Raw genomic sequence first — 288,358 nt, 5'->3', positions numbered from 1 at the left:
ACAAATGATTACAATTTCATGAAACATAGCATGATTTATTCAAGAGAAGAGGCTTCACACACCGAGCAGGCCAGTAACGCCTTAGTCCACCTCTGGCACTTATGCAAGTAGTTATTCCGTTTGGTATTGACTGTCAGAGTTGGTGGATGTCCTCCTTAGGGATATCGTGCCAAATTATGTTCAGCTGGTGGGTTAGATCGTATGATTGGAGGGCTGTGGCAATAATGCTCCGAGCCTTCTCAGTTGGGAGAGACCCGGCGACCTTGCTGGCCAAAGTATTGGTTTGGCAAGCATAAAGACAAGCAGTACTCTCACCATGTGTGGGCAGATTATTTTGCTGAAATGTAAGCCAAGGATGGCTTGTCATGAAGGGCAACAGAACGGAGCGTAGAATATCCGCAATGTACCGCTGAGCTCTAAGCGTGCTGCTGATGACAATCATAGGGGTCTTTCTATGAAAAGAAATGACACTCCAGACCATCACTTCTGGCTGTCAGGCCGTATGGCGGGCGCAAGTCAGGCTGGTATCCCACTGCTGTCCGAGGCGTCTCCAGACACGTCTTGGGCCTGTAATCTCATTGACTGGGGGATAATTTGGATTTTGACCATACAACGTGTCAATTGGACAGAATTTGGCACGATATGCCTCAGGACATCTAACTTCTCTGTCATTCAGTGCCAAGCCAAATAACTGCTTGACTGCGTGCGTGGAGACCACAGGTGGGTCAACGCCTTAGTAACCTGCTCAATTTGTGAAGCTATTTCTCTCGAATAAATCATTCATTTTTTCTAAAATTGTAATCAATTGTTTACCTGTACACGTACATCACATCTATCGATTTCCGTATCATTTGGATATTTCTTTGTGGTGTGGTGTGTTTTTTTTAGTGTATTTTGCTGCATGTAAAAACTTTCACTTTTTATAAATCCTCCACTAGTTTTAAAATTGCGGGGAGTAATATCCATTAGTAGTCTCAATCACTCAGGATTTAGCGAATTAGTTTTCTACCCGTGTATCGTCTTTCTTTATATCACTAGTTGATTTAAACTGTAATTTACTTATTTTTATGTACAGCACTTCGTCCTCTTTAACGTGTTAATAGTTGATGCTCTAGCCTCACTTTCTCTACAGCCATTTCACTGGGTTTTTGGATACCATGGCCAATGCAGTTTTCCTCATGGCTGCTTGCGCAGGGCTCTGGCTACTCCAGTGTTCCTTTTGGCTGTGCCCACATCGCCTCCAGCAGGTAATACAATGTGTTTTTATTAGTGCTCATGTATATTTTCGTATAGTTTGCAGATCTTATTTTATTCTCTCTGCAACAAACACTTTTGTTATTTTGTTTAAGGGACACCCCCTTTTACCAATTTGACAAATGCTTCTAATTGGTTTTAATTGATCAATGACGTGTAGCATGGGAAAAGCTTCAAGACTGTAAAATGATGTTGTAGACACAACTTACGTAAGTACCTAATATACAGGACTATTCTACTCTGGCCGGCCGGAGTGGCCGAGCGTTTCTAGGCGCTTCAGTCTGGAACCACGCGACTGCTACGTTCGCAGGTTCGAATCCTGCCTCGGGCATGGATGTGTGTGGTGTCCTTAGGTTAGTTAGGTTTATGTAGTTCTAAGTTCTAGTGGACTGATGACCTCAGATGTTAAGTCCCATAGTGCTCAGAGCCATTTGAACCATTTTATTCTACTCTGAATAACAATATTTAAGAAGACTGTGTAAGAAGAAAAAATTGTAAAACACTTCCTTTCTAATTCCTGTTTTGTTCACCTGAGGACGCTCCTAAATTGGCAACATGTCTTGGTTTTAATAAAACACTTTCTACAGCCAGAGTGGCGTTTTTTGCCTTTTTATAAGACTGTGGACATTTGGCTGAAGTTGCCCACAATTCAAAATAGTATGTCTTCAGTACTGATAGAAACCAAGGTTCTTTAATCTCAACATAGTATGTCTTCAGTACTGATAGAAACCAAGGTTCTTTAATCTTTCATCTTCTTCTCCATGCTACTTCCTGCTTCAGAACACTTTTATTTGCTGATAATGATGACTGGACGCATTTTTTTAAACATCCTGAGTTTTCTGCTGCTTCTTAAGTCGGCTACAGGAGGCGTTCATACCTTGTTGGAAATCTATCCGTGCACCCAGTTTAAGTTTGGAGCGCATTGCTGTATCAACCGCAACTTCTGCAATACCTTGTTCCATTCCAGTATCCCTTCTTCCATGTTTTTCCTTGGCTTTATCAGCTAAAATTCAATCTGCAACTTGGAGCTCTGCCAAATCTTTACTTGCAGCAAATGCGATACCACATTCTTTGCAAATCTCGCCCCACAAATTAATTATCTTATAACCACAATTGGCTTCTCCAGCTTTGTTCTTGTTGAGATTACCACCATTCCGACGTAGAATGCCCATCCTCCAAGACAAGCTATACTACTGCACGACTGAAGGTTTGCACACCTCATTATATACCACATCATTAGTGTCCACCTAGCTGTTGCGCAAAGAGGAGAAGCCAAGCCATTTAACCAAGACCTTATCGCTCCCAACATCTTACAATGCACTCAGTGAGAAACACGTCTGGTCCGTTGCTACTCTGTAATTTTACTGTGTAAAAACTACCTGCTATTTCACTACCACAGCCATCCTTTAAGACGTGAGTTCTAGGGTTTAATAGTTCGGCTTTGGAAACAGTAAGTTCTAGTTACTAGTTTGGTAGGTACGATTTCTTAAATGCAGTCTTCTGTTTTGAAACAAATACTAAATCACTCATAATAAATTTCTGCCTGCTTGGATCCATCATTTTAATATGATTGTATAGCTTATTTAGAATCTCATAAACATCGATTGGCGTCATGTTTGATGTTGCATATAAGCTCCAGTTGTACTATATTTGTGAAAGAATACCCTTCGACTTGTATGATCCACAACGAGTAAAATCCTTCCACGTGTAGATTTTTATTTTTTGTTCAAGCGTTCAACGATACTTGCTTTCTACTGGGAGATTGCTAAGTAGTAGTGCATTGCATACCCCTCCATTGTTGAAATATCTATTGTGGAACTCGCCACCATGAATGGCGTGAATGGTTTGATGGTTTACAGTATACTGATTCATCCCTGTCTGCAACAGTTGTTCAAACACCCATCAACATCCTTCACAGTCTCTGTTTTTGCAGATAACGCCCAGAAAATTTAGAGTGCAAATCAATGACCATTAAAATACATTTGAAAACTTTATTTGCTCATGAATATTGTCTCATGTCGACAAGATCTGCCTACCATAAATCATCCAAACCTTGAATTATAATGTATCTGCACAAGAATGTTTTGTGCGCTGGTTTGTGGAGTTCTCAAACTGGTATCTCCATAATTGTTCAATGATGCCTTTTTATTGAAGCTCTGAAATGATTTGTTCATGTAAGCCACATTCCCAGTGATGACTGTGCCATGAGCAGTGGTAATCGTTCCATTATTTCATTGCACTCAGCACTCTGTCTTCAGGCCACAAGTGGCAAATCGGGACCATCCGACCACCGTGTCACCCTCAGGTGAGGAAGAGGATAAGAGGAGTGTGTGGTCACCACACCGCACTCCCGGTCGTTATGATGGTTTTCTTTGACCGGAGCCGCTACTATTCGGTCGAGTAGCTCCTCTGTTGGCATCACGAGGCTTGAGTGCACCCCGAAAAATGGCAACAGCGCATGGCCGCCCGGACGGTCACCCATCCAAGTGTCGGCCACGCCCAACAGCGCTTAATTTCGGTGATCTGACGGGAACCGGTGTATCCACTGCGGCAAGACCGTTGACTATTATTTCATTGGTATAATCATAATTCATATACACCGATGGAAAAAAAATCATCACCGAGAAGGAGTTGTGCGAGTTGTTAGGTGTGTTTCCACATCTGAACTGTGAGATCTATTCAAATTTCGCATTATTTACGTAAGAGTGTTGCTAGTAGTGCCACCAAGAGGACGCAGATCAGGTTTGTTTTAGATACATGCTGTAACGGTCATGAGCTTTAGTTAGTGCAGTGAGTTGATGTTAGTCAAAAATGACTTTAAGACGATTAATATACGATAATCAACAGCTCAGTGCTTTTCACCTACGTAATAAGGAAGCAAGGAGGAAACTCAATACAAGCTGGAAGGGACAACATCTATCTCACTGCGACACACCAAAATATCTTGGGATTAAACTTGACCGTGCTCTCACCTACAAGGAACACTGTTTGGCCACAAAGATGAAAGTGAGTGCCAGGAACAACATCATCCGCAAGCTAACAAATAGCAGATGGGGAGCGCAACCTACAGTTCTCCGCACGTCAGCTTTAGCTTTATGTTTCTCCACTGCGGAGTACTCGGCACCCGTTTGGCAAAATTCCACCCACGCTGAACAAGTAAATATAGCATTGAATGAGACTGGACGCATCGTGACAGGATGCCTCCGACCAACTCCCACAAAGCAGCTGTACCACCACACGGGCATAGCCCCGCCAGACATCAGAAGAAGGACTGCCGCGGAAATCGAGAAACATAAACAGGAGACAGATCCCAGGCATCCAATGTTCGGTTACAATCTTCATCCTCGCCGACTTAAATCAAGGAAGAGTTTCCTACGAACAACTGAAGCAACTCTTTTATCACCTAGAGCACGACGAGAAGAGCTGTGGTACAATGTGGACCCAGGAAGACCAGGGAATAGCCCCAGGGAAGAACCCACAGCTGGCTCTGAACTCCCATATACGACCTGGAAAGCCCTGAATAGACTACGAACAGGCGTATCAAGATGCAGAGCAAACTTGGAAAAATGGGGCTACATTAATGCAGACGAGCCCTGCGAGTGTGGAGAACAGCAAGACCCACAACACCTACTGGTCTGCAGGAAACTAAACAACCCGTGTTCGACTCAAGACCTATTTGAAGCAAATGACAAGGCTATTCAAGCTGCAGTGTATTGGGCTTCACGTGGGATATGAAAATCGCTCTGTTTCGCATCCTTAGCGCTTATCATTATATGTTACATACTTTTCTATATTATTGTAGTTAATTTACCTTATAACCATGTATTATTGTATTATAACTGCTTCTCTTGCATTGTAATATAATTTTTTTGTAAAATGGTGATGTCTTGGATACGATAAATAAATAAATAAACAGCTCAGTGAGTGTGAAAAATCGCGTGTTATATGACTACAAGGAGCTGGATGTCCCTTCCGCAATATTGCAAAAAGACTTGGCAGAAATGTAACAATTGTACATGACTGCTGGCAATGGTGGTCACAGAAAGGCACAGTCTCAAGAAGACTGAGCTCTGGATGGCCGCATGATACCTCCGAGAGGGAAGACAATTGTGTTTGATATATGTCTGTGGCACATCGTACTGTGTCTGCAGCAGCAATTCGAGCAGCAGTTGGCATCATAGTGACACAAAGAACTGTTACAAATCAGTTACTTCTTCGAGATCACCGAGCCAGATGACCCATAGCGTGCGTTCCACTGACCCAAACCACCACCATTTGCGACTTTATGGGTGTCAAGTGAGAGCTCATTGAACGGTGGAGAGGTGTCTGTTGTGTTTTTTGGTGAAAGTCGGTTTTGTCTCAGCGCTAGTGACGGTCATTTATTGGTTAGGAGGAAGGCAGGTAAGTGCCTGCGACCAACCTGTCCACTGCCTAGACACGCAGGACCTACACCTGGGGTTATGGTCTGGTATTCGATTTCGTATGGCAGCAGGAGAAGTCTCGTTAGTATCCCATGCACCCTGAATGCAAGTCTGTACGCCAGTCTGATGACTCAACCTGTTGCGCTGCCGTTCATGAACAGCAGTGTAGGAGGTTATTTCCAGAAGGATGACGCTCGCCCACATGCCGTTGTTGTAACCGAACATGCTCTACAGAGGGTCGACATGTTGCCTTAGCCTGCTCAATCTCCAGATGTGTCTCCAATCAAGCACATCTGGGGCATAAATGGATAACAGCTCTGTCATCCACAACCAGCATTATCTGTCCCTGTACTGAGTGACCAAGTGCAAGTGGCATGGAACTCCGTCCCACATACTCATATCTGACACACTGCAAGCACATCTGCAAGCTTGCATTCAACATTTTGGTGGTTACACCGGGTATTAACGTACTATCATTTCGCAACTGCAATGGTTTTTCCCACACTTAACTTTAACCTATGATCTTGCAACATTGATCACTTATATACACTACTGGCCATTAAAATTGCTAAACCAAGAAGAAATGCAGATGATAAACAGGTATTTATTGGACAAATATATTATACTAGAACTGACATGTGATTACATTTTCACGCAACTTGGGCGCATAGATCCTGAGAAATCAGTATCCAGAACAACCACCTCTGGCCGTAATAACGGCCTTGATACGCCTGGGCATTGAGTCACACAGAGCTTGGATGGCTTTACGGGTACAGTTGCCCATACAGCCTCAACACGATACCACAGTTCATCAAGAGTAGTGACTGGCGTATTGTGACGAGCCAGTTGCTAGGCCACCATTGACCAGACGTTCTGAATTGGTGAGAAATCTGGAGAATGTGCTGGCCAGGACAGCAGTCGAACATTTTCTGTATCCAGAAAGGCCCGTACAGGACCTGCAACATGCGGTCGTGCATTATCCTGCTGAAATGTAGGGTTTCGTGGGATCGAATGAAGGGTAGCGCCACGGGTGGTAGCACATCTGAAATGTAACGTCCACTGTTCAAAGTGCCGTCAATGCGAACAAGAGATAACCGAGACGTGTAACCAATGGCACCCCACACCATCACGCCGGGTGATACGCCAGTATGGCGATGACGATACACGTTTCCAATGTGCGTTCACCGCGATGTCACCAAACACGGATGCGACCATCATGATACTGTAAACAGAACCTGGATTCATCGGAAAAAATGACGTTTTACCATTCGTGCATCCAGGTTCGTCGTTGAGTACACCATCGCAGGCGCTCCTGTCTGTGATGCAGCGTCAAGGGTAACCGCAGCCATGGTCTCCGAGCTGATTGTCCACGCTGCTGCAAACGTCGTCGAACTATTCGTGCAGATGGTTGTTGTCTTGCAAACGTCCCCATCTATTGACTCAGGGATCGAGACGTGGCTGCACGATCCGTTACAGCCATGCGGATAAGATGCCTGTCATCTCGACTGCTAGTGATACGTTGCCGTTCGGATCCAGCACGGCGTTCCGTATTACCCTCCTGAACCCACCGATTCCATATTCTGCTAACAGTCATTGGATCTCGACCAACGCGAGCAGCAATGTTGCGATACGATAAACCGCAATCGCGATAGGTTACAATCCGACCTTTATCAAAGTCGGAAACATGATGGTACGCATTTATCCTCCTTACACGAGGCATCATAACAACTTTTCACCAGGCAACGCCGTTCAACTGCTGTTTGTGTATGGGAAATCGGTTGAAAACTTTCCTCATGTCAGCACGTTGTAGGTGCCGCCACCGGCGCCAACCTTGTGTGAATGCTCTGAAAAGCTACTCATTTGCATATCACAGCATCTTCTTCCTGTCGGTTACATTTCGCTTCTCTAGCATGTCATCTTCGTGGTGTAGCAATTTTAATGGCCAGTAGTGTATGTAACCTAGACAAAGGTATTCCCGAAATATCATTACACCACATTAATTATTTCTTGATGTTGGTATTTTTCCCGTCAGTATACATACCAGCTGACAAACCTGGCATTTCCCGGATGTTCATTTTGCCAGTTTTTTGTGGAAACGAAAACAAAAAATGAACGATGTTTGTTGTGTAATACCGAAAAAATGTAATTTTTATGTGTTCGGGATACGCCTTTGAAATTATGCAGTAGACTTGGCGTCAGATGATACCAGACAGTTCCTGATGCTGGGCAATGCTGCTTTGCGTGTGTGAAAAGTGACTTTGTAAACATCTCTATGGCAATGCCTCTTCGTAGCTCTATAGATGGCCACTGTTTTCGCCTACAGCCGTTTGCGCTTCACAGTTGAAAGCTGTCAAAAGTTCTGACAGGCATCGTATCTCCTGATCTATGTGTCACACAATGATATAATTTTGTAGGTCCATTCAGCGTATGAGTGGATTCTATCTGAAAAATGTGTTGCGATTAGAGACTGTGGCAAAGAAGTAATAAAATTTATATGTCATGCATAATGCAGCAGTTCTTCACGCATCTCAAAGTTTATGACGTCATATATGCTGGATCATGTATGGTACCATGATATAATTTTCTACGTGCATTTAGCGAAATACGTGGATACTGTCTGAGAAAGTTACTGCGAGTTACTAGCACAGGAGTAATAAATTTTTACGTCATGCATGATGCAGCTGTTTCCCATACATCGCATTGTTTATGATGTCATATATCCTGAACTATGAAAGATAGGTGGGTCTTACCCCCACAGCAATTGTTGCCTGACACTAAGGGATATTATACCAAATTTTGTTGAAATCGGTCCAGTGGTGTAGGAAGATACGTGGAACACAGACACATACATACACTCATTTTTACATTATGGATATTACAGAGATAGAATGTACATTTTGTTGTGCTGTATGTCGATACCTTTTCCAGCATTATGTGTACAAGGTAATGCAGGTTGAATAATATTTTGAAATTACCAACTGTTTTGGCTTTTCATTTCTGCGTCTGGGATGTTGTCTTTCCTATGTGCATTAGTTTACATAATATTTCAACACACATTTCTATCTCCTTTGGAGTGTTGAAGTTTTTAAGAATGTTAGATCTACTAACCCAGGTTTCTTTCAAATTCTTTATTCCAGCATGTTTCGCAGTCTTGATTAAACTTATAGGCTGCTTATCAGCATATACAGTAAGTTGATTCCTGCTGATCCCCTATTTATTCCATCTATCTCACTGTTCATTGTGATGATTAATGTAAGTGGTAATAGTATATCTTTCTTCCCCTTCTCCTCCTCTACCTCCATCTGTGTTACTAGCTGTGTGCAGCAGTTGTTGAAGACTTTCAACAATTGGCTTAAATGTTTCTGATAGAGAAAGATCTCATTCCAGTTGTTATAATTTTTGCAGTCCTAATTTCCTCTGAATAGCTTTCTGAGCCTCAATAATTCTGCGTTTTGTTGATATGCTGTTGCATACTAAACAGGCTTTGAAATAATACACAATTTATATACTCTTTAACTAGGGTTGAGTTGTTCCTTATTTCTATTTCAGCTCTATGTCGATGGATTCATTCATTCATATCCTTCATCAGCAATTCATACAACTCAACTTGCATAGCTATTCCCTTGACAAACCTGTCCGATTCCATTAACTTGCACTGAGATATCCGTTGACTGCTTCAATTGTTTCTTTGGCTTCTGATTCAGCTGCTTCACCCTAGATTGAAACATCTAACCCTTTATAGCTGCTGACAAAGTAAGACTATCCAATTCCATCAACTTTGTGTTGAGACTTTCATCGATTGCCTCAATTTTCGTATCAACGTATTAACAGATGTTTTGTCTGTGAATTATCCTCTTGCGATGAATGCATGACATGCGCGCAAATTTGTCTATGGGTCGCAGTATGCTGAGAAAGTTACGTATTGGTACACTAGTTTTAAAAAAAACTCCTGGAAGTTTGATCTGTATTACTCATAATTCAACTTCTTCTTTTATCGATAGCGAGAAAGCCATACTGTTTGCAATTCCAGCTATCGCTGCATATGATCATAAATCCATTGAATGTCATGTCAGTACCCGTATGTGTTTGATAAATACACATATCAAAAAAAAGTTTTGCATCACCCCAGTTCCCAGAACTCCTGAAGATAGACGTTGACTGTGGATATTGTATCAGAGACACAGTCCCTTTGACTGTTCAGAGACGTCACTAAACCCACCCAAAGATGTAAACAACCATGCATGAGCAGCGCCTATTAGACGGAGGGGGTCCGACAGCCGATAGTTCCAGTCATTCCACCAGGAAGGAGGTACACGGCTCGTATTGTCTGTAGTTCAACCATTCCTAGACGGTCAATACCGCGGTTCCATCACGTCCGCATTGCTACTCAGAGCCAGGAAGGGCTCTCAACAAGGGAAGAGTTGAGGCGTCTCGGAGTGAACCAGAGCGATGTTGTTCAGACATGGAGCAGATACAGATAGACAGAAACTGACGATGACATGCCTCGCTCAGGCCACCCAAGGACTACTACTGCAGTGGATGACCGCTACCTACAGATTATGACTCGGAGGAACCCTGACAGCAACGCTACCATGTTGAATAATGCTTTTCGTGCAGCCACAGAACGCCATGTTACGACTCAAACTGTGCGCAATAGGCTGCGTGATGCGCAACTTCACTCCCAACGTCCATGGCGATGTCCATCTTTGCAACCACGACACCATGCAGCGCGGTACAGATGGACCCAACAACATGCCGAATGGACCGCTCAGGATTGGCATCACTTGCTCTTCAACGATGAGTGTCGCATATGCCTTCAATCAAACAATCGTCGGAGACGTGTTTGGAGGCAACCTGGTCAGGCTGAACGCCTTAGACACACGGTCCAGCGAGTGCACCAAGGTGGAGGTTCCCTGCTGTTTTGGGGTGGCATTACGTGGGTCGACGTACGCCGCTGTACGATACGTGAATGCCATAGTGCAACCATATCGGCAGCACATTCGCGAGGCATTCGTCTTCATAGACGACAATTCGCGCTCCCATCGTGCACATCTTGTAAATGTCTTCCTTCAGGATAACGACATCTCTCGACTAGAAGTGACCAGCACGTTCTCCAGACACGAACCCTATCAAACATGCCTGGGATAGATTGAAAACGGCTGTTTATGGACGACGTGACCCACTAGCCACTCTGAGGGATCCACGCCGAATCGCCGTTGAGGAGTGGGACTATCTGCGTTAATGAACTTGTGGATAGTATGCCACGACTAATACAGGCATGCATCAATGCAAGAGGACGTGCTACTGGGTATCAGAGGTACCGGTGTGTACAACAGTCTGGACCACCACCTCTGAAGGTCTCGCTGTATGGTGGTACAACATGCAATGTGTGGTTTTCGTGAGCAATAAAAAGGGCGTAAATGTTGTTAATCTTGATCTCTATTCCGATTTTCTGGACAGGTTCCGGAACTCTCGGAATCGAGGTGATGCAAAACTTTTTTATGTATGTATGTTTATATTTATACTATCTTATTGGAAATCTGTAATATAAAGTTTGCATTATCTCTTACTAACTACGTTGATATTCTTTAGTATACTTGACTCAATCCCCATATGATGACAAAAATAGAAATATTTGCTTGTTTGATCCTTACTTTCCACAGCAACGTCATCAAACATAAAAGTGTGTTTCGTTTTACACTTTCTGGTTGTGGAATATCATCGCTTCTCTGAATGCCACATGTATGTTACATCATTCATTCTGCACAGGGTCTCCTGTAACAACTAATATCTACATCTACAAGATTACTCTGCAATTCACAATGAAGTGCCTGCCAGGGGGTTCATCGTCCGCCCCCGGTAGTTGAGTGGTCAGCGCGACAGAATGTCAATCCTAAGGGCCATGGTTCGATTCCCGGCTAGATCGGAGATTTTCTCCGCTCAGGGACTGGGTATTGTGTTGTCTTAATTATCATCACTTCATCCCCGCGGACGCACAAGTTGCCGAAGTGGCGTCAAATCGAAAGAATTGCACCCGGCGAACGGTCTATCCGACAGGAGGCCCCAGTCACAAGACATTTAGGGGGTTCATCGAAATACTTTCAAGCTATTTTTCTACTACTCCACTCCCAAAAAGCGCACCAGTAAAACAAAAACTTAAATCTTTCCCTGAGAGCTCTGATTACTCTTGTTTTATTGTAATTTAATGCAGATGGTTGCCGCCCGGAGGAAAAAGATGGCGTTTGAAACTTTGTCAAAACACCTCACTACAACGAAAAACGCCTATATTTTAATGATTGTCACCCCAGCTCGCTTATCATATCCGTGGCACTCTCTGCCGTCTTCAGCAATAATAAAAATAAACTGACCTTCTCTGGACTTTTTCGATGTCCTATGTCAATCCTATCTGATGCAAATCTCACATTGCACAGCAGTACTCCAGAAGAGGATGAACAAGCGTAGTGCACGCAGTCTCCTTAGTAGATCGGTTGCATTTTCTCAGTGTTCTGCCAATAAATCATAGTTTTGTTTCGCTTTCCCTACAACATTACTTATGTGATGATTTCAACTTCTGTTATTTAAGATTGATACCTAAGTACTTAGTTGAGTTCACAGCCTTTAGATTTGTGAGATTTCTTGTGTAACGGAATTTTAGAGGATTCCTGTAAGTAGTCGTGTGCATGACTTCGCTCTTTTCACAATTTAGAGTCAATTCCACTTTTTGCACCATACAGACATCTTGTCTAAATCGTTTTACAATTTGTTTTGATCATCTGATTACTTTGTTGTTGTTGTGGTCTTCACTCCAAAGACTGGTCTGATACAGCTCTCTACGCTACTCTATCCTGTGCAAGCCCCTTCATCTCTGAGTAACTACTGCAACCTACATACCTCTGAATCTGCTTAGTGTATTCATCTCTTAGTCTCCCTCCACAATTTTCCCCTCATGGTTCCCTCCAGTACTAAACTGCTGATCCCTTGATGCTTCAGAATGTGTCCTACCAACCGATCCCTTCTTTTAGTCAGGTTGTACCACCAACTTCTCTTCTCCTCAATTCGCTTCGGTACCTGCTGATTAGTTACGTGATCCGCCAGTCTAATGTTCAGCATTCTTCTGTAGCACCACATTTGAAAAGAAATTAGAATTATATATTAGTACTTTCAACTGCTGACGGGTGTTGATATATATCAACGGGGACAGGTGAAAATGTGTGCCTTGACCGGGGCTCGAAGCCGGGATCTTCTGCTTACATAGCAGACGATCTATCCATCTGAGCCACCGAGAGCACAGAGGATAGTGCGACTGCAGAGACTATCTCTCGCACGCCTCCCGCGAGACCCACATTCTCACCTTATAATTCCACACACTACATTCGTAGTGTACCTACCCAACACACCCATTGCTCGTGGAATACATTCTTACCAAGTCCCGTAAGAGTTCGGGTAATATGTGTGCATCCGCACAAAAGAGGAAGGTCATGGCCGGTATTGCCGGTATGGCCGGTGTCTGTTCTTTCGGACATGTCAGAAAGAACAGACACCATTGATGACTTGCAGCCGTCTAGAACGAAATTAGAATTATATATTAATACCTTCAGCTACCGACGGTCGTTGACATACATTCTCATCTTGTATGTCCACACACTACAGACACCATATCCGTATAAGTATGCATTTGAAAAGCTTCAATTCTCTTCTTGTCTAAACTATTTATCGTCCATGTTTCACCTCCATGCATAGCTACACTCCATACAAATGCTTCAGGAAAGAACTTTCTGACACTTAAATCTATATTCGAAGTTAACAAATTTCTCTTCTTCAGAAACGCTTTTCTTGCCATTACCAGTCTACATTCTATATCCTCCCTACTTCGACTTTCATCAGAAATAGCAAAACATTTACTTCTTAATGTGTCTCTTTTCCTAATCTAAATCCCTCAGCATCGCATGATTTAATTTAACAACATTCCATTATCCTCCTTTTGCTTTTGTTGGTGTTCATCTTATATCCTCCTTCCAAGATACTATCCATTTCATTCAACTGCTCTTTCAAGTCCTTTGCCGCCTCTGCCTGAATTACAATGTCATCGACAATCCTCGAAGTTTTTACTTCTTCTCCCTGGACTTTAATTCCTGTTCCAAATTTTTCTTTTGCTTCCTTTACTGCTGGCTCAGTATACAGATTGAATAACATCGGGATGGGCTCACTCCCTTCTCAACCACTGCTTTCGCGCCCCTCGACTGTTGTAGCTGCCATCCGGTTTCCACACAAATTGAAAATAGCTTTTCGCTCCCTGTATTTTACCCCTGCAACCTTTAGAATTTGAAAGAGAGGGTTCCAGTCAACATTGTCAAAAGCTTTCTCTAAGTCTACAACTGCTATAAACGTAGCTTTGTCTTTCCTTAACCCATCCTCTATGACAAGTCGTACGTTCAGTATTGCCTCGCATTCCTATATTTCTCCGGAATCCAAACCGATCTCTCCCGAGGTCAGCTTCTACAAGTTTTTCCATTCTTCTGTGAAGCATTCATGTTGGTATTTCACAGCCGTGACTTATAAACTGATAGTTCGGTAATTTTCACACCTGTCACCACCTGCTTTCTTCAAAATTGGAATTATTATATTCTTCTTGAAGTTTGAGGCTATTTCGCCTGTCTCACAAAATCTTGCTCTCCATATGGAAGAGATTGGTCATGGCTGGTTTTCCCAAGGCTATCAGTACCTCTAACGGAATGTCATCTACTCCCAGGGACTTGTTTCGAGTTAAGTCTTTCAGTGTTTTGGCAAATTCTTCACGCAGCATCATTTTTCCCTTCTCATCTTTCTCCATGACCTCTTCCATTTCCATATTATTGCCCTCAATTACATCTCCCACGTATAGTCCCTCTACATACTTTCTGCTTTCCCTTCTTTGCTTGGGATTGGTTTTCCATCAGAGCTCTTGATATTCATACAGGTGGTCCTCTTTTCTCCAAAGGTCTCCTTAAATTTTCTTGTAGACAGTATCTCTCTTATCTCCATGTGATATATGCTTCTACATCATTACATTTGTCCTCTAGCCATTCCTACTTAGCCATTTTGCACTTCCTGTCGATCTCATTTTTTAGACATTTCTATTCCCTTTCGCCTGCTTCATTTACTGCATTTTTATATTTTCTCCTTCCATCGATTAAATTCAGTATGTCTTCTGTTACCCAAGGATTTCTACTAACCCTCATCTTTTTACCTACTTGATCCTCTGCTGCCTTCACTATTTCATCTCTCAAAGTTAGGCATTCTTCTTCTACTGTGTTCCTTTCCCCTGTTCCTGTCAATCGTTCCCTAATGCTCCCTCTGAAACCCTCTACAACCTCTGGTTCTTTCAGTTTACTCAGGTCCCATCTCCTTAAATTCCTGCCTTTTTGTAGTTTCTTCAGTTTTCATCTGCACTTCTTAACCAATAAATTTTTGTCAGAGTCCTTATCTGCCCCTGGACATGTCACACAATTTAAAATTTGGTTCCTAAATTTATGTCTGACCATTATATTATCAATCTGAAACCTTGTGGTGTCTCCAGGTCTCTTCCACGTATACAACCTCCTCTCATGATTCTTAAACCATGTGCTACCTATGATTAAATTATGCTCTGCGCAAATTGCTACCAGGTGGCTTCCTCTTTCATTTCTTTCCCCCAATCCATAATTCACCTGTTACTTATCTTCCTTTTCCTGCTATCGAATTCCAGTTCCCCATGACTATTAAATTTTCGTCTCCCTATACTATCTGAATAATTTCTTTTATCTCATCATACATTTACTCAGTCTCCTTACCTGCGGAGCTAGTTGGCATATAAACTTGTTATACTGTGGTGGGTGTGGGCTTTGTGTCTGTCTTGGCTGCAAGAATGCGTTCACTGTGCTGTTCACAGTAGCCTATCTGTGTTCCTATTTTTTTACTCGTTATTAAACCTTCTCCTACATTACTCCTATTTGATTTTGTATTTATAGTCCTGTATTCACCTGACCAGAAGCCGTGTTCCTCCTGCCACTGAACTTCACTGATTCTCACTGTATCTAACTTTGGCCTATACATTTCCCTTTTTAAATTTTCTAACCTTCCTGCCCGATTAAGGGATCCCGGAGATCTGAATGGAGGACTGTTTCACCTACAGAATATTTTACCCAAGAGGACGCCATCATCATTTAACCATGCAGCAGAGGTGTATGCTCTCGGGAAAAATTACGCCTGTAGTTTCCCCTCGCTATCAGCCGTTCACAGTACCAGCACAGCAAAGCCATTGTAGTTGATGTTACAAGGCCAGATCAGTCAATAATCCAGGCTGTTACCGCTGCAAGTACTGAAAGGCTGCTGTCCCTCTTCAGGAACCACACGTTTGTCTGGCCTCTCAACAGATACTCCTCCACTGTGGTTGCACCTACGGTACGGCCATCTGTATCGATGAGGCACCCAAGCCTCCCCACCGACGCCAGGGTCCATGATACATGGGTGGAGGGGGGGGGGGGGGGGGGGGCAAGGGCTGATTACTTAACAAGACAGTAAATGACAGCATCATCTGCAGACAATCTAATAGGGTTGCTCAGATTGCTCCTAAATCCTTTATGTAGTTCACAAAGTGCAGGGGGCTTGTAACACCCCCTTAGACACGTCAGGTATTACATCTGTTTTCCTCCATAACCTACCTTTGTAAATATCGCAATAAAATTGTGACATTTCTATTCGAATGCGAGCCTGAAATCGCACTAAAATTACACCATTTCTATTCGAATGCATGTTCGTACGCAAATAAAATGGACGAAAACATATTTTTAGCGTTCTCTCTGCGCTAACTAGAAACCAGAGTCAAATGCTGAAATTATGGTCCCCCTACACTACAATCAATTCAGAGAAAGAACGCAGGTGTCTGGTTTCGTCTGCACATGCTCCGATTTGATGTTATCCCATCTGGCATTGCAAGTGTCATGTAGCTCACAGTACCAGCTCATTGTTTGCTCTGAAATTGTAACGTTTTGTGCAAGCATAGAATATGAACGGTTTTTGCGGAATGGTTCCAGTGACAGCTCCGTTGGTGAGTGCTTAACTGCGCTGACTTGGAATTCGTTGCTCTGGCTTTGAACCCCTCTCTGCCACCAAAATTTTTCTTTCCTTTTTTCATTTTATTTTATACTCGTAACACTAAAGAACTCATCATAAAATTGAAATATATTTCAACAGTTCCATTTGTGTATATAAAATTAATATATTCGTTTAGTTCTGATTTATAACCTTGTAAGTCAAAAGGCTACAGGCCAACACACTGTAGCACACTGATAAAATTTTGCACGAGCCGCCACTGCTGTTATGCAGTCTGAATTGGAGGCCTCGCTATTATTAAGAGATTTAAGTTGCTTTGCAGCACTGACGATATTGACGAGTAACGTACTTACGTTGGCATTTATTCTTAATCCGGTTTCTGAAATAGTTAATGACTCTGTGCTTGTGCCACTGACATCAGTAACATTACTATTGTTATGGTACAGTGAAGGTATCGATTGCTTCTTGCCACTGGTGTACTTAAATTGCAACCAGTGTCTCTTTGGGTTTTCTGTCAGATTTCGAGACAGAGTTTCACTGTGGAAACTATTAAAATTATCTCGCATTCAAGATCATGCTGAATATCGAGCTTCTGTAAAACTTCGCAAATGTGGGGATTTTGTGTTCTTTTATATTTGGCATGTTTTTTTCCTTTGCTTCTGCAACTCTGTTCTGACAAGTTTTATGTACCTTGTGGCACCTTTACCATCTCGTATTATTATTTTATTTATTCGCTTCGCCCTCTAAGGAGCACGTGCAACCATTAACTAGCAAGGTCGTCTTAGCTTTTTTGTTGTTCTTTTCTTCCCAAAACTTCCTCATCCTTTCACTATGGACATGTCTTCCTTCTTGCGTCCACGCCTTTTTCAGTTTCATATCCTTTCTCGTCGGGTTTTTTGTTGTGAGCTTAGGAGAGTTGATTTTCTATCTGTACGCAGTATGTGTGGCTTCTAGTGGATTAGATTAGATTAGATTTACTTTCATTCCAATTGATCCGTAGTGAGGAGGTCCTCCAGGATGTGGAACATCTCAGAAAAACAACAATACACGACAAATATGTACAACTAAAACAAGTAAGCTAATGTACCATTCCACAGGTCCCCAAGTGGAATGATCGTCATTTTTTAATGAACACTAAGAGTCATTTTACAAATACTAATGCACTGAATTTAAAATAAAAAAGTTTTTTATTTATTTATAAGGTAATAAATATGTAATACAACTACTGTAATACTTATTTACAATGAACACATTACTGCACTGAAATGGTGCAGAAGTTAGATTATACTTACACACACACACACACACACACACACACACACACACAAATTTTCAATGAACACATTCCTGCACTGAAATTGTGCAGAAGTTATGTTGTACTTATATACAAATCAGTTGGTTTTACTAAGAAATTCATCAGTGTAGTAGAAGGAGTTGGCCATCAATAAATCCTTTAGGCTTCTCTTAAACTGAATTTCATTGGTTGATAAGCTTTTTGTGGCTGCTGGCAAGTTATTGAACATTTGTGTTCCTGAATAATGCACACCTTTTTGTACAAGACTAAGTAACTTTAAATCCTTGTGAAGATTATTCTTATTTCTAGTATTGATTCCATGAATTGAGCTGTTGGTTTGAAAAAGTGATATATTTTTAATGACAAATTTCATTAAGGAATAAATATATTGGGAAGCAGTAGTTAGTATCCCTAGTTCCCTAAACAGGCTTCTGCAGGATGTTCTTGAGTTCACACCACATATAACTCTTACTGCACGTTTTTGTGCCCAGAAAACTTTAGCTTGACTTGATGAATTACCCCAAAAATTAATCCCATATGACATTATGGAATGAAAGTAAGCATAGTATTCCAGCTTTTTCATTTTTATATCCCCTATATCTGACAAAATTTGCATTGCAAACAGAGATTTGTTAAGACGCTTCAGCAGTTCTGTGGTGTGCTCCTCCCAGTTGAATTTATTATCAAGCTGTAATCCCAAGAATTTAACACTGTCCACTTCTTCTATCTTCTTGTCATCATATGTTAGACACATACTCTTGGGACACCCCTTACAAGTTATGAACTGCATGTAGTGTGTTTTTTCAAAGTTTAGTGACAAAGAATTGGCTAGGAACCAGTGATTAATGTCCACAAATATTTTATTGGCTGATCTTTCTAAGACTACACTTGATTTGCTATTTATTGCAATGTTTGTATCATCGGCAAACAAAACAAACTTGGCATCTGGTAATGTTACTGATGAAAGGTCATTGATATACACAAGAAAAAGTAAGGGCCCCAAAATGGAACCTTGTGGGACCCCACATGTAATTAGTTCCCAGTTGGATGATGCCTGATAGCTTGATACATGTCTCTTTCCTAATAACACCCTTTGTTTCCTGCCAGAGATATAAGATTTGAACCATTTTGCAGCATTTCCCATTACACTATAATATTCTAGTTTACTTAAAAGGATATCATGATTTACACAGTCAAATGCCTTTGACAGATCACAAAATATACCAGTTGCCTGCAATTTTTTGTCTAATGAATTAAGCACATTTTCACTGTAAGTGTAGATAGCCTTCTCAATATCAGAACCTTTTAGAAATCCAAACTGTGACTTTGACAGTATGTTATTTGAGATAAGACGCTTGTAAAGACGACTATACATTACTTTTTCGAAAATTTTTGAGAATGCTGGCAACAGTGAAATTGGACGGAAATTTGATGCTATTTCTTTATCTCCCTTCTTAAACAGTGGCTTAACTTCAGCATATTTGAGCCACTCAGGAAATATTCCACTGATAAACGACTGGTTACACAGCTTAATATGCTACTTAGCTCAGAATCACATTCTTTAATTAACTTTGTTGATATTTCATCATACCCACTAGATGTTTTTGATTTTAAAGATTTTATGATGGACATTATTTCAGTTGGGGTAGTGAGGGTCAAATTCATATTATGGAAGTTACTTGAAATGTCTGGTCTAAGGTAATCCATAGCAGCATCTACCGAACCTGACAACCCCATCTTTTCAGTAACAGTTATAAAATGTTTGTTAAAAAGTTCTACAACACTATACACATCTGTCACCAATGTATCATTTACTCTTAATGCTATTTGTTCCTTTTCATGTCTGGTTCTACCGGTCTCCTCCTTCACTGTATCCCATATTGTCTTTATTTTGTTATCTGATATGACTATCTTTTCCTTGTAATATATTTGCTTTGACATCCGTATTACAGTACTTAATACACTCCTGGAAATTGAAATAAGAACACCGTGAATTCATTGTCCCAGGAAGGGGAAACTTTATTGACACATTCCTGGGGTCAGATACATCACATGATCACACTGACAGAACCACAGGCACATAGACACAGGCAACAGAGCATGCACAATGTCGGCACTAGTACAGTGTATATCCACCTTTCGCAGCAAGCAGGCTGCTATTCTCCCATGGAGACGATCGTAGAGATGCTGGATGTAGTCCTGTGGAACGGCTTGCCATGCCATTTCCACCTGGCGCCTCAGTTGGACCAGCGTTCGTGCTGGACGTGCAGACCGCGTGAGACGACGCTTCATCCAGTCCCAAACATGCTCAATGGGGAACAGATCCGGAGATCTTGCTGGCCAGGGTAGTTGACTTAAACCTTCTAGAGCACGTTGGGTGGCACGGGATACATGCGGACGTGCATTGTCCTGTTGGAACAGCAAGTTCCCTTGCCGGTCTAGGAATGGTAGAACGATGGGTTCGATGACGGTTTGGATGTACCGTGCACTATTCAGTGTCCCCTCGACGATCACCAGTGGTGTACGGCCGGTGTAGGAGATCGCTCCCCACACCATGATGCCGGGTGTTGGCCCTGTGTGCCTCGGTCGTATGCAGTCCTGATTGTGGCGCTCACCTGCACGGCGCCAAACACGCATACGACCATCATTGGCACCAAGGCAGAAGCGACTCTCATCGCTGAAGACGACACGTCTCCATTCGTCCCTCCATTCACGCCTGTCGCGACACCACTGGAGGCGGGCTGCACGATGTTGGGGCGTGAGCGGAAGACGGCCTAACGGTGTGCGGGACCGTAGCCCAGCTTCATGGAGACGGTTGCGAATGGTCCTCGCCGATACCCCAGGAGCAACAGTGTCCCTAATTTGCTGGGAAGTGGCGGTGCGGTCCCCTACGGCACTGCGTAGGATCCTACGGTCTTGGCGTGCATCCGTGCGTCGCTGCGGTCCGGTCCCAGGTCGACGGGCACGTGCACCTTCCGCCGACCACTGGCGACAACATCGATGTACTGTGGAGACCTCACACCCCACGTGTTGAGCAATTCGGCGGTACGTCCACCCGGCCTCCCGCATGCCCACTATACGCCCTCGCTCAAAGTCCGTCAACTGCACATACGGTTCACGTCCACGCTGTCGCGGCATGCTACCAGTGTTAAAGACTGCGATGGAGCTCCGTATGCCACGGCAAACTGGCTGACACTGACGGCGGCGGTGCACAAATGCTGCGCAGCTAGCGCCATTCGACGGCCAACACCGCGGTTCCTGGTGTGTCCGCTGTGCCGTGCGTGTGATCATTGCTTGTACAGCCCTCTCGCAGTGTCCGGAGCAAGTATGGTGGGTCTGACACACCGGTGTCAATGTGTTCTTTTTTCCATTTCCAGGAGTGTATTTTGCAGTATTTCTTATAATGTGCCATAGCATCAAAATTGGAAATGTTTCGGATTGACAGATACAGTTTTCTTTCTGTTTTACAAGATACCCCTATTTCTCGAGTAATCCACGGCTTCTTTGTAGACTTTGCTCTAACATTGGTAAGTTTTGGGGGAAAGCTGTGTCCGAATAAGGTAAGCACTTTATTAGCAAAAATTTTATATTTCTCATTCATGCCATGAGCACTGTAAACATCAGTCCAGTGAATGTCTCTGAGGAGTGTCCTAAAACAATCAATTTTTGGCTTACTGATTACCCTCTTGAGCTCAGATTTAACAGATTTTATATCCTGTTCAGTATTAACATTTGACAGAAGGAACTGCATGTCATGGTCTGAGAGGCCATTGACTATTGGTTTTGTAATATAATTTTGTTCATTGGACTTTTCTATAAAGATATTATCAATGGCTGTTTGTGAGCAAGTGGCTATCCTAGTGGGGAACTTTACAATGGGAATTAAGTTGAATGATAGTGTTACTAACTCAAATAAGTTCTTATTGGGAGAGTCTTTAAGGAAATCTACATTGAAATCACCAGCAACTACTATTTCTTTGTTTTTGGTTGTTAAATGGGCCAGTACAGCTTCAAGGTGGTTTACAAACAGATTAAAGTTACCTGCAGGTGCTCGATATACACTTAATATTATGAAGGATTTTTTGTGAAATTCTAATTCTGTTGCACATGCTTCCATAAGATGTTCTAGGCAAAATTTATTATTGTCTATGTTCTTAAATTTATGATAGGTCCTGATGAATGTGGCAACTCCTCCTTTCTCCATTTCTGATCCACAAAAGTGAGATGCTAACCTAAACCCTGTAACACTTAAAAGTTCTATACCAGTGGTCACATGATGTTCAGAGAGGCAGATTATGTCAGCTGGGTTTGAAGACTCTAATTCATCTATGCAGATAGTTAATTCATTAATTTTATTTCTCAGTCCTCGAATATTTTGATGCAATAAAGATAGCTGACATTTCACATTGACTGAGTTAAAATTGGGTGGAGTTAAAATATCTGCTGACAGTTGAAAACTCTTAACCAATGGCTGTTTATGCTGATGTAATAAGCTGGAATTATGTTTTTTGGTTTCTTTCTCAAACTGAAGGTTTGTCTCAGTTCTAACCTCTCTTAAAATTTGCTTTCTTTCTGTCCTCCCTACCCTAAAAAAGGGTCTTTTCTGAATCCTATAACCACTGGTATTTTACCACTCATGACAGTGCCTCCCCCCTTTAACTTTCCTGCTATTTCCCCAGCCAATTTACCCTTCCCCTTCCTGTTGAGGTGAAGGCCATGCCTAGTATAATCCCGCCTACTGAGAGAATCAACATGAACCACACCAATGTGTGACCCCGCACCCGACATGAGCAGCCGCTCCAGCTCCAAATTAACTCTCTTGACAGAAGACTTCAAATGAGGTCGGTCATGGCGCCCAAGAACAGATACAAACTCAACACTAGTATGCTTCGATGCTGATGCAATCTTCGCCAGGTCACACTCTATACTGTACCCAGGATCTCTGGCTCTTTTTTGTTCTTCTTTTCTTCCCAAAACTTCCTCACCCTTTCACTATGGACCTGTCTTCTTTCTTGCGTCCATCTGTACGCAGTATGTGTGGCTTCTAGTGGGTCAATACCGAGTTCCGTGAGGGCATTTTGGGTTTCTGTTAGCCAGTGTGCCTTGTTTTGGCGAGTTCTTTTGATGATAAGGAAGATTTTTTTGGTCATCCTACAGGCCTCCATTCTTGCTAAATGTCCATATAATTTCAATCATCTTTTCCGTGCAAATTACATTAGAGATGTTCTGTCCTTGAGTGCAAATCTTCAGAGCTTTTGCGCCTCCAGACACCATCTTGAATCTTGGGTCCAAAAATTTTCCTCAGTATATGACTTTCCATTTTCTCAACGTCCTTGATGTTGATGGTTAATGATGTTTCAGTTGCGTAGAGCGCTTCTGGAAGAGTAACTGTATGATAGTGGTGAAGTTTGGCTTGGGTGGATAGCGATTTCTTATTGTATATGTTCCAGGTCATTGTATAAGCTTTATGTAATTTTTCTGCTCCTGTTTTGTGAGCTACTTTTTCGTTACCAGTGTTGCTGATCATTTCACCCAAGTACTTTAAGTACTTGCTGTATCTGCACCAAAGTACCATTATCCAAGATGGCGGCGGTGAAGTCATCCAAGATGGCGGATTTTGGAGGGAAGTTTGAATTTTGGTGGGCAGATAGGTCAATTGGGCTACCTCCACTAAACTAACCTCACCTCCCCACTCCTCCCCTAGAAAATGGTGGGAAGTTCAAATTCCATCAGGATAATGCATCACACCATGGTTACCTCTACTAACCTAAGGAAATGGATGGAAGATAAGTCACTTGGAATACCTCCACTAACCGCCACCTCCTCCTAGGAACTGGTGCCAAGTTTGAATTTTGGCAATAAAGAAAGGTACTTGGGCTATCTCTACTAACCTAAGAAAATTGCAGGAAAGAAAGAGCAGTTGGGCTACCAACCTAGGTCACCCGATCACCACCTCTTCCTAGGGATTGGTCGGGAGAGGATATACCTGTGCTTGACGTAAGTCTTTATTATTTTGCAAGCACTATTTTATTTAAACAATCAGAGGCACTAACCACCATCCATGGGTCTGGACTTCAACTGACCTAGTACACAGTATCACCACAAGAGGGTGCTGTCATTCCTCCTCTGACATAATCCAAGATGGTGGGGGGAAATGGTGGGAAACAGTGTGGTAGCCATAGGGTCCAGACTCCAACTGACATGGTAGACAGTACCACCACCAGAGGGCGGTCTCATTCATGATGTAATCCAAGGTGGCCTCTATGATGTCAGCTGATGACACAAGTACCGTTATCCAAGATAGCAGGGAACTGTGTGTTCACCATGAGGTCTGGGTCTAGTAAACAGTACCACCACCAGAGAGAGCTGTCGTCTGTTCCCTGACATAATCCAAGATAATGGTCTGTGGTGGGGGAAATGGTGGGAAAAGGACTCTGCCTGTGCTGGACATAAGTCTTTATTTTGCAGGCAGTGTCTCCACCATGAGATCTAGAGTCCAACTGGCACAGAACACAGTACTGCCACCAGAGGGTGTTGTCATCTCTCCTGTGATGTAATCCCAGATGGTGGTCTGGAGGAGGAAAATGGCACGAAAATGACTCAGCCTCCACTGGGTTGCTTGAGGGAGTAGAGAAGGGGCGTACATTATTTATTTTGGAACAATTTATTTAGGGATGGATTTTGAAATATAATATACAAACCATCACAAGTGCATCTAACTGGGTTCTCAATCTTATACTGATGTCACATGGCTATGCAATATAAGAGCCAAGTTGACCTGTTGGAAATTGTACAGAGTCCTAGAAATTGTTAACGCTCATGTTCTTGATGTCTCAGCTTGTATGCACAGAAATTCTTGCCCTAAAAGAATCTGTAGCTACGCACGTGCAATTCGCGGCATTGCATCAGTCATGCTGGGTGGTTAAGCACTGTTAGACGTGTCTCACATGTTGTGTTAGGAACAATGCACCCTGTGCTATTCGATGACGTCAGTATTCCCAGGTATCGCATCAGCAATGGTAAAACACATGTGAGGCCCAGAGGTGTTTCACATATGGGACCGGCGTGAGTGCACGTTGGAGTTCTGTGATGTCAGTATAACAGTTGAAGAACTCTAACTGTACACTCGAAAATAGAATCAACTTCCACCCAGTCGCTGTAGGCAACAGCAGTGTGAGAGCAATAGCGGTGGCTAGCTGCAGCATCGGCGCGCTCTGCAAATAGGTCTTCATTCCTGTCTGGTGAGCAGCAGTGCCTAGGTGAACATGTATTTCGAGAGGAATTTATCAGGTACCAAGTATGAAAGGCATGTCGCCGCCTCATGCTTGCAGGACCTGAATGGGCACCTGTGTGTCACTTCGTGGGGGCTGTCAGTAGCCTCCTGTGTGGTCTAGTGAGAGGGGGTGGCGAAGGGTGCTTGTGCATGTTGATTGCTTGTCTGTTGCTTTATTTTGCAAGCAGGTCAGTAGGCTGTGCTATGCGCTATTTGGACAGTTTACGAGTACTGAGCATGTCTACTCATCAGTGTACTGCATTATATAGGAGGAGTTTGCATGTCTGTACTGAAATTATTTTGGTAATTCAGGAGTTGATTGCGTGTCTGCAGAACGTTATGTAGGAGTAGTTTACAGGTCTGTGGGCTGTGTGGCATGACCCCAAACATGTCATAACATGTGTTTTGTATCAGTGTGATAAATATACTATCTTTCAAAAACCATCCCTAAATAAATATTCCAAAATAAATAAAGTACGCTTCTTCCCTACTCTCTCAAGCAAGCCAGCGCAGATTGAGTCATTTTTCGTGCCATTTTCCCCCTACAGATCACCATCTTGGATTACATCACAGGAGGGATGACAGCACCCTCTGGTGGCAGTACTGTGTACTAGGTCAGTTGGACTCAAGATTTCGTGGTAGAGACACTGCATGGAAAATAAAGACTTACATCTAGCACAGGCAGAGTCCTTCTCCCCTACTCTGGACCATCATCTTGGATTATGTCAGGGAATGGATGACAGCTCACTCTGGTCGTGGTACTGTGTACTAGACCCAGACCTCCTGGTGAACACACTGTTTCCTGCCATCTTGGATAATGGTACTTGTGTCATCAGACGATGTCACGGTTGCCATCTTGGATTACATCATGGATGAGAGCGCCCTCTGGCGGTGGTACTGTGTACTATGTCAGTTGGAGTCTGGAACCCATGGCGACCACACTGTTTTCCGTCGTTTCCCCCACCATCTTGGATTATGTCATAGGAGGGATGACAGCACCTTCTTGTGGTGGTCCTGTTTACTAGGTCAGTTGGAGTCCGGACCCCTTGGCGACCACACAGGATGGTGGTAGTGCCTCTAATTGTTTAAATAAAATAGTGCACGCAAAATAATAAAGACTTATGTCAAGCACAGGTCTATTCCTCTCCCGGCCAATCCCTAGGAAGAGGTGGTGGTCGGGTGACAGGTTACTGGAGGTAGCCCAACTGCCCTTTCCTTCCTGCCATTTTCTTAGGTTAGTAGAGATAGCCCAAGTGACCTTTCTTTATTGCCAAAATTCAAACTTGGCACCAGTTCCTAGAAGGAGGTGGCGGTTGGGTGACTTAGGTTAGTGGAGGTATTCCAAGTAACCTATCTTCCATCCATTTCCTTAGGTTAGTAGAGGTAACCATGGTGTAATGCATTATCCTGATGGAATTTGAACTTCCCACCATTTTCTAGGAGAGGAGTGGGGAGGTGGTGTTAGTTTAATGGAGGTAGCCCAATTGACCTATCTGCCCGCCAAAATTCAAACTTCCCGCCAAAATCCGCCATCTTGGATATCATCAGATGATGTCATGACCATCATCTTGGATGACGTCATCTCCGCCATCTTCGATAACGGTACTTTTGTGTAGAAACAGCTTTGTCCCAAAACTCTTAACTTGTTTGATGTCACCATACTTTGTATCTAGTGGTTTCTGATTTGGGCTTTTGGAGACCATGAATTGTGTTTTCTCATAAGTGATTTGGAGTCCGGTATTGATGGAAACCTCATGAGCTTTCTCGATGGCGTGTTTGGCTTCCTCGAGAGACCACATAATTATTGCTTGGTCATCAGCAAAAGCAAGGCTTTTTTTGTTGATTCGTTTGTCCTTGTTCCCATATTTATTCCCAGTATTTCTTTCTCCCACCTCTTTATAATCTCGTCCAATACAAGGCTAAAGAGGAGTGAGGACAACCCATCACCCTGTCTCACTCCTGTCCTAATTTGAAATGGTCCAGAAACTTCTTCTATTAATTTTACTTTTGAGGTTGTGTCTGTTAAAGTCTGCTCAATTAATGAAGTAGTTTTGTTATCTACACCACATTCATGAAGTGTATTGAATAGACCGATCCAGTGATGTAAGTCTTATGCTTTCTTGAAATCTACAAAGCTGACTACTGTGCAGTTTGACTGATGGTGTTGCAGTAACATCTTCAGTTTCCAGATTTGTTCTGGGCAGGATCGATGTAGGCACAAGCCTGCCTGATATTCACCGGTCATACATTCTATCTCTTGTTCTAATCTGGTGAGAAGAGCACGTGAGAGCACTTTGTAAGAGACTGACGAGAGTAAGAGAGTGAAATGCCTCGATAGTTGTTGGGTCGGACTTGTCGCCCTTTTTATGTAGACGGTGAGTCAACCCAGTTTTCCAGTCTGCTGGTATGGCTCCACTTTACCATATGATAGTTTTTAGTCTGTCAATCAAGAGCTCACCTCCAATCTCGAGCATTGCCACCTGGTGCTTTTTTGTTTTGCAGATGTTATACAATGTTTCATATCTCCTCTTGCGTAGGTGGAGTTGAATCCTGGTTCATTAAGTCAAGTTTGTCTGCTGGTGATTCACAGTTGTGTAACTTCTCGAAATGCTGTTTCAGGATTTTACATTTGGCATTTGTGTTCATCTCAAGTGTTCGAGCAGGGCGCTGAAAACAAAGATTGGGTGGCTTTAAGGTTGCTAGTTCTTCCCTAAAAGTCCTATAGTTTCTCATATTCTTTCTTTTAAAGTCATTATCAATTTCCTCCAATGGTTTGTGATGATACGTCCGTTTATTTTGTCTGATGATTTTGGATATTTTCTTCTGTATTTCCAAAAAGTTCTGCCAATTAATTAATTTGGTATGTACAATCTCTCTAGCTGCTGTTGATACTATTTCTTTGAATTTAAATCACATCTCGACTATGCTTACAAAGTCAGACTGGAAGGAATGGATATTGTCTCTCTGGACGGCGTCAAGCGAATTTTTATCTGCTTTTTACACAGGTATTTTATTTTTGGTGGATTTGGATGGTGTTGTATTCAGTTTTCCTACAACGACCTTGTGGTCACTAATACCTGTATCCATCATGGTACTCCTTATTTGCTCATAATTATTTGAAGCTATGAGGTCACGTATGTTTTAACGACCATTAACACTTCGAGTAGGCTCCTGAACTGAGAAAAACAATGTTTTTCAAAATACATACACATGCTCAAAGTGGATCCCATCAGGACTAGTTAGGAATTACAAAATAACATCTGTATTGCTGCAATCCAATAGACGGACGATTATCACTCATATATTATCAGGAAGTGACAAGGGTGTTTCGCCCATTCAGCCATGGTGATGACTTATGTTTACATTAGCATTTAGGAGCAAGTAACCCATGATATAGGTCTTACAGTTTCATTTTATTTATAAAGTCTCACATATAGTTGGATATATGTACACACTTAAATAAGAATGTAGTTCTACACCTATATGGTTGATTAACACATATTTCTACATATGGAAGCACAGCATCATCATATAATTGAGCAATAGTGTCTCCCAACAGATGAAAAGTTTGGCACACTAATTCCATCACATACTTAATCGAATCTGTATGTATTCAGCTACCAGCTTAGCCAGTTTTCTGAACCATTCTGGACTGTGTAACTGGAATACATTAAGTTTTTCCTGCAGATTAGTAGTGAACCCTTCTGTGGAATAAGGCAACAAATAATATTGAAGCATTATATAGGTGAATCCACACATACACAGATAATATGACTTTTGTATCATTATATCAATGATTTTTGAAATCCCTCACTGAGTAGAATTCATGTTCTGTCATCATTCCAAGACAGACTCGTTTACTGTCACTGTTTTTTAAACTGGAAGTTGAATTAAACAGCCTTAATTTCATGTCAGATGACTGTGATGGCTTTGCTTCACTTGTGCAAAAGAAAAAGGAAATGAGTTACACATAAGTGTTTCATCACATTCTGCTACTACCATCGTCAACAAATTGTTTTCTCAGCCAATTTTAATATATATATAGAATACACAGCAGTGTGTTGACTCTAAAACATGAAAAAAATTATATATATATCATCTTTCCTTTTAGGTATAAAAGAAACACACACTGAGCTCCAGCCAGTTCGTCATTGTAAGGTTATGATAATCGATGTTAAATGTGATACATACAGACCAATAGAATTTCTCATTAATTTAAGTGGTGGTAACGACTGCATACTACAAGTTCTAAGGATTAAGGCATCTTTCAATACTTTGGAGCCTTCCATTAACTCACTGCTAAAGTAAAATGATGACTAGGATGCTGCTGTTTTCAAGAAATCTACTAAACCCAGACCATGCACTGTGTGATGTCATGACCATGTGTCGCCACATTGGAGGTGTATAGTCGTAATCTAACCAGAACAAAACGAACCCACATTAATCTACATGCAATTAATTCTCCTTCTGTTATGTCCAGTTCTTCAATAGCAGACCCTTTTCGCTTACAAGAAGTAGAACCAAGAATATCTTAGACACAGAATACTGAATTCCATTCATGGATAAAAAGTTTGGAGCTCTGCGAAACAAAAGAAGCCTCATTAAATCTATGTTCAAACAATTCATTAATCATTGGTTGCAGTTTCTTCTTTCATGCATTTTTGTAGTAATAATTTCTTCCGATAAGTCTTTTAGAGCACATGAGCATTTAAATAACTGTCTCCATTAACTTTCACACTAGAAACCCCGTTAATAAGGTTAATAAACAATGTTCAACAAAGTACAAAAAACAGCCAGAGACAACACCAAAAATTGTAAGTGTGTGTACATAAATTTCATTTCAGTACTTCTTGCTGAGGGATTAGACTGGTCGCAGTAAATGTTTCTATAAAACCTTATCCAAGTGAAATGTCGTTAACAGCTCAAATCTAGATCGATGGGCCCGAAATTCATGGAAACAGAAGCCGACATTTTTGTGCCAATTCTCGTTGTTGCCACTGAAATACCAGATGACTATTAATTGAGTTTGACAGTTCCTAATACTTCACTAAAAGTCCAATAAGCAATTTAACGCTGGTTGTTAATAGTAGACATTTACAATTGTTTTTCTTCCCGTGACATTCACATCTACTACGAGCACGGTATTGACTTCTTCTTCTATTTTTTGTCTTGATGGCCTTCCAGAGGTCATGGTCTCAGCCGATTTCCAGCAGTTTTGTGCCACCAATGGCAAACACCATATGAACTTTTCATCCTCAGTCCAATGGTGAAGCTGAACGGTTCGTTTTAATGTTCAGATGTCATATGGAAAAACTCCATTCCTCCCACACACAGGACCATGCTTTAAAGATTTTTCTTACTCTTATCGTTCCTTTCCAGATGAGGGAAAGCAGCTGGCAGAATTGTTACACAGTTGTAGACTACATACCATGTCGCATCTTCTGCAGCTGCCATGGAAACAATTCATTCCGACAGACCAGGCAAAATTTCAGTCGCAAGATGAAGACTTCTACAAAGTTTTTGGGAAGAAACAGCGGTGAGAGCACAGAATCATTACCAAAGCCATCAGACATTCTCCTTATGTGAGCCAAGTTTCTGCAGGGCTGAAACATCTCACCAAAACCAGCACTGAGTGTGTCAGTGATTCTGCCACAGAATGTTTCCAGCATGTCGAGAGGGCCCACACCAGATGCTATTTCCGTATCTCCACCATTCACAGCTTGAACCATTCACTGTGTTACCCATAGAGGTTGACGCCCTGCTATCCCTTTGCTGTTCATCTGACCACAGCGTCTGTGTCTCTGGATGTAGGCATGCACCCTGTGACTGGTCTTTCAGCTGTTGTTCCTCATCACTCGCAAGGTGGATTCCAGGGAGCGGCGAGTGGGCAGGGAGCTGCTGCCATTGGCTTCAGTTACACTCCCTGTCTCGTCATTGCATCCACATTCAATCCTCCCCCACCATTGTCATGTGCATCTGTTCCACATGGCGACACTGCAGAGGTTGGAAGAGGTGGAGGGGGGTAATGTGGTGTCATCCAAAGAATGGGGTGAAATTAAGGTTGGCATCTTGCAACGAAACCATGGAAGAGTATAGTCGCTGCATATCACACCTATGATTGATCAACATCGGCATAGCAATGTCTGCTGGAGGTTCTCTGTATCACCACAATGGCTCATTACTTATGGCTGAGCAGAGGAGTGCTCTCCCCAATTCACAGTCAACGATCAAGATGAGAGGATTGTCTTAGATAGGTCACCAATCAACTAAACGTCTTGGGCAGAACATTATGCCAGTTATTCTTCAATTAAGGAGCCTTGTAAATGTGTCAGTATCAAATGATACTTTAATATTCAGAGACAGTTGTAAATACTCAGATCATTCCTGTAGAAATGGATTGTATGAACTAAATCTTCATATCTATATTGTTATAAAGTGAACTCATACTTTAAGTATAATGAGATAATAAGCAACGAATTGCATAAAAGAAATTAAATTACTTTACCAGTTTCAGAAGGCTCTACAGGAAAGTTCACTACAAATAAGTATAAGTCAGATATGAATGTTAAAATCTGGGACGAAAAGTTTAAAAATTTTAAAAATTCAAACGTAAAAATCGTATATACTTGTTCCTGTCAACAATAAAGTGCATACAGCAAAGTGCCATAGTCCTAAAAAATATACAGGAGCAACACATAATACAATACTGAACCCATTAATGCAATAAGAGTTCTCAGATGCCTACATGTAGTTCACAGTGTCTGTACAAAACTAGTACAAAGAAGCAGAACACAACTATAAACATCATGCCAGAACAGGAGCCAATCAGCCTATGAAATGCATATCTTGAAGTTGGTCTCAGAGTAGGGTTATAAGTACAATAAAATGATAAAACAAAGTAACTATAGTATTAGTCCAATTATTGGTCTGTTACGACTGCAGTGCTGAACAATCAGAATCTGGTATATGACTGGACTCCCTAAATGGAGATAGTTAATTATATGAGCCTATTAATTTTTATAGATAGAATTTTATCATTAGATAAGTTACAGACACTACTACAGATATTTTTTGTAGTTATATTCAGTAAGTTTCAGTCAGTAGGATGCAGTCAGTATGCTAGTTTGCTAACTCTTACAAGGAAACCTCCCCATCGCAACCCCCTCAGGTTTAGTTATAAGCTGGTACAGTGGATAGGCCTGGAAAAACTGAACACAGATCAATTGAGAAAACAGGAAGAAGTTGTGTGGAACTATGAAAAAATAAGTAAAATATACAAACTGCGTAGTCCATGCCAACATAGGCAACATCAAGGACAGTGGTAGTTAAGGAGCGCCGTGGTCCTGTGGTTAGCGAGAGGAGCTACGGAACGATAGGTCCTAGGATCAAGTCTTCCCTCGAGTGAAAAGTTTAATTCTTTATTTTCAGTTTATGTGACAAACTCTTATGTTTTCATCACTTTTTTGGGAGTGATTATCACATCCACAATGTGGCGAAATAAATAAAAAACATTTTATATTTTAAATTCCACGTCATTGTTGATTTAATCAGAGTTCTCACCTTAGACGTAGAATTAGTCCTTCTGCCACAATATTAATTCATTAGTCGCCATCGATGTTCTTCTCTTTGTTGACCGTGTGTACCATCATGAGTCGGCATCGGTTCACTTCACGAAGATGGTGGAAACCAAGGAATACTATGCTACGCCGCTATAAATAATTTTCGTAATACTTCGATACTTTTCACTATTTTTTATTCACAACACAATAAGACTTGCTGTGCTCATCGCACAAACCATAATTACCAACCATATGCCTGCCTTTCCGCACAGTCCAAAAATCACATCCATCCTCCACAAGTCAACAATCGAAAGTGTCCCTTAGCTCCTTGGAGTATCAAACAAAAGAGAATCCAATGTGAACTTTACAAAGATTATAATATACATGCCTCTCAATTTATCTTTGGCGCAGCTTTTAAGATATTGTATGTCTCTGCATAGGAATGTGTCATTACAACCGCCCCCTACTGTATACTGTCACTAGAAAATTTTATTTGATTGACAGGATACAGTAGTCGACCTTGCAATTGATAGGTTTGGGGGTCTTCTATTTACAAACTTCATTTTTATTGTCTTATTTTCATGGTACTCTGAATTCTTTGGTATTTCTGAGTGTGTGTCAGTTTTTTGGTATACTTATGCTAATATTTACAAACCTTAATCCTAATATACAAAGTTCTGGTTAATACTGAGAAAATGACATCATGTAGTAAAGTTTGAACAATAAAATATACAATGAATACAACGTTACATACAAACGTTTCCTTCCTCATCAGAGGTGAAAATTAAGTCCTTGTATTGCTTTCTGTATTTATTCTGGGGCGACGAGCTTTGTTCGCTAGCCCGTGTTGAATATGGGCGGGTGATACGCGCGCCTGATTGTTTGGTTGTCCGTTAGCGGGCGACGTTGGTTGAATGCGCGCGCCAGTGCACTGAATATATACCGACGTGCGGGTACCGTCGAGACTTCCGAACCTCAGTATGCGTGTGCTTTTTGTAGTTCCTTCCAGTACTTAGACTGGATACGACGAGGTACATTGGAATATGTGCCCCAAAGAACACACCACACTATGTGCGAGGCGGAGGACGATCCCGTCGATGCAGCTCCTGGTAAGAAGCGTACCATGTCAAACTTGTTTGGCATTGTCCTTTCCTACTGTGACGCCATGGGTCGTTTGACGATACAAGCTTCAATTTTCGATGTCACTTGTTTAGGCTCGCTGACACTTGCAACGTAGCACTACTTTGCACAATTTTAATTTCTACACACACCACTTTAACCGCGAGTATTGCGATCGAAACTTCCTTTTCACTACACTTTTTTTTTTCTTCGCATTAACCCCTTTTACCTATTGCACTGAGATTCATTCCCCTAAATACTTCTGGTCAATGCACATAATTTGTAAGTCACGGGACTTGGCATGAAATACAAAATACATCACATACAATGGAATAACATATAATACATACAATACATTGTTTACATTAACTACAGGAAAAAACTACCGACTAAAATTGAAAAAATTTTTGACATCTCATAGTGGCTTCTTCGTCTTGGATTTTACTGACACACACACTCGCCTTTTTCCATTAATCTGTTAGAAGGAACAAGTCCTTTGTTTTCCTTCTTGAACTCGAGTATAAGTTAAGGTTTACCTCCGTTACGTATTCTTCATACGCAACGACATGCATCAGCATGCAGAGAATACACCTGTAGCCGCTCCACTGAAGCTTGGGAAGGGAGTTTTCTACCTTCTACTTAGGGTAGTGGCAACGACTACGTGTATGCTACGGTTTTTTGCGTATAAAATCTGAAAATGCACGAAATAATCATTTATATGCAGCATAACCCTATTATGTACAGTGTTTTGGGCGTAAGCACATTCTGGTTGTGCTTGTAAATCATTACCTCTAATAAAACTTCCTACCTTAACATGGACATATAAACATAAAATTTTGAAGTACAGGGTGTAGCTACTATTAATACGTACAGTGTTTCATAATAGCAGCACGCCCTTGTGTGCGTGTATCATTTTCAATTAAAGTGCGCTTATAGGCGTCTTGTGTTATCATGGGAGAAAAAATAGACATTTTAATGCATCGGTTGTCATGAAAATCTATGTACACGAACAATCAGACCTTCATAGCTTCAGTGCAGCATGAAATTCTTTATGACGTTTTTGTTCATAATTCATTTTATAGACGATTCCTTTGCTTACAGGTCGTCGATCACACTACTTACCTGTTTCTCGTATAGCGGCGACATCATTTTCATTCTTTGTGACTGTAAATTGTTATATGTGTGAAAGATATAATTTTGACATGATTTTTCCTTTCATGTTTCAAGTGGGTAAAGTAATTCATACCTTCCTTTTGCATACTTGAGTGAAGCATCGCTAATGTTGCACTTTGTATCAGGTTTTTCGCATTTTCTCGTAAACTCGTAGAGTCTTACGGTTTTAATTAAGTTGTTTCTTGACGTTAGGTATACCTGTTTATACGAGGTTGTCTTACAGTTTAATTTTCCTTATACACTTCTACGTTGTTTAAGTTCCGTACATGTACAGGGCTTCTTTCGCCTTTCACACATTCATACATACGTTTATACACAAAAAAAATATCTACCACTACAATATACACTTTGCTGGTGGGGCCCTTTTTCGGTACCCTGCACCATTCCTTCAATATTCCAAAATAATTCAGGGTGTGCTGAGCATCGTCCCTTATACTAATAATACTTACAACTAAATATTTCTTCTTACATACATAACTGCCTTACAGTCCATTAATGCGCAACATTCCCTATTTTCCTGCTTTGCACTTTAGCTTTCGTACATGTACCCTCGTGTATAGCTTATATATTCTACAAAGTTGTTTGCTGAGTGCTTCAGGTATTTCCTAACGTTAATGTGTGTCTCTCTCTCTATAAACCCTAGGTATTTGTTTTGAGAGCGATTCAGTTCATTACTCACGCTGCGTAGATCTGTTTATTATTATCCTATTTTAAAGCTTGTGTCACTCTTTTCCTTAGTCACAAAAATTCCCGCGTTTACCTTGTTGTTCATTCTGAAAATCGCTAGCTACTGTGTAATGTAAATGCATGCGTTACCTCTTTTCTTTCCTCTTTGCTGCTTTTTCCCTATATGTAATTGTGTGTTGTTCTCGTGTACATAGCCTTTCTTCCGGTTATATATCTGCATTATTTATTTATTTATTTATTTTTTCTTTTTCTCCTTCCGTACAAGCTAAGATTTTTACTCAGTATAATATAATATTACAATACCGTCGATGACCAGTATGTACTTGCATGTTCACTTTTATTACGTAGTACCAGCTTATAATTAAATTTTCTAAACTACTATTTACAAGACTTGTGTACCATTTTCTTTCTTGTTTTTGAATGGCTTTCATCACTGTGTCTCATAGTAAGCATGGTCTCAAAACTTTTAAACGTTCCACGCAAGCGCGCTTATGTACCACGACTGGACTGTAGGTGCGGGGAAAACTCTGCATTGTTGGTGAACATTATTCCTGATAGCCACCATCGTGTAATAGAGTCACGTGACGCCTGGACTCGACCGCGCATGCGCCTTCTTGCTTTGTATACACTCAGCTGATCGGACAGGGAAGGTGGAAGATTTCTCCCCGGCTCGCTGCCTACAGCGCGGCCAATGACCTCGTCTTGACATGCAGCTATCGCGTGCTCATGAGCCGAGCGTTGGATTGCAACTTCGACGCGTGGTTTGTGGCTCGTCTCAAGCGAACAAACTCTGACCTTCGCGCTAATTTGTCTTCGTTCCTCTCTCTTAAATAACTGAGTTAGACTACAAAGTACCGTATGGTTTATTTTATAGTGTTAAAGACTCACAGTAACACATGTTTCATTAGGTGTGGTTAACTATGCGTTGTTCAGCTGGCATATTCCCCCAGTTGATTACTAGTTTCGATGTTTAACTGAAATTTCAGTTATGTTTTCTAGTTTAATGCATGTTTTTCACTAACTGACTGTCTTTTTCAATGTACTTCTTACACTACGAACACCGGACTTAAAGTTTTTTTTTTTTTTTCGCAAGTTTCTTAGGTTAATGACAGCAATTTTACTATGTGATCCAAGGTTGTATAATTTCAATTTTGCTAAAATAATATATAACCTTTAATGAAAAAATTCCTTGATGTCCTTGTGGGGTTATAACCCTTTCACCTTGCCCGTTCGTGTGTTACCTAACAGATAGCATCCTGGGTGAGGTTTGTCTATTATAATGAAAGGGCCATCATACAACAACTGCCACTTTTTGTTTAATGCCTTAATTTTAGAGGATTTTGGGTGGGTACGTAATAGTACTTCCTGTCCAAAGTTAAATTCTGTAACCTTTCTTATCTTTTTGTTCTTATTACAGCCTGCACGAGGTCACTTACCTTGTCCGGTGCTTTCATCTCTTCTTCACATAGATCATCTTCTACGGTCGCATCCTGATCATATCTTAAAAATAATTGTCTAAGATGTAATGTGTGCTTGTTTGTGCCCCCTGTTGTCAAATCGGTCGGCCGGTGGGGGCTCATTACGACCGATTGTTGTTTACCGGGGGAGACAAAGGCGTTGCTTCAGTACTGTCCGTTACCTCTACAAAGTGTACTGAGTGGTTATTCTGTCGCCAATTAGTTTCCGGACCGCTGCGTGCAACATTTTCTTGCGACCGGCCGTCGCTATTCCTCCTTGGTCTATCATTCCTATTACTGTAACTATTGTAATTTTCATTTGTGTGCCGCCTTTCATCACGCGGGCCTGACCAATCATTCACGTGATTTCTATCATTTCCATACCGGCGTGGACCGTAATCTGTACTATACCTTCGGTCTTCACGTCTCTGTGGCGCCGAATTCCTCCGATTTCCGTAATTCCAGGTTCCATTATTTGGCCTTGTCGCATACGGATGCCAACTGTGTGGGTTTTGTCCACTGCCATTAAAATGATATCCGTTACCGTTGTTTTGATTGTTTCCGGAATATTCATTCCGATTACTTGTGCTCGGCTCTTCTTCGTATATTAGATCAATTGAGTTAAGCACGGAAAGAAAGTATTCAAGGTCGTTCTCCGGTATGGTTACCAATTTTTCGCGTAAGTTCGCGGGTAGTCTGTTTTCAGAATTTTGAGAACATCTACGTGCGGTATTGGATTGTTCCAATAGCGCGTCTTATTCAAGTACTTTTCGAAATACTTTCACAACCCGCCGTTTTTTAGGTTGAACGGTTGTGGGTTGAATACCTCACGTCGCAGTCTTTCTTGGACCCCAGGAGACCAATATTTCTCCAAGAAAGCTCGTTCAAATTGTTCGTAGGTGACGCACTGTTCAGCCATGTCTGTGGCCCACAAAAGTGCGTCGCCTTGTGTGAAACCTACTACGTATCTAATCTTCTGTGCCTCAGTCCAGTTTCTTGGTAAGACATTTTTAAATGCTCTTACAAATACGACTGGATGAGTTTTTCTGGATTCTGTGGAGAAAACTGGAAACTGTCTATGTTTCAACAGGCTCTCATCGACTAGAATCGTCGAGATGCAAGGCGACACGCCTACTGCCTGTTGCAGCACCGCGTTTGGCGAATAGCCATTGTTTGCCTGTGCCGGTGCGTGCACATACGCCGGACTGGGCGCGTGATGTTCTGCGTTATTGACATCGTAATCTGGCACGGGCGAATAAGTGTCGCGCTGCCTGTTGCTTAACGTAGGCAAGTCATTTGAAACATTCAGTCTGCCAGCAATTTCCTTGCGTATTCTGTCCTCGGCTACTTTGATTTCATTACCTAATTTTTCAAAAAGTTTTGTTTCCCGGTCAGTTATTGATTCATTTGCATTACCGTTTTCTAAAGTTTCATTTATTTTGATAATGTCCGCGTTGATACGTCGAGTCTCCTGTTTCAGAAAACCGACTTCTTCGTTAACTTTATTAACTTGGTCAGGTATTTCTTCACATGCGGACTGTACTCTTGTTAAATTTAATTGAATAGCCTGTACGTTTTCATGTATTTCTTTTTGTACGGTTTGTGTTTGATTGTGTGTTTCTGCTATTTCTGACAGTTCCTGTTCCTGTTTGTTTGTAAGATCTGACAATTTCTTTTCTAAGTCATTTGCCAATACATTGTATACACTATTGACGGTTTTGATGACTTTGTTTTCGATCTTTTGATCGATTTCATTGGTGAGTTTATTTAAGCGTTGATCGAAATGTCTGTGTATGTTTTCAAATTGCGTGTTTACACTTGAAAACTGCTGTTGGAACCCAATTTCCATGTTTGACAATTTTGTGTTTGTCATGTTGTGGCTGATTTCTAGATTCGCCAGTTTCTCGCTCACGTTTGACATCAGACTATATAATGCCTCAAGCGTAACTGACGAAGCTTGTGTGTTTGTATTTATGCCATTATTTGTTGCCATTGTTTCTCTGCCACGGTCTGATTGAATCGAAACCGGGCTAGGTTCACTGATTTCACACGAAATATTTTCATCTGATCTGGTAATCGATGCTTCATCGACTGTGCACAAGGTTTCATTTGCAAGTGGTTCGTTATTGTTAATCCCTGTGGAGTGCAATTGAATTGTATTTACTTCTACATTATGTTGTGCTGAAAAACTAATTGCGTCATCATTTACGTCACTATTGTCAGAATCGGTGACGTGTCCATGAACGTTTCTCAAATTAAAGTTCTTCGATTCCATTGTGAAGATATTATTTTTATCTGTACTTTACTGTTAATCTAAATCTTTAAATTCTCTCGCAGTTGAATTAATAAAAATATCTCGCGATTGTTATTTGTTGCGCGTCGGAAATTTACAAGATGGCGCACTACGTCTTCTAATTCTGCGATTGTTGAACATAAAAAAGTAATTATCAAAGTGTAATTGTGTGTTGCCACAAACACTACAAGGATTTTAATATGGACAGGAAAAGGTTCTGCTTTAAGTGGAGCTAAGCCAAGGTGCAGCCACTGCATGCGTTTGCGCTTTCCTACCTTAATTCCGACTGAGCTGCGTCACTCACGATTACGTTAGTTTTGTAAATCCTTGTCCTTGTTCCTTCTGGATATTGTGCCATCCGTTTATACAGTTAATATTGTTTCACTTTATTCGTCATTTTCGATGTGCGTCATGTAACAGAGAAACAGTAATTAGTACAAGTACATTTGTAGCACAACAATGAAGTACTTACTCTTTGTTCCACCAGCACTCTCCTGTCACGGTCGCCAGTGTGGCGAAATAAATAAAAAACATTTTATATTTTAAATTCCACGTCATTGTTGATTTAATCAGAGTTCTCACCTTAGACGTAGAATTAGTCCTTCTGCCACAATATTAATTCATTAGTCGCCATCGATGTTCTTCTCTTTGTTGACAGTGTGTACCATCATGAGTCGGCATCGGTTCACTTCACGAAGATGGTGGAAACCAAGGAATACTATGCTACGTCGCTATAAATAATTTTCGTAACACTTCGATACTTTTCACTATTTTTTATTCAGAACACAATAAGACTTGCTGTGCTCGTCGCACAAACCATAATTACCAACCATATGCCTGCCTTTCCGCACAGTCCAAAAATCACGTCCATCCTCCACAAGGCAACAATCGAAAGTGTCCCTTAGCTCCTTGGAGTATCAAACAAAAGAGAATCCAATGTGAACTTTACAAAGATTATAATATACATGCCTCTCAATTTATCTTTGGCGCAACTTTTAAGATATTGTATGTCTCTGCATAGGAATGTGTCATTACAACAAGAAAACGTAAATCGGGCAAGGTAGAAGAATCTTTTTACCCATTCGCTAAGTATAAGTTAGGTGGGTCGACAACATATTCCTGGCATGTGACACACATTCCGTGACCAGTGTCGTATAGAATATATCAGAGGCGTTTTCCTGTGGAGGAATCGGTTGACCTATGACCTTGCGATCAAATGTTTTCGGTTGCGATTGGAGAGGCACGTCCTTTCGTCTACTAATCGCACAGTTTTGCGGTGCGGTCGCAAAACAGAGACACTAAACTTATTACAGTGAACACAGACGTCAATGAACGAACGGACAGATCATAACTTTGCGAAAATAAAGAAAGTAAAATTATCAGTCGAGGGAAGACTTGAACCAAAGACCTCTCGTTCCGCAGCTGCTCACGCTAACCACAGGACCACGGCGCTCCTGAACTCACCTCCTCCTTGATGTTGCCCATCATGGGCATGGACTACTCAGTTTGTATATTTTGCTTATTTTTTTCATAGTTACACACAACTTCTTCCTGTTTTCTCGATCGATCTGTGTCCAGTTTTTCAAGGCCTATCCACTGTGCCAACTTATAACTAAATCTGAGGGGGGTGCGATGGGGAGGTTCACTTGTTAGTAGAGGCTATATGCACATAGTCACAATTTCCTAATTTATTACTAGTAAATTTTTAAATAGTATTTTATACATTACAGTTTGGCCAGACATTGCTGCATTTGCCAGCTGTTAATCAACTAGATACAGTTACATTTAAACAGCTGCTCCCAGCTACAATTAGTCTACCTTTTATTATTAGTGCATTTGTTACAGGTAATTAGGTTTCAACTTTTTTACATATTTTTTTGTGCAACAATCATCTATAGCTACAGGTTATGAGGCACCTACAATTCTAAGTAGGAAAGCATTTCCAGTTCTAAGTGGTTAGCCACTTATATTGCCAGGTAGTTAACCATCTATTATTGCAGGTGTTAAACCATCTACAACATATAGGTGGTGATTTATTTTGCCACATATGGTTAGCTTTATGTAAACAATGACCTGTAGACAATCCATTCTTAAAGTTACAGATGTTTTACTCTATAGTTACAAGTAATTGTTACAGATAATAAGCACTTTTATTCACTCACAGTCAGATAGTCAAACCTATTGTGCTTATACCACACATCTTATGTGAATGGTGCTAGTTATATTAACTTCAAGAAGTGTAATTAGGACTTTGTATATATTTCTAGACTAATTATTCACTGCATTTAAAGTTTACAACGATGCCTACGTTTCCTTCCTCCTACAGTTAATTTTGATTGTTCATCTTAGCCACTGACTAGGAATTGTTTCTCCATGTACTCCAGCTATTGCTTCCCGCCCCTTGATGCATCTTGCACGTTGTTTGCAAGGGGTTTATTTGCTGCTCCCACGCCACTAACATCCCTACACCAATTCACTGATGTTTCTAAAATTTACAGTAGCATACAACTGGTATAGATACAGTTCTTTCACGAAACGTACTTGCGACCAGCATACACGCCAGTGTTAGTTGTTTAGTTATTGTATGATATTGCTCACGTTTGTTTTCCTCCACAGCCACTTTCTGATACTTAATATTAGCTAATGATTGAGAATAGTCTCTGCCATTTATTCCAGACACAAGTTCCTGCCCCATGATGCGCTTCACACTTTGTTTTTGTTGACAGTTTCCCTCAAGCCTGCTGCTGACCTCGCTACAGATTAGTTTCCAAATTGCCTATCCATAGCGCCACTCGTCATCGATATTTAATTATTTGATTTATCATCAGGGTTTTATATTATTTACTACACTGCTTATATCCACTTACAGTTTTGTTTAAGCGTTATGACAACTACAGATAATTTGTTTCATTACTTTATCGTATTTTCACCCACAGTCTGAGACCAACATCAAGATATGCATGTAATTGGCCGATTGGGACCTGTTCTGGCATGATGTTTGCAGTTGTTGTTTTGCTTCTTTGTGCTAGTTTTGTACAGACAATGTGAACTACAGCTCTTATTGTATTAATGGGTTTAGTGCTGTATTACTTATTACTCCTGTATATTTTTCGGGACATGACATTTTGCTGTATGCACTTTATTGTTGACACTCGCAAATAATGCGGTTTGTATAACTACGTACCATTTTTCATCTTTAAATTTTTAAAATTTCTAGACTTTGCGTCCCTAATTTTAATATTCTTATCTGACATACTTATTTGTGGTGTATTTTCCTGTACAGCTTTCTGAAGAAGGCCACTAAGTGCCTGAAACTGGTAATGAAATTAAATTTCTTTTACGCAACTGGTTGCTTATTATTTCATTATATATGACTACAGTTGCTGATGATGGCTAAAATACTAAATATTTTAGGTGTTACAGTTCCACTCAGTCTGCTCCCAGAGCAAACCAGAGAATCCACTGTTGGGTTGGCGAGTGTATTTTCATATGACACGACAAGTGGGTCAACTTTGTTTCATAAAAGGCTCTCTGTATGAATCAACTACCTTAGTCTGCTTTGTATAAGGCGCTCTTTATGAATCAACTACTTTACTGGCCTCGGTATAGTGATTACACAACTTCATCTTCTTTGGATGATCTGTATAAAAGTATAATTTTAGTTAAATTGAAACACATTTTAGAGAAATAATCATTCAATTATAGTCTTCCTTTTATTTTAGCTACCATTGTGAGCTACACAAATAAGTGCAGATGTATACATATTTCTTTAGCAACATGAGGCAGTGATGATGATGATGCAGCATTCATACTGTGTACAGAAGCACAAAAGACAACGAAATTAGTAGCAAAATGTTATCTGAAGTGTTTCAGTAGGTGAGTTTTGTAAGTTTGTACCACACATTTCGAAAAAATCCATACACATTTTCACACCACTCAACATGCTCATTCACAGCACATTTGTTGGCCAACCTAGCACATTTCAAGTTCGTGAACGTTGATTCCTAAAAGTGAGTGTACTGTCTAGAAGTCTCATTATTGTAGATTTCATGTTAGGTGGCCTCGAATGCATATTGTACGACAGCCCAGTAACACCATAGTCATTTGACAGTCACCTTACAAAATTCTGAAATAATTCATATCATTCACAGTATGAAACCACTACTTTCATGCTACTAAACTGAGGGTTTTAAACATTGCCACTACAAGGAACTCATCATTAGAGGGCATGCCCACAACAATTTGATTACCCCAACTCACATTTAGATTGCACATTACAGAGAATAACATCACTTTCATGGGAGAAGTATGATACAGTAACCACCTGATGAGTGGTGCTGATAATGGTGATAGCAGGAACTCAACGTCCTGGAAACTTAGTCACAGGAAGGCTGATCTGATATAAGCCATCATCAGTGGAAACTAGGGTCCAGAAAAAGTTGTGTGTCCTGATCCCATAAATAACGTAAGCTGTCTGTGCTCTGTTGCTTTGGTGGTGTAGATAGTTGCTGCTCCACTGAACCATCAAGGGTCTATTGCACTGTGGGAGAAATAAAAATGAAAAACACAAAACGAATAATAATGAGCAATGATAGAGCTGGAAGTATTAATAATACCTTCATTCAAATGTAACAATCTCCCTCTTTTTATTCTGTATGGGTGATCTCTGCTTCTGACACTTTGTGGTGACTGACAAACATACAGAGCCATAATTTGGACTAGTAATGGGGGAAAAATTTTAGTCACTCAGCCCATTGACCTGGACTAGAGAAGAGGGGGAGGAGATGTAGTCATTATCAGACACACATTACAGCCATTAAGATTGGACTAAAAGCACATGGTCATAAATAGACTTACACAAATATAATAGAAGAGCACAAGTGAATGGACTGTTTACATTAGGATAAGAGCACAAGTGGACTCCTCGGAGCGGAGGAGGGTATAGGAGAAGACAGCCATTTTGGGCCATAAATTATGGTAATCAAGATTAGGCTACAAGTATCTGGTCATAATTTGGACTTATGTAAATGTAACATAACAGCACAAGTGAGCAGTTTGTTTGCATTAAATAAACAATTGAGTGGTTCACTGGCGTGCTGTTTGTTTATATAAGAAGGCTAGGCCAAGTGGCCAGTTTCTCTATCTAAGGACAACAATGGGTTCTTTGCTCCAGAACCCTCATTGCTCCCGCTACCTATGCATAACGATACTGAGAGAGATAATGATGCTCCAATGCTAGACATCCATGCCTGCATCTCCTTACCACCAAGCTGGAGTAACCATAACATGGGAGACTTCCAGCTGTCGCCATCATCCGTGACAGTACCAGCTGTCGTCCTGTGTGCCTTACGTGATGGAAGGGATTTGGTGTCCATCAGTACTATTGATAACCATGCTTAATCAGAAATGCTGTTAAAGTTTGTGACTGTGATGCCTTTGCCAGTCCCGTAACCAGCTGTTCATGCACCACGTCATGCCCTTTTGCTAACACCAACTGCTACTTTGTTGTCTTCGCAGATGCTAAGTGCTCATGATACTCACCAACCTGCTCCCGTTGCTGTCAGCCAACCCGCATCACGAAATTTGTCTGCATTCTTCTTTTTCTAGGAGTTATCAGACTTTTACTGGTTTGATGAAGACCACCACAAGTCTCTATCCTGTAAATTCTTCTGCAGACTGGTATTGTGTTCACTGGTTTCAGACTTTGGCTTTCTCATTGGACTATTTTCGGTACCTATTTGGTCATTATACAAGCTGCTGATGGTATCAAGACTGGGACTTATAAATGCATTCGTGCTGTGAATTTTACCAATGCTTGTGAATTAATAATCATCAATATACCTCTGATAAAGTAATTATACGAAATAAATCTATAAATATGAAGCTGTTTCAATATTTGTGCATACTAATCCTTTCGCACTTCGTGTTTTGTGTGTTTTTCTATTCATTATTACTCACAGATGACTGATATAAGTCAATCGCAATTGATGAAACTAATGTGAACACTACTCAAATCTCTCTTCATCACTTAATACCAATTAAGAAGTGTGGTTCATTGACACAGTACTCATAATTGCATCCGTTTTTCTTTAGCAGATGTTAGTTTTCTATTCTACTGCTTAATTACAAAATTTGAAATAACAATAACTCCTAAATTTTTCTTTGGGTCGATTACCTCCTGAAACATGAAATTTCTTTCTGAAATTAACTTTCCAATGATGTACTTTTATTATAGCTCAATGGATACTAATAGTAATTAATCATATAAATATTCGATATTGAAGGTTTTTTCTCTATTTTCAGTATTTAACATGAGACATTATTACTTTCATTTCGCCTAGCACTGTGCCCAATAAACAACATAGTAACTCAAACACCACCACTTTGCCTGTTTGAGTCAACAGATTTCCTTGTCCTTCTCTAGCTTCTTCCATCTCTATTGCAATACCAGTGAAAACACACAAAATATTTATTGTCAGCTCACTGCTGACTACATCTTTTCTGCTGTGCTAGACACAGCACATCACATCACAGTAGTTGTTTGCAATGAACATTGTCATAAAAGCTCATTTATTGGCTCTATGACTTAAATGTTATTTAGTAATTTTTTCCTTTATGACACATTAATTACATATTGTCTGAGGTACTCTAATTGACTTTCATTTTATCTTCAGAACTGCTATATTAAATCATTCTATGTATTCTCGAAGTTTCTTTGAACTAGAAAAGAACAGTACTATATAGTAGCTGTAAAACGAAGATGGTTCATGTTTGTTCTGTTAAGATATATTCTCTTTGCTTTTATACAGCTCGTAGTTTTGGGAACTTCATTTAAGTCCATTGAAATATGAAGTGGACTCTCATTACCTGACTTCTTTTTTTATGTTGAGTTTCCTACAATCCTGATGAAGTGTGATAGACACTGTAATGTTAATGTATACATGGTGTATCCATGATAATGACAATAACTTTCGAGGCAATGGAGAAGAGCTAATGTATCAAACTGAGATAGCGAATCCTGATTTACAAATGACCGAGTCGAAAGTTATAAGCAAAAATGAGAAGATTTCAAGCTTGATGATAAAAATTCAGGTAGACACATTTTATTTATGATTTTGTTTATCTTCGCAATTTGCACCAAATGCTTCATTCTCAACAGCTGCACAAACTACCATCCACCAGCTTCTATACAGGCAGGATATCACTCCACAAGCCTGTGTTATACTCTTCTGTTGCTCAAACAATATCACAGACAGTGAGAATTCTTTCCAGGAGCTTCTGCTCATTGTAAACTGGTGCCTCGAGTACAAGATTCCACCACAGGAAATGATGTGGGGTTTAATTAAATGAGTAAGCTGGTCTCCTCCTCTTATACACTTTACAGAAACAGCTGATACATGTTTTCACAAGTAAGTGGCGGTTCACAGTGGCACATTTGGATATGTAACTTCCGATTTAGTTGTTTCCACAAAACTTTTTTTTGTCTTAAACTGTAAGATTTCGCCTTATGCCTCACTCATATATTCCCATATCACAGTCATGACAACGCCATACATAATATGTCTTCATTAAACTTGTCTTTGTTGAACTTGACAAATTTGACTAGTTTTGGACAAAATTAAATAACTGTTACTAAAAATGAAATTCAAATTTCAGAGATATGAAACATAGTCACCCATCTGGCAGTCTTATAACAATGTTATGTGTCAGAGAAATGGTGTGCACATCTTCCCATTCCTATAAATATGGCACAGACTCAGGAATGGAAGTTCATATTAACTGCCTGAGATGAACATACCATGACTGTGACACATTACCTTGTAAAAGCAAGGAGTATGCATTATTTTTTATACTTATGCACTTTTCAGTTTTATATTTGAAAATAAGTGTAGGTTTTACACGTTTTTAAGAACTTTGACAATGCCTGCTTAGTTGTCAAAACCAGTCAACTTCGTCATTATATTTAGTGTGATCATGGCAATTTTAATAGAAATGTGTTTGAATAAATTAGAATCTATGCTTCAACTGAGAGTATCAAATTTTATGAAATATGTTGTGTATTCTTCAGTAGACTAACATTAGTTGCATCAATGCCTTTTCCTCAATGGCTGTATGCATAGATTATTTCCTTAAATAAAGTCAAAAGTGTTCTCAAAATCTAGTAATCCAACTCTAAGACGTTACATATACTTATTGCTCTGTTCTGCAGGTTCATTTACATCATGTAAATGGCCAATTATACAGTATCCACTTCTAACATTCGTCTGACTGCAACAGATAGTTTGTGTCTGAACACTTCCTTAAAGTGTAATTATGAAATCAGTAGTACAATAATGAAATGTCATTCAGCTGAAATCTGCAATATACTAAGTTACTTATGTAGTAATTTTTTTGATATTAGGGTTTTTCGAGACAAATATAAACATGCTGTTGTCAAGGCACATCACAAGAAAGGAGACAAACTACTAGTTAATAATTACTACATATGGTTCAAGGCAAACTGATCATCATTGGATTGATAGCTAACATACTGGAACCTAAAAAGCTGAAATTATTGGCATTGGGAATATTTTGTGACTGTCTATTGTTTTTGTTCACATGAACCACTAAATCGTATGATGAAATAGTAGACACAGTGGGTTCATACTTTTTTTCTTATTTACAGGACAAAAACAGATCTATAAGTTCCAGATTGATCACATATCAATATACAATCAAAATTAGAAACAGACGTTGTGTACAACAGTATTCTTTTTGAGTCCTCTGTTGTTTGTTATGTACATTGTCAGAAGACACAAACATTGTCCCTTATTCAGTTGATGTACATATAGGAATGAAAAGTAATACCTGTCACATTGCTTAAAAGGTAGTCCTCAAAGTAGCTAGCAATGGATTTCCAGATAAAGTAATTAAACACAGCAAATATATTGCTTCACTGATTATAGATAGAATTAATGGTTCTTTCAGTACCATTAAGTCCCTAGAGAACTTAAACTATCAATTATAAAACCATTACACAAAAATTGAATCCTTATGGTGTAAAAACTACAGACCTTTACCAGTGTTACCCTGTTTCTCAAAAATACAGAAAAAGTAATATACAAAAGACCCTCTGCTTTCCTGAGCAAAAGCGGAATATTTCTCAATGACGAAAATGGCCTTAGATATAATAGATCAACTGAAACAGCTATTTATAGTTTTCTAATTCCTGTTCTATTTTCTATAGATAGTAATGAAGTAACCTGTAGGGTGTTTTCACATTTATCCTGGGCATTTGATGTTATTGGTCATAAACTATTGCTCAAAAAACTATAATGTTATGGAATCTATAGTATTGCTCACATATCATTTAGATAATACTTGTCTGACAGACACAAGAAAACAGAAATAGTTAATGAAAGAAACTCACACTTTTCTGCATATAAGAAAGTTAGTTATGGTGTACACTGAGGTTCAGTGTTGGTACTCCTGTCGTTTTTGGTGTTCATAAATGACTTGCCTTGCTGTTTAACAGAAGCTGATGCTGTACTTGTTGATGACACAAGTCTCTTTCTTGAAGCTCAGAATGAGACCAACTTGCCCAAAAAACAGAAATAACAACAGAAGAAGCAGCTAAATGATTCAATGCCAACTGTTTTATTTATAAATAAGAAAAAAAACATTATAGATAAATTTCAGGTGTATCTCAAATAATGTAAAGCCTAATATAATTGAGAAGTTAAGCAAACTCCAAATATGAAATTTTTAGGAATTTGGTTAGATGAGTACCTGAGGTGGGACAAGCACATAGAAGTGCTCAATAAAAAGTTAAGTAAATGCTATTATGCATCAAGAATGCTAAAAAACTGTTGCAGTGACCAAACAAAGATGTGTACCCACACTGCAATATGGTGTCTTATTTTAGGACACTTCAAGCCTGGCGAAACATGCATTTATTATTAATAAACGAGCAATAGGAAAAGTGAAAGGAGCTGTACATAAGGAGACCTACAGCGATATTTTCAAGGAATTTAAAATTAAGACTCTCCCATATCTCTGTGTCTATCAAGGTATGCATCTTTTTAAATCTCATCCCCCTGTTTCCTTCATCAAATAGTTAGTTCTATGGCTATCCAACAACACACAGCAATGACTTTTATAGAGAAGTATATAAGAAAGCCCAGTTTCACAAGAGTGCAACATATCATCCAAAAATTCTTTATAAACCTCTTTCCTTAAGAACAGTTTCCTCTTGAATACAAGAGGATAGTCAGTGTCCTCCTTTATATTCTGTGAAAGTTTGTTGTAAATCCTTATTCCAGCTTGGATAAATCAAGTTTGAAATCAAATCAAAGGGTATTCCCACAGAAACCCCTAAAAGGAATACTTTGTTTCCTACACCATGCATTAGCACTTTAATAGATAATTTTTCGTAACATGTAGTTGTCTAATTGTATCTCTCTTAACTAAAACATAGATCTTCGACATGTACTGCACCCATATTCCTCTCACCATACGATCAATAGAATCCAACTAATAATACATAGCACAATCTATAGCCAGTTTGCTCCTTTGCTCAATTAAAATTCGATGTTTTTTCCTTGTGATAACTCCAACGTCAATCTTGTACGTTAAGAAGATGACCTTTTTTGTCTGCTTGTCTTTTCTTTTGAAGTAGAACAGTTGTGGCCTCATTCCATTCTTGATAATGTATTAGTCTCCAAAGATATTTTGCAAATAATTATGCAAGCTCATTCTGCATTAATTTTACTACAGGCTTCAATCTTTACTAATTAAACTTATCCATTTCTCAAAAAAAGGTTCAAATGGTTCTGAGCACTACGCAACTTAACTTCTGAGGTCATCAGTCGCCTAGAACTTAGAACTAATTAAACCTAACTAGCCTAAGGACATCACACACATTTATACCCGAGGCAGGATTCGAACCTGTGACCATAGCAGACGCTCGGCTCCAGACTGTAGCGCCTAGAACCGCAGAGCCTCTCCAGCCGGCTCCATTTCTCACTCATCAAACTCTGTCACAGGCCTTAGCCGTTATTACTTTTGAAATGGCTTTCTTATTAGTAAATGTCACTGGCATGCATTCATCTCTTGATCAACACAAACCTTTTTTTTTTAAATTTAGGTTTCTTCAGCACTTTCTCTCTGTTTCTCATAGCAAAGTTTCGTTCTATATTCTTGATCAATTGAAAAGATATATCTCAAAAATGTTGTTTAATTCATCTCTCTTTTCATTTCCCAGTTGCCTTATTCCATTGGAGATACTTGTTGCTTTTGTCTATTTCACACACGCAACAATCTTTGCTGTTCGCCTAAATATCATTGTTCAATAGTCATCCTTTTGTCTATATCTTTGTCATCTTAGTTTTCTAAGATGTTGAACTTGTTGCTTAATTTAAGGTGGTACACCTCCCTCACCTTAAATAAAATCTCATAATATGTACTGGTATTGATGATTTATTGTCAAATGAGTTTGGTTCTTCCTAGCATTGGTATACATTTTTGTAATGTGTGCCACTAACCTATGATCACTTGGTATTCTTTAAAAAAAAGTCGCCTCCTGTTCAGTTTCTTTATTGTTTGACAAAGTACAGTCTGTTTTATTTTTTTATTCAATTTTTCTCTTGCGAAGTGTAACGTTCCCTGGCAACACTTAAACTATTAATAAACTAAAATTTGATTGCACTATATACGCCACTATGAAGCAATTTGCATATACTGTAATTATTTAACAAAAAATATTATTTAATTTTGTGTAAAGGACATTCGTTATTATTGTAATATTTTCTGTAGTAATATTCTCGATGTATTTATGATTGTAATATTTCTATACTCATAATGTAATTGCGAAATGTGTCAATATCTGCGATAACAAAAATGTAAAATTCAGCCACAGAGGAAAATAATGTTGTAAGATTACAAAGAGATGTTAATGGTCAGCAGTAGTATAAAAAGCACCACATAGTGTGTATTCTTTGTCGTCTTCCTCGAGAGCTGAGAGAGAGAGGAACCTGTGATGTAGCATTTTATGAATGGGTAGACTTCATTTGTCTGTATCTAGAGTTAGCCGCCATTAGAGGAGAAATTACAAACTAATGTAAGTTGAATTATTGTTGTGGTCTAAATACATTATAATTTAGCAAAAGTGTGTATTACTAATGTAAATTAGCTTGCCCATGTCATCCATAATATTTCTTTAAAGAATTTTCAGCATTTTTAGCGGTGTTGCTGGGCTGTGCCGCGACCGAACGATTTGCAGCGGCGGCACATTTAAAAAATTGTTCCGCTAAGAAAAATTAACCATACCCGTAAATCGGGAGCAGATAAAAATTAGCAGTGAATTAAGAAAACGTTTTCTTTTACAGCGATCCAGAGACTGATGGAATTTATTACTAGTTTCACATTTGTGCATTCATAGGCGGATAGTTAACGTCGAAATTTAACAATTTGTTGGTTCTTTCAAATAACTTAAATGTATAGTGAAGTGTGTTTTATCAATGATAATTCAACGTTGGCTTGGCAATATTTAACCATTTTCTGCTAATAGAGACAGTCTTGTGTTCCATAGCTAATGCTGGGAAAGAATTCAGTAAATATTTAAAAAAAACCCACTGCATTTAGAAAATGTGTGCCAAGGCCGAATTATGTAAAGGATTTAATTCTCAACTAAATATTCTTAATCAGTTAATATGAATTCACGTAATTTTAAATGTACTTAATTCTGTCTAGATGAATTTTTATTACCACATGTAAATATGAGGTGCTACAACAAAGTTTGCACTGACTGAAAGAAAGAAGGAAAAAATTAAAAAAAAAACATACTAAAACAAGATAAAAGATAAAATAACAAAAAACATTATAAAAAAGTAACTATTTTTTTAAAAATTTAATTTCATTAAATTGGCGCCCAACGTGGGGCACGAATATGCAGTGGCCACAAAATACCCATGAGATAACTAGGGAATTATTGTAGTCGAACTTTGTTGGAGAACAATTAATAATTTTTTCATGTATTGTGTGTATTGTCTAACCAATATTGTGTGGTAATACCTGTATATGATTTTTTTGCATGAGAACACTATATACCCAGAGGCAAGCTGAAGAAGAGAGCTTATAATATCGAAAAATTAATTACCTACCACAATACCAGGGGGCAGCTGCACCCAAGATAGATCACCAAAAGGTAAAGCTACAGTGTAGTTGTCCTGTGGGTAGTAAAGTAGCCTCAGTGCAGTGTTCTCGGATCATTAGTGGTGTGCTTGTTGTTAGTGTTCTTTTTTTAAAAAATAACAGGACATTTGAGTAGTTAGTCATTGTAGTATATAATAGGTGTGTTTCAACAAATGACCATTTCTTGTGTGATTATGTCAGTGAGACCTGAGTGTTACGATATTTAGTTCAGATTTTGTTTCTTTTGTTGACTATTGTTAGATTGCGTAGTCAGAAAGATATAAACATGGATAATGAACAACAGTTAGCAAGCAGTGATACCGAGTTAGAAAGTGGGAACAAAGTAATGTTAGTGGCGTAGTTCAGGAAGTACAATGTCAGAATCTGGGGGCAGAAGGGCAAGAAATGTTGCCACTGCCAGCCAGTGATTCAGTTGATAGTAGAAATACTGTGCCACCCACAAGCACTAGACACGGACCAGAGAGTGGTGAGGTGTCAGAAGTGCAATCATTAAGAGCTATGTTCGACCGCATGCTCAATTTCCAAGCTGAATTTGCACGTATGCAAGCAGAACCGATAGAGAACGTGATGCTAAACAAGCAGAGCGTGATCGACGCCTGCATGAGAGAGACTTGCAGTTAATGCAATCTTTGGAAGCTATGCAAAGTGAAATTGTTAGTTTGAGACAAAACTATGAAACCATACCTAAAGCGGTGCAGGAACTGAGCGAAAGAGTAGATAGTATCCAAGTGGCTAACGCCAGTATCGTAGATGAAATTAGTGTACTGGCTAACAGGATGGAGCAATTAGAAATCGACACAAGTCAAGTAATTGATCAGAAAATGTCCGAACAAGTGCACAAAATTGAAAACGAATTTATAAAAAAAAATAGACGAGAAGGTGCACGCCGCGATTGAGGCCAAAAACGTGGGCTCCTATGCGGAAGTGCAGGGCCTAAAAGGGGCGGTGCACACTGACATTCCGCTGTGGCAGCGGAATGTCAACCGTCGTCTTGTGGAGCTGGAAAACAGCTTGCTGCACGGCGACGCACAGGCGTGTGTCACGCCAGCCAGGTCCTTTTTTTTTTTTTTTTTTTATTTTGTGATATGTTACAATACAGCATCACCGGTCTATTGCGGTCTAACTGTGTTGGTGAGGCAGTAAATTTCCACAGGGCAGTGACTGCGTCACTGCAATTCACTTTGGAGGTGAGGTCCAACATTGAAAGGCATATAAGTACAGCAGTGAAAAATTGCGGCTGCGAGACAGAACAGGCAACCAATGTTAGCGAAACAAACAAATGTCACTTCAAAATAGTGATTGAAGAAAGCCTGATTAAAAACCGACAGTTTCAGATCTTTTCAACGGAGAAGAAATCTGTTCACCCTGAAGTGTTTATCAAGGGATTTAGAAACATTTTGCCTAGCGTTTGGAGTCATACACAGAAAATACAGTTCGTTGTGTCTTACATTCAAGGAGATGATGCATTATGGGCAACCGAAGCAGCTGACAGTTGCGACACATATGAGCAATTTGAAAAGGCATTCTTGGCCAAATATTGGTCAACACGTATTCAGGAGAGATTACAGAAAGAGGTATATAATCCAGAGCCGTATTCTCCACGATTAGGCAATTTGCGAAAGTATTTTGAGAAATACATTAATAAGACCCGTTACTGGGACGAGCAGATTTCATCCCGGGATTTGATCAGACTTTTGAAATCACACTTGCCAATACACGTAAAGGACAAACTTATACACGTACCGGAGAACGACATGGAACATTTCTTGTCTGTTCTGGACTCAATTGACCTTATTCAGGAGGATGTTAAGGCAGCCTCTGAACAGGCTAGAAGTAACGGAAACGGTTACAGAAACTGTCGAAATAACATGCCTCCACCAAATAATGGAAACGGCGGAGGTAACAATAGGAGACAAGATTATGTACAAAACGGGAATAGAGGTAGAGACCGGAACGGCAATAGTCCGCTGGTGAATAAATGACAGGAAAAGAAGGTCAGAGGACCAATATGAAACAGGCCCACCAAACAATAGTAGATGGAAAAATGCCAGGGGGCCGTGGAACGCTAATACCTATAACGATGCAAACCGAACTTGGCCACAGAACCAGAGGCCCAGTCCGGACCAGCAAAACAGTGAAAGATATGACAATAACCGACCGCCACCACAAAATGCGCCAATTGCGCAACCGTGGCGGCCGACGCAACCCAACTTACACATAGTGGAGGTCAGCGACACAGAGCAGCCACACCCTACCACCTGTAATAATTCAACAAACTAGATTCAGCCGAGATACGCTCTCCATCGTCGACTGAGGTTTGGAGTGAGAGCAGCCCAACACAGAACAAAACATCGGGAATCTGTATCCTCAGGTATAATGACGGGGTACAGATGGGACATGAATTAATAACTGAACCACCTACGTGCATAAAGGAGCACAAAGACAAAGTACAAGCGATAATAGAGATCAAAATTAACAATATTCATGTGCAAGCAATCGTAGATACAGGTGCTACTGTCAGTGTCATGAGTATGGACTTATTCAGAGTACTGAGGAAAGAAAAGCGTATGCTGACTTTTCCTGTGAACAATTGCAAAGTCACTGGAGCCATCAGTGCACAGCGACAAATAATTAAACTCCAAGTGCGGGTAGAGATGTATATAGGGGGAGAAGCCATAGCGTGCTCATTCCTGGTAGTAAAGGGTTTAAAGGTGGCCTGCATTTTGGGGGTAGATTTTTTGAGAGAAAGGGACATAGTAATCGACCTTTCCCGGGGAAAATTAAGTTTGATGAACGCGGGTAGGAGGATAGAATTGTCCATTCTCAGATCTGAAGAGGTACCTGTGCCTAATTGTAATGCTATTAACATAAAATGTAGGAATCAGTGGATACTACATTTAGACAATCATTCTCTAGGACAAAACCTCTATTATCCAGATGTACAAAGTGATCAATTAAAAGCAAATGTGGACGCACTTGTGAACAAAGTATCACAGTCCGAAAATCTGAACTCAATGCAACAGCAGGATTTGGTACAGTTATTATTTAACTATGCAGATGTATTTTCAGAACGACGAGGAATTGTTAAGGGATATCAATACAATATCGAGGTGAAGCCTCACAAAACCTACTGTCGAGCCTCATACTCCATTCCTTAGTCCAAGAAGGAAATAGTAGCTATCTCTTAGCAGATCCCCAATCAGGGAGAGTACGGGGACTGTATCCGTGTAAGGATGTGAAAATATTCTTACAGTAAATGACTAATAGTCCTATGTGTTATGTGTAAAAAAAGGGACACCATTCTTTTGAAAATGAATGAACATTAATGATGTGTGATCTGTAGAGATAATGTACTACTGTAGAAGTATTTAGTTATAAGAATATGATTGACTTTCTCTTTTGTTTATGAATATTTGTGTTATGTCTTTTTTTAACTAGTGTTAGCTTAAACATGCTCTAAATGTCTGGACAGAAAACCTGATTAGTGCAATTATTTATAGTGTTAAATTGTGACAGAGATCAGTCAGGAGGAACATTTTAGTAGTGATTAGTTTGTGTACTGCATAATATTCTATATGTGTGTCACACTTGAAATATTTCTTGGTACAATCTTTTCTATTATATGTATATATGTGTAGCTGTCAGATTGACAGATTCGAACCCAGAATAATATCAATAATATGAGACCCTGAGAACTTTATTTTCAAACCAGTGTTATCAAAGAGAATAATGCACCCAGTAGTGACCCGAGGGCACCATGGGAGGCAAACTTATTGCAAATTTAAGTAGCGCAAGGTTACGCACAAAGAAGCTTCAATTGAAGCATGTGCAGATCCAATCAGTAAAAAGGAGCTAGCCTGATACAGTCCAAGTCAATTTTAGCCTACAGAGACTACACTGTAGATACGTAGGACCTTGCAAGTAAAGTGAGACATAATTTCAAAGGAGTTATTGAACAATATGCCTGAATCCGGCTGGAATGCACAAATAAAATCTACTCGAACATAAATATAGATGATTTTTGGGCAAACTAATACGAAATTTTAATATTTGTTACCATGTACGCAAATATCACACACCTTGATAAAGAGCGAACAAAGAAGTTACGAATGTGCTGTTACAAAAATTGCACAACGATCATTGTAAATGAAAAAACTTAAACAAAAGTGCAGTATTGTGTGGCAGAGACAGACAGTGACTGTTAAACCTGCAGCAATACGTCACGAGGTTGTTTTGAACAAGCAATAAGAAACTGTATCATCGCCGTGTGTGCAAGTGGACAAGGAACTAGCACGACATGAACAGTGAGCCGATAACGGACGGTGGACCAAGTTAGTGTCAAACTATAACTCTTTGTGTGTCAAGGGACGCCAGAAAAGCGCATTGACTACAGAGATACATTTTGTCCTAAGGTGAAAACTTGCGTGTGACTAATGACAAGTCATGACATGGTGAAAAACTATTGTGTGCCCATAAAACGTGTTACTGTGACAACGAAACATTGTGCAAACCAGACTAGTGAAGGCCTACTGAATAATAACTGCCAATAACTGTGTGCATTCTTTCCCACAGCAGGAAAAATGCCCATAAGGATAGTACACTGTTTGTGAACGTGTTGCATGTTTGCTGGAGCACGGCAAGAACATGTCTCAGGGGCGAGCTGATATACAACGCGCATCCGGCTGCTTCAGCCATGCAGCGGCCGCAGCAGCCCGTAGCAGACCAGACAGCCACACGCCTCTCCGCGCTGTAGCTGTCAACACCGGGGGCGATGACCTACACGGAGCCGACGTGCCACGCCAAGCGCCGCTCAACAATCACTCCGCACCACTCACCAACTACAGCATTATTGACATATTCCAAAATATTTACACAAACTCATAACATGGCAATGAGCTCGATTTTTGATAAACAGTGAACATTTATTATGTATACCTGTAAATTGACAAGAGAAAATGAACACTAACATGATTTGTATCACGTAGGTAGTGGGAACATTATGAAAAGTGACATTGTGCTAAATGATTTCAAAAAACTAATTGATATATCCTAGGACAAGTGACCTTGCAGTACATCGCAAAAATAATAATAACGAGTTGTTAATCACACACAACAAACTTTCGTTGAACTGTATGTGACTGTGATATTATGTAACCGTTCATGACAAACTGCTAAATCAATTCAAAAGAATGACTGTTAAAGAGACAAGATTAATCACGAACCAACTGGGATGGCTGGGCTCCGGCACAGTTTTGCCCAGGTTTCCTGTCTGCCTACACCCAAATATGGGAGCCATGAACATATATAACCCTGGGACTAATTAAAAGAGCCATTCCATAAAAAAATACAGAATTGTAAAGAACATTACTGGCACCATTGTGTCAAAATATAGAAACTCTTTGCCAAATGCTGCCAGGGGGCAATATAACGTTCCCTGGCAACACTCACACTATTAATAAACTAAAATATGATTGCACTATATACGCCGCTATGAAGCAATTTGTATATACTGTAATTATTTAACAAAAAATATTATTTAACTTTGTGTAAAGGATATTCGTTATTATTGTAATATTTTCTGTAGTAATATTTTCGATGTATTTATGATTGTAATATTTCTATACTCATAATGTAATTGCGAAATGTGTCAATATCTGCGATAACAAAAATGTAAAATTCAGCCACAGAGGAAAATAATGTTGTAAGATTACAAAGAGATGTTAATGGTCAGCAGTAGTATAAAAAGCACCACATAGTGTGTATTCTTTGTCGTCTTCCTCGAGAGCTGAGAGAGAGAGGAACCTGTGATGTAGCATTTTATGAATGGGTAGACTTCATTTGTCTGTATCTAGAGTTAGCCGCCATTAGAGGAGAAATTACAAACTAATGTAAGTTGAATTATTGTTGTGGTCTAAATACATTATAATTTAGCAAAAGTGTGTATTACTAATGTAAATTAGCTTGCCCATGTCATCCATAATATTTCTTTAAAGAATTTTCAGCATTTTTAGCGGTGTTGCTGGGCTGTGCCGCGACCGAACGATTTGCAGCGGCGGCACATTTAAAAAATTGTTCCGCTAAGAAAAATTAACCATACCCGTAAATTGGGAGCAGATAAAAATTAGCAGTGAATTAAGAAAACGTTTTTCTTTTACAGCGATCCAGAGACTGACGGAATTTATTACTAGTTTCACATTTGCGCATTCATAGGCAGATAGTTAACGTTGAAATTTAACAATTTGTTGGTTCTTTCAAATAACTTAAATGTATAGTGAAGTGTGTTTTATCAATGATAATTAAACGTCGGCTTGGCAATATTTAACCATTTTCTGCTAATAGAGACAGTCTTGTGTTCCATAGCTAATGCTGGGAAAGAATTCAGTAAATATTTTAAAAAAACCCACTGCATTTAGAAAATGTGTGCCAAGGCCGAATTATGTAAAGGATTTAATTCTCAACTAAATATTCTTAATCAGTTAATATGAATTCACGTAATTTTAAATGTACTTAATTCTGTCTAGATGAATTTTTATTACCACACGTAAATAAGAGGTGCTACAACAAAGTTCGTACTGACTGAAAGAAAACAAAAGAGCAAATAACAAAAAACAAATTTAAAAAAGGTAACTATTTAATTTTTTTATTTTTTTTATTTCATTAAAGAAGTTCACCCACTATTTGTTTTCTTTTTACTGGAAGAAAGTGTTTAATGTAAATACATTGTTCTTTCCAGCGTATTCTTTTAATATTTGGCCTATGTTATTTCTGCAGTAATATCCACATTTTTCACATATAACAATTTTTAGTTTTTGAACTAATTTAGGATAGAAACATTTCATTATCATGTTGAAGCCCCGTTAGCTGACATTTATCTTCCACTATTTGTAGACCTTCCATCTGTCATCAGAATATGAGGTTTTAATCATTTATACAAATATTTTTGTTTACTTTTAAAAGAAGTGTTGACAGTATGTTTTCAGTTTCTTAAATATTACATATATGATTTTATTTTTCTTGTTGAGATTGAAGCTTATACCTGTATAATTCCTTATCTATTCTTCTGCAACAAAACAAATTTCGTTTTTTAAATTTTATTTCGCTTTCATTTCTTCGCCAGAATTCTGATAGCCCTTTTCATCCAATCTGATGGCATATGTTTTCTCTTTAAACGCCATGACTGTATATTGAGATCCTACAATTATGAAATTTCTAGTCGCTAATAGGAAGTAATACAGGCATTAGGATCTACAAGAGCCATCTTATTGTCCATTAAGTCAAGTTTTGAATAGTAAGCTATAGGTAAACATCATTTACGATGGCCTGAAGAGCTTAGACAAACAGTGTTAAATCTTGACACGAATATCGTCGCAGCAATCTGAGTCAACCCTAAGTGCTCCTAAATTTCAAAGCCTGAGACCAACATGTCCATTTGGATGCTGATCACACGCCAGCAAAGCCCTTGAGTCGATATTATAATTTGGCAGTTAGTCAATTGTTGGAGATTTGAAATCGTTCAAAGCTTCGAATTTGCTAACATTGATGCACCACACTGTCTACAGGGTGGACTGATAAGCAACACATACATATTTTATATCCACAGTCTTCCCAGGATGGATACGGTATGTTATCGTTTCTAACACCTGCTTGAATGCCTAGATTCGACACTGAGATCTAATGCAATTGATCCTAATAATTAACATTAAGCTGTAATTAATAGCTCATCCTTGTAGAGTTACCCTTTGCAGCATTTTCGTAAATGCTATTTAATCTTAATTATGTGTACAAAATTGCTACACTGGGACTGGACTCAACAACAGAAAACCAAAAGTGTCTCTGTGCTCAGCAAATGCCAGCAAATATGACTTGTCATGCAGTAGCAAGTCAACAAGAAGAAACAGAATTAGTGTCGCTTCTTTATTATTATCTTAGTGGAAATAGGGTTTGTTTGGAAAGGCGGTTTAGTTCTTACAAGCTAAGTAAATCAAGAGCGCTTTCTCAAATCGACTCCTAAATTTTACCCTGCATTGTTTTCTCTAGAGCAGAAATATAAATACTTCTCCTAGATGCAGTGTAAATTTTTCATCGTGATTTCGCATCAAGGTTTATTATGGGTGAAAGGAACAACAAGTTTGAGACTTGATGCTGTATTTGGGGCCGTTTTACTACAGACTATTCACGTTCGCACCCAGCAGGCGACCATGGACTATACAGTTCACAGCAACATCTGTGGAATGTGAAGGCAAAGAGTAACTAAATACTAGCTTCCAACGAATAACTTTGTAATATTTTGGTTGTGAGTGCGTACACATGCGGTGAGTGTTGTGACGTTCAGATATTTAAAGAATTGTGTGTAGTTTTAAATTGTCAATCGATATTTCGTGGTATTGAATTGTTAGAAACACTTTTGTAATATTTGACCGTTGTCGTCTGTAAATACAGTTTCTGAGTGCCCTGTTGTCCGTAACGCAAATGTTTGGTGTTAAATCGCCCCGAAATATTAAGCAAGAATCACTAGATTTCTTCAGCGTGTCATTTCTTGTTTTACTCCCGACGAACAAACACACAATGAAATGATGCTCCGCTTCTGCATCAGGATGCTATACATATTCTTTTGATGCTGTTTTTATTGCTTGCTCAAATAACGCCCCAGCTTCAAAAGTTTGACAGAGAATTTATGGTTTACAGTACTCCGTGTTACGGATTTTCAGTGTGGTTACTCTCGATATAAAGATGCGAGTTATACCTTCCGTACTGACATTGAATGAAAGGTTTTTCGTTGAGGCATTTACTGTTTGTGCGCATACGCAGATATTTATTTAAATTATAAAGCGAAGTTTCTCACCGAAATTCCACACAAAGTAAGACTGAGAAAATTATGTAGAGATATTGTAATGAAATGGATATTGCAATGTTGACTGGAATATTCTCGTTCAAATTCTGAAGGTGGCAGGGGTAAAATACAGGGAGCGAAAGGCTATTTACAATTTGTACAGAAACCAGATGGCAGTTATAAGAGTCGAGGGACATGAAAGAGAAGCAGTGGTTGGGAAGGGACTGAGACAGGGTTGTTTGACTGATGACCTCAGAAGTTAAGTCCCTAAGTGCTCAGACACATTTGAACCAGGCCGACTTATCAGTAAAGCCATAAATTTGAAAAAAAAAGAAAAATCAAATTCTTCCTTTGTGACTATATTATAAATAAATACCGATTATAAGTCACTAAAAGCTGAATATCCATGTGTCAACATTAAAATATAAAAGAACGACCTCCTACGTGCTGTAGCATTAGAGGCCTGTTTATAATAGGAATTGCTACTGCCAGTGCAGTAAATAGGAATGTTCACTTATTGAATATCCAGTTAATCAGGTAATTGAATAACTATTCAGTGAATATTTGCTTAAGAAATACTCAGCTTGAGTAGGTAATGAGGTGAGAAATAGGTAGTGCCATATTACACATTCAGAGTAAAGTCTGGGTGTTGGTTTAGAGAAAAAATTGTTTACCTAGTAAGATCATAAGCGTAAAGTTTCATGTGAGGCAAGGAAAGACAAACTGTAAATAGTAGTTTTGTGAAAATTGGTTATTTGGAAGAGAAATGGGGTGGTCGAGGAAGTGATAGCAAATAAGTATTTTCATTGAAATCTTAATTTTAGAAATGTTAAAGAAATATTTGTCAAGTACTTAAATTTATTTCTTGTTTTTCCTTTTTTCATTGTTTAAATATTTGTGTTTTGAAAATTACTTACAAAGTTTTAAATAATATAGAAATTAAATTGTTTGACATGAGATTGTCTAATTTACTTTCCATTTCATATGAAGGAAAACTCTTACTCTTTGACAAGCTTGAGTTGTCTTTCAACTTCCTTGATGTAAACTTCAGGTAGCTTATCCTTCCTGAAATATATTACTAGGATGAGTACCTTATTTAGATATAGTTTTGTTAAGGAATCAAAATTTGGATTGCCGTACCTTAATTCCCTCACTTTCCGCATCATGGTTTCTTTTATATGACGTTCACAGCGCTTTTCTTCTTCCTTCAGAATTTCTATTTCCTTGAAAAGCTCTTGTCTCTGTCTGATGCGTTCCTGTTCCTTTTCTTGTATTTGTTTAATGACTGCTTGTCTGTGTTTGATTGCCTCCTGCAAGTATTATGTATCTGTAGGCCCAGTTACTCTTCTAACAGCAGTAAACACAAGATTGATTTATTTGTTAGCAGTCGCATCTCTAAGAGACATTTCAAACATTTTTCCTCTACATGTGATCAGTGTTGTCGAATGATAAGTCACTGCTGAGAAACAGAATGTCACTTGTGGTAAGCCCAAGTACTTAATGTTTTCTGTTTTGGTTGTGATGCATCAACTTAAACTTTAGCATAATACCACAGACAGTGTAATAAAATCTTTTCGGTAATATATGCTTTTACAGTACATAGTTTCCACCCATTATGCACAGCTAAAGCTGCCCAAAATCTTGATTTGATGACAGACTGATCTGTAGTGCAGCCCAAGATCTAGCTTTGAGTTGGAAGGTGACAGTTTGGTTACAAAGTGGTGAAGCCAATGAATATGAAAGCAGAAAACCTGATTGTGGTAACAAACTGAACTGTAGTGAAGTCTAATGTTTAGGTCTGACATATTGGTAAATACAAGGGGGGTTCATTACGTAACTTTTACCCCAAACACTATTTTTTCATATAGACCGAAATATGATTCAGGACCTTTATGCCATCTTCAGTGGATTTTATTGATGCAGATCTAAATTGTGGACATGTTTTCAGCGGAAATTAATCTATGCAAATTTGGCTTAAAACTGTTATTGTTTGGTGTCATTACCTTAGTTTATATTATTGGGTTATGGAGGATCCTCAGTACAGAGCTGGGTACTGGCAGCTTGTCATCTATGACTAAATGACGTTAAATTTAATTTGATTTGTGAGTTAACAAGTCTCTTTACCCCTGAATGTCATTCTGTTGTGTGAAGACATTTTTTGGCTGAATTTGTGATTACCTACATTTAGCTTTTACAAATCATCTTTCATCTGCATATTCTCATGGGCTGTTGAGAAGCACACACAAACACTACACATGTAATGCAAAAGTTTGTTTGTTAATAGCACTTTTCAGATCTGCCAGAAGTGTGTGTGGGGGGGTGGGGGGGGGGGGGGGTGCAGGAGACTGTGACTTGAAGGTCAATAGGACTGTTCAATACAAATGGTCAGCTTATGTTTATGGCTGCTGTCAGTGTACCATTTGGTGCATATATTCATAATTTTGGTGTTAGTTGGCAAAGCCAATGAATTTGAAACCAAGAAAAATAAAACTTGTGACACATTGATCTATAGTTTAGCCCAAGGTGTAGGTTAGGTTTGAAGGCAATAGTTTGATGTGAGTTGGTGAAGCCTGTAAATGGGATAACAAAAAACACCTATGGTACTGAGTCACATGCTTTTTGGAAGTCAAGACCTACTGCATGTATGAGACTGCTTTGGTCAATGGCTTTCAGAATGTGACGTGAGAAAAGAGCGGGTTGGGTTCAGCATGAACTATGCTGTGTAGGCGGTGATAATTGTAATTCTAAAAAGGGTAGGTGCTTAGAACTGTGAATGTTACCAAACTGTTAATTTAATAAGTCGTGGTTGCAACATACAGACAGTAATTATTTATTAAACAATGGGAAAGGTGGTAGAGGGTATCTCAGGGAAGATCAGTTGACATTCTGAAAAATGGTGCAAATGCACAAGGCAGTACTGAGTGCATGGCTCACATTAGAAAATAGATTTTTAAGAAAGGCAAATGTATTTTTGTATCATTATTTTGTAGTGTTAGAGAAAGCTTTTGGCAATGTTGGCTGGACTGTACACTTCAGAACTCTGAAGGTAGCAGGGATGAAACAAGAAGTGAAAGGTTATCTACAATTTGTACAGAAACTGGACCACAGGTATAATAGTTGAAGATGTGAAAGGGAAGCAATAGTTGAGAAGGAAGTGAAACAGATTTTTTGTTTGCCAGTTACCAATGTTATTCAGTCTTTCCATTGACCAAGCTTTGAAAAAAACCAAAGAAAAATTTAGAAAGGTAATTTAAGTTCAGAGAGAGCAAATAAAAACTTTGAGGTTTGCTTATGACATTGTAATTCTGTCCGAGAAAGCAAAGGACTTGGATGAGCAGTTGAATGGAATGGGCACCCTCTTGAAATGAGGCTATAATATGGACCTCGCAAATAACCAAATGTAGTTGAATTATGTGGTGCTGAGTGAAGTAGATTAGGAAATGAGACACTAAAAGTAGTAGAACAGGTTTGCTATTTGGGCAGAAAAGTAACTGATGAACACCAAAGTAGAGCGCAAGTGAAGAGGAAGAAAAGCATTTACAAAAACGAGATTTGATAACACTGAACATAAATTTAAATATAAGGGAGTCTTTTTTGAAGGAAGTATTTGGAATGTATCTTGAATGGAAGTGAAATGTGATCAGTAAGTGGTTTGTTGAAGAAAAAACTAGAAGATTTTGATATGTAGCTCTACAGAAAAATGCTGAAAATTAGATGGATGGACACAATAACTAATGACACACTAAACCAAATTGGAAAAAAAGAAACTTATGGCAAAACCTAACCAAATAAAAGGATTGGTTGATAGGACGTACCTGAGGCACTAAGGAACAGTTGATTTGGTAATCAGCTGCAGTAGAGGAAGAGACTAGTGCAGGGTGGACCATCTTGGAAAGCTGCATCAAACCAGTCTTCAGACCACAACTGCAGCAACCCAAGATTACTCCACTGCCAGAAGAAAAATGCAACACCCTCAAGGACAACGACAATGACAAGAGAGGTGACAGGTAGTTCATCATTGTAGGAGTATATGATAATATATTCTGACCAAATGACACACGACTTCCACGGTAAAGAGTGTCCAAATACTTACTTTACTTTACTTTTCCGTGTCCAGATCAAATTTTATTTTTCCAATAGTTAGCCACCGCTATGGCTTTGTCGTTGGCTTGTAGCAGGTCACTAAAACTGCAGGGCTCCGGCAGTAGTCGGCACATGAGCAGATGTGCCTCGTCTTGTACCTCTCCGCATCCGCAAAGAACGCTGTCATCGTTAGTCAGCAGTCCCCACTTGCACAGATTAGTTTTGCATCTGGGTACACCAGCCCTCAGCCTATTTAGTGTTCTCCACACTGTATAAGAAAGTTTGTTTCCAGGTGCCATTTGCTCTTTTGGTATTATCTGCAGTGCGGTTTGTTCATTCTCCCATTTACGGACTCTTATCTTCCTGTGAACCATCAAGGATCTTGGTTCTTGCAGTAAAGCTATTTCTAGACTTAAGCCTCTGAGCCTGAGTGGCGTGCCCATTCAGTGGGTGTCGAGAATCTGTTTCTTTCTTTGTTCTCTCAGTGTCTGCTGCCACCTGCCTTCTGATCTTGGATGGAGCAATTCCAGCAAGTAGGTACAAATTACCCGTTGGTGTGGGTCTGAGACAGCCTGTAACAATTCGCATTGTCTCATTTACACTTACATCAACCTGTTTCGCATGTGCAGATGCTTCCCATACTGACCAAATACTTGCATCAATACAAAGCATATCCACCTCTGGTGGCAACAAAGACATGTATTTTTGCTTGCAAATGTTCATAAAGGCACCAAATGGCATCCTGTGGTAGATTATCCCAAGGATCTTGCACCTTTTGTTGGAATTTGGCAATGCTTCTTGCAGGCTCTGAAGAATGAGTTCAATTGGTGAGATTTAAGGTGATCTTGGTGGCCAGAACAGTTGTTGTGCACCAAGAAGAGCACATTGTACCACAACAGCCATATGTGGGTGTGCATTGTCCTGCTGAAAAAGCAGATCATCTTCTCTTTGAAGAAATGACTGTAGCATGGGAATAGGATCCTGTACAGTGTACCAGACACTGGTTACTTTACTCTGCAGAAACACCAAATGTGACCATGAGTTGTATCTGATGGTGTACCGCATCATGAGCCCTGGAATGGGGGCCTTTATATTATGGTGAATGCTCACTGGAACAAGCAGCCACCAGATCTATGTCATACACATGTACATCCATCACTCACATACAGATGGAACATACTCTACACTAAAGACAACAGAGTGCTATTCCACTGTCCAGTCAGCTGCTTCACAACACCAGAGTAGCCATGCTAGACAGTGTCATGGTGTCAGTGGTAACCTGGCCAGAAGCATACGCCATCTTAATCCTGCTGAAGCTGATAGTTCCCAGTGGTCCCTGATGACAGCAGGTGCAACATTGGCTTGAATTTTATTCCTTTATTATATTCGTTCAGCCACCACTGCTCACATAATGCATCCATGTTGAGTGATTCTGTTCTATGCAGACATTCAGAACCTTGTCTATAGGTACGGAAGTGTTCCACAGACTGCTGCTGAAAACAGCAACACTCCACTGGTACACTGCGCCCAACGTTCCACTGATACACTGCGCCCTACATGTGCAGCAAACTGTGATGCATCCATCCAGCTTCCCACAGTGCCACATTGTGACACCATTCAAATGGCCGAAGCTGTTCAGTGTGAAGTAACCCTCCTCCTCAGGGCAGTTTTACAGTTTATGATGTTACCTCTTCTGCTGGCACAGAATGAGCATTACTGCGCTAATGGTCTTTGCAGATTGTTGCACATAGGGAGGGGTCAGATACATTTCCAGTATGCTTATCCTTATCAGTGCAGTTATAACTGTGAAGCTGTAAACGATTCCATTTTTGAAACCACATGAAGGAAATGTCGTGACCATAAACTAGTAAGTTTCCCCTGACCTTTCACAGCTAGGGTGACAAGCAGGATCACTTCAACAATCATCATTATGACTTGCTAATGGCAAGAGAGAATGGCACTCATTTCATTTCTCACCATTTGTCATACTAGTGTGAGTTGATTAATTTTGGTTGGAACACCACAGTAAGAAATTCTGTAAAAAGACATCTTATGCTGTCTATTACCAGCTGTATTGGTTAATAACGTGTGACTGAAACATTTGCCAACTAATCATTGTAGTTCTTGATCACCCCAAAGAGTTTGTCTGATCATGATGGTAACATCCTGCATAACAAAAATTAAATTTATTTTACATAACAGGATAAAAGCACAAAATTCACTATGGTAATTTGAGTAAGTGCAGCCAGAGTTGACTATAACATCTGAGCATAGCAGACAATGCCATTCTCACACGATTCTGATCATGTGCTCCATTCAGCACACTCAGGATTTTAGACCTCTATACCTGGCATAACCCATTGTTCATTAATGTCAACAATCCATTCCCAACATTGTTGGTGGGTGATTTAAACAGGGAGATGTGACATACTCCCACCAATGATGTAGAGCAGGAAATTACTCTTGTGAAGCAGGTCTTACAATGTGAGCAATGTGTTAGGGGCAGACACGATAAAAAAGTCATGAATAAAATTGATCACACGCTTCAGTGGAATGTAATTGGGCTCAGGGCTTAGTGAAGGACTTGACAATCATAGTACAGGGAAGACCACCCTACATGTCTTCAAGGCACATCTAAAAGAATGTCACCTACGTTGTGGGGTTACAGCCTCTGCAGAAATGACAGCCTTAGTGGGACGGGGTCATACATGCTATTGCCTGTCGCTGTAATGATTTTAATGTAGAGTCATGCTGTGCAAATACTCCATACATTCCTTTAATGTGCTACACAGTTCAATTACTATGCGCCCCTTAGACTGAGCAGTTGAGAGCATTGTCTCTTTGGTAACTTTAGGTCTTAAGAACACAGGACAGAGCACACACACTAGTATTGCTCTAGGATTATTCTGTCACTAATCTGTAAAATTTCTTTCCTGCCCTTGCAGTTGCTGCTCAGTGGGAAGTGTTTCGTGATTTGCATGTCACTTATCACTTTCCTAATGACGCAATGATCAGTTTGGGTGGTACCTAACATGATTGCTGAAATCGTTACACTGAAAGCAAAATGGATACTGGACAGCTGACCTTCCATTTTTCAACATTGTCAGAGTATCTAGTAATGAGTAGACTGTATTACAACCATGAGCCACAAAAACACTGATGCATTTATTCCAAACTTCATGCTGCTTGTAAAGACTGCCTGTCCTTTGGTGGAATGAACAGTGGCCCTCTGCAGTCAAGGGCAGAATGTCGAGCAATGTGGTTATCCTGAAGGAAGTCATTCACAAGGGGGGGGGGGGGGTGCAGGAGACTGTGACTTGAAGGTCAATAGGACTGTTCAATACAAATGGTCAGCTTATGTTTATGGCTGCTGTCAGTGTACCATTTGGTGCATATATTCATAATTTTGGTGTTAGTTGGCAAAGCCAATGAATTTAAAACCAAGAAAAATAAAACTTGTGACACATTGATCTATAGTTTAGCCCAAGGTGTAGGTTAGGTTTGAAGGCAATAGTTTGATGTGAGTTGGTGAAGCCTGTAAATGGGATAACAAAAAACACCTATGGTACTGAGTCACATGCTTTTTGGAAGTCAAGACCTACTGCATGTATGAGACTGCTTTGGTCAATGGCTTTCAGAATGTGACGTGAGAAAAGAGCGGGTTGGGTTCAGCATGAACTATGCTGTGTAGGCGGTGATAATTGTAATTCTAAAAAGGGTAGGTGCTTAGAACTGTGAATGTTACCAAACTGTTAATTTAATAAGTCGTGGTTGCAACATACAGACAGTAATTATTTATTAAACAATGGGAAAGGTGGTAGAGGGTATCTCAGGGAAGATCAGTTGACATTCTGAAAAATGGTGCAAATGCACAAGGCAGTACTGAGTGCATGGCTCACATTAGAAAATAGATTTTTAAGAAAGGCAAATGTATTTTTGTATCATTATTTTGTAGTGTTAGAGAAAGCTTTTGGCAATGTTGGCTGGACTGTACACTTCAGAACTCTGAAGGTAGCAGGGATGAAACAAGAAGTGAAAGGTTATCTACAATTTGTACAGAAACTGGACCACAGGTATAATAGTTGAAGATGTGAAAGGGAAGCAATAGTTGAGAAGGAAGTGAAACAGATTTTTTGTTTGCCAGTTACCAATGTTATTCAGTCTTTCCATTGACCAAGCTTTGAAAAAAACCAAAGAAAAATTTAGAAAGGTAATTTAAGTTCAGAGAGAGCAAATAAAAACTTTGAGGTTTGCTTATGACATTGTAATTCTGTCCGAGAAAGCAAAGGACTTGGATGAGCAGTTGAATGGAATGGGCACCCTCTTGAAATGAGGCTATAATATGGACCTCGCAAATAACCAAATGTAGTTGAATTATGTGGTGCTGAGTGAAGTAGATTAGGAAATGAGACACTAAAAGTAGTAGAACAGGTTTGCTATTTGGGCAGAAAAGTAACTGATGAACACCAAAGTAGAGCGCAAGTGAAGAGGAAGAAAAGCATTTACAAAAACGAGATTTGATAACACTGAACATAAATTTAAATATAAGGGAGTCTTTTTTGAAGGAAGTATTTGGAATGTATCTTGAATGGAAGTGAAATGTGATCAGTAAGTGGTTTGTTGAAGAAAAAACTAGAAGATTTTGATATGTAGCTCTACAGAAAAATGCTGAAAATTAGATGGATGGACACAATAACTAATGACACACTAAACCAAATTGGAAAAAAAGAAACTTATGGCAAAACCTAACCAAATAAAAGGATTGGTTGATAGGACGTACCTGAGGCACTAAGGAACAGTTGATTTGGTAATCAGCTGCAGTAGAGGAAGAGACTAGTGCAGGGTGGACCATCTTGGAAAGCTGCATCAAACCAGTCTTCAGACCACAACTGCAGCAACCCAAGATTACTCCACTGCCAGAAGAAAAATGCAACACCCTCAAGGACAACGACAATGACAAGAGAGGTGACAGGTAGTTCATCATTGTAGGAGTATATGATAATATATTCTGACCAAATGACACACGACTTCCACGGTAAAGAGTGTCCAAATACTTACTTTACTTTACTTTTCCGTGTCCAGATCAAATTTTATTTTTCCAATAGTTAGCCACCGCTATGGCTTTGTCGTTGGCTTGTAGCAGGTCACTAAAACTGCAGGGCTCCGGCAGTAGTCGGCACATGAGCAGATGTGCCTCGTCTTGTACCTCTCCGCATCCGCAAAGAACGCTGTCATCGTTAGTCAGCAGTCCCCACTTGCACAGATTAGTTTTGCATCTGGGTACACCAGCCCTCAGCCTATTTAGTGTTCTCCACACTGTATAAGAAAGTTTGTTTCCAGGTGCCATTTGCTCTTTTGGTATTATCTGCAGTGCGGTTTGTTCATTCTCCCATTTACGGACTCTTATCTTCCTGTGAACCATCAAGGATCTTGGTTCTTGCAGTAAAGCTATTTCTAGACTTAAGCCTCTGAGCCTGAGTGGCGTGCCCATTCAGTGGGTGTCGAGAATCTGTTTCTTTCTTTGTTCTCTCAGTGTCTGCTGCCACCTGCCTTCTGATCTTGGATGGAGCAATTCCAGCAAGTAGGTACAAATTACCCGTTGGTGTGGGTCTGAGACAGCCTGTAACAATTCGCATTGTCTCATTTACACTTACATCAACCTGTTTCGCATGTGCAGATGCTTCCCATACTGACCAAATACTTGCATCAATACAAAGCATATCCACCTCTGGTGGCAACAAAGACATGTATTTTTGCTTGCAAATGTTCATAAAGGCACCAAATGGCATCCTGTGGTAGATTATCCCAAGGATCTTGCACCTTTTGTTGGAATTTGGCAATGCTTCTTGCAGGCTCTGAAGAATGAGTTCAATTGGTGAGATTTAAGGTGATCTTGGTGGCCAGAACAGTTGTTGTGCACCAAGAAGAGCACATTGTACCACAACAGCCATATGTGGGTGTGCATTGTCCTGCTGAAAAAGCAGATCATCTTCTCTTTGAAGAAATGACTGTAGCATGGGAATAGGATCCTGTACAGTGTACCAGACACTGGTTACTTTACTCTGCAGAAACACCAAATGTGACCATGAGTTGTATCTGATGGTGTACCGCATCATGAGCCCTGGAATGGGGGCCTTTATATTATGGTGAATGCTCACTGGAACAAGCAGCCACCAGATCTATGTCATACACATGTACATCCATCACTCACATACAGATGGAACATACTCTACACTAAAGACAACAGAGTGCTATTCCACTGTCCAGTCAGCTGCTTCACAACACCAGAGTAGCCATGCTAGACAGTGTCATGGTGTCAGTGGTAACCTGGCCAGAAGCATACGCCATCTTAATCCTGCTGAAGCTGATAGTTCCCAGTGGTCCCTGATGACAGCAGGTGCAACATTGGCTTGAATTTTATTCCTTTATTATATTCGTTCAGCCACCACTGCTCACATAATGCATCCATGTTGAGTGATTCTGTTCTATGCAGACATTCAGAACCTTGTCTATAGGTACGGAAGTGTTCCACAGACTGCTGCTGAAAACAGCAACACTCCACTGGTACACTGCGCCCAACGTTCCACTGATACACTGCGCCCTACATGTGCAGCAAACTGTGATGCATCCATCCAGCTTCCCACAGTGCCACATTGTGACACCATTCAAATGGCCGAAGCTGTTCAGTGTGAAGTAACCCTCCTCCTCAGGGCAGTTTTACAGTTTATGATGTTACCTCTTCTGCTGGCACAGAATGAGCATTACTGCGCTAATGGTCTTTGCAGATTGTTGCACATAGGGAGGGGTCAGATACATTTCCAGTATGCTTATCCTTATCAGTGCAGTTATAACTGTGAAGCTGTAAACGATTCCATTTTTGAAACCACATGAAGGAAATGTCGTGACCATAAACTAGTAAGTTTCCCCTGACCTTTCACAGCTAGGGTGACAAGCAGGATCACTTCAACAATCATCATTATGACTTGCTAATGGCAAGAGAGAATGGCACTCATTTCATTTCTCACCATTTGTCATACTAGTGTGAGTTGATTAATTTTGGTTGGAACACCACAGTAAGAAATTCTGTAAAAAGACATCTTATGCTGTCTATTACCAGCTGTATTGGTTAATAACGTGTGACTGAAACATTTGCCAACTAATCATTGTAGTTCTTGATCACCCCAAAGAGTTTGTCTGATCATGATGGTAACATCCTGCATAACAAAAATTAAATTTATTTTACATAACAGGATAAAAGCACAAAATTCACTATGGTAATTTGAGTAAGTGCAGCCAGAGTTGACTATAACATCTGAGCATAGCAGACAATGCCATTCTCACACGATTCTGATCATGTGCTCCATTCAGCACACTCAGGATTTTAGACCTCTATACCTGGCATAACCCATTGTTCATTAATGTCAACAATCCATTCCCAACATTGTTGGTGGGTGATTTAAACAGGGAGATGTGACATACTCCCACCAATGATGTAGAGCAGGAAATTACTCTTGTGAAGCAGGTCTTACAATGTGAGCAATGTGTTAGGGGCAGACACGATAAAAAAGTCATGAATAAAATTGATCACACGCTTCAGTGGAATGTAATTGGGCTCAGGGCTTAGTGAAGGACTTGACAATCATAGTACAGGGAAGACCACCCTACATGTCTTCAAGGCACATCTAAAAGAATGTCACCTACGTTGTGGGGTTACAGCCTCTGCAGAAATGACAGCCTTAGTGGGACGGGGTCATACATGCTATTGCCTGTCGCTGTAATGATTTTAATGTAGAGTCATGCTGTGCAAATACTCCATACATTCCTTTAATGTGCTACACAGTTCAATTACTATGCGCCCCTTAGACTGAGCAGTTGAGAGCATTGTCTCTTTGGTAACTTTAGGTCTTAAGAACACAGGACAGAGCACACACACTAGTATTGCTCTAGGATTATTCTGTCACTAATCTGTAAAATTTCTTTCCTGCCCTTGCAGTTGCTGCTCAGTGGGAAGTGTTTCGTGATTTGCATGTCACTTATCACTTTCCTAATGACGCAATGATCAGTTTGGGTGGTACCTAACATGATTGCTGAAATCGTTACACTGAAAGCAAAATGGATACTGGACAGCTGACCTTCCATTTTTCAACATTGTCAGAGTATCTAGTAATGAGTAGACTGTATTACAACCATGAGCCACAAAAACACTGATGCATTTATTCCAAACTTCATGCTGCTTGTAAAGACTGCCTGTCCTTTGGTGGAATGAACAGTGGCCCTCTGCAGTCAAGGGCAGAATGTCGAGCAATGTGGTTATCCTGAAGGAAGTCATTCACAAGGGGGGGGGGGGGGTGCAGGAGACTGTGACTTGAAGGTCAATAGGACTGTTCAATACAAATGGTCAGCTTATGTTTATGGCTGCTGTCAGTGTACCATTTGGTGCATATATTCATAATTTTGGTGTTAGTTGGCAAAGCCAATGAATTTGAAACCAAGAAAAATAAAACTTGTGACACATTGATCTATAGTTTAGCCCAAGGTGTAGGTTAGGTTTGAAGGCAATAGTTTGATGTGAGTTGGTGAAGCCTGTAAATGGGATAACAAAAAACACCTATGGTACTGAGTCACATGCTTTTTGGAAGTCAAGACCTACTGCATGTATGAGACTGCTTTGGTCAATGGCTTTCAGAATGTGACGTGAGAAAAGAGCGGGTTGGGTTCAGCATGAACTATGCTGTGTAGGCGGTGATAATTGTAATTCTAAAAAGGGTAGGTGCTTAGAACTGTGAATGTTACCAAACTGTTAATTTAATAAGTCGTGGTTGCAACATACAGACAGTAATTATTTATTAAACAATGGGAAAGGTGGTAGAGGGTATCTCAGGGAAGATCAGTTGACATTCTGAAAAATGGTGCAAATGCACAAGGCAGTACTGAGTGCATGGCTCACATTAGAAAATAGATTTTTAAGAAAGGCAAATGTATTTTTGTATCATTATTTTGTAGTGTTAGAGAAAGCTTTTGGCAATGTTGGCTGGACTGTACACTTCAGAACTCTGAAGGTAGCAGGGATGAAACAAGAAGTGAAAGGTTATCTACAATTTGTACAGAAACTGGACCACAGGTATAATAGTTGAAGATGTGAAAGGGAAGCAATAGTTGAGAAGGAAGTGAAACAGATTTTTTGTTTGCCAGTTACCAATGTTATTCAGTCTTTCCATTGACCAAGCTTTGAAAAAAACCAAAGAAAAATTTAGAAAGGTAATTTAAGTTCAGAGAGAGCAAATAAAAACTTTGAGGTTTGCTTATGACATTGTAATTCTGTCCGAGAAAGCAAAGGACTTGGATGAGCAGTTGAATGGAATGGGCACCCTCTTGAAATGAGGCTATAATATGGACCTCGCAAATAACCAAATGTAGTTGAATTATGTGGTGCTGAGTGAAGTAGATTAGGAAATGAGACACTAAAAGTAGTAGAACAGGTTTGCTATTTGGGCAGAAAAGTAACTGATGAACACCAAAGTAGAGCGCAAGTGAAGAGGAAGAAAAGCATTTACAAAAACGAGATTTGATAACACTGAACATAAATTTAAATATAAGGGAGTCTTTTTTGAAGGAAGTATTTGGAATGTATCTTGAATGGAAGTGAAATGTGATCAGTAAGTGGTTTGTTGAAGAAAAAACTAGAAGATTTTGATATGTAGCTCTACAGAAAAATGCTGAAAATTAGATGGATGGACACAATAACTAATGACACACTAAACCAAATTGGAAAAAAAGAAACTTATGGCAAAACCTAACCAAATAAAAGGATTGGTTGATAGGACGTACCTGAGGCACTAAGGAACAGTTGATTTGGTAATCAGCTGCAGTAGAGGAAGAGACTAGTGCAGGGTGGACCATCTTGGAAAGCTGCATCAAACCAGTCTTCAGACCACAACTGCAGCAACCCAAGATTACTCCACTGCCAGAAGAAAAATGCAACACCCTCAAGGACAACGACAATGACAAGAGAGGTGACAGGTAGTTCATCATTGTAGGAGTATATGATAATATATTCTGACCAAATGACACACGACTTCCACGGTAAAGAGTGTCCAAATACTTACTTTACTTTACTTTTCCGTGTCCAGATCAAATTTTATTTTTCCAATAGTTAGCCACCGCTATGGCTTTGTCGTTGGCTTGTAGCAGGTCACTAAAACTGCAGGGCTCCGGCAGTAGTCGGCACATGAGCAGATGTGCCTCGTCTTGTACCTCTCCGCATCCGCAAAGAACGCTGTCATCGTTAGTCAGCAGTCCCCACTTGCACAGATTAGTTTTGCATCTGGGTACACCAGCCCTCAGCCTATTTAGTGTTCTCCACACTGTATAAGAAAGTTTGTTTCCAGGTGCCATTTGCTCTTTTGGTATTATCTGCAGTGCGGTTTGTTCATTCTCCCATTTACGGACTCTTATCTTCCTGTGAACCATCAAGGATCTTGGTTCTTGCAGTAAAGCTATTTCTAGACTTAAGCCTCTGAGCCTGAGTGGCGTGCCCATTCAGTGGGTGTCGAGAATCTGTTTCTTTCTTTGTTCTCTCAGTGTCTGCTGCCACCTGCCTTCTGATCTTGGATGGAGCAATTCCAGCAAGTAGGTACAAATTACCCGTTGGTGTGGGTCTGAGACAGCCTGTAACAATTCGCATTGTCTCATTTACACTTACATCAACCTGTTTCGCATGTGCAGATGCTTCCCATACTGACCAAATACTTGCATCAATACAAAGCATATCCACCTCTGGTGGCAACAAAGACATGTATTTTTGCTTGCAAATGTTCATAAAGGCACCAAATGGCATCCTGTGGTAGATTATCCCAAGGATCTTGCACCTTTTGTTGGAATTTGGCAATGCTTCTTGCAGGCTCTGAAGAATGAGTTCAATTGGTGAGATTTAAGGTGATCTTGGTGGCCAGAACAGTTGTTGTGCACCAAGAAGAGCACATTGTACCACAACAGCCATATGTGGGTGTGCATTGTCCTGCTGAAAAAGCAGATCATCTTCTCTTTGAAGAAATGACTGTAGCATGGGAATAGGATCCTGTACAGTGTACCAGACACTGGTTACTTTACTCTGCAGAAACACCAAATGTGACCATGAGTTGTATCTGATGGTGTACCGCATCATGAGCCCTGGAATGGGGGCCTTTATATTATGGTGAATGCTCACTGGAACAAGCAGCCACCAGATCTATGTCATACACATGTACATCCATCACTCACATACAGATGGAACATACTCTACACTAAAGACAACAGAGTGCTATTCCACTGTCCAGTCAGCTGCTTCACAACACCAGAGTAGCCATGCTAGACAGTGTCATGGTGTCAGTGGTAACCTGGCCAGAAGCATACGCCATCTTAATCCTGCTGAAGCTGATAGTTCCCAGTGGTCCCTGATGACAGCAGGTGCAACATTGGCTTGAATTTTATTCCTTTATTATATTCGTTCAGCCACCACTGCTCACATAATGCATCCATGTTGAGTGATTCTGTTCTATGCAGACATTCAGAACCTTGTCTATAGGTACGGAAGTGTTCCACAGACTGCTGCTGAAAACAGCAACACTCCACTGGTACACTGCGCCCAACGTTCCACTGATACACTGCGCCCTACATGTGCAGCAAACTGTGATGCATCCATCCAGCTTCCCACAGTGCCACATTGTGACACCATTCAAATGGCCGAAGCTGTTCAGTGTGAAGTAACCCTCCTCCTCAGGGCAGTTTTACAGTTTATGATGTTACCTCTTCTGCTGGCACAGAATGAGCATTACTGCGCTAATGGTCTTTGCAGATTGTTGCACATAGGGAGGGGTCAGATACATTTCCAGTATGCTTATCCTTATCAGTGCAGTTATAACTGTGAAGCTGTAAACGATTCCATTTTTGAAACCACATGAAGGAAATGTCGTGACCATAAACTAGTAAGTTTCCCCTGACCTTTCACAGCTAGGGTGACAAGCAGGATCACTTCAACAATCATCATTATGACTTGCTAATGGCAAGAGAGAATGGCACTCATTTCATTTCTCACCATTTGTCATACTAGTGTGAGTTGATTAATTTTGGTTGGAACACCACAGTAAGAAATTCTGTAAAAAGACATCTTATGCTGTCTATTACCAGCTGTATTGGTTAATAACGTGTGACTGAAACATTTGCCAACTAATCATTGTAGTTCTTGATCACCCCAAAGAGTTTGTCTGATCATGATGGTAACATCCTGCATAACAAAAATTAAATTTATTTTACATAACAGGATAAAAGCACAAAATTCACTATGGTAATTTGAGTAAGTGCAGCCAGAGTTGACTATAACATCTGAGCATAGCAGACAATGCCATTCTCACACGATTCTGATCATGTGCTCCATTCAGCACACTCAGGATTTTAGACCTCTATACCTGGCATAACCCATTGTTCATTAATGTCAACAATCCATTCCCAACATTGTTGGTGGGTGATTTAAACAGGGAGATGTGACATACTCCCACCAATGATGTAGAGCAGGAAATTACTCTTGTGAAGCAGGTCTTACAATGTGAGCAATGTGTTAGGGGCAGACACGATAAAAAAGTCATGAATAAAATTGATCACACGCTTCAGTGGAATGTAATTGGGCTCAGGGCTTAGTGAAGGACTTGACAATCATAGTACAGGGAAGACCACCCTACATGTCTTCAAGGCACATCTAAAAGAATGTCACCTACGTTGTGGGGTTACAGCCTCTGCAGAAATGACAGCCTTAGTGGGACGGGGTCATACATGCTATTGCCTGTCGCTGTAATGATTTTAATGTAGAGTCATGCTGTGCAAATACTCCATACATTCCTTTAATGTGCTACACAGTTCAATTACTATGCGCCCCTTAGACTGAGCAGTTGAGAGCATTGTCTCTTTGGTAACTTTAGGTCTTAAGAACACAGGACAGAGCACACACACTAGTATTGCTCTAGGATTATTCTGTCACTAATCTGTAAAATTTCTTTCCTGCCCTTGCAGTTGCTGCTCAGTGGGAAGTGTTTCGTGATTTGCATGTCACTTATCACTTTCCTAATGACGCAATGATCAGTTTGGGTGGTACCTAACATGATTGCTGAAATCGTTACACTGAAAGCAAAATGGATACTGGACAGCTGACCTTCCATTTTTCAACATTGTCAGAGTATCTAGTAATGAGTAGACTGTATTACAACCATGAGCCACAAAAACACTGATGCATTTATTCCAAACTTCATGCTGCTTGTAAAGACTGCCTGTCCTTTGGTGGAATGAACAGTGGCCCTCTGCAGTCAAGGGCAGAATGTCGAGCAATGTGGTTATCCTGAAGGAAGTCATTCACAAGATGTGCATGATGGGGGCACAAATTGTCGTCCATGAGGATGAGTGCCTTGCCAGTATGCTGCTGATATGGCTCCACTATCAGTCGGAAGATGGCATTCACGTTTCGTACAGCCGTTACGGCGCCTTCCATGACCACCAGTGGCGTACGATGGCCCCACGTAATGCCACCCCAAAACAGCAGGGAACCCCCACCTTGCTGCACTTGCTAGACAGTGTGTGTAAAGCATTCAGCCTGACTGGGTTGCCTCCAAACACGTCTCCGATGATTGTCTGGTTGAAGGCATATGCGACACTCATCGGTGAAGAGAACGTGATGCCAATCCTGAACGGTCCATTTGACATGTTTTTGAGCCCCTCTTTACTGTTCTGCATGGTGTTGTGGTCGCAAAGATGCAGCTCACCATGGATGTCAGGAGTGAAGTTGCGCATCATGCAGCCTACGGCGCACAGTTTGAGTCATATCACGACATCCTGTGGCTGCACAAAAAGCATTATTCAACATGGTGGCATTACTGTCAGGGTTCCTCCGAGCCATAATCCGTAGGTAGCGGTCATCTGCTGCAGTAGTTGCCCTCGGGCGGCCTGAGCTAGGCATGTCATCGACAGTTCCTGTCTCTCTGTATCCCCTCCATGTCCAAACAACATTGCTTTGGTTCATTCTGAGACACCTGGGCTCTTCCCTTGTTGAGAGGCCTTCCTGCCACTGAGTAGCAATGTTGACGCAATCGAACCGCGGTATTGATCGTCCAGACATGTTTGAACTACAGACAACATGAGCCATGTACCTCCTTCCTGGTGGAATGACTGGAACTGATCAGTTGTCAGAACCCCTCCGTCTAATAGGTGCTGCTTGTGCATGGTTGTTTACATCTATGGGTGAGGTTAATGACATCTCTGAACAGTCAAAGGGGCTGTGCCTGTGATACAATATCCACAGTCAACGTCTATCTTCCGGAGTTCTGGAAACCGGGGTGATGCAAAACTTTTTTTGATGTGTGTAGAAATTAAAATCTCCATATCAGCCAGAGGAACACACTTCTCTGGAGTGGCTGCCACTAGCTGCACCCCAGAGCTACTGGTGAAAGGGGCAGTTGAGGCTTTGGTTTCGAATACTTTGTACTGAACCAATGCCCATTCTCCATTTATGAATTGGATTTTGTGTTATATGCGGCTTGGAACACAACACCTGTTCAGGAAGAAAATCTGTTATAGATTATACCATCGCATGGCATCTCCCAGGTACAGCTCATGTCTTTCTATATAACCATTTCCACAATCCTTTGAGGGATCTGATAATAGTAACTCTCCTGAAAATGAGGCAAGAGTTGTACTTGGCCAAGTGACTATTTCACTCATTATGTAGGAAAAATCATGGTATGGGAGGTAAACCATGCCTTGTCTGAGTGAGGCTAATCAGTTCCCCCCTGGAGCTGACTAGATCCAATGTGCTATCCTACACAAGCAACACTTCAGTGTTATGTTTTTGGACCTTGAAGGCTTTAAATATCACTTGGAAACCCAATAACTTTGAGCATTTCTATGAATGTAACCACCTACCCATATTTCTTCGATCTTTCCGTTCGTGTATCTTCAGGTATCACATTGGCAGAGTCCCTTTAAATTGGTCCTTGAATGTTGTGTTCTAAGTATTATCATCTTTGCTGTTACTAACAGTAGCATTAGCTGCACTGTTAAGAGACTAGTGCCCTAATGCAACAGTAGTGAAAGACTAATCAGCCTACACATTAGTGTCAGCCATTCTGTGTGTGTTTTAGTCAACTTCTTGGACTTCTGAGGGACACTGTTTTGAGTGTGTAAGAGTCAGTAAGATTACAGGTTTTTTTCTTATCATAAACTAATACACCTTATGGAAATGATAACCAGGTCCTTTACAGCACTTAGTATCCTGAAGTACGTCAGTCAAAATTTTTGGGTCATAGGCAGAACACGTCTGCTCTAGTTTTATAACACTGTTGCAAAGTCTGGTTTGGGTGTCAGGCATATGGATCAACAAGACTTGTGCATTTGAAGACTCCTACATGAGGTCTTAATACATGTTCCAAGTGGGTACAGGACTCACCCCATGCTCATCCTCTGTTCTGAGGATGGTTAGCTCACTTTACCCAAATAGATGCAACTCCTCATGGTGCATTAGCTATAAGCATTTATTTGATGCACAGTTACCAGTATTACACCTGCTGTGGCCACTACTCTTATAAATTGCATTAGCAAATTGCCTATGAGCAACAAAACTAATTGGGGTTCACACAGAAGCATATTAAATGTCTTTTGTTGAGAAATTCACTCCACTTCCTGCCCAGGCTTTGCAGCTGGCTGTGACAACATAGTCTCGATAAAATCAACATTAATTTCAATGCCCTGGAATATGAGTAAGAACGTTCTGGTTATCTTTCATAAAACCAATTTTAAAACATCTTGTTCTAGCATAGCAGTTGTTTGCAAATTTCCATTGAAGGGTCTAGGCAATGGAAATTACTGTGATAGTGCCCTTGAGATCCAAAGTAAAAACTCATGGAATATCAAAACTTTGACACTGAACTACTATCAAAGCATTGATAGCAAAGTTACCAAATTTACTGCCTTCCAGAAAAGATGTCAGGCAGAAATTACACACAGAATTGAGATCTGGGTGAGACCCGAAGTAGAAAGCTCTGAAATATTTAGTGAGGCATAGAATTTACGTAGAAAAGACTGGTTAGTAAACCCCATTGCAAGGGTAATGTTCGGTGCAGTTGAGAAAAATGTTGTCTAGCATTGTTAAAATTTAGTCTGACAGTGAAGTTATCTAGATGTGAGTAACTTTCTTAAGTGAATTCAAATCAGTCATCAGATGGTTTTACCAGCCACTTGATTCCACCATAACAATTGTAGAGTCATTCAAAGTAAGTCCAAGCTCAGTCGTGAAGTAGTACCCCAACTACGCAGTATTAGTTGGAGACAACATTAATCTACCAAGTATGGTTTGGTAAGTCTATAAATTCATTGCAGATGGTACAGGCAGACAGTCTTCTGTTGTAGCTCTGAACACGTTTTCCGTAAAATGTATTGACAACCCACGCACAATAGAAATATTTCAGACCTTGTAGCTACAAAAAAAGCCTGAATCAGAATAGACACAAGAATCAGTGAACATGATGTCATCTCAGCGATGATGGTTACTAAAGTTAATAAATCCATCAAGAAGGCTAGTAGAATTTTTATCCTGGAAAGAGTAGGCAATGGATGGACATCATTTAGTCCCAATATGTTGGACATAATATGCACTATTAGGGCAGGAGTCTTTCATTATTAATCAAATCATCCTCAGTCCTGGATTCAAACCCTGCCACTGCTTAAATTTTGCATAAAAATAACCAGCAATGGTGGCCAAAACTTCCGGGATAAGAAGTCGCCCTCACTCTGTCAGTGGTCTTGTCAAAAGAGGACAGAGGAGTGGACAGAGGTTCAAGGCATGCTCTTGCCCTCAGAGTGGGAAACTGCCCCTATAAGGCAGAGGAATCACCAATGATCAACACCATGAGGATGCAGAAGGCAATGGAAACCACTGCATTGAAGACACACAATATGTATCCACAGAATATGTGGCCTCTAATTGGAAAAGTGTTGTGATGATCTCTCCATTGGCAAAAGATACCAGAATAGTTCCCCATGGGAAACTAGAAAATCTGAAAAGAGAAATGCTGAGGCACAATCCAGGTATAGTGGAAGTCAGTTAAGTGAAATGGAAAGAGGAAAAGAATTTCTGCTCGGATGAGTACAGAGTAATACCTACAGCAGCAGGAAATGGTATAATGGGAGTAGGATTTGTTATGAATGGGAAGTTAGGGCAGAGTGAGTTACTGTGAACAGTTCAGTGATAGGGTTGTTCTCATCAGAATCAACAGCAAACCAATGACGACAATGATAATTCAGGAATACATGCTGAAGTTGCAAGCCGAAGATGAAGAGGTAGCGAAAATGTATGAGAATATTGAGCAGGTAATTCAGTAAAAAGCAATAAATTAATTTTGCTATTTGGGGAGCAAAATAACTGACGATGGTCGATGTAGAGAGGATATAAAATGTAGACTGTATGGAAGTGGAACATGGACGATAAATAGCTTAGAAAGAAGAGAATAGAAGCTTTCGAAATGTGGTGCTACAGAAGAATGTTGAAGATTAGATGGGTAGATCACATAACTAATGAGGAGGTATTGAATAGAATTTGGGAGAAGAGCAATTTGTGGCACACCGTGACTAGAAGAAGGGATCGGTTGGTAGGACATGTTCTGAGGTGTCAAGGGATCATGAATTTAGTATTGGAGGGCAGCGTGGAGGGTAAAAATCATAAAGGTAGACCAAGAGATGAATACACTAAGCAGGAAGAAAATCTGAGAATATGTGTTTGGAGTGCAGCATTGTATGGTAGTGAAACATGGACCGTGGGAAAACTAGAAGAGTCGGAGTATTTGAGATGTGGTTCTACAGAAGAATGTTGAAAATTGGGTGGACTGATAAGGTAAGGAATGAGGAGGTTCTCCAGAGAATTGGTGAGGAAGTGAATATATGGACATATGTTAAGACATCAAGAATAACTTCCATGGTACTAGGTGGCGCTGTAGAGGATAAAAACTGTAGAGGAAGACAGATTGGAATTCATCCAGCAGATAATTGGAGACGTAGGTTGCAAGTGCAACTCTGGGCTGAAGAGGTTGGGGCAAGAGAGGAATTCAGGGCAGACGTAAAGGAATTACGGGTAAAGTTTAAACTAATTCTAAATGGTGCTGTGGAGAAGTGTGTGCTGAGTAAGTGGATTGAGGACAGAAAAGACCCACCAAGGTTTAATAACAAAATTCGGAAAATATTAAGGAAGCAGACACTGGTGTGTTCTCAGTTCAAAAAGGAATGCAGAAATTTCAACAGGCAAAAGTTTGCAGTTTGTGTGCCTGTAAAAAGATTGATGTGGGAAACACACTACTACTTCCACTATATCATCTTAATCAATGATCTTGCCAAGAACCCAAGAAAATTCTGGTCCTATGTAAAATCACTAAATGCACCACAGGTTTATATCTAGTCACTCATTGATTAGTCTAGTGTATCAGTAGAAGACCAGTCTAGTGTAACAGTAGAAGACAGCAAAAGGGAAGTTAAAGTTTTAAATTTCACATTAAAAAAAGTCTTTCATGCTGTATAATCATGCAGACATACCACTGTTTGACCATCCCATACAGAGGACATAGAAATAGGCATCTGTGACATTGAGAAGCAATTGAAAGAAGTCTCAGTTTTACAGAGAGTACTGTACAACATTGACTCCATACCTACCTTGAACTTATCATGGATCTCTCTCCTAGTTCCAAGTGACTGGGAAAAAGTGCAGGTGACTCATTTATATAAGAGTGGTATGAGAATGGACCTGCAAAAATATAGACCAGCATGCAGGTGTGTTCAGTGAGTTAGTGTTTATGTAGCAACTTACACTTTTCATTTTGTGATTTTTATTATTATCACCCTCAGCGCCATCTAAGAGACATTAGAGATACTTTCTGTTTTCTTCCATATGCTTCTATGTTTACTGTAGTTTTAGTAGTGTCGTTTTACACCAACTGAAATTCCACAGTCAAGTAGTTGAACATTGAGAGAGCCAGTTTGTATTCTCACTTCATTGTCTCCTTGTGTGCTATGCAGTTGTGTTCAGTGAGTTGGCAGCTTGGGCTTTTCCCCTCAGAAGAATCACAGTCGGGTAATTTTCCCCTTTGCCTCTTTGCACTTTTACAGTTACTCCTCCCCACTGCTTTGTTTGTAATTTTGAGATTTCATTCAGTTTTTTACACAGCACAATATGGATAGGAACTGTACTTGTTTTAAGCATACAAGTAAAATTGACCACTGTGTGTAAACAACTGGGAGCTGCAGTTGCAACTGACGAAAGGCTTCTGGCTGTTGCAAAAAAACAGCGGCACTATCAGAGCACTGGTGAGGAGACCTGCAACAGCCTTGGAGCTGTTGGAATCATCTGGTGACGTGGTTGGCACTGCGTCTTCCAATACACAATATCTGACCCATTCATCATCACTGGAGAGTGAGTGGCAGGCAGTGGTGGGTTCGCATATTACTGGGCGGTGAAAGAGGGAATGGGCCACACAGCTAGCTTTCTTACATCTTAGCAACTTGGACGAGTGATGATACTACTTCTTAGTTAGCATGGGATGCCTCCCCTGATGGGCCAGTGACCGAATTTCCTGCCTAGTCTGGAAAAGTGCAGAGGGTGGGTATGCTAGTCAATGGAGCCCCTCAGGAAAATAACATGCAGGGCATGAAAGAATGGCGATGTGCACTCAGTAAATTTGCCAGGGGGCAGAGGGAGGGGGTGGCAGCCCCATCCATGACATGGAGGAGGCTTTCTGCTAACCGCTATTGAATATGCTGGGTGCAACTGGCTGCAAATAGTGGCACATACAAGATGTGACAATAAAGTAATGAGACGTGTTAAAAAAAATGTTGCTTACCGTTTTAGTCAAGTTTAGTGTTGTCTCCTTCAAAGTAATTCCCTTCTGAGTCCACACATTTTTTCCAGCGCTTCTGCCATTGATTGTAACATTTCTGGAACTCTTCTTCTGTAATATCCTCAAAGACCCTTGTCACAGCTTTTTGGACACCTTGTGTTGTTTGAAAATGAAAATGGTGTCCCTTGACTCTTGGAAATAGAAAAAAGTCGCACGGAGTGATGTCTGTTGAATAAGGTGGCTGGGGTAGTACTGAAATTTGTTTTGAGGTTAAAAATTGCTGTACTGACAGAGCAGTACGGGATGGCGCATTATCATGATGCAGAATCCAGTTATCAGCAATGTTGGCACAGACACGAAGAACTCTTTTACGAAGCCTTTCTAAAATTTCTTTGTAGTAATATTGGTTAACTGTTTGCCCAGGAGGCACCCACTCTTTATGAACAATTCCCTTGGAATCAAAGAAGTGCACAAGCATGCACTTCACTTTTGACTTTGACATGCGAGCTTTTTTTTTTTTTTTTGTCAGGGTGGTCGCTTTGAGCACCATTCTGAACTTTGGCATTTTGTCTCTGGAACACACTGAAAAAACCAACTTTGACCACCTGTGATAACACGGCTAAACAATTCTGGATTGATTTCTGTTTTCTCTAACAGATCGGCTGCCACATTTTTTCGTGTTTCTTGCTGTTGTGGTGTGAGATTTTTGGAGAACATTTTTGCACAAATCTTTCTCATACCAAGATCTTCAGTTATTATTAGATGAACCATTTCTTGATTGATGTTCAGTCCTTCTGCAATGATTTTCATGGATAATCTTCGATCACATCATACAAGTTCACGCACCCTGGCCAAGTTGACATCCGTCTGTGAGGTTGATGGTCGTCCACTGCGATCTTCATCTTCAACATTTGTTCTGCCTTCACTAAACATTTTATGCCAACGAAAAACTTGAGCTCTTGACATAACCTCCTCTCCAAAAGCCTTCTGAAGCTTACCGTAAGTTGTCGTCGCGTTTTCACCCAATTTAACGCAAAAAGAAATAGCATACTGTTGTGCAATATTATGCGGTTCCATTTCTGTGACGAGAGACACAAACAAGTGTTAACTTATTACAGCCCAACTCACGACTGAGCAGTTGCATCGAAGTGCCACTTGGACTAGAAGCAGCTTATAGACCAAGGTCAAAGATATTGTGCCTACACAAGCCTGCAGGGTTGCCATATCTTGCAAAGAAAATCAGTCTCATTACTTTATTGTTGCACCTTGTATTGACACTAATGACACCAGCTGCCTGGGTTCTTAGGCCATCCTCAGTTCATTTTGCCAGATGGCTGTCTTGGTGAAGGCAACTAGCATTGCATATGGGGTGCATGCTAAGCTGACTATGTAGAATCATATCCAGGATTGATCATGGTCCTCTGGTTTTGAGCAGAGTGAAAGGTCTAAACCAGAGCCTCAGATGACTCTGCAGTGGTATTGGATGTGAATTTCTTGACCTCCGCTATCGGGTGGAGAGTTGAAGGGCTCCACTTAATATATGTTAGGCATGCACTACATAGAAAGAATGCTTGTTCACATAGATCAGGTACAGAAAAAGTTAATATTATGCAAACTGCAGAAGCATCCCAGGAAAGGTCCCAGAATTATTGGGTTTGTGCCCAAGTTAGCAATGTTTTTCCATAATTTCAAAAAACACAACAGTGTCACATAACAGAGACTTCAGTCATCAATAATATATTCTCTTTCACTATTTACAACAGTCTGCCAATGCTGAGATAACTTTCTGATTCCGCGACTGTAAAAATAACATGGTTTTGAGGTAAAGTACTCATCGAGCCATGTTCAGAGTGCATTTCCTTGAAGCGTTTTTGTTAGAGTGTGGAAAAGATGAAAATCTGAGGGTGCAAGATCAGGTGAATAAGGTGGGTACAGCACGACTTGTTACCCCATTTCCTATATAGTGTTTTTTGTCAGTCTAGCAGAATGCAAGCAGGCATTATTGTGGAATAGCATCACTTCATGCAGTCTTCCTGGGAATTTTTCTTGGGTTTCGTCTGCAAGATGTCTCAATTATTGATAGTAAATGTCAGCAGTGATGGTTACACCTCGGGAAAGCAATTCACAATACACCACACCATCGCTGTTCCACCAGATGCATAACATTATCGTTTGTGGATGCATGCAAGTATTTGTATGGGGAGCTACTGCTTTGTTTGGCCTCAACCATTCTTGTCTTTCCCATATGTTAGCATAAATACACCATTTCTCATCACCAGTAACGATACAGCATAGGAATGATTGGGGTTGTTCACAAGCCAGTTGATTATGAGCAAGCAGAGCTGGACCAGCTGATTTTTGTGTATCATTGTGGATTACTGTGTTTAAATGATCTTCATCAGACTTAAAAAGTCTTCGTGTATGTGGAGAGTTACCAATGTCAAAATGATCCTCCTTAAAATGAGAAAACAGTTTTATTGTCAAGCTCTATCCAATGACACTATCCCCATACAGGGCGCAAATGTTTCTGGCTGCTTCTGCCACTGTCACCCCTCCATTGAACTCAGATGCAAGAGTATGTCAGAAATGATCAGATTTTTCTACTGGGCACTCCATTTTTTAGTGTCCGTGGCCCCACTCACTTTCTCCAAGTGACAAGATGAAAATATGTGACCTCAGATAGCAACAGTGAACAACAAATAAAAATGACAATCAATAAATAAATCGATAGCAACTGAAATGCCAAGATGCAAAGCAAAAATGCTACAAACTTAGGCATCAACCTACTAATATCACTAATTGAAGATTATATAGTGGTAAGACAGAGATTTAGGAACCAGGTTTTAAATTGTAAGACATTTCCAGGGGCAGATGTGGACTCTGGCCACAATCTATTGGTTATGAACTATAGATTAAAACTGAAAAACTACAAAAAGCTGGGAATTTAAGCAGATGGGACCTCGATAAACTGACTGAATCAGAGGCTGTACAGAGCTTCAGGGAGAGCATAAGGAAACAATTGACAGGAATGAGGAAAAGAAATACAGTAGAAGAAGAATGGGTAGCTTTGAGGGATGAAGTAGTGAAGCCAGCAGAGGATCAAGTAGGTAAAAAGACAAGGGCTAGTAGAAATTCTTGGTTAATAGAAGAAATATTGAATTTAATTGATGAAAGGAGAAAATATAAAAATGCAGTAAATGAAGCAGGCAAAAAGGAATACAAATGTATCAGAAATGAGACCGACAGGAAGTGCAAAGTGGCTAAGCGGGGATGGCTAGAGGTCAAGTGTAAGGATGTAGAGGCATATATCACTAGGGGGTAAGATAGATACTACCTACAGGAAAATTAGAGAGACCTTTGGAGAAAAGAGAACCACTTGTATGAATATCAAGAGCTCAGATGGAAACCCAGTTCTAAGCAAGGAAGGGAAAGCAGAAAGGTGGAAGGAGTATATAGAGGGTCTATACAAGGGCGATGTACTTGAGGACAATATTATGGAAATCGAAGAGGATGTAGATGAAGATGAAATGGGAGATATGATACTGTGTGAAGAGTTTGACAGAGCACTGAAAGACCTGAGTCGAAACAAGGCCCCGGGAGAAGACAACATTCCATTAGAACTACTGACAGCCTTGGGAGAGCCAGTCCTGACAAAACTCTACCATCTGGTGAGCAAGATATATGAGACAGGCGAAATACCCTCAGACTTCAAGAAGAATATAATAATTCCAATCCCAAATAAAGCAGGTGTTGACAGATGTGAAAATTACTGAACTATCAGTTTAATAAGTCACGGCTGCAAAATACTAACACGAATTCTTTACAGACGAATGGAAAAAATTGTAGAAGCCGACCTCAGGGAAGATCAGTTTGGATTCTGTAGAAATACTGGAACACGTAAGGCAATACTGACCCTACGACTTATCTTAGAAGAAAGAGTAAGGAAAGCAAACCTACGTTTCTAGCATTTGTAGACTAAGAGAAAGCTTTTGACAATGTTGACTGGAATACTCTCTTTCAAATTCTAAAGGTGGCAGTGGTAAAATACAGGGAGTGAAAGGCTATTTACAATTTGTACAGAAAGCAGATGGCAGTTATAAGAGTCGAGGGACATGAAAGGGAAAGGGAGTGAGACAGGGTTGTAGCCTCTCCCCAATGTTATTCAATCTGTACATTGAGCGAGCAGTAAAGGAAACAAAAGAAAAATTCGGAGTAGGTATTAAAATGCATGGAGAAGAAATAAAAACTTTGAGGTTCGCCGATGACATTGTAATTCTGTCAGAGACAGCAAAGGACTTGGAAGAGCAGTTGCGCAGAATGGTCAGTGTCTTGAAAGGAGGATATAAGATGAACATCAACAAAAGCAAAAAGATGATATTGGAATGTAATCAAATTAAGTCGGGTGATGCTGAGGGAATTAGATTAGAAAATGAGACACTTAAAGTAGTAAAGGAGTTTTACTATTTGGGGAGCAAAATGACTGGTGATGGTCAAAGTAGAGAGGATATAAAATGTAGACTGACAATGCCAAGGAAAGCGTTTCTGAAAAAGAGAAATTTGCTAACATCGAGTATTGATTTAAATGTCAGGAAGTCATTTCTGAAAGTATTTGTATGGAGTGTAGCCATGTATGGAAGTGAAACGTGGACGATAAATAGTTTGGACAAGAAGAGAATAGAAGCTTTCGAAATGTGGTGCTACAGAAGAATGCTGAAGATTAGATGGGTAGATCACATAACTAATGAGGAGGTATTGAATAGTATTGGGGAGAACAGGAGTTTGTGGCACAACTTGACTAGAAGAAGGGATCAGTTGGTAGAACATGTTCTGAGGCATCAAGGGATCACGAATTTAGTATTGGGGGCAGCGTGGAGGGTACAAATCGTAGAGGGAGACCAAGACATGAATACATTAAGCAGATTCAGAAGGATGTAGGTTGCAGTAGGTACTGGGAGATGAAGCTTGCAGAGGATAGAGTAGCATGGAGAGGTGCATCAAACCAGTCTCAGGACTGAAGACCACAACAACAAATGCTCAGATAATATTAAGAACAGAAATTTGGTTGAAAACCAGAAAAGAACAGCAATGAAATCCTATTTTCAGATTGGAATATTTATTGTAAGGATATTTTAGTCACCATTGATCGTGGCGTATTTATTGCAGCAAATAATTTGATAATATCTAGCAAGGTTATCACAGATTCTAACTGTGAATTAATCTGGGTGAAGATAAACATCAAAGGTTGGTCAAAATGGTATTTGGATGCTTTTATAGATCTCTTAGATCAGGAGCTGTAGTAGTAGAGGTCTTCAGAGAGAATTTGCAGAATATTATTAGTAATTTTCTGGATCCAGAGACAGGGACTCATGTGACATTATTGTAGATGCCTTGTCTGATAATTTCTTCAAGACCATAATGAAAGAACCAACTTGTGAACATAATGTCTTAGACCTCTTTGCAACAAACAGAAAGAAATGTGAAGAAAAGTAGGAGAATATTTTTGCTTAGCAAGAGTGACAAGATACAATATGCAGAGTAACTGAATAGTCAGCATCAAATATTCAGTGCTGAGAGCCACGATGTGGAATGCAAATGAGAAAAACTCAAAAGCAGTGTGCAATATGCTGTAGACAAGTACGTTCCCAGCAAGATTTTACAGGGTGGGAAAGATCCACCATGGTTTAATAGCAGTGTTAGAAAACTGCTACGTAAACAAAGAGAACTTCATCCCAGATTCAAGATAAGTGAAAACCTAGGTGGCAAATAAAAGCTGAATGATGGAAAAGTTAACACAAGGGGAGCAATGAGAGAAGCATTCAGTTATTTCGAAAGTAAAATTTTGCTAACCAATCTGAGTAAAACTGTAAGAGATTTTCATCTTACATAAAATCAGTAAGCGATTCTATTCATTCAGTGACCTTACTGGCTCCAAAGTGGAAGATAACATAGAGAACTCCAAAATCTTGAATTTAGTCTTCTGAGATTGTTTCACCATGGAAGATCATAACAATAACCTGGTCCCTCTTTTCAGTCATCATGAAATGTCGAAGTATAAGATTTTGAGATAACTGATAATGGAACAGAAAAGCAACTACAATTGCTTAATTATAGGAACACATCAGGAGATACCTATAAGATCCCACTAAGATTACACTGAATAACTTGCTCTCTTTGTATCAGCAGTTTATCATGAGTCACTGGAACAGTGAAGGGTACCTAGCAACTGGGGGGGGGGGGGGGGGGGGGGGGGGAGCATAGGTCATTCCCATTTTCAAGAAGGGTTGAAGGAGAGATGCACTTAATTGTACGCCAATATCGTTGATCTTGATCTGTTGTAAAATTATGGAATATGTTTATATTCGAGAATTATGGAGGACAAAACTCTCCTCTATAAAAATCAACATGGGTTCTGCAAACAGAGATCTTGTGAAACTCAGCTCACTGTTCCTCCATGAGATCCACAGTGCTGTAGCCAAGGGCACTCAGGCTGATACCATGTTTCCTGACTTCAGGAAGGCATTTTCCGCTGTCTTGCTCTGCCATTTAGTGAAAAAAAGGGCTTACTGAGTATTGAACCAGATTTGCGACTGGATTCAAGACTGACTTATACATAGAACTCAACAATTCAATGTTAACAGAACAAAATTGACTGATGAAAAGATAATTTGCAGAGTACCCCCAGGATGTGTAATAGGGTCATTACTCTTTACAATGTACATAAATGATCTAGCAGAAAGTGTTGGAAGCTCCTCCAGTTTGTTCACAGGTTATGTGGCTGTCTGTAAGAAAAAGTAGCAATGTCAGAAGACCGTATCAATTTGCAGAACAACTTGCAGATGATTGATGAATGGTGCAGGCTCTGGCAGTTGACCCTGAACGTAAATAAATGTAATATATTGTGCATGCCGAGGAAAAGAAATGCACTACTGTACAGCTACACTATTGATGACTGACTGCTGGAAACAGTACATACCATATAATATCTAGGAGTAACTATCCAGAGTGACCTCAAGTGTAAAGATCACATCAAACAAGTAGCAGGTAAAGCAGATTCCAGGCTGAGAGTCATAGGGAGAATCTTAAGTAAATGTAACTCAAGTGGCTTACAGTCCTCTTGTTCGACTAATTCTTGAGTATTGTTCATCAGTATGGGTTCCTTATCAGATAGGGCTGATAAAAGAGAGAGAAAGAGAGAAGATACAATGAAGGGCAGCATGTTTCATCTGGGGTCATTTAGTCAACACAAGAGTGTTACAGAGATGCTTAACAAACTATGAGAGAGAAGTTGTGCAGCATGGAGAGGTTTAATATTGAAGTTTTGGGAGAGCACTTTCCGGGAGAGTCAGACAACAATTTATTCCTCTCACATACATCTCACAAAATGACCACAGTGAGAAAATTCGAGAAATTTGAGCTGTTGCTTAGTCTTACTGACAATCATTATTCCCACACACTATTCGCAAGTGAAACAAGGAAGGGGGAATCTACTAGTGGTACAAGAAGTACCCTCTGCCACATATCATTAGGTAGCTTGCAGAATGTGATGTAGATGTGGATTAACATTGGTTTTCTGCAAAATTCTTGAGCATACTGTGAGTTTGAATATAATAATTTTCCTTAGCAGCTTTGAATATAATAATTTTCCTTAGCAGAAAAGCTGCTGTCCATAAATCAGCATGAATTAAGAAAGCATCACTCAGGCAAAACTCAGCTTGCCCTTTTCTCACACAATTTCCTGTGAATCATGGGGAGTGGCTGCCCCTAGATTCCATATTCCCATATGTCCAGAAAGCATTTGACACAGTGTCCCACTGCAGACTGTTAATAAAGGTCTGAGCATATAGAATATTTATCCAGATATGTGAATGACTTGAAGACTTCTTAAGTAACAGAACAGAGTACATTGTCCTGGATGGCGAGTGTTCGTTAAAACAGGGATATCACCAGGAGTGCTTGAGGGAAGTGTGATAGGACCACTATTGTGCTCTATATACATCAGTGATCTGATTGATACAGTGAGCAGCAATCTGCAGCTGTTTGCTGATGGTGGAGTAGTGTATGAGAAAGTGTTGTCATTGAGTGAAAGAATTTCTACTTGGTGTGCTGAGTAGCATCTTGCTCTAAATGTACAAGCTTTGTAAGTTAGTACAAATGAGTAGGAAAAACATATCTAAGCTTAAGATTACAACACAATTGGAAACTGAACGAGAGGGTAACGTCAGTAGTAGGAAAGATGAATGATCGGCCTTGCTTTATTGGGGAAATTTTAGGGAAGAGTACTACCTCATCTGCAAGGAGTCTATACACAGAACACTAGCACAACCCATTCTTGAGTACTGCGCAAGTGTTTGTATCCACACCAGTTTGGATTAAGGGAAGACATCAAAACAGTTGAGAGGTATGCTTCTGGATTTGTTTCTGATAGGTTCGATTAACACAAATATATTATAGGGATACTTTGTTAACTCATACGGAGGCAGAGGGACAGTAATTTTTCCTCCACTTCATTTGCAAGTGGAACCAGAAAAGGAATAACTAGTAGTGGTACCATATACCCTCTGCCATTTACCATGTGGTGGCTTGTAGAGTATATCTGTAGGTGGAGATGAGATATGATTACTAAATTAGTTTACTGTCTATGAGATGAAGTACATGAAATGTGAAGGGCATTGGTACAAATGAAAAAAGTTCTAGTTACACACATTCTCATCTGCTCCAGTTCCCTGTTCAAGTGGTTGCTTCACTCAATATTCAAGAAAACGGGGTACGTGGGGTTCTGTACTGAGCAATCCTTCTGTTTCTGAGGGCCAACAATGGTCTAGTGGCAGCTGTGGGATCTTTGGTATCGGCCTTCTTACATGCTGACTACTTTTGCTTGTACTATTGCTACTCTAGTATAGGTGTTGCTGAGCATCGTCTACAGGTCCTCATACAAGCCTTCAGGGGCTCTCACTCTTGGCTTTCAGTTTTCAACTGCCAATACTCGTATTATGCATTTCTGTACCATCATACTGCCCACCCATACCCAGAGTTTTACCTAGATGATCAGTTACTTCTTGAAGTTGAGATGCACCACTTTTTGGGACTGGTCTTCAATTCCTGGCTGATATGGCTTTTCCACCTCCGCCAACTTAAGCGAAAGTGCTGGCAACACCTCAATACACTTCGCTGCCTCGGTGACAACACTAGCTGGAGTACATATCCCTCTACACTTTTGTAGCTCTACAAAGCCCTGATTTTGTCCCATCCTGATTATAGGAGTCTTGCGTATAGTTCACCATCGCCCTCAGCATTGCATATACTGGACCCCATTCATCATTGTGGGGATCCAACTTGCAACAGGAGCCTTCTGAACTAGCCTTGTAAACAGCCTACTAGTCGAGGCTGGCGACCTCCATTGCCTATCAGGCACGAACAACACCTGCTGAGCTACACTGTATGCATTCGTAGCTTTCCTGAACATCCCAACTACTGTGTCCTTTTCCCTGGAAGGGAGCTCCACCTCCCACAACAGCGACACACAACTAGGTTTACAATTGCTGCACACCTGCATGGTCTCTGTTTGGAGCTGCAACTTCCTCCACTGTCGCCTCTGGTGGGCGAGACATCACGTCTGCCCCCATGACTTGTGTCCCAACCTCGGATTTGTCTCAGAAGTCTCCTTTGGTCCGAAAGATTCCACCGACCCCACAAGTTCTGCCACCTGTTCTTGGCTGCCCTCGAGATGTATCCAGTTTTGAAAATAGTATTCACCAGTGGCTCAACAGTCAATGGACACCACACATGCATGGTGCAGTGAACTCCACTCTCCCAGAGTGTGTATTCACTGCTGAATTGATGGCCAGTAAACTAACACTTTACCATGTTCGTTCTTGCACTGGCAAGAGTATCCTAATCTGTAGCAATCGCCTGAGCAGCCTCCAGGCTATAGAACAGTGCTAGGCGACTCACCCACTGGTTGCGGCTATCCAGGATCTTCTCTCTGATCTCCATAAAGCTGATGGCCAGTTATTTTCATCTGGACCCCTGGTAATGCTGGGATTGCAGGAAATGAATGAGCTGACCAGTTGGCCAAGCTGGTCACCGATTCTGGAAATGGGGCTCTCGGTACCAGACCTTTGGTCATTTTTATGCCACAGATAGCATGAAGTCTGGAAATCAGAATGGTCTGTCCTGATCTCCCCAAACAAATTGAGAACAATGAAGGAGACCATGACCATGTGACAGTCTTCCCTGCGTGCTTCTCACAGGGAATCCTCCATCCGCTGTTGACTCAACATTGGCTGACGCATGGCCCCATTTTCCAACGTGAGGATCCCCCTCACTGCCCTAATTTGGCTGCTCCGAGGTGGCATCTAAATCTTCCTGACATGCTCCCTCTGGTGCTAGCCAAAGCAGCTGATCTGGTGCTAAGTTTTTGCCTGCAAAGGTGCATTGTATTCACCCTTGTAAGGTACGGCTTTTTGGTCTTATCGCCTGAGGGGTTGGGGGATGGTGGAGCACCTTTCTCCTCCTTCGGCCCCAGAGGCCCCTTGTCAGACTGCTTGGTGTCCAAGCCTGGCTTTTATCCTTTCCACCTTTTTATTCTCTTTATTTTCATATCTTGATTTTTAATGCTCTGTCTTGACTGATCTTTTGATGACTTGTCTGTGTTGTCTTTTTTTCTGGCTTTTATTCTGTTTCTTTTTATTGTGTTAGTTACACTTGGCTTTCCAAGATTTGCCTTTCCTTCCTTCTTTCCTTTGGTGACCACTCCTAGTTTGCCATGTAACAGATGAAGGGATTGATGATCTTGCAATTTAGTCCCTTTCACTCCAAACCAGCCAACCAACCAACATACGTACCAATCGAGTCCTGCTATGAAAAAAAATGCCACCTCAGACTATCACTCCTGGATGTTAGGCTGTACGGCGGGCAACAGTCAGGGTGGTATCCCACCACTCTCTGGAGCATCCCCAGACACGTCTACAGCCTGGAATCTCATTGACTGGGGTAGAATTATCTTCAGTGATAAGTCCCACTTCGAGCTGAGCCTCGATCACTAGTGTCTGGAGACACTCCAGACAGTGGTGCGATACCAACCTGACTGTCGCGCACCTCATGGCCTGATAACCAGAACTGAAGGGCTGGGTTGCCATGTCTTTGGTTGTTATCCACGGCACCTTTAACAGTGCAGTGGTACATCGGTGATATTCTATGGACCAATTTGTAGTCCTTCATGGTGAACCATCCTGGACTTACATTTCAGTAAGATAAGTCCCGCCAACACATGGCAAGGGTTTATGGTGCTTGTCTTTGTGCCTGCCAAACCCTATGTTGTCCAACAAGGTCACTGTATCTCTCCCCAGTTGAGAATGTGTGGGGCATTATGAGCAGGGGCCTCAACCAGCTTGGGATTTGGACAATCTAACGCACTAATTGGACAGAATTTGTAACAATATCCCTCTGGAGGACACCCAACAACTCTTACTAGTCAGTGCCAAACTGAATTACTGCTTGCTTAAGGGGCAGAGGAGGACCAACATATTATTGACTTGCTCAGTTTGTGAAACTCTTTCTCTTGAATAAAGCATTCAATTTTTCTGAAGTTGTAATGATTTGTTTGCCTGTGCAAGTAAATCACATCTACTGACTTCTGATTTCCACCCCATACAGATAATTCCTGTGTGGTGTGTCATATGCAGTTGCCCCCCCCCCCCCCCCCTATTCTTCTTTTCTTGGAGTATATATTGTGCTGTAAATCAGATGGTAAAGGAATTCAGGAGAACAAACGGGTGGCTACAGCAGGTGAGATGATCAGTGTGCTGCCTACAGTGGTATGGCATAAAGTCCCTGTAAGTGCAGTGACAACCTCACTGCTGAGATAAGGGGTCAAAGATCAGTTGGAGAAAGGGATAATAAGGTGCTGTCATTGCTGTTCTTCATGTTGTAAAGGCAAAATGAAGTCATCCTACTTACTTCTGGATTTAGCTTTGGCCTTTGCTTCAGGGATACATTATTTAATGATATGTTCTGTGTGTGGAGCTTATGACGTACATATTGCAGCATGTTATGTTTCATTATAAGTGTGTTATTCAAGTTTATGGCTGCACCAGGTATACCACTGGATCGGCCCTCTTCTTTTCAGTGATGTGAATGTAATATCTTGTCAGAGGCTCTGTGTTATCTGATCTGCCTAAATTGTTGGCTACAAGATTTTACTTTGTTCCCTTGTTGGTGGAAGAGATTAGGGAATCATTTGAGGTACTAACAATCACACTGTCAAATACCTAAGCTCTCTAATGATATTAATTATCAAAATTACACTAACTTCCTTTTTCATTCTGTCCTGTCTTTCATCTTCTTCTTGCCATTCTCTCTGTGCTTTTACAATGCGTTCAAACTCTCTCTTCTCTCTGGCTATTTCAAGTGCTATAGTTCTCCTCCTGTCAAGCATTTGTTCTGCCCGTGCTTTCTTCAGATCATCCTCCTCTTTAGCTTTCCTACGAGCTGCTTCTAATTCCTTTCTGCGCCATTCTCGTTCGACCTATGGAGAAAAAGCAGTGGCCGTATTATGTTCAATATATAGCGCAACAATGAGAAAATTGTTTGAGATTACGTACAGTCTTAGACATAAAAACTGACCGCCGGCCGGCCGCCACAGAGACTAAATCCGAGTCGTTCACTTAAGGTGGCCAATAAAACTGACCGCCCCTGACAACTCTTAAGTCCGGCCATCTGCACAATCTGGCAACACTGTAAAGATGCGGAAGTGTTAGAAGGAAGTGTTGTCTACTTCCTAGTTCAGATGGATGGAGTGAGCCATGGTCTTGCGGTAATCGTCATGCATTCTAAACTTAGAGTCGCATGTTCGCGTCCAACTGATTTTTTTAACACATTTCGGTCTAAAGTTATGAGTCTGATTGAACATCGAAGACAATTCGCTTAACATTCTACCCACCCGCAATAACAAGTATTACAGAAACAATTCCACAGGACAGCTCGTGGCTGCGTCGCGATCATAACAGCTTACACTCGAGCGTTTCCTCGCGCTGCAGCGGCTACCGGCCAGACGCCACCCGCCGCCTGAAATCCGGCGCCGCCCATGTGAAGGCGGCGCCACGCTGTCAGTGTATGTATCAATGCCATTTTCGAATTTGAAGTTCTAGTTACCATCTTGCAGTTAAGCATTGGATTTTGCATACTTGAAAATCATGAACTACAGTTAAGCATTGTAACATTGAGTCGCAAGTGGAAAAAGGTGTAACATCTGCAACACAACGTTTACTTTTGGTATAACAGAGGGGAGAATGTAGAGGAGGCAGCTAGAAAAATTTGAACTGTGCGTGGAGCGAGTGCTTTTGGGAAAAATACGCCAGAAAGAGATATTCTTGTGTCAACAAAGATCGTTCTGGCATGAATGATTTTCCACATTAATGAAGTCTCAACTACTGATATATGTGACATTTTACCATCATGTGACATTTGCATTCAACAAGCAAAGTTCAGAAGTCTGGTGTAGGAGTACTGCATGCTCTAATTCGAAACAACAAAAATCAACGGAGTGACTATTATTGAACGTCATCAGGCCGCTCATTGAGCATTCCTTTGCAGTACTGTTACTGGTGACGTGTTATGATGCCTTTATCGTTAACTTCCAAAGAAGAAATGAAAGGCTAAGCCCCACCAAAAGACGTAGACTAGAGCAAAGAGAAGTGTGAATATAATATTTTACGTTTGATACACTCCTGGAAATTGAAATAAGAACACCGTGAATTCATTGTCCCAGGAAGGGGAAACTTTATTGACACATTCCTGGGGTCAGATACATCACATGATCACACTGACAGAACCACAGGCATATAGACACAGGCAACAGAGCATGCACAATGTCGGCATTAGTACAGTGTATATCCACTTTTCGCAGCAATGCAGGCTGCTATTCTCCCATGGAGACGATCGTAGAGATGCTGGATGTAGTCCTGTGGAACGGCTTGCCGTGCCATTTCCACCTGGCGCCTCAGTTGGACCAGCGTTCGTGCTGGACGTGCAGACCGCGTGAGACGACGCTTCATCCAGTCCCAAACATGCTCAATGGGGGACAGATCCGGAGATCTTGCTGGCCAGGGTAGTTGACTTACACCTTCTAGAGCACGTTGGGTGGCACGGATTACATGCGGACGTGCATTGTCCTGTTGGAACAGCAAGTTCCCTTGCCGGTCTAGGAATGGTAGAACGATGGGTTCGATGACGGTTTGGATGTACCGTGCACTATTCAGTGTCCCCTCGACGATCACCAGTGGTGTACGGCCAGTGTAGGAGATCGCTCCCCACACCATGATGCCGGGTGTTGGCCCAGTGTGCCTCGGTCGTATGCAGTCCTGATTGTGGCGCTCACCTGCACGGCGCCAAACACGCATACGACCATCATTGGCACCAAGGCAGAAGCGACTCTCATCGCTGAAGACGACACGTCTCCATTCGTCCCTCCATTCACGCCTGTCGCGACACCACTGGAGGCGGGCTGCACGATGTTGGGGCGTGAGCGGAAGACGGCCTAACGGTGTGCGGGACCGTAGCCCAGCTTCATGGAGACGGTTGCGAATGGTCCTCGCCGATACCCCAGGAGCAACAGTGTCCCTAATTTGCTGGGAAGTGGCGGTGCGATCCCCTACGGCACTGCGTAGGATCCTACGGTCTTGGCGTGCATCCGTGCGTCGCTGCGGTCCGGTCCCAGGTCGACGGGCATGTGCGCCTTCCGCCGACCACTGGCGACAACATCGATGTACTGTGGAGACCTCACGCCCCACGTGTTGAGCAATTCGGCGGTACGTCCACCCGGCCTCCCGCATGCCCACTATACGCCCTCGCTCAAAGTCCGTCAACTGCACATACGGTTCACGTCCACGCTATCGCGGCATGCTACCAGTGTTAAAGACTGTGATGGAGCTCCGTATGCCACGGCAAACTGGCTGACACTGACGGCGGCGGTGCACAAATGCTGCGCAGCTAGCGCCATTCGACGGCCAACACCGCGGTTCCTGGTGTGTCCGCTGTGCCGTGCGTGTGATCATTGCTTGTACAGCCCTCTCGCAGTGTCCGGAGCAAGTTTGGTGGGTCTGACACACCGGTGTCAATGTGTTCTTTTTTCCGTTTCCAGGAGTGTAGTTCCATAAGTGTGTTTTGGACTACGAATTCTGCCCCAAGGGGTGTGTGCAACACAGCTGGAATTTGTTGTCAACAACTGAGACACCTTTCGGTCGCAGTGTAAGAAAGTCGAGCAACAAAACTACATCACCTGTGCTACTGCATGATAACTCACTCTATTGATTTGAGAAACAAAGCTATCCAGGAAATTGATAGGAAAGTCGTCTCTCAGGCACTTGTATTGATAGGAAAGTCCTCTCTCAAAGCACTTGCCCCTCTCGTCATATATTCGTAAAATTTTACGTTTCCCGCTCTTGATCGATCAACCGTCAAGGCAATTCATTTCTTGACGAAAATACTCTTAAAACTACATTGGTTTAATGACATCGTTAGAACCAGTGGTTTTCTGCAAACGTAGAATTTGCAAACAACTTAGGCATAGTCAGATTGTTGTAGACATCATGAAAGAAAATTCAGCTGCTGATTAATTTCTCTTTGATGAATAATGTTACGATCAGAAAACTAATGGAAAATGCAATTAAAATATTCACTGTGCCAATACAAATTAAATCCAGCTTACTACAGAAACATCATGACGGCAATCTATCTTAATGAAGTATTATGTGTCTTTAAGACGATTGAGCCTATTTTAACACTACTTTTGACTTGGAAAAGATCTGTATTTACTTCATTTCCTGTATCATTCGCAAGTATTATAAAAATGTGGCATTTCATAGATAAAATTATGTATTCACAACAACAAAAAATATGTCGGCAGAAAACAAAAGTGTCATTATGAAATTGGCAGTAGCGTAAGGTTTTCGCTCTGACAGTAAGGGTTACTGAAAGTACCAAGACGAATTTTGCTCGAGCGCTGTCTTACGATTCCCTCACTGAGTTTGTATCTTGAGAAATGGTATTTTCCTGTAGTGGGAAGACATCGTTTTGTGGTTGAATTGTTGGCAAATGTCAGTCAGACGTGTGCCGTTGGTCTAAGCGTTTTGGTGTGTTGAATTTCTACCAATGATTTTTCTACAGGTTTTTTCTGTCCCAAATAGAGAGTTGAAGTCTCCCTTTAGTATTTTCACATCATCTTGGTGAATTTTGCTCATAGTATTTTCGAGTGTGTTCCAGAATTTTTCGACATTTTTGGTGTTTTCTTATCTTCGATGTTGGTGGGGGCATGTGCATTGATCAGTGTTTATTTTTTACTGGGGCTCTGAATGAGCATAGTCATAAGTCGATTGTTGACGGATGTGATTTCTTTGACAGAACTGATGATAGATCTGTGTTCGAGAAATGCCATGACCAAGATTGGTACGCCTTTCGCTACCTTTTGTTGCATTTTGCTCTTGAAGATGCAATGATTTCCGTACTCCAAGGTTTCACTGACAGTTACTCTTGGTTCTTCAAGAACAATGATGAGAATTTTTTGTCGGTCGATTTATTATGTGGGATTATTTAGTTTCCGTATTTGGATCAATGTATCGATGTATTGTTATATAAAAAAAAAGTCCTTATGTGTGTGAAATCTTATGAGACTTAGCTGCTAAGGTCATCAGTCGCTAAGTTTACACACTACTTGACCTAAATTATCCTAAGGACAAAAACACACACACACACACACACACACACACACACACACACACACACACCCATGCCCGAGGGAGGACGCGAACCTTCGCCGGGACCAGCCGAACAGTCCATGACTGCTGCGCCTTAGACCGCCGGCTAATCCCACGCAGCGTGTAGTTTTCAGATGCATGTTTTCTGCTTGTAGGGAAATTTACAAGAGATCTTCAATATTCTCTGACGTGCTAACCTGACCTCCCCAGAATCCGAAATTGCAAATGCCGCCTGTCGACAGTTTGCACAGTTCATGTTTGCTTGTGTTTCATTGGTTTGGCCTGGGTGATTCCAGGACCGGACAGGGCCAGAGGGTGTTGAAGCCTTTGGAAGCAAATATTTTCAGCCGATCTCATTGAGCTAATAGACGGTGACCAGAGTAGCGGTGATTTTCTCTAAGACGTGCGTGGATTTTGGGTTCAACATATTGAGTAGTCGTTGAGGATTGTGTTGGTATTTGTTTCACCCCAAGTATTTGATTTCCTCTGTACCACCCATATGGGGGAGGGTTTCCCCTATCGGCCCCACGGGATTATTATTATTATTATTATTATTATTATTGTTATGTCATCAGCAAATCCGATAAGGATTCAGCCAGTCAGGCTTAGTGTGGATATCCTAATACGACTCTCATCGTTTGATAGACTGGGTAAACCACATTCTTCATCGGACGGTTAAATGTAGATCACTTGTTTATGACAGGGCCTGAATTCTTAAACACTGTGGAAAATAATAATACAGTGTGCTTATTACTAAAATGTTGTTTAAATATAAATATATGAACGAACGAGATAACAGTTTATTTACAGGAGCAGAGCCCCATCAATCATAGCAGAGCAGTGCAAGATTGGTTTCAGGGCCAAGAGAGGATAAAGCTGCCGTTTGTTCCATGATCACCGTACATCAACCAGATAGAGAATATGTGGGCAGAGGTAACAAGGTCATTGCCATGTGCACCTACAAATGCAAGCGACTTTTGGACGAATATAGAAATCGTATGGTGGGAAGTAAATCATCACGCTACACTGTCGACGACTTAATGAAATCAATGCCCCTACGCCTTCGAGAAATCTTACGTAATGATGGTGGGTGGGTTGGTTACTAAAAGTATACTCGTCCACAAAACCCATGTGGACAATTATCAGATAGTCGGTCAAGCTTTGCTTTGTCGCATCTGTTTAGATACAAGTCCATTTACTTTCAGTCTCCTCCTTACAATTCTTACAATGCAAGGTGATTGAAAAATCTCATCCACTCGACGCCAACTGAGGAATTGACTGGTGCATGTGTTGTTCAACACACAGTAGTTGTCACCCTCACTGGAATCAATGACTGACTGTGTGTGTGTGTGTGTGTGTGTGTGTGTGTGTGTGTGTGTGTGTGTGTGTGTGACAATAAATATTGCATGAAATATGATTGTAAAGTATTTTAATGCAATGGGAAGTTACAAACTGAATTTTTACCCAACCCACGACCTACATATTACGTTACGTTAAGTAAGATGTATTAACTCCATAGTACCGTTAGCAGAGACAGTGCGCTCTTGTTGTCGAGGCTCGCGACAAGTGCAGCGATCAGCAGTGCCCAATGCCGCCGCGATTTGTTTATGTTTGTTGAGCGTGGACACTGCAGCAGACGCTTCGCCATAAACAGGAAGAAATCACCTTGGCTCTGACTGCAGTGAGCGGATATCACTGCCTGCATGTTCTTATAGTAACCAACGTGAGACTCTACTCACAGGTGCCATGGAGCAATTGCAACGGGTATCATGTCATTAGTCATCAGAATATTAACCAGTGATGAAATGTCCACTCTATTTGAATCCCAAGAAGATAGGAACCTTCTCACAAAGGAATGTGAGGTGATATCTAAATTTATCCAACATACAAAAATTAACTGCAGGGCTTTCATGTATGCAGTAGTAGCACACAAGGAAATAGTATGTCTTGGAAGCGTATATTTCATTTCCTCTTCTCATATTAACGCCCTTATTTTAGTATGAAGTGAGAAAAAAACACGAAAATCTAAAGTTTCTGAGAAGCATATCAGTCAGTTCCTCTTCTCATATCATAACTTTTATTGTAGTATGAAGTAAAAAAACCAACAGTTTAAGGTTGTGAAGCATAATATGACACCAGATTCTTATCGTAGGCGCTATTGGAAACGTAAAAAGCAGGGAGCTGTCCATTCTTTTGCCCAATAGTCTGTCTCCTTTCATGCATTACTCGCGCTAGGAGATTCTTATTTAAGGATTTGTGGGAATCAAGTTCTTCATGAGAACAAGCCTTATGTTATTGTGCTAATTACGGTATGGAAAAAATGCAACAAAGACGATTACCCCTAAAGCAGTGGGGATATTTGCAAATGTCTGTATTCAGCAATGACTGCCAGCTGCCACAACACTTTACAGAATCCATGCGGCAGGCAACACAACTGTGCGTGCACTTCAGACTAGAAGAGCTCGGCCACCCCCGCCGGCGTACCTGTATACTGACCATTCGTTATTTGACTAAATATGACCTACAATCTGATTCGCATATATATGACATGGATTAGCGCCAACACAAAGCAATGACTAAGGGTTCGATACCGTTACACTGATGGCAAGACAAATGTTCGCAAATCACCTCTATTGCCTCGCAAACCAATTGCATCTTAAATATCGAAGGACCGACGTCCACACTGTCACAGCGCGTTGAAATACAGCTAAGACGGCAGATGAATATTTGTGACCGACTGGGCTTCGAACCTGGACCTCCTGGTTACTAGACAGACATGCTGATCACGAAGACTTTCAGCACCAGGTAGGCGGAGGCAAAGAGGGAAGGGGTCGAAGATCCGAGGCCTGGCCTCAATGCCTCACCCATACCTGTCACTGAGCAGCTGCATTATTCCCATGTATTCCATGTTTGCATCCATATATACCTTTAAATTGTGGAAAAAAATTGACGTAGTAATTAAGGTAAAATAAATTACAGATTGCTGCCTCCAATGGCGTGCGTTCCTTGTAGAACATAACTTATAACAGTGAAAAGGGTGACGGAAAAATACATAACAAACATTCATTCAGAAATATATTCACAATTTAAGTTATCATGCTCTTAACCACAATCCGAGTTGGAGTCTCTCTTCAGTTGCAGCTAACCAGTGCGCACCTATTGCACTACTGTAAGAACCGAGATGCAGTATTTTAGATTTAAAATTTTGTAAATTCGTTGTCAGAACTTATGAGACCAAGCTGCTTAGGTCATTGGTCCCTAAGCTTACACACTACTTAATCTAACTTAAACTAACTTACGCTATGGACAACACACACACCCATGCCGGAGGGAGGACTCGAACCTCCGACGGTGGGCACTGTCGGGACGCAGCAGCCAGCCTCTTTTCAGCACCTATCTACATACGCTCCTCGTCAGACGCGAATTCCCATCTTTGCCAAATACCACATGCGCGGTTCTTTCGGGAATGTCCGAAAGGAAAGACACTACGAATCCGGGTTCGAACCTGGTCAGGCACAAATTTTCATCTGACGCCGTTGTTCTATATTAATGCGCATGGCAGCCTGGACATCCGTCCTTCAATCTTTAATTGATTAACAAGGCTGTCTATTTCGATTCGTAGTGTCTGTTCTTTCGGAAATGTCCGAAAGAACAGACACACACACACACACACACACACACACACACACACACACACACAAACACATACACATTTTATATTAAGTGCTATTCGGAAAATGTTTGGCAACTCAGTGATAGTGCTGGACTGGAGCTGCATCAACCTACTCATTTCACTAGATATAGTTGTAATTTTCCGAGCAATTCCTGTTTAGTAAGTGACAGCGACAGCGTCTCTCGTCGTTTACTTTGTTGGAAACCAGCTTCTCTCTGCCCTAGCCTATAATATAGCAGTGAGTGATTGCTCACATTCTTGATACCTCACTGGACGTGCTACTGCAACTGTAGCCAAAGATTCAAATCCCGCTGGAAAACTATGTTTCAAGTCAGATGTTTTTGCTCCTCCCGTACTGACATTGAAAACGATCACAACGAAATTAAGTATAGGTATCCTATGAAACCCTTGAGTTCATACTATGGTGCTGTGAAGATGAAAAAAGCAGTTTTTCACAATTATGTGATGACAGATGGAATTTGTCAGATTCCACTAATTATGATTGCATTATTAACTGTTGATTCACAGGCGCTTTTCTGCCGCGTATTGTAACTGTTATTTGAATGTTAGAGCTGGAAGAATAGAAACATCAAATTTTCGCCATATGGAATGTTCGAATTCACCCTAAGTCTTCACGTTTCGAACAAAGGCAGAATATCCGTCAGGAAAGCTGACAACAATAAGCCAGGCCATGCCTGTCTTCTGGTGGATGTGCCAATGAAAGTGCTCTCAATAACAATATTGTACAGCAAATATACATTGCCAACTCAACCACTGGAGAAGTTCCAAAACTGTGAATCGCGTCTGGTGAATACGCTTTCAAGGTTTCTGTCTGATTAAGTCAGTAAAACACAAATAATTGCCGCAGTTATTAATTTATGACAGTTTGCATTCAGTGCATCGATGTATTACAAGTAATTGCACTATAGCCCCTAAACCTAGTTACAGAAATGCGAATAAGACTCATTGACATATAATGAGGATCTTGCTGCCTTTGCCACCCGCAACTTCTGAAACGAAGCAATAGTCACTTCCGAGGTCTCTCACAGAACACATCAGCTGGTATCCTTCCTGGCGGTATAAGTGAAACTTGGCAACATCGCAGAATATGTTTGGCAACTCTGTGACCGACGAGTCACTTCCTTGATGGCACAGAACTATCCTGCTAAATTCACTTTTCACTTGATATTATCGTGTCATTTCAATTTAATACTGAGTGATTTTCGCTTGAGACGTGACATAAGGATATCAGTTAATCCTTTTGAGTCCACGAAAGTCGTTCCACATGAGAAATACAACTACTGTCGCCTCTTATGTTGCGGTTCATCTGCCATAGCGCTTACTGGGTCAATATGTAAGTTGAATACACCGCGCCTATTCGCTAGCTCGTAGGTAACGTGCTTGCCTGTCAAGTGCATGCTGCCTCTGTTCGCCTTTCGAGCTTCGCCGAAAGCTAGATTTTTAATTGTTTTGTGGCAGAGCTACAAGCAGTCAGATAAAAATTCAATGAGGGAATCGTAAGACAACGCCCTAGCAAAATTTGTCTTGCTTCTTTTAATAACCGTTAGTGTCAAAGCGAAAACCGTGAGGTACTGCTAAATTAATAATGCCACGTTTTTGTTTTCTGCCGACATATTTTTTGTTGTTGTGAATACATAACTTTATCTATGAACTGCCACATTTTCATAATACTTGCGAAGCAAATCATGTGAAGTAACACTTCACCAACTTGTTGGGAAGGTGGAAAAAGCACTACCCTTTCTGGATGCTCTCTGTCTCTTCCTGGATGTCGGGTAATACGACCTTCGAGTAAATGGTTAGAGATGAAGAACCTAGTGGTGAATGAACTCATAGATGAGCTGAATGTAGGAGACTACTCTTGAAAAGAATAAGTAGACGATCTATTCACAGTAAGACTTAGAAAATTTGCTAGTACTGTTAAACCTATGTGCACTGAACACTGTGAAAAAGTATTTAAAGACAAGCCCCACGAAAATTGGTGTAGTATTATTTATGGAGAAGCATGTCCACCACACATACTGAAAAATTATGTTTCTCGATGAAACTTTAGAGGGGCTGTAGTGTATCTAGAGGTAGCCTTGGATGGAAAACTATTATGAACACCTCACATAAAGAATATGTTCCACTGCGAAAGATAATCTTATAAGCACTAGAAGCTGCTTTAGGGTAAACTGGGGTCTAAACCCAGTACGTACTGGATATACATCCCTGCAAAAAGACCAATGATAATTTATTGACCTATAATATGAACAGAGTCGAACAGAAGGTGGCTGCTAGGGAGTCTGGCAAAGTGCAGAGACTGGCCTGCTTTCACAAACAGATGGAATTAGCAGGACATCCACTCATGGAATGGATATTATGCTAGACATGCCCGCCTTGCACCTGTGGCTTAAAATGGAGGCAGCGGCAGGGACAAATAGGCTAAAAATTGTAAATAACTGGATATAGTTAGAATATATGGAATCCCAAATCAGTATGGCGATGGCTGGGGAAATGCCGACTAACTACACAGTAACTTCTAGCTGTTTCAATAAACTTTGCCATGTAACAGTTGGAAGCATGGAGCAGTGGAAGAACGAACCACAACACCGTGCAGGAGACATAATATAGTGGTTTACTGACAGGTCGAAAACAGATGAAAGTACCAGGTCTGGTGTACTGCTTAGAATCTCTTTAGAGAAGATGGCCACAGTATTACACTTTTTTTCTGTCAGCATGTGCACGGAGGAAAATTAGAGTAGACCCTACAAAAATTGTAGCATCAACTTTTATTCAGACAGCCAAGCAGCTCTGAAATCTGTATCAGCCCCTGCAACTAGATCGAAGGTCGTTGCAGAATGCCTTGAAGCATTTTCTTTTGGACATGTCCGAAAGAACAGACACCACACATATTTCAATATACAGGGTGTTTCAGGAGGAATAGTACATGTTTTAGCAGGTGGTAGTACAGACGAAAAAAATTCTGTATAAATGCGTCCACTTTTTATTGAGTACAGAGATACAGCTGTTAGTACGTAACGCTAACAAACTCAAAGCAAAGGCAAATGAGGACATTCAAAGTTGATTTTCAAAAATTCACCAACCAACTTCAATGTACATTTGACTTCTCTTGATAACACCACGTGTAGCCTTACTGAGGTCGTCTTTGCGTTCTTTTATGAGGGCTGCACTATTCATAACCCGAACGATCAAATCGGCTCTTGGGTTTACTTCTTATTTGTAGACTTCGCCTTTAACCATCCCCGCAGGCAAAAATCCAAAGAGATATGGTCCGAGGACATTGAAGGGCAAGAAAAGTGCCCATATCTAATGATCCACCTTCCGGGAAATGTTAGGTTTGGATAATGTCACCTGACGAGTAGAATGTGCAGGAGCCCCGTCATGCTGGAGGAACATACGCATTCTTGTAGCCAAATGAACTTGCATCTCGGTTCTTACAATAGTGCAACAGGTGCGCACTGGTTGGATGTAACTGAAGAGAGACTCCAACTCGGCTTGAGGTTAAGGGCAAATCCAAGAATTGGGAGCGGAAACTTAATGTCATCGGAACCTTGTTGAAGGACCATGACATGCGATTGTTAGACCGACTGCAGAAAGTTCACTTTATAAATACATACACACTTAGCAAAATATATCATGTCGCAGCAGTCTTGCCGATACTGCAGGTCACTGCACGTAAAATATTAGCTGTAGCCTCTTGGTATGTGTGGAAACAAAATATCTTTAAAGTATCCCTCCACACGGCGACTTTGCAGAGGCAAAATGGAGGACTTGGTATTAAAGACGTGCTTTTAAACTAATACATGCCACTAAGACAGGCATCACGAAACTTCTGTTCCTCTCGTTAGATCCTGGGGATAGGAACGCTCCTGTTGATGTACCATGCCAGCCTAGATTACGTCCGAAAGCACAATGGCGATTGGAGCTGTATAAGACTTCCACCAGCACAAACCAACACTAGAACTGTCTATGATTATATTATCACACATTGTCTTCACAAGCCAGTTCCGGTAAATTAATCTACAAAAAACTGGAGGAACTTCTGGAAAAATATCAACAATAAAATTCTACCAACTAGAGTCAGTGCCGTATGGTGCGACGTTGTAAACGAAACCATACCCTCAGCGGAACGATTATGGAAAATCAAATTGAGACCATCTCCGTACTGCGACAAATGTCGGCTTGTAGAAACTGTAGCGCACATCTTCTTATGTAAAAATAGAATCCGAATTTGGAACTGGGCTAGGAAGAAATTAGCACCATCAACAGAACCACAGAAAGTCATATACCGATAACTGAAGCTTTACAACCCGACTGGAAATGTTACCCGTCCGCAAAGAATAACAGTTATTCGTGGCTTCTGGGACAGTTTGTGTTTTACGTCGTAACAAACAGAACTTGAAAAGTACATGTGTTATATTGCAGAAGAACATTTTACGCTGAAGAAGAACAACAAGTATAAGGAATGGTTTCAATTTTTTATCTATTGCTTTATATGGACTACGAAGAGGTGGACAGTTTTTTTTTATTAGAAGCACAATACTGTTCTTTCACTTTTTTTTTATTCCTGGAATATTCTTTTACGTTGGTTCTAAAATCAGAACTATTCTAATTTGGCAAAACCCCTCTGGCTCCGAATTTTTTTTTCATTTGTGGAAAAATATATGGCTTCCTTACAGACCTCATATGCATCCAGTGCTAAATAACTTAAATTGTGAATATATTTCTGAAAGAATGTTTGTTATGTATTTTTCCGTCACCTTTTTCACTGTTACAAGTTATGTTCTACAAGGAACGCACGCAATCTGTAATTTATTTTACCTTAATTACTACTTCAATTATTTTCCACAATTTAAAAGTATATATGGGTGCAAACATGGAATACATGGGAGTAATGCAGCTACTCAGTGACAGGTATGGGGGAGGCATTGAGGTCAGGCCTCGGATCTTCGACCCCTTCCCTCTTGGCCTCCGCCTACCTGGTGCTGAAAGTCTTCTCAAACTTAAAAAAAAAAAAAAAATAAATAAATAAATAATAGTGCTGTGATCAGCATGTCTGTCTAGTAAGCAGGAGGTCCAGGTTCGAAGCCCAGTCGGTCACAAATATTCATCTGCCGTCTTAGCTGTATTTCAATGCGCTGTGACAGTGTGGACGTCGGTCCTTCGATATTTAAGATGCAATTGGTTTGCGAGGCAATAGAGGTGATTTGCGAACATTAGTCTTGCCATCAGTGTAACGGGACTTCAACGGCATCCAACCCTTAGCCATTGCTTTGTGCCGGCGCTAACCCATGTCATATGTATGCGAATCAGATTGTAGCTCATATTTAGTCAAATAACAAATGGTGAGTAATAAGTATGCCGTCCGTTTTGGCCGAGCTGTTCTAGGCGCTACAGTCTGGAACCGCGCGACCGCTACGGTCACAGGTTCGAATCCTGTCTCGGGCATGGATGTGTCTGATGTCACTAGGTTAGTTAGGTTTTATTAGTTCTAAGTTCTAGTGGACAGATAACCTCGGAAGTTATGTCCCATAGTGCTCAGAGCCATTTGAACCATTTATGAAGTATACGAGTATTTACGAACAGTAGAAGCTGGATTGCAGCGAACTGATCCCTTAACCAAGTGCAACAGAGTGTACCTATGTAAGGTTGGTTGGTTGGTTTGGGGTAGGAGACCAGACAGCGTGGTCATCGGTCTCATCGGATTAGGGAAGGATTGGGGAGGAAGTCGGCCGTGCCCTTTCAGAGGAACCATCCCGGCATTTGCCTGGAGTCATTTAGGGAAATCACGGAAAACCTAAATCAGGATGGCCGGACGCGGGATTGAACCGTCGTCCTATGTAAGGGGTCATTCCAGCTGCATAGCTGAGGGTAATATTTATTAAGCAATTCATTGGAGAATTAATGTAATACCCGCACGATGATTTCTGTAGTCATACTGTATCATTAGCAGCCCGCGAATGGAGTGCTATGATCGTTAGATCGGATTACTCAAGCTGAGGCCAAATAAAGAGAAGCGACGACGCCACAACACTATCTTTACTTAAGTAGGTAGTCAGCGCTAAATTATTTGTGCCACCATTAACGTTAATGTAAGCAGTTTGACAGCATAACACCACCACAACTACTGACAACCTGAGCCATATCATCACGCAGTTGTAATTCGCAGTGATTACAAGTTGCTGATGTTTGTGAAGAATAGCGGAAAGCGCCTCTGAAGTTCCATTTGCATTATGCCTAGGACGGAGAGAATCCTAAATAACAGTAATAGGTCACCCAGTGAAGAGAAGAGTCCATGTATTGTCTCAAGTTCTTGCAGTTTGATATTAATGCAGTTCCCGATAGTTTCACACTAACGGCTTCTTTTGGCTATCGCAATACTCATATGGGAATTATAAAAGTGTAATTGCTAGACGTTTCCATCCATCTCCTGACGTCTTACTGAATGAAGTCTGAAGTGCACGCACAGTTGTGTTGCCTGCCGCGTGGATTCTGTCAAGTGTTATGGTGGCTGGCAGTCATTGCTGAATTCAGAGTTTTGCAAATATCCTCACTGCTCTAGCGGAATTCGTCTTTGTTGCATTTTTTCCATACCGTAATTAGCACAATAACATAAGGCTTGTTCTGATGAAGAACTTGATGCCAACAAGCCCTTAAATAAGAATCTCCCAGCGGGAGTAATGCATGAAAGGAGACAGACTGGACTGTTGGGCAAAAAAATGGACAGCTCCCTGCTTTTTGCGTTTCCGATAGCGCCTACGATAACCATCTTGTGTCATATTATGCTTCACAAACTTAAACTGTTTGTTTTTTTACATCATACTAAAATAAAAGTTATGATATGAGAAGAGGAAATGACTGATATGCTTCTCAGGAACTTTAGTTTTTCATGTTTTTTTCTCACTTCATACTAAAACAAGGGCGTTAATATGAGAAGAGGAAATGAAATATACGCTTCCGAGACATAATATTTCCTTGTGTGCTACTACTGCATACATGAAAGCCCTGCAGTTAATTTTTGTATGTTGAATAAATTTTGATATCACCTCACATTCCTTTGTGAGAAGGTTCCTATCTTCTTGGGATTCAAATAGAGTGGACATTTCATCGCTGCTTAATATTCTGATGACTAATGACATGATACCCGTTGCAATTGCTCCATGGCACCTGTGAGTAGAGTCTCACGTTGGTTACTATAAGAACACGCAGGCAGTGATATCCGCTTACTGCAGTCAGAGCCAAGGTGATTTCTTTCTGTTTATGGCGAAGCGTCTGCTGCAGTGTCCACGCTCAACCAACATAAACAAATCGCAGCGGCATTGGGCACTGCTAATTGCTGCACTTGTCGCGAGCCTCGACAACAAGAGCGCACTGTCTCTGCTAACGATACTATAAAGTTAATACATCTTACTTAACGTAACGTAATATGCAGGTCGTGGGTTGGGTAAAAATTCAGTTTCTAACTTCCCATCGCATTAAAATACTTTACAGTCATATTTCATACAATATTTATTGTTGCTTGTCTCTCTAATGTTAATAGTTTGATTCAGATTGTGCGTGAACACGAAAACACACACACACACACACACACACACAGTCAGTCATTGATTCCAGTGAGGGTGACAACTACTGTGTGTTGAACAACACATGCACCAGTCAATTCCTCAGTTGGCGTCGAGTGGATGAGATTTTTCAATCACCTTGCATTGTAAGAATTGTAAGGAGGAGACTGAAAGTAAATGGACTTGTATCAAAACAGATGCGACAAAGCAAAGCTTGACCGACTATCAGATAATTGTCCACATGGGTTTTGTGGACGAGTATACTTTTAGTAACCAACCCACCCACCATCATTACGTAAGATTTCTCGAAGGCGTAGGGGCATTGACTTCATTAAGTCGTCGACAGTGTAGCGTAATGGTTTACTTCCCACCATACGATTTCTATATTTGTCCAAAAGTCACTTGCATTTGTAGGTGCACATGGCAATGACCTTGTTACCTCTGCCCACATATTCTCTATCTGGTTGATGTACGATGATCGTGGAACAAACGGCAACAGCTTTATCCTCTCTTGGCCCTGAAACCAATCTCGCACTGCTCTGCTATGATTGATGGGCCTCTGCTTCTGTAAATAAACTTATCTCGTTCGTTCATACATTTATATTTAAATAACATTTTAGTAACATTGTGTTATTATTTTCCACAGTGTTTAAGAATTCAGGCCCTGTCATAAACGAGTGATCTACATTTAACCGTCCGATTAAGAATGTGGTTTACCCAGTCTATCAAACGATGAGAGTCGTATTCAGATATCCACAATAAGCCTGACTGGCTTAATCCGATTAGAACGATCTGGTATCGAAATGAAATTACATAAATCGGATAATTTGAACGCCTGTATTGCAACAATGCAACAATTGCATAAATTCATATGATGGAGTAACAGGTAGCAACTGCCTAAGAAAAACTGAGAAATATGTCTACTAGCAGCAATGTAACGTAATTATAACCCATATTTATGTGATGAAAATACTGAATCTATCAATGCACATCTATTTCAGTGGTGGGAAGATGCACCCTATCGGATTTGCTGATGACATAATGACAATAATAATAATAAAAATCCCGTGGGGCCGATAGGGGAAACCCTCCGCCATACGGGTGGTACCGAGGAAATCAAATACTTGGGGTGAACCAAACACTTAACACAATCCTTAACGGCTACTCAATCTGTTGAACCCAAAATTCACGCACGTCTGAGTGAAAATCACCGCTACTCTGGTCACCGTTTGTTAGCTCAATGAGCTCGGCTGAAAATATTTGCTTCAAAAGGCTTCAACACCCTCTGGTCCTGTCCGGTCCTGGTATCACCCAAGCCAAACCAACGGAACACAAGCAAACATGAACTGTGCAAGCAAAGTCAACTTTACCCCAGGTGGTACACAACCCGGCTGTCGACAGGCGGCAGTTGGATTTTTGGATTCTGGGGAGTCCAGGTTAGCACGGCATAGAATATCAAAGATCTCTGGTAAATTTCCCTACAAGCAGAAAACATGAATTTGAAAACTAAACATCGGTACATTGATCCAAGCTCGAAAACTAAATAATCTCACAAAAGAAATCGACCAACAAAAAATTCTCATCCTTGCTCTTCATGAACAACGACTAACTGACAGTGAAACCTTGCATTACGGAAACCATTGCATCTTCAAGAGCAAAATACAACTAAAGGTAGTGAAAGGCGTACCAAACTTCGGCATTGCTTTTCTCGAACACAGATCTATCATCAACTCTGTCAAAGAAATCACACCCAACAACAATCGACTTATGACTGTGCTCGTTCAGAGCCCCAGTAAAAAATATACTCTCATCAATGCATATGCCCCCACCAACATTGAAAATAAGAGAAACACCAAAAATGTCAGAAAATTCTGGAACACACACGAAAATACTATGAGCAAAATTCACCAAGATGACGTGAAAATCCCCCCCATGAACCATGGATTTTGCCGTTGGTGGGGAGGCTTGCGTGCCTCAGCGATACAGATGGCCGTACCGTAGGTGCAACCACAACGGAGAGGTATCTGTTGAGAGGCCAGACAAACATGTGGTTTTTGAAGAGGGGCAACAGCCTTTTCAGTAGTTGCAGGGGTAACAGTCTGGATGATTGACTGATCTGGCCTTGTAACAATAACCAAAACGGCCTTGCTGTTCTGGTACTGCGAACGGCTGAAAGCAAGGGGAAACTACAGCCGTAATTTTGTCCGACGGCATGCAGCTTTACTGTATCGTTAAATGATGATGGCATCCTCTTGGGTAAAATATTCCGGAGGTAAAATAGTCCCCCATTCGGATCTCCGGGCGGGGACTACTCAAGAGGAAGTCGTTATCAGGAGAAAGAAAACTGACATTCTACGGATCGGAGCGTGGAATGTCAGATCCCTTAATCGGGCAGGTAGGTTAGAAAATTTAAAAAGGGAAATGGATAGGTTAAAGTTAGATACAGTGGGAATTAGTGAAGTTCGGTGGCAGGAGGAACAAGACTTTTGGTCAGCTGATTACAGGGTTATAAATACAAAATCAAATAGGGGTAATGCAGGAGTAGGTTTAATACTGAATAAAAAAATAGGAGTGCGGGTAAGCTACTACAAACAGCATAGTGAACGCATTATTGTGGCCAAGATAGACACAAAGCCCATACCTACTACAGTAGTACAAGTTTATGTACCAACTAGCTCTGCAGATGATGAAGAAATAGATGAAATGTATGATGAGATAAAAGAAATTATTCAGGTAGTGAAGGGAGACGAAAATTTAATAGTTATGGGTGACTGGAATTCGTCAGTAGGAAAAGGGAGAGAAGGAAACACAGTAGGTGAATATCGATTGGGGGGAAGAAATGAAAGAGGAAGCCGCCTTGTAGAATTTTGCACAGAGCATAACTTAATCATAGCTAACACTTGGTTCAAGAATCATAAAAGAAGGTTGTATACCTGGAAGAATCCTGGAGATACTAAAAGGTATCAGATAGATTATATAATGGTAAGACAGAGTTTTAGGAACCAGGTTTTAAATTGTAAGACATTTCCAGGGACAGATGTGGATTCTGACCACAATCTGTTGGTTATGAACTGCAGATTGAAACTGAAGAAACTGCAAAAAGGTGGGAATTTAAGGAGATGGGCCCTGGATAAACTAAAAGAACCAGAGGTTGTACAGTGTTTCAGGGAGAGCATAATGGAACAATTGACAGTAATGGGGGAAAGAAATACAGTAGAAGAAGAATGGGCAGCTCTGAGGGATGAAGTAGTAAAGGCAGCAGACGATCAAGTAGGTAAAAAGACGAGGGCTAATAGAAATCCTTGGGTAAGAGAAGAAATATTGAATTTAATTGATGAAAGGAGAAAATATAAAAATGCAGTAAATGAGGCAGGCAAAAAGGAATACAAACGTCTCAAAAATGATATCGACAGGAAGTGCAAAATGGCTAAGCAGGGATGGCTAGAGGACAAATGTAAGGATGTAGAGGCTTGTCTCACTAGGGGTAAGATAGATACTGCCTACAGGAAAATTAAAGAGACCTTTGGAGAGAAGAGAACCACTTGTATGAATATCAAGAGCTCAGATGGCAACCCAGTTCTAAGCAAAGAAGGGAAGGCAGAAAGGTGGAAGGAGTATATAGAGGGTTTATACAAGGGCGATGTCGAAACATGGCCCCGGGAGTAGACAACATTCCATTAGAACTACTGATGGCCTTGGGAGAGCCATTCAAGACAAAACTCTACCATCTGGTGAGCAAGATGTATGAGACAGGCGAAATACCCTCAGACTTCAAGAAGAATATAATAATTCCAATCCCAAAGAAAGCAGGTGTTGACAGATGTGAAAATTACCGAACTATCAGTTTAATAAGTCACAGCTGCAAAATACTAACGCGAATTCTTTACAGACGAATGGAAAAACTGGTAGAAGCGGACCTTGGGGAAGATCAGTTTGGATTCCATAGAAATGTTGGAACACGTGAGGCAATACTGACCCTACGACTTATCTTAGAAGAAAGATTAAGGAAAGGCAAACCTACGTTTCTAGCATTTGTAGACTTAGAGAAAGCTTTTGACAATGTTAACTGGAATACTCTCTTTCAAATTCTGAAGGTGGCAGGGGTAAAATACAGGGAGCGAAAGGCTATTTACAATTTGTACAGAAAACAGATGGCAGTTATAAGAGTCGAGGGGCATGAAAGGGAAGCAGTGGTTAGGAAAGGAGTGAGACAGGGTTGTAGCCTCTCCCCGATGTTATTCAATCTGTATATTGAGCAAGCAGCAAAGGAAACAAAAGAAAAATTCGGAGTAGGTATTAAAATCCATGGAGAAGAAATAAAAACTTTGAGGTTCGCCGATGACATTGTAATTCTGTCAGAGACAGCAAAGGACTTGGAAGAGCAGTTGAACGGAATGGACAGTGTCTTGAAAGGAGGATATAAGATGAACATCAACAAAAGCAAAACGAGGATAATGGAATGTAGTCAAATTAAATCGGATGATGCTGAGGAAATTAGATTATGAAATGAGACACTTAAAGTAGTAAAGGAGTTTTGCTATTTAGGGAGTAAAATAACTGATGATGGTCGAAGTAGAGAGGATATAAAATGTAGACTGGCAATGGCAGGGAAATCGTTTCTGAAGAAGAGAAATTTGTTAACATCGAGTATAGATTTAAGTGTCAGGAAGTCGTTTCTGAAAGTATTTGTATGGAGTGTAGCCATGTATGGAAGTGAAACATGGACCATAACTAGTTTGGACAAGAAGAGAATAGAAGCTTTCGAAATGTGGTGCTACAGAAGAATGCTGAAAATAAGGTGGGTAGATCACGTAACTAATGAGGAGGTATTGAATAGAATTGGGGAGAAGAGAAGTTTGTGGCACAACTTGACTAGAAGAAGGGATCGGTTGGTAGGACATGTTTTGAGGCATCAAGGGATCACAAATTTAGCATTGGAGGGCAGCGTGGAGGTTAAAAATCGTAGAGGGAGACCAAGAGATCAATACACTAAGCAGATTCAGAAGGATGTAGGTTGCAGTAGGTACTGGGAGATGAAGAAGCTTGCACAGGATAGAGTAGCATGGAGAGCTGCATCAAACCAGTCTCAGGACTGAAGACCACAACAACCACAACAACGACGTGAAAATACTAATGGGAGACTTCAACACACTATTTGGAACAGAAAAAACCTGTAGAAAAATCATTGATACAAATTCAACATACCGAAACACTTAGACCAACGGCACATGTCTGACTGACATTTGCCAACAATTCAACTACAAAAGGATGTCTTTCCACTTTAGAAAAAAACGAGTTCCCAGGTAACATGCTTGGCTACCAGGTGCAAGCTGCTTTCGTTCGCCTTTCGAGACTCACTGAAAGCCAGATTTTGTATTCTTTTGTAACTGAGCTACAAGCAGGCAGATACAAACTCAGTAACGGAATCGTAAGATAACGCTCGAGCAAAATTCGGCTTGCTACTTACAGTAACCCTTAGTGTCAGAGCGGCAAACTGACGGTACTGCCAATTTCATAATGCCACTTTTGTTATCTGCCGACATATTTTTTGTTGTTGTGAATACATAATTTTATCTATGAAATGCCACATTTTCATAATACTTGCGAATGATACAGGAAATGAAGTAAATACAGATCTTTTCGAAGTCAAAAGTCGTGTTAAAATAGGCTCAATCGTCTTACAGACACACAATACTTTATTAAGATAGATTGCCGTCGTGATGTTTCTGTAGTAAGCTGAATTTAATTTGTATTGGCACAGTGAATATTTTAATTGCATTTTCTTAGGAAGTTAATGATCACGTCACCAGTAACAGTACTGCAAAGGAATGCTCAGTGAGCGACCTGATGACGTTCAATAATAGTCACTCCGTTGATTTTTGTTGTTTCGAATTAGAGCATGCAGTACTCCTACACCAGACCTCTGAACTTTGCCTGTTGGATGCAAATGTCGCGTGATGGTAAAATGGTAAAATGTCACATATATCAGTTGTCGAGACTTCCTTAATGTGGAAAATCATTCATGCCAGAACGATCTTTGTTGAAACAAGAATATCTCTTTCAGGCATATTTTTCCCAAAAGCACTCGCTCCACGCACAGTTCAAATCTTTCTAGCTGCCTCCTCTACATTCTCCCCTCTGTTATACCAAAAGTAAACGTTGTGTTGCAGATGTTACACCTTTTTCCACTTGCGACTCAATTTTACAATGCTTAATTGTAGTCATGATTTTCAAGTATGCAAAATCCAATGCTTAACTGCAAGATGATAACTAGAACTTCAAAATCGAAAATGGCATTGATACGTACACTGACAGCGTGGCGCCGCCTTCACATGGGCGGCGCCGGATTTCAGGCGGCGGGTGGCGTCTGGCCGGTGGCCGGTAGCCACTGCAGCACGAGGAAACGCTCGAGCGTAAGCTATTATGATCGCGACGCAGCCACGAGCTGTCCTGCGGAATTGTTTCTGTAATACTTGTTATTGCGGGTGGGTAGAATGTTAAGCGAATTGTCTTCGATGTTCAATCAGACTCATAACTTTAGACCGAAATGTGTTAAAAAAAATCAGTTGGACGCGAACATGCGACTCTAAGTTTAGAATGCATGACGATTACCACAAGACCATGGCTCACTCCATCCATCTGAACTAGGAAGTAGACAACACTTCCTTCTAACACTTCCGCATCTTTACAGTGTTGCCAGATTGTGCAGATGGCCGGACTTAAGAGTTGTCAGGGGCGGTCAGTTTTATTGGCCACCTTAAGTGAACGACTCGGATTTAGTCTCTGTGGCGGCCGGCCAGCGGTCAGTTTTTATGTCTAAGACTGTACATTTGAAAGTGGCTAGCAAATATATATCTGATTGCTGGTAATTAAAATCTGTTTTTGTTAAGGTTTGATAATGCATGTTCTTCGCCTTAATATTTTTACACTTTCACACCTATAATATTCACTTAATAGTTAGACAAATCTGAGGCTTGTTCTTTGGGAGTGGAAGTGGAAGTGGAAGTGGAAGTGGAAGTGGAAGTGGAAGTGGAAGTGGAAGTGGAAGTGGAAGTGGAAGTGGAAGTGGAAGTGAAGTGGAAGTGGAAGTGGAAGTGGAATTTGAAAAAAGAAGAAGAAGAAGAAGAATAAAATAAGAGAAGTTACCAAAATATAGTAGCACAAAAACTGAAAGGGGTTGTGCAGAGGAAGAGTGGAACCTACTTAAAACATCAATAGTTAACAGTGCTGTGCAGATATGCGGCAATATAAAGGGTAAAGTGAAAGACAAAGAAACCAGTTGGTGGAATAATAGAGTAAAAGATGCAATTAAAAAACGTAATATGACAAAGAAAAACATTTTTGAAAAAAGAAATCAGAACCAGCGGCTGGTACCAAAAGATCAGCACAAGGTAACAACACTGGAGAAGGAATACTGACAAAAGAAACTCCAAGCAAAGAGAATTGTGAAAGAAGAAAAGGAAAAGATTAGGGAAATATTCACCCAGAAACTAGAGCAGGATAGCAAAGGGAACCAGAAACTGCTATATGGGTTATTGAAAAGTAAAAGATCTGATAGAGAAGACATAAAAGCGATTGAAATAGAGGATGGGGACATTATTAGGGACATGGAAGGTATCAGAGAAGAGATGAAGAATTATTTTGAAATCTTACTGAATGAATGGGGAAGGTGCACAAGAAAGTGACACCGAAGTCATTGAATTAGAGGAAGAGCAGGATCCAATCTCTTGGTTAGAAACTGAGAATTCCCTGAAACAGGTGAAAAGTGGGAAGGCAGCTGGAGTAGATGAGCTGACAGCCGATATGATTAAAGACGCAAGAGTCCATGGAATACAATGGTTGCACCAGGTGCTGGGAGTGATATGGAAAGAAAACAGTGCCAGATGAATGGAAAAAAGGAATTATAATAACATTATAATACCATTGTTCAAGAAAGGTAGTAGAAAGAAATGCACCTACTACCGAGGAATCACATTGCCTTAAGATAATGAAAAAGGTCATAGAAGAAAGATTGCAGAAAATTGTAGAACATCAGTTAGAGGAACAACAGCGTGGGTTCAGAAGTAATAGGGGAACAATAGAGCTCATTTTCTCCCTTTGTCAGTTAATGGAGAAATATTGGGAAAAAGGAAAGGACTTGATAGTAGTATTCATGGAGTTGGAGAAAAGCATATGACAGTGTACCAAGGGATAAGATATGGGAATGCTTGAGAAAACTTAATGTTCCTGATTCATTAATTAAAAAAGTCTGGATGCTGTACAATGGTTGTGAGTGCAGCGTACAAGTAGGAGGTGGAAGATCAAAATGGTTTAAGACAAAAGAGATGTTCATCAAGGCAGCTACATCTCTCCTTTACTCTTCCTTACACTTATGGACACAATCATGAAAGAAATCAAGGAAGAAGAAAATGAAGATCTAAACACTTTTGTTTTTGCTGATGACATCGCCATTTGGGGAGAGATGGAAATGGAGGTTCAGAGGAGACGAGATTACTGGAACAAAAAATTTAAAAAATTCAAGTTAACTATGAGTAGGAACAAGACAGTGGCAGTGAAGATGAGCAGGACACCCACACCCTGTCACATCATACTAGAGGGGGGAGAAGGTTGAATATGTGAAAAGCTTCAATTATCTGGGTAGCATCATGTCATGCGATGGAAGTTCAAAACTAGAGGTCTTAAACAGAATAACAAAAGGATCTAGCTTCTTGCACCAAGTACGAAATCTAATCTGGGGCAAGGAAATCCCTCAAAAAGCCAAACAGACCATGTATAAAACTTATCTCCTGCCAGTGATGATGTATAATCTAAAGGCCTGTTTCATAAATAAGAGAGAAGAGAGTCAAATACAAGAATGTGAAATGAAGATCCTTAGGTCAGCTCTACAAAAAAACTAGGAGAGACAGAGTCAGTAATGATTATGTAGGGAGAGACCTGCAGGTGACATTCACTACAGAGGAGAGAATGAGTGCTTTGCAATTGAAGTAGTTCGGTCATGTGAAGAGAATGCACCCAATTCGAACTCCATGCCAGTGTTTGGAGATGGAGGTACCAGGAAGAACACCAGTTGGGTGCCCTAGAAAGAGATGGACAGACCAGGTTAAGTAAGATCACAAGAAGAGAAGAGTAACATGGGATGTAGTGGAGAGGGAAAAGCTATACCAGGACAGAAACCAATGGAGGCATATCGTTCACAAAGTACCTACCCACTTGCTGGAAGGAAATCATGATGATGATGATGAGTTAGATAAATGACATCACATTCACCAAAACGTATGGTCAGTGCCTGAGTATGCCAAGTAATACCAGATCAGCAAAAGAAATAGAATGGTAAACCAAAATATCACAAGAACAGAAATAAACTGAGAAAATACAAAGTAATCGACTGTTATGACAGTAGTGCGCCAAAACACTAAAATCTAAATTGCTTAATATTATAGTTTATTTATCGTCTATATCAGATGTAAACAACTGAACAAAAAGTCTTTTAAATATGATCTAATGAAATGCAGCATCTTTAGCCATATTTTCATTGAAATTAAGTCAGACTGAATGTATCTCAACAGCTTTTATGTTGGGAATATTTGAGGTTCAGAAGATCATTGGGTCAGGAAACAACTACACAGAAAACTGATAAATGTTTGCACATAATAGTAGCTCAGAAGCTATTGCATACAATAGAAGTGTTATTTAGATGTATAAAATACAGTTAACGTGTAACTTTGAACTTTTTGTAAAATGAACACTCTAAAACAGAAAACATTTCACAGAGACCATGAGAAACTAAGATATTCTAGAAGAAAAAGAAGCCACACATAGTGAGTTTATTTAACACGTAATGGTTGGCTTACATTGAGTGTGGCTTGTTTTGTGTTACCTGTACTATCTCATCTTCCATGTCGAAAGTAAAAAACCCCTTCTATGCTCTTTTCATATTTGACCCCTGTAGTTGTAAAACATGTTCTGAAACTTGAGAATCATTGCTTATTCTAGGGTTTGTGTTTGCTTCAATAGGGTTTCAATAGTGTGGTGAGTAGGCTAATAAACATCTCATCTGAATGCAAACCAGTGTTCTTCCTCCTCACCTTAATAAAGCCTGTACTTTCTATTAACTATTTTACTTTCATGGACTAGAAAAATGGTAAGGAAACCAGTCCACACTGGGACAGCTCTCATATGGGTCATTCCATGTCAAATCATCCAGAAATTTTAGGAAATGACACCCATTGTCACGCAAATCCTTGAAATTTTGGGTAGTGGAAGTTTACCCAGATATATTAACATTTCCAAAATGTTGGTGTTGCAGGTCAATTACCTTTTCACTTATGATAAAACCAAGTTTATAGATTCAGGAATTCAGACTTTCGTAGACAAGCTCCTTTATAATTTAAAAATACAATAGTCCCCACAGTTTCTGCAGTGGAAGCTTGAATTTTTAGTTAAAGAGCAAGATTTATATTCGTATAATCATGCTTCTTGTAGTGAATATCCATCATGTACATCTCATAAAAAATTGCAAATAATTTCTTTTAAACAAAAATATTGAAGTTGCTAATTCATGACTACCATGTAACCACCAAATTGCTGAAGTTGGCTACACTTGATTTCCCTAGGAACAAATCATATCTGAGAACATTGTTTTATTGACATTACAACCATTTGCATCATTCAGTTCCTTTGTTTTGAGTCATGTTCATTGAGCATGCAGTCCTGAGCTCTTGTACTGAGTTGTACTCAGTCAGTTATTAGTTAAAAATTCAATTGTTGCAGTTTTTAACTGTTCATTCCAAAACAAAAGTAAATCCCCTAATTTTACAATAATAACATGAAATAATTTTGTAATGAAACAATGGAATAGAATGATTTTTAATTATTTAATTACTTTTTAGGTTACACCAATCATCTTTCGAATTTTTTATGACAGACATTGGTTTTATGGCTGAAGCAGTATGGAAAGTACAAGTAAGCAGTGTTTTCTTGGACAGTATCTGCAAGATATACGTGGTGAAACTAGTTTAGAAAAGGCAGAGACCTTCAAAATGAGAGGCTTTAGCATTATTCCTGGGGAGAAAATGTGCCCAACATATATTGAACTTATTAATGAAAAACAAGCAAGTGACGACTCATCACCAGACTATATAAATGACAGTAATGTGAAGATCCAGAATCCTGAAAAATCTGTGCTCAGTACTAGCTTAACTAGCTTAGGAGTATCTCCTGCAAAGCTGCATTCAGTTGCTCAGCTGGAACTCTGAAAACTAAAATTTCACATACATATCAAGTTGAGCTGGCTTCTGATACAAGCACTATCCCTGACAGTGATTTAACAGAACTGGAAGAAAAGGCAAAACATCATGATGAACTCACGGACAAAATCAAACAGAAAATTGAGTATACAAATAATCGTGAAAAAATTCAGTTACTTACTCTTGTGCCACCAACTTGGTCTCTGAGCAGCCCACCTGTTATGTTGAATGTGCATATGAGTCTTCTTGGTGTTTGGGAATTGTTGAGAAGGTGAATTGTGAAGAAGGAGACGTTACAGTGGGGTTCATGCATCCTCATGGACCATCCCCATCCTATTGGCCTGATAATGATGTTTGTGATGTTACTTTCTCTCACATTCTGTGTCAAGTTGATGTCAACATGGCAACAGGCCATACTTACTCTCTAAGCAAAGAGTCCTCAAAGTTGGTGAAAGAAAAGTGGTTCTCATACAAAAATGTATTACCTAAGGATCAAAGCGTCTCATCACGTAGCACAGCATTTTGTGCAGTGTTGATAATATTGCCTTTTGACAAAATGCTTAATTATTATAAACAAAATGCTATGTGTTTTTACATTGAGTTGATTTGGGTATGGTCCCCCTCCCCAGTGCCATTCATTTCTCAAAACTGATTCTTTGTGTGATGAAACTTTATTATTTGTAGATCACTTCCCAATATTTTCACTGTTTTCCGGGGCGGGGGGGGGGGGGGGGGGGGGGGGGGGCAACTGTACAAAATTTTTTTCTGATTTAAAAATAAAATTAATTCACAAAAATTTAATTGGACAATTCTAATGTGTTTTCTGAAATTACATGCCCGGAAGGATATTCAGGGAAAAAACTGCCAGCATACTATTTTTTGTTTAAAAACTGCAGCCACTTTTCAAATTTTTACAGTTTGCTTTGAAGTAACGCATTGCATCAAACTTTCAGCAGATGCTACCAACAAAATGTACATAAAGCAATAAAAATGGGCAAAAGTACATGAAATTAGATAGAAAATCAGTACACAAAATCTCAGTTCACAACTAGATAATGGGTACGATGGCCTGGATGACATGACACGGAATGACCCATATGTCAATCAGCACACAAGGTGAGAAAAGGGTTAAAACACTAGAATAGTACTTGGGAGGCCCAGGATCCAAATTACTGGCCAAGCATTCTGATTCAGGCAAAAGCGGAGGAGGAATTATTCTATTCCTTCTCCATCTTTATGTAACAGAGCACTAGTGCTCTGTGCCTAATAATGCCACTACCATCGCTTATTTAATTATAACCAACTTTCTTCTGTTTCTTAAGCCAGTTTGTCCGTGTTTTTCAGAGAGTGGTTCCTGGAGTCCAGTACACAGTCATTCTCTATCCAGTCCTTACACCCAACCTTTTTTTATGAGTCATCAGTCTATTGAGTGATTTGATGCAGCCCGTTCTTGGGCCAATATCTTCATCTCAGGGCAGAACTTGCAACCTACATTCTCAATTATTGGTTGGCTAATTGCAATCTCTGCCTTCCTCTACAGTTTTTTACCCTGTTGTACCATAGACATTATTTGCTGCTGTGTAAACACGTCCTATTATTCTGGCCTTCTCGTTGTCAATGTTTTCCATATATTCTTTTCCTTGCCCATTGTATGGAGAGCCTCCTCGTTCCTTACCTTATCAGTCCTTCAACATTCTTTTGTAGCACCACATCTCAAATGCTTCAATTTTTCTACTTTTCTGTTCTTCAATAGTCCATGATTCACTACCATACAATGCTGTGCTCCAAACTGACATTCCCAGAAGTTTTTTCTTCAAATTACGGCCAATGCTCGATACTAGTAGACTTCTCATCCTGTCTGGTAAGTCCCTGGGGCTTTGGGCAACTTTTCTGAACTGTACCACTTTCCCTAAACCTCTCCAGTCCTTTTCATTCACCCCTCTTCCTTCCCCTTCAACTCTTCTGCCAGAAGAAAGAGCCACTGGCTCCAAATGCTTATAAACATTAAATCCTTTTGTGTGTGTGTGTGTGTTCCCGTGCTGCTGTTTGTGAGTAGATTTTTTATCTACCCATTTATATTGTATTATCAGTAATTGATTATTTTCATTGAGGTATTGTTTTTGACGTTAGTTTGCCTTGCTTCTGATGTGAACAACCATACTACTGAACTGTTCACAGTAACTCACTCTCTGCCCCACTTTCCTGTTTGTAACAAAATGTATTGTCATTACACCATTGTTTGCTACTGTTTACATAATTCTGTGTTCATCTAACCAGAAACCTTTTCTTCTTTCCATTTCATTTCATGATTTCTAAATTGTGCCTTTGCATTTTCCTTTTCAACCTTTTTTTAGCTTCCTATCACATTCAGACTTCTAACATTCTATGCTTCGACTCATGGAGTGCTCCCCTTTCATTGGTTATTCAATTTTTTTATAGATCATGGTTACCTCCCCATAGGCGATCTCCTCTCAGAGATCCAAATAGAGAACTAATTGCTTTATCTTCTCCATGAGGAGAGATTATTATGACACTTTTTCAATTACAGACCACGTGTTATGTGGATACACATCATGTAGTGATTTTCATTGCCTTGCATTACCATGCTGTTGATGATAGATGATTTTTCCGGGTTTTGTGGCAGTTTGACATCTCCAGTGCAAGAGGATGCCCCAGACCTCTTGCCCTGTTCTCTTTGACAAGGTCTGTGGCAGAACAAGGGTGACACTCAAACCCAGAAATGTTTGGCCACCATTGCTGAAGGTTTTTATTCAGAATTTAAACCGTTGCTGGTTTTGATTTTGGTTCGTAGAAATTTTGATTACTAGTCAGAGGCACTACCCCTAGACCATAGGTTACACGCAACTCAGCCAGTGTTGTTTAAACTATATTAGCCAGTCAAGAACTGTTAATTCATCTAAAAACAACAAATGATTGTAACTCTTTATCATACAGTATCAGCATGTTACGTAAATATGAACCAGTTTTCCCCTTGAGGTTTTAAATTCTTGCCATGGCTAAAATGAAGCCTTCCTGTTCATTCCTCCTGATATAACACTTGTAACAACTTTACATTATCCTTGCAATCAATGCAACATGGTACAGTGATCAGATAGTGGACTCTCCTTTAGGACTATAGTAGTTCAAATCACTGCCCACTTATTCAGATTTAGATTTTCTGTGGTTTTTATGGGAGAAACACTGGGATTATTCTAAATGCTGCAGGCGATTTCATTCCCCAATCTGAGCTTGTTATCCATATCACATGACATCATCAGTAGGATGCAAATAACTAATTTTCTTCTTCTCATCTGTTGACTTAATACCTTGGCCAAACCATACGTCATTTTTCAACTCTTTTTCTTTCATTTTGATTCATACTTTGTTACTGTCCCTGCTATAAAAATCGGCTTTACATACCTTCATTCAGTTGCCCCACCAAACCCTTAGTCACTGCCAAGAATTGCTTTGTCAGAGGAAGGGCCAGTTGTGAGATATACCATATGTGGCAAATAGAGTATTCTGAACAGTCAATTTAAATAAAAACAATGAGACCATTCTAAGATCCAGTTTAGAGAGCAAAACGTGCGTAAATAGAGGTAAACAGAAACAGAATATTATGATTGCCCAGAAGCAGATTATTGCAATAAATGGAGACAATGGTAGACTTACGTATAGAGAGGAAATTTTAAATTTCATCAGGAGTTTTTATAGTAATCTGTATACAAAACAAAAGGTAATTACAACATTACCTGACTTCACCTTTGCACCCAAAATTCCAAACACTTCCTTCGGAAGTCAGATATGCTTTTGATACCTTGAAAAAGGTCACTGCTGCTTGTTCTGATGAGTTGTCCTTTGATATTCTGAAGTTTGCTAGTGAGGAATCTCATGAGCATGTGGCAGAAATATTTACTTCTTCTATTGCCCATGCATCAATCCTGGCCTCATATAATGAAGAAATAACAACACTGCTCCACAAAAAAATCATGACGTAAAAGCTGTTATCCCATAAGCCTAACTTGCATTTAGTTCAAAGTTTTTACGTGAATATTGTTAAATCGTATTAGCCCTGTCCTTGATGTGACTCAACCCATTGAGCAGGCTGCATTCTGCTTACTAGGTAATATTTTTGTTCACCGATAAGTGATAAATGAATGCCAAATGCCTCTTATGTATAGCTGTTGTAGATTTTGAAAAGACTTTGATTCGGTTAGCCCAATCTTGCAGTCTTGGAAGCCCTAGCTGAGTAAGAGGTAGAGGTGTCTGATGTTAAAATACTGTACCATATACACAAAACCTCTGCAGCTTTTGTTAGTGTCAGGGGCTTAACTCAAAGAGTTTCCGATTCACAGAGGAGTGAAACAAGGTGATCTCATTTCTCCCGAGCTCTTCTCAGCCTTCCTGGAAATGACTGTGTCAAAATTGAACTGGGAACAAAAAAGAATTAGACGCATCAGGAAGAGACTTAACAACCTGAGATTTGCAGTTGACATTGTACTATTGGCAAATGATGCTGGAGAACTACAAACAATGGGATCAGATATCACTCCAGAATATCAAACAGTGGAACTGAATGTAACTCTTTCTAAGACAAAAGTTATGTCTAAGAACTGATGCACAGTAGGAAACACACTACTGGACAGTGTCAGAGAATACATCTACCTTGGCTAGCTTTAAATATGATGGGAGACAAAAGATCACAACTCTTGAGACACATCTAGCTAGGCTGGCAAGCATTTGGAAGACACTCAATCTCCAGGTCAAACATGGTAGTAAAACTGAAAAAAATAGTTTTTCATGAGTTTCCTCCGCAGTCAGATTTTCTGCTGTGAAACCTGGACACTTCATGAATATACTAGACAGAAGCTTACAACTGTGCAGTGGGGCATAGAAAGTTCTCTGTTAGGTTACAAGGGAAGACAAAAAAGGGGGGAAGACATCTTTGACTGCTAGACAAAGGCGGAGCTGGAATGGAGTCCAAGAGACTGAGGGAGGCATCCAGACCAATGAGACATGAAATACTGCGGGAGTGAATATCACTCAAAGCTGTTTCCCATTGAAAAAGAAATTGCAGGCATACCTGGGCTCGGTACTTGGATAGAAAATGTGGCTGCCACCCGCTGCTGCTGCTGCTGCTACTGATGATGATTATTATGTAGCAACCTATCTTATTTCTGACACTGACTTTTTTTAAAGAAAGCACGGACTGGGGCAAAAAGTGTCCAGTAACAAAATGCAAAACAATTTGCAGAGTGGACTACAACACACTGCTTCACTAGGCAGGTAATAAAGATTCTTCCTTCCATCATCAGTATCCCAGAACTTCAATGTGGGAATAAGATTAGTTGCATTTCTTTCATTTCTGCCCTCCATGTTAGAATTAATTTATACAATTGTCTCTTGTTGTCAACACAATTTTATTCCTTAGCTTGCCAGTTTCCCTCACTTTAGGTTTATTTACTTATGCTTGTTTTAGCTATCTTTTATCTTTTGCTTTTTCTGCTATTTCCTAAATTCCATTAGATAATTTTTGTTTGTCACTATCTACTTTGTGCCCGGCTGTGCTTCTAACCCCATTGTGTTTTTCTAATAATTTTTCTGTTGTAATTGTGCTTTCTGGTTGTTAATTCTAATTATTTGAAATCCCATGTGTTGTTACAAATTTAGTGACTTGTTTCCTTCTCATGATGGAATACTAGGTGACATTTCTACTTAATCCTAGAATACTTATGTTTTCTCCAACTCTTTCCTCTCACTTGTCACATAAAGGATGATGTTACTCTGAATGTGGCAGTTCCTATATCAGCTGCTGCTTTGTAAGCAGAAAGTTTCTGTTCTTAAATCTTTCATTTTAATTGTGTGCAGTATATTTTTAACTTCATGCCTCTAATACTTTCATTTTGTTTGTGCACAGGCACTATCATGTATATGTCCAGCACTCAAAAACGCAGCTGGACATTCAGTAATGAGTCAGAGCTTATTACATTACGTACAGAAGCCAATGCCCAGTACATAGAACGCCACCGTGAAGATGAAGCTGCCGTTAAGGCAGGTGACATGTCTAGATTCTTCCTGACAGCTGCAGAAGAACGTTGCCTGGTGCGTCAGTTTGAGCTCCACCTACGAGATTTTTGTCGACGCTTTCAGCCTCCAGTTCCACGGGCTGTTATGGGTGCTGCTTTCCACTACTTCAAACGATTCTATCTGCGAAACTCTGCTATGGATTATCACCCTAAGGAGATGCTCGTTACATGTGTCTACTTGGCAACAAAGGTCTGAGAGAGATTTTATATAAAAATGACTAATATTGATCTACTGTTTAAATGATAGTATTAGTAAAATTAGGTTGTTGATTAACATAGTAATTTTTTGAGTTTATAGCTTTGATAATATAAACTTAGGGTGCTGCTTGTAAAAATGATTTCACTAGAGAAGACAAAACTTGAAACTTATTATGTGTGTCAACTTCATATAAATTAAAACTGAAATCTTAAGAACAAAGCAGGTTGTTTGTAGCAATGCACCAGGCAAGATTAATTTGAGATCATTTGAATAGCACAAGTATTATAGATATTCACATTCTACAGTAACACAAAGAAGACAAAGGCTTACCAATCGCTGATGAATAAATGTCAAGAGCATTGATAGAAACCTATTTTTTGAAAGAGGAGCTTTTTTGTTGTGAGAAAAATAGTTGGGAGGTAAGAAAAGGCAAAGAAATGCTATGCCAATAGTGGAGAATAGGAAATGTCACTGTTGTTGAGGTCTTCAGTCTGGTTTGCTGCAGCTCTCCAAGCTACTTTATCCTGTGCAAGTCTTTCTATTTGCGAATAACCCCACCCCTCCAATATTAAATTTATGATCCCTTTATATTTTATAAAGTTTCCTATCAGCTAGTCCTTTCTTTTAGTCAAGTTTTGCTCTAAGTTTTTCTCTCCAGTCCTATTCACTACCTCCTCATTAGTTACGTAATTTACCCATATAATATTCAACATTCTTCTGTAGCACCACATTTCAAAGCTTATACTCTTTTCTTGTCTAAACTGCTTATTGTCCACATTCAGTTCTGTACAAGGCTACACTCTATTTTTTTTGGCCATTGGTAGTCTACATTTACAACCTCTCACTTCAGCCATCATCAGTTATCTTGCTGCCTGAATAGCAGAACTCATCTACTGTGTTCAGTGTCTCTTTTCGTAAACCTAATTCTCTCAGCATCGCCTTACTGAATTCAGCTGCATTCCATTACTCTTATTTTTTCTGTTGGTGTTCATCTTAATCCTCCTTTCTAGAGGATGCCCATTCCATTCCATTGCTCTTCCAAACCCATTGCCGTCTCTAACAAAATTACAATGCCATCGGCAAACCTCAGTGTCTTTATTTCTTATCCCTGAACTTGAATTCCTTCTCCAGATTTTTCTTTGGTTTCGTGTGCTGCCTGCTCAATGTACAGTTTAGCATTGGGGATAAACTACAACCCTGCTCACTCCCTTCTCAGCCACAGCTTCCCTGTTGTGCCCTTCGACTCTTGTAACTGATATCTGGTTACTTTACTGGTTGTGAATAATCTTTTGTTCCCTGTATTTTACTTTGCTACTTTCAAAGAGTGTATTCCAGTTTTTAAATGGTTTCTCTGGTATTTCATTCTTCTTGAAGTCTGTGGGTATTACACCCATCTCACACATCGTACACATTAGATGGAATAGTTCTGTTATGGCTGGCTCTCTTAACATAATCAGTAGTTGTGATGGAATGTCATCTATTCCAGGGGTGTTGTTTCATCTTAGGTCTTTCAGTGCTGTGTCAAATTCTTCTCACAGTTTCATACTTCCCATCTCATCTTCATCTACATCCTCTTCCTTTTCTGTAATATTGCCTTTAACTTCATTTCACTTGTACAGTCGCTCTATATATTCCTTCCACCCTCCAGCTTCCCTTCTTTGCTTAGTACTGGTTTTCCATGTGGTCTCTTGATATTTCTACACCTGCCTCTCTTTTCTTCAAAGGCATCTTTAATTTTTCAACAAGCAATATCTATCATTCACATAATTATATATGCTTCTATATACTAATGTCTCCTTTAGCCATTCATTCCTGTGTAGGCATTTTGTACTACCTACCACTGTCATTTTTTAGACATTTGTATTCCCTTTTGCCTGCTTCATGTGTTGCATATTTATATTTTCTCCTTTCATCAGTTAAAATCAATATCTCCTGGGAAATCCAATGATTTCTACTAGGCTTTGTCTTTTTACCCGTTTGAGCCTCTACTGTTTTCACTATTACATCTCTGAAAACCACCCATATTTTTCTACTGTATTTCTTCCCCCTTTTCCTGTCAGTTGTTCATTGATACTCTGTTTTAAATGCAGAACAATCTTTAGTTATATCAACTTTTCCAGGTCCCATATTCTTGCTTCCCTATCTTTTGGCAGTTTACTTAGTTTTAATCTACAGTACATAACCAATAAATTGTGGTCAGAGTCCACCTCTGCCCCTGTAAGTGTCTTACAGTTTAATCTGGTTCCGGAACCTCTACCTTACCATTCTATAGCAAATCTGAAAACTTGCAGTGTATTCCGGTCTCTTCCATGTACACAACCTCCTGTCTCCATTTATAAACCAACTGTTAGCAATGATTAAACTATACTCTGTGCAACATTCTACCGGATGAATTCCCCTTTCACTCCTTTCCTCCAGTTCTTATTCTCCTACTATTTTTCATTGTCTTTCTTTTCCTTCTGTTGAATTCTAGTCCCATATAACAGTTAAATTTTTCTCTGCTGTAACTACTTGAACAGTTTCTTTTACCTCATCTTTCATTCTTGTAATGTGTTCATCGGCCAAGCTAGTTGGCATATAAATTTGTAAAATTGTGTCAGGTATCAGATTCGTGCCTATCTTGGCTGTGATAATGTATTCACTACACTGTTCATCGCAGCTTACACACATTTATTCATTATTAGACATACTCCATCATTACTCTGATTTGACTTTGTATATAGTGGGTGATTTTTTCCACCATGTACAGACTCTAGAAATTGATTGATGAGAGGGTACATAACAAAAAAGGCCTAATGAACTTATGTCTGGAAATGCATGGTTTCCATGATAGAGACCATTTATTCAATCATACTTTGTTTCAGAGACTGTAGTGTAATACATGCTGTACCATGCAGCAATAATTTTCTAGCCGATTCACTTCTCTTGCTGACTCACTTTGTAGTGGGTGTGATCCAGTGTTGTATACAATGGTTCCATTACAGAAAGGTCAATGACAATAAGTGGCAGGCAGCAAGATTATGTCAGGAGATGTATCCCTGCTGATAACAATCACAGCTTTCAATATTTGCAACAGTGTTTCGCCATTTGTCTGAGAAAGGGTCATTTCAGGAAGCAGGAATTCGTGAAGGACGTATCTGAAATGTTCGGACACAAGACTTGGAGGAAAATGTGGAAGGTGACCACCAGGCAGTTGGCCTGCCAGTACAGGGTAAGTCAGACAACTGTGAGGAACATTCTCCATGACAGTTGTTACTACCCCTATCACATAAAGCACGTGCAGGGCTTACTAGCGACAGACTTTCTACATCAGGAGCAGTTTTGTCACCAGGCAACAACAATTCTGGGATTTGTGTCACCCATCCTATTCACAGATGAGGCCACCTTTACATTGAGTGGTATCTTCACCATGGTGTGGTGACAGTGATTTATCAGCATCAGTGCAGTGGAGGCACTGGAGCAGTGTATTCATGCTGCCTTCGACACTGTTTGAATGCAGTCTGGCCAATGTGAACATGTGAGACAGAACATGCTATGGCGCATACATGGATGTGTTGAGACACATGGAAACCATTTTCAACACATACTGTAACTGTGGTTGCATGGTACAGCTGGTATTAGGTGGCAGTTTCTGTAACAATGTATGATTATACCTAGACTTCTGGTACACAATGGAAAGTGGTACCCTGTATAACACAGTACTCACCTGACCAGAAGTGCTGTTCATCCTGCACTGAACTTCACTAATCCTCACAGTATCTAACTTCAACCTGTCCATGTCTCTTCTTAAATTTTCTATCCTGCTTGCCCATTTTAGAGAGCTAACATTCTACACTCTGATCTGTAGAAGGCCAGTTTCATTTTTTCTGATGAAGACATCCTCCAGAGAAGTTCCCACCTGGAGATCAGAGTTGGTGACTATTTTCTCTCTCGAATATTTTATCCAAGAGCATACTATCACCATGTAACCATACAGTAGAGTTGCATATCCTCAGGAAAAGTAATAGCTGTAGTTTCATGTTTGATAATGTTGCAAAGCCGGATCAGCCAGCCATCCAGACTTCTGCCCCTGCAGTTGCTGAAAGGCTGCTGCCCCTCTTCAGGAGCTACATGTTTGTTTGACTTCTCCACAAATTCCATTGTCGTTGGCCCCCAGGGGGCTCACAGTTCTTTCCTAAGTTCATGTGTGACGTGCACACAGGGCCCCAAACTATTGCGGCCCACTCTTCCCTCCTGAGCTACATTTCTTTCCCCATGCCCCTCCCTCCTTGTGCTCATTCTCTGTCTGCCTTCCCCTCTCTTGGTGTTCTTACTTATTTTGACGTGACTATCTGCCTGGTTTCTTGTATTCCTTCCAGTTTTTGTTCCTCTTGCCTTTTCCTTTTTGTCCTTCCTTTTTGAAGGTTTTGGTCCCCTGTTTGGGATTTGACTTTCACGTCTAAATTTTCTCTCCTTAGTGTGAGCCATTTGGTGAAGAACTCCCTAGCATCTACAGCATAGATTCCCCGCTGCCCCTCCTTCCCCTCTTCCTTCCCCGCTGTAGCCCCACCCCCATCACCCTACTAGGTCACCAGCACATGTAGCAAGTCTGCGCATGGAGCTGTTAAGTACTCTTCTGGCTGGACCTCTTGATAACACAGCGATCACACTTTCGATACCTGATCTGTTGCCTCCTCAGGTATGCCTAAGAGTGGTTGCTCGTCATTCTGGAGCATTGGAACTCCTGGAAAAAGGCTGCCGTGCCAGACAATCCTTGCTGTGCCTGGGCGGTGCTCATGGCGATAGCCCCTGATCGGAGTGGGTGGTATCAGTTGAAGCTTTGCATATGAAATGTATTGACCTCCACAAAAACTGGCCTTTCTTCTAAGGCCGTCTCTTCAATTGATAATGGGTCATTTAATGCTGCTTTCTACAACCCTGTGGCCTTTGCTTCCCTGACTACACCCTAGGAAGAGGCTTACTAGCTTAGGGTGAAACACTTTGCCCACTACCCGATCTGCATTAGGCCTGATGGGGAAATTTTCACCACCACCAAGCCATTATTTTTTGTGGAAAATATTGAAGGCAAGTAAGATGAGTCAGGTTTGCTGTTGATCAAAACTACTTCTGCTGCCCAGTCTGCAGTCCATGTTTGTGACCTCCTTGGCGACAACTTGGTGTCCATTACTCCTCACCAGACTTTGCATATGGTTCAGGGATTCATTTTTTGTAGTGACCTCATCCTTCAAACTGATGCAGAGCCCTGGGCCAATCTGGAGTGACAGGCATGTTCAGGAAGGTCTTAAGGACAATCGCACTGACATCAGCATCTATATTCTGGCGTGTGAAGGAGATACCCTCCCATAAAAGGTCAAGGTTATGTGTTACCATTATGGTGTGAAGCTGTACACCCTGCCACCCATGAGGTGTTGTTGGTATTTGCGCTTCGGGCACAAGCTTTCCCACTGTACGACGGATGCTCTATGCAGTATGTGGACACCCACTCCATGAGGGGAGCTCCAGTGTTTTGTCACTCATGTGTATTAACTGTCACAGCCACCACTCTTCCTGCCCGCCAAATTGCCCTGATGATAAGAAGGAAGAGAAGGTATGAGACTGTAAGTCCCATGATCATTTATTGTACACTGAGGCTCAGCAGAAATAGGACCAACTTTACTCATTGTTTAAGTCTAACTTTGTCTCTCTTTATGTCCTTTTGTCCCCCCCCCCCCCTCCTTCCCTCCTCTTTACGCTAGTATATCGCTCCTCTCTCCTCCACTCTACCCCCTCCCCCCTCCCCATGCTGCTCCCATACTCCCCCCTCAGGGTCCCACTCTCCTTCCCTAGTCAGCAGAGAAGTTTCCCCCTTCTTCCACCTTCTTTGGCACACAACTCAGCTGGGGGACTCACTGTCCATGCTCCCCAAAGTTGCTCACTCTCTTTCCGTTCTGGATCTTGCAGAAGCCTGCTCTCCCTCAGTGTGTGCCCTCCTTGACGTATGAAAGAAAAGAAGAAGAAGAAAAAATGTAAGTTCTTGGACAAGAGCCCCCCCCCCTCCCTGGTGCTCCTGGAGGCCCCCTCCCTGGTGCTCCTGGAGGTGCCATCTCCCATCTCAAAACCTGTGTCTGATGTCTTTATTTATGGATGTCACACTGTCCTTGGTGATGGATGGTGACCAGTGACATGATTGGCTTCAGTCTGTTCCCTCCCATTTGGATCACTGTTCTGTAGTCATTCAGTGGAACTGTAATGGATACTACTGTCACCTCCCAGAATTGCAATCTCGTATTTCTTTTTACTCAGCAGCTTGTGTCAGTTCCAGGAATCTCCTTTTACTGATGTTCACAAAGTAATCCTTTGTGGGTTCCAGGATTTCTGTCAGTACTGGGTCAGCCCTTTGAAGGCATCTAGTGGCATTTGCATGTTGGTCCATATGGATGTTGTTAGTACATGGGTCCATCAGTTCTTGCAGGACACCTTGTGATCCATTTTGCAGTGGCATCTGTGTCAGCCTCCTATCCAGCCAACTTCCTCATCCAGAAACAACGGGCTGAATCTTCCCACCTGTGTCTTATCACTTGTCAGACGAAATCCTACAATAAAAGGGAACTTCTTCTGACTCATCTTTCCGTGATTCAAGCCCTGGCTCTGGTTCCATCCGTAACCAGAGGTTGCTTCAACACCTCAAACTTCCACAAAATAATATCTCCTCTTGTTGTTTAACTGTATTTGGCTCCAAGGCATTTTCTCATCTCAGTAGAGGGACAGTATTGTGGAGCCTGTCATTAAGCCTGGCAAGGATCTGTTGTCCCATGATAGCTACCAGCCCATCAGTCTGATGATTGTCTCCTGCAAGTTATTTGTATGGATGAGGGATCATCAGCTCAGCTGGTTTCTTGAATCTCAGGAACTTTTATCTCCTTACTAGTGCTGCTTTGATTGGAAACTGCAGTTTGGCAAGCCTTTTCTCAGCACCACCATCTTGTCGCAGTTTCCTTGGATCTTTGTAAGGTGTAAGGGATAAGACAGCTTGGTGCTGTCGCATCCTACTTATGCTCCGTGAGTGGGGTTTTAAGGGCCCCCTCCCAATTTTTATTCGTCATTTCCTCTCTCTTTCAGAGTTTGGGTTGACACCGTGCTCAGCTCTCTGCAGATCCAGGAGAATGGCATTCCACAGGGCTCTGCATTAAGTGTCCTTTTTATCATCACTATTAATGGACTTGTGGCCTCTGCTGGAACGTTGCTCACCCCTGCTCTGTGTGTGTATGATTTGTGTATTTGAGCTTGCTCCCACTTGGTAGTCTTTGTGGAACGACAGCTTCAAGATGCTATCTGGTGTTCTTCCATGTGGACACGCTCACACATTTTCTAGTTCTCTCCCCCTTAAGTCGAGGGTGGCGCATTTCTGTCATTGTACTATCTTGACGCATAACATGTGACTGTGTCCCTCATTTCCAATTCGTGGGTCTTCTTTTTGACTTCCTCAGGGGCTCAGCATTCATTTGCTGTGTACGGGCTTGGTGGCCCTGGGGTCCTGAGCTGGAGACAGGTAAGTGCCACCAGTCATCTGTCACCATAAGCTCTGGTCATACTTCAATGACCATCGTGTGGCGCAGCGGTAAAATGTCCGTTTCAGAGAACGGGGGTCATGGCTTCACTGCCTGGACTGCGAGGAAGGTACACACCTCTATAAAAACCCCTCAACCTCAAGGTGTGCTATGTGCTGAGGAGGTGAATGGCTGTTGAGATAAAACAGTATTTAGCAGGCAACCTCTGGGGCACCTGCCCCCCCCCCCTCCCCCAGTGGTATCAGGCTTGCTCAGGCATGCAGGGCTCTGCCTGGGTCGATGGTTGTTTCCCTAGCATCTCATGGGATCTCTATGGAACTCTCTCATGAAACTACTACTACTGACAGGACAGATGTGCCATCAGGCAGCACGTACACTCACTCCTCAAAGAGAGCTCGGTTGGTCTATCCTCCCAAAAAGAATCCTCAGAGTAATAGTAACAGGGCATTAGTGTGCCATAACACTTTCATTGTAATCAAGCGAAATGGGGGAAGCTTTGAGAAGATATCCCCTTTCTATATTCACAAGGCATTAGAAGGTATTGCTGGGTCTCTGAAAAGTGTCAAATGACTTCGTAATAGAATGCTTTTAGTGGAAACTGCTAATTCCAACCAAATATCTAAGCTTCTGGGATGTAAGACCTAGGTGACTACCCAGTCGAGGCTCAATTGCATAACAGCCTTAACTGTAGTAAGGGTGGTTACCTGCTCCTATGTAATGGAGGTGGACCCTGCAGAGAGCCGTGAAGAGTGGAAGAATGTGTCATGAAAGTACAGAATTATATGAGGAGAGTCAATGGCAAATTGGAACAATTGACAACGTTTATTCTAACATTTAGTACTCCCGAATTACCGGAACATATTCTTGCAGGCTATATCCACCTTAAGGTATGCCCGTTTGTTCCTAATCCCATGCGATGCTATAAATGTCAAAGATTTGCTCGTCCATTCTGAGAATATCTGCCTCCTGAATGCAGGTCAGATGACTCACTTTTCCACAGCTACAGGGTCTTTTTTGGCTGTTGGTCTTTGCTCTCATTCCCCAGCTATTGCAGACTCAGTTCAGTGGGAAGTGGCTCCAGATTTACATTCTAGTGATCACTTCCCAGTGTGGATTAGTCTGCCACCTAGGACGGTGGCCAGCAGGAGACCACGCAGGTGGGTGATACAAAGGGCAAATTGGTTATAGTACAGTCGGCAGGCTATTTTTGAACAAAAGGATTGTGCACAGGAGGCGGTGGCCCACATCACTCTTGAGATCCAAAGGGCTGCCACAGAGTCTATCCCCAGTTCTAGTAACCATCTCAGATGACGGTCTATACCTTGGTGGAATGACGACTGTGGATTGGCAATCGGTCAGACAGACAGCTCTGCGGAACTTCAAACAGTGTCCAGCTATAGACAATCTTCATACCTTCAGGTCTGTGAGAGCACATGCAAGGCGAGTGATCAAAGAATGGAAGAGGGATTCCTGGAGGGGATTCATGACTTCCATTAACCAGTCCACTTCCGCTGTTCACGTTTGGGAATCAATAAGACAGATTTCAGGCAAGGCCCCTTACGGCCTTGTCAAATATTGGGGTCTTGGTGGACACGCCAGAAGACATGGTTCACATTTTATCTGAACACTTCTTTACTGTCAGTAAGTCATCCAGACAAGCTCCTGCTGTTAAAGTCTTCCAGAACAATTTACAAATTACGATGTGGAGTTATATGGCATTCTGATGGCACTGGAGAGGGTTCACAGACATCACCGTACAAGTTTTTTTTGTCTGTTCCAACTCTCTTACTGCAGTGCAAGCACTTCACCAAATGTACCCGGTAGACCCGCTGATTCAGCTCATCCACGACTCCTTACAGCAGCTCCAATGCCGTGGCAAGGAGGTGATCTATAGCTGGGTACCTGCTCACGTTGGGATACAGGGTAACAACATGGCTGACAAAGCTGCCAAGGAAACATGTTGGGATGGTGCTGCCCATCAATGTCCCATCCTGTTTCATGCCATTATCTCATTTTCTGACAGATGCATCGTGTGTCAATGGGAGACTGAATGGTTGCAGGTGTCAAACTACAAACTGTGGTCACTCTAGTCGACCAAAAGGGCTTGATGGACTTCATGTCAGCCTCGCCGCTGGAAGGAGGTTTTGCTTACCGGACTGCGCATCGGGCATAGCCCTTTCACACATGGCTTCCTCCTCCGGTAGGAGGTTCCACCATTCTGTGAAGTTTGTGGCGTGCCGCTTTCAGTTCAGCATATTGTGACTATGTGTGTCTTGTATACTGATATTATGGCAGCCCTTGGTCTGGTTGGAGATCTGCCCACCATCCTCGTAGATACCGATACCGATACCAGTGTTAAGAGAGTGGTGAAATTTTGTGAACTGTCAGGCCTCATTCCTAAACTGGTGGGGAAGGGCAGCAGACTTAAGTACATTGTAAACTGTTCCACATGTGAGGACAGCCTTCGTCCCCACCCATAGATTTCATGTTGACTTTTCGTCAGGGTGCTGATGACCACGATGTCGAATGCCCTCTCAATCCAAATCATCATCATCATTCTTTTTGACAACAAGCATACTTGGTAGCCCCATGTATACCTTCTGAAGCTTGGCTGTTTTTGTAAACCCAATACCCTTCACTTGTGTGCCCACACCTCATGGGGTGTGGATTAGTCAGCCCTTCTCTGCCTTTATCAGGCATTAGGTCTGTCTCGTCTGGACTGTGGTTGTCAAGTTTATAGGTCAGGTGCATCTTCATGATGCTCCTCTTGAACCCAGTTCACCATTGTGATGTACGTTTTGCCATTGGTACCTTCCACCTAACCCCTGTTGATAAGCTTCCGGTTGACGATGAGATTCCTCCCCTTTTGGTTTGAAGGTCCCATCTTCTGGTTTCCTAAGCCATCACTATCCACTCTTCCCCTGCTCACCACTCATATTCTATTCTTTTCGCAGCTTCTGAACATCTCCTGTCTACTGCCCACCCTCGAGTGGGTTTACTAGGTGGGCTCTGTCTTGCTTCCCTCCACTGTTGTTTTCATCTCTCCCGCTTGGCCTCTTCTCCTTGTACCCTCCCAACTCTCTCCCCCCCCCCCCCTTTCGGCCCCCTTGATTAGCTTCTCGTCCCTAAATTCAGATGGATCTCTTCCTGGGTCCAAAAGCCTCCATCACTCCAGTGGTGTTCTGTTGTTTATTCTGCCTCCTCTTACGAGAGTTTCAGGAGCCCACTGTTTAATAAACTTCATGCAATCAAGGAGACTCCCCCATGTTGTGTTCTTCCTCTGCCTCTCCTGGCAGCATCTGCCATCTACATCTACATTGATACTCCGCAAGCCACCCAACGGTGTGTGGCGGAGGGCACTTTACGTGCCACTGTCATTACCTCCCTTTCCTGTTCCAGTCGCGTATGGTTCGCGGGAAGAACGACTGTCTGAAAGCCTCCGTGCGCGCTCTAATCTCTCTAATTTTACATTCGTGATCTCCTCGGGAGGTATAAGTAGGGGGAAGCAATATATTCGATACCTCATCCAGAAACGCACCCTCTCGAAACCTGGCGAGCAAGCTACACCGCGATGCAGAGCGCCTCTCTTGCAGAGTCTGCCACTTGAGTTTATTAAACATCTCCGTAACGCTATCACGGTTACCAAATAACCCTGTGACGAAACGCACCGCTCTTCTTTGGATCTTCTCTATCTCCTCCGTCAGACCGATCTGGTACGGATCCCACACTGATGAGCAATACTCAAGTATGGGGCGAACGAGTGTTTTGTAAGCCACCTCCTTTGTTGATGGACTACATTTTCTAAGCACTCTCCCAATGAATCTCAACCTGGTACCCGCCTTACCAACAATTAATTTTATATGATCATTCCACTTCAAATCGTTCCGCACGCATACTCCCAGATATTTTACAGAAGTAACTGCTAGCAGTGTTTGTTCCGCTATCATATAATCATACAATAAAGGATCCTTCTTTCTATGTATTCGCAATACATTACATTTGTCTATGTTAAGGGTCAGTTGCCACTCCCTGCACCAAGTGCCTATCCGCTGCAGATCTTCCTGCATTTCGCTACAATTTTCTAATGCTGCAACTTCTCTGTATACTACAGCATCATCCGCGAAAAGCCGCATGGAACTTCCGACACTATCTACTAAGTCATTTATATATATTGTGAACAGCAATGGTCCCATAACACTCCCCTGTGGCACGCCAGAGGTTACTTTAACGTCTGTAGACGTCTCTCCATTGGTAACAACATGCTGTGTTCTGTTTGCTAAAAACTCTTCAATCCAGCCACACAGCTGGTCTGATATTCCGTAGGCTCTTACTTTATCAGGCGACAGTGCGGAACTGTATCAAACGCCTTCCGGAAGTAAAGAAAAATAGCATCTACCTGGGAGCCTGTATCTAATATTTTTTGGGTCTCATGAACAAATAAGGCGAGTTGGGTCTCACACGATCGCTGTTTCCGGAATCCATGTTGATTCCTACATAGTAGATTCTGGGTTTCCAGAAATGACATGATACGCGAGCAAAAAACATGTTCTAAAATTCTACAAGAGATCAACGTAAGAGATATAGGTCTATAGTTTTGCGCATCTGCTCGACGACCCTTCTTGAAGACTGGGACTATCTGTGCTCTTTTCCAATCATTTGGAACCCTCCGTTCCTCTAGAGACTTGCGGTACACGGCTGTTAGAAGGGGGGCAAGTTCTTTCGCGTACTCTGTGTAGAATCGAATTGGTATCCCGTCAGGTCCAATGGACTTCCCTCTATTGAGTGATTCCAGTTGCTTTTCTATTCCTTGGACACTTATTTCGATGTCAGCCATTTTTTCGTTTGTGCGAGGATTTAGAGAAGGAACTGCTGTGCGGTCTTCCTCTGTGAAACAGCTTTGGAAAAAGGTGTTTAGTATTTCAGCTTTACGCGTGTCATCCTCTGTTTCAATGCCATCATCATCCCGTAGTGTCTGGGTATGCTGTTTCGAGCCACTTACTGATTTAACGTAAGACCAGAACTTCCTAGGATTTTCTGTCAAGTCGGTACATAGAATTTCACTTTCGAATTCAATGAACGCTTCACGCATAGCCCTCCTTACGCTAACTTTGACATCGTTTAGCTTCTGTTTGTCTGAGAGGTTTTGGCTGCGTTTAAACTTGGAGTGGAGCTCTCTTTGCTTTCGCAGTAGTTTCCTAACTTTGTTGTTGTACCACGGTGGGTTTTTCCCGTCCCTCACAGTTTTACTCGGCACGTACCTGTCTAAAACGCATTTTACGATTGCCTTGAACTTTTTCCATAAACACTCAACATTGTCAGTGTCGGAACAGAAATTTTCGTTTTGATGTGTTAGGTAGTCTGAAATCTGCCTTCTATTACTCTTGCTAAACAGATAAACCTTCCTCCCTTTTTTTATATTCCTATTAACTTCCATATTCAGGGATGCTGCAATGGCCTTATGATCACTGATTCCCTGTTCTGTACATACAGAGTCGAAAAGTTCGGGTCTGTTTGTTATCAGTAGGTCCAAGATGTTATCTCCACGAGTCAGTTCTCTGTTTAATTGCTCGAGGTAATTTTCGGATAGTGCACTCAGTATAATGTCACTCGATGCTCTCCCTACCACCCGTCCTAAACATCTGAGTGTCCCAGTCTATATCTGCTCTTTTTGTATTGGCCATACTAGGTTGACCCATGGTTTTTCTTTTTATCCACAATGAGCCACCCCCCCCCCCTTTCCCCTTTGTAGGTGTGGGGACCCCCAGAACTCCCCCCCTCCTTCCCCCCCCCCCCCCCCCTTCTCACCATCATCCATATTTTGCTGGACTGCACCCGCCTTTTGTCTCTTCACACTAAATTCTCCGTCCCACCTTCCTTGTCCCAGGTGTTAGTGAGCAACCCTCACATGTTATGTCTGCCCCTCAGTTTTCTTCTTGAAAGTGGTTTGTCCTCACAGGTTTAAAACCTAGAATTTCACTCTGGAAATGGAGTCCATCAATTAACATTGTGTTTGATGCTATGGAGGTGTCGACCTTGCCTCCACACTGGCTGGGTTCTCCCCACATTTTCCCCTACATTTTGACGTCTTTTGTTTCCCTCTTTCTTGTGTCTTCTCCTCCTGGTGTTGTCTCTGTTGTGTTTCACCATGGTATGGTGTAGGCATTGGAAAGGGTTGGTGGTGATGCTGGTGCCCCAATGCATGTAGCATTTCTGGGATGCCCCTTCTCTCACTTCCCCCTCCCCCTCCTTTCCTTTCCTCTTTCTGCTGCCCCCAAGTTCCTTTTACCTTTTTGTTTCTCTGTTTCCCCTTCCCTTCGACTGGACTGTGCTGTTTGCGACTGGACTGTGCTGTTTGCGACTGGACTGTGCTGTTTGCGACTGGACTGTGCTGTATGCGACTGGATTGGACTGTGCTGTATGCGACTGGATTGGACTGTGCTGTTTGCGACTGGATTGGACTGTGCTGTTTGCGACTAGACTGTGCTGTTTGTGTTGTTCCTCCCTTGGTTTCTGTCACATTAGATCATGGGATCAATGACCTTGCTGTTTGATCCCATTCCCCAATCAACCAACCAGTCAACCATCCTTGTTGAACCTACAGTCTACACCAATGTGATTACTCTGCTGTTCACAATAAAGTGCCTGGCAGTGAACCACCTTCGTGCTGTCTCTCTACCATTCCACTGTTATCTGCGTTGTTGAGGAGTTCAAGCCATCTCTCTCAGCAAGGTCCATCATTGCCTAACCAAGACTAACGTAAATGCAGGCAATGAGCCTAAAACCAAATTTTTAGACCAGGATCCTGCTTAACATTGTGTGTGTCATGACCATGGTATGTGAGTAAAATCTTGTTCTAGTGGTGAAAACTGGTATAACGGCAATTGGTTATTTGTGGAAAAAAAAGTGCTTATTTACATATTTGGTATTTATCACTTTTTTTCCTGTACAGTTGACAAGAAACAAAATGAAATACATTCTCATTTTACCTTTTGCATTAGTACTTAAAAAAATTGAAGAAACGACACAACCTAAAGAGTTGAAAACTGATATAAAGGCACTTATGAATTGTCATCAAAATAACATAATGTATACAGTTAATAAATCACAACAATTTAGTCAAATCTGTATTGTTCTTAATAACTGCGGAAATCCACTTAGGCATTGATTGTACAAAGGCAGTGATCTCTTCTTCTGAGATTGAGGTCGCTTCATTAGAATTACAGTTTTCATGTCAGCCACAGCCTCAGACTGTTGTTCATTGCAATAAACACATCATGCTACGATCCCCCACATATTCTCCATGGGATTTAAATCCAGACGTCACGATGGCCAGCTCAGAAATGGAATTCCTTTATCTAGAAACTGCAACTTTGTCTTGGCAGACCTGTACATCCCAGGATTATCATGTTTGAATATTACACTATCATCTAAAATTTCTCAAATATATGAACCAGTTCAATTTCCAGCATTCCTTTATAATCATCAGACTTCCTTTTTTGGGCAACCATGCTATGTTGGACAGGCTTTTGCAGAAAATGCTGCCCACCGCCAAAGTTTCTACTCGTCCAAATGTGTTTTTCTGTATGGAGGCCGTGCCGCTAATACTGAAAATCATCTGGGCCATTCAAATTAAGCCTTTTCTCGTCACTGAAAATTACTTTGTTCCATTTTACAGTCCACAATGTAGTTTCTGCAATCTTCAGTCAAGCCTCCTTATGCACATTGTTTAAAAGTGGCTTATGGAGCTGTTTCTTGAATGCTGGATTCATGTCTTGGGCTAGGATTTATTTAATGCATTTGGCAGTGACTGATAATTGCAAATCAACCACTATTTGAGAGGAACACAAAAACTGTCAACTTTTTCTTTATGCAGAATCAAATGCATATCTGATTCTGACAATTCCTGTGTCTTGCCATATTTCCCGTTTTTGTCATACTGTGCACCCAGTCTGACAAAATTATCAATAACACAATACAAATGCCCTAATTTCTTAGCAATCTGGCAATTAGACAGGCCCTTTTCTTTGTACGTCTTAATACTTGCTTGCTCATCAGCCGATAGGGGCCTCCAAGCTGTAACTGTAGCGAACTAGTGACATTCACCACTGTGTGCGTCTTCTAGCAGACCTGCCTTATACCAGCTTCTGTCCCTTCTTACCCAAAGGACTGACTTCTCTCAATTTTTAAGTACTCAACTTAATTCTAATGGTGAAATGAGAATGTATTTTGTTTTGCTTTGTTGTACACTGTACAGGAAAAATTCGTGCAATACCAAATATGTAAATAGCCTTGTACTGTTATAATAATTTCCACCACTGTGTATCATTCAGCTGCTGTTATAGGACATAGTCATCAAACACGAGCATCCCTTGCTGGGGCAACAGCAACCATTGTAATTAATATTCAGATAAAAGGCCACAAATTGCTCTTGAGATGCAAACATCATCAGATCTGTGCAGACTGCAATGTTTTACAATCTCACATAAAGTTAATCGCTAAACATCAACTTACAGCACGTCAAAGGGTAATGCCTCCATATCAGAACCAGACGCAAATTGGTATGATTTGGATCTGTAATATTTACCCCAAAGCTTATTGGTCAGGTGTATGATTAAAGCACAACTGAAAAAGTTACAAGACTTCTATGGGAATGTGTGTCATGTTGATATGTACAAACCATTTGTTAACACACCTCATTGAGAAAGCAGAAAAATTTATTCACATTGAACTTGCATGGTTCATGTATCACATTTTTCATGTTTATTTTGTTTCCCTTAATCATTTACAATTCTTCTGTTGCATTTAACAAACCTTTATCTGCAGCATGAATTACATATATGCTATCTTAAATCTTCCCACTATGGTATGCTTAGTTGCATTTTAATGTTAACCTACTGCTGCACAGTTGGAACTCGAGTTACAGTTTTCTTTCTAGCATACATAAAACTATCGTCCTGTCTGGCTGAAATGTGCTTCCACAATTGATTTTTGTACACTGTCTGCTGGTTGTATTTTTCTGTATCTCTGCATTTCAAGGTGTATCTAAGAAAATTATTAGTCCAATCTATGACTTGTATTGCCAACCTAGGAAAATATTTTGCTCTGCAGTCATCTACAGAACATTTATATGTATGCACAACATAAAGTTTATTTTTCACTTGAGTTCTTGTCTGGCTTTGTTTTGCTCTCTTGACATTTTCATTTGTAGTGCAGTACAATTTGACCTTCTCACATTATTGATAAGCATTTCTAAATGCAATCTCTTTGTAGCATGTAGTTCTTTGGCTCTTACCTAATAACTGAGGGACAACTTTAATGTTGTGTGCAACACGAAGTATAAATATGCCTATTTGTGTTGTCCTGTGTGTTTGGAGCTACTCCCATCTAACCAGCTATCAGACATTTTGAGGAATTTGATTGTACATTTGGATTCATTTTCAAGCATAAACACAGAGATAATAACAACGAATTGGGCTGAATATGAATGAGTGAGATATGGCAAGTAGGGGTGGATGGATATGAGTGACTTTCAGTGATGGACTAGTGGATGTGAGTGAGTTACAGTTAGGGGAGCTTATGGAAGTTAGAGGTGAGTTGCATGTTAAAAAGAGTGTGAATATATTTGCATGCCAAAATTTTTTACACAAATGTTTAAAGGTGCCGAGGAAGATAAGATGAGGCAGTTGGTGCCCCACTTTTCAGTCTGTCTTGTACACACACACACACACACACACACACACACACACACACACACACACACTCTCTCTCTCTCTCTCTCTCTCTCTCTCTCTCTCTTCTCTTTGAACTTTGTTGAAATAGGCTTATTGAGGAAGTAGCCATGTAAACTCCGACTCTTCTAATTGTACACACATCAAAAAGTTTTGCATCACCTTGGTTCCGAGAGTTCTGGAACCTGTACAGAAAATTGGAATAGATATCAACATAAACATCATTTCAGCCCTTTTTATTGCTCATGAAAACCACACATTGGATGTTGTACCACCATACAGCAAGACCTTCAGGGGTGGTGGTCCTCATTGCTGTACACACCAGTACCTCTAATACCCAGTAGCACATCCTCTTGCACTGATGCATGCATTTATTCGCCATGGCATACTATCCACAAGTTCATCAAGGCACTGTTGGTCCAGGTTGTCCACTCCTCAACGGCGGTTCGGTATACATCCCTCAGAGTGGTTGGTGGCCGCTTTGTCCATAAACAGCCTGTTTCAATCTATCCCAGGCATGTTTCATAGGGTTCATGTCTGGAGAATATGCTGGCCACTCTAGTCAAGCGATGTCATTATGCACAATGAGGGTGAGAATTGTTGTCCATGAAGATGAATGCCTCATCAAATGGTGCCGATATGGTTGCAGTATCAGTCCGAGCATGGCCATCACGTATCATACAGCCATTACAGTGCCTCCCATGACTGCCAGCGGGGTATGTCGGCCCCACATAATGCCACCCCAAATCAGCAGGGAATATCCACCTTGGTGCACTTGCTGGACAGTGTGTCCGAGGCGTTCAGCCTGACTGGGTTGCCTCCAAACACTTCGCCAACGATTGTCTGGTTGAAGGCATATGAGAGACTCATCAGTGAAGAGAACATGATGCCAATCCTGAGCAGTCTATGTGGCATGTTGTTGGGCCCTTCTGTACTGCAATGCATGGTGTGGTCGTTGCAGAGATGCACCTCGCCATGGACGTAAGGAGTGAAGTTGCGAATCATGCAGCCTATTGCGCACAGTTTGTGTTGTAACACAACATCCTGTGGCTGTACAAAAAGCGTTATTCAACAAGGTGGTGTTGCTGTCAGGGTTCTTCCAAGCCATAAACCGTAGGTAGCGGTCATCCACTGTAGGAGTAGTCCTTGGGTGGCGTGACAGAGGTATGTCATCGACAGTTCCTGTCTGTCTGCATCTCCTCCATGTCTGAACAACATCGCTTTGGTTCACTCCAAAATGCCTGGACACTTCCCTTGTTGAGAGCCCTTCCTGGCACAAAGTAATGCAGATGCGACCAAATCGCGGTATTGACCATCTAGGCATGGTTGAACTACAGACAACATGAGCCGTGTATCTCCTTCCTGGTGGAATGACTGGAACTGAATGGCTGTCGGACCCCCTCCGTCTAATAGGCACTGCTCATTCATGGTTTTTACATCTTTAGGTGGGTTTAAGGACATCTCTGAACAGTCAAAGGGACTGTGCCTGTGATACAGTATCCACAGTCAATGCCTATCTTCAGGAGTTCTGAAAACTGGGGTGATGCAAAACGTTTTTTGATGTATGTATTTTGGCTGCATATTTTCTGGCCATTTTCGGAGTGATCCAAAAGATGATGACACAGTGCCAGAGAGGGGCTGGACATGAGAGTCTGCACCACAGCTACTGGTCAGCAGGAAAGAGGTATAGCTTGCAGATGTGTGCGCTCGCTCTGATAGATGGAGAGAATGTTCAAATAGTCAAACCTTTTCCGTTGTGTCTTTAGTCACGACGACACTGCAGTGACTTCTTTGAAATTTAGTGATAGCAGTGGCCAGATTCCATGTTGTATCTAAATTAAATTGACTATTGCAGTTATTTAGATATTCAGTTGATCAAATGGCTTTCTCAAACATTGAGCCCCAAAATAGTGAGGAGGAAGTTAAACAATTCATATCACTAGTTCTTAGAGTGAGCTAGATGTGTACAATGTTTAATCACTGCTGACTTTTCTGGTTGTAAGAAGTGAGTGCACCACTGGTTTTCATAGCATGTGTCACAAACATTTAGTGTTGTTTTATCAGTACATAAGCTGCTCCAACTCTCACAAAGAATCTTGCATGCAGACACCTTTTGAAGCGATAGGTCATTCTTCACAGAAATGTGATGGACTATAGCTTTCATAGGAGGACAGAAGATCACTTTGACAAGATGTTTCTCAAGGATCTGGCCTTCTTTGAGGAAAGAGTTCTCACTTACAGCAGAAATGTATTTGACTTCAAAGTAGAATTCTTATTGTCCTCACTATTCTTAGTTTCATGTGAAATGTCTTGCGAACTCGTTGCTGGGAATATCCATTCATTCGAAAATGTTCTTCAGATGTAAGAGTTCATCCTGCAGGGAGTCTTTCCTCAAAGATAGAGAAACACTGTGTCACTTATCTTCTGCTCACCTATGAAGACAGCAGCACTACAGAATTGGTATGAATGAGAACATGTTACTTCAGAAAATGAGTGCTCACCAGATTCATTGTGGGAGTTGGGACAGTTCATCTATTACTTAAATATGAAATGTTCATGATGGATGCATTGGACACCTACATTAATACCCATGTGCTACAAGTAGACGAGTCCAGCAATGATGGAGCACTGTAGAGATAAGGGCTACTTTATGAGTTACAGCAACATGGAAATTTTAACTTCCATCTCATTGTTCTGGGACTTAGTGTTTAAGGAAGGCATGTAGATTCAATTAGCAGAACATTTACGTAATTGCAATAGTACTGTGGCAGAAAGAAATGAGGCCAGGATATCAGCAGAAGAGCAGCCGATCTCAAAATTTGACAGATTATTCATTACACCATAACAACCTGAAAATATACAAATCATGTGATACCTGGATCACTAATTATTGGTAGAAGCATTAAGAAAAGGTCTGAAAAATTGAAATTACATTCTAGGAAAGGTACACAGAAACCTCTTTTCTCCATGTGCAATATAAAGAACACATAAATACAAAGTGTTAACACTATACACGAGGGTAATCCCAAAAGTAAGGTCTCCTGTTTCTTTATAAGTACTTACACCTGTTTATTTCTGCAATGGTTTACATCAGTTTACAGCTTGAACATGTTGCTATTTTTCGACATAACCACCATTACTGTCGATGCATTTTTGTAGACACTGTGGCAGTTTTTGTATGTCATGTCATACCAGCTCGCCACCATGCTATTCAGAAAGTTATGAACCTCTTCTTTCATCTTGTCATCGGAGCTGAATCTCTGGCACTACAATTAGTGCTGACAGGTACTGAGGGACTCTGAAAAAACTCAAACGGGCAATTCAGAACCGGAGAAGAGGAATGTTGAGCAAGGGCGTACACATTCTCCATGACAACGCTCGCCCACACATCGCTCCTCAAACCTTTGCTCTCCTGCAACAGTTTCAGCAGAATATAATGACCCATCCATCCTATAGTCCTGACTTGGTGCCCAGTGACAGTGACTATCACCTGTTCCCTAGGTTAAAATAACATTTGGCCGGAAAGCGATTCGTCTCGGACAACGAGGTGAAAGAAGAGGTTCATAACTTTTTGAACAGTATGGCTGCCAGCTGGTATGACATGGGCATACAAAAACTGCCACAGCATCTACAAAAATGCATCGACAGAAATGGTGATTATGTCAAAAATAGCTAAATGTTCAAGCTGTAAACTGATGTAAACCAAACCATTGGAGAAATAAGCAGGTCTATGTACTTATAAAAAATTGGAGACCTTACATTTGGGATTACCCTTGTAGAAAACAAATTGGTTACTAATTTAACTAATGTGAGGAACATACATGAATAGAATGTAAGTAGATCACTGCATGCTGCACTACATTACTATATGGGTACGGATTAAGTGTTACTGTATGGTACTTGTGTTGTTCTGGGGAAGACCATAAGTGCTCCTTCCTCATTAGTTTAAAAGGTGACTGTGCTGTGAAATGCAGTATGGGAATCTGTATGTAGTCAGCATCTTCTTTCTTTATTCTATTAGTTGTTTTTGCCAGGTTATTCAAGGTATTTATTCTTTTTCCTTCCATGCTGTAAAATATGCCCTAGTAGAAAGCCATTTAGCTAAATCCCCTAGTGTTAATTTTTTGTTATTTGCTGCAACAGGCTTATGTTTTAATAATTCAGTAAATGTTGTGAGAACTGGTGTCCATATTGTTTTTAAGTTGAACCAAATTAAATAACATTCATGTGTTGAATGTCTTTCAGGTAGAAGAATTCAACGTGTCAATGGCACAGTTTGTGTCAAATATTAAAGGAGATCGTGAAAAGGCTGCCGAGATAATCCTAAACAATGAATTGCTGTTGATGCTACATCTTAACTATAACTTAACTGTTCATCATCCTTTCCGACCTGTGGAAGGCCTGCTTGTGGACATTAAATCTCGTGGTAGTCTACGTGACCCAGAGAGACTGAGACCAGGAATTGAGGAAATGTTGGAGCGTGTGTACCTGACTGATGCTATCCTCCTGTACTCGCCATCACAAATTGCTCTAGCTGCGATACTCCATGCTGCAAGCAAAATCAATGAGAATCTAGATTCATACGTAATGGATATTTTGATTGGCCCATCTGGTAGGGAGCACCTTTCGGGTCTTATTGAAGCTGTCAGGTGTATCCGTTCTTTGATCAAGTGTATTGAATTACCACCAAAAGATCAGATGCGTATGTTGGAGAAGAAGTTAGAAAAGTGTAGAAATCAAGCCCATAATCCTGATAGTTATGTGTACAAGAAAAGAATGTTGGACATGATTGATGAAGATGACGATGATGACGAACGGTACCTGTACACCAAAATGATCCGTGATCAATCAGCAAATGATGAGGCACTTTTGGGTGTCTCAAAAGTGCATTCACCTGCAGCTTAATGACTAGCTTCCTTTTTTATTTATTAATACATGTTTTTATGCAACCAGATACTTATTTTTATGCAATTGTAAATTTTTGTTGTTTTTATGTTCTGCTGCAGGTATATTTTTGTAATAAACGTGGCTACAATCTTTATTCATGTTTGTGTGCACGACATCACTGATGCATATGATAGCTGGTAAAAATACTTAATATATCTTATTTCACAGTTTTCAAATCATTTTGTCATACACACAAGATGTACCATATGTGTATTATTCCATCTGCATTGCTACAAGTATTATAATTCAAATAAATAAAAAGTGCCTTGTCTCAGACTGTGTGTGTGTGCAGTAATTAAAATAGTCTTTTAGGATTGTAATCAAATTTGGTTACATAAATTTGTACCAAAAGTTTTATATGAAACTGTTAAATCAATATACCTTGGACAAAATGTCATCTTCATGGTAAATATGTATTCAGAGAGAGAGAGAGAGAGAGAGAGAGAGAGAGAGAGAGAGATGAACATGCTAATGGCATAACATTTACACTGTTTTCTTGTCACATTAAAAATGAGATATTGCTAAATACACAAATTGTTCAGTATTTTTAACAGACAATAACTGTTGAAACTAAATTATTTGCAGATGTGACTTATCTCGACTACTAAAAGATAAAATACCTGCACAAATCAGTTCATATATTCATAAGCCAGATTTGAGACTGAAACAATTTGTGTATTCTTTATTGTTTCCATTACATTCCAAAACATGTTTATTTTTCTTTTAATTGGACAATATGCAGAAATATGATGCTTTTGTGAGAAAAGAAGTAGCTTTTAGTTTTAGTTTATGTAAATTTGTATAACAACATAAGGCTGTTAAACAGTAGAAGCTCATACTGCATAAGTTCCAGTTGTTTCAGTATTGTGATACTTTGAAATGAATACATGATTTTTAAAAGGCTGAAGATATTTCTTTTCATAAATGTATACACCTAAACTGAGACTGTCGACAAGCAAACAAACAGAAAATATTACTCTTAAATAAAAATAAATAGACTGTAGTTACCAAAATAAAAAGTTGCCAATGATTAACATCAACATGAATCAAAAGATGTTGGTATCGGCTGTCTTTTTCTTAAGAGCATGCATTCATAGCCAGTGTGGTTTAAGTACCTGAAGGGACATTAGGTTATTGCCTGATTTATGTTAGGATTGGAAAAGAGTTTGAAAGTAATGTAAATAATTATTTATTACTCAAATGTTTGAGTACTTTACCATTTTCATCAGCTTTTAATGTATTACTGAAGGTGTAAAATAAATCAGTGGTTTATATATTTTGATTTTTTTTCTGTATCAACTTATTTGGATGGTTCTCACTGTTTCACATTATAACAAAAGCCAACTGATGGTGTCGTTATTTCAAAGCTGTTTTCTTTTTAAAAGACAGTATGAGCAGTTTGCAAATCAGAAAGGCAAACTAAAGTGTTTACGTATGCTTATAAAAAATAAAAAAATTTCTTGAGGGGTGCATACAAACACAGAAAATAATTATTTCACTAACAGAATAAAAAAGCGTGAATTACAAGTACATATACAACTCAATTTGAGACTGACAGCCAAAGAGACTTAGTAGATCAACAGAAAATCTAAATACAAAGTAGTAAATCATGTACTGCAAAGAAAAATAGTCATTTTAAGAGTGGAAAAATGCCTAACAAAGACCAACCTTACAGGAGGGACATATAAAAGGTTTGAATAAGCTCCTTTGGGATAGGAATATTACAGAGAAGTGGTGGTCAGAAAAAAAATTACCAGAAGATAAGCTTTAGTAAATGTAAAAATCACCACATCGTTTGTATTTTGTTCTTCCTCTGGAAAGCTGGAGATGCATGTCAACCAGTACAGTTGTGCCTTCTCATTTTCCTTTGACACTGCTCCCTTCATCCAGCAAAAATTTACATGGTCATAATAAACTCTGATATAAAAGTTTCAAATCTGAGATGCATCACTGAAGGCAGAACATTTTTAGAATTTTCTGTCAATCGATATACTACTTCTCTACTCAGAAGAATTGCACTTTAGTGTCTTATTATCAGCCAGTGTACACTACCTACCATGCAGTCATTATATTCAAAACAAAGGGTCGTATATCACCATGTGGCTGTTGTAAGTTTTGTTAATGACTGTGAATGAAAGCTCAGTCGGTGCAATCAGCCAGTCCCTACCTATATGTGTTGCAGGTTTTCTCATCAAATTTCATTGTGAAATCTCACTGTATCAGACAAGTTGTAGTGTTGTGTTGTTGCAGTGTTTCGAAGAGTTTCCTACTCTTCATCTTCAGGCAGAAATGATGAGTAGGAAACTCGTCAAGGTGAAAATGAAAAGTAAGGAACTCGTCAAAACATTGCGACCATACAGTGCTGTGACTTGGCTGTTTTTTGTTTAAATGAACACTATATGAATGGATCATTTTAAAAAACTCATTTACTAAGATTGCATTAATGCACTGAATTTAAAAAAAAAAGTTGTTTTTATTTATAAGGTAATAAACATATAATAGAACTACTACAATACTTATCTACACTAATGCTCATACTTTAAGGATAATGCTGATATATGGTGAAACAATGCTCTGGTGGGCAGTTTGCGGGTTTAAATCACCTCGAGGCATTTGACCTGCGGTTCTCGCACGGTGGCGCTGGCAGCAGTCCATATACACAGATGCGTGGTGCATGTCAGAGTATGGTGCAGCAGGTAGGTGTGCAGACATTTTCAGACATGCTAATGGTAACTGTGTGTTGAAAATGGCTCATAGAACACTAATTGAGGACGTTATGAGGGATAGAATACTAGGGCGACTGGAGGCTGGTCAAACACAGCAGGTCATAGCATGGGCCCTGCGTGTGCCACAAAGTGTGATCTCAAGATTATGGCAATAATTCCAGCAGACAGGAAGCGTGTCCAGGTACTACAATACGGGACGTCCACAGTGCACAACACCACAAAAAGACCGATATCTCACCATCAGTGCCCACAGACTGCTACGGAGTATTGCAGGTAGCCTTGCTCGGGACCTTACTGCAGCCACTGCAACAGTTGTCTCCAGACACACAGTCTACAGACGACTGAACTGACTGGGTTTATTCGTCCGGAGGCTTGTGAGATGCATTCCACTGACCCCTGGTCACAGGAGAGCCCATAAAGCCTGGTGTCAAGAACACAGAACATGGTCACTTGCACAGTGGTTCCAGGTTATGTTCACGGACGAGTCCACGTATAGTCTGAACAGTGATTCTTGCTGGGTTTCCATCTGGCATGTACCAGGAACCAGATACCAATCCCTTAATGCTCTTGAAAGGGACCTGTATGGAGGTCTTGGTCTGATGGTGTGAGGTGGGATTATGATTGGTGCACGTACACATGTCTTTGACAGATAAACTGTAACAAGTCAGTTGTATCGGAGCGTCATTTCGTACCAGTATGTCTGCCTTTTCAGGGGTGCAGTGGGTCCCACCTTCGTCCTGATGGATGATAATGCATGGCTCCACTGAGCTTCCATTGTGGAGGAGTACCTTGAAACAGAAGATATCATGCGAATGGAGTGACCTGCCTGTTCTCCAGACCTAAATCACATCGAGCACGTCTGGGATGCTCTCGGTCAATGTATCGCTGCACGTCTTCAAACCCCTAGGACACTTCAGGAGCTTCGACAGGCACTGGTGCAAGAATGGGAGGCTATACCCCAGCAGCTGCTCAACCACCTGATCCAGAGTATGCCAACCCGTTGTGCGGCCTGTGTACATGTGCGTAGTAATCATATCCCATATTGATGTCAGGGTACATGCACAGGAAACAGTGGCATTTTGTAGCACATGGGTTTCGGGACAGTTTTCTGAACTTATCACCAATACCGTGGACGTACAGATCTGTGTCGTGTTTCCCCCTATGTGCCTATGCTATTAGCGCCAGTTTTGTGTAGTGCCATGTTGTATGGCACCACATTCTGCAATTATCCTTAATTTATGAGCATGAGTGTACAATGTACACATTACTGCACTGCAACGGTACAGAAGTTAGGTTGCCCCCCAAAAGTGATATATTTTTAACGACAAATTTCATTAAGGAGTAAAGATATTGGGAAGCAGTAGTTAGTATCACAAGTTTCCTAAACAGGCCACTGCAGGATGTTCTTGAGTTCACACCACATATAACTCTTATTGCACGTTTCTGTGCCTGGAAAACTTTAGCTTGGCTTCATGAATTACCCTAAAAAAATACCATACGGCATTATGGAGTGAAAGTAAAGCATAGTATGCCAGCTTTTTCATTTTTATATCCCCTATGTCTGACAGAATTCGCATTACAAGTAGAGATTTATTCAGACGCTTCAGCAATTCTGTGGTGTGCTCCTCCCAGTTGAATTTATTATCAAGCTGTAATCCCAAGAATTTAACACTGTCCACTTCTTCTATCTGCTTGTCATCACATGTTAGGCATGTACTCTTGGGACACCCCTTACAAGTTCTGAACTGCATGTAAGGTTTTTTTTCCACAGTTTAGTGACAAAGAATTGGCTACGAACCAGTGATTAATTTCTACAAATATTTTATTACACGATCTTTCTAAGACTACACTTGATTTGCTATTTATTGCAACGTTTGTATCATCGGCAAACAAAACAAATATGGCATCTGATAATGTTACTGATGAAAGGTCATTGATGTACATAAGAAAAAGTAATAGCCCTAAGATGGAACCTTGTGGGACCCGACATGTAATTAGTCCCCAGTTGGACAATGCCTGATTGCTTAATACATGCCCTTTTCCTAATAACACCCTTTGTTTCCTGCCAGAGATATAAGATTTGAACCATTTTGCAGCGTTTCATGTTACACAACAATATTTTAATTTACTTAAAAGGTTATTGTGATTTACACAGTCAAATGCCTTTGACAAAATATACCAGTTGCCTGCAATTTTTTGTCTAATGAATTAAGTACATTTTCACTGTAAGTGTAGATAGCCTTCTCAATATCAGAACACTTTAGAAATCCGAACTGCAACTTTGACAGTATATCATTTGTGATAAGATGGTTATAAAGCCGATTGTACATTACCTATAAAGCCGATTGTACATTACCTTTTATAAAAATTTTGAGAATTCTGGCAAAAGTGAAATTGGATGGAAATTTGGCAATATTTCTTTATCACCCTTGTTAAACAGTGGCTTAACTTCAGCATATTTCAACCATTCAGGAAATATTCCACTGATAAACGACTGGTTACACAGATAGCTTAATATGTTACTTAGAATCACATTCTTTAATTAACTTTGTTGATATTTCATCATACCCACTTGATTTTAAAGATTTTATGGTGGACATTACTTCTGCTGGGGTAGTGAGGGTCAAATTCATGATATGGAAATTACTTGAAATGTCTGGTCTGAGGTACCCCATGGCAGCATCTACAGAACCTGACAACCCCATCTTTTCAGTAACAGTTATAAAATGTTAAGAAGTTCTGGAACACTATACACATCTGTCACCAATGTATCATTTACTCTTAATGCTATCTGCCCCTCTTCGTGTCTGGTTCTACCGGTCTCCTCCCATATTGTCTTTATTTTGGTATCTGGCTGGACTATCTTTTCCTTGTAATATATTTGCTTTGATGTCAGTATTGCAGTCTTTAATATTTTGCAGTGGTTCTTGTAATATGCTAAAGCATCAACATCCAAACTGTTTTGGGTTGACAGATACTGGTTTCTTTTTCTTTTACAAGATACCTCTATTCCTTGAGTGATCCATGGCTTCTTTGTAGACTTTGCTTTAACATTGGTTAGTTTTGGGGGAAAACAGTGTTCAAATGAGATAAGCACTTTATTGGCAAAAGTGTTATATTTTTCATTCATGCCATGAGCTCTGTAAACATCACTCCAGTGAATGTATCTGAGGAGTGTCCTAAAATAATCAATTTTTGGCATATTGATTACCCTCTTGAGTTCCGATTTAACAGATTTTATATCCTGTTCAGTATTAACATTTAACAGAAGGAACTGCATGTCGTGGCCTGACAGGCCATTGACTATTGGTTTTGTAATATAATTTTGTTCATTGGACTTTTCTATAAAGATATTATCAATGGCTGTTTGTCAGCAATTGGCTACCCTTGTTGGAAACTTTACAATGAGAATTAAGTTGAATGATAATGTTACTAGCTCAAATAAGTTCTTATTGGGTGAGTCTTTAAGGAAATCTACATTGAAGTTACCAGCAACCACTATTTCTTTGTTTTGGTTGTTAAATGGGCCCGTACAGCTTCAGGGTGGTTTAGGAACAAAAGTTACCTGTAGGTGCTCGATATACTCTTAATGTTATGAAGGACTTTTTTATGAAATTCTACTTCTGTTGCACATGCTTCCATATGCTGTTCTAGGCAAGATTTATGAATGTCTATGTTCTTAACTTTATGACAGTTCCTGATCAATGTGGCAGCTCCTTCTGTCTCAATTTCTGCTCTACAAAAGTGAGATGCTAACGCAAATCTTGTATCACTTAAAAGTTCCATACCAGTGGTCACATGATGTTCAGAAAGGTAAATTATGTGAGCTGGGTTTGAGGACTCTAATTCATTTATGCAGATTTTTCTGTCACATCATTAACTCTGAAGGCACATTCTGCATGATATTCTGTGAAGTCTTCTCAGAGGTTGTATTTCTTTGTATTGCTTGCAATACCTCGTAATTGCTACCTGCTAACATAATATTCCATATTGTCATTGTGGTAGTTATTGCATGCATTTTGCTTCTTTTTCTTTGGGGGAGGTACCTGTGTCCTTCCTGACATAGACACCACAGACTTACTTTAACATTTTTCTTGCACATTTCTTCACCTTCTGCATCAACTCTGTCACTCCTTCTTATTGTTAGTTAACTTAGTGAATTGTGTTTGCTCATGAAGGCATTTTCTGTGATGACCTTCCATACTTGATCAAGTTGGTTATCACTGTGCCCACGTCTACCGTTCACTTTGCAGAGTAATACTTTATCTAGGCACTGTATACACTGCCAACAGATATTAATTTTTCATGTATAACTCCTAAACTCAGTCCAAACACGCCTTGAATGCCCAACGGTGCTGACCAACTGTCGTGTCATCATCGGCCCACAGGCGTCACTGGATGCGGATGTGGAGGAGCACGTGGTGAGCACACCACTCTCCCAGCTGTTGTCAGTCTTCGTGACCAGAGCGGCTACTTTTCACTCAAGTAGCCCCTCAACTGACCTCACAAGGGCTGAAGGCATCCTGCTTACCAACAGCAACAGCACCGAACAGACCCAGATGGTTGCCCAGCACTGAGGCAAGACCATTAGTCTATAACACCTAAGGAGATTACGTAGTTTGTCAGCTCACAAAAAATGTGGTAATTCTGCTGGCTACAGATCTTACACTATGTGGCTCAGTGATAAAATGCAATACTACAGATCCAAGGTCTTGGGTTTGGTCTCCTGTCAGTCCCAGAACTTTCATGTCACTCATCACTCATTTACCCTCTGGTAATATTAATGTAAAAAATACCAAGTTGCACCATGGTTTGGATTCAACATTGAACTTTGTCCCCCTATAACAGTTTGGGTGAGTCAGTTCAAACACCAGAAGAAGGTAATGGCATACCACATCCGACAGAACCACACCTAACAAAGCACTGTGGTATTGAAACCAATCTGTAGATTGTCCTTACCTTTAAGCTATAACTGTATATCTTACACGTTTTTAAAACTTTTGCTAACTTGATAGGACTAGGCACAAGTTTAGATGGAGTCATTGACAGACGGCTCCATGTGTGCACCATGGAGTGTGTTGGGATCTCTGCTGTTCACGTTCTTTATTATCACAGTGGCTGCTCTGAGGCTGCAACCGACCACAGCAGATCCTCCCAGCTGATGCCATTGCCTGGTGTGAAGCATCCTTCACTATTCTCAGTACTTCCTTTTGTAAATGCATCCCACTCTCTAGAAGCACACAAGTTTTTGTCTATTTGTTCTTACGTGCCTTGCCATACACCTAATAGAGGGTGGGTATAAGAGAGCTCATTGTACTGGGGAAGTAGGGTTAACCAGTAAAAAAACATGAAGATCTCAAGATCTTTTGATTTAAATGTCTTTGAATCTGCCAAATAAATTGAGAAACAAGTTACCTTCTTTTACATCCCTAACTCTACCCACAACATATTCATCTTTTTTTGTGTTGTGATAGTAGTATTTTTGATTCTGGTTCCAAATTTTTACTCTACTGTAATTTTGACATTAGACTGCCATAGCTTGGCAACTGATATAAATTTTTGTTGACTCGGGTAAGAACTGGTCCAGTATAGGTTTTTTTACTATTGTTCAAACCATGTTGCTTGTATCATGACAATGGATGAAGCTTTCACAAAACAACAGGACTACCATTACTAGTATTTGTCCACCTTCTTATGATATTTGGACAGATTCATACAAGTTGGAAACAAAGAAGGGCCATCTAGGGAAAAAAATCTCACAAAAACATGTTTTTTGCATATAAGAGCTGAATGAAGGTAGATTTTTGAAAACGAGTTTTCTGTTTTATCATAAGAATACCTTTTTTATTTATTTGCTTCAGTTTAAACTGTTTTCACACATTCCATTCACGTAAGACCAAATTTTTTGTCCTACATTTAGCTCGACTTTAAACCATCTTATCCCAACAACAAATAAGGATTATTAAAACTAAACTAAATTCCTCCCGAACAGGCCATGAAGACCCAAGGTACTGACAGCCACCATGTCACCTTCACCTCATAGGCATCACTGGATGCGGATATGGAGGGGCATGTGGTCAGCACACTGCTCTTTGAGCCATATGTTAGTTTCCAAGATCGGAGCCACGACTTCTCAATCAAGTAGCTCCTCAGTTTGCCTCACAAGGGCTGAGTGCACCCCGTTTGCCAACAGTGCTCGGCAGACCGAATGGTCACCCATCCGAATGCTAGCCCAGCCCAACAGCACTTAACTTTGGTGATCTGATGGGAACCAGTGTTACCACTGTGGCAAGGCCATTGGCTAGATAAGGATTATTGGTTAAAAAAATTTCTTTTTGACTCTATCCCTTCGTCTACCTTTGTGCAAAGTTTGAATCAATTTGTACAAATTTAAGTGATGTACTTGTTGGAACAAATTTGAACCTTCGGTCTCGCTCCAATCTGAAGTTATTTAAAGATGACTGTTTTGCAAGTAAAATCCAAACAATGTTGAATGTTTTTGCACATAAAACCCGAATGGTGCACATACCAATGGTGCCATTAGCTGACCTGTAATTTCAGCTCAATAAAAATCTTTTTCAGAAAGAATTAATCAATTTGTCATAGTGCCAGCACCAGTTCACTGTTCAAACCTTGCTTAGTATACTGTAACGTAGCTGCTGTAAGACAGATGTTCAAAAGGCTACACAAATGGCCAATGGTGCACGCTAAACCAAACACTTTTTACCTCAAGTTCCTAACTCACACAGGAACCGAGCAGCAAAACTAGCCATCCAAAACACAATTCTAAATGTGATCTTTTCAGCCATATTTGTTACAGTACTTCCGTGCTGTTCATTGGCACATTTCTGGATACAAATTATAGACTGATTTGCCCTCATTACAGTCATGATGTACCCTAACTCAAAATTTTGTATTTACTACACAACATATAGATATACAGGGTAGTCCATTGATAGTGACCGGGCCAAATATCTCACGAAATAAGCATCAAACGAAAAATCTACAAAGAATGAAATTCGTCTAGCCTGATGAGGCAAACCAGATGGCGCTATGGTTGGCCCGCTGGATGGCGCTGCCATAGGTCAAACGGATATCAACTGCATTTTTTAAAGGGAACCCCCATTTTTATTACATATTCGTATAGTGCGTAAAGAAATATGAATGTTTTAGTTGGACCACTTTTTTAGTTTTGAGATAGATGGCACTGTAATAGTCACAAACGTAGAAGTACATGGTATCACATAACATTCCGCCAGTGCGGACGGTATTTGCTTTGTGATACATTACCCGTGTTAAAATGGACCATTTACCAATTGCAGGAAAGGTTGATATTGTGTTGATGTATGGCTATTGTGATCAAAATGCCCAATGGGTGTGTGCTATGTATGCTGCTCGGTATCCTGGACGACATCATCCAAGTGTCCGGACCATTCACCGGATAGTTACGTTATTTAAGGAAACAGGAAGTGTTCAGCCACACATGAAACGTCAACCACAACCTGCAACAAATTATGATGCCCAAGTAGGTGTTTTAGCTGCTGTCACAGCTAATCCGCACAACAGTAGCAGACAAATTGCATGAGAATCAGGAATCTCAAAAACGTCGCTGTTGAGAATGCTACAGCAACATCGATTGCACCCGTACCATATTTCTTTGCACTAGGAGTTTCTTGGCGACGACTTTGAACGTCATGTACAGTTCTGTCACAGGGCACAAGAGAGATTATGGGACAATGACAGATTTTTTGCACGCATTCTATTTAGCGACGAAGCATCATTCACCAACAGTGGTAATGTAAACCGGCATAATATGCACTATTGGGCAATGGAAAATTCACGATAGCTGCAACAAGTGGAACATCAGTGACCTTGGCGGGTTAATTTATGGTGCAGCATTATGGGAGGAAGGATAATTGGCCCCCATTTTATCGGTGGCAATCTAAACGGTGCAATATATTCTGATTTCCTACGTAATGTTCTACCGATGTTACTACAATATGTTTCACTGCATGACAGAATGGCGATGTACTTCCAACAAGATGGATGTCCGGCACATAGCTCGCGTGTGGTTGAAGCGGTACTGAATAGCATATTTCATGACGTGGATTGGTCGTCGAAGCACCATACCATGGCCCACACATTCACCGGATCTGACGTCCCCGGATTTCTTTCTGTGGGGAAAGTTGAAGGATATTTGCTATTGTGATCCACCGACAACACCTGACAACATGCATCAGGGCATTGTCAATGCATGTGTGAACATTACGGAAGGTGAAATACTCGCTGTTGAGAGGAATGTCGTTACACGTATTGCCAAATGCATTGAGGTTGACAGACATCTTTTTGATCATTTATTGCATTAATGTGGTATTTACAGGTAATGACACTGTAACAGCATGTGATCTCAGAAATGATAAGTTCACAAAGGTACATGTATGATATTGGAGCAACCGAAATAAAATGTTCAAATGTATCTATGTTCTGTATTTTAAAAAAACCTACCTGTTACCAACTGTTCGTCTAAAATTGTGAGCCATATGTTTGTGACTATTACAGTGCCATGTATCACAAAGCTAAAAAAGTGGTCCAATTAAAACATTCATATTTGTTTACATACTACACGAATATGCTACAAGAAATAGGGGTTCCTATTTTAAAAAACTCAGTTGACATCCATTTGACCTATGGCAACGCCATCTAGCAGGCCAACCATAGTGCCATCTGGCTTCCCCCTTAAAGCTAGACAAGTTTCGTTCTTTGTAGTTTTTTCGTTTGACGCTTATTTTGTGAGATATTTGGCCCAGTCACGATCAATGGACCACCCTGTATATTTACATATTCATTTTAACCACTTTGACTATATCAGATTCCCTGATGATAGTTGACACTATCACCTTACTTGTCCCTTGCAAGGACTACTTGTCATACAGATGTGCATTTCTTTGGTTTCCTTGCTTTCTGATTTCAATTAATATACCTTTTCATATACCTGCTGTAGTCTAAAGATATTCCTGTACACTTTTCTGCAATCCATTGTGTCACCTAACTACCGTCCACTTACCCATGTATCATCCACATATTGATTTATTTTGTTTGTACCTATCTCTTATATTATATTTTACTACTGTTTGCTTAATGGTAATTTACTATGTCGTGCTGTTTTTTTTTGTATTACGTTTTTGATTTTATTAAGTATGCGACATAGTACACTAACACTGATGTAACATCCTGTACATTTTGGCTGCTGGTAAATAATTACTGTAAATTCCCTAGGATATTACTGATCTCTCAATTTTTATATCAGCCTTTTACTACTATTTTTGCTCACGTAAGTGTGTTGTTGTTGTTATTTTTTACATAGGCCTGAAGATGGTGTAATTCAACATCAAAACTGGTTGCTTCAATAAATTACATGTAAAAGAGATGATTGCAGGTGTTTTAATTTTCATTTCATATTGAACAGCCAAAGTCCTGTGACCATCCATTACAAGGATGGACATACAAAGATTTTTTGCAGATGGTATTGTTCTATAAAAAAATATTATCTGTAAAAAAAAACCTGCAACAACATTCAATCAGGTCTTGACAAGGTTTCAAAATATAGCAAAGATTGTTGACTTGATTTAAATATTAGAAATCTAAAATTTTGTCTTCAGAACATGCTGGAATAATATCACACACTTTTACTTTTATGTGTTTTTATCAGCAGTACTAAACATTTTGCCTCGTGTTGATAAGTACTGCCCTGCAATTCTGTCTCATATTTATGACTAATTTCTTCTAATTCACTACATTTAAATGATTATTTTAGGTTATCTGTTCAGTAATACCACTTTCCACTGTATGTTCTGTTGATTAGAGATGTCCTGAGCCACAGTGCTTCATTACCAGAAATCCCTAATTTAATTACATTAAATCCAGCTTCTATTAACTGAAAATTGTATATTATGTTATCCAGCCATTCTGCCTGCTTGTTGAGTTCATTGTTTATCTGATTTAGATTTGGTGATTTTAATGTATACCACAAAAAGTTTGACATTTTCGTCTCACCCCTGATTTCCATTTTAACAGCTCAAAATTTTAATATCTGCAGTTTTTATATGGAAGGAGCAGTTCTGTCAGTGTTTCAAGAATTCTTGTAAACATGTCATCATAGTAGCTGAATGAATATATGCCAAATCAGCAATAAGGCAGAGCGTAATTTAGTTGTGGTCTTCAGTCTGAAAACTGGTTTGATGCAGCCCTCCCTGTTACTCTACCCTGTGCCTACATCCTTTTGAACTTGCTTATTATATCTTCCACCCCTTCCCCAGTGTCCCTCCAATACTACATTTATGACCCCTTATATATCATAAATTGCCCTACTAGCCAGTCCTTTCATTTAGCTAAGTTTTACCTCAAGTTTTTCTCTCCAGTTCTATTCACTACTTTCTCATTAGTTACACAATCTACCAATCCAATCTTCAGCAATCTCCTGTGGCACCATATTTAAGCTCCTGTGGCACCATATTTAAGAAGTTTCTACTCTCTTCTTGTCTGAGCTGTTTATTGTCCACCTTTCACTTCCATACAAGGCTATACGCCAGAGAAATACCTTCAGAAAAGACTTCCTAACACTTAAATCTACATTCAATCTTAAGAAATTGCTCTTCTTAAGAAATACTTTTTTGGCCATTACTAATCTACATTTTACATCCTCTTTACTGCAGCAGTCATTAGTTATCTCAGTGCACAAACATCTAAACTCATCTACTGTGTTTGGTGCCTCTTTTCCATATTTAATTCTGTCAACAGCACCTGACTGAATTCAAGTGCATTCCATTACTCTTGTTTTTCTTTTGTTGATATTTATCTTATATCCTTCCTCCAAGACATATTCCACTCCATTCAAATGCTCTTTCAAGTCATCCAACGTTCTGTCTTTGGCGGAATTACAGTGTCATTGACAAATCTCCATGTCTTGGGGAAAATTTCTTTATTTCTTGTCTCAGAACTTGAATTTCTTCTCCAATTATTTTTTTCCCTTTACGCTTGCTCAGAGTCTAGATTGAATAACATTGGACAAAAGCTACAACACCGTCTCACACATTTCTCAGCCATTGCTTCCCTTTTACAACCTTTGACTCTTAATAACTGCCATCTGATTTCTGTACAAGTTGTAAATAACCTTTTGCTCCCTGTATTTTCACCCCGTTACCTTTCTAAATGTACAAAAGCTATTAACTTAGATTTGCCTTTATTCAACCTATCTTCTAAAATAAATCATGGGCTCAGTATTGACTCGCATGTTCCAACATTTCTCCAAATCCCAAACTGATCTTGCTTAATGTCAGTTCCATTCTTCTGTAAAAAATATGTGTTAGTATTTTGCAGCCATGATCTATTAAACTGATAGTTTGGTAATATTCACACCTATCAGCATCTGCTTTCTTTGGAATTGGAATTATTACTCCATGAACCATGGACCTTGCCATTGGTGGGGAGGCTTGCATGCCTCAATGATACAGATAGCCATACTGTAGGTGCAACCACAACGGAGGGGTATCTGTTGAGAGGCCAGACAAACGAGTGGTTCCTGAAGAGGGGCAGCAGCCTTTTCATTAGTTGCAGGGGCAACAGTCTGGATGATTGACTGATCTGGCCCTGTAACACTAACGAAAACGGCCTTGCTGTTGTGGTACTGCGAACGGCTGAAAGCAAGGGGAAACTACAGCCGTAATTTTTCCCGAGGGCATGCAGCTTTACTGTATGATTAAATGACGATGGTGTCCTATTGGGTAAAATATTCCAGAGGTAAAATAGTCCCCCATTCGGACCTCCGGGTGGGGACTACTCAAGAGGACGTCGTTATCAAGAGAAAGAAAACTGGCATTCTACAGATCGTAGTGTGGAATGTCAGATCCCTTAATCGGGCAGGTAGGTTAGAAAATTTAAAAAGGGAAATGGATAGATATAGTGGGAATTAGTGAAGTTCGGTGGCAGGAGGAACAAGACTTATGGTCAGGTGAATACAGGGTTATAAATACAAAATCAAATAGGTGTAATGCAGGAGTAGGTTTAACAATGAATAAAGAAATAAGAGTGCGGGTAAGCTACTACAAACAGCATAGTGAACGCATTATTGTGGCCAAGATGGACATGAAGCCCATGCCTACTACAGTAGTACAAGTTTATATGCCAACTAGCTCTGCAGATGATGAAGAAATTGATTATTTAGGTAGTGTAGGGTGACAAAAATTTAATAGTCATGGGCGACTGGAATTCGACAGTAGGAAAAGGAAGAGAAGGAAACATGGCAGGTGAATATGGACTGGGGCTAAGAAATGAAAGAGGAAGCCGCCTGCTAGAATTTTGCACAGAGCATAACTTAATCATAGCTAACACTTGGTTCAACAATCATGAAAGAAGGTTGTATACATGGAAGAACCCTGGAGATACTAAAAGTTTTCAGATAGATTATATAATGGTAAGACAGAGATTTAGAAACCAGAGTTTAAATTGTAAGACATTTCCAGGGGCAGATGTGGACTCTGACCACAATCTATTGGTTATGAACTGTAGATTAAAAATGAAGAAACTGCAAAAAGGTGGGAATTTAAGGACATGGGACTTGGATAAACTGAAAGAACCAGAGGTTGTACAGAGTTTCAGGGAGAGCATAAGGGAACAATTGACAGGAATGGGGGAAAGAAATACAGTAGAAGAAGAATGGGTAGCTTTGAGGAATGAAATTGTGAAGGCAGCAGAGGATCAAGTAGGTAAAAAGACGAGGGCTAGTAGAAATCCTTGGGTAACAGAAGAGATACTGAATTTAATTGATGAAAGGAGAAAATACAAAAATGCAGTAAGTGAAGCAGGCAAAAAGGAATACAAACGTCTCAAAAATGAGATTGACAGGAAGTGCAAAGTGGCTAAGCGGGGATGGCTAGAGGACAAATGTAAGGATGTAGAGGCTTATCTCACGAGGGGTAAGATAGATACTGCCTACAAGAAAATTAAACAGACCTTTGGAGAAAAGAGAACCACTTGCATGAATATCAAGAGCTCAGATGGAAACCCAGTTCTAAGCAAAGAAGAGAAAGCAGAAAGGTGGAAGGAGTATGTAGAGGGTCTATAAGGGGCAATGTTCTTGAGGACAATGTTATGGAAATGGAAGTGGAGGTAGATGAAGATGAAATGGGAGATATGATACTGCATGAAGAGTTTGACAGAGCACTGAAAGACCTAAGTCAAAACAAGGCCCTGGGAGTTGACAGCATGCCATTAGAACTACTGACAGCCTTGGGAGAGCCAGGCCTAACAAAACTCTACCATCTGGTGAGTAAGATGTATGAGACAGGCAAAATTCCCTCAGACTTCAAGAAGAATATAGTAATTCCAATCCCAAAGAAATCAGGTGTTGACAGATGTGAAAATTACCGAACTATCAGTTTAATAAGTCATGGTTGCAAAATACTAACGCAAATTCTTTACAGACGAATGGAAAACTGGTAGAAGCTGACCTCGGGGAAGATCAGTTTGGATTCTGTAGAAATGTTGGAACACGTGTGGCAATACTGACCCTACGACTTATCTTAGAAGAAAGATTAAGGAAAGGCAAACCTACGTTTCTAGCATTTGTAGACTTAGAGAAAGCTTTTGACAATGTTGACTGGAATACTCTCTTTCAAATTTTGAAGGTAGCAGGGGTGAAATACAGGGAGTGAAAGGCTATTTACAATTTGTATAGAAACCAGATGGCAGTTATAAGAGTCGAGGGACATGAAAGGGAAGCAATGATTGGGAAGGGAGTGAGACAGGGTTGTAGCCTCTCCCCGATGCTATTCAATCTGTATATTGAGGAAGCAATAAGGAAACAAAAGAAAAATTCGGAGTGTGGTGTCACCGCCAGACACCACACTTGCTAGGTGGTAGCCTTTAAATCGGCCGTGGTCCGTTAGTATACGTTGGACCCGCGTGTCACCACTATCAGTGATTGCAGACCGAGCGCCGCCACACGGCAGGTCTAGAGAGACCTCCTAGCACTCGCCCCAGTTGTACAGCCGACTTTGCTAGCGATGGTTCACTGACAAAATACACTCTCATTTGACGAGACGATAGTTAGCATAGCCTTCAGCTACGTCATTTGCTATGACCTAGCAAGGCGCCATTACCAGTTACTATTGATGCTGTAAAACATGTACCGTCAAGAGCGATGTTCACCAATTATGAATTAAAGTTAAGTATTCCAGCAGCTACGTACGTTTTTTGTTAGTCTCATTTCCTTGACCTGTTCCAGACCTCACACCAGCCTGTGTGAGCTAAAACGCGTGCCTTTTGGCTTCCTCTCATAGTGGGTTGGCTGTCTTGCCAACCCACAACATGGAGTAGGTATTAAAATCCATGGAGAAGAAATAAAAACTTTGAGGTTTGCCAATGACATTGTAATTCTGTCAGAGACAGCAAAGGACTTGGAAGAGTAGTTGAACGGAATGGACAGTGTCTTGAAAGGAGGGTATAAGATGAACATCAACAAAAGCAAAACGATGATAATGGAATGTAGTCTAAGTAAATCGGGTGATGCTGAGGGAATTAGATTAGGAAATGAGACACTTAAAGTAGTAAAGGAGTTTTGCTATTTGGGGAGCAAAATGACTGGTGATGGTCAAAGTAGAGAGGATATAAAATGTAGACTGACAATGGCAAGGAAAGCATTTCTGAAGAAGAGAAATTTGTTAACATCGAGTATTGATTTATGTGTCAGGAAGTCGTTTCTGAAAGTATTTGTATGGAGTGTAGCCATGTATGGAAGTGAAACATGGACAATAAATAGTTTAGACAAGAAGAGAATAGGAGCTTTGAAAATGTGGTGCTACAGAACAATGCTGAAGATTAGATGGGTGGATCACATAACTAATGAGGAGGTATTGAATAGAATTGAGGAGAAGAGGTGTTTGTGGCACAACTTGACTAGAAGAAGGGATTGGTTGGTAGGACATGTTCTGAGGCATCAAGGGATCAACAATTTGGTACTGGAGGGCAGCGTGGAGGGTAAAAATCGTAGAGGGAGACCAAGAGATGAATACACTAAGCAGATTCAGAAGGATGTAGGCTGCAGTAGGCACTGGGAGATGATGAAGCTTGTACAGGATAGAGTAGCATGGAGAGCTGCATCAAACCAGTCTCAGGACTGAAGACCACAACAACAACAACTTTCTTCTTGAAGTGTAGGGGTAATTTGCCCACATATATCTTACAAAACACATGGAATAGCTTTGTCATGGCTGACTCTCCAAGAGTATAAGTAATTCTGATGGAATGTCATCTACTCCAGGGGCCTTGTTTCAACTTGGGTCTTTCAGTGCTTTGTCAAATTCTTCTCACAGTACCATGTCTCATTTTCATCTATGTCTTCCTCCCTTTCTATAATGATGATGATGTTAGGTTTGTGGGGCGCTCAACTGCACAGTCATCAGTGCCCGCTCTTTCTATAATACTGCCTTCAACTTCATTTCCCATGTATCTGCTCTCTATATGCTCCTTCCACCTTTCCGCTTTCTCCTCTTTGCTTAGTACTGGTTTTCCATGTGTTATGATGCACACATAGCTGCTTCTCTATTCTCCATAGGCCTCTTTAATTTTCCTCTAGGTAGTAACTACCTTTCACCTAATTATACATGCTTCTACATGAATCTTTACATGTGTCCTCTAGCCATTCCTGCATGGGCATTTTGCATTTCCTGTCAGTATCATTTTCTAGATGTTTGTATTCCCTTTCATAAGCTTTAATTTTATATTTTCTCCTTTCAAAGTCAAGTTTGATACCTCCTATGGTGCCCAAGGACTTCTACCGGACCTTGTCTTTTTCCCTAAGTGATCATCCGCTGCCTTCACTCTTTCATCTCCCAAAGAAATCCATTCATCTGCCACTGTATTCTTTTCCCTTGTTTCAATCAATCACTGCCTAATGCTCCCTCTGAAACTTCCAACCACCCCTGGTTCTTTCAACTTATCCAGGTCATGTCTCCTAAATTTCCTATCCTTTTGGTAGTTTATTTAGTTTTAATCTACAGTTCATGACCAATAAATTGTGGTCAGAGGCCATATCTGACTCTGGAAAGGTCCTATAGTTTAAAATCTGGTTCTGATATCTCTTTCTCACCATTATATAACCAGTCTGAAACCTTCCGGTGTTTTCAGGTCTCTTCACTGTATATAACCGTATCTCATGAGTTTTAAACCAAGTGTTGGTGATGATTAAATTATGCTCTCTTAAAAATTCTACCAGGTGGGTTTCTGTTTCATTCCTTCACCCCAGTACGTATTCTCCTACTATTTTTCCTTCACTTCCTTTTCCTACTACTTAATTCCAGTATCCCATCAAAATTACTTTTCCTATTCCTTAACCATCTGAATAATTTCTTTTATCTCATCGTACATTCCTTCAATCTCTTCATCATCTGTGAAAGTAGTTGGCATGTAAAGTTGTGGGTGTTGACTTTGTTTCTATCTTGGCTACTCCAGTGTGTTCATTATGTTATTCATAACAGCTTACCATTATTCCTATCTTCTTATTCACATTAGACCTACTCCTGCATTACCCCAATTCAATTTTGTATTTATAACAGTGTATTCACCTGACAAGAAGTTAGCAAACTTCAGTAATTCCCACTATATCTGACTTTAACCAATGCATCTCCCTTTTTAAATTTTCTAACCTTCCTGCCCAATTAATGGATCTAACATTCCACAATCCAACCCATATAGTGCCAGTTTCATTTTTCCTGATGGCGACATTTGCCTGAGTAGTCTCCAGCCAGTAATCCAAACAGGGGACTATTTTCTATTTTACTTCTGGAATATTTTATCCAAGAGGATGCTATCATCATTTAACCCTACAGAAGAGCTGCATGCCTGTGAAAAAAATAACAGTTGTAAGTCTCCCCTTTCTTTCAGTTGTTTGCAATACCAGTAAGGCCATTTTTGTTGTGTTACAAGGCCAAATCTGTTGATCATCCAGACTGTTGTGTGACCACTGGCTAATGCCCCTCTTCAGAAGCCATGCATTTGCCTGGCCTGTCTATAAGTAGCTATCTGTACAGTTTTGGCATGCAAGCCACCTCCCCATGATAAGGTCCATTTTCCTGGGGAAGCCGAATAATAAGTTTAATTATGTAGTTAATTCACTTCATAACATATTAGATCAAAGTGAAATTTTTACCAACAGAAAGATCATCACATTTCACAATTGCTTTTAAATAAATTGTTGACAGTTCAGTACCCACACTGCACTCGTAATTATACTTCACTTTTGTAAACTGAAGTTCATCAGTTTTATCTTCCAATGGCTGCAGGTTAATAGGCAAGGTCAGTATGCTTTACTCATTGCAATCTTGAAACCTGAGCTTTTAAAGAGGAAATATTCTACTTGGGTGTTCCACATAAATATTCATGTAAGAGAAAGGAAAGGCAACCACTCACGTAACGTGACTGATGTATGGTGCATAGTAACACACAACAGAAAACAATATTACACTAACTTTCAAGCACTTGTTCTTTCTCTAATATAAGTGCACACACACACACACACACACACACACACACACACCCTTGGTCAGTCAGTTTCACAGTGGCCACAGACTTGTGCTTTGGGGGTCTGTGTTGTAATGCTTGTGAATGTATGTACTTTTACTACAGAAAGATCAAGAGCTTAAAAGCTTGTGTAAACACTATTTTGTGTTGCTTGTTTTTATGCACCACACGTCTGTCTGCTATAGGTAAGTAATTTCTTTTCCATTATTTTGCATGAAAATTTTGTGTGGAACACTTCAATAGACTATTTCCTCTTCAAAAGCTCAGAATACAAGATTGCAATGAATAAGGCATACTGATCTTGCCTATTAACATGGAGCCATAGGAAGATAACTTCAGTTTGTGAAGATGAAGTACAAATAACTTACGGGAATTCAACCACGTGATTTTGGCAACAACCACTGATATTAACAGGTGAGGTAGCATAAATTCTGCCCCTCTGTTTTTTAAGAAGGGAGAGAGCAGGATTTTATGCAGAACTTAAACAAAAACCATGATCTATGAAGTTACTTTCTAATTTATTTTCAACAGATTCCTTAATAATTCTATCCCACCAAGCTAGCACTAAAGCTTATTTCAAGGTGGATATTGAGTTTAGGTTCAGTTGAAAATTCAAGATTGAAAAATCAACCTGTTACACAGCTTATTTCAAGGTAGATATTGAGTTTAGGTTCAGTTGAAAATTCAAGATTGAAAAATCAACCTGTTACACAGTTTACATCAAGCTGTAAAAATTTAGCTTGAATTAAAATAATTTTCCCAAGCTTGAAATAAACTGTAATTTCCTTGGATGGCTGTACAGCAGACGCGCGCACAGCATAGCTTCCATAGACATCCATGGGAAGCGCTACAAGCGTTTATAAGCCTTGCACTGACTCTGTTGGGTTTACGGCCATTTTATCTTTGTGACGCACATTAATGATTGTTGACTGTTGTGAAGTTACCCAAATGTCTGACTCTGCTGGGTTTACGGCCATTTTATCTTTGTGACGTGCATTAATGATTGTTGACTGTTGTGAAGTTACCCAAATGTCATCTTTACTTTCAAAATTTCAAACAAAAAGTTATTTCAAATTACTTTAAAAACCCTTTGGAATGAAGTCACCAGAAGCAGCTGCTTACTCAGTGACGTTTATACTAGTTAATGATTCTTACTACATCAGTGAGTTTGAAGTTATTTTGCTAATCTGGGGCATAAATTATATTTAGGTTGATCAGTTTCAACTTTTTACATTTTTTATGTTTAGGTATGGCTAACATTTTCTTTTACCTGTTACAGGATCATTATACCAGCGAAGTCAGCGATATTTGATCCTGCTCTGTTCTGTGTGCTGGGGCCGGAGGGGCTTCAGAATAATTAAATTTTAAAATAAAGCAATTTTAAACACTTTGAAAATAAAATATTTTAAACGTACATGTCTTGATAATTTTTTTCACACCATTTCCATTCTGATATTTATTTAATTAATTAGGTTCAATAAATTCAGATTAATAATTATATAGCTTAAAACAAGCTGTAAATACCAGGCTGTATTCCACGTGTGTAGATACAGCTGGAGCCAAACTTGATAAGTCAAGCTTGAAATATAGCTTGAACTCTGCCAACTTTGATGTTTGTTTCAAGCTTGAATCCAACTAACAGGCTTGAATATTCCAGCTTTGATCAAGCTTATATACTTGAACTTTACATCTGGAAACAAGTTTGAAACCGGCTTACTGTGCTATCTGGGCAATAGCTGGAAGCGCATGCCAGAATTTCCATGTTGTTATATTCCATAGGATGACTAGTGCCAAGACAATGTTCTGCAGTGACAGATTTGCTTTGCTATTGTAAATGTGTGTGCCGATTATGTTCAGTACAGTGGTCCTCGTAGACCTTATAGTCTGACCAATATATGACATGCCACAACAGCAACTGGGATAGTGTTAATAAGGAAACTGTTGAAATTAAATTAGCAAGCAGCCTTATAAAGGTAGAGATGGTGGTTTTCATTTATATTCTGTGTGGAATCCTGCTCTCTTCCTTCTGAATAAATGGAGGGACAGATTTTATGCCACCTCATCCATTGCTTACTAATTTCACTACAGATGGCTTCTGTGTGTGTTATCTTTCCAGAGTTTCTCTGAAAACCGAGGTTTTAAATTCCCTTGCGCCATGCTTATTTGCTGCAGTTTTGCCTTGAAAATGGCAAGGTGTGCTCCTTTCAAAATATTGCAGTTGCCGATGATGTCACCTGGCTGTATTCAGTAAGTTATTTGAGCGTTGTATATTTTGGGAGAAACTTAGACCTCACAAGGTGAAGTAAGATTAAGTATTATTCCATCCAGGAATTTGCATAGTTGTGCCACATAAATTTTACTTACATGTAGCACTGGAATGGAGAAGTACCAGCTACACTGTGAACTGATGCCATGCCTTAATTTTGTGACGAGCTAACTTTTTATATTACCATTGGTTTTATTTTTAATTTTAACTTAATGTAATAAGACACCCATCAAATAAGTTGCTCTTTGTGTCCATAGTTAAAATTAAGGCCATGTTCTAAATAGCTGTCCGAACTTATTGTGCTTAGATCTATAATTGTTAAATTTGTATATTTAGCTCATCTTGAAGTCAAGACTAAATGTTACAGTCACTGCACATTATGTGCAAGGCAAATCAAGTGCGTTGTGAAAATTAGGGATGATCATATTATGTACATTTTATTTGCTGTAGCTTGTACAATGTCTTCTCATGATTTTCTATGGTCACTTACCTTCAGTTACAAAGTATTTCATTACTACTGCAACACACAATATAAGTAAATGCTAGACGGTTAACTTGTTTATCAAGCCAAAGACAAGATGGCTCAGAGTACAATGACAGGGAAGTCCAAACAGCATGGCTTTTGCATATATTGTGTGCAGCCCAATATAATGACAGTGAACAGCACAACGAAGAATGATGATTCTCCAATAGTCTAATAATACATGTTTATTGTAGTATCATCACAGAAAATCAGTCTCACATAAGACAGTAATAACAGAAATGATCATCCTTCATCAGAGGTAAATACAACTCAAATTCAAAATAGAACTTCAGTTCAATAATTGATGTAGCACCACTACACAGTAGCACTGAGCCCCTGAAAGATGTGTGTTAGCTGCTGGGTAGTGTAACAGAGCGATGCAGTATGGTAGAGAGTAGGTTGAAGCTCCGACAGATGGAACACTGTGGGTGGCCAGTGTGAGTGGCCTGGAGCAAAGTTGTGACTGCAACAGATTGCTGGAGGTTGCACAGTGGTGGAGGAATACCTGTGGGCTGTTGATCATCATGTGGCCCACAGGGGCAAACTAATCCCCAATAGCAGTGCCACCTTAGTTGCTGCATATGATGCCTATGAACAATGATGGTGGTTCCTGGCGGTGCCTGCTAGTATTAAGCCTGTTTGTTATCAGCACCAAATCAAAATACATGATGCAATAAGCAAGGCGTGTAAAATGTCTCTGAAGGAGGAACACCTCCAGACCAAGGGCCGGCAAACTGCAGGGCACAGATGTTGTGCCAGAAACAAGAGTGGCCCACTTTGGAGGTGCCCAGCTTTGCATACACTGCACTACTCCTCCCATAAAATAGAAAAGCTCCCCCCCCCCCCCCCCCCACACACACACACACTCCAGGAAGGAGGTAGGGAGCATTAGGGAGGTTGTAGGGTTGTAGCAGGTAGGGTTGTCATTATGGACAGACAGCTGTACCATATTGCAGAGGGCTTGCAAGGATACTTCAACGAGGGCAGCACCACAAGAAGTAACTGGCAGCCGGGCCATAGCAGCACATGGTTAGGAACTGTGGAAGGTGTACTGTGTGCCAAAGAGATGCCTGTAGAACGAGCAAAGGAGAGTCTGAGTCATGATGCAGAAGTCGGGAACATAAGAAAATCAGTGAGAACCCTCGTGGCCTGTGTGTACAGGATGGTATGAAGGACTGTGCAGAATTTAGAGCTGTCATGCAAAGGTGTGCAGCAGTGCATAACATCAGGCTTCAGCTTTCAGCTGATATACAGGGTGATTATAATTAAAGTTAAACTTTCAAACTGCTGTAGAAATGACACCATTGGTCAGAATGAAGTCAAATTGCAATGGAATATTATCGGAGAAGGGGGAAACATATGGCAGAAGAAAAATAAATGGTTACAAAATGTAGCAATAGATGGCACTGTAGGCATCATAATTTAATAGTGGTCAATTACAAATGACAAATGAATTATACAACAATGCCTAAGATGTACGTTTGACATTAAACAAACTGTACTACTCAGTGTGCATGGGTGTACAGGTATGATAATGTTAGTTACGTAAGCCCATCCACCACAGCAAGGTCACAACACACTGGATGGGAAAAAATTGGTTTTTAATTGTCCTGAGGCCAAATACCACATAAAAAGCATCACTCACATCAGTTTTTAATTGTCCTGAGTCCAAAAACTGCATAAAATGCATCAATCACATTGGTTTTTAATTGCCCTGAGGCCAGAAACCACATAAAGAGCATCAATCACACTGATTTTTAACTATCCTCAGGCCATAAACTGCAGAAAAGCATCAATCAAAATCAAATTGGATTATTAATTTCCATGTGACTGGTGAAAGACATGTTCAATATGCTTTCCACCATTTTATGCAACAAGTTGAAATAGAGAGACAGCCTGGTCCACCAATTGATCGAAATGTTTCTGGGGTCACATTCAGTATGTGTTATGCAATGCATACCTTCAGTGCAGCTAAGTTTGCAATGGGAACACTGAACACAACATCTTTCAGGTAGCCCCACAGCCAGAAGTCACACAGATTAAGATCAAGTGATTGGGACAGTTAGGCTGCAGGGAAATGGCAGCTGATAATTCTATCATTTCTGAAATGGCACTTCAGCAGCTGCTGAACTGGATTTGGAATGTGCGCAGGTGTGCTGTCTTGCATAAAAATGATCCCATCTACGCTGTTGAAGAGCTGGAATGTCAATTTTCATGGTATGGAAGTAGAAAATAACATTCTTGTCGAACTGTTACCCTTGATGGTAGCAGAGTCAATGGTTATTATCAGTGACATGAGTAGGGTTGTGTTACTTACATGCAAGTAGAATTATGTAAATCTTGAGCTTGAAAATGACACAAAAAACAAAACTGCAATAGCACAACAAAACAGTTACAGGTGAAAGTGAAAATGATATCATTTAAAGAATTTATAGAGACTGTGGGTGATGCTTTACTATAACAGAATACATTATTTCCAGGTCAAATTTATGCATACACTTTTCTGCATGTGTTTTACATACCTCTTAAGTGATTTAGGGAATCTATAGGAAACCCAAATTTATGCACATTTGACTTCGAATTCTCCCATATGTGAGCCTAGTGACTCAAGCATCAAGCTGCCATGTTCACCTTACAAGTACTTTGAAATGTTGTACTTGAGGGCAGAAGTGTTTTTGTTGGAGTACTTGATGTGTCACAGTAGGTAGCCCATTAGACCAACATTGATACAAATTAATTACTTGTGGAGTTGTCCAGAGGAAAGTTTCATGACAATGTACACAATTCCTTTCACTATTTGCTGCCAACATTTCCAGATCCACACTGTAGAAGTTATACAGCTGTACTCTAGCATCATGAATGCAGTTACTGTTTATTTCCTCATTGTCCTGTACATAGCAGCTGCTTGAGTGTAAGCTATGAAGTTACCAGATATATGGAATACACAAAGACCACAACAAGTACTACAAAAAGGAAACTGGATAAAACATACCACCATGTAAAAATATAGCATTTCTACAAGAAAATAAAAAAAATGTTATAAGCCCCTTAGAAGTAGCTTACAACATTTTTACAGGTCTTTCAAATTATATGATAGAACTAAACATGAAAAAGAATATCCAATCTAACAAATACCGGGTGCGGCAGAAGTGACTAAGCAGTTTTAAGGAGCTATAAAAAGTGAATCTGGATGTATAGAGAAAAAATGTTTTTATTTTCTAAGTTAGTGCAATATACCATTTTACATTCATTTCGTTTTGAAAATAATGTCCTCAAGATGGCAGCCATTAGCATCAATAGATTTTTGTAGATGGTCCCTGACATTTCAAGCAGCTCTTGCACGCATATCGCAGGTTATGGCATTTACTTCATCAATAATCCACTCTTTTAACTCTAGTAGGGTGTGAGGGCAGCTTTTGAAAACCTTTTCCCTCAGATATCCCCAAAGAAAATAGTCACAAATGCTCAAATCTGGTGACTGCGTAGGCCACCTGGCATCATCCCTCAAAGAGATGAGGCATCCTGGAAACATTTCTCCCACAACATCAAGTGAAATTCAAGCTGTGTGAGCAGTAGCTCTATCCTATTGGATCCACAAGTCCCCCAGTCCATACTCTTCAACAATCTCGTCCATTCAGAAAATTTTGCCACATTGAAACGTAACATGTGGAATTCACTGCCACGGTCACTCCTTCTTCCTCAAAAAATTAAGGGGCTACTACACCAAATTGTGATATGGCACACCACACTGTCACTTTAGGAGAATGTTGCGGTCTTTCATGAATAATTCGGGGGTTATTTTCAGCCCACACACACAAAGATGAAAATATGCCTCATCACTACTGAAGAAAGCTGCATTTGGAGGGATCTGAGCAAGCATTTGCTCACACAGATTTTGAGAGTTGGCCTAGTCTACTTGGTGTAATTCTTGAGCAATCATTATTTTGAAAGGACGGAACTTCAAACTGCATTGCAAATCCATCTGAAACTGTGGTCTGAAATCCTCAATGCAACAGCATTTTGTCGAGCAGAATGTTGCGGGGATTGTTGAACTGCTGTTCTCACCTGCTGCACATTTTCTGGCATTCTGATGGATCTGCATTGGAAATGTGTATCTATTCTTAGTGTGCTACCAGTTTCCTCCAACTGCAAAACCCAGGACCGATTGGTGTTTGCTTTAAGAATGGTGTTGTTGCATGGAATGTTGAACTGTTGCCGAAAAGCTCTTTGTGTAGCTATCACAGATCTGTTGTTTTCATAATAAGTGCGAATGACAAAACCTTGATGTGCACCAGTCCAGACCATGTTGGCAACTGAAATAGGGTCAACAGCTGAACAAAGGCAGACCACATGCAACTGCCTACTCCCAACCACAGCCCCAGTGGTAATCGATAGAAACCGCTCAGTCAGTTCTGCTGCACCCTGTATAAAATTAGTACATGTTACAGTTCAATGTACATCAGTACTGTCACACAAGACAAAGCTGCAGAAGCAACAAAATTACTAAAAAACACTCCAACTTTTAAGCACTGATTGGGCCTCAATACCAGTCTTAAAGAAGAGTGCTCTAAACTTAACTGAACCACTTACACACTTACATTATAGTTCACCCCGAGCTGGAGCTTTTCCTCAGGTACTGAAACTGTCTTGAGTAATTTCAGTTTATAAAAAAGGTGGGAGGAATTCAAACTCATTACAATTTCCTCCTACATTTTCAAAAAACTATTTCAAGTAATTGTACAAGACAAACTTTTGGAATTCATAAATAAAACGTAAATCCTGTGTAATAAACAATACTAGTTAAAAAATAAGGGATCAACAATAATTGCCATTCAAACTCATTACAATTTCCTCCTACATTTTCAAAAAACTATTTCAAGTAATTGTACAAGACAAACTTTTGGAATTCATAAATAAAACGTAAATCCTGTGTAATAAACAATACTAGTTAAAAAATAAGGGATCAACAATAATTGCCATTTATGAGTACTTTAAATATTGGCCTATCAAAAGCTTTTGACATGGTGGATCATAAGAGTCTACAGTCAAAGCTTGAAAAAGTGTGGTATTTGAGGTGTATCCAAAACTTGGATCAGTGCTTTCCTGAGTAATTGTAAACAGCAGTGAGCATAAAACACACCCAGTGTCAAGTTTAAAAATATTACTTAACGTATCTCAGAGTGTAATCTGATTAAATATGGCGTAACTTAAGGACCAGAAATGCAACCACATTTGTTCATTTTGTACATTAATGATCTAATCTTCATCGCGGATGCTCAAAAACTATTGTATTTGCAGATGACCCAAGAGTCTATTAAACCAAAGCCTAAATAAATAAATAAAATTCTATTAGAAGAAGAAAGTAATGACAAACTACAAAAATCAGTAAGCACCATCACAAAACAACTTAGCAACTGTGCAGAGAATAATCAGCTTATACTAAATAGTGGAAAAAAGAACTCTCTAACAATTCACAGCACTCTAATCAAGAAGAAGTACATCCCATTTACCTCTATCAATGCTGAACCAGTTGGTTGAAGCATACCAGTATATGATTTTAGGATGGGTATGACGTAAATTGTTGACGTCAGATGTCAGGCTGCCATATTTATAGGCTTACATAAATTTTGTAACAATCTTATTTCACTTATCTGATCTTATAGAAGTCAATTTATTATACTGATTCATATTCTGATATTAATTTCATTTTGACCTCAGCGATCATACAAATATCTCTGCACTGGTTTGTCTGTTACTAGTTAATACTTGGAAATAAAACATAAGCAATTCTCATTTTGTAATTCCAGGACACCTTTTAGAAGGATTGAAACCAGTTTTTTGTTGGCATTTATGGAATAAACTTCTGCATATGTTAGGAACATTTTCCAACTAATAATCTTTGTGATATAAGCAACTTAACAAAAATCACTATCATAAAATATGAATTTCAATATTAAAAGCTAAAAGCCATGAGAAACTTTATGCTGCAATATGACAGGAACAAATTAATGTGTAACTGGATGCGGCCAGCAATTCTTTCATTGTAATTCATAAACTTTCTGTTTCTAATGATAGATGATATAAGCAGTTATTGTTAGAAATATATATAAGCAGTGATGAATTAGCCATCTTGGCCTCCATTTTCCAACATATTTTTGTGAACCAGTTTTGTTACAGTTTTACAATATAAATATGTAATTCTGTTGTCATGGATTTCTCAAAATTTCTCTTGGCACTGAAAAAATGAAAATGGCGTGTGATGAGGACCAATCGTCAGGTAGACCGCTCACCTGGTGCAAGTCTTTCGATTTGACGCCACTTCGGCGACTTACGCATCGATGGGGATGAAATGATGATGATTAGGACAACACAACATCCAGTCCCTAACCTGGGCCCTTAGGATTGACAGTCTGTCACACTGACCACTAAGCTACCGGGGCACTACCAAATTATTAGCTACGCTGTTAAGAATTCAGCAAGTTGCAGAAAATTTTGGTGGAGCAGATACTCGCAACATTCTTTTACAGCTACTGCAGCATCAGAGAGTGCTGAGAAATGAAGATGAATGTTTGCCAATTAACTGTTACATCATGGTATATTTCATGATAGCATCCATGGAGAAGAAATAAAAGCTTTGAGGTTCGCCAATGACATTGTAATTCTGTCAGAGACAGCAAAGGACTTGGAAGAGTAGTTGAACGGAATGGACAGTGTCTTGAAAGGAGGATATAAGATGAACTTCAACAAAAGCAAAACGATGATAATGGAATGTAGTCGAATTAAGTCGGGTGATGCTGAGGGAATTACATTAGGAAATCAGACACTTAAAGTAGTAAAGGAGTTTTACTATTTGGGGAGCAAAATAACTGATGATGGTTGAAGTAGAGAGGATATAAAATGTAGACTGGCAATGGCAAGGAAAGCGTTTATGAAGAAGAGAAATTTGTTAACGTCGAGTATAGATTTAAGTGTCAGGAAGTCGTTTCTGAAAGTATTTGTATGGAGTGTAGCCATGTATGGAAGTGAAACATGGACGATAAATAGTTTGGACGAGAAGAGAATAGAAGCTTTCAAAATGTGGTGCTACAGAAGAATGCTGAAGATTAGATGGGTAGATCATATAACTAATGAGGAGGTATTGAATAGAATTGGGGAGAAGAGGAATTTGTGGCACAACTTGAGAAGAAGAAGGGACCGGTTGGTAGGATATGTTCTGAGGCATCAAGGGATCACAAATTTAGCATTGGAGGGCAACGTGGAGGGTAAAAATCGTAGAGGGAGACCAAGAGATGAATACACTAAGCAGATTCAGAAGGATGTAGGTTGCAGTAGGTACTGGGAGATGAAGAAGCTTTCACAGGATAGAGTAGAATGGAGAACTGCATCAAACCAGTCTCTGAACTGAAGACCACAACCACAACAACAGCAGTACAGACACCAAATTCTTAGGATTACAGTTGCAAAGTGATTTAAAATGGAATATGTATATAGATTATCTGAATGCAAAATTAGGCAAACCCTGCTAGAGCTTGCACTAAATAACATGGTTCTTGCACAGAAACACACTTTCATCCAAAGCACTGGAAAATCCACCTCTTTGTGCTGAGTGAGTGGCCAACTTAGTTGGCCATCGTTTACCAACCTGCATGCTTCAAGCATTCTCTCCATTCCTTAGTGTGGCACTGCAGTTTTTATGCACCATAGGACAGAAAAAGTTCTTCATAATCAGGCATGCATGAGTATATGAAGTGTCATTAAATGTTGGAAGAGACAAACAAGGAAACATAATCTCATTAAAAAATGTACTAGAGAGGGTTGCAAAAACCACTAGCTATTCCAGTCCCACAACAATGAGAATGGAAAAGCAGGTGGAAAACATAGTTGCAAGTACCTCCCAGTGATTCTGTGCTTCAGAACAAATGCAGAAGAAGAAGAAAATTTTATATTTAGCTAATACTGACAAACAAGTTGTCAGTGGGAGACTTGCACTTGATGTCGGAGAAATATGTTCTTATGTTTTTTATCTTTCATTGTCTGTATCATAGTAAACAATGTGGTCAGATAGGCTACATTTTTACCCCTTTTGTATTTTATGACATTCCCTTTTGGCAGTGCCTTGTCAGACTTGTTTTGTGAAGGTTGATTCATTGTTTACGTGATTATTTCTTTTTAGTACTCTACTAAGAAACTGTTGACTTTTAACATCTATATTTGTTGAATTATTGATTGTAGATAACCTGCTAATATAAGAGTTAGCAAAATAGCTAACTATACCTTACAAGTTGTGCAGAATATGCATTTGTGCACAGGCTTTGTCTGTCAAACTGTATCTCCCCTACTGCTTGGTGGTTATTCACAACAGAACCACCCGCCTGCCCCCCCCCCCCTCCCCCCATCTCCCCTCCCTCCCCTAATGTTCCATCTGTACAGGTACAGTACAAGTTATTTTGTACACTCTATGTCTTCTTTATTCACTAAACTTCTTTAATGAGGAGACAGTAAAGAGTGAACATCGTGCCTACTTTGATTATCACCTTAAGTATAGGGTCACATTTTGGGGAAACACAAACGTAGCTAACAGTACATTCTAATTGCAAAAAGGATTTTTAGCATCATGTTTTCATGTAACCTAGAGATTCATATTCTTCTGTATCACATCTCCAGTAACCCTCCTTTACCAAGTACTTTATGGAAACACATGCATTTTTCAAAATATATGAAATAGGTATGGATGGTAGATTGCAAAACGAGCTGTAACTTTAATTATCACTGTACCAGACAAAGTGAAAAATTACATTTGACCTAAATCCACATTTCCCTGTGCTTGAAGGTACATTCTATATGGAAATTAACCTTCATAACAAACTTCCTGAAAACATAACAGCAAGTACTGAGCTCAAAACATTTTGGGAATCTATAAGACACAGCATCATTGTTTTTGCTTCATATAAGGATATTTAAAAGTATGAAGTGTATTTCAGAAATGATTTTTTATTTAAAATGTGTATGCATAGAAATGTAAGTTCTGTAATGTATCATCATATGCTTTTTACATGTATATATATAAATTGATCTGTCCTATGTCTTATACATAAGCTGCTTTTATAGACAAGAGGACAACTTTTCAATACAATGCAATATATGACTTTCTCTTTCATTATAGATAAAAGATAAATTGTTTTTCTCTGAATGACATATAGCACCGACAACTAATTTCAGTCTCTTTTACAGTAATTGACTCTTTTACGGTAACTGACCTTATTGCCCAATTTATCAGGAGAAAAGGAGCAGCCTTTTTTAAGTATGACAGAAAAATTTCCTTAGGTCTAAATGAATGATTTTATAATTTTGGCATATATGTTCTTTGTCATATGATTGCAGGCAAATAAACTAAACAGGTTTCCAGAATGAAATTTTCACTCTGCAGTGGACTGTGTGCTGATATGAAACTTCCTGGCAGATTAAAACTGTTTGCCAGACTGAGACTCGAACTCAGGACCTTTGCCTTTGTGGGCAAGTGCTCTACTGTCTAAGCTACCCAAGTACGACTCAGGATCCATCCTCCTATCGGTGCACAGTCTGCTGCAGAGTGAAAATTTCACTCTGGGAACATCCCTCAGGCTGTGGCTAAGCCATGTCTCTGCAGTATCCTTTCTCCTAGGAGTGCTAGTTCTGCAATGTTTGCAAGATAGCTTCTGTGAAGTTTGGAATGTAGGAGATGAGGTACTGGTGGAAGTATAGCTGTGAGGACGGGTCATGAGTTGTGCTTGGGTAGCTCAGATGGCACAGCACTTGCCTGTGAAAGGCGAAGGTCCCAAGTTTGAGTCTCGGTCCGGCACACAGTTTTAATCTGCCAGGAAGTTTCAAACTAAACAGGTGATTATGTTTGAATGAAGTCACTCCCATACACATGCACATTTTGTTTTTCTAGTGTGAGGCTTCTTGTTGCCTCACAGTTTGTCTTGGTAAGCCTGACACTCACCTCATCCTGTGCTCTCTGGGCCTTCATCTCATCCTGCTCTGCCTCCAGCCCCTGAGCACGCTCCTGCATTGTCCGCAGTTGTGCTATCTCACGTTCTCTGGCCAGCCGCTGCAGTCGTAGTTCTTCCTCGACAGCTGCTTCACGCTCTGCCTTCCGACGCATATATTCTTCAACCTGTATGGCAAAAAAGAATGTGCTATATAAAAGGGGTGTGGCAAATGGTGCACCTCAGGCAGGACTGCAAACCTCCTTCAATTTACATAAGAAAGTAATTTGTTATTGTGGTATACTGAAGACAGTAGTGTTGCCAGAGAGCAGGCATACAGTTCATCATAGTGGAATTTAAAACTGCGATATACTTAAAGTGTAAGGGAACACCACTTTTCTGTTCTGCAACAAAGTAAGTTTTGTGCTACTGCCAGTCACAAATTAGGCAGGCCATTGCCCCTAACAACTTAGCATGTGAAAGCAAAATCTACATTAAGCTGATAACCAACAATGCAGCAGAAAGCAAATGCTATGACTGCAACAACATAAGCAAAAAGCGTTACTGATGAGCAAAGCCAAAGCAGTCTTAAACAACTACACGCTCACACACAGAGTTCTACTCAAACTTTGTGTCCCGAAAGTAACATAAAAGTTTTAAAACATTTGACAATCAGGATATGGTGGCTTGAGCAGTGAAATATGGACTGCCACTCTGTTCACTGGTTGGGAATTACTTCGTGTAGAGGCCAATGGCCATTCCCAAGTGATGTGTTTGCCTCAGCCCCTGGAACTGTGGCAGGCACAACACAGACATATTTGCCACACGAATAATATCACCACCATTCTCCGAATCTGTCAACACATTACTGGAGTGGAAGGATATTAGAGTAGGCAACCGATCACTCAGTAATTTATTGTACAGGGTGTTTCCAGCACAACTGGTCCGATGAATTTTCTAATAAACATAAATTGATGTGTTGATTATGTCACAATGATAATATAATGATATGGATAGAGTACAGGTGGATGACCAGGTGGCAGCACCTGTTCCACAAATTCAAATTATGCATACAGTAACATTGTATTTATGTGTGCAGTGTGTAATTGATTATTAATGTCTGACTTTGTTGTTTACCTTTATTATGACACACAAGTGATGAAAATTGGTGACCTTGTATAGACCCAAACCTGCAGTTAATTCTAGTTTTGATAAATCTCTATGGATTCTTGTAAACAACAATCACAGAATAATTGAGGTGATTGTATCCCCATAATTGAGAATTCTGCCCTGCTGTCATGCCTATAACAGCACAGAGGACCTTTGTATCTCTGAGTACCCTCACATCCTATTCCAGGATTATCTTAACCAGTTTCCCCTCCCAGGTTGTGAAGTCTTTCACAAAAGCCATTTATCCTATCTACATACCCATCAGCATCTTGTCAGACATCTTGTAGTTGCTGTTTTGTTTTAAAAATATGTATCTGTATGTATTTTAAATTGGTTTTAATAATTAGGTTAAGTGCAATAGCCAGGGTGCTGCCAGACTTCCCATGATAGACAGCATGTAACTAATAAATTAATTAAAAAAATGGTAGTGTTATTGGCATGGGGTCCAGCTTCAATGCCAGCACTTCATACAACATGACACCAAGTTTTTGTGGAGTATAGAGGAAAGACTGTAGTGTGTCAGAGAAGTTTTTGTGACTGTAGGCAGGGAAGTTTTGTTCAACATATTTCCTAAAAATTATTTGTGAAGTTGATGAGACCATGAGGAAAACATTTTAATTCTACTGGAAATTAACAGCTTTGAATTTTTCACAGACCGCTCTTCTATGAATTAAAGGTAACAAAAGGAGGTATTAACTGAGAAAAGAGTGAGACAGGGTTGTAGCCTACTCCCTATGTTATTTTATCTGTACTTGATTATGAGGTAGAGGAAGCTATGAAGAATTATGGGAGAAGAAATAAAAATTTTAAGGTTTATGATGACTCTGTAATTCAGTCATTTAGCAAAGGACATATACTATCAGTTGAATAGTACATGTAGTTTCTCCGAGAGATACTAAAGATCAGCAAATTGGGGAGAAAATACCTTTATCACACTAACTGATTAAAGGAATGGACTGTTTGACAGGACTCATCCTGAGGCATCAAAGCATATTTTATTTGGTCATGGAGGGAAATGTGGAGGTTAAAAACCAAGGTTGGAGGCTAAGTATTGAATACAGTGAGTGGATTAGAGTGAATTCAAGTGGCAGTAGTTAAGATGAGTTTGGAAAGTTGCCCTGAACCAGTCTTGCCTGAAGACTACAGCAATAATGGAGATAGGACTTACTAACCACAAAACTATAGGTGCAGAATTGACATTGGTATTGACTGAAAAGTTACGAGAGGTAGAAAATACTTCTGGCAAAGAAAATCACAGGGAAAATGATTTTAAAAACTCCTAACCATCAGCAGTGAACATACAACTAGGTAAATATCAGGTTGATACCCACACCCTATTTCAATATATGCTATATAAAAATCATCCACCCGTCAATTGTCATTAACATTGTCAAAACCCAAATAACAAAGGCAACCCCATAGAAACATGTGTAATGGCAAGTAAAAGAAGAAGAAGAAGATTCAACAGTCAACTTTCAGTTTTGAGAAGGAAAAGGGGTCAGATCTTTGACAGGAATTCCAGTATTTGTAAGCCGTATGCTAGATAAGTTTGTGCCATGTAAGATTGTGGGGGCCGGGAAAGACCCACCATGGATGTGTAACAATATTGCGAAGCTACTACAAAAATGTAGGGAGCAATCTAGCAGATAAAATGAAAGCACAACTCTTACTGAGAAAAAGAAGTCAAACAAAGTCAAAACAAGTGAAGAACAGCAATGAAAGAATGTTCAATGAATTGACTGACTGACTGTCATGTGACTAGGGCCTCCCATCGGGTAGACCATTCGCCAGGTGCAAGTCTTTCAATTTGACGCCACTTTGGTGACTTGCACATCGATGAGAATGAAATGGTGATGATTAGGGCAACACAACACCCAGTCCCTGAGTGGAGAAAATCTCTGACCCAGTCAGACATTCTGTCATGCTGACCATTCAGCTACCAGGGCGGTCTTCAATGTATTGAAAAGCAAACTATTACCTGCTGAGTTGCCACAAACTGACTTACTGACACCTGTGAAAAGCAGCCATTGCAGAATTTCAACATAACTAAAAAAAAATCAAGAAAAAGTTTTTCATACATTAAAACTCTAATCTGGTGTCCAACAAATATTCCTTCCTTTATTTTTGCTTCACTAATCCTTGTCTCTCAGGAGTAGGGTTACATGAATCTTCATGAATGTTTATCCATGGCTTTCACGAAGTTTCTGACGAGACCCAATTTAATGTGCTTGGAGGTAAATAGAAATTTTTGACATCAACAAGAGAAGCATTCACTACATTCTTCTGTTCAGGTAGTAGTTTATTCTGAGTAGCACTTTTTCTCATAATAATGCTTTTTTCTGCCTCTGCGTACTCAAGCTGAATACTGAAGGAAATTGCTATTACTTTGAGATTTGTACATATATGCCACTTGTATATCCCTTACTGGAGAAGTGTGAGAAGCAATTTAAAGTACTTATATGTCTCCTTCAGACTAACTTCCCATAATGGAGAAGTAGTGCTTTCAGAATTTCTTTGTTGGTGTCTATGTACAAGTGCCATTAATTTATGTGGAAATCATGGCTGTGATTCCCCATAACAGAGTCAATATCATTACAAAAAAGTCATCTTCTGTGAAGAAATATTCAGAATAAACAGCATGGTGGTCCCAACAAACATTCACTTTGTACTCTGAAGAATAAGAATTCATCCTGTTAATTATGAAGCTAAAAACGCTGCCTATTGCTTTGGCAAATTTAAATCACACATAAGATGATTGAGATCTGCTTGAGACATAAAGTATGGCCTTGAAATATTGGGTACAATGGTCAAGCAGTTCCTCATAAGCCACACATTTCTGTAGTCGATACTAAGCAGCACTGGAGGCAGTGTAGACAGCACTGCCACTGGACAGTGGATGATTGGAAATAAATGATTTAGAGTGATGAATAATGCTATACCCTGTGACAGTCCAATTAAAGCAATTAAGGCTGGTGAATGCCTGGAGTACATTACCTGCCTTAATGTGGAGTACAAACAGTGGTGTTACGGTTTGGTGGTGCTTTTCATGGGTATGTTGTGGTCCCCCTATTGCACTTCAGACAATGATAAATACAAAAGGTTTTGAACACATTTTACAGTGTTGTGCACTGTGTACAGTAGAGGAGCATCTTGGAGACAATGACAATTTATACCAGTATGACAATGCACTGTGCCATTAAGCAGCATATGTGATGCAACGGTTCATCAGTAATAACATTACTGAAATGGACTGACCTGCCCAGAGTCCTGAGCTGAACCCAGTGGAACAACTTTGCCATGAAACAGAATAATGAGTTAACTCCAGATCTCAGCATGCAACATATAATCTTCTCTGGTTTTGGCTTTTGTGGAAGAATAGGCTGACATTCCTCCAGACAGTCATTCTGACACTGTATTGAATGTGTCCCCAGCAGAGCTTTAATCATAATAAAGGTAGAAGGTGACACACCCCAAAGTAATGTCCACTAGTAGGTGTCTAGATACTTTTGATCATATAGTGTATGGTAGCTAATTTTAATCGAGTAAATTAGAAAGAAAGGTACTACTTTGGAAAAACAGTAGGGCCCTCAGTTCTGCTAAGCAACTGCTTCTTATCTCTTATTTGTAGCTTAAGATTCACTTGATAATGTTGGCATTATTCAAGGAAAATTGTTACCTACATCTGTAAACACTGAGATCTGTTTACAGAGCATTACCACTTGTCATGCAACTTTGGCCATATCCTTTCCACATGACTAACAGAACTTTTCAATCATTGAAACTATACTGCTGGCCATCAAATTTGCAACACCATGGAAGTGGCATGCAACAAATGCCATACTGGCAGCAAGTGTCCAATGTTAGGATATGCACATGACATCCATTTCAGCAAAACCTTAGAAAGTAGGTGGTAATTTGCTATATAAGTAAACATTACACACCAGGTTTCTCAGTCAGGAATCAGATTTGGAGGTGGGCTGTTTGTGAAGATCACATTATGCCTCACACATGAAGAACAAACATTTATCAGCACATGTCAGAATTCTGCAATGGCAAGATGGCCTATGGAGAGTGCAGTTTATCATTCCACAATATTGGTGCTCAAATTGGTATAGGTAACACAATTTTCAAGCAAATATGAAAGCAATACATTCAGGATGGCCATACTCACAATGCTGTGCAGAAGCTCAATGACCCCATGCAATGAGCACATGAGAGGACAGACACATTGTTCACTTGACCATGCAGAATTGTACAGCCACATCACTTACCATGAGTCACAAAGGGGCCTTGTTTGCAGCAAGATATATGCCCAGTCAGTGATATCTAAAGCACCATGGACTGTCATAATTGTTGTGTCTTCTCCTGTAACAGCTGCAGAGAGGTGTGCCAACAATGGTGTACCAAATGACGACACCAAGTACTGGAGTGGCACCATGTCATCTGGTACTGCATGTCATTTTGGACATATCTGTGTGTGGAGGCTCCAAGGAGAATGAACATTGCCAATACTTAACATATTGTATGGAGTGCCAATGGGTGCCTAACAGAATCACCACTGGTTCACAATTTAGACAACACCTGCTACATAAGAGGCATTCAATAAGTAAAACAACACATTTTTTTCTGAAAGCAGGTTGCTATTATTCAGGATTCCAATACACCATGTTATTCTCCACTCTTTTGGCTACAAAACTATATTTTTCAACATAATCCCTGTTCAATGTGATGGCCTTACACCACTTTACTGGGAGGGCCAGTATGGATGCATAGCACCACTCTACTGGTTGATGTTGGAGCCAACTTCTTGCTGTATCAATAACCTTCCCACAAAGTGCATCCTTCATTGAGCCAAACAGATGGAAGTCGAAAGGTGTGAAATCTGGGCTGTAAGGTGGATGAGGAAGAACAGTCCAACAAAGTTTTATGAGTTCCTCTAGGGTGCCCAGACTTGTGTGAGGCCTTGTGTTGTCGTGGAGGGGGAGAACAACTGCATTTCTGTAGCGATGGACAAGTTGAAGTTGTTTCTTCAATTTCCTGAGGGTAGCACAATGCACTTCAGAGGTGATCATTGCTCCATGAGGGAGGATAGATAACATAAAACCCCTTCAGAGTTCCAGAAGATCATCACCATGAAATTACTGGGTGAGGGTGTGATTGAACATTTTATTTGGAGGAGAGATGGTGTGACGTCACTTCATGGATTGGTATTTTGTTTCCAGTTCAAAGTGACAAACCCAAGTTTCCCTGCCTGTGACAATGTTCAACTGATGATTGTCACAATCAGCCTCATAATGTTCACGCAATTTTGTGCAGGTGGTCCTTCATTGCTCCTTATGGCATTCTGTTAGGTGGTAAGGAAACCAGCAGGAGCACACCTTTGATTATTCCAACTGGCGGATAAGTGTGCCAGCACTACCAACAGAGATGTTCAGCTGTGCAGCAATAGGTTTGCTTGTAATCCATTGATCACTTCAGATGAGAGTGTCTGCATGTTGAACTTTGCAGGAATCACAGCTGTGTGCGGCCGGCCAGCACATGGGAGATCAGACAGGTTTGCACTACCTTATTGCAATGATGACAGATGCCCCTCCCAATGACTCATGAAGCTTTTGTCCACTGCCAGGTCTCCACAGACATTCTACAAGCACCTAAGAGCATCTGTGATGCTCTGGTTTCTGCCAAAGAAACTCAGTGACAGATCTCTACTTGGACTGCACCTCCATTACTGATGTCATTTTCAAGACTACATATAGCACTGCTACCTATCAGAACTTCATGAAACTATAGGGGCTGAAGCAGGAATAATCCATTATGTTCCACAACAAATTCTGCTTATTTCAACTGAAACTGGCTGAGAAGAAAATGTGACACATTACTTATTGAATGATTCTTGTATCAGTGACCTGTTAAGACTGGTGGCTGTGCCCTATTTCAGAGGTCTCTGTGATATTATTTTTCTACAAGGGGTAAAAGATGGTAAGTTGCTCCTGCTGCCCTGACCTGCCTCACAATACAAATGTTGTTTGAAAGTTGCCTTGGACAGCACATGCTCCAGATCTCTCACACATTGAAAACATCTAGTTATGGGTTGCTGTGAGCCTGGTGTGCCATCACTTGCCAGCCACTGTGGGTACTGAACTTTAGTCGAAGCAGCCTAGAATGATGTAACTCTGTCATCCACACCAGGTTTAACTCCATGCCCAGACAGTTAGAGCTATTGTTGATGGCAGCTCTGCATTCTAAGTTTCAGATCCTGTTTACCATAAATCACTTACAAATTTAATCTTACTACATAGTGTATGCACAATAAGTACTATTTTTTTACTATATATCCTTACTGGGGTTGCAATTTTAGCAATCAGCAGTGCAGGTATTCAGATAATTTGTAGAAAGAGTTTTTAATGAGATATATTTGTGACTTAGGTGTATTTCTAACTTTCTTTCCTCATAGCTTCAACTCTAACAGTATCTCACTTTTCCTTTTAATCTACTGGGAAGTTTCACATATATTCTATTTCAGAGTGAAATATTTGTTCTGGAAACAGCTATCAAAGCTGTAGCTACACCATTTCTTCATGATATTATTTCTTCGTGGAGTGCTAGTCTAGCAAGGTGTGCAGGGAAGTTTCTGTGCAGGTTTAATAGTGGGTGAGAAAGACATTGGCAGATGGGGTGTAAGCTGTGAATGGATTCCTATGTTGCTAAGAAATTTCAAAACAGCACACACTCTGCTGCAGAGATTCATTTGTAACTACATGATGAGTGTATAAGTTTATAAAATTTCTGATCAGCTTTCTCTTAAGAAGAAATGTTTAGTAGCATTGTGAAAATCATCTATTTATGCATGAACTACTGGCTCTACAAATAATGTTTACAATTGTTATGAGCAGGTGCTCATAAAAAGGGACAGAAATAGCATAATACTTATATGATTGTTTTTCACATTCATTGCCAAAGGGAAGCCTACTTCTCTATTTGCTATCTTCTATTAGTCTGTTATCTACATATGAGAATAGCCCAAATGTTGTACATGAATTGGATGTAATATGAATACAAAACAGAATATTTTATATGAATTTCGAATTCGTTAGAACAGCTAAGCATATGGTGTCCAAGGAAAAAAGCTACGTAAAATATGTATTTTAAAGAAAAGTAATATAAACAATCTTTAAAATCTATGTAATACTCTCTGGCCACATGGCACACAGATGTATGTGACCCAGAATCCACAACACACATGACACTACACTGTTATACTTAATATCAGAACAAAACTAAATTCCCTCAATTGTCCAAATAGTTAGTCCCTGGCTCACTGAGGCACATCTCAGGACACACAGGGGCTGTATTGTCATGCCACCCAAGGTGTAGAGATTGGGTGATGGCTGTTAGGATTTCAGGAAACCTTTGCTGATCCTTTCAAGGCTCGTCTCCTCCTTGCTTCTGGAAGGCTATTGTAAATGGATGTTCTGCTGTGGTGCATCTTGTTTTCATGGTGCATGGCATCTTGTTGGTTGCCTCTCAGCCATATAAGATGTCAGTTAGTAAGCAAGTTCAACTTCTCTTCTTATTATGTTACAGACTGACGTATTACCAAAGACATTCCTATTCTGGTCTGTAATATCGTATCTAATGGCACATTTACAGACAATGTGGTCCAGGGTGTTGATTGTTCCATATTTGCTATTGTCTGTGACTGTGTTGCATATTCTCAGTCAGTAGCTGAGATATGGACTATGTCCCAATGGGCAGTGTATAGCTGCTTTGTCAGAAGAAAATGTGACATTACTGACTTTACTTTTATTTTAGCAAAGAACTGGTAGGTTCCTCTTCCTATTTATGCCCTGTCCCAGATTTCTTACCACTCTGTATCAGTGGATGCCTTTATTTCCTTATTTGTTGTGGCTCTTGCACCAGGATATTCTATACTAATTGTATTCACCCTTTTTGATCCAATGTTGTACACCTCTCTTTCTTACAGCTATGTTTAGTGGCAGTAAGCCTAGTATCACCAGCAACACCTCTCTCAGTGCTGTTGTATACCTGCATGTCAGGCACAAGAATATATTTCCTTGTGCTCACTGAAGATCTTGTGCTGTCTTTTCCTTTCTGGCACTGTGAGCCCACAATACAAATTAAGACTGCATTATGACATGTTCTTACTGCATTCAGGTGCAACTGAAAGCTACTTTAGCCAATTCTTGTTATTTTGCTCATGATTTCAATGCCTCTCCAGAAAATAATCTCTGCATGTACATGAATGTTTAGATCTTTCTGCTGAGGTACCTATATACTTCCTTTCTCTTGACAGTTTGGTCCTTTTTGATTGTGGGGTTTCTTGATAATGTTCCTTTTATAACATATAAACTGTTTTGAGTGTTGATGGCATTAATTAATTTTCTGTGCAGCAGATACTAATTGTTTCCAGAACTTCCCTACTGTTTTCTTCTAATTTAGCACTTGTGTTAACAGATACTATAATTAGCAGATCATCTGTATAGACAATGCAGCCAAGGGTGCCCTTACCTGGGAGCAAGAGGGGGCCACAGCTGCCCCTAGCTCTCAGGGAAACATTTGTCTTCCAAAATATTAAAAATACTCCATACTCACAGGTCTGCCCCCCTCTCTCCTCCCCATACACACTAGAAACTGCCATATGGGCATCCTTTAGTACATCCTCTGATATTTGTCATGTTCTGAAGCTGTGTCAATAACAGCTCTATGCCACCATTCAAGAATTCTGTGCCGTAACACAGTGCTGAGCATTTGGTGATGTTTTTCACAATCTTCTCTCCTGAGAATTCCAATTTCACCTGCCTATCTGGAAAGCATATACGTAATAGGTTATTGATTGTGCTCATATTTTGCACAGTTTTAGTTCATACATAGCTGTAGAAAATGCTGCTATAGTACAGTGCACTTCTCAAAAACTTTTGAGAAATAATGGTCAAATATTTTCAAGACTGTTGAATATGATACAAAAGCACTAGTTATCAATCAGCATCATTAGCACAACTGGATAAACTGGCAAACTAGACATCTGTCATCCTTCATTCTAGTGTTGTAATATTTTTTTCTTTTACTGATCTTCTACAAAAACCTTATATCACTGCAACAAATCATATTTGTTTGGAAAATGACAATAACAGTAATAATAATAATGTTAACCATTATGGTACATTCATGGAGAGATAAAATTGAGGTATAATAAGTAATCATGATGAAATGAACAGTTATTTATTGACGCCATTCATGGGCATATTTTAGTGAGGTCATGTTGAGCTATACCTGCTTTGAATAATGTACACTGTGTTTGTGACACAATCACAAATTCATTGAAAAAATGTTCATTTCATCACAATTCCCTGTTATACTTTGCCATAAATATACTACAGTGATTATAATTATTATTTCTTTCCAAAGAAACATGATTTATTTTAGTGAAAGAAGCATTTGATGTCATTTGTATCCAGCTGTGCTAATGACTGCTCTTGGTGGCTGACACTCCCATGTGCTACTCAACAGGTTCATAAGACTATGAACCTCAGTTTCTCAGAAACAACTGAAAAGCACCTCATACTAGAACAGTACACATGAATCTAAGTATGAACTACAGTCATGTAGAAGATGAGCAAAATCTGCACCCAGTACAAAGTAGCATGCAATAATTTATTGGGTTGTTCTGGAACTGAATCAGACACATGGCTAGAAATCATAAAACTGTATTTCTGCTATGCAAGACTTGCTTCATTAAACAGTTGTTGTGAGGCTGTTTCTTGAGGCAGATGTTTTGGTCTTTCATTGACAGAGAAAACCATGGTGCAAAACAGACATGGAAAGGGTGAGCCATCAGTTTGGATGAGAGAACCACATCATCACACTTTTGTTGTACTTCCTCCTTTCCTCCTGGTTCATTGTCTCTCAGACAACGAGGAACAATGTTTACATCATGTGAGACAAGAGAAGTGAGCCAGTTTGTTTTGGACCCAAAACTGACAGGTATCTTGCTCACTGTGAAACACATTTTTTGGCAGGGACCTCATTTACATTAGCTAAGACTTGCCTCGCAAAGCTGTATGATTAGGGTCTCATGCATGAGCATTAAGTTTCTGTGGCTGCCTGTTGAATGACCAGTCCATACTTGTATCCAGTGGCAGTCACCTTGCGGTCTGCATCACGCTGCTCCTCGAGTGCCTCCTTCTTCGAGCGCAGCAGCTGCTCATTGAGCTCTGCCAGTTTGATCCGCGATGCTTGCTGCTCAGCAGTCCTCTTGCGCAGTGCCTCCAGTTCTTCCAGCTGTAACTTCATCTGTGCCTCATTGATCCGCCGGCTCTCCTGCAATTTGAAGCAAAAAGTAAACATTTTAATGGAAAGTAAAACTATGTCTGTCATATTACTACAGAACTGCCCTGCCAGTCAGTGGCAGTTCATTGATGTAGCACATGCTACATCTTCTACATTGTCAGGAGCCATGAAATGCCAATTTTTTTCATGGGAAAATTAGCCATTAGAGGGTGTGAATTGAAAATAACCCAGATTACACATACATTTGCATGATTTGGCAGTATTTTTAAAGCACTGGAAATAATAGATCATTGACATAAATCTGAGCATATTTTTACATGTTTGGAATAAACATCCACTGTAAATTTACTTCATTAAACAACATTTTTTCTATGACAAATTGACACAAGTTTTATTTATGTGTTCAATTCTACTATGGTCAGCTGTACTACTGGCACAGATACAGTGCTAGGTTCTATTTCAGTTGTTTCCATTTAGGTTTTGGAAGTCAGTCTTCCAGTTTCCCTCTTTTTTATTATTGCTATTTTTGTCATGGATCTTTCACCTTCTGCCTTCCTTACTCAACTTCTGTATTGCTTGTTGATTGTAGCTATAGACTCACAAATGTTGTTGAATTTGCTATTTACATCAAGTATGGTCAGAATAAGTGTTTTTATCTAGCTGGAAAATTACTGGTCTAGTCCAAGCAACAAAGGAAAATTAGAGGAACAAATTCATGTAGTCACAAATTTTTCACAGTGGCGGGAGAGAGTGCCATGAACAACATACTAAAAATCATGATTGGTGCAGAGTGAACATGGCAAAGGTGGGGGGGAAGGGGAGGGGCCTTAAAGATGACTTTCTTATGTTTTCCTCGAATAAATCATAAACTGCAACTGGTAGCAAAAACATCTTTCCAGCACAAAATTAAACTTCATTACATGTCCTACAAAGAAGGTCCTATTCATTTCTTATTACTAATAGTTATGCAGGGGATGGAAAAACTGCAGGTTATTAGAACTAGTGTTTTAATGTGAAATGAAGTGGGTTAAGAACAAATATTAAACATGTGTAACACATCTGCATGCAGTAGAATTGCATTAAGAGATAAATTGTGTTTTGGAAGTGTGGTGTGCTGGAGTGGTGGTGGAGAACAGATATGTGGGGGAAAGAAAGTCATCAGATTGAGATCTTGCAGTTCCCTCCTTCATATGTCAGCAAGCTGAAGAGCAAGCAGGCAATTTCCTATTCTCTTTACTTCACTATGTCACAAAAAGCAACTACAGGGTGTTTTATAAAGTTATGTCAATCCTTCCACAGCTTACCTTACAAATCTCTGGCAATGCAGTATGTAAATGTGTCTGGTGCATTAACAATATGTGAAAGACAGATGTGAGTTGCTAATAATACTAATGTAAGGAATGCATATGGACAGATTCTAGGTAAATCTCTGCACACTGTTCTGCAATGCAAAAGGGAAATTATTTCTTAGTTATCTTGTACAGCAGCTGTAACATTCTTCTGGGAAAGGTGACTTCCACCACCATGAGAACTGCTCACAATTTACTTTACAAAAAGACAATATCTCCTCAATGTTTTATGTCCAGTTCTCTTATGTGAACATACAAAATAATTTCACTGAACTCATGTTTACATAGAGGAGTTATTTTCCATTAATTAAGTGAGTACTTATTTGCAGTTCTTAATTGAGCTCGAACTTAAATGACCTCAACAGCTAGTGCTTTCACATGGCCACCACAATGAAGAGCCAATCCCAAGTTAACATGTTAGTTTAATTGTCTCTACTAAATATTTTGACATGTAAAGCATTACAGCAGATTATTGTTCTAAATTTCAACATGATCAGTCCCATTCCATCAGACATATTCACACCCTTCTTTCAAGACATTCTGTGTTTGTGTGGTAAATGCCTCTGCTCAGTGCAGCCCACTTTGCAAGTTCTTGCTGCTTGCAATTCCTGTATGGAAGAGATTTATGCAGTCTGCCACTAAAAGAGTTGATGGTGAGAGAAGTGCAGTAACTTTCTGGTCATTCACCAGTTCAGCACCCAGTGACTACAGTATGGTTACACAGATTTACAATATGCTGTTAACAATAGACAGCAGCAGGATACCACATTTACTAGATCAATCCCTTTCCCACCAACTCTACATAGGTCACTGGCAACATCATGCTTAAAAATTAAATAGTTCTCAGCCATTATTTATATGAACATACTCCACATAAAAGTTGACTTAAAAACTGTGAATAAGTATTTACTTAATAAACTGAAAATAACTCCACTATGTAAGCACAAGGTCAGTGAAATTACTTTGTTTATTGACATGAGAGAAATGGACAGGAAATGCTGGAAAGGTATAGTCTGCCTGTAAACCAAAAAGTGGCCAGTGCTGGTGGTGGAGCAAGTTGCATTTCACAGAAGATAGCTAAGAATTAATTTCACGTGTAGCACTACAGAACAGTGTACAGGGAACTGTGAAGAATCTGTCGATATTCATTTCTTGCATTAGCATTGTAAGTAACTCTTACTTGTATTTCATGTATTGTTAATGCACTTTGTGGAAAATAAACAACCTCCTGGCCATGTCTGCTCACTGTGTTGCCACTAATTCATAAGATGCTCACTCTTTAGTTTGCAGATCTATGGAGAAAGGAAGTGCTTACCAGTGACCTACCTTCCCTCATGCATCTGCCCTCCATTTCATCCTCCCTCCACCTCGTTATACTCCCAAAACACAAATTATTCCTTAATACAGATCTAATACACTTAAATGTCGTACACACATTTAATATTTGTTCTTAACACACTTCATTTAACAGTAAGCATTAATTTTAACCCTTAAAAATATTTTAATAATTTGTGGTTTTCCATTCCCTGCAATGTGAAAACTATTAGTCCTAGAAAAAATAATAGGATCTTTTCGTAGGAAATTTGATGGCATTTAATTCTGTACTGGGAAACATTTTTGCTAGAAGCCACAGTTTTTGACCTAAGCAAGAAAAACATGAAGTGACCTTTAAATGCTCCTCCGTCACTCCAGAGATCACACAGCACTGGTCAGTATGTTGTTGATGGAACTCCCTCAGTTGTTCATGGAACTTCCTCCTACAAGTGTACACAAATTTGTGACTACACATATTTTTCCACTATTCGATCTGTTTTGGTCTCCATTGATTGGGCTAGTGAGACCACTTTCCAGGAAGGCCCTCTAACAACCAGCTGAAACCTGTCCTGTGTTAAACATGGCTGATAATATGTACAACTCCTTGCTATTTCTGAGGCTCATGGTTTTTAAGCTAGACGTGACCCTCTTCAAAAGACAAATTGCTGAAACGATTTATGCTCTGATTGGTTGTTGTTGTGGTCTTCAGTCCTGAGACTGGTTTGATGCAGCTCTTCATGCTAATCTATCCTGTGCAAGCTCCTTCATCTCCCAGTACCCACTGCAACCTACATCCTTCCGAATCTGCTTAGTGTATTCATTTCTTGGTCTCCCTCTACGATTTTTATCCTCCACGCTGCCCTCCAATGCTAAATTTGTGATCCCTTGATGCCTCAGGACACGTCCTACCAACCGATCCCTTCTTCTAGTCACGTTGTGCCACAAACTTCTCTTCTCCCCAATCCTATCCAATACCTCCTCATTAGTTACATGATCTACCCACCTAATATTCAACATTCTTCTGTAGCACCACATTTCGAAAGCTTCTATTCTCTTCTTGTCCAAACTATTTATTGTCCATGTTTCACTTCCATACATGGCTACACTCCATACAAATACTTTCAGAAACGACTTCCTGATACTTAAATCTATACTCAATGTTAACAAATTTCTCTTCTTCAAAAACGCTTTCCTTGCCATTGCAAGTCTACATTTTATGTCCTCTCTACTTCGACCATCATCAGTTATTTGGCACCCCAAATAGCAGAACTGCTTTACTACTTTAAGTGTCTCATTTCTTAATCTAATTCCCTCAGCATCACCCGACTTAATTTGACTACATTCCATTATCCTTGTTTTACTTTTGTTGATGTTCATCTTATACCCTCCTTTCAAGACACTGTCCATTCCGTTCAACTGCTCTTCCAAGTCCTTTCCTGTCTCTGACAGAATTACAATGTCATCGACGAACCTCTTTATTTCTTCTCCCTGGATTTTAATACCTACTCCAAATTCTTCTTTTGTTTCCTTTGCTGCTTGCTCAATATACAGATTGAATAACATCGGGGAGAGGCTACATCACTGTCTCACTCCCTTCCCAACCACTGTTTCCCTTTCATGCCCCTCGACTCTTATAACTGCCATCTGGTTTCTGTACAAATTGTAAATAGCCTTTTACTCCCTGTATTTTACCCCTGCCACCTTTAGAATTTGAAAGAGAGTATTCCAGTCAACATTGTCAAAAGCTTTCTCTAAGTCTACAAATGCTAGAAACGTAGGTTTGCCTTTCCTTAATCTTTCTTCTAAGATAAGTCGTAAGGTCAGTATTGCCTCACGTGTTCCAACATTTCTACGGATTCCAAACTGATCTTCCCTGAGGTCGGCTTCTACCAGTTTTTCCATTCGTCTGTGTTAGTATTTTGCAGGCTGTGACTTATTAAACTGATAGTTTGGTAATTTTCACATCTGTCAACACCTGATTTCTTTGGAATTGGAATTATTATATTCTTCTTGAAGTCTGAGGGTATTTTGCCTGCCTCGTACATCTTGCTCACCAAATGGTAGAGTTTTGTCAGGACTGGCTCTCCCAAGGCCGTCAGTAGTTCTAATGGAATGTTGTCTACTCCCAGGGCCTTGTTTTGACTCTGGTCTTTCAGTGCTCTGTCAAACTCTTCACGCAGTATCGTATCTCCCATTTCATCTTCATCTACATCCTCTTCCATTTCCATAATATTGTCCTCAAGTACATCGCCCTTGTATAGACCCTCTATATACTCCTTCCACCTTTCTGCTTTCCCTTCTTTGCTTTTAACTGGGTTTCCATCTGAGCTCTTGATATTCATACAAGTGGCTCTCTTTTCTCCAAAGGTATCTTTAATTTTCCTGTAGGCAGTATCTATCTTACCCCTAGTGAGATAAGCCTCTACATCCTTACATTTGTCCTCTAGCCATGCCTGCTTAGCCATTTTGCACTTCCTGCCGATCTGATTTTTTGAGACGTTTGTATTCCTTTTTGCGTGCTTCATTTACTGCATTTTTATATTTTCTCCTTTCATCAATTAAATTCAATATTTCTTCTGTTACCCAAGGATTTCTACTAGCCCTCGTCCTTTTACCTACTTGATCCTCTGCTGCCTTCACTACTTCATCCCTCAGAGCAACCCATTCGTCTTCTACTGTATTTCTTTCCTTCATTCCTGTCAATTGTTCTCTTATGCTGTCCCTGAAACTCTGTACAACCTCTGGTTTAGTCAGTTTATCCAGGTCCCATCTCCTTAAATTCCCACCTTTTTGCATTTTCTGATAGGTTATAGTTTCCAAATTTTGAAAAAGTCTCTGGCACTGTGTAGTTTCCTTTGATTCAAGCAACAACGACTGGATTCAGGCCGGATCCCCCAGTTTATTCGAAGCTCAGGTGCTATTCCAATACAGCTGGAGAGTATCTGCAATGCTGTTGGAGTTCAAGGGGAATACCAGTCTGGCACACATTTTCACTCGTCGCTTTTAAGTCCCGATGCAGCTGATGTCATTTGTTCCTTTTCTTTGTCCCCCATCCACCTTCAATTTACATAATAAATTAGAAATAATCTTTAGGGCTACGTCGATATAATTTAAATCTCTACTGGTAGTTCGAAAGGTATAGAGATGTTACTACACCTCCACTGTGTTGCACTGAACTGTGAGGCGATCAGATAAGGATGTGCACATCTGACACAGAGCCAGGAATCTCCTTTCACACACCCCGTGTTGGCTGCGGTGCACTTCATATCCAGTTTTGCCCTAGCTACGCCAGTGCCTAGAGTGGTTACAAGTGGGCTGAAAAAGGGACCGTATGTCAATAAGTTAGGCTACGCACGTCGGCGCGCTTCTGGGCTTCGAGCTGGCGCAGCTCCTCGTTCTGGCGGATCTGCGTGAGCAGGCTGGACACGTGGTCGCGTGTACGCTCGGCCTGCCTCTGGCACCGCTCCGCCTCGGCGCGCAGCGCTCGCTGCCGCTCCTGCTCCATCATCTGGTCCAGCCGCGCCTCCTCCGCCTCCACCTCACGCCTATGCAGTGACCGCCGTCACGCTGTGTCAGGCTGCGTGGAAAACTCGAAATAAACAGCAGTGGCAGCAGCACCATCACAGCAAAGGACTACGGAGAAGTGATTGCAGAAATTATTACCTGGCTACCAAAAATTGAGCATGTAGGAAACCAAATTTTACATAGCGTTTCTTTTTCATGAAAGCCAATCCAAGATGGCGAACTTAGCAAAAAAAGAAAAATAAAAAAAACCTGCGAAGCTGAAGAAACGATTTTTCTTACGGGGGGTAGGACGTCAAACGGGCCGACTTGGAGCAGGAGAGGCACCACAGGACATTTTATTTTCTACTGTCTATTCTTTTACAAATAAATTCATAAAACTTTGTCAACATGACCAGGAAGGATTCAGGATTCACACTCATAGCACTGGAAGTGCAAAAACATAACAAAATAATTTTTTTTTAGATATGAAATTTCGTCATTTTTTCACTTACTGTTGGCAGCATTTGTTGCTATATGTACATTTTTCTTCATAAGTAAGAGAGATTATTTGATGAGTTTTCCACAGCATACAAACCACACTTACAGGTGTAGGAAACTCTAGAATTATCCAAATCTATTAAAAACTGTGGTAAAAATTGAGATAATTAACTACAAAATTTGATTTTTTTCTAAACATAAAGTTTAAAACGTAACAGCCCATTCATTTTTTCATAAATTAAATAGATTCTAGAGTTTCAGACACCTGTAAGTACGGTTTGTATGCTGTGCAAAATTCATCGGACAGTCTCTCTTACTTATGAAGAAAAGTGTACCTATAGCAAAAAATGCAGCAAATAGTAAGTGAAAAAATCATGAAATTTCACACGTAAAAAAATTATTTTGTTATGTTTTTGAACTTCCGCTGCTAAAAGTGTGAATCCTGAATCCTTCCTGGTCATGCTGACAAAGTTTTATGAATTTACTTGTAAAAGTATAGACAGTGGAAATTAAAATGTCTTCTGGTGCATTTCCTGCTCCAAGTCAACCCCGTTTTACGTCCTACCCCCCTTAAGTAAGTGAAAAAGTATAGTTCCCATCGGAAAACGTCGAAGAACGAAGTTGTAAGGCTTAAAAAGATGTATTGATTGCTTTTTAGGAGTATCGATTATTTTCTTACGTTTCGAGATATAGCGAAAAAAACTTTAAAAATCGTGTTCTCTATGGCGCCTTCCCATACTCTTTATTGACTGCAACTATTGACCACGATAAGTCAAAAAAAGTACATAACTGAAGAATTAAAAAATGTTGATTACCGCGCGGGGTAGCCGCGCGGTCTTAGGGCGTCTTGTCACGATTCGTGCGGCTCCCACGTCGGAGGTTCGAGTCCTCCCTCGGGCATGGGTGTGCGTGTTGTCCACACCGTAAGTTAGTTAAAGTTACATTAAGTAGTGTGTAGGCTTACGGACCGATGGCCTCAGCAGTTTGGCCCCATAAGAAATTAACACAAATTTCCAAATTTTCCAATGTTGATTATTTTTCAAGATGTACCGAATTTTTTGGAAAAAACCGCGTTCTCAATAATAAGCTATCTCTTCTCAGCGGCTGGTTTGATTTAGGGTTTTTCTCTTCGCAGAGAGTTGTGCTACTATGTTATTCAATGAAGAAGTTTTGGGTTAAAAAAGATCTATCGATTCCTTTTTTGTTACTATTGATTGCTTTCTGATCTTTCGACACGTACAGAAAAAAATGGTAAAATCGGGATGTGTATAACTCGTTAAAATTTACGTTCCCATACTTGCTATTTTACTTTAAGTATAGCTCACAGTAAGTCAATAAAATACTTGTTTGAAACATTGAAAAATACTGATTATTTTTCAAGGTATACTGATTTTCTTGAGAACTGGCTAGATTTTCTCAGTGGATGACTCGACAGAAACGTTTTTAGGCTTATTTTCTTCGCAAAGAGTTATGCTACCAAGCCATTCAATAATTTTTGCGATTGCATTAATTGCAACGATCTGACTTCGGAAAACTTGCACTATTACGGGTGGTTTTTTAAACTAACTATCTCAACGTTTATTTTATGAAAATAAATTTTAAAGAATGAAATCGCTGGCAGTTTTTACGACCTTTCAAAAAAATCTGTAATCCTCTGGAGCCGAGATAACTTTTTTTTAAAGTCTGGTGGATGTAATTGACATTTTACAGCGATACGCTAGAGGTCCATATTCAATGCTTAGCTTCTCAGGAAAAAAATGGTAGCATATTTTTCATTGACTTTTAGTATTACTAATTGAGTATTGAAGTTAAGTGTGTAAGCACAGAGTGGGGAGTTTTTCGAAGTCGTTTTTTGGTCCTTACAATTAATACACTCCTGGAAATTGAAATAAGAACACCGTGAATTCATTGTCCCAGGAAGGGGAAACTTTATTGACACATTCCTGGGGTCAGATACATCACATGATTACACTGACAGAACCACAGGCACATAGACACAGGCAACAGAGCATGCACAATGTCGGCACTAGTACAGTGTATATCCACCTTTCGCAGCAATGCAGGCTGCTATTCTCCCATGGAGACGATCGTAGAGATGCTGGATGTAGTCCTGTGGAACGGCTTGCCATGCCATTTCCACCTGGCGCCTCAGTTGGACCAGCGTTCGTGCTGGACGTGCAGACCGCGTGAGACGACGCTTCATCCAGTCCCAAACATGCTCAATGGGGGACAGATCCGGAGATCTTGCTGGCCAGGGTAGTTGACTTACACCTTCTAGAGCACGTTGGGTGGCACAGGATACATGCGGACGTGCATTGTCCTGTTGGAACAGCAAGTTCCCTTGCCGGTCTAGGAATGGTAGAACGATGGGTTCGATGACGGTTTGGATGTACCGTGCACTATTCAGTGTCCCCTCGACGATCACCAGTGGTGTACGGCCAGTGTAGGAGATCGCTCCCCACACCATGATGCCGGGTGTTGGCCCTGTGTGCCTCGGTCGTGTGCAGTCCTGATTGTGGCGCTCACCTGCACGGCGCCAAACACGCATACGACCATCATTGGCACCAAGGCAGAAGCGACTCTCATCGCTGAAGACGACACGTCTCCATTCGTCCCTCCATTCACGCCTGTCGCGACACCACTGGAGGCGGGCTGCACGATGTTGGGGCGTGAGCGGAAGACGGCCTAACGGTGTGCGGGACCGTAGCCCAGCTTCATGGAGACGGTTGCGAATGGTCCTCGCCGATACCCCAGGAGCAACAGTGTCCCTAATTTGCTGAGAAGTGGCGGTGCAGTCCCCTACGGCACTGCGTAGGATCCTACGGTCTTGGCGTGCATCCGTGCGTCGCTGCGGTCCGGTCCCAGGTCGACGGGCACGTGCACCTTCCGCCGACCACTGGCGACAACATCGATGTACTGTGGAGACCTCACGCCCAACGTGTTGAGCAATTCGGCGATACGTCCACCCGGCCTCCCGCATGCCCACTATACGCCCTGGCTCAAAGTCCGTCAACTGAACATACGGTTCACGTCCACGCTGTCGCGGCATGCTACCAGTGTTAAAGACTGCGATGGAGCTCCGTATGCCACGGCAAACTGGCTGACACTGACGGCGGCGGTGCACAAATGCTGCGCAGCTAGCGCCATTCGACGGCCAACACCGCGGTTCCTGGTGTGTCCGCTGTGCCGTGCGTGTGATCATTGCTTGTACAGCCCTCTCGCAGTGTCCGGAGCAAGTATGGTGGGTCTGACACACCGGTGTCAATGTGTTCTTTTTTCCATTTCCAGGAGTGTATAATCGTAGAAATTATTGAATAAAGCGGTAGCACAACTCTCTGGGAAGAAAATCAGCCAAAAACCGTTACTGTAGGACAATATGCTGAGAAGTTCTAGCCAGTTATTCGAGAGCACCGTAAAACAAACCTCGAGATATATCGAAAAATAATTAAAATTAATATATTTTTTTAATTTTTCATACAATTACTTTTTTGACTTATCGGTGGCTATACTTGCCGTAAATACCATGGGAACATGAATGTTAACAAATTATAGAGAACCCAATTTATAACTCTTGACACGAGTTTCATGAAAAAGAAGTTTTCTTTAAAATTTGAATTCCGGTACGCTCACATTTTTTTGTTTTTTTTTTGTTTTCAGGTAATAATTTTTGTAAACTTAACATTAATCCGTCACAGACCGCTTGGACTTATAGGATTTAGTTCGTATACCACTTTTAGATTTCCTACATGTTTCTGAGTAGAAGTCAACAGACTGTTTACTTGTCTGCTATTTATTTTCTTGTAAGAATTTAAGAATTTACGTATTTTGCTATTGCTACTGTAGAATGTATTAGCACTGTAGTGCCAATCAATCCATTGGAAGCGACAGTGCCACTTGATTTACTTGAATTTTGTGACCGTTATAAACAGTAAAGCCGGCCGAAGTGGCCGTGCGGTTCTAGGCGCTGCAGTTTGGAACCGCGAGACCGCTACGGTCGCAGGTTCGAAACTTTTCTCGGGCATGGATGTGTTTGATGTCCTTAGGTTAGTTAGATTTAACTAGTTCCAAGTTCTAGGGGACTAATGACCTCCGAAGTTGAGTCCCATAGTGCTCAGAGCCATTTGAACCATTTTTAAACAGTAAACAGTCTATATATCTCAAATTGTAGAGCAGAAAGCAGCTCAGTAGTAGCAGCAGCAGCGGTACTGAATACTGTGTATATATCGTTTAGATCAGTTGTTTTTTATGTACTTCCGAGTGAAAGTGAACAGTAAATGTCTATTGATCTGTTTTTAATAGCCGGCCGGGGTGGCCATGCGGTTCTAGGCGCCACAGTCTGTAACCGGGCGACCGCTACGGTCGCAGGTTCGAATCCTGCCTCGGGTATGGATGTGTGTGATGTCCTTAGGTTAGTTAGGTTTAACTAGTTCTAAGTTCTAGGGGACTAATGACCTCCGAAGTTGAGTCCCATAGTGCTCAGAGCCATTTGAACCATTTTTAAACAGTAAACAGTCTATATATCTCAAATTGTAGAGCAGAAAGCAGCTCAGTAGTAGCAGCAGCAGCGGTACTGAATACTGTGTATATATCGTTTAGATCAGTTGTTTTTTTATGTACTTCCGAGTGAAAGTGAACAGTAAATGTCTATTGATCTGTTTTTAATAGCCGGCCCGGGTGGCCGTGCGGTTCTAGGCGCCACAGTCTGGTACCGGGCGACCGCTACGGTCGCAGGTTCGAATCCTGCCTCGGGCATGGATGTGTGTGATGTCCTTAGGTTAGTTAGGTTTAATTAGTTCTAAGTTCTAGGCGACTGATGACCTTAGAAGTTAAGTCGCATAGTGCTCAGAGCCATTTGTTTTTAATAATGCTTTGTATTTTGTCGTAACATTTTGGGTATTTTGCAATTGTTACTCTAGATGATGATGTTTGGTTTGTGGGGCGCTCAACTGCGCGGTCATCAGCGCCGGTACAAAGTCCCAATTTTCACACAGTCCAATTTTTTCACATTCCAATCTAAAAAATGTCACCAATGATGATGATGGTGATGATGATGATGATGAAATGATGAGAACAACGCAAACACCCAGTCCCCTGTTACTGTAGCGTGAACTATGGTACGTAGGCGGTTCCAAGAGGAACAGTGTATTAGCAGGTGGAAATGTCGACTACGCTCTACGACCAAAAAGAAAGAAGGACGCACCACAAAGGAATTATGCAAACTGATCACAAACTGACATTCGTACAGGTTTTGACGGAGAATGCAAAATTGTAATCTTTGGCCGCCGATCTATGAATGTGTGGCGCTGCAGCGCATGTTACACCGCGTAGCTGCAAGGATAATACTCAGGGAACTTGTCGATACCAGGTCACTGGAACCGAATCCTGCCAAGGGCATGGGTGTGTGTGATGTCCTTAGGTTAGTTAGGTTTAAGTAGTTCTAAGTTCTAGGGGACTGATGACCTCTGAAGTTAAGTCCCATAGTGCTCAGAGCCATTTGAACCATTTTGATACCAGGTCACTGTTCGACGATGTCGGAGGTAATGGGTAAACAATGGCCGAATACAGCATCAAGAAGGAAGAGGTCGACCTAGAGAAACGACATTCCGCAGTTCGTGGTCTGGTGGTTAGCGTTGCTGCCTCTGAATCATGGGTCCTAGGTTTTATTCCCGGCTGTGTCGGGGATTTTCTCCGCCCGCGGAGTGGGTGTTTGTGTTGTCCTCATCATTTCATCATCATTTTGGGAGAGTGGCGAGACTGGACAGTGAACAGGTTAGTAATTTGCACGGGCGCTGATGATCGCGCATTAAGGGCCCCACAAACCAAATATCATCATCATCATCATCATTAGAGAGGCGATAAAACGTGAGGACCGTGCAATAGACATAGTGGCAATTAGAGATCCGGATTCATCATTATCACCGAACCGACGTGCAGCTGGTGCTTCAGTGACCTCAAAAACCATCAACAGATGGCTCACAGAAAGAGGCTGAGCTCAAGGCATCCCTTGCGCTGATTACTATAGTCCTCCGTACACCAACAAGCCCATCTGCAGTTGTGTCAGGCTTATTCGGCCTGGAATCTCATTGATTGAAGTAGAACTATCTTCAGTGGTGAGAGCCGCTTCGAACTGAGCACTGATAACCAGCGAAGAAGTGTCTGGAGGCTTCCCAGACAGTGGTGACATACCAGCCTGACTGTCACCCGCCAGCCGGCTGCTATGGCCGAGCGGTTACAGGCGCCTCAGTCCGGAACCGCGCTGCTGCTACGGTCGCAGGTTCGAATCCTGCCTCGGGCATGGATGTGTGTGACGTCCTTAGGTTAGTTAGGTTTAAGTAGCTCTAAGTTCTAGGGGACTAATGAGCACAGATGTTAAGTCCCATAGTGCTCAGAGCCATTTGAACCCTTTTGTCGCCCGCCATACGGCTCGACAACCATGAGTGATGGTCTGGGGTCCCATTTCATTTCACAGCAGGACCCCTTTGGTCGTCATCCGCGGCAGCCTAACAGCACGCTCAGTTTTGTTGCCCTTCATCGAAAGCTATCCTGAACTTACATTTCTACAAGATAATGCCCGCCCCCACACCGCGAGAATTTCTACTACTTGTCTTCGTGTTTGGCATATCCTACCTTGCGCAGAAAAGTCGCCGGACCTCTCCCAAATTGAGAACGTTTGGAGGAGTATGGGCATGGCTCTTCTACGTGCTCATCGGACAGACTGTGGCATAATATCCCTCCGGAGGATATTCAAGAACTCTAATCAATGCTACGCCGAGAAACTGCTTGCATAAGGGGCAGAGGTGGACCAACGTGTTATTGGCTTGCTCAATTTGTGAAGCACTTTCTCCAAAATAAATCATCCATTTTTAAAAAATTAAAATCGTGTATATTACATCTACAGATTTCCGTCCTATTCGGATAATTCCTTCGTGATGCGTCGTTTTTTTTGTCTTGTCTTAGAGTGTATTTCCCGTTAAACATCCATATAACGTGTACCCAATTTTTATTGATTACACAGATACTGCTGCTAAAAAGTAACCTACAGAAAATAATAGCCGAAGGCGGTAAGTAAAGAAAAATGATTAATTTAAAAACTGATTTCGGTGAATTCCACCTCCGATTTGAAAGCAATTTTCAATTCACGGTAAATGATGGCAGCCAAAACAGTTGCAAGATAAAGATTTGTTAAAATCCTTGACAACGGTTTCGGTATATCTAAATATACCTTCATCAGAAGTAAAATACACTAAAATCACATCCTGCAATGGAGATTCATAAAACAATTGTGCCAAAGGCGTCGTCAGTAGTTAAAACATCATCTCCATTTATACAACATAATTATGGGCGGAAGCCGCCTTTGGCACAATTGTTTTATGAATCTCCATTGCAGGATGTGATTTTAGTGTATTTTACTTCTGATGAAGTTCTGATGATGTACTGAAACCGTTGTCAAGAATTTTAATCTTTATCCTGCAACTGTTTTGGCTGTCATCATTTACTGTGAAGAATTTCAACAGTTGCTGTTTCAGCCATGTTTAAAATCTTGAAACTTTTCAATTCTCTTGACAGGTCTCAGATCGTCTTGGCGTATTTTATGAACGCAGTACTATTCATAATCCCAACAGTCACTTCGTCTCTTGTTTTTACTTTTTCTTTGTGGACCTTTAAACTGTTCCTATATGCAAAAACCTAAATGGGTAAGGAACAGGGACTGTGGCGGCCAAGAAACGTGACCATTTTTGCCAATCCCATTAATACTGCTTACTAATGAAGCCACTTTTTCTCGTGACGGTGTAAATAACTCTCTTAACTCATATCGTTGGTCCGACGACAACCAACACGTGTTTTTGAAGACACATTTTCAGTAACGTTTCTCCGTAAATTTGCAGTGTGGTATGATAGAATATCAACTGATTGGCCCGGCAGTGTTATCGAATTTTCTTACAGAGCCTCTTCCTGCAGTCTTTCTGGAAACAGAATCTGCAGCATTACTGTAAGACGCTGTTTTGGTTGTAAGGGTGGGTATGTTCTTCCAGCATGACGGTGTCCGTGCATATTCTAAAGGTCAGATGACACATCATGTATCGACACAAGTGGTGACGCTTCTAGGCCGCCAAACTAATCGGACCGTACCCCTTCAGATTTTTGCCTATAGATATGGTTGGTAGGAGGAGGCCACAGAGGAAAAGTAAACACAAGAGATAAATTGAGTGTTCGAGTTACGAATAGTGCTGCTCTCATAAAATACATCAAGACGACGTCACAAGAGCTACATATGGTGTTGACAAGAGAATCTGAAATTCCATTCAAGCCGGAGATGGTTTTATGAAAATCAACATTAAACTTAATCATTTGCCTAACGCCTTCAGTGACTATTTGTTTGCGTTACGTTCTGTTTATTGTATCTGCATGAGCAGTAAAAATTGGTCACATGTTATACAGAATGTATTGTTCGTTAGTCTATTCTACCACCTCCTAAAATATTTACTTCTAGTAAATTAGTAATTCTTTAAAAAATCGGACTCTCACGTATAAAACAGCTTGAAATGTCTGATTAATTTATAAATATGTTAAGGTGCTAAACGTTTGCCTTTAGCGAGAAAAACTATTGGAAAGATTTGAAAATATGCTTAAAGTTTGTTAAAAGTCGCAAAGCGCTCCTATTATGAAACACTGGATGAGTATAAACAGGATAATTTGCGCTCTATTTGAAGTAATGGCTAGTTTCTCAGGCACCTCAATTTTTACGAAGTCAGATCTCCTGAATTATGTATCGTACATTGCTATAATATTAAAGGTACATTCAGTGATATATGTCAATACTGTCTGCAAGCTGAGTTGCGAACAGAGTAAGCACTAAAGAAGTAATAAATTCAAACATTAAAACGTCATGCCTGATGCTGCTGCTTTACTGCATGAACAGCAGAAACATAGCAAGCGATAAACTTATTCTTTTCATCATGATGTGGGAGGTGTTAGCGAGTAAAGATTTGATATTTTATGCGAAGTTTGCTCGAAGTCGTTAACTATTCTCATTCTCAAATAGTGGATCAATAAAATCCATCCGTTTGCTCGCCGTCTTTTACGTTCCTCGAGACAAACACAGTTTCTAAGTGAAATATATAGCTTACTGTGTCAAGCCTTAACATAAGATTGTACCTCTTAATTATCAGATTATGACAGGGCTTTAAATTTTTAAATTCGGTCATTGATTACGCTACATATAGAGAACCATATTTTTGTTGTCCCAGGAAGCCGCTAGACAGAGAACCTGTGAGTGGGCGTGGGTACCGTACCCCGTGTTCCGGGATAGTTGTTTAGTAATAAAGATTCCTCATGAAACATCCTATATTTTCCTTGTTTACACTGGATGCTTATAATTAAAGTGCAGCTACTCACAGAGGTCCAGTGGGAACTGTAATAACCGTTTGATAGCGAAACTTGGTATATATTCTAATGCGCAACCGATTCACGCTTGAAAAAATTAATTCCAGTTTTGCGCACCACGTGCAAATCTGGCAATGTGAATGCAAGAAAGAAGTACAGAATGTTTCCATATGTAATGAATTAGCAACGGCATGAGGGCAGAAAAGGTCAAACAAGTGGCATAATGTTGATATTATTAACCGCCGCTTACACAATTTGTTCAATATGACCACCGGAGGCAGACTTGCACCTGATGGACAAAATTTGAATAATTTTTCTAGCGTAAATCGGTTCCGCAATGACGCATTAGAATATATACCAAGTTTCGGTATCATACGATTATTAAAGTCCACACTGGACGTCTGTGAGTAACTGCACTTCAATTATAGCCACCCGGCATTTTGTTGCGCTTCACAATTCTGATGGTGTTAATTTACTCCTCTTTGAGCCACGCAGTCCTAACTGAAAAGATTTTCTTACTTCTTGTATACATGTTTAGCTTAAAAGACGCTGCCACGTATGGCCTTTGCATTGAGTCAACAGGTGCGGAATGGTATATATATTTGAGGCAGATATTTAAGGAAGAGATATCTGAATAAAATTCAGAAGGGACATCATATCTTGAGCTGAAAAATGAGAGGAAACACCGAGCAAGGTGGCGCAGTGGACTTACTCTTGGTTGGAGCATGCTTCAGCTTGTCATCCGAGAATCCAAATTTATGTATTCTATGATTTCCCTAAACCTATCATATCGAATGCTGATATGGTTCCTTTGAAACGAACGTCGTCCTTTAATTTCCCCATCTCTTCTAATCAGAGCTCGTCCTTTGGCGCTAATTTTCGTCGTCGTCTTAAACCCTAATCTTTGTTCTTTTCCTTTATGAGAGCAAACAATACCCTATGAAAGCGTGTTATACCGTTTATGTGGTGTATTCAAGTCATTTCATTCTCGTTCAATATTTTTTGTGACATTTCACAAGAAATGCAAGTGGGCACTAGTTTAAGCTATCAGGCAATGGAACAGGTTTCTAGAATTACCAGTCCCGGGTTCGTCTTTCAACCAAGCGTTGAAGTCTCCTTATACTGGAAATATGCATTTAACGTTTCATATGTTTGCGCTCGACCTCGAATGTGTATACGTGATACACACACCAAAAAAACAGTTTTGCATCACCCCGGTTCCCAGAACTCATGAAGCATTACCAGTCCCGGGTTCGTCTTTCAACCAAGCGTTGAAGTCTCCATATACTGGAAATATGCATTTAACGTTTCATATGTTTGCGCTCGACCTCGAATGTGTATACGTGATACACACACCAAAAAAACAGTTTTGCATCACCCCGGTTCCCAGAACTCATGAAGATAGACGTTGATTGTGGATGTTGTAGCACAGACACAGTCCCTTTCACTGTTAAGAGATGTCAGTAAACTCGCCCAAAGCAGGGCCTATTTATTAGACGGAGGGTGTCCGACAGCCGATCACTTCCAGTCATTCCACCAGGAAGGAGGCACACGGCTCGTGTTGTCTGTAGTTCAACCATGCCTAGACGGTCAATACCGCCCTTCGATTGCGTCTGCGTTGTTACTTTGTGCCAGGAAGGTCTCTTAACAAGGGAAATGTCCAGGCGTCTCGGAGTGAACCAAAGCGATGTTGTTCAGACATGGAGGAGATACAGAGAGAAAAGATGTGTCAATGACATGCCTCGCTCATGCTAACCCAGGGCTACTACTGCAGTGGATGACCGCTACCTACGGGTTATAGCTCGGAAGAACCATGACAACAACGTCACCATGTTGAATAATGCTTTTCGTGCAACCAAGGACGTCGTGTTACGACTAAAACTGTGCGCAATAGGCTGCATGATTCGCAACTTCACTCCCGACGTCCATGGCGAGGTCCATCTTTGCAACCACGACACCATGCAGCGCGGAACAGATTGGCCCAACAACATGCCGAATGGACCGCTCAGGATTGGCATCACGTTCTCTTCACCGATGAGTGTCGCATATGTCTTTAACCAGACAATCGTCGGTGACGTGTTTGGAGACAACCCGGTCGGGCTGAACGCCTTAGACGCACTGTTCAGCGAGTGCAGCAAGGTGGAGGTTCCCTGATGGTTTTGGGATGGCATTACGTCGGGCCAACGTACGCCGCTGGTGGTCATGGAAGGCGCCGTAACGGCTGTTCGAAACGTGGATCCCATCTTCCGACAGATAGTGCAACCATATCGGCAGCATATTGGTGAGGCATTCGTCTTCATGGACGACAATTCGCACCCCCATCGTGCACATCTTGTGAATGACTTTCTTCAGGATAACGATATTGCTCGACTAGAGTGGCCAGCATATTCTCCAGACATGGACCCTATCGAGCATGCCTGGGATAGATTGAAAAGGGCTGTTTATGAACGACGTGATCTGCCAACCACTCTGAGGGATCTACGCCGAATCGCCGTTGAATAGTGGGACAATCGGGACCAACAGTACCTTGATGAACTTGTGGATAGTATGCCACGACGAATACAGGCATGCATCAATGCAAGAGGACGTTCTACTGGGTATTAAAGGTACCGGTGTTTACAGCAATCTGGTCCACCACCTCTGAAGGTCTTGCTGTATTGGTGGTACAACATGCAATGTGTGGTTTGCATGAGCAATAAAAAGGGCGGGAATGATGTTCATGTTGATCTCTGCTCCAATATTCTGTAGAGGTACCCGAACTCTCGGAACTTAGGTGATGTAAAACTTTTTTTGATGTGTGTATATCAATCTAAGAAAAAGTTGTTTACATATAGAAAACAGTGGTGCCATATGGCATTTTTGTTGGGAAACCTTAGAATCTTATTTCCTTTCTTTTATTTCTTCGTTATATTTGCGTAATTCATTTGGCAAGTGTGATTTTTCTATGCAGTTGTTTAATGATGGTGGCTGTGCTAAGAGCGTGTAGAGAGTAAATGTCGCATTTATGTTTCGGTGTCAGCACGCTGTTATTCCTCTCGAATAGTTCACTTTGAGGAGTGCGTGAGTAGGAAGGTAGCGAGTGAGGAGAGGAGGAGGCTGGAAGGAAATTTAGTCCAATGTTCCCGTTGACAGATGGATGAGCTTCTGGAGGACCACAGATAATCATTCCATGACCGATGGAAAAAGTTTGAGATTTAATCTAGCGTTCTGACGTGCAGTCTGGTGTCCAAGAACTATATAGTACTTCCAGTGGATCCAAAAAATGGTTCAAATGGCTCTGAGCACTATGGGACTTAACTTCTGTGGTCATCAGTCCCCTAGAACTTAGAACTACTTAAACCTAACTAACCTAAGGACATCACACACATCCATGCCCGAGGCAGGATTCGAACCTGCGACCATAGCGGTCGCGCGGTTCCAGACTGTAGCGCCTAGAACCGCTCGGCCACCCCGGCCGGAAGAGGATCCAAGGCAGGCGCTTTGTGCGCCACTGGAAATAACTGGGGGGGGGGGGGTCACAGGTGGCATATTTTCAGCACTCTTGATATGCGTACATCTTGAGGGGGAGCTGTGAATAAGATTGTCTCTCGACAGCATAAGATCATGAGGTCTTAGAGAAAATGATGGATGCTTTATAGTTAGCTGCTTTTCCGCTTCATTTGCTCTAAATATCTCTGGCGCAAGCAGACTGACACCTCCTCTTTGCTGTATAGTTAGAGGCAGGAAAGTTCGCCACATCAGTCGTAAATGTGGTGTACTGGTTATGGAGATACAGGGTGAACAACTGTGTGGGAGAGCGATCGATACTTCAGTAGTCCTTCTGGATCCTGGGGGATTTCAGCGGCTACGCTTTTGTGTTTGGCCTCTAACAGGACAAGAATTTAGAAATCCTCAGTGTCGTTTTGGGCCTGAGAGATGGCCTGGTTACATCGTGGCTGGCCAGCAGGGAGTCCTTTTCATGGCTAGCCTAGTGCGGGTTGTTTTACACGCTATAGGTTGAACTCTGTGTACGGAACCTGTAATAGTAGATGCTGTGGCAGTATACACTGATCAGACAGAACATTATGACCATCTACCTAATAGCCGATGCGTCCACCTTCGGCACGGGTAACAGCTGTGACGCATCGAGGCATTGAAGCAATGAGGCCTTGGTAGGTCGCTGGAGGCAGCTGACACTACATTTGCACACACGTCACCTAATTCCCGTAAATTCCGGGAAGGGGGCGATGAGCTGTGACGCCACGTTCAACCACATTCCAGATGTATTCGATCGGTTTCAGATCTGGCGAGTTGGGCGGGGGGGGGGGGGGGGGGGCAGGAGAACCACTCCATCATACCTCTGGCCTTGTGACATAGCGCACTATCTTGTTGAAAAATGCCACTGGTGTCGGGAAATCGGGAAATATGATCGTCATGAAGGGGCGCACATGGTCTGCAACCAGCGTACGATACTCCTTGGCCGTCATGGTTCCTTACATGAGCTCCACTCGACCCATGGATGCCCGCTTGAATGTTCCCTAGAGCATAATGGGGCCGCCGCCAGCTTGTCTCTTCCCACACTACATGCATGAAGAAGCTGTTTCTCTGGAAGACAACGGATTCGTGCTTTCCATCGGCATGATGAAGAATGTATCGAGATTCATCAGAACATGCAACGTTCTGCCACTGTGCCAATATCCATGCTGATGGTCACGTGCTCATTTCAGTCGTAGTTGCTGATGTCGTGGTGTTAACATTGGCACGTGCATGGGTCGTTCGCTACGGAGGCCCAACGTTAGAGGTGTTTGGTGCACTGTGTTCACACACACTTGTGCTCTGACCAGCATTAAAGTCTGATGTTAGTTCCACCACAGTTCGCCGCCTGTTTCATTTCGCCAGTCTGCCCAGTTACAACGTCCGGCATCTGTAAAGAGCGGTGGCCACCCAACTCCACGATATCTGGACGTGGTTTCACCTTGGTTTCGCCACGTATTGAAGATACTCACCACAGCACTCTCCGAACACCTGACAAGTCGTGCAGTTTCCGAAATGCTCGTGCTAGCCGCTAGGTCATCACGATCTGCACTCGGTCAAACTCGGAGAGATCGCTCACCTTCCCCATTCTAAACACGGACAGCACGCTCAGTGATACTACATGCACCGTGCCTGTGTCTGACTACCAGTCATTACCCGGCAGGTGACGCTACTATCACGTGGTTGGGTTTATATCGATAGTCGGTCGGTGGTCATTATGTTCTGGCTGATCAGTGAGGTCTTCACACAGTTCCCTGCCGCTATCACCCAGCGGGTTGAAAAACATGCTGGCTGGTAGCTAAACATATTCCTCCTCAAAGGGTACTACCCTTACTAAAAGGGCAATTTTTTATGAGTCACTTCCTGGTGAAGATGTGTTGAAAGGGCCAGTGTGTTCTTTTGAGTACGACTGAGTGGAAACATAGCCCACCTTCCGTTAGTGATCACAAGAACGTGCAACACCAGTTCTCCTCCTATTACCAGCTAAACACAGAGATAAAAATTTCTTTAATTAGGTTTCCGATTACCTCTTGATGCAGCATCACACAGCGAGGCGGCGCTACTATAGTCGGTTATGTAGATTATTATACTGACGTATATTGTAGGTGTAAAAATTCTCTAACACGTGGTAGTAACAGAAAATACAATCAACATCTAAAGATTGTAATTATGGTGCACTGGTATGTGATAATACACTGACTGATAATTGCATTGTGAGTACCTAGTCAACTTGATAGTGCGGCCATAAAATAACGGCAACTAATCATCGAAAGACCTCTAACTTTCGTTATTACATATCGAGTAACACTGTAGAGTATTACATGTAAAATATTCAGTCGTTATGTCAGACGTGTACAAGTTTAATGGGGAAATGAAATGATTTCTCTGCAGTTGATAAAGGAAAGACCACTTGAACACGTAAGTTATAGAAGCTGAAATAACATGAAATGCGCATGTGGCATATGTGCCCAGGAGCCCTTTTCTGGGATGTTCGGTCGCCTGGAGGAAGTCTTTTTATATGATGCCACTTCGGCGACTTGCGCATCAATGATCGTGAGCATGAAGTGATGGTGAGAACAATACGAACCACACTGGACTCGCATTCGGGAGGACGGCGGTTCAATCCCCCGTCCGGCCATCCTGATTTTGGTTTTCCGTGATTTCCCTAAATCGCTCCAGGCAAATGCCAGAATGGTCCCTTTGAAAGGGCACGGCCGACTTCCGTCTCTATCCTTCCTTAATCCGATGAGACCGATGATCTCGCAGTTTGGTCTCTTTCCCCAAACAACCCAACCCAACAATACGAACACCCAGTCCAGAGCGAAGAAAATCTCCGAACTTGTTGAGAATCAAACTTAATCGAGAGGCAGCAACGCTAACCAAAAGATGACTCGTTGCTGACTTACACACACTAGGCTATGCTACGTCTGTTCACTTCTGCACAGCTTCTGCAAGCTACATCCATTTGAACCTATTTACTGTATTCAAGAGTTGGTCTCCCTCTATTATTTTATGGCCCGCTACCCATCCTCTTCCAACCACAACTAGATTAACCACTTCTTGATACCTAAGAACGTGTTAGTTTAGACACGCACTTAAATGCCAGTTTACAATATGGCTACGAGTCATGGCTTGTTTTGTCTTTCTACATGTACATCTATATTCAGCAAGCCACATCAGGGTGTCTAGTGTGGGGGGGGGGGGCATTTCTGGTACCGCTATCGTTTGCCCCCTTCCCTGTTCCATTCGTCAAAGACGCGCGGGAAGAATGAATGTAGGTAAACTTCCATATGAGCTCTAATCCATCTTATTTTCTGTTCATTGTCATTTCGCTCTACGTAATGTGCTACTAGACTCTTCTTGGGATGTACAAACACAGAATTTCAACAGGTAACGGCTCTGTGACACACAGCGCCTTTCTTGTAATGTCTACCATTGGAGTTTGTTGAGCATCTCCATAACACGTTCGCGGCGACTAAACGGTCCCGTGACGAAACGCGGCGCTCTTTGTTAAATCTTCTCTCTGTTAACTCAACGTGAAAGGGCTGATGAGCAACACTCAAGAATCGATCTTGCAAGGGTTTTGTAAGACAATTATTTCGTAAATGAATTACATTTCCTTAAGGTTCTCCCAGTGCATCATGGACTGGTGTCTGCCTATTCTGTAATTTTTTTTGTGTGTGTGGCCGTTTCACTTTGGCTCACTCCGAATGAGTACACCTAGGTACTTTGTGGTAGTAACTGTTTCCACTGATTTACCGCCGACAATGTAATCGATCGCTAGTGGAGGGAGTAGACAACATTCCATTAGAACTACTGATGGCCTTGGGAGAACCAGTCATGACAGAACTCTACCATCTGGTGAGCAAGATGTATGAGACAGGCGAAATACCATCAGACTTCAAGAAGAATATAATAATTCCAATCCCAAAGAAAGCAGGTGTTGACAGATGTGAAAATTACCGAACTATCAGTTTAATAAGTCACAGCTGCAAAATACTAACGCGAATTCTTTACAGACGAATGGAAAAACTGGTAGAAGTGGACCTCGGGGAAGATCAGTTTGGATTCCGTAGAAATGTTGGAACACGTGAGGCAATACTAACCTTACGACTTATCTTAGAAGAAAGATTAAGAAAAGGCAAACCTACGTTTCTAGCATTTGTAGACTTAGAGAAAGCTTTTGACAATGTTAACTGGAATACTCTCTTTCAAATTCTGAAGGTGGCAGGTATAAAATACAGGGAGAGAAAGGCTATTTACAATTTGTACAGAAATCAGATGGCAGTTATAAGAGTCGAGGGGCATGAAAGGGAAGCAGTGGTTGGGAAAGGAGTGAGACAGGGTTGTAGCCTCTCCCCGATGTTATGCAATCTGTATATTGAGCAAGCAGTAAAGGAAACAAAAGAAAAATTCGGAGTAGGTATTAAAATTCATGGAGAAGAAGTAAAAACTTTGAGGTTCGCCGATGACATTGTAATTCTGTCAGAGACAGCAAAGGACTTGGAAGAGCAGTTGAACGGAATGGACAGTATCTTGAAAGGAGGATATAAGATGAACATCAACAAAAACAAAACGAGGATAATGGAATGTAGTCAAATTAAATCGGGTGATGCTGAGGGAATTAGATTAGGAAATGAGACACTTAAAGTAGTAAAGGAGTTTTGCTATTTAGGGAGTAAAATAACTGATGATGGTCGAAGTAGAGAGGATATAAAATGTAGACTGGCAATGGCAAGGAAATCGTTTCTGAAGAAGAGAAATTTGTTAACATCGAGTATAGATTTAAGTGCCAGGAAGTCGTTTCTGGAAGTATTTGTATGGAGTGTAGCCATGTATGGAAGTGAAACATGGACGATAACTAGTTTGGACAAGAAGAGAATAGAAGCTTTCGAAATGTGGTGCTACAGAAGAATGCTGAAGATAAGGTGGGTAGATCACGTAACTAATGAGGAGGTATTGAATAGGATTGGGGAGAAGAGAAGTTTGTGGCACAACTTGACTAGAAGAAGGGATCGGTTGGTAGGACATGTTCTGAGGCATCAAGGGATCACCAATTTAGTATTGGAGGGCAGCGTGGAGGGTAAAAATCGTAGAGGGAGACCGAGAGATGAATACACTAAACAGATTCAGAAGGATGTAGGTTGCAGTAGGTACTGGGAGATGAAGAAGCTTGCACAGGATAGAGTAGCATGGAGAGCTGCATCAAACCAGTCTCAGGACTGAAGACCACAACAACAACAACAAGGTTCTCCCAGCGTATCATGGTCTGGTGTCTGCCTATTCTGTAATTTTTTTTGGTGTGTGTGGCCGTTTCACTTTGGGTCACTCCGAATGAGTACACCTAGGTACTTTGTGGTAGTAACTGTTTCCAGTGATTTACCGCCGACAATGTAATCGATCACTCGTGGATTTCTTCGCCTAATTATGCGGAGTGCGTTACATTTGTTTATGTTGAGGCTCAACCAACAATCCCATCATCTATTACCGATTCTCTGCAGCTCTTCCTGCATTTTCCTGCAGTCTTCTGGCGTTGCTACCTCTTTATCCACAATTGTACCACCCACGAACATCCTCATGGAGCTTACAATGTTATCCTCTAGATAATTAAAATATAGTGTAAGCGCTAAGGGTCCTGAAATAAAATGATGATATGGTAAATTGATGTGTGGGAGTCCCCACCAGGGGAAGTTCGGCTGTAGAGTTGCAAGTCTTTTCAATTGCGCCACATTTAGCGACTTAGGGTTGATGATGATGAGAACAACACAATATCAATTCCCAAGAGGAAAAAAAATCTCTGATTGGGTCAGGAATCTAACCCGCGCCCGCTACATGGTAGTCAGAGGCGCTGAACACGCAGCTAAGGGGGCAGACTAGTAAGTGGCCTATCACACTTCTTTGGGATTCTTTGAAATGTTCGTTGTTAGTCTATATTGTGATTTTGATATTTTAGTTGCTAGTTCAAGTTAAGACTTGGGATTTCAATGCGTGTTCCGATTTTTTATTTACGATATTTTGTGTTTATCTCAATTCGAATATTATAAATTTAGGATGATGATTGCGGGTTTAGAAATTCTGTCATTTTCACTGAGGACACCAACAAAGCGCGCGTTTGTGTGTGTGTGTGTGTGTGTGTGTGTGTGTGTGTGTGTGTGTGTGTGTAATTGGGTGGGTGGGTGAAACAATATCATCAGCGAATCTTAACACTGTTATTTTAGTACTTTCAACATTGCAGCACAGTCAGCAATCGTGATACTCTAATATATAGGAAACTATCAGCCTCGATTGCGGTAATGAAACCAACCTTTACCTAGGTTTCGGCCCAAATAATTGAGCCTTCTTCAGAAGATATACCTGAATCTATAATTTGTCTAAGAGGGGATGGTCTAGAAATAAAATTAAAGCAGCCTGAGTAGGCGTAGTCACATTTTAAAAATGCGGTACATAAGTACAAAATCAACACCGAGACTCAAGCTCTGGCGTGCGCCTGGTCTCCATGGACGCCGTGCGGTGGGCCTCGGGAGCTCACGTGAAACTAAGTAGGACTAGATAATGCGCTGCAAAACAACATGGCGGGGAACATTGCGCATGTCTAACTGAGACGATGACTGTCAAAGATAAAAGACCAACGCAGTTACATCTTACATACTACAGTTTCGCTGTTTTATGTCCTATGTCATCTTTCGTTAATAACGATGCATGCGTTATGCAGCATTCGTTGTGAAAGGGCCGATATATTCTAGTAGTCTAAGTCAGCGTAGTGTGTTTGAACTTATATAAATCCATGCATAGTTTGTTACATTTTAGTCATAACCTGGTGCAGAGGCTTTGAGTTTAAGATTGTCAACCTTTCTATAAGTTATTTGTTTTAAGGTATAACTGCGTTGGTCTTTTATCTTTGACAGCCATGGTCTCACCTTTAATTTTAATCCCACTCTTGGACCTTTCTTTTATTTCCGTCCTTGCTTCTTTGACGCATAGTTTGAACAGCAGGGGCGAAAGACTACTTCCCTGTCTTACACCCTTGTACGCCACACATATTTGTAGTCCGTACTAAGAGGCGCCTGAGATGGTGTAAAGAGCGAGAGATCACTGAGAGAGATGGATCACTGGACTCGAATAATTTGGAGAGATCCCTGTGGCAATCCAACGGAAGGGTTTAGGTTTGGCGAATACCTGAAGAACTTTAAAATGGTTCAAATGGCTCTAAGAACTATGGGACTTAACATCTGATGTCGTCAGTCCCCTAGACTTAGAACTACTTAAACCTAAGGACATCACACACATTCATGCCCGAATGGTTCAAATGGCTCTGAGCACTATGAGACTCAACTTCTCAGGTCATTAGTCCCCTAGAACTTAGAACTAATTAAACCTAACTAACCTAAGGACATCACAAACATCCATGCCCGAGGCAGGATTCGAACCTGCGACCGTAGCAGCCGCGTGGTTCCGGACTGAAGGACCTAGAACCACTCGACCACAGCGGCAGGCCGAAGAACTTTAGCTGCCATCATGTGTAGTGAAGTACAGTCGAGGTAGCTTTACTGTATCCGGGTGTTTTTCGTGCTTAGGCTGTGGTCCCATTATCGCGATGTGAAAACATTGAATGTGGAAGGATATGAACACGATTCCAGTATTTTGTGTTGCATACAAAAGAGGAACAGATCGGAAACGATGACTGTATCAGAATGACTGTGTACTCTGTCGTAAAGCAGCATATGCGAGGCAAAGGTTTGTGGACGACAACAACATTCCCGATATCGACTGGCCTGCCCAGAGTCCCGACGTGAATCCAACGATACACCGGTCTACCGGTTGCTGAGTAAGTACGTCGATTCGCTCGAGACCGTAGCATCCAACAGCACTACTTCTCTGGTTTCGAATCTTGAGGAAGAACATGCTGCCATTCCTCCACAGATACTCAGACACGTCACTGAATGCGTCCCCAGGAGAGCCCAAGCCGTCACTAAGGCAAAGGGTGTCTCACCCGATATTAAGGGGAGGTTTACTATCTTTTGGTACAAAAAATCGATTTTTTAAATTGCATTTTTGGATCCATAAAAGTGTTCAGAATCCACCCCTGAAACGGTTTTCAGAATACGGAACGGAAATGTTTGTTATTCGCGGTTGAGCAAAAAAATGCACCTGCTTGAAATCGGCCTTTTCCACGCACCAGTTTTTTTCGGCAATTTCGACTTTGTAGCCGCGAAAAATTATTCTATGTGCTTGCTCAAGGATCAAGTGATCAAGTGATCAAGGAGCTTACGACGTACTACAGCTTGTCAATCCGATGGAATTCCAATTCGGTGGAACAGATGAAGAAGGCAATTTGGGCAACGTATTTCCACAAGTGTTCGACGGATGACCACCCACAACACCAAAATTGTCCGGCTGAGGAAACTAGTTGGTGCAAGTGGCGCATTGCAGAGGCTACCGGACATCTGGACGAATATCACCACGACCAGCCGCTCTCCAAAGAAGTTCAAAAAGTAATACATCCGATCTACGAAGCCCTTTCGGAGGACGATTTATTGTACCGGTGCTTGGGAGGAAACACACAAAATTCAAATGAAAGTTTGAACGCGTGTGTTTGGAAGTTAGCCTCCAAGCATTTGCATTCTGGTGCGAAGACTGTGGAGACTGCGACTTTCCTGGTAGTGAGCAGCTTCAATGAAGGGTATTCAGCAGTTCTGAAGACCATGACAACGATGGACGTCGCCCTGGGGCTCCATTCGACGCAGTTCGCCAAACATTCGGACGACCACCGGATTCAAGCGGCCGAAAACCGCTTGTTACCGGCCGTAGGAGCGGCTCAAATGTTCAAATGTGTGTGAAATCCTATGGGATTTCACTGCTAAGGTCATCAGTCCCTAAGCTTACACATTACGTAACCTAAATTATCCTACGGACAAACACACACAACCATGCCCGAGGGAGAACTCGAACCTCCGCCGGGACCAGCCGCACGGTCCAAGACTGCAGCGCCCGAGACCGCTCGGCTAATCCCGCGCGGCTACGAGCGGCTCTGAAGCCGCGCAGGATGGCCCAGATCGAACAGAACGCCCTCTAGAGGAAGAGGAAGGACTAATTTATGGTCCCGGAATAGCAGATTGACCGTAAGTTGCATAATATTTCATTTATATACAGTCAAAACTTCAAACGCGTTTTTCTCGAAATGACTTTTTTTTTATCGCGCTGAATGGTAACTTCAAATCTACTGAACCGATTGGCATAATTCTTTGTTTCCAGTGAAGCTAACTAAATTGTCTAGGAGTTGTACCACTGTTATTCCGATCCATCAACTATAAATATTTTTACTTGGCCGACGAAGTCGAAAAATCGATGAAAAAACCCTATTTTGTTTCAAATGGCCACCATTTTGTTTCCAATGATACAAATAACTTAAGCGAGGTACAATTCCTAAAGAATCTTATATAATTCGCCAACGCCAACTCAATTTTGATTTTAGACGAGCCGGCTGACCTGTGACATACCGCACGTGGAGGTCTACATCGAAATTTTGTTTCGTTCCGACGGCACTTCCGCCTTTGCTCTCCGACATTTCCGGTCGAAAAAATTCCAGTTTGTAGAAGAAATATCAATAAACAGTTTGACCAAATTTGACGTTGATAACTATAACACATCCGAGAAAAAAAATTCTCAAAGAACATGCTTTTTTCGGGAGAAAGATAGTAAACCTTCCCTTAAAGTCACCTAATTTGTGCCTGAATACTTTTGATCGGATAGTATACTTCCCGGTGGAGGTGGATAGCTGTGTGTGGTAGTGGGCACGGCGAGGACTGTTACTCACCTGCGGATGATGTTGCTCTGCACCTGTGCGTCGCGGAGCGCGTGGCAGCGGGTGCTCAGGATGAGCCGGTTGGCCTTCTGGACCTCGGTCTCGCTCTCCTGGCGCAGCTCGAACGCGTGTTTCAGCAGCGTAGTCGCTCTCTTGCGAGCATCTCTCTCCAGCTGGAATACGGAGAGGCACCGTGTCATCGAGAGGAACTCGCCTCTGCAAAGATTCGACGTCATCTCCATCTTGTCTAGTTTTCGTATGCATAAGATGAAGAATATTTCCTGTATTACATTGCCAGATTTACCCGCCAGGGTAGCCGAGAGCGCTAACGCGCTGCTTCCTGGACTCGAGTAGGCGCGCCCGCCCCGGATCGCTCCGCCCGGCGAATTAACGACGACGGCCGGTGTGCCAGCCAGCCTGGATGTGGTTTTTAGGCGGTTTTCCACATCCTCCTAGGTGAATACCGGGCTGGTCCCTACGTCCCGCCTCAGTTACACGACTCGCAGACATTTGAAAGATATTCCCACAATTTCACGATTTACACTAGACGCAGACAGCTGGGGTACACTACTTCCATCCCGGGGGGTAGGGGGTGGTGGCAAGAAGGGCATCTGGCCACCCCTTAAAATTAACCATGCCAATTCCGTTCATAACCATGCCGACCCTGCACACGATGCGGGATAAAGGCTGTAGCAAAAGGAAGACAAAGAAAGAATTATCATATTTAGTCTCCAAATTACTATACAGTGCATTTCGAAGGACACATCGTACCAAGGGAAAAATTTCTGTTTGTATACCAGTTTACGTGCCTTAATCTCTCTTATCTTTTTCTTATGATCAGTATGTCAGATATATGAGGTGGCCGCACAATTTATCCATCATTCACAGCCTGGAATAAAAAGTGAAATTCCCAGACATAGTCGGATGTCAGTGTAACTTCGTACACGTACATACCATCAGCGGCTATGTAAATGATTAGCGCTGCAATTCTCTGTGGCGGTTAGAACGCCCACTGAAGTCCGTTAATGTTGTTCATTTTTAGTGCTGTTACGAGTTCAGGTAAGGTACATAAGAGTCGTGAACAGCATCAGATGTTGAGTGATCACTGCGGACGGCACAGAGATGCCACATACTCGTATGAGACAGCGTTATTAGCACCTGGCACAGTTTGAAACTGGCCTCATTGTGGATCTCCCTTTGGTCAGTTGTTCGAGCCGCACAATATCGAGATTTGTGGGGCATTCGTATGTGACAGGGGTTCACTGTTGGACCGCATGGGAACCAGAGGACAGACTTACTCGTCAACGGGCTTCCGGTCGAACACGTGTGACCACGACTAGGGAGGAATATTGTATTGTGCGCCAAGCAAATCGTAATCGCTTCACATCTGCACCTGTCCCCAGGAACAAGTAATAGATTCCCTGTAACTTTCTTTGTCATCCTGCACTATTGATCGGAGATTAGCAGTAAATTGACTCGGGAATTACTGTCTCAAACATGGGCTGTCGTTTACACTACAATACAAACTGCTGTGTTTGGAGTTGGATGGTTGATTTAGGGGAGGGGACGAAACAGCGAGGTCATCGGTCCCATCGGATTAGGGAAGGATGGAGAAGGAGGTCAGCCGTGCCCTTTCAAAGGAACCATCCTGGAATTTGCTGAAGCGACCTAGGGAAATCACAAAAAACCTAAATCAGGATGGTCGGATATGGGTTTGAACCGTCGTCCTCCCGAATGCGAGTCCAGTGTGCTAACCACCGCCCCACTTCGCCCAATTGTGTTTGGAGTGGTTCCGCGACCGGGAAGCATTCACAGTTGATGAATGTCGGCGCATTGTGCACAGCGATGAACTGCAGTTCTGCTCTACCCCAGATGACCACGTCGGTCAGTATGGCAGCGATCTGGGAAGAAGTCCCATTCTTACGATCTTTTGGGAGAGGCACGGTGTTGTTGCTCATGGTATGTTGGTGCTGGAAGTCATCGTGTACGACTTCAGGACACTACTGGTAATGACTGAGGGAACTCTGTCGGCACAACATAGTTTTCCGCGGTCTCATGTGGTACCTCTCATGCGATAATATCGTGGTGGCGTTTTTCACGTGACACATGTTTCTATGAACTGTCTGCATGATGCTGAGATTCTACCATGACTACCAAAATCCCCGGATCTGTGCCCCCTTGCCAGTAACCAGGACATCAAGAACTAGTTACAACAGTTGCAGGACAGTTCGTCTCAGGGGAGGATGCAACACCTTTCTAACCGAACCAGTGAATGCACTGAGGCCAGATGGGGCGTGACGTCATATCGATATGTGGTCTCGTACTATCAAGTTCTTTGTAAATATGACTAGGCTTCGTAATCATTGAAATAACACCACATACAATCACTACCCCTGAAGTTAGCATACTATGGCCTACATAGAAGTTCGAATGGTAATTAAAGGCCTATTAATCATCACTGTCTGAGTTGAAATTTATCCACGTAAAAAATAAAGTGTTTACTGTGGCACAATCGTCGTGAGCCCAACTTTTACATCTAAAGCAAGGACCCATTCTTGGTTTCCTGTTGATTTGGTCGTATTGTTTCAAGCGGTAAATACAAGGCCAATTCCATCCTCTTCACAAAAATGGTTCAAATGGCTCTGAGCACTATGCGACTTAACTTCTGAGGTCATCAGTCGCATAGAACTTAAAACTAATTAAACCTAACTAACCTAAGGACATCACACATATCCATGCCCGAGGCAGGATTCAAACCTGCGGCCGTAGCGGTCGCTCGGCTCGAGAATGTAGCGCCGAGAACCGCACGGCCACTCCGGCCGGCTCCTCTTCACAAGTTTACTATTAGTTGTAAGAGAAAGGAAGAAGAACTAGATCGGACATTCATTGAGATGGGATTCCTTTTAACAGACGCTTTAGAAGAACTAGTTTATGACAAGAGATAGAGAGGAAGGAGAAGATACAAGATGATAGACGACACAAAGGAAAGAAGAGATTACACTACATAAAGAGGATAAGAGAAGACAGGAGAACATAGAGAGCTACCATGTGAAAACCTGCCACCCTAATGACGACACCACAAGCAGGCCTTTCCACATTTTCCTTGGTCTTGCTTTTAGCAGTTTCTTGACCTTATTAGTCCTTGCTCACGTTGAATTAATTCTTTCTGCTTGATATTCGTTAAGTCCAAACAGTTTTTTAGCAATTTATTCTAATGTGCCTTAATATTTTTAGACTGCGTTTCCAACCGCTGTTGTCTTAAATCTTCCTTGACTGGGGTATCAATTAAGATGTCAATACAAAATAGTGCGTAAAGCGCCCCAACAGAAATGCGTAAATGTGCCCCATCGCCACGTCTGAACTAGTTTCTACACTACAGTAATAATTTTCAGGCTTTCAGGTTATACCAAAAATATGCCTTATAAAGTAGAATAATCACTGTAAACCAACACATATTTATCTGTTCTCAACTCTAAAAGGTATGCACCCAACGAGCTTCGATATCTAGGTAACAAAATTTACCCACCTTCTTCGTGCTAAGACTTCCACTCAACTGGTCCCGTGAAGTCTGTGAGGGCCCTCTGAAGATGCAATACTAATATTTCAAAGCCGGTGGCGCTCTATCAAGGATGATTCCCGAGAAAAGTGCTCTCCGTAAACGTGCCCCGTATGTAAACGTGCACCCGTCACCCCTACTGTGTTCTAAAATTCGACCATCCTGTCACATATTTTCGAAGACATTCCGTGTGATCGTATATTGCTACGCAGTCGACGATGTAGTACAACCCAGGATGCCTTTCGGAAAATAGGTAGACGAAAATCTACCTGTAACTTGCATCTCCTGCTTGAGAGATATTGTGTATGAAAATACACACAACAGTCTTTTTTTTTCATGAATCCTTTCTGATTCTTTCACAGGAACTTATTTTCCTTGTGTACAGCATCAGAGATAGAAACATAGCTTAAGTGCTTCAGCGTACCCCATTGTTACAATAAAATGTGAAGCGACAATGTGAAATGCCAGATTACTAATTGTTGAGAGAACTCCTAGAGAGGTATAACCTTCGTTGACGAAAGAAGCACCTTGCAAGCTTATCATCGGCACATTCTTGTGTGCTGCTTATATGTTTGGAAATCTGTTTATAGATGACTGCAGATACTGAACATTTTCAGGAAAGAGCTGCGCGATTCATTTCAGAGTTATGACTAGCATGAGAGAAGCTTTATAGCATTTGTAGGTTTAGGAAAAGTTGCTGACAATGTTGACTCGATACGATCTTTGAAACCCTGAAAGTATGAAGGATAAAATACAAGGTGCGAAAGGTTATCTATAACTTGAGACTGCAGTCATAAGTGTCGAAGGACATGAAAGGGAAGTTGGATCTGAATCATAAGTGTCGGTGGACGTGAAAGGGAAGCTGTATTTAAGAAATGAGTGAGACTGGGTTATAGCCAATCCTCCATGTTATTTTGTCTGTACATTGAGCGAGCTAAGGACAGACCAAAAAGAAATTTGAAAAGAAAGTCGATGTTCAGAATGAAGAAAAAACTTTAAGACTTGCTGATGACATTGTAATTCTATCAGAGACCGCACATCACTTGGAAGGACAGGTGATCGGAATGAATAGTGCCTTGAAATATAAGGTAAACATAAAAAAGTAAAAGAAGAGTAATGGAATGTAGTTGAATTAATCAGGCGATGCTGAGGGAATTAGAGTAGAAAAAGAGACACTAGATTGTAGAAAAATAACTGACGATGTCCCAAGTAGAGAAGACGTAACATACAGAGTGGTAACAATGAAAGAAGCATTTCTGAAGGAAAGAAATTTCCTAATATCAAATAAAAATTTAAATAACACATCCTTCCTGAAGGTATTTCTCCGGAATGTAACCTTGAAAGAAATGAAACGTGGACGTAAAACATTTCAGATAAGAAAAGAGTAAAAGCTTTTGAAATGTGATGTTTCGGGAGGATGCTGAAAACTAAATGCGTAGAGCGTGTAACTAATGAGAAGCTACTTAACCAAATTGGGAAAGAATATATTTATGGCACAACTTGACTAATACAAGGGGTGAGTTGATAGAAAACTTACTGATGCACCAGTGAATCATCAAATTCGTAATGGAGGGAAGCGCAGGTGGTAAAAATTGTAGAGGGAGTCCAAGGCTTGACTACAGTGAGTACGTGTAAATGAAAGAAGATTGCAGTAGATATGCGGGATGAGGATGCTTGAACAGGATAGACTAGTGTGGAGAACTGCATCAAACCAGTCTTCAGACTGAAGACCCCAAGAACAACAACGACAACGACGACAACAACTCCTGTCATGTGTCGTATAGCACACAGAGAACTAGTGTTAACGCGCGTAAAACCCTAGTTCGCGTGACCATCTGAGACCATATAAGTCCCACGTTTATCCCCCTCGTACGAATATGTTACATCAAGCTGATCTTACCTTCCACACGGAGAGCATTCATCCAATCACTACTAGCATCATCAAGAACCACCTTCGTCTTAGGAACAGAGAAATGTCTTTCCATTGTTTCCAATAAGTTCTTTGCGGTCACAAAGGTTACCTAAGTTATGCTAGTTAGTCATCATTTAATTTGGCTATGTGGTGACAATTTATACGGAGGAATTATGAGATATAGGTTCAAAATTTGCCCTACAATCGTGGAAAAATAAAAACTCACATGGAAGCATTCATACATCTCCCCAACAGTGTCGATCGACCCTAAATAATAGATGAAACTATTATCGGCTGGAAGCAATGTGTGCGTTCTTGGACCCGATTACAGAGATACTATATGAAACTGCGATGACAGCTACGGTTCTGTGACTTCAATCATCAGACTTATTTGTCGTAGGCTGTATGTCTATGGAGTCATCAATAGTTGCACAAATGTGAATATCAGAATAGTTAATTAAACAAGCTACTAGTATCATTCTAACTATGCGAATACTCTTAATCCACAGAGTCCCGTCATCAGTGTGTTACAGTCAGTGTCTTTTAGTTACATACTATTCATATGTACACTCATTTCTTAGCTGTAGAATTCTTTCCTAGGGAACAAACGCAAAAAAAGTGTAGAGACTTTCCAAACCACAGGAAAGGTCAACAAGAATAATAACTAAAAATAGCAGTCAGCCTCATTGTATAGATCTGTTCAAAGCAATAAGGATTTTGAATACACTGTGTGAGAACATTTGCCAGTTGTACACATTGAAAATAATTACTTCACAAACGGCTTGATAATGGAACAAAATCTAGTCTGAAATTACATTTACCAAAAAAGAATTAACACAAAGAACAAGAGAGCCTTTGTTATGAAGGAACAAAATCGTGGAGTAAATTGTTTAAGGAGATAAAAGAGGTTACTGAAACAGATTTATTTAAAGAGGCTGTTAAATGTCCCTCTTAAGTAATACATTCTGTACAATGAAGGATTAGTTAGGTTAAACAGAATAAGTGTTTGGTTAAAAAATGTAGCACAATTAAGTTATAATAATAAAACTTCTCCATCATTTCATAACACGCTTTCACACTATACTATTATAGAGGAAGGTATTATAATAATCTTTTTTCTTCTCTTGGAAACCTGACACTAAAGCTCCGTATAGTACTAACATCTTATCCTCTTTCTGAGCCAAATATCTCACTCCTTTGGAGGTATGCTGACTCATTTACTTAGGCGAGCAAATGGGAATTTCCGGTACACAAAATGAAATTCAAGCATCTTCACCGTGACCCTGATGTCAGCTGATAGTGTGTGTAGAATTATATTATGAAATAATGTGTTTATGTAGGCTGTGTGCGGTGATCGGTATTGAGAACACTGTAGTATTAGCTGTCTACATTAGTAAATAAATTCTTGGTAATACAGTTTTATATACGAGGGTAATCCCAAAAGTAAGGTCTCCCATTTTTTTTATAAGTACAGAACTCTGTTTGTGTGGCAGTTGGTCACACTGTTATGAAGAGGCTTCACGCGCTGTGTGCAAACATGCGCACGCCGCTCTGAGGCGCTCAGTCTTGGCTTGACAGCCGTTGAGAATGGATCTCCTGTTGGACGTTACCGCCAAGTGCAAATTGCGCTCAGTTATTCGGTTTTTGAACGCATAGGGCACTGCGCCGATTGAAATCCATCACCAATTGACGGAAGTGTATGGTGAGTCTTGCATGGATGTCAAAAATGTTCGTAAGTGGTGTAGAGAGTTTGCAGCTGGTCGGACCGAAATTCACGACGAACAAAGGAGCGGGAGACCGTCAATTTCTGAAGAGACAGTGTTGAAGATTGAGCAAAGTATGCGTGAAGATCGGCGCATCACCCTGGATGATCTCTGCACGTTGGTTTCGGAGGTTTTCCGAAGCACCGCTCACAGAATTTTAACGGAAACATTGAACTACCGGAAGGTGCGCGCAATATGGGTGCCACGCATGCTGACTGAGGACCACATGCGGCAACGAGTTGATGCTTCCCGCGTATTCTGCACCGCCTTGCAGCCGAACAGGACAACTTTCTGGACTCAATTGTCACGGGTGACGAAACCTGGGCACACCACATTCCACCTGAGACCAAGCAACAATTACGCCAGTGACGGCATCCTTCTTCGCCAAAGCCGCGGAAATTCAAACAAACATAGTCTGCCGTTAAAGTCATGACAACCGTATTTTGGGAACAGAAAAAGGTATTTTTCGTCGACTTTATGCCCACTGGGACCACAATTAACGCTGACAGGTACTGTGAGACTCTGACAAAAATCAAGCGGGCAATTCAGAACCGGAGGAGAGGAATGTTGAGCAAGGGCGATCACATTCTCCATGACAACGCTCGCCCACACATCGCTCGGCAAACCGTTGCTCTCCTGCTACAATTTCAGTGGAACATAATCACCCACCCACCCTATAGTCCTGACTTGGCGCCCATTGACTATCACCTGTTCCCTAGGTTAAAAGAACATTTGGCCGGAAATTGATTCAGCTCCGACGATGAGGTGAAAGAAGAGTTTCATAACCTTCTGAACAGCATGGTGGCGAGCTGGTATGACATGGGCATACAAAAAGTGCCACAGCGTCTACAAAAAATGCATCGACAGAAACGGTGATTGTGTTGAAGAACAGCTAAATGTTCAAGCTGTAAACTGATGTAAACCATTGTAGAAATAAACAGGTCTATGTACTTATAAAAAAATAGGAGACCTTACTTTTGGGATTACCCTCGTACAAGGAATAAGCCGTCTGAAGTTGCGCTGTTTCAAACAGACTGGATTTGTATTTGGGAGGATGGAGACTTCAATTTGCATCGGACTATCCTGATTTCGGTTTTTCGTGGTTTCCCTAAATTATTTCAGGCCAGCACCGGGATGGCTTCTACTAGACCACTGCCTAGTGCCTATTCCAGGTTTGTGAAATCAAGTTCTAAATTTGCATACGTATACATACACATATACATGAACTATGCTTTTTGTTGTTCTTAAACGACATGTCGAGTGCTCTTACAAACTCAGCAGACTCACATCGTTGAGCCTGCGGTCCTGCTGGCGCTGCTGCTCCCACTCCTTCATCTGGTCCTTCCTGGCCTGGCTCTCGCTCAGCAGTTTCTCCTTCATCCGTTCCTTCTCGTCCAACAGTGCCTTCCTCTCCTCGAGCGTCAGCACCTACAACCGTATACATGATAAAGTTTTGCACTGTGAACAGTTTTATTTAATAATTTCTCCGAAATTTACCTATCTGTGTCTTACCAGACACGAATTGTCTTGCTTTCTTTGCCGCGAAGGAAATTTATTATCGCTGTTAAGAGTTATTCTGTAGACTTATAATAAACCAGTGTCTTTTGTCCTACGAAAACCTTGTGTCATTCCTCAATAACGAAACAATACATGTATTCCTGTCTGTGCAGATGGCAGACATACCTTGGCCTGAGCCCGCAGCCTCTGGAAGTCGCCAGCATGCATCAGCGGCGCCTCGGGAGAGCTCTTGGCCCTGGGCACGGTGATCTCACGGACGTAGTCTGGAGTCACGATGCGCATCTTCTCCAGCTTCAGAACTCCGGGCTGTGGGATGTCTAGCTGTTCCGCCTGAGCGCCGCCTTCGTTCTCCTTCTGCCCACCTTCCTCTTTCTTTGGACAAACGTCATCTTCCACAGTAACGCCCATCGTACCTGCCAACAAGAGATCGTTCTGCTGTGTTTTGCCGGCCGAAGTGGCCGTGCGGTTAAAGGCGCTGCAGTCTGGAACCGCAAGACCGCAACGGTTGCAGGTTCGAATCCTGCCTCGGGCATGGATGTTTGTGATGTCCCTAGGTTAGCTAGGTTTAACTAGTTCTAAGTTCTAGGGGACTAATGACCTCAGCAGTTGAGTCCCATAGTGCTCAGAGCCATTTTTTTTGCTGTGTTTTCGCCTACCTACATGTGTAGCTCTTCTGCTTCGTTGGGCTTGGTTAATTAGTCTGTGACTAAGTACACTACTGGCCATTAAAATTGCTACACCACGAAGATAATGTGCTACAGACGCGAAATTTAACCGACAGGAAGAAGATGCTGTGATATGCAAGTGCTTAACTTTTCATAGCATTCACACAAGGTTGGCGCCGGTGGCGACACCTACAACGTGCTGACATGAGGAAAGTTTCCAACCGATTTCTCATACACAAACAGCAGTTGACCGGCGTTGCCTGGTGAAACGTTGTTGTGATGCCTCGTGTAAGGAGGAGAAATGCGTAACATCACGTTTCCGACTTTGATAAAGGTCGGATTGTGGCCTATAGCGATTGCGGTTTATCGTATCGCGACATTGCTGCTCGCGTTGGTCGAGATCCAATGACTGTTAGCAGAATATGGAATCGGTGGGCTCAGGAGGGTAATACGGAACGCCGTGCTGGATCCCAACGGCCTCGTATCACTACCAGTCGAGATGACAGGCATCTTATCCGCATGGCTGTAACGGATCCTGCAGCCACGTCTCGATCCCTGAGTCACCAGATGGGAACGTTTGCAAGACAACAACCATCTGCACGAACAGTTCGACGACGTTTGCAGCAGCATGGACTATCAGCTCGGAGACCATGGCTGCGGTTACCCTTGACGCTGCATCACAGACAGGAGCGCCTGCGATGGTGTACTCAACCACGAACCTGGGTGCACGAATGGCAAAACGTCGTTTTTCGGATGAATCCAGGTTCTGTTTACAGCATCACGATGGTCGCATCTGTGTTTTGCGACAGCACTATGAACGCACATTGGAAGCGTGTATTCGTCATCGCCATACTGGCATATCACCCGGCTGATGGTATGGAGTGCCATTGGTTACACGTCTCGGTCACCTCGCATTGACGGCACTTTGAACAGTGGACGTTACATTTCAGATGTGGTCCAACCCGTGGCTCTACCCTTCATTCGATCCCTGTGAAACCCTACATTTCAGCAGGATGATGCACGAAAGCAGATGTACAGAAAGCAGATGGCAGTTATAAGAGTCGAGGGACATGAAAGGGAAGCAGTGGTTGGGAAGGGAGTGAGACGGGGTTGTAGCCTCTCCCCGATGCTATTCAATCTGTATATTGGGCAAGCAGTAAAGGAAACAAAAGAAAAGTTCGGAGTAGGCATTAAAATCCATGGAGAAGAAATAAAAACTTTGAGGTTCGCCGATGACATTGTAATTCTACCAGAGACAACAAAGGTCTTGGAAGAGCAGTTGAACGGAATGGACAGTGCCTTGAAAGGAGGGTATAAGATGAACATCAACAAAAGCAAAACGAGGGTAATGGAATGTAGTCGAATTAAGTCGGGTGATGCTGAGGGAATTAGATTAGGAAATGAGACACTTAAAGTATTAAAGGAGTTTTGCTATTTGGGGAGCAAAATTACTGATGATTGTCGAAGTAGAGAGGATATAAAATGTAGACTGGCAATGGCAAAGAAAGCATTTCTGAAGAAGAGACATTTGTTGACATCGAGTATTGATTTAAGCGTCAGGAAGTCGTTTCTGAAAGTATTTGTATGGAGTGTGGCCATGTATGGAAGAGAAACATGGACGATAAATAGTTTAGACAAGAAGAAAATAGAAGCTTTCGAAATGACGTGCTACAGAAGAATGCTGAAGATTAGATGGGTAGATCACATAACTAATGAGGAGGTATTGAATAGAATTGGGGAGAAGAGGAGTTTGTGGCACAACTTGACTAGTAGAAGGGATCGGTTGGTAGGACATGTTCTGAGGCATCGAGGGATCACCAATTTAATACTGGAGGGCAGCGTGGAGGGTAAAAATCGTAGAGGGAGACCAAGAGATGAATACACTATGCAGATTCAGAAGGATGTAGGCTGCTGTAGGAACTATGAGATGAAGAAGTTTGCACAGGATAGAGTAGCTGTCTCAGGACTGAAGACCACAGCAACAACAATGCACGACTGCATGTTGCAGGTCTTGTACGGGCCTTTTTGGGTACAGAAAATGTTCGACTGCACAGTCTCCAGGTCTGGTAAATGGTGGCCGAGCAACTGGCTCATTACAATACGCCAGTCACTACTCTTGATGAACTGTGGTATCGTGTTGAAGCTGCATGGGCAGCTGTACCTGTACACGCCATCCAAGCTCTGACTCAATGCCCAGGCGTATCAAGGCCGTTGTTAAGGCCAGAGGTGGTTGTTCTGGCTACTGATTTATCAAACTGATTTATCAGGATCTATGCACCCAAATTGCGTGAAAATGTAATCACATGTCAGTTCTAGTATGATATATTTGTCCAATGAGTACCCGTTTATCATCTGCATATTTTCTTGGTGTAGCAATTTCAATGGCCAGTAGTGTACTTCTAGCGGAACGTCATGGTTAATTTGTACTGTACTAAATTCAAGAAATCGTTTGTATAGTGCAAACACACTGAAACCGGATAGCTCTTAGTGTGGAAAGAGCGCTGAACCTTGATGATAGCGTACCGAAGAACACATTAAATTATCTGGTCGATGTTTCAATCTAGTGACCAGTTTTAGAATCGCATGAAGGAATGGACACTAGAGATTGCTATAAGCTGTTTCTGGCATTTTGTATTGTTTTTGTTGTGAGGTATGAGGTTGCGTTGTGTGCAGCGTTTGTAACTATTTTTAGTTTCACACATTTGAGTGCTGCATGAAATATTAAAGCTGCTTGGAAGGTACTGTTAACTCTTCAGTTGCACAATTTTTTGGTGAGTAATATTCCATATAGTTTTAAAACTAGCTATACAGGTTGTAAATTTTAAGTTGACAAACCAGAATAACTCGAAAAATAAGCTTCACACGAAAAATATGTTGCATCCAAAGTTGATTATTTTCGAGGGGATAATCTACTAGTGCTAAAATTAACCCGCCACCCCAGCCCCCTGGGGGTGGGGCGGGAGGCAACTTTAAGATTTCAAATGGGAACCCCCATTTTTTATTGCAGAATTAGATTCTACATAAAAAACTGCGTACATTTTGTCTTAAAAATTTGTTTTGATTCTTGGTACTTGGCGCTGCAATTCAAGAAAATTCACGTTTTCATTTTTGCGTCGAAAATCGTTAGGGATAAATAAACAATACTTATTTACTTCGAAAATTTTGATTCGCTACAACGAGAACTTTACCTCTCTCCCCATAGGGTGGGGTTTGAGAGAGAGGATTAAGAGTTTTACAAATGTTGAGCCAAATACTGTATTAATTTTTTCCGCAGATTCGCGTAAGTTTTGTTTGTTTCGTGGTCATGAGGTCACACAAATTTTAATTATCAAACAAATCATCTGACTAGCTAACTAACCAACCAAACTTCCTGCTTTTTATTTATCCGTAACCATTTTCCACGCAAAAATGAGAACATGGATTTGCAAGAGTTACAGCGCCAACTACCAAGAATCTAAACAAATGTTTAAGACAAAAGTACGTAGTTTTTATGTAGAATCTGATTCTGCAATAAAAAAATGGGGGTTCACATTTGAAATTTTAAAGTTGCGTCCCGCCCCACCTCCAGGAGGCTGGGGTGGTGGGCTAATTTTAGCACCAGCAGATGTCCCCCTCGAAAATAATCAACTTCGAATTCTACACATTTGTTCGTGTGAAGTTTATTTTTCGAGTCATTCTGGTTTGTCAGCTTATAATTTACACCCTGTATAACGCTTGACACTAGTATGAAAAGTGTTGATTGCTGCCGGCCGCGGTGGTCTCGCGGTTCTAGGCGCGCAGTCCGGAACCGCGCGACTGCTACGGTCGCAGGTTCGAATCCTGCCTCGGGCATGGATGTGTGTGATGTCCTTCGGTTGGTTAGGTTTAAGTAGTTCTAAGTTCTAGGGGACTGATGACCACAGATGTTAAGTTCCATAGTGCTCAGAGCCATTTGATCCATTTTTTTTTTTTTTTTTGTTGATTGCTACCAACCATGTAGCGGAGATGCTGAGTTGCAAATAGGCACAGCAAAAAGACTAATAAACACGCTAGCTTTCGGCCAGAAGGCCTTCTTCTGAAATAGACAACATACACAAACACATTCAGCAAACATAGCTCGCACTGCATGATCATCTCTGGCTGCCGAGGTCGGTCTGGTCTGGTCATAGACGGTGATCATTCAGTGCGAGAGCGTTCTAAGGCGCTGCAGTCATGGACTGTGCGGCTGGTCCCGGCGGAGGTTCGAATCCTCCCTCAGGCATGGGTGTGCGTGTTTGTCCTTAGGACAATTTAGGTTAAGTAATGTGTAAGCTTAGGGACTGATGACCTTAGCAGTTAAGTCCCATAAGATTTTACACACATTTGAACATTTGAACATGCAGTGCGAGCTGCGTTTGCTTGAATGTGTTTGTGTATGTTTTCTATTTCGGAAGAAGGCCTTATGGCCGAAAGCTAGCGTGTTTATTAGATTTTTGCTGTGCCTGTCTGTGACTCAGAATCTCCGCTATGTGGTGAGTAGCAATATGTCCTTTTCATAACATTGCCATTATTCTGCCTTGGATTTTCCATTATATAACGCATGGATCGTTAAGCCGTATTTCCTCCGTGATGCACTATCTTGTACATTGAAACGGAATGGATCTTCCGTCAGAGAATATATGATATTAGAAAATGAACTGAGTTTCTTTAATGGTTTAACAAATTTATCTGTCTTGAAAATGAAAATGTATATCACTTTTCAATACCTTTTATTTTAAAATGTCTTTACCTTATAGCTGGTTTCTGATAATACTCCTAATTAATTTGCTTTCACTTACTGATAACTGGTATATTGTAGAGTAATACACTGAAGCGCCAAAGGAACTGCTATAGGCATGCTTATTCAAATACAGAGATATGTAAACAGACAGATGGTTCAAATGGCTCTGAGCACTATGCGACTTAACTTCTAAGGTCATCAGTCGCCTAGAACTTAGAACTAATTAAACCTAACTAACCTAAGGACATCACACACATCCATGCCCGAGGCAGGATTCGAACCTGCGACCGTTGCGGTCGCTCGGCTCCAGACTGTAGCGCCCAGAACCGCACGGCCACTCGGGCCGGTTAAACAGACAGAATTCGACGCTGCGGTCGGCTGCACCTATATGACAACAAGTGTCTGACGCAGTTGTTAGATCGGTTACTGCTGCTGTAGTGGCAGGTTATCAAGATTTAAATGAATTTGAACGTGGTGTTATAGTCGGCGCGCGAGCATTGGGACACAGCATCTCCGAGGTAGCAATGAAGTCGGAATTTTCCCTTACGACGATTTCACGAGTATACCGTGAATATCAGGAATCCGGTAAAACATCAAATCTCCGACATCGCTGCTGTCGGAAAAATATTCTGCATAACGGGAGCAACGACGAGTGAAGAGACACGTTCAACGTGAACAGAAGTGCAACCCTTCCGCAAATTGCTGGGCCAACAGCAAGTCTCAGCGTGCGAACCATTCAACGAAACATCATCGATATGGGCTTTAGTAGCCGTAGGCCCACTCGTGTGCCATTGATCCCTGTACGACACAACGCTTTACGCCTCGCCTGGGCCCGTCAACACCGACATTGGACTGTTGACTGGAAACGTGTTGCCTGGTCGGACGAATCTCGTTTCAAATTGTATCGAACGGATGAACATCTACGGGTATGGAGACAACCTCATGACTCCATGGAACCTGCATGTCAGCAGGGGACTGTTCAAGCTGGCGGAGGCTCTGTGTCGTCCGGTGTGGCCGAGCGGTTCTAGGCGCTTCAGTCTGGAACCGCGCGACCGCTACGGTCGCAGGTTCGAATCCTGACTCTTGGATGGATGTGTGTGATGTCCTTAGGTTAGTTAGGTTTAAGTATTTCTAAGTTCTAGGGGACTGATGACCTCAGATGTTAAGTCCCATAGTGCACAGCGCCATTTGAACCTTTTTTTTATGAGGCTCTGTAATGGTGTGAGGCCGGCCGGAGTGGCCGAGCGGTTCTAGGTGCTACAGTCTGGAACCACGCGACCGCTACGGTCGCAGGTTCGAATCCTGCCTCGGGCATGGATGTGTGTGATGTCCTTAGATTAGTTAGGTTTAAGTAGTTCTAAGTTCTAGGGGACTGATGACCTCAGAAGTTTAGTCCCATAGTGCTCAGAGCCATTTGAACCATTTTTTTAATGGTGTGAGGCGTGTGCAGTTGGAGTGATACGGGACCCCTCATGCGTCTAGATACGACTCTGACAGGTGACACGTATGTAAGCATCCTGTATGATCACCTGAATCCATTCATGTCCATTGTGCATTCCGACGGACTTGGGCCAGTCCAGCAGGAGAATGCGACACCCCACACGTCCAGAATAGTTACAGAGTGACTCCAGGAACACTCTTCGAAGTGGCCAGCAAACTCCACAGACATGAACATTATTGAGCATATCTGGGATGCCTTGCAACGTGCTGTTGAGAAGAGATCTCCACCCCCTTGCACTTTTACGGATTTATGGACAGCCCTGCAGGATTCACGGTGTCAGTTCCCTCCAGCACTATTTAAAACATTAGTCGAATCCATGCCACGTCGTGTTGTAGCATTTCTGGCTGCTCGCAGGGGACCTGCACGTTATTAGATAGCGGTATCAGTTTCTTTGGCTCTTCGGCGTAATGTAACCTATAGACTATTAAACGCAGAATTGATAGGCTTTTCTCGACTGCAGCACTTTTAAATTTCAGTAGAAGAGTTGTTCCTTGGTATGTGACCATCTTATGCCTTGGAACATCTTTCACATTTCTGGGGTATTTTTGCAAATCCGAAGAAGATTTCAGCATACAAAAACGGAATGGTGTCACTTAAAAACAAAATAAGAAAATATACTAAACTTCTGTTACAGAGCTGGCTGGAGACGAAAGTCTGAAAAGTGTTCCAGGTCGCCCCCCCCCCCCCCCCCCTACTTCTGTTCAAGGAGCAGAAAGTAGGCTCTTGGCTCTTGGATATTGGCTGAATTAAGGTTTGCTTCCATTCAGTAGCATATTTACAACTAACAACAGAGAGATTGAAGATGTCTGTGAGGACTGGAATCATACATAGTATCAGTAACATTCTACGTTGTAATCTGTGACAACAGCCGCCGCTGTTAATGTGGAAGAAACCGAGTGAAGAAATCGAAGCGCTTACCGATATGGGTGAACAAATAGCAGAAATGAAAATGCTGTTTCTGCGGGTCCCACCGAGTATAGTTTTATGTCTGGAGTTAGATGTCTGCGGCCAGGAGACGCAGCCACTGAAGACACTTGATATCTTAAATGATGAGTCAGTTTCCAGTGACACAATTTTATCAGGCTTGTTGTAAGTACATGATTGCTAGCTTCCATTCACGTGGAGTCATCACCCAGCAGTCTCCTACGATTGGGAACGCTGAGCAAAGACATTCAGAAAGGGAGTTTCCACTCTGACAAAGAAGAAGTAGCAACAGTTACGCTGCTACTAAAGGGCGATAAGGGAGATGAGCACACTTCAGATAGTTCTGTGATGCTGTAGGAAATCCGTCATGCAAAGATTTACCGTCTGTACTTACCTCAGCGGAAGGTAGATAAGCGAGATCCTAATCTATAAACTAACAGCTCTATTTGATAAGTGGAACTTCCAAATTATTCTGACCAAAATGGACGTTAGTGGTTATCATAAATGTACCTATTTAATAATGCTTAAATGAATACTACGTCAACAGTTTTCCCTCGTTCATAAATAAATGAAATTCTACACAGTTTAGGGAAAGCAAAGTATTTCTAGATATAATATGTAGTGAAGTGATACTACCGCGTGTTACTAGATGAGAAGGACCGACAAAAAACGGTTTTCAGTACAGCTTACAGGCAGTAAGAGAAAAAACGTATGCCCAGACTATTAAGGATGAGTTTGAAATGTGGTAAATGATTCATTTACTTACATGAAGTTGTCGTTTTAGGGCATTCGCTAGAGGAGCATAATGCCATGTTGAGAGAATCATTTGAAAAACTGAGGCTCCTTAATTTGAAATTACAAATTGATAAATGCGAGTTCTTGCACAATGAAATAACTTACTTGGGGTATGTGTTGTCTAGAGATGGCTTAATACCAGACACAAAGAAAGTTAATGTTGTGAAGACTACCCACAAAACAATTAAAGTCGTTTCTTAGGTTAATTGGATATTACCGGTGGTTCATAAATGGTTTCAGCAAGAGAGCTAGATTACTGCATGAACTACTAAAGAAAGGAGAAAAGTTGAACCATGTAACAACCATCCATTTCAGAAGTTAAAAGAGAAGATAACAAAACCACCCGCATTGCAGTAATCAGATTTCACAAAACAGTTCATTATAACCACTGATGCTTGCCTGGATGGACTAGGAGATGTGCAGAGCCAAGGCAATGTAGGAAATAACCTATCATATTCTTATACTCCCAGAACACTTAATAATGTGGAGCAAAATTTCAGGATGATAGAATTGGAATTGTTAGGTGTAGTCTGTTCTGTAAAGTATTTCAGATCATGTGCTTTCAGGAGATAGCACATGGCTAGCAAGCATGGCGGATATGTTGTCCTGACTGGAGCTTGAACAATTCGATTATGATACTGTGTACAAAAATAGAAAAGTTACGAAGTTGCTAATGCATTGTTGAGTGTAAGGCACATACAGGCCAAGTAAGAAGACAGTGAACACTCTGTCAGTTCTGAAGATAGATTCGCGGAACCAGAGATAAGTGACTCACTCTAGGTGGCGCCAGTCAGTAAGTGCACAAAGCAATGTGTAAAGAAATACAGAATGTGGTCTATTTGAAACGATATGTTGCAGAATATATCTGAAGGTACGAGAGCTGCCAAAATAGAAAAAAATGTCATGCAGAACAAAAAAATGCGTTGGAAATAACAGCAACTCCTGACCAAATTCTCAAGAGACGCAACATCGGCATCGTAGGGTTGTTGAATCAGACAGATATATCCTAATGCTAGAAGATACATTGACAAAATTCATTGTTGTGAATCTCAAAATAATTCGATTAAGCAATAAGTGGTAAATTTCTGGAACTTTTAACACTTTTCAGATTGTAAGGAGTAAGAAGCGAAAGAAAGAGTTCGATTAAACGAAAAGTAGTAAATTTCTGGAACTCGTAAAACTTTTCAAATATTTAGGAGTACGAAGCGAATTTAATTGGGAGAAACAGATAAAAATCAGTACTAAATACGACGAACGGAAAACGTAGATTTTTGTATTTTTTGGTCTATGGTCATTAGTCATGTCTCTGACGTGAAAGTCTGAATGGTATGAACAAACTTAGATTTGGAGGGTGAGTACTGGAAAAAAGGGTATGTGTGTAGGAATCCGTATACAGATCACTGTAGCACTGTGATAATATGCCATCTGTATGTCAGCTGTATTGGAAGCGATCTCAGAATCTCTTATTACTGAAGTTTATTCGTTCAGAGCGCATCAAAATACACAATCATAACTAGTTTCAGCGAAATTAAATCGCCATCTTCAGATCATGTGTGAAGAAAATTGTGTAGAATTTTTTTTTTTTTTTATTTTTTTTTCTACACGACCAATCCGTTTCGTCGACTGTTCACATTATTTGGACATAATTTATAGAGACGTTATTCCATAGTACTGCCTCTCGTCATCCAATAAGAGAATAGCAGTGTGAACAGTGCACAGTAGCCACACGTAAAATACATAAGACTTGTACAAAGTCCTTTTATTTTGTGGCCTTGGTGACATCTGATAGGAAACTTCACCTTTGGAATAAAACCAGTCTCGAAACTTCCAATACTGTAGTCATCAGTCTTCTGACTGGTTTGATGTGGCCCGCCACGAGTTCCTCTCCTGTGCCAACCTCTTCATCTCAGAGTAAAACTCTCAACCTACGTCCTTAATTATTTGCTGAATCTATCGCAATCTCTGTCTTCCTCCACAGTTTTTACTCTCTATAGCTCCCTCTAGTACCATGCAAGTTATACCATAATGTCTTAACAAATGTCATATCAATCTGTCTCTTCTTCATGATAGTGTTTCCCATATTTTTCTTTCGTCTCCGATTCTCCAGAGAACCTCCTCATTCCTTTTTTTACTTAATTTTCAGCATTCTTCTGTAACGCCACATCTCAAATGCTCCGATTCTCTTCTTATACTATTTTCCCACAGTCTATGTTTCACTGTCATATAATGCTGTGCTCCAAACGTACATTCTCAGAAATTTCTCCCTGAAATTAAGGCCTATGTTTGATACTAGTAGACTCTTTTTGGCCAGGAATGCCTTTTTTGCCAGTGCTAGTCCGCTTTTTATGTCCTCCTTGCTCCGTCGGTCACGGGTTATTTTATTGCTTAGGTATCAGAATGCATTAATTTCATCTACTTCGTAACCACCGTTTCTGCTACTTCTCATTACTTTCGTCTTTCTTCGACTTACTCACTGATGTCATTTCACTCTGAATTTTAATTCCTCTCTTGAAGCTTTCTTTTATTTCTGTCATTGCTTCTTCGATGTATAGATTGAACAGTAGGTGCGAAAATCTACATCCCTGTCTTACATGCTTTCTGATTCGAACACTAAGTTCTTGATCATCCACTCTAATTATTCTCTCTTGGTTCTTGTGCATATTGTATATTATCCCTCTTTCCTATAGCTTACCCCTATTTTTCTCAGAATTCCGATCATCTTGTACCACTTGACATTGTCGAACACTTTTTCAAGGTCGACAGATCCTACGAACTTCTCTTCATTTTTACTTAGTCTTACTTTTATTATCAGCCACAACGTCACAATTGCCACTCTGGTGCCTTTACGTTTCCTAAAGCCAAACTGATAGTCATATAGCACATCTTCGGTTTTCTTTGCTATTCTTCTATTTATTATTCTTGTCAGCAACTTGGTTGCATGTGATGTCCTGCTGATTGTGTGACAATTCTCGCACTTGTCGACTCTTGCAATCTTCGGAATTGTGTGGATGATGTTTTCCTAAAATGTGATATATCGCCAGACTCATACGTTCCACTTACCAACACTACCCCCAATTATTTTAGGAATTCTGATCGAATGTTATCTATCCCTTGTCCGCCCCGGTAGCTGAGTGGTCAGTGCGACAGAATGTCAGTCCTAAAGGCCAAGGTTCGATTCCCGGCTGGGTAGGAGATTTTCTCCACTCAGGAACTGGGTGATGTGTTGTCCTAATCATCACCATCCCCATCGACGCGCAAGTCGCCGAAGTAGCGTCAATTCGAAAGACTTGCACCCAGCGAACGGTCTACCCGACGGGAGGCCCTAGTCACACGACATTTCATTTCATCTATCCCTTCTGCCTTATCCGATCTTTCAAAGCTCTTTTAAATTCAGATTCTAACAGTGGAATCGCTATCTCTTTTACATCGACTCCTGTTTCTTCTTCTATCACATCATCAGACAAATCTTCTCTCTCACAGAGACCTTAAATGCACTCTTTCCACCTATCCGCCCTCTCCTCTGCATTCAACGGAATTCCCATTGCACTCTTAATGGCAGCGCAACTGCTTTTTAATATCATCGAAGGTTGTTTTGAATCTTCTAAAGTCTCAGTCAGTCCTCCCAACGATAATTTGTTTTTACGTTTCTTCACATTTTTCCTACAGCCATTTCGCCTTAGCTTCCCTGCACTTCCTATTTATTTCATTTCTCATTGACTTGTACTTCTGCATTTCTGAATTTCCTTGAACATTTTTATACTTTCTTTTTTCATCGATCAACTGAAGTATTTCTCCTATTATCCATGGTTTCTTCACAGTTACCGTCTTAGTACATATGTTTCTCTTTCCACCTTTTGTGATTGCCGGTTTTGGAGATGTCCATTCCTCTTCATGAACTACCTGGTGAGCTGTTCTTTATCGCATTATCTGAAGCCTCAGAGAACTTCAAGGGCATCTCTTCATTCCTTAGTACTTTCGTGTCCCACTTGTTAGCTCATTGATTCTTTCTGACTATTCTCCTAAACTGCAGCTTACTCTTCATCACTACTAAACTGTGATCTGAGTCTATATCTGCTCCTGGGTGCGCCATACAATCCAGTATCTGATTTCGGAATCTCTGCATGTCCACCTGACCATGATGCAATCTAACTGAAATCTTCCTATGTCTACCGGCCTTTTCCAAGTATACCTCCTCCTCTTGTGTTTCTTGAACAAAGTATTCGCTATTACTAACTAAAATTTACTGAAGAATTCAATTAGTCTTTCTCCTCTCTCATTCCTACTACCAAGCCCATATTGTCCCATAACCCTTTCTTTTATACATTCCCCTACAACCGAATTCCAGTCCCCCATGATTACTAGATTTCATCTCCCTTTACGTACTGAATTACCCATTCCATACCCTCGTATGCTTTCTCGTATGCTATCTCTTCATCTTCAGCTTGCAAAGGCGGCATGTATATCTGAACTATCGTTGTCAGTGTTGGTTTGCTGTTAATTCTGGTGAGAACAATTCTATCACTGAACTGTTCGCAATAACTCATTCTCTTCCCTAACTTCCTGTTCATAACTAAACCTGCTTCCGTTATACCAATTCTTGCTGCTGTTGATGTTATCATATATTCATCCGACCAGAAATTTTTGTCTTCTTTCCATTTCACTTCGCTGACGTGCACTATATCTATACTGAGCCTTGGCATTCCTCTTTCAGAATTTATAGCGTCCATACCACTTTCAGACTTCTGACATTTCACACCCCTCCTCGTAGAACGTTATCCTTTCGCTGGTTATTCAATCTTTCTCTCATTGTCACCTCCCCGTTGGTGGCCTCTACCCAGAGATCCTAATGAGAGACTATTCCGTAATCTTTTGTTAAAGGAGAGATTTTCATGACACTTTTAAAATCACAGGCCGCATAGCGTCTGAATACACGTTATGTGTCCTTAATGGAGTGGTTTCCATTGCCACATGTTCTGTGGGTACACGCTATGTGTGTTCAATGGAGTGATGGAGTAGTTTCCATTGTCTTCTGCATCCTGATGACGTTGATTATTGCTGATTCCTCCGTTTGTAGTGTTAGTTTCCCCACCGGAAGGACAAAACAGTGCCCTGAACCTTTGTTCACTCCACCGCCCTCCTTGACAAGACCGTTTGCGGAATGAGGCTGACTTCTTATGCTAGAAGTCTTCGGCCGCCATTGCTGACGATTTCTATTCAACATTTAAGCGGGGACAGGATTCAAAATCGGGACGAAGGGCGTTTTGATTACCATTTAAGGAAGCTACCTCAAGACCATGCGTTCCTAAGAAGCCATGGTAGCCAATATCGAACGGATTCAGAAAGATGCCACCGCTGGGATCGTAATAGGTCGGTGTATTCCATGAAAGTAAAAGGTTTATGCAGAAAAGATGCTCAGAAAATTTAAACAAGAATAGTTGAAAGAAAGGCGACATTGTTCTCATGCTACACCGTTGCATAAATTTAGAGTATTTGTTTTCAAGAAAGACTGCTGGCTCATAAGTATGCATATTGAACCATGTAAGAGGTTATTTTATCTTGCTCAAAATGCAAATGAAAAATATAGAAAATCATTAATGTGGATGCGAAGTAACATCCACCATGCCCTGTATATATTTAGCTGTAAAACCTGGAAACTAAATTGAGAGTAAGTATCCTTATAACCGCCGGTTGCGTAATACTGCTCCGTTCACAACATCGACCAGTATCAAGATTCGAAGCTCATTTTCAAGTGTCAAAGTTTACAGTTGCGACAGAATAAACCTTATAACATACAGCAAAAAACAAGCTTCAAAACTTTTCATTCATTTGTATTACGTATTCATCTGTGTTATTGGAGAGACGTAAGAGAGGCTAAATGATAGATATTTCCAACTCAACTGCATAAACTGCTCTTCCATAGTCGAGAGACTATCTTCAAATCGACATCAATAAGTCAACACATCGCAGATGCTGACATCTTGTAACCTATGACTCGAAGAGAATCATGTTGGCCTATGATTAAACCATCTCCATATTTCGGTAATTTCCAAGAATAATTTCCTATCGAAGTCGCGGGGTCCAAACGATACATATCGAACGTGCGATCGTAAATCGATCATGCAACTCCTGTGGCGGGCGTTGTGATCAATTATTTGTGATCGTCATTTTTATCTGTCTCCCGTTGTTCCCGTAGTTGCTCTAAATTACATACCTCCCGAATTATTTGTGACTTGCTAGGGAAACCCAGATGATTTATGTCGTTAGTGAGTGGGACGTCTGATGTTCTTGATGTTTCTTTGGCGGTTTCTCTCACATGGAAAAATCTATTTCCATGATTATCCAGCATAGAAAATTGTTTGACTTTTTGTCGCAAATATGGAGTACTACCGGACGAGGAAAGAAGGGACTGTGTAGACTGTGGTGGTGCGAAGTGTGTAAAACTTAGTAAGAACAGTTTCGATGCTGAAATACCGTTACAATGTCATTACGGACAGTGCGTAAAACGAACGAGTATCAGGAAGAATACATGGTTCGACTCTTCCAAATTATCCATCCAGACCGCCTTAATGGACTTTAACATGAAGACAACACTGACGACGAGTAAAGTAAGTCGTCTCCTTTGCATTTACAAGTATTTTTGTAACGCTCCTCTTTTGTCATTGCTGTAGTGACCACCGTAAACATACTCATAACGCCCGCCACCAGAGTTGCATGATCCATTTACGATCGCAAGTTCGATATGTATTGTCTGGACCCCGTGACTTCGATAGGCAATCATTCTCGGAAAATACCCATATTTCAGTCAACGGGTTTGACGTACGAATGATAAACACCCACAGAAGCTTAAGAGGAGATCTGGTTACCACATGAATTCGACAACCTAGTTGCATAGAATTCCGTTGCCCACATTATATTTCTCCAGGGATAAACTACAGCCAAGAATTAGTGATCAATGTAGATGATTAAGCGCGGTTTGTGTTATAGGTGTCCTTTCCAAACAATAATGCACCCTTGGATGATTACAGGAGTCCAATTTACACCACTTAAATGAGATATCCGTTATCAATTCAACTGAAGGTAACCTATTGCAAGTTATCTTCCACATTTTCATAAAAATAAATCATGTACTGAAGCACATGGCCAATGGTACAAAATTTCTCTGGAAGCTTTTCAAGAGCTTTACCTGTCTTTCCTCCATGTATCACATCTGTACGACAAATTTGAAGTATTTCAAAGCAGCGTTAATCATTTCATTACCTCCACTTTGATATCACATTCAACAGCTTAGAAAAATCTATAAGTAGAAGATTAATTTGCTCGGATTTAAGGAACGATTACATTTCAGAGAATCATGGAGTAATGAATTCACCCTTTTAAGACAAGTATCTTAAAAATTCCTATTACGAATGGAACTACACGTATTTAGCACATATTGTAAAAATGTGAACGACACTTTCTAAGAATTATAATAACTACGCTTTGAGAGGACAGATATGATATCTAGAAGTGAACTGCCAAAGCTTGATGAGGTTGTCAGATGATCTAACAGTAACTATGCCTTGTCATATCCAAAGAAACTATAGTTCATTTTTTACCGTTTTCAGTCCCTCTGAACGTGACACAGACGCCGTTAATAGTATTAAGCTAAACAGTCAATTACCATTTGAACAGTGAGGTTGTCAGATTTCGTTTCTAGTTGATCACTGTAGAAAATTTAGCGTATATCACCACTTCCCGTAAAACAATAAATTTTGGTACCGAAAGGTTCTACGTACCTCGGTTCGGTCAAGTAGCGATGCAGTTCCTTGAGTCACATAAATTTTTTCTTGAAAGATTCTTTAACAACACTGACTGGACTTATTGTAAAGCATATGTATTGCAGGAAGTTCGGCGCGTTTCCTGTAGTTGTTGCAGGGGTACAGAGATAGTAGTTGTCATGCATTGCAACCCGGAAGATTATAAGCTATGGAATTTCACAGTATTCCAGAGATAGTCATGTAGTGTTTTTTCTTTGAAACAGATGACGGTTGCAAAAAGCTGTAATAAATAAATAACACTAATCATTCGCTAAATGTGCGACGTGTCAGCTTTGCTACGAATTAGTGTTTCCTAATCTCTCGATCTCAAACAGTCTTGAAAATTTTGTTGATATCTTTATTCTTTTCCGAGTCACAGAGGTTCAAAGTTACCCTGTGTTTACACATATCATACGCACGTAAAATATGGTGTGAGGCGAAATCTGAAAAATAAATAACTTCAGAAAGTTGCTGAAATTTTAACGGTGTGTTCTCTAGGCATTTATTTAGAAGTTCCACGTAAAATATGAAGTGAAGCCAAATCTAAATAATAACTAATCGCAGAAAATTGCTAAAATTTGAACACTTTATTCTTTAGGAATTTATCTAGAATTTCCAGCTTCCCATTTTTAAAAACATTTATGCGTTTTCGAGAAACACACAAAAAACGTGGATTCCAATACGGCTATGCACAGAAAATGGCTGTAATATTTATGATGTATTCCTAAGATCCAGATCCTGAACAACCGTGAAAATTTGCTTGGATATGTTTATCTGTTTCCGAGATATGGTTCAAATTTACCATCTCTCTCCCCCCCCCCGTCCCAACAGGGCTTGGAAGGCCCAACGGTACCGACCGGCCGCCATGTCATCCTCAGCCACAGGCGTCACTGGATGCGGATACGGAGGGGCATGTGGTCGTGGTCAGCACACCGCTCTCCCGGTCGTATGTCAGTTTACGAGACCGGAGCCGCTACTTCTCAATCAAGTATCTCTCAGTTTGTCTCAAGGGCTGAGTGCACCCCGCTTGCCAACAGCTCTCTGCAGATCACCCATCCAAGTGCTAGCCCAGCCCCGACAGCGCTTAACTTCGGTGATCTGACGTTGGCAAATTAACCCTACTACACGTAAAATACGCGTGCAATATCTGGTGTGAGATGAAAACATAGTTTATAAAGTGTCGCAACACGGAGAAATTGCTGTCAAGTGCCTTCGTTGCCATCAGAAGGGTTTTAGGAAGCACATATTGCAGTACTCCAGCACATGCAAAACTTTTGTGCACCTAAGCTCCGGTCTGAAGTGTAAAATTAGTTTTCCCTTATTTCAGTTTCAAGCAAGTAAAGTATCAACATATTATAGACCAATAAAGTGACATGCCCTGCTGTAGTTGGGAAAAGAGTAGTATCAGCGGAAAAATGTTCCTATTAAAACATTAAAAAGCTTAATATGCTCCTGTTCGTTAAAAGACTGACTGAAAAGTAAGATACTAGCTGCTTCATACTACCTTCCTCAGCACCTTTGAAAATTTTACCAAAAATTTTGGGATGCGAAAATATTCGCACTTTTTTATGCTGAGAGAGAAGGAGACACTGGCAGCGGAAAAGAGGCGGAAATGTAATAAGTAGTGGAAGATAGAAGACAGTGGTTGTGGTATAGAAAGAGCGAAGGAGATATTGGCAGTGTGAGAAAAAGAGAAGGACATAGTGCCAGTGCACTATGACATAGTGCCAGTGATAGAATAGAGCTAAAAAAAGAGTGAAGGAGAGAGTGTCAGAGGGGGAGGAATGAAGCAGAAGAAAGTGGAAGTGAACGAGAGACAGTGATAATGAGACAGAGTCTATGACAATGACAACGAGCAGGAGACAGATAATGAGAGTGAGAAGAGAGAGCAGCATTGAGAAGGAAGGAATGAGATACTAGCAATAGGAGACAGCAAGATAGAGACAGTGACAGTGAGAGAAGACAGTATTTGTCGGACGAAACAAAGAAACTGTGACTGTGAGACAGGAGACAGTGACGATTAGGGAGACATGAAGATATAATGAGTTGGGCTAAGTGAGTGAGTGAGGATGGGCAAGTGGGAGTGGATGGGTACGAGCGACTTACAGCGATGGACTAGAGGGTTTGATCAAGTTACTGTTTGGGATGTTGTGGGAGAGAGATGTGAGTTCCATATTAAAAAGAGCGCGAATACGTTCGCATGCCAAAATGTTTGGTAACATTTTTAAAGGTGCTGAGGAAAGTAGAATGGGGCAGCTGGTAGCCCAGTTTTCAGAATGTTTTAGAGCAGGCGCATATTCGCCTTTGTGCTCCGAGAGAAGTATTTTTAAGCTGGTTTAATAAACTTGAGTGTGTAGCACAAATTGTAGTTCGTAGCATATTGGTTTCATGCAGCTGGTCAAATTATTACAGAGTAACATGATACTGTTATTCTTACAGTCGTCTTATTTAGTCCCTGATGAGAAGGGAGAAAATATTTATGGAATTACCCGCCCAGAACTGAGCACAGATTACGCTTGTTAATTAAATACGATGATTCATCTGGCCACGATCCATGTTGAAATTCATCGGCATGTTCATGAAACAACGCCTAAGCCGAAATAGTGGTGCCTGTTAACAGACAACTTTCTACTTAGAGACAGATATTTCTATTTTGTCATACAAAACGTCTCAGCAATTGGTATTTCAACAGTAAGAGTAAAACTATCGGAATACCATGAAACTATGAGCGACACTTAACTGAAGTAAAAGTTTAATGATAATAAATACGCAATGTGTACGGCTGGTCATTAAAACTGCAATGCCAGAAAAATAGCAGCTAACGAAATTCCATTTATTTTTCGTGTACGTTGCAGTTGGGAAACTACATTATTAAATTTCTTAGTGATTTGGTAGTATAAAGATTGCGACATATACACACTTCGCCAAAAGTTTTGCGTTATCCCCGTATTGTGCGGGTGTATTGCTATTGTGATTGCTCCTGAAACCGGCCGCAGGTTCGAATCCTGCATCGGGCTTGGATGTTTGTGTTGTCCTTTGGTTAGTTCGGTTTAAGTAATTTTAAGTTCTAGGGGACTGATGACCTCAGATGTTAAGTCCCATAGTGCTCAGAGCCATTTTTTTGCTCCTGTACCGATCCTCACGTTGTTTGTAAACATTCACACAATTAATTTGAGCGCTACCTATTGGTAGCACGCTGCACTCAGATGGGCTGCAGCGTTTCAATTGAAAGTATAGCACCATTGTGGACGCTTTAGAGACATCTGTGGACCAGTAGAGTGAACATCATCATGCCACGAAGGATAATTCTCGACCAAGTGTCGGCTCCGCATCATCACGTTACGTGTAGAAGATTTGTTAACCAGGCAATTTGCTGGACGAGTGCACCAGAGTCAAAGAGATGCGGTGTGGAAATGGAATCGGTTCCATTTGACAGCCATTGTTGAGAACTTACATCTCATAGTCCGTCCACATTCGACAGGTGCACAGAATGATAGATATCTACGACTTTCGAATCAAATGAAACGTGGGCTCAATGCTGCAGAACTGAATTCGGCGTTCGAAGAATCTACAAGACGTCATATATCGTATCAGTCTGTTAGGAAAGCCGGCCGGAGTGGCCGAGCGGTTAAAGGCGCTACAGTCTGGAACCGCACGACCGCGACGGTCGCAGGTTCGAATCCTGCCTCGGGCATGGATGTGTGTGATGTCCTTAGGTTAGTTAGGTTTAAGTAGTTCTAAGTTCTAGGGGACTTATGACCACAGCAGTTGAGTCCCATAGTGCTCAGAGCCATTTTCTGTTAGGAAACGATTGCATGGTGCGAATCGCCATTCCCGACGACTGTGGCGAGCACTACGCCCTTCACCGCAACACACGGACTTACAGATGGGCAAGAGATCATTACGGGTGATAACTCAAGTGCTCATCGTGCTCTTCTTGCGAACACGTTCCTTCAGCGTGCAAGACTCATAATAATGGAATCTTCTGCCTGTACCCTGTACATGAACTCAACAGAACATGTGCGTGATCGATTGAAATGAGCCGTTTTTGGACGGTGACAATGGTTACGCGTTCTGTGCGACTTTGAAGAGTGGGAGAATTTGGGCCAGGGCTGGATTGATCTTATCAGTGGTATGCCAAGACGCACTGAAGCCTATATCCGAGCAAGGGGCGCTGAGAAGTGCTGTGACCCCTCTTCCCATGGGAATCAGATGGTTTTGTCATTACACTTTTTTTTCTTAATTTAATAATCTGAAGACATTGAAAATGAAAATACGCACATGACTCAGTGTCAATTTTTTTCTGAGCCGAGATTTTCGAAATAAAGTGGTGATGCAGATCTTTTGTTGACGTGTGTAAGTACCCAGTGATACCACTTCTGGCAGCAACAATGACTCCAACCCAGCTGGGCATCGATCCGAATTGTCCATGGATGACAGATAAGATACTGGCACATAATTCCATGAAGCTACAACTCTATCGTAGAGTTTATAAGTCAAGGAAGTTGACGACTGCTGATGTGCCAGTTTCTTGACATTCCAATACTCCAATGGTGTACTCTAAGTCTCGATCAGTACAGTAAGGAAAGTGTAGTGTTGGGTCATCTTGTTGCTAGGACGTCATGGAGTCGTCGAAGATAGGGCACATTCGCCGGCCTTAACGATCAGAAATTTAACGCCCTCTCTCCAAATAATATGTTACACAATCCAGAGATGACTGTGTTCTGTGCCTAATGGCAAGCCATACCATCACGGCAGGTAGGCCGTATGATGATGATGACCAAAATCTGCCAATCTATTCGCAGTCACTACACGTAGGTACGTCCTTCGTGATGCCATACACAAACTGGGACTCGTCTGAAAATATGACATGGTGCCGCCCTATGTCCAGTGTTGTCGATGGGTGCCCCACTGTCGCCACCCACCCTTACCAATCTCTACCACCGAGCGAGATGGCGCAGTGGTTAGCACACTGAACTGGCAGTAGGGAGGACGACAGTTTATACCCGTGTCCGGCCGTCCTGATTTACGTTTTCGGTGATTTCCCTAAATCGCTTCAGGGATGGCTCCTTTGAAAGGGCACGGCCGACTTTCGTTCCCATCCTCCCCTGATCCGACGGGGCCGATGACCTCGATGCTTGGTTCCCGTCCCCAAATCAACCAGCCAACCAACCTATATCTTGGACGTGTCAGAGGGAAGCAGCAACAATGGCCGTCTTGTTAACAGCCCATGGTGCTCCAAACGTCGTTGCACTATCCGTGAGGATACTTGTTTCGCTGCAGGCGAGCCCACATTTTTACGCAAGGTACATGACACAGTTGTACGATGCTGCACAGCTGAGCGAACAATATACACGGCCCAGTCACATTAATTGACCACCGCATATGTTAAACGTCAACATGCAACAACCACTCACAGACAGCAAATGGCAACACTAGTAGCGGAGGGTATATAAAACGTGTCGTGGGCGTGGACAACAGTGCAGTCGTTGCCGTAATGTAGAAACGGAGCGATTTATCTGACGTCCAAAAGGGTACATCATTGGCATGTCGTGGCAAGACAGGAAGCATTTCCGAAAGATCTAAGGTTGTAAACCGTTTACATGCCACCTGGTTAAAGTATACAGTGCATGGCAATATGGCGCTATCCAAAACTGGCACCGAGGTAACTGGCGCACCACGGGCCGTAGATGGTCGGGGTGAACGATAGTTGTAGAGATCTGTACAGGCGAATAGACGTGCAACTCTTCAGCAACTGATCGCCCAGATGAACCAAGGGGCTCAACGACGGTTGCTGCGTATGGTCCTCTGCAGCAGCCCCCTGGTTCATGTACTCATGCTGATTGCTGTTCATCAGCGAATAAGGCTGGAATTTTCACAACAATACCGCAACTGGACGTCCATCTGACTGATGGCCGTTGGCTTGTATGACGTGAAACGTCTGAAAGCAAACACCCTGCAACCGGAAGGAAACATTATGACCTGAAGAGTGTTTTCCTGGCATTCCCACAGTGATATAGTCATTCTGGAAACCGCAGTTGATGAACACGAGTATGCATCTATCACTGGGAACCATGTACATCCCCACATGCAGTTAGGTTTCCTCGGCACGATGGTATCTGTCATCAGAACAATGCAGTGTGTTACACTGGTAACAGTATGCATGCGTGGTTCGAAGAACAGCAAGATGAATTTACTGTACTCCCCTGGCCACTAGTCTCTCTGGATTTAAACCTAATCGAGAATCTGCGGGACCACTTCGATCGGGCTGTACTGTATGAAACAGTAGTACCGTATGAAACAGAAGTACTGCTGACAACATGAATCGTGCGTGTGATGTTATGTGTATTTGACGATGCTGGTGCTGATTCCGTTTTAACATTTGACGATGCCACTATGGCTGCTCTACATTAGAACATTGTTTTTATGAAACAGATCTGATGATGGTCATTAAAGACCGAAACCGGTAATCTGTAACAAAACGTTTGTGACCGTAGACGCAAATTAAAGGAAACTTATTACATATACGGGTCACTGTTTTTTTCACAACGATGTCGTAGCTTGTGCATCTACTCAGAAATAATTTCAAGGATCATTCGTCAATGAGGGAGGCAGTGTAGAATTTAGGTCTCATTTGTGGATGCTTACATGTAATAAGTATCCTGGTAAGAGGATCTTTCGTACACATGAGCAGCACATGAAGTAAGCATCCCATGAAATATTTTGTGCAAGGCATTTCCGATTAAGACAGCCTGCTCCAGCAACTTTACCTAGATACTTAAATCTGTAGGCTTCGTATATGTTCCCAGATTTTGCGATACAGGCTGATTGTAGAATCCTTATCCAGTCCATTGTACATATTCCAAATACTTGTAACCTACATGTTCCCAGTTACTTTTCAGGTCGGATTTATTTTGTTGTTTTGAGAATATTTAAATCTGTCCACTTGGAATATGTTCTTAGATTTTGTGATGTGAGATGTGTGTAGAATCCTCATTCGGCCCTTTGCATATATTACAGCTAGTTACATCTTACCTATTATTTGTAACTTTCGAATTTTGATTTTTTCTTGATTTCTTGACTAAGACGGCCTGGTTCAGTAATATTGTCTAGAATATTGAATGTGTCCACTTGAACATGTGGCATACCTGATGATACAGGCTAATTGTAGATTCCCTTAGCGAGCTCTTGCATAAATTACACATGCTTGTAACTTCTCTGTTCTTATTAATTTTGCAATTCTTCTTTCTTTATCATTGGTGATAAAGACAGACCAGTTCAGTAATATCATCTTGATATTTTAAGCTGTCCACTTGAAGTATATTCGCAAATTATTATAGATGTCCTCAGGCACAGTGATACAGGCCCTTTGTAGAATACTCACCTAGTCCTTTGCACATATTACACCTAATTACAAGTAATCTTTGTAGATTTTCAATTTCTGTTTATGTTGTAGTATCTGGTTATGACTGTTCGGTTCAATAATTTCGCCTAGTTACTTAAATACGTCCATGTGGAGAATTTCCCACATTCTGTGATACAGGCTGATTGTAGAATCCTCATCCATTCTATTGTGTACATTCCACATTCTTACAGCTTACCTGTTCCTTGTTACTTTACAATTCTTATTCGATTTGTGGTCATGTGAATAGTGACATCTGTCCGCTTGAAATACGTTTCACCTTTCTGATACAGGCTGTTTGTAGAATCCTCACCTGCTCTTTGAACACATTAAATACACATAAATCTCATTTGTTTTTTGTAACTTCGCACTTTTGATTTTTCCTTAGATTCATCATTAAGACAGCTTGTTTCAATAATATGACCTAGAGTCTTAAATCTATCTGCTTCAACATGTGCCAGATCTGGTGATAAAGGGTGGTTGTAGAATTCTTATACAGTTCCTTGCATAAATTACACATACTCATAACTTTTCTGTTCTTTCTGACGTTGCAGTTCTGGTTCCTACGTTTGGCCCTTCGTGAATAAGACAGCCAAGTTCAGTAATAACATCTTGATATGTTAAGCTGGCCACTTAAAGCATGTTCCAAAACCTTGTAATACAGGCTGATTGTAGGATCCTCATATAATCCTTTGCACTTCTTATAATTTACTTGTTGCCTTTAGCTTTCAATATCTAATTATTTTATTTTCCTTTTAAGACGACACTGTTCAATAATTTCGCCTGGTTAATTAGATTTGTCACCTCAGAAAATGTTCAAGAAATTTGCACTACTAGATGGTTATAGCACGTAGTCCACACACTTGTGATTTGCCTGTTCTTCGCTACTTTTCATATCTGATTTGTTTTGTAGTTTCCTGGTCCATTACCTCGTAATAGGTTACCAAATTTTCTGACGAGTGCTGCCTGTCGAATCTTCACCTCCCCTTTGCGTATATTATTGATACTTGCATCTTAAAAGGTGTCTGTAACTTTGCAATTTTGATTTTTTCCTGTTTTTCTGATTAGGCAACCTAGTTCAGCAATATAATCTGCAATCTTAAATATGCCCATTTGAATGGGAGAAATTGGAGACAAAATTCGTGATACAATTTAGCTGTAGAATCCTGTTCCAGCTCATTCACCTTGATATTTTGAGGTGTCCACTTGTAGCATGTTACCAAATACTGTAACACAGGCCAACTCTAGGATTTCAATTCTGTCCATTCAGTATATTCCACCTACTTGTAATTTGCCAGTTTTTTGTTACTTTTTAATTCTGATTTGTTTTGTGGTTTCCTGTTTCAATAATTCTGTCTAGACACTTAGATCAGTAACGTTGATATATCTTTCCAAATTTCATGATACAGGCTGTTTGTAGAATCTTCATACAGCCCTTTGTACAATTATGCACTCCCCTACTCTTTCCAACTTATCAGTTCTTATTTATTTTGTTGTTTCCACTTGTGGCAGCTCAGTTCAGTAATTTCCTCTACATATATAAATTTGTCCACCTTATGTATGTTGCCAGGTTCTGTGATATGGGCTGTTTATAGAATACTCATCGAACACTTTTCATATATTCCACATATGGGTATGTTACTTAATCATTGTAACTTTTTAATACTTGTGTATATAGTGGTTTCTGGATATGACAGCTCGCTTCAGCAATTTCACACAGTTAGTGAAATGTGTCTGCTTGTAACATGTTTCCACATTTTGGATAGGGGCTGATTGTAGGATGTTCATCCAGGCCACTGCATGTCTGCCCCATACCTGTAGCTTACCTATTCGTTGTTACTTTTCAGCTTTAATTTCTTTTGTGGTTTTATTAATACAGAAACCTCTTCACTTGGAAAATGTGCTCAAATATTTAAATGTTTGCTGTTTATAGAATCCAAACCCTGCCCTTTGCATATATTACACATACTTGCATATTACCTGTTCTTCATAACAATGCATTTCTGTTGTATCTGCTCCCTGTTTAAGACAGCCTAGTTCAATAATATAGCCTAGAATGTTATAGCTGTCCATTTGAACATATGCTGTATCTAGTGATACTAGCTGACAGCAGAATACTGTTCCACCTCTTGAATAAATTACGCAGGCTTGTGACTTTCCCACTCCTTCTAGCTTCGCAATTATGATTTCATTGTTAGGCTCTTGGATCATTAATTTCATTTTGATATTTTAATCTGTCCACTTGAATCATACGCCAAGTGCTGCAATACAGGCTGATTGTAGAATGCTCATCAGCCCTTGGCACATATTGCACTCACTTTTAACTTACCTCTTCAGTGCTGCTCTCCAGTCGTGATTGGTTTTGTGATTTTATGGATACTTAAATCTGTCCCCTTGGAATATGTTCTCAAATTTTGTGATGTGAGCTGTTTGTTGAGTCCTTATGCAGCCCTTTGCAAATATTACACATAGTTACATCTTACCTGTACTTTGTAATTTTCCAATGTTGATTTTTCTTGGTTTCTTCATTAAGACAGCTTGTTTCAGTAATATTGTCTAGAACTTTAGATGTTTCTACTTAAACATGAGACATATTTGGTGCTACAGACTGATTGTAGAATCCTAAACCAGTCCATCGGATATATTCCACCAACCTTTTGCTTACCTGTTCCTTGTTACATTTAAATTGTGATTTTTTTGTGGTTTCCTGGTTCAGGATGTCGTCTAGATGCTTAAATCTGTCGACTTCATATACGAACGCATATTTCATGATACAGGCTGTTTATAGAATACTCGACTATCCATTGTCATATATTACACTTCAGTGGCAACTTGTTCCAAAGGGTCAGAGGGTCTAGGCCCCATAAAAAATTTTGATATATTTTTTCTTTCAGTTTTATATCTAACAGTTCGAGTACGACATGATTGTGCCACAATATAGTTTACAAACCAGATGTGGTCACACGCAGTTCTCTCTGCTTCACACACACGCAAAGCATACCATTCTTCAGTGATGAATCTGTTTTTCCCTATACCCCAGCCATGCCATGGCGCCAGTGGCAGATATTCCTTACTCCCCAACCACCAGCTCCTAAAACTTCAGGTGCAGCGACGTGGCCAAGCTGTTTCTCTCTCTCCACCTCAGCCCTTGCCCTAGTGTAACTTAGGGCCAGTTCGAATAGGCGCAATGGACAGACCACCTAACCCATACCCTTCTTTCCCCACACCCCAGCAACCCTGCTGTCCCTGTCACATTCCCACTCTCCCCCCTTGCCCACCTGTCTACATGCGCCTAACTGTAATTGCTGTCACGTGCCTTACTGCATTCCTTCCCCCCGTCCCTATTGCAATTCATCAACGAGAAATTTGGTAAACAGCGAATGAGGCCACTTCTCCACAGTGTTCTGTATTCTGGAGCTGTGTGGTTGAAACTCGAATGTTCGAACAGTGATTTTAAAATGAATAACATAGATTGTTTGCTTAAAACGCCCTATCATTTATTAAGTATCGAAGAGAAGCTGAGAATCAAGTGGTTAGACACGCACCAACCAAAAGATTTCTTGATGTCTAAACACGATGGAAAGAAGAAGAGAACTTTCTGGAACACATGGTTCTGTAAAAAGTCTTAGTTAACAAGGAGTAAAGAGAAACAAAAATTATTTTGTATCTACTATTTGTTTTTTGGTGGTGAAGGATTGTGGACAACAGTCAGCTGTAAAGATCTAAAGCATTTAAGTGAACGAATTAAGAAACACGAAGAAAGTGGACTACAGTTAAGAAATCCTTATAAATATGGAGTGTTTGGCTCAGTTAAATTGCTGCTCAGACTGATTCAGCGTATAAAATTCATTTCAGAAACTTTATGAATTAGTTAAGAAGTATAGACACATATTGAACAGAATAGTAGAGTGCTTAATGTTTTGTGGTGCTCATGAGTTACCACCAAGGGCTCACAACGAAAAATAGGAGTCAGCAAACTGTTGTGGCAATTTCTTAGATTTGTTATCTCTTCAAGGAAATGTTGACAAGATGAGCACTGACCACTTCAGCAGTTCTACTATTTCTGTACATAAAGATATGTCACACATGATACAAAAAGGAACTTTTAGAGTGCATGTATTAAGTTTACATTGAAGAACTGATGAAAGACATTAGTGCTCCCACTTTTGTTTCTACACAGGCAGATGAAACTATAGCTATTACGAGCAGAAGTCAATATGTCATTATACTGCAGTATACTAAGGGGAAAAAACTGCTGAAAAATTCTTTTTCTTCGAAAATATTAATGATAGGCTAGCATGTCGGCTTAGTGAGGTTCTAAAAAGAACTCTAGAACTCTTCAAGGTTCAAGAACAACTCATTGCTCAGGCATACGATAGCGACCCTCTAATGAAGAGCAGTCGTGGTGGAGTACAGACTCTGATGCAGAGTACTTGCTCATATGCCAAGTATGCCCACAATTTCATTATTCAGAATGCTTGCAGCAAAATCATAAAGTCTTTTACATTGTTCTTCTCAAATATTTCTGGTTTTACAATGGTTTTCACTTCATCGCCTAAGGAAAGTGAATTGTTAAGGACACTCTGCAACAAGAGAATTCCTTCTGTCTCTTCAAATACATGGAACTTCCAGTCTCGTGTAGTAACTAATGTTCAAGAAAACAAGTTGTACACATTGTTATGTTTTGATAAAACTGAGGAAGAAGATTCTTGGGTTGATATTAAAGAGAAGCATTTTTTAAAGAAATTTACTTTGCAATCTAGACTTTTTGTTTTTCCCTTGTTTTAGTGAGCAGAGCCGCTACTTCTCAATCAAGTAGCTCCTCAATTGGTCACACAAGGGCTGAGTGCAGGCTGCTTGCGAACAGCGCTTGACGGACCAGGACAGTCACCCATTCAAGTGCTAGCCAACCTCTACAGCACTTTTCTTCAGTGAACTGATGGGAACCGATGTTACCACTGTGTCAAGGCCGTTTGTCCACATCATATATGTTTCCAAATTTTGTGATAAGGCTGTTTGCAGAATCTTCCTCCATACTTCTGCGTATATTACTTACTCACCTGAGCTTTGTAACTTTGCAATTCTCCTTTATTTTGTGGTTTCGAGCTATGATAGATCAGTTTAATAACTTCCTCTAATTACTTAAGTCTGTGCTTCTGATGCATGTTTCCAGATTTGGTGGCACAGACCATTAGTGGAATCCTCACCCAGCCATATGCATATATTACATGTACATGTAACTTACCTGTTCTTCGTAACTTTTCAGTTCTATTTTATAACAACTCGCTTTAATAATTTTTTTCTCGATACTTAAATGTTTCAACTTGATGTATGTTCCCAGCTTTTTTTATACAAGGCATATACTTGCCTAGATCTCAACACATAATGCACATAACTGCATGTTAATCTTCGCAACTTCTCAGTTATTACTTAAATTTTGGTTTCTAGTTATGGAAGCTCAGTTAAATAATTTCCATTAATTACTTAAATATGTCCGCTTAGAGCATGTTCGCACATTTTGCGGTACTGGCTGATTTTTAGAATCCTCATCCAGTATGTTTCATAAATTCCACATACTTGTAGCTTACATGTTCGCTGTTCCTTTCCAATTCTGAATCGTTTTGTTGGTTTGTGAATACTTTAATACGTTCGTTTGGTATATGTTCCCAAATTTTCTGAGAAGGCTGATGCCGTAACTTTGCATTTTCTATTTTTTCGTAGGTTCCAGATTAAGACAGCCTGTTTCCATATTATCACCTACAAACTTTCATCTGTCTACTTGCACATGTGCCAAATCTGTGAAGCAGGCTGATTGTATAATACTTATCTAGCTCCTTGCATAAACATCACATACTCATAACTTTCCCATTATTTCTTACTTACCAATTCTGGCTAACTTGTCTTCCCTTGGTGATTAAGGCATCCCAGTTCAGTAATATGACATTGATGTTTTAAGCTGTCCACTTGAAGCATATTCCCAAATGTTGTGCCATAGTCTGATTGTAAAATCCTCAGCCAATCCTTTGTATACATTTAACCTACTCATAATTTACTAGTATGTTGTTACTTTTTAATTCCAATATTTTCTGTGATTGCCTTGTGCGATAATTTCATGTAGACACTTAAATCTGTAGACTTAATTTATGTTCCCATCTTTTGTGGTAAAGACTGTTTGAAGAAGTTTCATCCACCCCTTTGCACAAATTGCCTACTCACTTTTCTTTGCAAATTTTCAGTTCTTATTTAGTTGCTTTGCTTCCAGTTGTTACAGCTCAGTTCAATAATTCAATCAAAATACATAAATCTGGCCACTTGATACATGTTCCATGATTTTATGATACAGGCTGCTTATAGAATGCTTACCCATCCCACCTACTTGTAACTTACCTGTGATTTGTAGATATTCCATTCACATTTATTTTATGGTTTCCAGCTATGACAGCTCGGTTAAGTAATTTCTTCTAGGTACTTAAATTGGTCCACTTGTTATATGTTCCCAGATTCAGTGATACAGGCCTTTTCTTGAGCGCTCACCAAGTCCGTTGCACGTGTTACCTGTTCATACTTGTACGTGACCTTGCCTTTGTAACTTTTTCTTGTGTATATTGTGATTCCTGGTTATGACATTTCAGATCAGTAATAACACCCAGTCATTTAGATATGTCCGCTGGGTTCCCACATTTTATGATACAAACATATTCTAATATACTCATTCAGTCTGTTGATATATTCCATAAAATGATGAAAAATCCCCTTAAAATAAAACCACGATTGTTTTTGAAAGTGGTTGTTATTTACTTTATGAAGGTAACGGATTCACGGAAGAAATACTGACAACAATAGATAAAATTAAGGCCCCTATTCCATGTACCCGTAGCTTACCTGTTCCTTGATACTTCCCAATTCCGAATCGTTTTTTGGTTTTGAGGCTACTTAAATCCATCTACTTGGAATATGTTTTCACATTTTTGTGATGTGGGTTGTTTGTGAGATCGTCACTCAGCCCTTTGCATGTATTACACACACTTACACCTTAAATGTTTTTTGTAACTCTGCAATTTTGATTTTTTGTAGTTCCTTATTAAGAAGCCTGGTATAACAATCTCACCTAGATATTTTGAGCTAAGTACTTGAAACATATTCTCAAACATTGTGACGCAGGCTGACTGTAGAATCCTCATCCAGTCCACTGTATGTATTACACCTACTTGTGGCTTACCTGTTACATGTTACCTTCCAATACTGATTTGTTTTGTGGTTTTGTTAATACATCCCCCCCCCCCCCCAATTGGTATGCTTGGAATACGTGCTCAGATTTTGAGATGAGGGCTATTTCTAGAATCTTCCCTCCTGCCTGTCCCTTTGCGACTGTCATTGATCCTTGCACCTATACTCCATACATCGAGAGAAAAGTTCTGATAGCTGGCAGCGCAGTTGCCAATATTCACCATGGACGGACAGCGAACCAGTGGTGGGGCGATCGGGGTGACAGACCTTCCCATCCCACCCTTCGGCCTGGGCAACCTAACAATGAGGCATCATTCATTGCAGCTTTCCTGTAGGGGCAACATTCTGCTGACCGATGTGTTCCTTGATGGAATATTTTTTCACATGCGCAACCAGTGTTTATCACCTCAGACAATGAAATGGAAATGAAGTCCCATGCTTCTTTACAGAGCGTAGGGGAACGATGCGGGAGACCCGCACCGCTTTACTAGGCAAGGTCCTATTGGACATGGTTTGCCATTGCCTTCCTCCGACCGTGATGGTGATGAATGATGATGATGAATCAGACGACGCAACAACACCCAGTCATCTCGAGGCAGCAAAATCACTGACCCCGCTGGGAATCGAACCCGGGACCCGGTGCTCGGGAAGCGAGAACGCTACCGCGAGACCACGAGCGGCGGACATCACCTCACACAAACACACATATAAATAAATTTCTTTAATGTTGTTGCATCCATTCGACTAAACAATTTTTATTTCATCGTTATATGATTCAGATTTCCTGTATTTCATACCAGTCGGATAAATAAGTTACTGTACCTGAAAACGGCCTATGGCCGAACTCTGGAGCGTATAACAATAAAATAAAAATTATGACCGTCAAACGGCGGTAATATCATTAAAAAAACTACCATTACTATGGCTCCAACCAAAATAAAATTTGCACACAAACAGATTTTCAACATTAACAAGGTAAAGCAAAGTGCACAAACGATACGTGTAAAATATCGAATAAAGACGTTACTTCTATCTTTCATGCGGGAGAACGGAAAGCCCAAGATCATCGTCATCTGATTGGTCATCTCTCGTCACAAGCTCATAGTCTTCGGTATCTTTGCTGCTGCTTTCCTTGTCGTCTGATAAAGAAATTACAATATTACGAACGGATTCTTCTATTACACCTTCTTCTATGTCTGACCATGTAATCTCTTTCCATACGTGGTTCACGACGTTCTTCCAATTTTCTGGTGTTATTCGTGTAACAGCCTCATTTACCAGCCTCGCTGTGTCTCGCAACGTAAAGGTTTTGTTTCGCTCCGCAACATCTGCTTTTCTCTGAGCCCAGATGAGTTCAGTTGCGTTGTAATGGCAGTGGTACGGTGGAACACTTTGCGGTCGTAGTTCTCCGCTAATGTATAAATCATATAATGCGTCTTCTGTGGCTTATATCGTTTCACTAATTCCAGAAGTTCCGCTTTCCGCATATTCTGTTCAAAGTATATTTTACTATCTTTCAACCAGCTGAATATTTCGTGTCTCCTTGCAGCAGCCGTTGGTGCCTTATTTAATTGTACAGAATGGTATGGCAAATTGTCCATTACAAAAGCAAACGGGTAACGAACCAGTCTTTGAATGTATCTGCATTCATATCCTCATAGTAGTCGACAGTTTTTTTTTTTTGACTGAAACATCATCATAGCAACGGGCACAAAACCGTTCATAGAGCCAGCATGAACTATAATTAGTCGCCCTCCCTTACCAGATGGCACACTCACAGTTCTGTGGCGCGTGTCGTCTGTCCATACGACGGAACGTTCATGACGCACGTTGACCCATGTTTTGTCAATCCATATTACATTTTCCGGATTCACTCTAGCAAATTGCACAGGAAAAGACATCTCCATGCTACAATGTCTCCGCATTCCATTAATACCTTTCATTCTGAGCACTTTTTCCAACGGAAGCCAGTTTTTTTTTTCAGAACAGTGGAGAGACTTGTCGTTCTGCCTATGAACAAACCACTGTCCGACAGAGATGTCATCAACTTTTTAAGTGTCGGATACTCCTTCCTGCTATAGTCCGTAAGTATGTGTTGCCTGATAGCACTTTTGGCAAAGTGGTCTGTTTCACTCACATGACACGGTCTCTCCCTTGACTTTCCAGGCATCACAATAACAGGGCTCGCAGCTGAATTAGCAATCTCTTTATCATTTGTGACTCTCTTCACTGTCGCTGAAGAGACGTTCAATTCTTCTGCCACTCTTGTCAACCACTTTACTCACTGATATCAAATGCTCACCATTGTCCCTTTCCCTTTCAAAGTAAACATGCAATCTGTATATAAATTCGCGTGCTTGGGATTTTAGCATAGCTCAATTCCCAAAAGCCCTCTTCTTTGCACTATAGGCAGCCATTTTCCACTTATACACACTTATACACGCTTTTCCACTCATATACACAGCGAGAAACTCACAGAAGTAGCGGAATGCACACCTATACACACAAACCTGAACGTAGCACGTGGTGCAACTGACTGGAACCAACGGTCGCCCAGCACTACAACAACACTGGGGCGTAGCCACAATAACGTAAACAAATGTTCATGATCTGATTGGCCGTCGTGGATGCGCGAAGCACCTGCGCCAAGGCCAACTGTCAGAGCTCTTCTCTCGTCGTATGGAGTATAACCTATTCTTTGTTTGCAAGTTTCATTTTAGAGTTGTTTCCTGATTAAGACCGACTGGTTCAGTAACATCTCCAGGAATCTTAAATCTATCCGCTAGAATATGTTGGAAATTTGGTAGTACTCGCTGACTTTATGAATCTTGATCAAACTTCTTGCATAAATTACACAAATTTTTTCTAACTTTACAATTCTGATTTCTTTGTTTGCCCCTTGGTGATTATGATAGCCCAGTTCATTAATTTCCACTTGATATTTTCATCTGTCCACCTGAAGCATATTCCCAAATGTGGCATTACAGGCTGACAGTAGAACGCTCATTACAGCCTGCTGTATATATTCCACCTGCTTGTAACTCATGTGTTCAATGTTAGTTTCCAATTCTTATTTATTTTGTGGTTTCCTGTTTATGACAACTCTGTGCAATAATTCCGCCTGATTATTTAGATTTGTCTCCTCAGAAAACCTTCCGAAAATTTGTGATACAGAATGGTTATGTCGTCCTCATCCCATTCTATGCATGTATTCCTGTTACTTGCAATTTACCTATTCCTTTTCATTTATCAATTCTGATTTTTTTGTGGTTTCCTGGTTTAATAATTCGGTCTAGGCACTCAAATATCTCCAATTAGAATACGTTATCAATTTTTATGATACAGCATTCTTGTAATATCAGCACTCTGCATGCATTACGCCTGTTTATAGTATACCTGTCCTTTGTAATCTCTCCGACCGAATTCATATTGTGGTTTTCGCTAAAAACAGCTCGATTCAATAATGTCACCTAGTTACTTTAATACGGTATATGTTCCCACATTTTGTCATACGGGCCGACTGTGGAATCCTGATCCAGTATGTTGTATTTATACTACATACTTGTAACTTACCTGGTGCTTGTTACTTACCAATTCTGATTTGTTTTGCGGTTTTGTGAATACTTAAATCCTTCCACTTGGAATATGTTCCAGATTTTGCGATGATGGCTGTTTGTAGAATCCTCACCCAGCACTGAGCATACATTAGACATAATTGTATCTTACATCTTATGAGTAACATTGTAAATTTGACTTTCTCCTGGTTTCCTGATTAAGTCAGCCTTTTTCAGTAATATCGTCCATACTCTTAAATCTGTTCACCTGAACATGTGCCAGATCTGATAATACATACTGATTGTATAATCCTGTTCCAGCCCCTTGCACAAAATACACATACTCGTAACTTCCCTGTTATTTCTAACTTTGCAGTCCTGATTAATTTGCTTTCCCTTAATGATTAAGTGAACCCTGCTCAATAATATAACTTCGAGATTTTAAGTTGTCCACCTGAAGCATATTCCCAAATTTAGATAAATACGCTGCTTGTAGAATCCTAATACAGCCCTCTGCATATATACTGTACCAACTTTTAACTTACCTGTTTCCTGTTAGTTTACAATCCTTATTTATTTTGTGGTTTCCTCGTTAAGACAACTGTATTCAATAATTTCAACTGATTACTTAAATTTGTCGCCTCTAAATATATTATGTAATTTTTCGTTGGAGGCTGTTTATAGAATACCGACCTAGTCCTTTGTATGTATTATACCTACTTGCATCTTACTTATTTAATGAAACCTTACAGCTTTTTTTAGGTTTTTGTGGCTTCTTTTTTAGGACACACTGTTTTCTTTTTAATTTCGCCTGCCCGTACATCTTACTGCTTGCAATATATTGCAAATTTTATGGCACGGGCTGATTGTAAAGCCCTCTCATTTAGATATTTAAACCTGTTCACCAAGGAGATATTCGCAAATTTTGTGATACTAACTGACTGTGAAATACTCATTCAGTCCAATTAATATATTTCGCCTTCTTGTACCTTACCTGTTCCTTGTTACTTTTCAGTTCTAATTAGTTTTCCTGGTTCAATAATTCGATCTGGTTTGTTAAATCTGTCAACTTCCGGTATGTTTCCAAATTTTATGATTCAGGCTATTTATAGTGTCCTCACCAGCTCCCTGCATACGTTATCGCTACTTATAAGGTACGTGTTCTTTGTAACTTTTCCATTCTAATACTACTGTGATTTCCTGGTGAAGGCAGTTTGGTTCAATAATTTCGCCTCGTTACTTAAATACGTCCCCCCGGAACTTTTTCACAAAATTTGCGAAAACGGGTCCTCACCCAGTCCTTCGTGTAGTTATTTTATACCTAGTTGTAACTTACCTGTTTTTTCTTACATGCTTTTCTTTCTCTAAGGCTAATCATAGGCCTGTTGCTTGCGCTATGTATATGTCGTATGTAACAGATTAGTGTCACTAACATCACAAAATACTGAGTACCCTGTGAGACTAAAGCAGGCTCCTATTCCATCTGACTACTTCATATCACAAGAACTTCAATCGTCATGTTACACCGTCACAGCCATTCGACTGTATCTGTATAACTACACTCCTGGAAATGGAAAAAAGAACACATTGACACCGGTGTGTCAGACCCACCATACTTGCTCCGGACACTGCGAGAGGGCTGTACAAGCAATGATCACACGCACGGCACAGCGGACACACCAGGAACCGCGGTGTTGGCCGTCGAATGGCGCTAGCTGCGCAGCATTTGCGCACCGCCACCGTCAGTGTCAGCCAGTTTGCCGTGGCATACGGAGCTCCATCGCAGTCTTTAACACTGGTAGCATGCCGCGACAGCGTGGACGTGAACCGTATGTGCAGCTGACGGACTTTGAGCGAGGGCGTATAGTGGGCATGCGGGAGGCCGGGTGGACGTACCGCCGAATTGCTCAACACGTGGGGCGTGAGGTCTCCACAGTACATCGATGTTGTCGCCAGTGGTCGGCGGAAGGTGCACGTGCCCGTCGACCTGGGACCGGACCGCAGCGACGCACGGATGCACGCCAAAACCGTAGGATCCTACGCAGTGCCGTAGGGGACCGCACCGCCACTTCCCAGCAAATTAGGGACACTGTTGCTCCTGGGGTATCGGCGAGGACCATTCACAACCGTCTCCATGAAGCTGGGCTACGGTCCCGCACACCGTTAGGCCGTCTTCCGCTCACGCCCCAACATCGTGCAGCCCGCCTCCAGTGGTGTCGCGACAGGCGTGAATGGAGGGACGAATGGAGACGTGTCGTCTTCAGCGATGAGAGTCGCTTCTGCCTTCGTGCCAATGATGGTCGTATGCGTGTTTGGCGCCGTGCAGGTGAGCGCCACAATCAGGACTGCATACGACCGAGGCACACAGGGCCAAAACCCGGCATCATGGTGTGGGGAGCGATCTCCTACACTGGCCGTACACCACTGGTGATCGTCGAGGGGACACTGAATAGTGCACGGTACATCCAAACCGTCATCGAACCCATCGTTCTACCATTCCTAGACCGGCAAGGGAACTTGCTGTTCCAACAGGACAATGCACGTCCGCATGTATCCCGTGCCACCCAACGTGCTCTAGAAGGTGTAAGTCAACTACCCTGGCCAGCAAGATCTCCGGATCTGTCCCCCATTGAGCATGTTTGGGACTGGATGAAGCGTCGTCTCACGCGGTCTGCACGTCCAGCACGAACGCTGGTCCAACTGAGGCGCCAGGTGGAAATGGCATGGCAAGCCGTTCCACAGGACTACATCCAGCATCTCTACGATCGTCTCCATGGGAGAATAGCAGCCTGCATTGCTGCGAAAGGTGGATATACACTGTACTAGTGCCGACATTGTGCATGCTCTGTTGCCTGTGTCTATGTGCCTGTGGTTCTGTCAGTGTGATCATGTGATGTATCTGACCCCAGGAATGTGTCAATAAAGTTTCCCCTTCCTGGGACAATGAATTCACGGTGTTCTTATTTCAATTTCCAGGAGTGTATGTGCTCTTTGCCTAAAAGTTCTTAAAAAAAGGCAATCGCTTCCGAAGCCAAAGTGATACAAGGTGAGGCAATCTACAAATACTGTCGAAAACAACAGTCTCGTCTCCCCATCAGCTTCAAATAAATCTACTCAGTAATTTCGATAAAGATAGTGCCAGTCACAATGGAGATGTAGAAGTGCTCACTATCTGCGAAAGTAAAAAGAAGAATATTGCAGAACCAATGGCCTCGAGTCCACTACATACAGTTCCACTACGTAAACAATTAATTACTCTGTATATGTCCCGTGAGTTCAAACGTAAAATATTCATATTCGATTGAAAATGAAGTTACTCTAACTTAAACAAATACATGTTCTGCCAAATTTGGAATAATGGCTGGTACTATGATTTGTACAGTAACTATTGTGAGTTACATAACTTGTACAAGAAAATGAAAAGGAGTTGCGACACAATAATGCTTACCATTACAAATCTACAGTTCTAATCTCCCCGAAAATATTGAAGTAACTTCTCTGAATGACATATGATTCCAATTCGGTTTTACAGAGAGTACTCTACTGCGTTGGCTCCTTACTTAGCTTGCATTTATCGCGAATCACTTGCCCAACGTAAAGTCCCGACCGACTGGAAAAAAGCGCAGGTAACACCTGTATATAAGAAGGGTAGAAGGACGGATCCTCAAAATTACAGACCAATATCCTTAACATCGGTTTGTTGCAGGATTCTCGAACATATTCTCAGTTCGAATATAATGAATTTCTTTGAGACAGAGAAGTTGCTGTCCATGCATCAGACGGCTTTAGAAAGCATCGCTCCTGCGAAACGCAACTCGCCCTTTTTTCACACGATATCTTGCGAACCGTGGATGAAGTGTATACCATATTCCTTGACTTCCGGAAAGCGTTTCACTCGGTGCCCCACTGCAGACTCCTAACTAAGGTACGAGCATATGGGAGTGGTTCCCAAATATGTGAGTGGCTCGAAGACTTCTTAAGTAACAGAACCCAGTACGTTGTCCTCGATGGTGAATGTTCATCGGAAGTGAGGGTATCATCTGGAGTGCCTCAGGGAAGTGTGGTAGGTCCGCTGTTGTTTTCTATCTACATAAATGATATTTTGGATAGGGTGGATAGCAATGTGCGGCTGTTTGCTGATGATGCTGTGGTGTAAGGGAAGGTGTCGTCGTTGAGTGACTGTAGGAGGATACAAGATGACTTGGACAGGATTTGTGATTAATGTAAAGAATGGCAGCTAACTCTAAATATAGATGAATGTAAATTAATGCAGATGAATAGGAAAAAGAGTCGTGTATTGTTTGAATACTCCATTAGTAGTGTAGCGCTTGACACAGTCACGTCGATTAAATATTTGGGCGTAACACTGCAGAGCGATATGAAGTGGGACAAGCATGTAATGGCAGTTGTGGGGAAGGCGGATAGTCGTCTTCGGTTCATTGGTAGAATTTTGGAAAGATGTGGTTCATCTGTAAAGGAGACCGCTTATAAAACACTAATACGACCTATTCTTGAGTACTGTTCGAGCGTTTGGGATCCCTATCAGGTCGTGTTGAGTGAGGACGTAGAAGCAATTCAGAGGCAGGCTGCTAGATTTGTTACTGGTAGATTTGATCATCACGCGAGTGTTACGGAAATGTATCAGGAACTCGGGTGGGAGTCTCTGGAGGAAAGGAGGCGTTCTTTTCGTGAATCGCTACTGAGGAAATTTAGAGAACCAGCATTTGAGGCTGACTGCAGTACAAATGTACTGCCGCCAACTTATATTTCGCGGAAAGACCACAAAGGTAAGATAAGAGAGATTAGGGCTCGTACAGAGGCATATAGGTGGTCATTTTTCTTTCGTTCTGTTTGGGAGTGGAACAGGGAGAGAAGATGCTAGTTGTGGTACGAGGTGCCCTCCGCGACGCACCTTATGGTGGATTGCGGAGTATGTATGTAGATGTAGATGAAATAATTTTGCACTCAAAGTTATTATTCAACATTGGAATACTGGATGTCAAGCCACAACAAAGTCGGTTTACAAACACGATTAACGTATTAGAAAAATACAAAAGGTTCATGGCATTAATTGCCATAAAAATAATTGAATTAATTTGATAGTACTGATTACTATTCAAATTTAGGACTGGCAATCTTTAGGAAACAGTTTAGTCGTTAAGCCAATTCAGCTAGCGAGATTACTTTAAAACTGATATTGCAAACAAACTCAGTGGCTCGTTTACATTATACATAAATGTAGGTTATTTCATTAACCCAATGATACTCGGTTGTAATTAGGATTTGGTGCAGGAACTTATCCCAGGTAATAATGACAGTAGGATAATGAAAAACACTTTCGACAAAATTATAATTGCATTAGAACAACTGTGTTATTATTATTTAACCAATACATGCACTGGGCTTGCCTTGTACATGTTAAACAGTCTAAACAATACTCCTCTCAAACTGTCAACATCTAGATTACAGTGGTGACGGGTTTTCGTGTACACTTTCTCTGGCTCTTTGTGAGTGATGTGGGGTAATTCTGGCTGGAACTTTTGTCTAACAACACCAAGTTAGCTGAAGCCATTAAGATGTCTCTTCATGTGACCACTGCCAAATTCGTGGTTGTTCCACTTTGCCTCGCACACAGAGGCAAACACAACATGTGTCCAGTGCACTTCTTTACAATCAACTATGGGAAAACCTCGGAGCAGGTCTCATGCAGTCCTTTTGTAGCGTTTACAAGGAACTTTGGAAATCCACTTACTCACAACAGTTTTACAATTCTATGACCTGACAAAGCCCAGTGTATAAAACATTATATATATTCTACAAATTTCGAATACAGTATAAAGTAAATTGCTTAATAATTTTTACAAAATTTGTGCAGAGAATTTATTTATATATATTTATATATAGCGTATATTTAAAAAAATTGTAAAGAAAATTTACAGTTGTCTTTTCACGTGCATTAGTTCGTTACAGTTGGAATGTGAGAGATGAACAATCATACAAGACTGGCCACAAAATGGTATATTAAAATTAACAAGGTGGTAAACTACTAAGATGGAAACTAGCAAATAGAAACAGAACAACAAAGTAACAGTACAGTACAAAGGCTTTTGTGCCCACATTTACCAACGCTACCCCGGCTCTGGAAAGGAATTTAAATGATGGCGCGTTTATCTCCAGTCTGCTATCGAAAGGTTACAAGGCTACTTCTCCTGAAGCAATTTCCTTCTTGCTATATCTGCACTTGTAGGAGAACGCCTAACAATATTTTCCACTGAATCAAACTCATTTAATTCAGCTGAAATATAATAGTGCCTGATCATTTCATCTATCAGACGTCTCATTTGCTACCCAAATCTGTACTTCTACACAGTTACATCCACATCATCTTTTATTCTCTCTCGATCCATGCTCACGCTGGAGCACTGCCACGCTGTGTCTCCAACTCAAGGGTGTCTCTTACCCCTTGATACTTTTTCCTCCTCGTTGACCAATGATGTGCTTGCCATTCCCTGTTGCGAACCCACATATTGGATACCTCGGAACTGCTAATAAGAATCGTCTGGAACAATTTTGGAGACAGCAGCAATGGGCCACGTCTTCGGTATTCCCTCGTTTAGGTCGCTTCAACCATACGCCTAATGTGGAAGTGGTGAACCATTGCTGCGTAGTTCACGCTACCTGCTAAAGCGTCAGTGTTCCCCAGACTCACTAAGCCTCTACAAGTTCACATAATGTCACCTGGGACATAAGCAAGCACTGTAGCTGAGCTCACCAACGAGTTCCTGTGGACACCTATCACAACAGGAGCTGTTTGCAGAAATGACCCATTTCGCCCAGTATTCACGGTGCCACTACTGTTCCCACGAAAACTCCACAGGCACCAATTAAAATTCTCCTCCCATATTGTAAAACTGAACATCAACCTGTCTCTTCCTTTCGATGTCTAACTGGATTTGTTCCCTACAAACCGATGATAACGAAAACACTTTGCTTCAAACAGTCAGGGTAGGGTAGGTAAGGCGGCGGAATTGATTCTTGCTACTCTAAGGCTCACAGACTTATCATGAACCATTCACATCGGTGAATGGGCATTAACTGGATTTAATAGAATTCCAACATAATACACAATCATTGCATTCCTCCATCGTAAAAGAGTGGGATACTTGGTAATAAATAATTACCTTAGCAGTTACAAGGATTTGACTACACAACTTGAAATACAACTACTCTCCATCATTTTATACTTCTTTTAACACGTAGGCACATATAAGCAAACCTCTACAATAGAAAACTAAATGATGACATGACAGACCCATGTACCACAATAAAAAACCGTTAATGGGTAAATCAACAAAGAGAGTGTAAGTATTTTTAACTAAAATGTGTGTCTCTTATATAATTTTATGTCTGAAACCGTTATTACTCTCAATACTAGACAAAAAACTCCTCCAAAAGAAAATCGCAATGATGATAACAAATATTCTTGTTACCATAAATGAAATGAACACACACATACTATAACAAATAAATTTCACTGTACAACTTGACCCATAGCTATGCTCCAACATTTAATACCTCCTTCAGCACATCCATATTACATAGTCAAATATAAGTTAACCTTTCCAATAGAAAACCAATTATCTCATGAAAGATTCCTGTACCACAAAAAAGGCAATTAATAGGCACACCAACAAAGATTATGAAGGTACTATTCATTAAAATTTTTGCTGTTATTTAATTTTATGTCTGAAACTCTTATTATACGTAATATTCGACAAGAAACCCAGCGAAAAGCAAAACACAATGATGATAAGCAATATGCTTTCTACCATTAACAAAAGGTCCATAGATGTACACTAACAAGTAAATTTCACTACAGTAAATTACACTACACAACTTGAGCCATAACTACTCTCCATCATTTAAAACCTTCTTTAGCAAATCTGTATTACTTAGTTACATCTACAATAGAAAACTCAATCATGACATGAAAGATCCCAGTACCACAATGCAAAATGGTTATTAATAGGTACATCAATAAAAGCTATTTAGGTATTTTTCACTAAAAGTTGTATTTCTTATTTATTTTATAGCTAGAACTCTTATTATAATTAACAGTAGATAAGAAAACCCTATAAAACAAAATCAAAATAATGATAAGAAATATGCTGGTTACCCTACACAAAAAGAACACACAGGTACACGAGAAACCAAGAATAGTATTTCTTCCCATAAAACGTAGTCACATATAAGCTAACCTCTCCAATAGGAAACTAAATCATGACATGTCAGATCCCTGTACCACAATAAAAAACCATTAATAGGTAAATCAATGAAGACTATGTGAGTATTTTTCACTAAAACTGGTATCTCGTATATAATTTCATATCTGAAACTCTTATTACACTCAACACTAGACAAAAAAACTCCTCCAAAAGAAATTCACAATGATAATAACAAATGTTCTTGTTACTGTAAAAGAATGGAACATACACATACACTAACAAATAAATTTCACTGCACAACTTTACCAATAGGTATGCTCCAACATTTAATACCTCCTTTAGCATGTCCATATTACATAGTCACTTATAAGTTAACCTTTCCAATAGAAAATCAATTCATGTCATGAAAGATTCCTATACCACAAAAAAGTCAATTAATAGGTACACCAACAAAGACTATGTAGGTATTTTTCACTAAAATTTGTGCCTGTTATTTAATTTTGTATCTAAAACTGTTATTATACTTGATATTTGACATGAAACCCAGATGAAAGAAAAACACAACGATGATAAGCAACATGCTTTCTACTATTAACAAAAGGTCCGTCCATACATGTACACTAAAAAGTAAATTTCGCTACAGTAAATTACATTACACAACTTGAGCCATAACTATTCTCCATTATTTGAAACCTTCTTTAGTAAATCTATATTACTTAGTTACATCTACAATAGAAAACTAAATCATGACATGAAAGATCCCAGTACCACAATGCAAAAAGGTTATTAATAGGTGCATCAACAAAGGCTATTTAGGTATTTTTCACTAAAATTTGTATTTCTTATTTATTTTATAGCTGGAACTCTTGTTATAATTAACAGTAGATAAGAAAACCCTATAAAACAAAATCAAAATAATGATAAGAAATATGCTGGTTACCCTACACAAAAAGAACACACAGGTACACAAGAAAACAAGAATAGTATTTTTTCCCATAAATCATAGTCACATATAAGCTAACCTCTCTAATAGAAAATTAAATCATGACATGTCAGATCCCTGTACCACAATGAAAAACCATTAATAGGTAAATCAATGAAGACTATGTAAGTATTTTTCACTAAAACCAGTGTCTCTTATATAATTTTATATATGAAACTCTTATTACACTCAACACTAGACAAAAAACTCCTCCAAAAGAAAATCGCTGCACAACTTGACCCATAGCTATGCACCAGCATTTAATATTCCTTTAGCACATCCATATTCCATAGTCAAATATAAGTAAACCTCTCCAACAGAAAACCAGTTCATGTCATGAAAGATTCCTTTACCACAAAAAAGGCAATTAATAGGCACACCAACAAAGATTATGTAGGTATTTTTCATTAAAATTTGTGCATGTTATTTAATTTTGTATCTAAAACTCTTACTATACTTAATATTTGTCATGAAACCTGGCCAAAAGAAAAACACAATGATGATAAGCAATATGGTTGCTACCATTCACAAAGGGTCCATACATGTACACTAACAAGTAAATTACACTACACAACTTGAGCCATACTACTCTCCACCATTTAAAACCTTCTTTAGCAAATCTATATTACTTAGTCACATCTCCAATAGAAAACTAAATCATGGCATGAAATATCCCGGTACCACAATAAAAAAGGCATTAATAGGTACATCAACCAAGGCTGTTTAGGTATTTTTAATAAAAGGTTGTATTTCTTATTTAATTTTATACCTAGAACTCTTATTATACTTTACACTAGATAAGAAAATCCTATAAAACAAAATCAAAATAATGATAAGGAATATGCTGGTTACCCTAAACAAAACGAACATACAAGTACACCAACAAACAAGAATAGTATTTTTTTCCAATGAAACTAATTTCGCTTAATTAATAATATTAATACTCGACAAGAAATGCACTTAAACTGGAAAAAATTACTTTAACACTATTCCTCTTAATTAAACAAAAAACCAATTCTGCTCTTAAATTTAATTGTTAGGACTAACTGTTTGCATCGACTTTTGTATCTCAACCCCTGCAGGAACCTATCATCACTGATTGTCCATATGCTTCACGGTAATAATAATGTGTTCTACTTTGTCACAAAGTATCAACGCACACCACTACACACACAGGAAAATACTGTTTCAGAAATAGTCAACTTGCCAACAAAACAAGAATAGAGCTATAAGTGTCTTAAGCACATGAATACATTGGACTTTTCGTATTTTTTTCCATACTGGTTCGAGTCCATTTATTCTGTGTTCACATCTATACTCTGCAACGACCTAACAGTGTGTGTCAGACATTACTTGCTATTTTATAGGCAACACACTTTCAAGTTTATTTTCTGCTACCACACAATGTGCAGCATTCTTTGATATGTCATATTGATGGTTGGGATACTTTGCCATAGTTTCCATTTTCAGCCAGAGCAATTCCACCTCGAATACAAGGTAGATGCTGCTCTCCATTAACTGTGGAATGGCTATCTGCCTTTTCTGTAGACAATATTGGTCGCCTTGTTTATGGTGATGCCGCTCCCTCAACGCCAACTGTGTTTGCTCACAGCCACACATTAAGGCACGACTACACAGCATTAAAACGACACGCAAATTGTCACTTATTGGAGTAATAACAGTCTATTCACATCAAAAACTAGTTCATCAAGACTAGTCAATTGCACAATCACAAATAATCGAAATAGAGTCCATGAGAAAAGTGTGAGTAACATTGCAGCATTCATCGTCGTAGAATTACACCCATGGATTTCGTAAGTAGGCAGCGTGCAAGAGTAGAACCACAAGTGACAAGTACTGCCGTGCTGGCCTTCCTTCATCTGTGGAACGAGGCTTTTGTCCACGCCCAGGTGACGGAGCGGGTATCTGAAATTTTCGTCTTGTTGCTGGCAGTGGCACGCTGCATCTGGGTGACTGACCTCCCCCAGCTGCGTGGATATCTCTGGCGGTGTGGTATCGATAACGCTATCGGATACTTGTAGGCCGCAGGGCCGAAAGTGACCCTTAGAGGTCGTCTGGGAGGTTGTTCTGCTGTGAGTCCAGCAATCCTGAGCTGTCAAGCTGGAGGCAGTGGTGGTGCAGATGAGGCTGTTCATCTAGGTGCCCTCAAGTTCGATGCTCCTTTGTGGTGAGGTGGGGGTTGGTCATGTGGACAGCCTCCAGACGTATGGTGCCCTCGGGCTCTCCTGCCGACCAGGGTTGGGGCTGGTGCTGCAGGTCCAGTTGTCCTAGCATGAGCACCAACTGATCCAGGTATGGTGTCAGGAGCGGTGATGGCTAGTGTGATCACCATGCCTAAAGCTGGTTGCAGTGCTTTCTCTGCAGCTCACTCCTGGATTGAGTACATATGTAAAGTGAACCAACAACAATGTCACTGTGGTGGGTGACGTTCTTGAATCTGCGCGCCCACACTAAGACACTTGTATAGGAACACTGCAATGCTCTCTCATATATGCGTCTTGCAGCTTGCACTGCTAGATGCTCTGGGATAATGACTGCAGCTCCAGTTGCCAGGATTTTACATGTGAACTTGTTCCCTCGACAGCGCAGCTACGCTTCCAGGCACCATGGATGTCTCACGTTCACTCGCCCGCGTGCAGACCTGCACAGAGACTTCTCACTGATATGAGTATCACACTTACCTTTGTCCTGTTGTCCCTCACCAGAATTTGCGCTTTCCTAATGGCTCTTCTTCTCCATCTTTCTGTACTAGGAACATTACACTCTTTCGTTCCTGGAGTTTGCTGACATTCTTTAGTTCTCTACACCACTTTACAGATAAAGGATAATTCCTACAATTTCCCAATTCCAAGGTGAGCCTCACAAACTCTAAACTTGCGTTCATCTTCATTACTGAAGCTTCTAAGACCGTTTGTATAAGTAATCCATTTTATATTAATATATTTGCATGCTATAGCTGTTGGTCCGCTTATGTCCAACAATAAACTTGCTACTTTTGCCAGTACCTCTTGGGATGATGACGATACCGTCAGTGTTGATGTTCATGCTCAGACTATGTTTAATGAAGTTAACAGTGGCAGAGAAAGAGTTTGTGATGGGGTAAGACTTACAAGTATGATAATGAAGAGGAATGCATATTTCTTTGCAGTGATGTCTGAGCTTGAAGATGAGGTTAATGGCGCGAATGCTGATTGGGAAATGGCAATTCACCCTGTGAAACCAAGAGGATTAAGATCAAACATAAGTATGTTAATAGAAACAGTTGAAATGCCTCTGTTAGATTCGTTTCATACTATTTAACTTGTATTTCGTGCTGTCACGCTCAAGTATTTGTAATTTAGCTTTGTACTTCGTGTTTGTCCCCATTCAGAGGTACACAGTTATATTAAAGTATCAATTTTTCCAATAAGCATGCAATACAATGTACATAACCTACATTTTTGTGCTCCCAAATTTCTTTTCTATCTTTATCTTCTGTATCAATGAGTGAGTATGTATGTTGAATTTGTCTTATATATGGTAGCAGTACAGCATCTGGCTGTCTGCTGTGGTAGCAACAGTGTAGCCAACGAGCTTTCTCAGTCAAGGCAAAGAGGTTTGTACCCTTTCAGTAGTAATTCGACATTAGTTAAGTTGGTGGTGGAAAGGACCATTCTGGTATTTTCCTGTTACCTAGGGGAAGTTCGTTGCAGCGAGAGCGTGCTGCCGGCCGGTGTGGCCGAGCGGTTCTAGGCACTACAATCTGGAACCGCGCGACCGCTACGGTCGCAGGTTCGAATCCTGCCTCGGTCATGGATGTGTGTGATGTCCTTAGGTTAGTTAGGTTTAAGTAGTTCTAAGTTCTAGGGGACTGATGACCTCATATGTTAAGTCCCATAGTGCTCAGAGCCATTTGAACCATTTTTTGAGGGCGTGCTCTCGGCACCCGGGATTGGAATGTTGGTGGGTGAAGACCGTACGCTTAAGAGCAACTTGCCGCTGGTGAGTGTATTAACGTGTGATGGTGTGTAGCTATTGTAACTGATGTTCGATCTGCTAGTTCATTTTCAAGTTCGGTAATCGAATTATTATATTTTTCAGAGTGTAGTCATGAATGTATTTTCTGTATTTAGTAAGTTTTTCTGATCCTTGCTTTGTGCAACCAAAACACCTGGTGTAGGAAGTTCGTTACTCCAGCACAGATTTAAAATTCAATTGTCTGACTTTTCTTTTAATTGGGATGTATTTTTGACTTTTTCTCGAGTGTACTTGTTTTATTTCCACTACACTTCATTTCGTTTCGGTTTTAAGATGTTCATGCCACATGTTGGTAATTTCACAGTGTCTAATTTCAGGACCATCTTCGGTATATTTTATTCTTAATTCCACATAATATTTTACTGCTGTTTGTGTCTATACGGTTTACATTTGTGTTCTTGAAGTTTTCACGAGTCTTAGTAATTTTGCTTTGTTCGTGAATTTGCGTGTGTTTCATGCCACCGTAGCTTAGCTTCATGTGCAAGGTCATGCAGATAAATTTCTTTGTTGGAAAGTGTTCCACAGTATTCGTAATCACAATAATTCAGAATGGTTCAAATGGCTCTGAGCACTATGGGACTTAACGGCTGAGATCATCAGTCCCCTAGAACATAGAACTACTTAAACCTAACTAACCTAAGGACATCACACACATCCATGCCCGAGGCAGGATTCGAAGCTGCGACCGTAGCGGTCGCGCGGTTCCAGACTGAAGCGCCTAGAACATCTCGGCCACACCGGCCGGCCACAATAATTCAATCATAGCGATAGGGATGACACTTTGGCTTATTGTGACGGTCATAATGCTTTTTATATCTATTATTGTGTGTGTGGGTCTAGTAGGTTTGTATGAGCTTTTTCCATCCGCGCCTATGATTTCCTTTACTTTCATCATCGCAATGTACCTCAGCACTCAATATAATAATAATATGAGTGAGTTAATTAATTAAATCACAGGCAACGACAGATCGTAGTTTAGAATTACTTTGCGTATTTTTAATACGATGTTTTATTTTAATAAATTACGTTAAAGGGTGATGACTGTTTCTCCGACAAACCCGTCTTCTTTTGTAAGATTATTTTAATACATCCCAGCTGGCGTTTCTGAAGAGCAAAAGACAGGTCTTATATTTGTACGCTTTTGTCTGATCATCTAATTCTTTCTGTTGAGGTTTAAGTTCCTGCTTGCTCTCAATTATTTGATTTAATGGCTGTACTTAAAATGTTCGCATATGCTGATTCCATATATTCACTTCGAGCTTTTTGTTTACATTAGTTATGCTTACCAATTCAGAGATTAATTCAGTTTTTATATTAAATTTTCCCAGTTCTAATTAAATTGAGTGGTGACCAAGAAAAATTTTGTGGCACATGAGAGTTACAGTATATTGCAGGGTTTCACGCTGGATAACTCCCTCCAGTTTCTGTTTGCAAATCACTCTCCAGACAATCATTGGCCCATTAACGACCATTTAACAGCTAAGCAATTTGAAGCAGGATAGTGAAATATTGACAAGGAGAGATTCATAATGCGATTAAATAACATGCAAGTTTACACAGTTCTCCGTGGAGCGACCTTTTTTTGTTTTTTTCTTTTTGTTTTGAGGAGTTGCAACTAAAACAACACTAATAGAAAAACGCTGGTTCACAGCGGCTGACGAATACAGAGCTAGACCCTACTGACATGTTGGTAGTGAGAGAAGAGAAGCTAAACAATGACATCTTGTCCCTGTAAGAGAGTCGAATTGATAAAATCGCAACTTTTGGTTCAAATGGCTCTATGGGACTTAACTGCTGTGGTCATCAGTCCCCTAGAACTTAGAACTACTTAAACCTAACTAACCTAAGGACATCACACACATCCATGCCCGAGGTAGGATTCGAACTGCGACCGTAGCGGTCACGCGGTTCCAGGCTGTAGCGCCTAGAACCGCACGGCCACTCCGGCCGGCTGGCAACTTTTGCTTACGTTTAGAAAATACATTTTTAAATATAAGGACTGCCGATAAACTCCTTACCGGCAAGCAATTCCAGTGTTGATAAACTTCCTTTAAAATGCACAATAAATTAAATAACTATGAGAAGGTTTTTCAGAGGCCGATACGTCACCAATTTTTCTTCATTTAGTTAAATTATTTAATAAAGCAATATGTTTCGAGGTACAGATCTCAACTTCAGGCTACAAATGCAATACAAAAAACGTTTAACCACAGTAGACAAAGATATTAAGTTGTTCTGAACTACTTGGCATGTACTGCGGGCATCCCGCGTGAAAGAGAAGAATAACCTAATGTGAGCGAGTATTTACTTCACTTGTTTCTCTGCTGGGGTTCGCATAAGAAAATAATAATTACACACTTTGTTCATGCGAAAGGTCCAAGGAGCCATAGCAATGGATGTAACTCAATTCACCATAGAAAGACAGTAATTTCAACTGATAAAAGTAAGTAGTTAATTTGTAAAAAATTATGTGAACAGCAAGCCAACAAAGGAAATAAATATTTATTTATTTATTGCATATTTAGCCTGAGCAGATTAAGTCTGACCATGAGCAACACATACAAAACATATCACGAAACCTCCCAATAATGATAACAATAATGGTAATTGTTGTTGTTGTGGTCTTCAGTCCTGAGACTGGTTTGATGCAGCTCTCCATGCTAGTCTATCCTGTGCAAGCTTCTTCATCTCCCAGTACCTACTGCAACCTACATCCTTCTGAATCTGCTTAGTGTATTGATCTCTTGGTCTCCCTCTACGATTTTTACCCTCCACGCTGCCCTCCAATGCTAAATTTGTGATCCCTTGATGCCTCAAACAATGTCCTACCAACCGATCCCTTCTTCTAGTCAAGTTGTGCCACAAACTTCTCTTCTCCCCAATTCTATTCAATACCTCCTCATTAGTTACGTGATCTACCCACCTTATCTTCAGCATTCTTCTGTAGCACCACATTTCGAAAGCTTCTATTCTCTTCTTGTCCAAACTGGTTATCGTCCATGTTTCACTTCCATACATGGCTACACTCCATACAAATACTTTCAGAAACGACTTCCTGACACTTAAATCTATACTCGATGTTAACAAATTTCTCTTCTTCGGAAACGATTTCCTTGCCATTGCCAGTCTACATTTTATATCCTCTCTACTTCGACCATCATCAGTTATTTTACTCCCTAAATAGCAAAACTCCTTCACTACTTTAAGTGTCTCATTTCCTAATCTAATCCCCTCAGCATCACCCGATTTAATTTGACTACATTCCATTATCCTCGTTTTGCTTTTGTTGATGTTCATCTTATATCCTCCTTTCAAGACACTGTCCATTCCGTTCAACTGCTCTTCCAAGTCCTTTGCTGTCTCTGACAGAATTACAATGTTATCGGCGAACCTCAAAGTTTTTATTTCTTCACCATGGATTTTAATACCTACTCCGAATTTTTCTTTTGTTTCCTTTACTGCTTGCTCAATATACAGATTGAATAACATCGGGGAGAGGCTACAACCCTGTCTCACTCCTTTCCCAACCACTGCTTCCCTTTCATGCCCCTCGACTCTTATAACTGCCATCTGGTTTCTGTACAAATTGTAAATAGCCTTTCGCTCCCTGTATTTTACCCCTGCCACCTTTAGAATTTGAAAGAGAGTATTCCAGTTAACGTTGTCAAAAGCTTTCTCTAAGTCTACAAATGCTAGAAACGTAGGTTTGCCTTTTCTTAATCTTTCTTCTAAGATAAGTCGTAAGGTTAGTATTGCCTCACGTGCTCCAACATTTCTACGGAATCCAAACCGATCTTCCCCGAGGTCCGCTTCTACCAGTTTTTCCATTCGTCTGTAAAGAATTCGCGTTAGTATTTTGCAGCTGTGACTTATGAAACTGATAGTTCGGTAATTTTCACATCTGTCAACACCTGCTTTCTTTGGGACTGGAATTATTATATTCTTCTTGAAGTCTGTGGGTATTTCGCCTGTCTCATACATCTTGCTCACCAGTTATTATAGTTATTATAATAATGGTAATTATAATAACTATAATGATAATAACAACAATGATAAATGACGCTAATAAAATGACGCTAATAAAAATAATAATTGTTATTATTATAGTAAAGGGCATTTGGAATGATAAGGTTTAGCTTTGGCACATCTGAAGCCATCTTTAGATTATCAGGAGCGAAATGGATAACGGAAGGGGAGAAGACTGAAATGACAGTGACAGTGGCTGTTAAGAAAGAACGTAATATAACTGACAAGAGCTGGGGACAAGTTCTGGGGGAGGGAGACTGATAAGGATGAGCTGCACAGAAAGTAGATGGTTGTTGTGATAGAGCGTGAACCATTACTTGTCTTTTGAAGTTTGGAAGAAATTTAATTTCTCTGTTTTTGCGGAAAATTGTTCCAAAGTCGGATATATGAAAATGATTCTGAGTACATGACAGTGCTATGTGTTGGTACAGAGACAATTTTACTTTGTTGAGAACGAGTATTTCTGCTGTGCTGTTCGGAT

The 288,358-nt window shown here is 40.8% G+C and overlaps 2 protein-coding genes and 2 pseudogenes across 2 annotated transcripts; 1 reads left to right on the top strand and 3 right to left on the bottom strand.

Annotated features, from left to right (window-relative positions):
- Positions 1–3,700: 3,700 nt before the first annotated feature.
- Positions 3,701–3,818, bottom strand: LOC124620465 (annotated as a pseudogene).
- Positions 3,819–61,030: 57,212 nt separating this feature from the next.
- LOC124619442 (cyclin-H) lies at positions 61,031–154,630 on the top strand. The gene is made up of 3 exons (XM_047145829.1): positions 61,031–61,103; positions 130,767–131,125; positions 152,655–154,630. Exons 2-3 carry the CDS (start codon positions 130,775–130,777, stop codon positions 153,312–153,314), a joined length of 1,011 nt encoding a protein of 336 aa, XP_047001785.1. The 5' UTR covers positions 61,031–61,103; positions 130,767–130,774; the 3' UTR covers positions 153,315–154,630.
- Positions 62,620–282,166, bottom strand: LOC124620187 (cilia- and flagella-associated protein 45-like). Its single transcript, XM_047146857.1, has 10 exons — positions 282,068–282,166; positions 236,170–236,376; positions 235,774–235,914; positions 227,268–227,428; positions 203,910–204,099; positions 197,748–197,921; positions 186,428–186,601; positions 97,907–98,122; positions 62,762–62,931; positions 62,620–62,686 (listed from the first exon to the last, which is right to left on the bottom strand). The coding sequence occupies exons 1-10, from the start codon at positions 282,164–282,166 to the stop codon at positions 62,620–62,622; spliced, it is 1,599 nt and encodes a 532-aa protein (XP_047002813.1).
- On the bottom strand, positions 162,267–162,384 carry LOC124620475 (annotated as a pseudogene).
- Positions 282,167–288,358: the final 6,192 nt, after the last annotated feature.

This window comes from Schistocerca americana, chromosome 6 (assembly GCF_021461395.2).
Source record: "Schistocerca americana isolate TAMUIC-IGC-003095 chromosome 6, iqSchAmer2.1, whole genome shotgun sequence".
NCBI lineage: Eukaryota > Metazoa > Arthropoda > Insecta > Orthoptera > Acrididae > Schistocerca > Schistocerca americana.
The sequence above is the reverse complement of the archived record's forward strand: the minus strand, read 5'-3'. Positions and strand labels throughout refer to the sequence as shown.

Coding starts and splice junctions, on each gene's coding strand:
- LOC124619442 (XM_047145829.1), top strand. CDS start 130,775: ATGTATATGTCCAGCACTCAAAAACGCAGCTGGACATTCAGTAATGAG. Junction 131,126..152,654: donor GTGTCTACTTGGCAACAAAG/GTCTGAGAGAGA, acceptor AATGTCTTTCAG/GTAGAAGAATTCAACGTGTC.
- LOC124620187 (XM_047146857.1), bottom strand. CDS start 282,166: ATGGTGATCACACTAGCCATCACCGCTCCTGACACCATACCTGGATCA. Junction 62,932..97,906: donor AGGACAGAATGAAAAAGGAA/GTTAGTGTAATT, acceptor TAATACTTGCAG/GAGGCAATCAAACACAGACA. Junction 62,687..62,761: donor CGGAAAGTGAGGGAATTAAG/GTACGGCAATCC, acceptor AATATATTTCAG/GAAGGATAAGCTACCTGAAG.